At 37.9% G+C, this 217,639-nt stretch overlaps 4 protein-coding genes and 1 pseudogene across 4 annotated transcripts; 3 read left to right on the top strand and 2 right to left on the bottom strand.

The window, feature by feature from the left end:
- The first annotated feature begins 17,412 nt into the window (after positions 1-17,412).
- On the top strand, positions 17,413-49,924 carry ILDR1 (immunoglobulin like domain containing receptor 1). The gene is made up of 8 exons (XM_032406657.1): positions 17,413-17,653; positions 31,335-31,505; positions 32,851-33,000; positions 36,393-36,512; positions 36,805-36,951; positions 43,590-43,721; positions 43,940-44,763; positions 48,691-49,924. Exons 1-8 carry the CDS (start codon positions 17,599-17,601, stop codon positions 48,730-48,732), a joined length of 1,641 nt encoding a protein of 546 aa, XP_032262548.1. The 5' UTR covers positions 17,413-17,598; the 3' UTR covers positions 48,733-49,924.
- Positions 49,925-69,102: 19,178 nt separating this feature from the next.
- On the bottom strand, positions 69,103-101,708 carry SLC15A2 (solute carrier family 15 member 2). Its single transcript, XM_032406656.1, has 22 exons — positions 101,436-101,708; positions 99,526-99,613; positions 98,793-98,934; positions 93,970-94,062; positions 92,767-92,866; positions 90,400-90,490; positions 90,038-90,115; positions 84,940-85,022; positions 84,405-84,491; positions 84,143-84,232; positions 84,006-84,050; positions 82,830-82,862; positions 82,024-82,112; positions 80,713-80,794; positions 80,021-80,155; positions 78,704-78,868; positions 78,490-78,536; positions 76,841-76,951; positions 76,277-76,373; positions 71,285-71,431; positions 70,597-70,701; positions 69,103-70,254 (listed from the first exon to the last, which is right to left on the bottom strand). The coding sequence occupies exons 1-22, from the start codon at positions 101,571-101,573 to the stop codon at positions 70,078-70,080; spliced, it is 2,223 nt and encodes a 740-aa protein (XP_032262547.1). The 5' UTR covers positions 101,574-101,708; the 3' UTR covers positions 69,103-70,077.
- Positions 101,709-109,261: 7,553 nt separating this feature from the next.
- Positions 109,262-157,751, bottom strand: EAF2 (ELL associated factor 2). The gene is made up of 6 exons (XM_032406146.1): positions 157,564-157,751; positions 148,689-148,783; positions 135,090-135,226; positions 132,594-132,739; positions 122,985-123,245; positions 109,262-109,666 (listed from the first exon to the last, which is right to left on the bottom strand). The coding sequence occupies exons 1-6, from the start codon at positions 157,670-157,672 to the stop codon at positions 109,620-109,622; spliced, it is 795 nt and encodes a 264-aa protein (XP_032262037.1). The 5' UTR covers positions 157,673-157,751; the 3' UTR covers positions 109,262-109,619.
- Positions 123,441-125,140, top strand: LOC116633611 (annotated as a pseudogene).
- Positions 157,752-157,861: 110 nt separating the features above from the next.
- On the top strand, positions 157,862-211,872 carry IQCB1 (IQ motif containing B1). The gene is made up of 15 exons (XM_032406655.1): positions 157,862-157,988; positions 158,462-158,543; positions 162,456-162,567; positions 163,000-163,162; positions 165,057-165,186; positions 168,979-169,072; positions 173,042-173,141; positions 179,593-179,771; positions 181,510-181,619; positions 182,236-182,345; positions 196,424-196,566; positions 198,305-198,453; positions 203,905-204,036; positions 210,271-210,427; positions 211,296-211,872. Exons 3-15 carry the CDS (start codon positions 162,468-162,470, stop codon positions 211,523-211,525), a joined length of 1,797 nt encoding a protein of 598 aa, XP_032262546.1. The 5' UTR covers positions 157,862-157,988; positions 158,462-158,543; positions 162,456-162,467; the 3' UTR covers positions 211,526-211,872.
- The last annotated feature ends 5,767 nt before the right edge of the window (positions 211,873-217,639 follow it).

Raw genomic sequence — 217,639 nt, 5'->3', positions numbered from 1 at the left:
TAGAGTTTTGAGGCAGCATTCTCTACCTAGAGAAGATGCCAATTAAATAGGAAAGTCAATAGAAATATATTACCAAGCAGACAGAATAACAAAAATACCACTACAAAGATAACCTTCCTAAATAAATTACTTGAAGATGTGTTCCAGAATAGTAAGAAATGAATTAAGGTTGAAAGCATAAGGATACAGAAGCTATTGTCTTGATTACCTGGCTCCAAAACAGAGAAAAAAGAGAAAAATAGAGGAGGAGGAAGGGCAGAGTGAAAGCAAGTGCTAAGGTGGAAATTTATAGATGTAAACACTTACTTTAAAAATTAAGAAAGATCTCAAAAAAAAAAAAAAAAGAAAGAAAGATCTCAAATCAACAACTTAACTTTACAACTTAAGGAACTAGAAAAAAAACTAAACCCAAAGATAGCAGAAGGAAGGAAACTGTAAAGATTAAAACAGAGATAAATGAAATAGAGAATAGAAAAACAATAGAGAAAATCAATGAACCCCAAAGTTGGTTCTTTGAAAAAATCAAAAATATTAACAAAACTTTAGCTACAAATAGACTAAGAAAATAAGAGAGAAGACTCAAATTACTAAATCAGAAGTGACCAATGGATCAAAGAAATCAAAAGGAAAATCAAAAAAGAATCTTGAGGCAGGCAAAAATGAAAACAAAAATTATGAAAACTTATGGGATGTAGCAAAAACATAGAGGGAAGTTCATAGAAATAAATGCCCACATTGAGAAAATAGTAAGACCTCAAATAAACAATTTAACTTTGCACTGCAAGGACCTAGAAAAAGAACAAACTAACCCAAAAGTTAGCAGAAGGAAGGAAATAATAAAGATTAAAGCAGAAATAAATGAAATAGAGACTAGAAAGACAATAGAAAAGATCATCAAAACTAAGAGTTGGTTTTATTTTTTTTTAAGATTTTATTTATTTATTTGAGAGAGAGAGAGAGAGAGAGAGCGTGCGCATGCATCAGCAGAGGGAGGGGCAGAGGGAGAAGCAGACTCCCTACTGAGCAGGAAGCCACTTAACCCACTGAGCCACCCAGGCACCCTAATAGTTGGTTTTAAAAAGATAAACAAAACTGACAAATCTTTAACTAGATTAAGAACAAAGGAGAGAAGACTCAAATCAATACAGTTATAAGTGAAAGAAGAGACATTACAACTCATACCACAGAAATACAAAAGATAGTAAGAGAATACGATAAACAATTGTAGGCCAATAAGACAGGCACATGTAAAGGATCTTAATGTCACTAATCGTCAGGGAAATGCAAATCAAAACCACAATGAGATACCACCTTACACCTGTCAGAAAGGTTAGAATCAAAAAGAAAAGAAATAATAAGTTGGTGAGGCTATGGAGAAAAAGGAACTCTTGTGCACTGTTGGTAGGAAGGTAAATTGGTGCAGCCATTGTGGAAAACAGTATGGAGTTTCCTCAAAAAATTAAAAATAGAAATACCATATAATCCAGTAATTCTGCTACTGGTATTTACACAAAAAAGGAAAACATTAATTTGAAAATATATATGCATCCCTATGTTTATTGCACCATTATTTATTTATTTTATTTTTTATTTTTTTAAAGATTTTATTTATTTATTTGACAGAGAGAAAGAAAGTGAGAGCAGGGGGAGTGGGAGAGGGAGAAGCAGGCTTCCCGCAGAGCAGGGAGCCCGATGTGGGACTCGATCCCAGGACCCTGGGATCATGACCTGAGCCGAAGGCAGACGCTTAATGACTGAGACACCCAGGCACCCTGCAGCATTATTTATTATAGCCAAGATATGGAACCAACCCAAGTGTCCAGCCATAGGTAAATGGATAAAGAAAATACAGTATATATGCCCAATAGAATATTACTCAGCCATAAAAAAGGATGAGATCTTCCCATTTGTGACAACATGAATGGACCTAGAGGATATTATGCTAAGTGAAATAAGTCAGACATAGAAAGACAAATTCCATATGATTTCACTTATATGTGGAATCTAAAAAACAAAACAAATGAATAAACAAACAAAAAGCAGAAACAGGCCTGTAAATACAGAGAACAAACTGATGGTTCCCAGAGGGGAGGGTAGTGGAGGGATGGGTAAAATGGGTAAAGGAGAGTAGAAGATACAGGCTTCTAGTTATGGAATGAATAAGTCACAGGAATAAAAGGTACAGGGTAAGGAATATAGTCAATGGTATTATAATAGTGTTGTGTGGTGACAGATGGTAGCTACACTTCTGGTGAGTATAGAATAACATATAAACTTGTCAAATCACTATGTTGTACACCTGAAACTAAAGTAACATTGTGTGTCAACTATCCTTCAATTAAAAATGAATAGATAGATAGAATTGTCAAAAAATATATACACCAAAAAATTGGATAATTTAGAAGAAATGGATAAAATCCTAGAAACATATAACCTACCAAGACTGAATCACAAAGAATAGAAAATCTGAAGAGATCAATAATGAGTAAGGAGATCAAAGCAATAATCAAAAACTACAACCAAGAAAATGCCCAGGACCTGATGGCTTCACAGGTGAATTCTACCAAATATGTAAAGAGGAATAATGCCAATCCTCCTCAAACTTTTCCAGAAAATTGAAGAGTAGGGAACAATTCCAAACTCATTTTACAAGGCCAGCTTTACTCTCATGACAAAGCTAGATAAGGGCACTATCAATAAAAAGAAAATTACAGGCTGATACTCCTGATGAACATAGATGCAAAAACTCTTAACAAAATACTAGCAAACTGACTTCAGCAGTACATTAAAAAGATCATACACCCTGTGTAAGACTGATGAATCACAGACATGTACCTCTGAAACAAATAATACATTTTATGTTAAAAAAAAAAAAGAAGGGGCGCCTGGGTGGCTCAGTCGTTAAGCGTCTGCCTTCAGCTCAGGTCATGATCCCAGGGTCCTGGGATCGAGCCCCACATCGGGCTCCCTGCTCTGCGGGAAGCCTGCTTCTCCCTCTCCCACTCCCCCTGCTTGTGTTCCCTCTCTCGCTGTGTCTCTCTCTGTCAAATAAATAAAATCTTTAAAAATAAAAAATAAAAATAAAAAATAAAATAAAATAAAAAAAAGAAGAAGAAGAAGATAGTAGGAAGGGAAAAATGAAGGGGGGAAATCAGAGGGGGAGACGAACCATGAGAGACTATGGACTCTGAGAAACAAACTGAGGGTTCTAGAGGGGAGGGGGGTGGGGGGATGGGTTAGCCTAGTGATGGGTATTAAAGAGGGCATGTTCTGCATGGAGCACTGGGTGTTATACGCAAACAATGAATCATGGAACACTACATCAAAAACTAATGATGTAATGTATGGTGATTAACATAACATAATAAAATGAAATTTAAAAAAAAAGATCATACACCCTGATCAGGTGGAATTTACCTCTGGGTTTTGAGGATGATACAACATAAGCAAATCAATAAACATGATATACCACATTAACAGAAATGAAGGGTAAATATCATATAATCATCTTAATAGAAATGCAGAAAAAGCATTTGACAAAATTTAACATCCTTTCTTGATTAAAAAAAAAAACTCTTGACAAATTAGTATAGAAGAAATGTACCTCAACATAATAAAGGCCATACATGACAAGCCCATAGCTAACATCCCGCTCAACAGTAAAAAGCTTAAGGCTTTTTCTCTAAGATCGGGAATAAGATAAAGATGCCAACTCTCACTGAAATCCTAAAATTTGTATGGAACCACAAAAGACTGAATAGCCAAAGCAATCTTGAGAAAGAAAAACAAAAACAGAATCATCACACTTCCCAATTTCAAAGTATATTACAGTTTTTCGTTCCGCACTTTAAATATGTCACTCCACTGTCTTCTTACTTGCATGGTTTCTGGGAGAAAAAGTCCACTGTAATTCTTATCCTTTTTCTTCTGTAGGTAATTTTTTTTCCCCCTGTGTATTTTCAAGATTTTCCTTTGGTTTTGGTTTCCAGCAGTTTGATTTTGGTATAGACTGAATTGTGTCACTCCAAAATTCAAATGTTGAAGTCCTTAACCCCAAGTACCTCAGAATGTGACTGTATTTGGAGATATGGCCTGTAAAGGGGTGATTAAGTTAAAATGAGGCCAATATGATGGCTCCTAATCCAATCTGACTGGTATTCTTATAAGAAAAGGAAGTTTGGACACGAAAAAAGACACCATGGATGACATCCATGGACAGAGGGTGACCATGTGAAGATACAGCAAACAGGTGGCCATCTGTAAGCCAAGAGGAGATGCCTCAGAAAAAATGAACCCTGCCAGCACCTGGATCTTGAACTCACAGCATTCAGAACTGTGGGAAATAAATTTTGGTTGTTTTAGCCACCCAGTCTATAATATTTTGTTATGGTAGTCCTAGGAAACTAATACAAATATGATGTCTGGGAGTGGGGTTTGTTTTAGTTTCTCTTGTTTTGTTTTTGGTATTTATCCTTCATGGTGTTTTCTGAGCTTCTTAGATCTGTGGTTTGAGGTATGGCATTAATTTTAGAAAATTCGTAGTCATTATTTCTTCAAATATTTCTTCTATCTCATACTTTTTCTCTGCTCCGAGATTCCAGTTACATGTATATTATAACACTTGATATTTTCCTTCAGCTCTTGGTTGCTCTGTTCTGTTTATTTTTCCCCCATTCTAGTTTTTTCCTCTTGCTTATCAGTTTATATGATTTTTATTGACCTATTTTCAAGTTCCATGATTTTTTCTTTTGCTGTGTCAAGTCTACTAATGGGCCTGTTTAAGGCATTTTTCATCTCTATTACTACTTTTTTTTATTTCTAGCATTTCCATTTGATTCTTTTGTTTATAGTTTACATTTCTCTGCTAAAATTATCTGTCTGATCCTGCATGTTGTCCCTGTAAGATAGTTCCAACATACGTCATATTTGTGTCTGTTTTTTTTAAGATTTTTAAAAAAGACTTTTTAAATTTATTTGATGGAGAGAAAGGAAGCACAAGCAGGTGGAGGGGCAGAGGGAGAAGCAGACTCCCTGCTGAGCAGGAAGCCCAATGTGGGACTCGATCCCAGGACCCTGGGATCCTGACCTGAGCCAAAAGCAGACACTTAATTGACTGAGCCACCCAGGTGCCCTTGTGTCTGGTTCTGATGATTGTTTTGTCTCTTCGGATTTTGATTTTTCTTGCCATTTTGTATTCCTCTGCTATAGATTGAATTGTACCCTCCCAGAAATTAATATGTTGAGGTTCAAACTCCCAATGTGATGGTATTTGGAGATGAGGCCTTTGACAGGTAATTTGGTTTAGATGAGGTCATGAGGGTGGGGATTTCATGATGGGATTAGTGCTCATATAAGATGAGATACTGGGGACTTTTCTCTCTTTCTGTCTCCACCATCTGAGAACACCGTGAGAAGGCACTCATCTAAAACCCACAAAGAATTCTTCACCAGAACCCAGCCATGCTGGCATCCTGATCTTGGACTTGTCAGCCTCCGGAACTGTGAGAAATAAATTTCTGTTTAAACCACCCAGTCTGTGGTATTTTGTTATGACAGCTTGAGCAGACTAAGACAGCCTCATGATTTTTTGTTCAAAGTTAGATGTGTTATACAAGATAATAGATACTGAGGTGTACATGTTTTATGCTTAGAGATATGCATGTCTTTCCTTTTGCTAGGCCCTTAATGATATGGGGATTTGTGTTAAGTTTGCCTGGAGTTGAGTTGGGCTGGAAGTTCGGTGTTGCTTTGGTTAACCTCAGTGTACCATAGGCTTTCAAATTTCTCTAGCGATACCTTATGTGTGCTGTTTGTCAGAGTGTTTCTCTCAGTGTCTGCTCTATACTTGGCTTCATGTCTTTCTGCTTTCCTTTGAGTCTTCCCTTTGAACTGCTTCCCCAAAATAATCTGTCTTTTGAAGCTCTCCTAGCTGTATTCCATTCTTATTTTTACTTAATGTTTATTAGAGTGGTTATGGGGAGGGGGGTAGGCAAGGCTTAGTTCTCTGATGTTCTAATTGCTTCAGTTTTCATCAGACATTGTGAACCTGTGGGCCTTCACTAGTGTTCTTGCCTTCCACTGGACTTAGTGCTGGGCCAGAACCTGTTCTTGACTTACTCCCAGGGGTAAACATTTATTCTCCTGTTTTCCTCCCCCAGTGGCAATGGGCTTCCACCAGTGCCCTAAGGATACAGTTTTTGTTTACATTATCCCTGCAGATTGAGCCTTTTGTTTCATAAAAGAGATAGAATAGATGGGTTTGAGCAGAGTTTTGGCAATGATTGCTAGTTCCCGTCATCCAGCCATCCCTATAAGAAAATGTCCTCAGAGTTTTCTTTAATTTTCCTTGTGAGCTCGTGGTAAGGTTCTCACAGAAAAACCCTTCAAGAAGGTACTAACCCTCAGGGGCTTCACTGTATCACACTGGCCCACACTCAGCCTTTAGAAATTTATTACAGTTTTCCAGCTATTCTTGTTACTGGCTTATATGGCATTGGGAGGCATCTGCCCCAGATAATCAAATGCCCTGATTCTGTTTTTCTATAAAGGAGGTGTCTCTCCCCAATTTTGGGTTACATTTTTGCCCAAAAATGTAACCCAAAATTGGGGAGAGACACCTCCTTTATAGAAAATTGTGATAGCAATTGTGATAGCAATTGTGATAGCAATTCTCTTAAGGGTTCAAGAATCTGTTAGTTTTGCAGTTTGTCGAGCATTTTCTTATTGTAAGGGTGGGAACAACTCTCTTCATAGCTCTCTATACCTCTGAGGTGAAACCAGAAATAATTTCTATATATTTTTCATATATTTCATTCAATTTCTGGGACTCAACCAAAATAACCAGACACACCAGTTTGCTGAATACAAGGTCAATATACAAAATCAACTGAATGTCTATACACCAGCCATAAACAATAGAAAATATAATTTTTAAAATGATTTTTAAATTGATATAATTTACCATCAAATTATATCAATATCTACAAATAAGCCTCATGAAGATGTATGATATTTCTACCCAAAAAAACTAAACAAAAATTATTAAGAGAAATTGAAGAATATAAAAACAAATGCAGGCATATAATAAGTACATAAACTGGAAAGCTCAAAAATATAAAAATGGCAATTCCTCCCAAACTGATCTATTGATGTAAGGCAATCCCAATTAAGATCCTAGCAGATTTTTGTGTAAATTAGCAAGTTGATTCTAAAATGTATGGAAATGCAAAGGACTGAGAATAGTCAAGTCATTCTTGAAGTAGAAAATGAAATGAAAGGACTTGCTCTAGTAGGTATGAAGACCTGTTATGAGGCTATAATAATTAAAAGAGTGTGGTATTGGCACTAGGGTAGGGAAACAAATAGAAAGACCAATGAAAGAAAACAGAGAGTCCAGAATAAGATATACACATGTATGGACACTTCACTTTTGGAAAAGCTGACATTTTTGCACAGAAAGGAAAGGAATTTTCTTTTCTTTTCTTTCTTTCTTTCTTTCTTTCTTTCTTTCTTTCTTTCTTTCTTTCTTTCTTTCTCTCCCTCTCTTTCTCTCTCTCTCTCTTACTTTCCTTTTTAGTATATGTGCTGCCCAAGCAAACACAGGAATTAATTTTCAATAATTAGGCTTGGTCAATTGGATATATGTATGAGAAAAAATGGAGGGGTACCTGGCTGGCTCAGTCAGTAGAGCATGTGACTCTTGATCTCAGGGTCATGAGTTCAAGCCCCATGTTGGGTGTGGAGCCTACTTAAAAAAAAGAGAGAGTGAGAGAGAAATGGAACTTAACTCCCTACTTCATATGTCAGTTCCATGTGGATTGTAAATAAACAGAGGAGAATAACTTCATGACCCTAGGAAAGGCACGTATTTCTTAAATAAGACACTAAAATCTTAAAGACATTAAAAGAAAAGATTGATAAGTTAAACCTCTCCAAAATAAATAATAAAAATATCTGTTCATCAAACAATATCATTGAGAGAGCAAAAGGCAACTCACAAATTGGGAGAAGATATTTTTAACCTGTATAACCACAGAAAGGACCATATCCAGAATACAATAAGGAACTCCTGTAAATCCAGAAAACAACAGAAAACTGAATAGAAAAAAATAAGCAGAAGATGCTACCAAAGACAAAAAAGGATATCCCAAAGTCCTGAAGGCTGATAAACATATGAAAAAACGTTCAACTTCATTAGTCATCAGGGAAATGCAAATTAAACCACAAATGCAATACCATTACACACCCACCGGTAGAACTATAATTGAAGACGGTCAATCCCAAATATAGCCAAGGATGTGGAACATTAACACTTTCACACATTAGTAGTATGTAGGTAAATTTAGAAAAACCTAAGTTTGAACATATGCTTACTATACAGAAAATCTATTGCTGCATGACAGCAATATTGTTTTAGTGGTTTAAAATAACAAACATATATTCTTTCTCTTTCTGTGGGTCAGGAATTTGACAATAGCTTAGTTGTGTGGGTTTTGGCTCAGGGTCTCTCATGAGTTTACAGTCAAAATGTTAGCTCTTCTGAGGACTTGACTGCAGCTAGAAAATTTCCTTCCAAGATGGTTCACTCATATGACTTTTGGCAGGAAGCCTTAGTTCCTCACCATAGGACTTCTCCATAGGACTGCCTTAGCGTCCTCATGATATTGCAGCTGGCTTCCCCCAGACTGGGCAAGGAAGAAGCTGTAATGCCTTTTATGACCCAGTCTTGGAGGTAACACACTAACTTCTGCTGTTCTGTTCATTAGAAGTGAGTCATTAAGTCCAGCCTTCACTTAAGGGTCATGGATTTAAGCTCCCCCCTTTTGAAGAGAGTAGGGTCAGAGAATTTGGGGACATATATTAAAATCACCACACATACTCCATGACCAAACAATTTTACCGTGAGTTACAGAAGCAAAAATAGGTGAGTGTATGGCTCTCCAAACATTTACAACAATGTTTATAGCATCATTATTCATAATAGCCAAATAGTAGAAATAAAATGCTTATGAACAATACAATAGATACATAAATTGTGCTATATTCTAACAATATAATACTATTCATAAATAAAAATTAACAAACTTATGATACATGCAAAACCACAGATGAATCTTGCTAATACTAATATTGAGCAAAAGAGACAAACTCCAAAAATGTGTACTACGTTACTTTCTTTATATAAATGTTAAAAGAGGCAAAACCAAAATATACTGTAAGAAGTCAAGATGGTGGTTACCTTTGGGGAGGAGAAGGGAGGGAATGATTAAGAGGGGTTATGAGGAGATGCTTCTGAAATCACCATTTCATTACTGATCTATAACATGCCCAGAAGGGTAGCTGCAAAGGTATGTTTACATTATTATAGTTCATGGAGCCATATACCTCTGATTTGTGCAGATTTCAGAATTGTCTTACACTTCAAATTTGGAAACTTTTTAAAAAGATGCCAAAGAAAGAAAGAAAGTATTCTTCAGGTAAAAACAAAACATGTCTGTTTTGTTTGGTCTGCAAGTAGCCAGTTTGTAATATCTGCTTTAGACCAGGTTGGTAAATATGATCTTCAGTAGGCTCAAAGCATATGGGTTATGTTAGACTTTGGTGGTAGCATAAATCTATTCCTATAGAATTTAGAATTGTCAAATGTTCATTATGGAAAAGCCCTCTGGATCAGTTAATCCAGTGATTCTTCAAACCGACCTCTCTGGCAGAGGCAACCCCTTAGGTACTCCACAGACTGCAAGTGCTTCTCAGAACACTGTAAAAACCACTGATCTAGCCTAATGCCCTTGTGTTACAAATAAAGAAACTGAGGTTTAGAGAGACTGTTATTTGTTTAGAGTTAAACAGCTGCTTGGTGGTAACGTCCTGAGATTCACTCCCACGTGAAGGTACCATGAGTCTGTCTTGCTGCCCTGGAGAAGAAACACGAAAAGGGAAAAGTTACATATCTCAGGACCTTGGTCTTTGGAGTAGAAACTCTCCAATTCTGTCATTCAAGGTGGTGGCAAAGCAGAATTATCAAAGATAAGCTGAGACAAGAAATGTGTTGGAAATTGTTCTGTTTAGGGACTGCCCTGGGGAATGCCCTATTTGCTAACAAAGATGTGGGGCATTCTCTCATCCAGCTCACCCTTCAACTAGCTTCTCAACTCCGGCTGTACATTAGAACCACCTGGGAACTTTTGAAAAAATACTGCTTCCTGGGTCTCCCCATAGACTAATTGAATCAGATTCTCCAGAGTGGGCTGGAAAGAACTGGATATTCTGACCCCTACTGAGCTTTACTGAGATGTGTATTGACTGAGCTCATCATCTCAGAGAAGCTCTGAGTCTAAACAACAAAATTGGGCCTTGCCACAAGATGAAAAAACACTAGCGAGAGAAAAAAAAATCCCTCTGGTGGTAGCAAAACTCCAGGCTGCCTACCTTTATTATTATGAGAACTTGGACCTCTTCTCTGTGGCTCCAGCCTCGGGAAAGCAGCCCCCCATTTGTCCCTAGTTTTTCTCCTTATAATAAAATATTGGGAACACCAGATTCTTAGGCCTTGTGTGAAAAATGCAATTAAAGTACCTTCGTTTCATGCATGGCTTTGGCAGAACATGGAGTCTACACTTCTGCTTAGAATGGGTAGAGCCCGTTCTCTGAGAAAGATTACCCTTAGAGATGCATTAGTTCTGTATTCCTCTGTCCAGTCAAGGGACATCTTCCTAATCTGCGTCCTTCTCACCTTTTTAGAATGCCAGAAGTGGAAAGGACCAAAGAGGTTATTTCACCCAGTTTCCCATTTGATAAAAACATTCTTGGCCATAAGTGACTTCCTGAAAGTCACACTGGATATCAGTGGAAATGTCATGGCACAAATACACATGGTCTGATTCTGTACCCAGTGCTCACTCTTTTTTATCTTAAAAGTATTTTTAATTACAAAATATGCCAAAGATAGAGAAAAGCATATAAAATTTAACTGATTTTACATTTTTAGCATACTGGTTTCAGATATTTAAAAATAAAATGTTACAGATTCAGCTGAAGTCCCTCCTAACCCATACCTCTCTTCCCTCCCTCTCCCAAGTAACAGCACTCAAAGATTGGTGAATCCTATTCCCTGGAATGTTTGTTATACTTTGTTCTACATATATATGAATCTTCCATAATACTATATGATATTGTTTTTGTCTTAACATTTGACAAAATACTGTAAATAGTATCTTGCAACTTCTTCATTCATATGATATTATATTTTTAATATTCATCCATGGTATAGATTTAGTTAATTCATTTTAACAGTGTCATATTATCGCATTTCATTGATAAGCCCCATTTTATTTATTTATTCCTCTCTGATGGAAAGTTTTTCCAGGTTTTACACAAATTGTTTCACAGCCAACATCCTTGACATGTATCTCTGTGTACAAGAGTGAGAATTTCTATAGATTGGAGACCTAGAAGGGAAATCACAAGGTCCTGGATATATGCACCTTCAACTTTATGATATTTTGTCAAATTGTTCTCCAAAGTAGTTGAATCAATTTACACTTCTCACATCTTTACCAATACTTGGTTTACTCAGACTTTTACATTTTAACCAATTTGTCACAGGTGAAATAACATTGTTTTAAATTTACAATTTCTGATTACTAGTCAAGTTGAGCATCTTCTAATATAATTAATAGTGAATCAGATTTCCTCTTATATGAATTGGCTATTCATCTCCTTTACCATTGGGTTGCCTCCTTACTTTTTAGGAGTTTTTTAAAAAAAAATACGGTTGTTATATTTTGTTTGCCTTTTAAATGCTCAGGAAATATCTTTCTCCAGTATGTGGTTTGTTTTTCATTTTTTATATATTGTCTTTTGTTTATAGAACTTTTAAATTTAATATTGTCTTCTGTATCAGCCTTCCTCAATGAATTATTCTTCTTGTTTTCTGTTTAAGAAATCATTCTTTTCCTCAAGGTCATTTGGGTAATCTACCATATTTTCTTCTAAAAGCTTGAAATATTTGCTTTTAATATTTAGATTTTAATCACTTTGGAATTTTGTATGTAGTATGAAGAAGAGATATCTTACCTTTTAACATAACAAACACTAATTGTCCCAGCATCACTTATTGAATAGTTTATGGTTGTCCCATTGATCATGCCACCTCTGTTATATATCAAGTTCCCAGCCATATGGGTATCTGTTTCCAGAATCTCTTATATGTTCTCCTTGTCTGTTAGCCTATCTATGCCAGTGCCACATTGTTTTAAGTGCTCTAACTTTATCATTTAAAGAGGCAAATTCCCCTCTTCCTTCTTATTTTTTTTCAAAAATTATCTTGGCTATTTACCACTGTATTCCATTTAATTTTAGGAATATCTTGTGAAGTTCTGGGGAGATTTTTCAGGTTTGTGTTAGAAATATTTAGAATTTATTAATTTGAAAAAAATTATTGTCCTTAGTTATATTGTTTTTATCCATGAATATGGTACATCTTTACATTTATTTACATCTTTCAAAACTGTTTTCATTAACTTTTTACAATTTTCTCCGTAGAGCTATTTCACATATATTGTTAGATTTATTCACTTTATAGATTTACTGCTATTACAAATATATATTTTAAAGTTATCTCTTCAAAATGGATATTACTGACATATACAGATGCCAGTGACATTAACATATTGACCTTGTTTTCAGCAACCTCTCTTGTTAGTCCTTATATATATAGATTCTCTTCAGTAGTCCGTGTAATCATAACACTGTGAATAGCAACATCTTTATTCTTCATTTTCGGCCTTTTAATTTTCTTATTCTGCTAATTAGAAGATTCAGCATAATGTTGAATAGGAGTAGTAATAATGAACAAATTTGTTCCCAAACTCCTTTCACTAGATTCCACCACCTCCTGCTTTTAGCCCTACTCCAAGATGAACTGTATCTTGGGTTATATCCCACTGACCAAAAAGTAGGTCTCCCAGTCCCTACTGACCCAGACCTGCCTTATCAAGCATGCAGCTCCTACTAACCTCATTCAATCAATTGCACTTAATAAAGGTGTCCAAACATCCAGAGGAGTTTCATTTGGATATTCCACTATTCTCTCAGGTGCAATGTGTCTGAAATGATTCAAAACTTTTCTATATATCTGTGTTCTTTAATGGCATCACCATCCACACAGACTCAAAAATCAGAAACCTATATTCTTCGCTCAATTCCCACATCTAATTTACCATCAGTCTCGTCAATTCCACATTCTAAGTATCTGCCAAAGTATTTTCTCTTCTCCACTCTCAACACCAATGACTGGGTTGAGCCCTCAGTATTTCCATCTTGACCACAGTAACAGTTTCCTAACTCACCTTCCACCTTTCATCTCAATTCTTGCTTACCATTCTTCTCATTGCTGTCAAATTTATTTTCCTAATATGCAAGTCTGATCATGCCTCACCCAGCTTAAAACCCTTCACAGCTTCCCCATTGTCTACTGTATGGAGTCTTAGTTCTCCAGCTGGTCATGCAAGGCCCTTTATTTACCCTGGCTCTCGAACATATTTTCTTACCACTCCCCACCTTGCCCTAGCAAAACTGAAGTTCTTATAGTTCAGCTGTGCTAATCCCTGGTGCTATGATTTTTGAACATAGTCTCTCTGTTTGGATTGCTTTGGCAAAGTCTTGTTCACTTTCAAACTCAGCTCACATGTCACTTCTTTCAGGAACTATGGATAAAGAGCTCAACAATATTTATTGAGTACTACCTATATGCCAGGTACTATGCTAGATGCCAGACATACAAAATGAATAAGATGTGTTCCAAATGTGGCATCAGTTAGCTACTTTCATTTTTTGCCTCCCTTTAGGTTTAACTGCCTGGAGCAGTATTTTTACTTACATGCTTATTTTCTTTCTTTCATTCTCCTTTAAAAAAATATTTTATTTATTTATTTGACAGAGAGAGAGAGAGAGAGTATAAGCCGGGGGAGTGGTAGGCAGAGGGAGAGGGAGAAGCAGACTCCCAGCTCAGCAGGGATCCCAATGTGGGGCTCGATCCCAGGACCCTGGGATCATGACCTGAGCTGAAGGCAGAGGCTTAACTGACTGAGCCACCCAGGTGCCCCTCTCTCTTTCACTCTTGATAAATACACAGTTAGATGTACAAATATCACACTATTCTTAAGAAGAGATGCACATGCATATAGAGACACGGTATTCAGTAACATTTATCGTCAGTTTTAACTAGAAAGTGTGGTTATAAATGATGAAACCATAACCTCTGTACTTTGTGGTTAGACTCTGGAAGAGTGAACACAAAGAAACACAGTATGGCTAGGGTAGTAATAAAAGGTGTGTCCTCTGAAGGCAGATTGCCTTAATGTGCGTCTCAGCTTAGCTACTTACAAGCTGGGTGACCCTGGGTAAGTAACTGGACCTTTGTGCCTCAAGTTCCTCAGCTGTAAAATGGGGACAATAATAATCTCTGCCTCAGTGTTGTTGGGAGAATTATTGAAGTTAATACAAAAGTGCTGAGAATAGTGCCTAGCACGATATAAGTGTTTAATAAATGGTACCTATTGTTACTTTGTATATGGAGACAGCTTCATCTCAGTCCCTATCAGCAGGTCAAGTGATTTTAACTTCTATATTGAGCAATAAAAGAACTGTTTGTTATTCTGAGCCAAATGTATATTCTTACCAAATCTTTACTGAACCAAGGGCACATGTTGACAGAATAACTGGTCCAGGAAAGCTCACAGTAGTGGAAGAGTTTTACTTCATGGAGAGCTAAATGATCTATGTGGAGACAAACTACAGTAGCTGATAGAGTCAACTAGCTGTAAATTCAGATCGAGGCATACCTAGGTGAGACTGTATGGTGTAAAGCTAACAGCAGAAGGCCTGGAGTCAGACTGCCTCACTGAGATTCATAACTCCACCACTTACCAGCTTTGTTACCTTGGGCGAGTTACCGCTTTGTACCTCAGCTGCCACATTATTATTAATGGAATTGATAATAATAGAAAAACAGTCCCTATTATATATATTGTAGTAGTGTAATGAGGTAATGCATATAAGGCACTTAGAACATTGCTTGGTACAGAATATAAGTGGTGAACGAAAAAGATGCATGTAGTAGGCAGAGAAATATATAATCTATGTGTTCACTCCAAGAAATCTATGTGTTCACTCCATCTACCAAGAGCTAGATGTTCAACTGAATGAGTAATCCCAAGAAAAAATAAGGCCATTTTAATTTTACTGCACTTGGAATAACCTTTGTAAAAGTCATATTTTGTTCCTATAGAAGCCTTCAATGTATGCCTCCAGTTATGTTGGGTTTAGACCTCCAGGGCTTCCCCAAATATGTTCCATGAAACATCTGCCCTAAGATATGTGTAAGAAAAAGGGCTTTGGGGTTGAATAAATGCTGAAAAATGCTATATGACTTATTTCCTTAGAAATTTCAAATGTAAGGGCGCCTGGGTAGCTAGCTCAATTGGTTAAGCATCTGCCTTCACCTCAGGTCATGATCTCTGGGTCCTGGGATCAAGTCCTGCATCAGGCTCCTTGCTCAGCGGGGACCCTGCTTCTCCCTCTGCCCCTCCCCCCTGCTTGTGCTCCCTCTGCCTGCCGCTCTGCCGGCTTGTGTTTTCTCTCTCTCTCTCTGTCTGTCAAGTAAATAAATAAAATCTTAAAAAAAGAAGAAATTTCAAATGTATAGTAGCACTCTAAGGGCTTGAGAAATGCTGCAAAAATGTTTCATTTAGTTTAATCCAGCATTTCTTGAATTTGGTCACAGAGCCTTTTTTCTATATGCTGTTTATTAACATGCCATGGAATAAACATGGAGAAATGTTGGCTTCCGATGAGTATTAAAATGACCTTTATATCAAAACAAGGGCTGAGGGCCATGGGAGGTAGGTTTGGGAAAGAGAGGGCTCATACTTTTTTAGACTGAGATTGAAAATTTGTCTAGAGCAATTTACAAATCCAGGGGCCACACAAATCCCTCAGGGTCACAAACACTCAAATACATACAATGTTCCTGGGAGCAAAGTGCACAGTCTCTGGAGGGGGTTAGGGGAGCATCCCACACATCATATCCTGCTTCAGCTGCTATGCTGAGATCCCACTGTGGAAGGTCTAAAGGCCCCTGAACATACTGTACCATCTGCCTTTGGCCATGTACTGCCTGAATTTACTTCCTACTTTCCTGAAGAGAAGAGGCTACAGGAAAAACATTTAAAGTGGAGAGGCCCAATTGGGGAACTAGAGGCCAGACTCAGGGGGAAGAGGGGAAATTGGGAGAAGGGACTGGGTTGACCTCCAATCAGTTTCAGGACAAGGATGTTCCTCTGGGAGGAAGTGAGATGGGGGACACCAGTAGCTCTAACAAAGAGAACCCTTCACAGAAGAGCAGGTCAGGAGATATACTTAAGAGAAATAATATTGCCTTCCAAGGGCAGTGATGAGAATGGGAGCTTCCTTCGAGGGGCGGAAACCGTGTTTAATGCATCTTTGTAATTCTTTTCTCTAGGAAAAAGATGGTGGCTAGGAGAGAGAGCACAATGAATAATCCCTGATAAGGGAGAGGTGTATAAAATATTTACACCTGCTATTTGCTTGCTTACACCTTACACTTGCTATTTACACTGACCAGAGTTTAGGTGACTTTCCGAGTTCATGTGGTTGGTTGGTTGGTTCCTGAAGGCAGGTGTGTTTTATCCCTCCCCGTGGGTTGCTACCAAGGAAGGAGAGACTGGATTATATCCTAGTTGGCCTGGTGCAAAGAGACCTAGAATCTTTGCCATTGGGAGGGCTGACTCAGTGAGGGGCTGCTGAGCTGCACTTCACGCAGGATGGAAACTAAGAACAAGGAATACATCAACACTAACAATGCCTAACTATGAGTGGTGGGAGCAGGATTTGTTTATCTCCAATAATTTATATTTTTCTAACTTTTCTATAATAAGCATCTATGACTTTAATATTTGTGGAAAATTAAATCTATTTCTCTAGTTTATACTGTACATCTTTAGTTTCTAGAAAACCTGAGCAGACGTTATGTGCAAACTTCATGTTGGTGTGTTTTTAGTGAGGGAAAAAAGTTTTTCAAGCATATATGAGGGGATGGAAAGATAACGTAGGAAATACACCCCAGAAAGTTATATCCACGTAATTCTACAAAGAGGGGAAGAAGTTTGCTAGGGATAAGATTTCCCGAGAACTTCTGCGGGGGAAAAAATGGTAACGTTCTCTAGAGGCGGGAGGGATGTGGCAAGAGACGCGGTTCCAGCGAGACGAATTACCTGGCAGCCTGGGGAGGAGGCTCTGGCCGCTAGGCAAGGTGGCCACGGTCCTCCGGGATGGGGGGCGGAGCAGGAAAGGGCGGCGCGCGGGCCGGGAGGCGGAGCCGCCGGCGCGCTCAGGTGGGGATGAGCCGGGGCAGTACCTGCTCGGGGACCGCGGCCGGCCCTCCGCTCGCCCGGCGCCGAGAGAGGGGAAAGCGGAGGGATTCCTCGGAGAAGTGGCGCGTCCTGGGACGGCCGCTGCTGAAGAGAGACGCGGTGCCCCCCGAGCCCCTGAGCTGGTAGGGGCCAGAGAGCGGCCGGCATGGGCCTTGAGCTGCCTGCGCCTTGGCTGCTGCTCTTCACCGGGCTCCCAGCAGGTGAGCCTTGGGAAAAAGTTGGGTCTCACCCTGGGCCCAGGGAGACAGGAAGCCATTGTTGCCTGGCCTTGCAGAACTGGTCACAGGCAGGCCAGTGGAGGCCTGGGCCGCGCTCTGGTAGCTCTTGGCACAGGCTCGAGTTTCTGCCTGTGGGAGGGAACCTGTTGTTTTCCTCTTTTCTTAGCCCAGGTCCTTCCGAAACAGGTGCAACTAAGGAAGAAACCCAGAGCCTCTGGGCCTCCCTCCTGCAGTCTTTAGGCACTTCTTGGTCTCGAAAGCTGCGCTGATAAACGTGGAAGCACCACTCTTTTGATCCCTCATTACTTTGCCCTTTCATTTGATGCTTGCTTTTAGGTTTTCAATATGTGACGGAAATGCATTTATGTCGCTCCTGGGAGGTTATAACGCGTCCTCAGTATCATGGGATGTTCGAAATGATTCAGAACCTATTTTACAGGACTGAACCATGTGTCTTTTTGCTCATCATGTTCAGTGTCATCTTTTTCTACTTTCTTTGTATCCACCCACTTTCCTAACTTTAGCCCTTCCTCAGTTCTCTCCCCATCAGGTGCCCAACCCCCCCCCCCCCCCCCTTCTCTTAACCCTCCCACCCTGTCTGCTTTGGAAAGCATGGTTTTTGTGTCTCGGTGTATCTCTTGGAAATGTGACAGGAGTGTGTATCTGCAGGAATAAAATTAGGTAGGAAAGGACAGCGGAGTGACTGTGCAGGGCTTGCAGCCCCTTTCAATTACCATGTAGTGCCACTTTGCAAACAGAACGGTATGAGTTCCCTTGGAAATTCTGTCCTGTTGTATTTCATTTTACCATTCCCCACCCCCTCTTTTAGGAATAACTGCCCTCTTACCTCTAAGTTGTCAGTGGGAAGTCTGCTCAGTTTGCTCACAGACTAATGTGAGTCTTGTATTTTTCTGAGGGAAAAGATGTAATACGAAGGTGTGGGCAGAATTTCATTTTTACCAACTTGATAGGACATGAAAACCCCTCGGACGTAACTAAATCTCATTCAGACAAGATTCTACAGTAGCTTAAGCTTAATGCTGAGAATAAAAAAGGTGGAGAATTGCAAAAGGGTGAGAAAACTGGAAAATCAGTATTCCTAAGATCCTGTGGCTCATGCCATTTTCTGGGGGCTGTGTGTCCTATCAGTTATCTGAAACTGACAAGGGTAGATGTTGGACACATGATACACACGGAAATGGACTAAACCTCACCTATTGAAGTGCCTGAAATTCCACCAGAGCAGTTACCTACTTAGACTGTGACAGCAAAATCCTAAACATCCCAGCTTCTCACAGTCCTCTCTCCTTTGCCTTATGTGTTTAGCTCAAATTCCACAGCAGCTAGGGATTTCTGAAGCTGCTTGAGCTGCCTTTTCAAGAAAATGGAGGTCTACTCCCACCTCTGCCTCCTAGCACCCCATCCCCAGATTAGGACTTTGTAGCCAGCCACCATCCAGGTCATAGAATAAGAAAGGAAGCCTTACAGACAAAAATCTTATTAGGATATAAACCCTAATCCTTAAATCATCAGCATAATGTTTTAAAAGCTATTTGACTTTTATGAAGAATATTGAACACTGAACATTTTTCAAATACATTGATTATGACCAAAGGGTATAATAGTAAGCAGACTGCTAAATGGACAGGGACTTTTTTTTTTTTTAAGATTTTATTTATTTATTTGTCAGAGAGAGCAAGAGAGCACAAGCAGGGGGAGCGGCAGGCAGAGGGAGAAGCAGGTTCCTCGATGAGTAGGGAGCCTGATGCTGGGCTCCATCCCAGGACCCTGGGATCATAACCTGAGCCAAAGGCAGATGCTTAACCGACTGAGCCACCCAGGCGTCCCTGGACAGGGGCTTTAGAAAATGGAGTTCCAACTGTTCAGGAACCAGCCATGCATTGTTAGTACCAGGATGCTGAAGTGGTAAAATTATACAGACTGCCGTGTTTCCTGCCATTCTTTAACTGGAAACCTACCTGCATGACCTATTTTAGAACCAGAGAATGGTGAATTCAAAAAAAGTCCTAAGTGAACATCTAATGTCACTTTTATTTCATAGGTGCAAAATTGACATTTCAATTCTTCAGACTCTAACACTTTGAGAGGAAATAACTACTTTAGCAGATATTTTCCCCGAATGTGTGTAGGAAATGTAAAAAAAAAAAAAAAAAAAGCTGCATTCAGCTATTTAATATGCATTTGGATTTTGCATCCAGAATGTTTGTGTGACTCTGGTCAAGTTACTGAACTGCTGAAAGCCTGCAGTAAACAGGGATGATGATAGTACTTATCTCAAGGTTTTTATGAGGATTAAGTGAAATGAAGATTTTTAAGGCACTTAAGATAGTGGCTGAAACGAAGTGAGGGCTTAATGAATGTTAGCCATGGTGATAATGATACTCATGATTTAGACCCAAGGAGGATTTTTTAGAGCTAACTTTAAAGAAACAATTTAAGTGTCCCCTCCTCCTCCTTCCCCTATAGCTAAGAAATTGCAATTAATAGTCAAGTCAGATGGACTCTCAGGTTGAAATTCAGATTCTGCCTCTTACTAGCTGTGACTTTAGAGGAATTACTTCAATTCTCTTCATCTAGAAAACAGGTAAAATTCCTGATGAGCCCCTCCCACCTCCCACCCTCCCACCCCTGTAAGGCCAACTCATGTTGGGTGAGTTGAGATCAAGCACAGCATCTACAAAATGGTCATCACTGGAAATATTGGGTCCCTCGCCACCGCCCCCATCTCTTTATTTTTAGACCAAACTTCCTAAAATTCTCTAAGATCAAACTGAAAATCAAATTTCTTCTCTCACTTCCAGTATCTGCCAAAGCAGTGCTTTTCAAACTTTTTTTTACAGTTCTCACTGTAAAAAGAAATACAGTTTATGTTGTGACATGTACACATAGATAAGATTTATAAAACAGAAACAAAAATACGTGCACACACACAAGCCCATTACGATGCTGGATAAAAGAATAACAAATTGACATCATATATTATTTTAATAACATTTAAATTAGTAGAAAATAGTCCCCAAATTACCATGAAATAGAAAAATCCAGTAAGTTGATTTTCTCAAGATCTGCTGCAAATTGCATTATGAACTTTGGAAAACCCAAGAGTATGTTCATTTTGGTCCATCACCCCATTCTCTTCTGTTTCTAAAGAAGAGTTAACCCAACCTTCTGGTGAGCATCCAAGTTTCTGCAGTTGTAAAGTGTGGGTCATTAGTGAAATTAGGTCAGATTTGGGTACTGGCTAGCTGGTCAGTGTGACCAGAGGCCCTGATGAAGCCTCTCAGCTCAGGGAGTCCTGGGAAGTTACCACAGTCCCTGTGCTCTGAGCTGTGGGCAGATCACTTGTCAGAGTTTTGGTTGGTTTGTTTTTGTACTTCAGAGTATTTTTCTTTAAAAAGAAAATTTTAGCACACAAGTGATACTTACTCCTTAAAACAAAACATGAAGATAATCTAAAGTAAGTACTTACAGCCTTTTGCATGATTGGCTAATAGTTCTGGTTACCTCCATCCAGCCTCAAAGTTTATTCCTGGAATGAAACTTTAGTTTTCCACTCAAATCCTAAAAGGGTGTGTCTCATTGGCACTTCTGTGAATTTTTTTAAGATTATAGAGTGGTGTTAACTTACAGATTCACGCAGCTCTCAACTTGTATTATCATTCTTTGGGAAATCAGCCAGCTGACTCCTAAGGGACATGATTCTTAGAGAGCATATAGTCCAGTAATTTTCCCTTGGTGGTGAGGGTAAAGTGTGGGATCACATTGAAAACCGAATGACATCTCAATCCCCAATATAGTGGATAGGAAAGTGGAGCTTCTCAGGCTGAGGGGGGTGTGGGTGGTGGATGGGAGCTGCCCACTTAGCTCCTTCCTTACCTCCATGGGGCCCCTGACATACCTCACCAGAATCCCAGGGCTCTGCTAAACTCAAGTACAAATCATACCCAGTCCCTGTCTGTCTTCCCCTCTGGGCCAGTTTTGCAGATAAGGAAATCTATCCAGGGAGGTCACGAGCCTTAGGTTGACACAATGGAGTTAGTTTGAGAGCTGAGACCAGAACCCTGGCATCCTTGCTTTTAGTCCATGGCTCTTTCCCCTGTTTCATACCGTGGAGCAAGTTTATTTTGTCTAATTGAATCCTGGTATGCAGAAATAGAAATAGATTGCCTCTTGGATGTCTAACTAAATGCTTTTTATTAAACATCTTGCCCCAACAACGATGCCGTGGAATGAGATGCTGGGTAATTAATGTACCGCCTGCCTGGGTTTCTTTCAGCCCAGTACTGTATTACATCATGTCCGGGGGGGAGAAATAAAAGGGTGTGTTTTAAGAATTAGGAAGACTTAGATCATGTGTCATCTTTCTCTCATCTTTCTTTTTTTTTTATTAAGATTATTTATTTATTTATTTGAGTGACAGAGATAGCGAAAGAGATAGCGAGAGAGAGCAGGAGCAGAGAGGAGAGAGAGAAGCAGGCTCCCCATTGAGCAGGGAGCCTGATGCGGTGCTGGATCCCAGGACCCTGGGATCATGACCTGAGCTGAAGGCAGACTCTCAACCAACTGATCCACCCAAGCGCCCCTCGTCTTTATTTCTGTAGTTTTCAATCTTTAAATCTGAGGGTAAGATGGGGTCAGAGGAAGGCAGTTTTGACACTTTCTTCATTTCCCAAACCCTGTTAATCACCATGTTCTGTTTCTTAATCCCAGGATCTGTGCCCTCTTTTCTATTCCAGGTGATAAACCTCACACTAGCCTATTTTAAGCATCTTAACCATCTCCTTGCCTTGAGGTCTGCTACTGTCTCTGTCTCGTCGATGATAGGTTACCTACCTGGGTTCCCCTTTCCCACCTTCACTCCAATCCTCCAAGCACCTCTACAGGATCTCCATAGCTTGTAAGAGTGGGTTAAAGCTCTTTGTCTGGACTTCAAGGCTCACTCATTCTGGCCTCACTACTTCGGGGAGCCTTCTCCCCAGTGGTGTGGGCATGCGCTGGTACTTCCTCTCCCCTGCAACACACTTTGTTTTTTTGTCTGACCACGCTACAGATGGTTAACTTTATTTATTTTCTGTACTTTTAGAGTGCTTAAAATTTATTCCAGGCAGTTTAGCCTGTCTTGTGTGCATTCGTTTGTTCTTCTGGTCAGCAGATGTTGAATGCCTACCACACACAGGGCATGCTGGCCAGCGCTAGCTGTGAGGCCTTAAGCCAGTTACTTAACCCCCCTGAGGATTTTTCTCATCTATGAAATGGACATAAAATAAGGCTTATCTCATGGGTGTTTTACAAAGATTAAATGAGATACTATATAAGAAAGCACCCCGTACCATGGCTAACAACATAGCAAGTGCTCAGTCTATATGAGTCTCCTCCCCAGAGTAGCCACATGCTTAGCGCAATACAGAGTAGCACACACCAGACCTTTGTTCAACATGGAATACATAGACATAACTCCTCCCCGACCCCAGCGCACTACTCTTTGTCGCCTTTCCTCCTCTCCTAATTCTCTCCATCCCTTACTTTGGGTTCACACTCAACGGCCTCTCCCTCTTCCACTTGATTCCTTTCATATTTGCACTGTTATCTAAGGAAATGTAACAAGTACAGATGGCAAATATACTTGGGGAGATAGCTTGCTCAGACATAAACTCTGATAGGATTAGACCTGTGTACTTTTTGTGACCTGCTTAGTGGAGCATAGGTGCCTGGATATGTGAAAAACATTCAAGAAGTGAGACCTTCTATCAGGAGTTAACACCAGGCCACTGCCCCTTGCCTGGAAAGACCCTGCTATCCCTCTGCCTGCCACTCCCTTCCAGGCAGGAGCCTTCATGTGTAGAGGAGGGGAAATGCCATTCAGTCCCCTGAAAACAGTTCTTAGTTAAAAAAAAAAAAAAATTGTAGCTATGTCCCTGTGTTATATGGATAAAATATTCTAGAAACTGTAAAACATCTTGCCCAATCTGATATAACACAGGGAAGGCAGACTGAATAAAGAAATATACAAAGATATGCATGTGTTTGGAACACATAGCATTTAATGGTAAAGATAATCTTCTTCCGTTGGTATGTTCTCCTTCGACTTTAATATGGGATGTAGTCCCCACGCTGCACAACGGCATCGTCTTGGAAAGTACTTCATGGTAGGAAACAGAGAATCCCCTTCTCCTTCCCTTCTTCCCATGAGCTCCGATATCTCAATTGAAGTTACGTTTCCACCCTTAAATGACAGGTTTCCCTCCCTCTTTCAGAGGAGACAAACTGAATGGGTTTGCCAGGGTGCAAAGTGACGCAGCTTTAAAAGCTTTGAATGCCAGTTTACATTTGTATCATTTAATTTTTTTTAACATATAATGTATTATTTGTTTCAGGGGTACAGGTCTGTGATTCATCAGTCTTACACAATTCACAGCACTCACCATAGCACATAGCCTCCCCAGTGTCTATCACCCAGCCACCCCATCCCTCCCACCCCCCACCACTCCAGCAACCCTCAGTTTGTTTCCTGAGATTGAGAGTCTCTTATGGTTTCTCTCCCTCTCTGGTTTCATCTTGTTTCATTTTTTCATCCCTTCCCCTAAGATCCTCTGCCTTCTTTCTCAAATTCTTCATATCAGTGAGGTCATATGATAATTGTCTTTCTCTGACTGACTTACTTCGCTTAGTATAATACCCTTTAGTTCAATCCATGGTGTTGCAAATGGCAAGATTTCAGTTTTTTTTGATGGCTGCATAATAACATTTGTATCGTTTTAATTCTTTTAAAATACTTTTATTTGCTGTTCTCAATTGACCTCAATCTCTAAGGTGGGCAAGATAAGTACAAATGATACAAATAATAGCTAATGTTTATTCAGTGGCTATTATGTCCCAGGCTCTTTGCTAAATTCTGGACATTTATTATATCATTTAATCCTTACTACAACACTATCAGGGAAGTATTTTTTTTTTAAGATTTATTTATTTTTTCTTTTATCCCCCTCCCATTTATTTATTTATTTATTTTTAAATTCTTTGTTTAAATTCAATATAGTTAACATATACTGTATTATTAGTTTCACGGGTAGAATTTAGTGATTTATCAGTTGCATATAACACCCAGTGCTCATTACACCAAGTGCGCTCCTTAATGCTCATCACCCAGTTACCCCTTCCCATCACCCACCTCCCCTCCAGCAACCCTGTTTGTTTCCTAGAATTAAGTGTCTCTTATGGTTTGCCTCCCTCTCTCTTTTCATCTTATTTTATTTTTCCTTCCCTTCCCCTATGTTCATCTGTTTTGTTTCTTAAATTCCACATATGAGTGAAATCATATATTTGTCTTTCTCTGACTGACTTATTTTGCTTTGCATAGTACACTCTAGCTCCATCTACATCATTGCAAATGGCAAGCTTTCATTCTTTTGGATGGCTGAGTAATAGTTCACTACACACACATACACACACACACACACACACCACATCTTCCTTATCTATTCATCTGTCAGTGGACATCTGGACTCTTTCCATATTTTGGCTATTGTGGATATACACATTGAAAGATTTATTCAGTATAAACATTGGAAGATTTATTTGCTTATTTTACAGAGAGAGCGAGCACGTGCACATATGTGTGGGAGTGGGGTATAAACACTGAAAGATTTATTTGCTTATTTTAGAGAGAGAGAAAGAGCACATGCACATGTGCATGTGAGTGGGGGAAGGGGCAGAGGGAGAGGGAGACAAGCAGATTTCCCGCTGAACAGGGAGCCCGAGGCAGGGCTGAATCCCAGAATCCTGAGATGATGACCTGAGCCAAAATCAAGTCAGACACTTAACTGAGCCACCCAGACACACCTATCAGGGAAATATTATTATCATTCCAGTTTTGTATATAAAGAGGCAACTGTAGTTTGGAAATAACTTGTCAGGTCTTTTAACTGGTGGGGGAGTAGAGACAGAATCTGAACTTAGGAAGTCAGTCTCCAGAATTAAAGTTTTGAGAAGAAAATGATAGAGATATTTAGGAAATCAGATGGCAGTTAGCTGAGGGGAAAGAGATGCCACAGGATGAAGGAAATTTAAGAATAGAAAGGGGTACCTGGGTGGCTCAGTAGGTTAAGTATCGGACTCTTGATGTCAGTTCAGGTCATGATCTCAGGGTTGTGAGATTGAGCCCCGAGCTTAAGATTCTCTCCTTCTCCCTCTGCCCCTCCCCCTCCCCTCAAAAAATAATAGAAAGACAATATAAGAATTTGAAGACAGTTTAAAGAGCACAGATCCAAAAGGACATCTACCTTTTTGAATCTGTTCCTCTTTTCAGCTCAGATTCTGCTGTTCTTAGTCTCTTCTTGAAAACTTTACCTGCCTAATAGTGTGCATGCCCAATGTGGTTAGTTTTACCGAGAAGTCCAAGGCTAAAGGACAAGAAGGATGGGAGGTTTTTGCCTTTGAGATGGGCTATCCTCCTCCCAATCTGGAAAATCCTCCTGCTTTCTGAGTCTAGCACCAAACTTCCACTTTGAAAGTCAAGCTTGCCTGCGTGGGAGAGATCATGTTTACCCAACGTGCAAAACCAAAAGTCCAGCAAAACCAAATTCTGAAGCTGAGAGGGCTTGGCTTATTACAGTCTCTAAACCTTTGCCCATGTATATGAGTAGGACTGTTCCCACCCCCGGGGGTTTTGTGAGGATTAGAGACAGTGTGTGTATATCACTTGGCATACAGTAGATGCTGAGATCCAGAGCAACAGCTGAGCTAAGGGGAGAGAGGTTTGCTGGTTGCCCGGTACCTTTTGTCCTGGGACTCTTCCCTGCTCTTCTTGTGGAAGGCCAGGGATGAAGGTCTGAGAGCTGGGCAGGTTGCTGTGGGGCTGGCAGACCCCGGGAGAGCGTGTGAGTAAGCTCAGTAGGGTCAAAATCATGGGAACCTGACATATTTCGAGGCTTGAAATTCACTGAAGGGATGAATTCAAAGAGAGGATGAAAGAATAGTACCCAGGTGGCAAAGCCAGTGCTGACGTTGGTAAAGGTGAGTCATGTCACCGCAGGTGTGTATTGGCCATAATAAAGGCATTCATGGAAGGGTTGCTGAGGGAGGACTTGGTAATGAAGGTGATCACCCTTGTCCCCATTCTCCTCCCTCAGAGTGTCAGATTCAGCAATCTGCAAAGCTCCCCCAGAGCAACTCCTAGCTCCAACCGAATTCCTTTCTCTGACTCCCAGCAAACTTGCCCTCTCACCTCTACACAAATATGTTAACTAGCGCCCTTTGAATAAGTTGCTATTTATGTCGAACTGCCGTTCAGCAAAATGAAGAACAGTAGGTTGTTAATCACAGTACCAGAGTGACTGATGCCAGTTGTCGCCTGTCTCTCCACTCCAATTGTGTGCAGGCTAATGAGTACCAAACATTTTCCTTTATTTAGAGAATAACCGGGCAGAGTGGAGAGAGCACTGCTCAGGGGTGGAATCTTGACTCTGACCTCCTTAGAAAATGAATGACCACAGACAAGCCACTCATCTTTTCCAGTCTCAGATTTGTGGTGTGCAAAATGGCCCTGATTGTCTACTCCCAGGGGTCATATTTAGTGTGTAAAAGACAATATTTGAAAGTACGGTGTGAGTATAGGATTTTGTTTAGACCATAAATAGGTGTTTTAATCTCTATTCTAATCCATATATTTACTGAGCAGAATAAGCTAGTGTTGACATTGCCATCCTCGTCATTGTTAAAAGCTTACCTATAGTGACTTCTCTTCAGTTAAAGCTGTGTTGGGCGGAAGCTCCAAGGTCTGTTTCAGGTCAGTTCTGGAAAAAAGCAAGGGGGGATGGTGAGAGTGGAGAGGCAAAAATAATAAAGCAGATTACAAAACAATCCACATTAGGCTTGAGATGCTAGTCACCGGCTCTTCCATTCTGATTGGACTAATTTCCAGGAATCTTATAGCTGGCAGAGACAGCAGCTATTTTCCCCCCCAAACTACTCAAGGCTCATTTTCAAAATGATGATCTTTATAACTAGATGAGGAAGTCAACAGTCTTCCTAAAAAAAACCACCTTTGCCCTATTACTCTACAGAAAGTGTTCAGTGATTACCCATTAACTAGAAATAGATGCTTCAGTGAGATTTGGGTTCCACCCGGTCTCCCCAACCCCAGTCACTACCACCAGTCCTTCCTTATTGATCCCTCTGTTTCCCATAAAGCCAGGGGTCGGTTCCCTCCAGGCTCCCCAAGTAACTGCCCCTTCCTGATAAGGGCTGCTTCTCTTTTCTTCTGTCTTGAAACTATGAGTTTCTCTGCCTTCTTCCTATTTTTCGTGTGTAATCTTAATCCTACTTCAGCGTTAGGGCCCAGCTTATATCTCTTTTTTCATGAAGTCTTCCCCACCCACAGGTCTCCCCCATATTTCTGCAGGCCCTCTCTCCAGCATGCCTGTCACAGGCACATCCTCATTTCAGCTCAGCCCTGGAGACAGTTTGGGTCATTTCTGGGGGCAAGGACCTGTCCTGAGCAGCACCCTGATCTTTCTCTGTGGCCGTGAGAAAAGTGGGTGCATGTGCCCATCATAATCACAGCTTACTATCTTATGAGGGCTGTGTCCCGAAGATGAGGCAGGATCCAGAACCATGTGGCAGTGGCCTTCGAGCCAGGCCCACCCAGCTGTTTTGTAAGGGGTGAGGGTGGGGGCTAAATGTTTGTGTTTGTGAGTGTATCTCAGTCAAAATGAGGCTGGTCCACCTGAGAACTCCCTTGGAGAGAACCCCCGCTTGAACCCCTTTCTTTTTGGCCTTCATCATAGAGGAAAGGAGGAGGGAAACAGATTCAGACTCAGACCCTGACACTAACACAACAGCGTATGTACCAGGCACCATGCCAATTGCCAGAAGTGAATTATCTCATTGCATCCTTTCACGGACCTGATGAGGTTACTACTATCATAATCTGCAGTCCTAGCTTGGGGGGGGGGGGGAACAACTCAGTCAATAGCTTGTACAATGTCCAAATAAATAGTGAAGTTTTATTTGAACCCAGTTGTATCGGAGTCCAAGCCTGTCGGTCCACACTGGTGGTTCTCAAAGCATGGTACCCAGAGAGCAGTTAGTGTCACCATCTCCTGGAAACTTGTTAGAAATGTCAGTTCTTGGGCCCCACCCAAGTCCCCCTGAATCAGAAACTCCTCCTGAAAGTGATCTGGGCCATTACAAGTCCTCTCGGTGGCACATGCTCAAGTTTGAGTACTATTATTCTGCGCTAAACCTCCCACGAGAAGAGCCCCTATAACTTGGCCTAGAGACCATCTTGACATAGGAACATTCTAAGATGTTGGTTATGTGTGGACCTCTGACCATGCCAAAGTGCCACCTGACTTTCTGTGCCACTGGGTTCCTCATCAAGGCAGACCTGGAGCTGTGTGTTTGTAGCTTTGGAGGCTAGGGAGGAGCCTTAAAAAAGAGAAAAGAAAAATTCTTAATTTCTTCAAGTCTTTTTTTTTTTTTTTAAAGATTTTATTCATTTATTTGAGAGAGAAAGAGAGAGCATGAGACGGGGGAGGGTCAGAGGGAGAAGCAGACTCCCCGCTGAGCAGGGAGCCTGATGCGGGACTCAGTCTTGGGACTCCAGGATCACGACCTGAGCTGAAGGCAGCCACTTAACCAACTGGGCCACCCAGGCGCCCTCAAGTCTTTCGTAATAAAATTTGTCGCAGTCTGATCATTTTTATTTATTTTATGCTCATGTTGACCGCCTGTACTGCCAGTTTCTACCGTTAATGGATCCCTGGTCCTTCAGTCCATTATTTATGCAACAAACATCTGTTGGGTGCCAAGGAGGTGACAGGTACAGTTGTGAGGTTGTGCTTTAACGGTGAGTCAGAGACAGACTCAGCTGGCTTTCTCAGAGCCTGCAGTTAACTGGCCATCACCAAGGCATGTGAAATGTCCTGCGTCGAGGGCAAGAGGCACTTTGGGAAAACACAGGAGACCCCTCTCCCAGATTTGCAGTCAGGGAAGGCTTCTGGAGGAGGTGAGGGTGCTGCTAAAGACCTAAGGAATACATAGTAATTAGCCTCGTGAAGGGAAGGGAGTGGTGGCTGGTGCTCTGGGAGAGTGCTCCAGCCAAGAGGTCTACACGTGGGAAGACCTGGAGAAGATGGTGATCCTGCCAAGGGAAGGAATGGAGCAAGTTCAGGGTGGCTGATACCCTGAGTGTGAGGTGGGCCTGGAAGGGAGATGAGGCAGCAGAGAAAGGCTGAAGGCAGACCTGATTGGCCTCATAGGCCTGTTGAACTTCCCTGAAGAAGTGGGGAAACATTTTAAAAGAAAGTAACATGAAAAAATATATACGTGTATTGGCAAGCTCACTATATGACCTTCTTTTTTCTTTTCCCCTTTTTATTTTACTTATTTTTTTAAATTTAATTTAATTTTATTATGTTATGTTAGTCACCATACAATACATCATTAGTTTTTGATGTAGTGATCCATGATTCATTGTTTTCGTATAACACCCAGTGCTCCATGCAGTACGTGCCCTCCTTAATACCCATCACCAGGCTAACCCATCCCCCCACCCTCTCCCCTCTAAAACCCTCAGTTTGTTTCTCAGAATCCATAGTCTCTCATGGTTCATCTCCCCCTCCGATTTCCCCCCCTTCATTTTTCCCTTCCTTCTCCTGATGTCCTCCATGCTATTCCTTATGTTCCACAAATAAGTGAAACCATATGGATAATTGACTTTCTCTGCTTGACTTATTTCACTTAGCATAATCTCCAGTCCCATCCATGTTGATGTAAAAGTTGGGTATTCATCCTTTCTGATGATGAGTAATATTCCATTGTATATATGGACCACATCTTCTTTATCCATTCGTCTGTTGAAGGGCATCTTGGCTCTTTCCACAGTTTGGCTATTGTGGACATTTCTGCTATGAACATTGGGGTGCATATGGCCCTTCTTTTCACTACATCTGTGTCTTTGGGGTAAATATCCAGTAGTGCAATTGCTGGGTCATAGGGTAGCTCTATTTTTAAATTTTTGAGGCACCTCCACACTGTTTTCCAAAGTGGCTGTACCAACTTGCATTCCCACCAACAGTGTAAGAGGGTTCCCCTTTCTCCATAACCTCTCCAACATTTGTTGTTTCTTGCCTTGTCAATTTTTGCCATTCTAACTGGTGTAAGGTGGTATCTCAATGTGGTTTTGATTTGAATTTCCCTGATGGCTAATGATGAACATTTTTTCATGTGTCTGTTAGCCAATTGTATGTCTTCTTTGGAGAAGTGTCTGTTCATGTCTTCTGCCCATTTTTTGACTTGATTATTTGTTTTTTGGGTGCTGAGTTTGAGAAGTTCTTTATAGATCTTGGAAATCAGTGCTTTGTCTGTAGGCCTTCTTTTAATATAGTTTCTTTATTGTTGTTGAACGTGTTAACACTGTCAATGGATCACAAGATCCTTGCGAGTCATCCTTGCTCTTTCTCTCCCCCATCTCCCCCAGGGTGTCTGTGTGGTCTTTGCCTCCCACTCTGCCTGCCAGTTCCCAACTAGTCAGCCAGTGTGTTTGCTTATTGGCATTGCTTTTATTACCCCATGAACAGAAGTAGGTCACTTCCCAGAGACATAGTCTGCCTTCAGCATTGTCTCTTGCTCTTGGCTGCAGGGTGCCTGTCCTTGCTGGTGACGGTCCAGCACACAGAGCGCTATGTCACCCTGTTTGCCTCCATCGTCCTCAAATGTGACTACACCACCTCCGCCCAGCTCCAGGATGTCGTGGTGACGTGGCGCTTCAAGTCCTTCTGCAAGGACCCCATCTTTGACTACTACTCTGCATGTGAGTCCCTCCTCCTTCAGCCCACGTACGTCCCTCTGTGAAGCATGGCCATTAGGGCATAGGGCCACAAATCCTTCTGAGAGGGAGCCACAAAGTTCACTTAATGCCGTCCCCTCATTTTATAGATAAATAAACAACCCAGACAGATGAAGTAACTTATTTGAGGTCACATACGATTTTATTTTAAGATTTATGTCCTACCTTGTTCTGAAAAGATGTAGGCAGCTCAGACATTAAGTTTTTTAAAAGGCAGTGCCAGTCCTGCCCCCTGGTCCATTCCTGGTTGCATGCCGGCACACTGAGATGAGTATGCAGTCCGCCTCCATTCCCCTTACCACCTGAGGACATGGACAAGAAGCCTCCTACATCCCCCAGGACCCTGAGGAGTGGCGTTTGTGAACCTCCCCCCCCCCCCACTGCCACACTCCCTTTTGTGGCCAGCCTTCCTAGTGGCCAATGAAACTCTCCCAGTGAGCGAGAGCCCACTGCCCCCAGGGAACACATTTTCAGCGCTGCACAACCCTCCCCCCCCCCCAAACACACACACTTAGCCAAGTCCTACCTCTCAGTAGCAGCTGCCCCACTCATGTCAGCTCTCCTCCCTGGAACCAAAGTTCTTTTTAGCTGTCTACGTCTACTCTCTCAAGGAACAAAGGAACCCAGATCCTCACCGTCAGCCCTGGACAATTACCCTTGTAGAGATTTTGAGAGTACAAGTAGACACCGTCTTTGTAGGAAGGAAGTGAGCTTCCAGAGGTGAGGAAAAAGGGAGGAGGCATCAGCTTTACCTCTTTTAGCCCTGACTAATGTCTTACAGTATGAACCCCGATACCTAAATGTCTGAGTCACCCACAGAACCTGGCGTTGTCCCCAAAAGACACATCTCTGAATCAAGGCATGATTTCCAGGGGGTTACTCTTCAAATAAAGTCGGAAGGGAGGAGAGGCCAGGGTAGCAGGCATTTGCCACCAGCAAATGTATTATAAGGGCAGGTGGATGAGCCCTATAGGAGCAGAATCTGGGGTGACCAAAAATGAAGCAAGGGTAGTTGGAATGGGAGACAGGAGCATGGAGCCAGGATTTGGAAATGATGACCTTTGAGAGGGGTCTGGATCTTGCTGCTCAGAGGTTCATTAGTATTACCTGGGAGTTCCTCTGAAATGCAGACTCAGATTCTCACTCCAGACCCACAGAATCAGAATCTTCATGTTTAGCAAGATTCCCAGTAGACACATGAGCTCAGGATAAAAATGAGAAGCTTCCCTGCTCCAGGGAACAGTAAGGGCGCCTTTCTCCATGGGAATTCCCCATTGCTGTGTGACCTGGCTGTGTCCTCTTTCCTCAGCATACCAGGCGGCTTTATCCCTGGGCCAGGACCCATCCAATGACTGCAACGACAGTCAGCGGGAGGTTCGCATAGTGGCTCAGAGGCGGGGGCAGAATGAGCCCGTGCTGGGGGTGGATTACCGGCAGCGCAAGATCACCATCCAGAACCGTGAGTGCAGGGGAGGCGGCAGGGATCTGGGGGCGGCAAGAGGTGCAGACACCGGGCCTGGGCCTGGCTGAGTCATTGTGGGGATTTCCCTTTTTCTTTCTTTTTTTCTTTTTTTTTGGTTTTGTGTTTGTTTGTTTGTGTGTGTGTGTGTTTGTTTGAGGAAAGTGCCAGATACATAGAATGCTGTTACCACCATCTGAAGTCACTCCCCTGGAAGTTGGTCTCTAAATGAGAAGATGTCCTACAGCTTTGGCTAAAGGTCTGGGAGTGGGTGGTCTCTTTTGCTTTTTCATGGCTGAGGTGTGGCTCAGGCTTGTTCGCTCCCTCCCATAAATTGCTCTCAGGGCCTGCATGAACCCCAGGCCCCTGAGTTTCCCTCTGGCCACTCCTGTTGTACATGTCTAAAGGGCTTCCAAGTAGATGGCTACCTGGAGACCATCATTGCCCATTGGTAGAGGAAAAAGCATTAGCCTTAGAATCTACAGACCTGGCTGAGTGTCCTGCTGCTTCCACCTGCTAGCTCGTGGAGCAGTAGCAGATGTTTTCCCTGGCCTCTGTTACCTCATCTGAAAGGTGGACATAATGGTCTCTGTGTCTGTACACTGAAGTAAATATCAAATGTGATATCTAAGAGCTATGTGTAAAGCATACTTATTCTTTGTGCCTAGTACAGGGACTGGTGGTTGGAGCCCTCAGACTCGGGTGTGGGCCCCCATTCTGCACTTGTAGGGTATGTGAACTTGGGCAAGTCCCTTCAATTTTTTTAGCCTCAATTTCTACAAAATGGGACTTGCTGTAGTACTACCCATCTCCTGGAGAGCCGTCAGGATTAAGTGAGATGATATGCATAAAGCACTTAGCAAATATTAAGTGTGCAGTGAACTTTAGTTATAATCACTGAAGGCACTTTTGGATGGATGGGCTAGCGCCCCACATTCCTATCTTGTAATCCAGGATGGCCGTGATGGGTTATTGGCACAGAATTCAGAGCCTGTTTCAGTGAGCTTCACATGCAGTGTTAAATAAATATTTGCTGATTAAAAGGGGAAAAAGAAGGGAGAATACATGAAGCAGGCCACTCAGGGTACCTGTAGCAACAATGTGAGGAAATCAGTGAATGCTCTATGAACATTTAAAGGGAGCCAATTTAATATTTGCTTCCAAATTTTTGTATAATACTTTGGCTGTGATATTTAAGTCTGATTCTTTCACATGTGATCTCTGATTCCCCCAAGCCAGCCCTTAAACTCTCGGCGTTAAGGAACATCTGTCCTTTTCTGGTCTCTAGCTACATTCTCAAAGAGTCAGTGTGGTTCTCCTTTTCCCAGAGCCTGCAGAATTAGCCCTCATCTGACTCCAAAGTTTAAAGTCTCTTCAATTGGCAAGCCTCCTTTATAGTTTTTGAAGGATGAAAATCCCCACAGGTGACAGTCCCCACTTTTCTTTTTTTCTAATTCTGAGTAATACCATCCACTATCTCTACTCCCAATCACCCTTGGATCAAACTCTGTTTCTCCCTTACACCCATGGGAAAGCAGTATTTCCCCTTGGTTTTTATTTCTACCTCCATACTTGTCATGACTTCCTGAAGCCCTTGTTTTCTGACACTTTATGCCTGTGTGTGCATCATTTGAGATGACCATGTCAAGTCAGTTCTTGGATTATTTAAAATATCAACATATCTGAATGTCCTCATTACTGTGATATCCCTAAAAAAAAATCTTTATGTCTCTAATAAAAATTGGGGCAGATTTTTAATGCACATTAACATTAAGAGAGAATTTCCTCCAAAGCATTTTTACCATTCTTCCAAGTCTGGGGTAAGCTTATATCTGGGAAAGGTAGTGTGTTTGGAAAATCATGGGTAGGAAAAAAATCGTAGCGCTTGACGTAGAAAGAGAAGGAAACAGAAGTTGAAGTTAGCTCCAGTGGTACGTGACCTTGCATTTTTGTTTCATTTCCTCAATAAATATTTTTTGACAAACAGATAATGAAGAATTATAGATGGGATTGCTAAGTAAGCAGGAGCAAGTCTATAATGCTAAGGGTTTTTAAAAAGGAATTTGAAGTTGTCCCCTGGCACTCTACCGTGGATGAAATAGCAGGGATGTGGAGGCTGTCCTGATGCCCCTGACTGGACTTTAAGCCCTTTTAGGACAGAGATGAGTCTTATTCCTCTGCAGATCTTCCTCAGGGTCTGACATAGAGCTGGACCCACACAAGGTCTTCAGTGAAAATTTGTTGCATTTACTAAACTTGTACATACCATTCATCTATCTTAATGAGGTAGCCCAGCACTTGGTGCTCATGAAAACTGAAATTCCTTTCTTGAACATCGAGTAACATTTACCCTTAAAATATTGGCATTTCATCCTTGCTTATTCAACTTCATCTTATAAATTGTCCCTCTAAGATCCAGAGGGATCTGTTCACAGCTGGTGAGGAACCCAGGCTGTGGAGTTTTCCACCCCTTAGGAAAGGACATTAGAACTGAGTGGTTAAGAGCACCAGGGTTGCAGCAGAGAGACATGGATTTGAACCTACCTCTGCTACTCATTATTTCTCTGTTCTTAGGCCAGTTTCTTAGCCTCCTAGAGTCTTGGTTTCCTCATCTGAAATGCAGCTGATAAGCATACTTACTGTATCAGGATGGTATCGAGTTTGTGAGTAAGCAAAACCCAAAATATTAGTGACTTAAACAATAAAGAAGTTTATTTCTTCTCAAGTATAAATTTGGAGGTAGATAGTCCAAAATTAGTGTGGTGGCCCTGTTCCATTAAGTCCTCAGGAACAGGCCCAAGCTCCAGCTCACCAAGAAAGTCTTTTTCTTCCTCATGGTCCAAGACAGCAGCCATCACATTTGCTCTCCAGATAACAGAGTAAAAGAAAAGAAGAAGAGAAGGACAAAAATATTCCCAAACTGTTTTAGGAAAGTTCCTGGGAGCCATTATGTGACCCTTCTGCTTGCATTCTGTCCACCAGAACGGAGTTGCGTGTCCATGTCCACCTTTAAGAGAGGATAGGAAATAGTGACTTTATTCTGGATGGCCACATCCATGACCAAAAGTTATATGACTGTGAGAGAAAGTTATATCCCTGGGAGGCAATGTAGTGTGTACCTCACCCACTCAGAGAGCTGTGGTGGGAATGAAATGAGGTGATGTCCAAAATCCTTTCAGGGTACCTGGTAGGGCTCAATGAATGGTCAGTTCTACCATCATTGTACTGTTTGGGGAAAGAGGAGGGTCTCAATGAAAGGGCTTTAGGCTTTCCTCTGCACTACGAGGGGCCCTCTTAGGATGTGGAAGGACAGTGATGGGTCTTTAAGCCATAGGTCAGAAACCAGGGCCCTCTCCTTTAACCCCTGGCACTTTCTCCCTCCCTCCCTGCAGGAGCAGATCTGGTGATTAATGAAGTGATGTGGTGGGACCATGGAGTGTATTATTGCACCATTGAGGCTCCCGGGGACACGTCAGGAGACCCAGATAAGGAGGTGAAGCTCATTGTCCTGCGTAAGTGCTGCTGGAGCTTTCTCTTTAGCCACCCCATCACTGTGACACTTTTACACACAGAAAAAAAAAAAAAAACAACAACAGAAGCAAGCAAGCCCAGGTTATTGCTGGATTGCCAACCTCTGAAGGTCCCTTACCAAAGCTAAACTTTTTTTTTTTTTTTTTTTGCCACTATATTGATTGAACGTAACCTATAGATCAAGAGCTGTATTTATTAGATCTCTAGGATGTTAGACCTGGAAGCATTCCACCGGCATGTTTCGTTAGCTTGCTCTTGGCGTCTCCGCTGCAGACTGGCTGACAGTGATCTTCATCATTCTGGGAGCCCTCCTCCTGCTCCTGCTGATCGGGGTGTGCTGGTGCCAGAACTGTCCTCAGCATTGCTGCTGCTACATCCGCTGCCCCTGCTGCCCTGCCCGCTGCTGCTGCCCCGAGGAAGGTGAGAGCGGACGGACGAGCATTGGGAGGGGTGCTGCCGCAGGCTCGGACGAGCATTGGGAGGGGTGATGCCGCAGACTCGGACGAGCAGTGGGAGGGGTGATGTCGCAGACTCGGACGAGCCCTGGGAAGGGGTGATGCCGCAGACTCAGACGAGCAGTGGGAGGGGTGATGCCGCAGACTCGGACGAGCACTGGGAGGGGGTGATGCCGCAGACTCGGACGAGCACTGGGAGGGGGTGATGTCGCAGACTCGGACGAGCACTGGGAAGGGGTGATGCCGCAGACTCGGACGAGCACTGGGAGGGGTGATGCCGCAGACTCGGACGAGCAGTGGGAGGGGTGCTGCCGCAGACTCGGACGAGCAGTGGGAGGGGTGATGCCGCAGACTCGGGCGAGCAGTGGGAGGGGTGCTGCCGCAGACTCGGACGAGCAGTGGGAGGGGTGCTGCCGCAGACTCGGACGAGCAGTGGGAGGGGTGATGCCACAGACTCGGGCGAGCAGTGGGAGGGGGTGATGCCGCAGACTCGGACGAGCACTGGGAGGGGGTGATGCCACAGACTTGGACGAGCAGTGGGAGGGGTGATGCCGCAGACTCGGACGAGCAGTGGGAGGGGGTGATGCTGCAGACTGCTGTCCCAAGTAGACCAGCTTCACACACCAGGCTAACACCTTGGGTCCTTCCAGCGTCTCCTCCGTGCCCTTCTCCCATCACAGGCTCGCCCAGAAAATGATGCTCCAGGAAGTTGTAGACCCAAGGGGGAAGACTTCTGCCTGTCTACATCCTAGCCTGCTTAAGGCCTCCTTCCAGTGGTTCTGCCTACTGATGGCATTTCCTCAGTGGCCCTGATAAGCCTGTGCTTCCGTATTTGCTCAGCACTCACCTTGCTCGGACATGGAGTGGCTGGAGTGGGTGGTTTGAATGTAGCAGTGAGAGAGGAGGCCACCCCTTCGGGATGACTTGAAAAGAACAGATAGAGGAGAGAGTTGTTAAAGCAGTGGTTCTTAAACTTAAGAATCACTAGGGCTTGTTAAAACTCAGTTGCTGGCTCCACCTCCAGAGTTTCTGATTTAATTGGTTTTGAGTAGGCCTGAGAATTTGTATGCCCAAAAAGTTCTCAAGTGATGTGATGCTGCTGATCTGTGGGCCACACTTTGAGAACCTCTTTTTAGATGAAGGAAGGAGGTTTACATGAAGGAGAGAGAGAGCAGAAGACCTTGCTTTTAATGTGATCTTTCTTTTGGCTGAAATTTGACCTTTTAAAACAGAATTATGACATGTCCTAAAAAATTTGGCTGTGGAATGCCAATCTTTTTTGTAGAAAATTATTCTATAAAAATCTTTTCTTAATAAATAGATGGAGTGGGATCAACAGCTTTAAATGGAAGGAGTTTTGTGTTCTTTTTTTTTTTTTTTTTTTAAGATTTTATTTATTTATTTGACAGAGAGAGAGATAGCAAGAGAGGGAACACAAGCAGGGGGAGTGGGAGAGGGAGAAGCAAACTTCCTGCCGAGCAGGGTGCCCGATGCGGGGCTCGATCCCATGACCCTGGGATCATGACCTGAGCCGAAGGCAGACGCTTAATGACTGAGCCACCCAGGCACCCCAGGAGTTTTGTGTTCTTAAAATAACATTTTTCCCTGATGATATAAGTAACGTATTACATTGTAGAAAATTTGAGAAATTCAGGAAAATGTAAAGACTAATCTGAGCACTCAGAGATAATCACTCTTATCATTCTTATCAGTTGGATCATTTGAACAGAAATTTTTTAAAAGAAAAGATAAGGAATTACCTCTTAAGATAGAAACAAAACTTAATCTACGATGTCAAGAAGGTCAATGGCCTGCGTCTGGTTTCAGGCCTGTGTTCTGGGGTTGTTGTCTTACAGGAAAAGAGAACTAACTTTTATTGGAAGTCTGCCATGCGTAGGCCCTTTGCATATATTTCCCTATATGAATCCTCACAACCCTAGAAGGCTGTATCATCACTACTTAACAGATGAGAGGACTGAAGGTGAGAGTGGTCACAGCTAGTAAGTGGCATTGACAGTATGGTGTTGAATCCAGGTTCATTTGACTTATGAGTGCCTGAATTTCACACAGTAGAGGCTGCCACAGCCTCTATGTGGAGATCACAGTGGGCTTGGCAGAGATACAATGACCTCCTTAAAGAGAGGAAAAATAGCAGAGAACTCCATATTGGGCTATGGAACTCCTTACCTTTCAAGAGCCTCTGGGAGAGATGCTGTGGAGAAATCACTGTCACTGGAGTAGTAATATGCAAGAAGAGATGAGAAAAATCACTCCCAAGATGGCTTCTTAGAATCCCTAGGTCCGTGGGGCATGAAAAACAGGCAGGACTGGGGATGAGACCAACACAAATGATAAATGTATCCACTGTTTCAGTAAGCTGATAAACAGATTTTTGGGGAGAGTAGTTTCTCCTAAGTGGTTAGAGTTCATTTAGAAGAACTGGTCACATAAAGAAATGCAGGCCACAAGTAAAGATCCCTGGACTTGAGCAAATGAGGTCACTTTCAGAGTGAGTCACTATGGCTGACTGTCCTGAGAATTTTGATGACAAGAGGAGAGTACATGGAGGGGGCAGAAGTTGTTACGGAGAGCTCTTGGATGAGGAAAGGGGTGTGTGTGATTGTTGGTTAGAATAAGATAACCCCAAGTGTATTTGTAGGCAAAGAACCAAGGCCAGTAGGAAATGAGTAAAGTGAAGCCTTTTGAAGTGAGACGATCACTGAGCAGATGCAACAGGAGTGACATCAGGTGTACGGAAGAAGGACTACCTTTAGAAAGGAAAGGAAGGGCAGCTTGACCTCTGGAGAGAGAGAGAAAGTCATTAAAATGTGGGGGATGGTCCAAGTATAAGGCAGGAAGCTGAGGGACCTCATACCTGTCTTGATTTCAGCAAATCAAAATTCTAGAGGCAGAAGGGAGCTTGAGAATGATGTCAGTGCTTCTTGACCTTCTCTGACCACAGCCCACCTCCCTAACTTGGTCCCACTTTCCAGTGAGTTAATAGAACCAGGGAGGAGAAAAATGAGAATGACAGCAAATTTTAGTAACCCTTAATAATTCACTTAGTACTGGTAAACGACCCACAGTAGAACTTAAAGATGAAAGTTCTTGAAACTGAACACTAGATCGGTTACTGGCCATCCTCCCCGCAGAACCTCTAAACATACCCTGTAGTAGGCCACAGGCCACACTGGGAGTCTCTGATCTATGCCACTCACCTCCCCATCCCCCTCACAGCTGAGGGAAGGAAGGCCTAGAAAGACTTCAGCACAGTCACACACAGCTTGTTGGTGGCAGATCCTGGACTAGACATAGGTCTCTCGATTCCATGCCCGGGGCCGGTTCCTCTTCCTTAACCAGGATGATGTCATCAGCCGAGAGTTCACAGGGAGGGGAAGACATGAGAAGCGGGGAATGTTTAAACTGCTCTAGAGGAGGGAAGTGGGCTGGATAGATCAGTCAAGGGAAGCCATGTTGGAGAGCGCTATTTGAGTGAGGTCAGTTGCCTGGCTGTGCAGTCAGCACTAGCAGCACGGGGCCAGAAGCGAAAGCCAAGGTGGTAAGAGTTCAAGCGCATGGGATTCTAGGAAGCTCCAAAGGATGTCGCTGAAATGACTAGCCAGTCAAGTTAGAGGGGACTGGTAGTATGGGAAAAGGTGAAAGGACTGTGTGACGATGGGTCAACAGAGGCTAAAGGATGAGTTCTGTAAGAGTGGAGAGGCAAGCTTCAGGCACCACGGGTGATGCTGGCTGCAGGGAAGGAGAGGCACGGGGCTCTGCAGGAGGGGGAGGTGCTGTGCCATTTCTGTCACGGGAGAGACGTCTTAAAGAATATGCCCTGGGTTTTCCTCAGAAATGAAGATAAATGCCTTTGGTGGTCTAGTCTCCAAATGTGTACTTTTGTTTCCTATGGGATCTAAGGCAAAAGAAGGGACTTAATTATAGTAATTTATTATGACAGTCTCTTGATTGTCTGTCATCTAATAGACATGTCACGTGTACTATTGCTTCATTTAACCTCACAACTTTATGAAATAGGTATTTCTGTCCTTAGCTCACAGAGGAGGAGCCTGGGCCCAGAGGCTCTGGAAATTCGCTCATTCATGCTGAAGTCCATCTGACCCTCAAAGCTCATATTTAAGGAAACTTAACCCTGAGAACCATAGTTCTCAAAAGGTTGTTGAGAATCCTCAATAGTCAACTCCAGTTGGGTGTCCTGCACTAGTATTAAGGAGCTTGTTAAAAACACGGTTTGCGCTTGCTTTGCACTAGACCGAAGGACAGTATCTGGGAGTGGGATCCAGGAATCTGTATTGTTAATGAGCTCCTTAACATGATCAAGGCAGACTTTACTCCACTGAGGTTCAGAGATAGCTTATTAGGAGTCTTTTGAGGCTTAGCTACTTTCTCCATGTCTCTTCTTTTATTGCCTGATTCCCCACTAGGTGAACAGCAGAAAACCCTGACATCCCCATGGGACGAGAGGGCCAGGGAGAAGCTCAGAGGCTATGTTTTCCACGCCCATCACAACAGTTCCATTACATCAGGGAAAGGCGGGGCCCTGGGGAAAAGGGTGTGGCAACTAAGAAGAGAGCAGGTGGGTTAATCTCTGGAGTATGGAAAATTTGACAGGAAAGCTAATGGAAGCTCTGGAAGGGTCTCTAGGGAGTTATCTGTGCAGAGGGTCTCGTTCGTTAAAATAAAAGTCATTTGGGGGACAAGGAGTAAGCCCAACTTTCCCTTTGTCTACTATGGAATTGGGGGAGTAGGGGAAGGAAGTGGCCAGGATTCAGTTAGAGGGGTGGGGAGCAGGTAGGGTTGTTCCCAGTGGAATCAGATGCCCCAGGCCTTAGAGGCAGAGACTAGTCTGGAGTGGGTTTTGAAGTGTGGAGCCAAGTTGGAAAGAAATAAAGCAAGGAGTTACCACTGTGGAAGGTGTGTTTTGTTTTGTTTTGTTTTGCTTTGCTTCATCACAGAAATAAAGGAGAGTCTGGGGACTCAGTGATTTGGCAGGAAGAGCACAGGCTTGGGCATCAGAGAGGCATCTCTGTCCATCACCAGCTCTGGGACCTTGAACTGGGAAGCCAACCTCTGTGCACCCAGCTTCTTCATCTAATTCCCACATCAAGAGATTGCTCTGAGGATTAGTTAGCTTAGGGAAAGTGACTGACACATGCATAGTAAGTAGGGCGTTATGTGTGCGGATGGTGGCACATGAAGGGAGCTGGGGGAGGCATCGGTTAGCAAGAGGGCGAGGAAGGTGCTGAGCACGTGGAGGGTCTGGAGTGCTGGCCACCTGAAGGTGTGGCAGCTGGGTGAGCTGCTCTAAGTTTGCATCTGCTTTCCTCCAGGCTAGGCCGTGATGCCCTGTCAGGGCTGCAGCTCCAGACATTTCTGAGGGCTCAGAGGCAACCACTTCTTGTGCTGAAGTGTGTTTCACACCAGAGCCACCGGGTCCAGATGGCCACTCAGCTGTTGGCCTCAGCGAATCCCCGACCCTTTGCAGCAGGGGCCAGAATGCCTGTCTTCTGCCCCTCTTACTGCGCCTGAAGAGGCCTCAGAGAGGCAGAGCCCTGCTGCTATAGAGGTGGCCACAGGGCTTGAGGAAGGCAGGAGGAGGTGAAAGTGTCAGCGGGGGGCTGAGGCAGGCACTTCCTGCCCTGAAACATGCAAATACATTTCCTGCATGCAGGGATAGACAGAAACCTTGGGAGACAGTTACCTCAAAACAGAAATTCACAAACAAAACCAACGAAATGCTTTTGTTTTTAATTTGCGCTCACAGGGGCGGAGGGGAGGGGATTGTGTGCTTCACACTAGCTGCACCTGGGGTACTGGAGTGACATGTCTACGGGTTCCTTGTGCTGCCTTTTTACATGATTTTCTTTGTCCTGAAAGGAGATGGTATTTCCTTTCTCCCTCTCTGCCTTCACTGCACCCCTTAGAGATTCCCCCTACTTAGGGAAAATCCCAACTTAGGAGCCAATAAGACCTCCTTATTGAGATAAGGAGAAGAGTTGAAAGGATCCACTGGGATCTACTTCAGCTTTTTGCATTTCTTGCCTCCCTCTCACTAGTTCCTCCCCACAAGGGCTGGTGTGCCAGCTAGAAGGTTCTTCCGTCTCCTTCCCTTTACCAGTAGTTCTGCCCATTGACCTCAGCATCTACATCCTTTTTTGTTTGTTTTCCTTTTTCTACTTTGAGCAGGGAGCCCTGAGCTTCCCTGGCAGCCCCCTTGAAGTCTTTTGCGTCTGCATCTTCTATATTTGGCCTGTGGCTGAAGGCCTTGTTGGCCTGGGACCTGAGATTTCATGGCCTACTAATATCCATGTATCTACCTACATCTTAGGTGAACCTGGGAATGGCAGGATGATGCAATGTTTTCAAGACTGGGAAGTCAGGTATTATAGGTATACTTTCCTGGCGTACATTCCCAGCTCCTTGCCAGATGACCGATGGGTTACTGCTCCTTTAACTCTGACTCCTATGCAAGATAGGTTAGAAACTGGCCTCTTAGCAAGGCCACTGGGTAGAGAGAAGTGAAGTGGGGGGTGTGGGGCTTGTCCTGGCTGAGGGTCTGCATTTCTCCTTTTTCCCCTGCAGCCCTGGCCCGCCACCGCTACCTGAAGCAGGCTCGGGCCTTAGGCCCTCAGATGATGGAAAAGCCCCTGTACTGGGGGGCGGACAGGAGCTCCCAGGTTTCATCTTATCCAATGAACCCGCTGCTGCAGCGAGGTAAACCTTGCCAGAGATTTGGGGTGGGAGAGGGCAGAGGGCAGGGGTAGGCGCAAGGGCTATATTGGGGCCTTCATGGCCAATATAGTGGGTATCTGTGATTGAGGATGGGGACGGGATGGATGCAAGCTGATTAATGTGGCATTTTGGTGCCCTGGTTCTGAGGAGCACGTTTTGGGCCAGCAGTTCTGCATGTTCTGGTCCTTGTTTCTTTTCAGATTTGTCCCTGCGATCCAGCCTCCCACAGATGCCAATGACCCAGACCGCCGCTCACCCTCCCATCGCCAATGGTGTCTTAGAGTATTTGGAGAAAGAGCTGCAGAACCTCAATCCAGCCCAGCCTCTGCCCCCTGACCTTAAAGCCATATCTGGCCAAGCCTGCAGCATGCTGTCCTCCCTGGGCTCTGAGGTTGTGGAGCGCAGAATCATCCACCTGCCCCCACTGATCAGAGACCTGCCGTCCTCACAGAGGACCGGCAACTCCTCCCGCCAAGAGTGGCTCACCGCAATTCCCCCTGGACCCTGGGATCCGAGGGAGGGGAGAAGGCAGGCCCACTACTCTGATTTCCACCAGGAGCTTCAGGACCGGGAGCCTAAGCGCTGGGCATTGGAGGGACGGGAGCTGAACCGACCTCAGAGGGGAAGGCACCACCGCTCCCGGCTGCACGGGTCACCCGCGCCCTGGTCAGACAGGGACAGCCTCAGTGACGGCCCCTCATCAAGCGAGGCCCGCTGGCGGCCCGACCACGCACCTCTCCGGAGCCGCTATCCAGACCGACCCCGCAGGCCCAGCCCCCGGGAGAATGCCCAGAGGCACCCGAGGCGCAGGCACCGCAGCTACTCCCCTCCCTTGCCTTCTGGCCTCAGTTCCTGGAGCTCTGAGGAGGATGAGAAGGAGAGGCGGCCCCGGAGCTGGGGAACCCACCACCGCCGCAGCTCATACTCCTCAAACTGGCCTGAGGAGAAGCCACCTAGCTACCGGTCACTGGATGTCATGCCAGGCAAGAACGGCAGGAAGAAAGGGAGTGTGGAGAGGCGCTCGGTGAGCCTGGGGCATCCTGCTGAGGATCGGGTGTGGGCAGAGCGGGGCTCGGCCCCAGCTGACACAGGCCACCCCACAGGCCACCGATGAGGGTATCTCCTCCTTGAGCTTGCCTGGTGGGCGTGGTGAGACCTCTTGTCAGAGCTAGAAGGGGCCCAGTGCGTGCAGAGGGCGGAGGAGGGCTTGATGCGTGATGCTTAAAAAAGGGCCTTCTCATCCCCAGACCAACCCTCCTCACAGTCTCGTGAGGCAGGGTTCCCCCATTTCACAGATGAAGGAACGAGGCTCAGAATAATTCAGCGCCTGTGTGTAGCGGAGCTGAGACTTAAATGCAGGTTTCGTGGCTGAGGCTTTACTTCCTGTCATCGCTGCCTGCCTTTACTTAGCAACCCTATCTCCATACCCTAAATTACACTGTACAGCCTGACAGAGGACTTCTGTGCCACTTTTGGGGGCTGTAAGTCAGTGTGCAAGGCCTTGTATTCGAGGATGAGGTCCTGTGAGACCCCCGGAAAGAATCCTTAAACTGATTAAAACAAAACAAAACAAAACAAAAAAACCTCATATCCCAAGTCAAAACTTGAGCGTTCTGGAACAGGCAGGGCGCTAATGGGTGCCAGTCAGAGCTTACTAGCCTAAAAGGGGCACAAAGAGGGATTATAGGCCTTTTAGGCCTTAAATTTTTTTTTAAAGATGTGACTTAAAAAACCATTTTATAATTGATATACTGAAATGATGGTATTCCCTTATGTCACTTTGCAAAGTTATGCTGCCATCAGTCAAAAATATTCATGAACTCCCTTCAGAGCCAACTTAAATGAAAATCTATTTCTCTATTTGACCAAAGTCCTTTTCTGTTTTGCTTCCTTTGAGGTAAAGGGATATGTAGTAGGCTCTGAGGGAAGTTCCCAGAGTAGAGAATACTGTAGGAAGAATTTTAGTCTCCCATATACTTCCAAGGATATTTGGAAATGCAAGTTCTGCTGTGATTGGTTTAAAAACCAATCACAGGCATGGAGTATGCAAAGAAACAGGCACCTTATGGGAACTATAGTGCTAGCCTTTCTAGAATAGAGCCTTGGTGAGAGAGTAATTCATGAGGAAGGTAGCAAAGGCCTGCAGGCAGTTCTAAAATAATGGCAATCCTCAATAGATGTCCCAGGAGAGAGGCAAAAACCAGTAACAACGAAACTTAGTAGTATCACCTAACTATGGACATTGATGCCATATCCCATTTAACTCTCACAACACCTATGAGGTTTGTGCTGTTATCTTCATTTTATAGTGGATACAACTCTTTCTTCTGTTACCAGTAGGAAAATTACATCCTGAAAGAACACCTGGAACCAGTTAAAACCAGGACAACGGCTGCTACTTTAGTCAGAGAGGGACTAAACTGTCTCTTACCTTCATTTTAACAGAAAAGAATGTTATTTGAAGGGCAGTTTTTGGCCCCAAATCCAAACCCTATCTTCTTTGAGGTTTTTCTTCATTTTCTTCTCTTTAAGTGAAATTATGTGGTTTCTTGTAAGTGAGAAGAGGGTAAAAGGAACACCAGTTATGTTCCAGACACTGGGGTAAGCCTTTTCCAAACCTTATTTATTTAATCTTTGCAACAACAGGTGAGGCTCAGTGAGATTGGGTATCATTCTCGAAGTCACAAAGCCAATAGGCAGTGAAGCCAGAATTCCAGCATGGATAGCCCTCTGACTCTCAAGCCTTTACCCTTTCAGTAACTTCATGCTGCCTCGTTTGAAAGAAACAAGAATCATTTGGGGCAATGATGTTTTCCTGCTATATTTCTTCCTGGTAACTTTATTTCTTCCTCATTTTCTAAAAGTATCACAGCTTCTTTTATCATTAAGATGTACACACCACTAATTCTACCACAAGCAAACCAAATTTTCTATTGTAAAGTTGCTCATGAGACACAAAGATTTCACTCAAGATAATTTTGAAAGCCTTCATTGATTTGGATTTCTCTAAGCTTATCTCCCAAAGAGTTATCACTTTATTACATTCAACTATCTACTCATATTCTGAGTGACTACAGACCCAGGGCCATGGCTGGCTTTAGATTGGTTGGTTTGAAGGGCACAGTGTTTTGTTTATAGTTTGAATTTTGAATGCCTTCAGTGAAGCAAAAGTCTCCAGGGCCCAAATCTTACTTTTTGCTGTTCTCCTCCGTGGGACTGGATGCTTCCCACACAATTTCCTAACCTCTGAAGTTTTCAGAACTTGCAGTTAACTTCAGAACTTATAATACAATTGGGCCACTAGATGGCAATCTTTGATGATGTATAACAAGGTTTCTGTTTGCTCCTTGAGTTAATAAATGTTATCACTATTTTCTTAAATCAAGCTTTCAGCAGTTACAGCTTTGCCATAACTTTTTATGAAATACTTATTAAAAATACTTTATTAAATATTCAGAGCAGTATACATTTATCAAAAAACCTTTTGGCTTACATGGAACCTTCTCTCTGAAGAATAATGTTTAACAAATAGATACCGAGGAACAAGGGCTTCCATCCAAAATAGGTAAGAACTGTTCTCTGCAGAGTGCCCACGAGAAAATGGGACTTATGTTGAGGAATCTCCCATTTGACTACAGAATCAGGATTCCAGCAGAGATCTGACCTTAGGTCTGGTGTTTTTTTCACTCCATCAAAGGCTACAACCTCAGAAATATAAGAAACTGTAATGTCAAGTTTTAAACTCCTGTAGTTTCAGACTGGGTTGCCCCTGTGTTCCTGGCCTCCTTCAAATGGATTATCTTTCTTTCCAATCTTGCCCTACGAGAAAGGGCTTCGCAAGACATTTCTGGTTTGTTGCAAACTTGGCCTATACCCACCTGTTCTAATACAAGAGAAAACTACTGCATTCCTTCTCCAAGTTAAACTCAAACTTTTGGTAGAGAATCCAAGATTTTTTTTTCATTTTTCTTGACTTGATTTAATACAAAAAAAATTTTTTTTTGCTCAGTATACTTAATCTTCTATTTTTTAATACAATGCCTATTCCTTGATCATGTCTAGGTTTTTCTTCAGCAAGCCCTGCATAAGTTCCTTTTGTCCCCTTTCATTCCCTTCCTTTGTATCAGAGAATATTCATCCCATAGCATTTTGATTAGAAGCCATGCCCCCTAAAACTCACTTTCCTGATAAACACATTTTTTTTTATAGTAACATGAATGTATATACATATACAATGCATTTAACAGTATGTTTGGGACAGATACCTTGTTTTGCCATTTCAAATAGGATAAGAAAGGTCACATTCATGGACTACAGCTATAGATATTCAAAACTTAGATAGAAATGATCCCCTACAATACATAGTTAGAGAAATATGAGAAATGTAGACAGTCCTTGTCCTGACAGAACAAGTTGAAAAAGCCAAAAGATCAAGTGTACTAACTTCTGAAGAAAAGGCACTGAGTTTGGTCAGAAAGAGATAATGATCTTTGAAAAATAACTTGAGACAAATACTAAGGTATGAAGCTCAACTTTTTAGAAAAGGGCTGAGAAGGAATGGTTCAGGAGACTATGAATAGGAAAAGAAGAACTGGGCCATGTCTTCATGAACAAATGGTAGGGAGATGGGCTGATGAATGGACAGGGTACTTTTTTTCAGTCTAAGGGAGACTTGAAGGTGTTAAAATCAGCAGGAGGCAAAGTGAATGAGACTGTAAGAAATTTTCAAACATTAAAGGTATTTGAGGGAGGCTCTATATGAAAGAGAAGCCTAAGCCTGGGGAAGGGACTGGCTTCATGAGGAGTCAAGAAGTATTTTTTAGATTCAGTTATGCTGCCCCAGCATCCACCACTCACCTAGGATTTGCACCCAAATCAAGTGCACCTTGTATGTTGTATGCATAGACAATAGATCCCAGCTGACCGGATTCTTTTGTGTTCTATCCCCCAGGAGAGAGGCAGCTCCCATAGTGGAAGGAGTGTGGTCATTTAGCCACCGGGTACAGCACTACTTCTTTGGTTACTTCTCAGCTCCCTTGCGTCATCAGCATCTCCCAGATTTCCAGCTGACTTGGGAGGGACACTGCAAGTCCCTATCTTACAGTTTTGGCTTAGATTCTGAGAACAAAATAGAAAAATATTAAAAACAAGAGTTGGAGGACTTAATGACTGTCGTGTTAGCCTTGGCTCACACTCTATACATTTAGAGTATCTGACTTGTAATGGACCCTAACTGGTATGTGACGTCTCAGGAACTTAGTAGCCTGAGTCTTCAACTAGGTGACAGAGCTCAGAACTATGGCCATTCTCAAAGTGAGAACTCAGGAATCTTGAAGAAGAAATCAAACATGTTTCAGGTGCAGGAAATTTATTGAATATGGAAATTTCCATGGGAACTTGTCTCTATCTCTATAGCATATCTCCATTTTAGGAGTCCACCTTGCTGCACCCATTCCCAGTCCTGAGTGCTCCTGAGGGTCAAGTCAGAGACAGCACAGGAAATAGTCCAGCAATGTACTCTCTCATAGGGTATTTATGCAAGTGTAGAAAATCACTAAGAAGCAGTTTTGCACCAAACTTATGCCTGTCCCTTGTTTTCTTCTTGCTCTTTTTTTTTTGCCTACATCTAATTTATATATCCTTATATATTATGTATCCATTAAAATCACTTTAAATGCTTCTTGAGAACAACACAGTATGTAAATAAATTAGAAAGGAAATGTACTGGCTTAAGGATTCTGTCCCAAATAAATATTTACTTTGGTGCACTTGACTGAACTGAGTTTTCTTCCCTACTAAAGCTCAGAGAAGAGCCAGGCTAACTTGGATAGTTTGGAGTCACCTTTTTCCTGGCACCACTCAGCCTTGTAGAGTTGAGATTTCCCAAGCAGAAGCATCCAGGTAGGTTTGGCCACTCAGAGAACACCAGGAGGAGAGGGCTGTGCCCTTTCTACAGTAAGCTCTACCACTCCCTCCCATTTTCCCCAGTCCCTTTGATGGTTTCATGAATCCATTTCTGCTTGATGTAGAGATGCTTCTTGAGCAGATTGTTAGGAGATGGTCTGAAAGGAGGAGGGGTGTGTGTGTGTTCCTCAACAGTATCTTTATGTATATGGCCTTAAGCTCAATTTAGATCCTGTTGTGTTGACACATTCATTTTCTTCCCCCAGCCTCATTAACTACATCTGGAGAAAATAGGTTAAATGTGTGCATCAGGCAAAGATTTCTTTCAGATTTCTGATGTCTATAACGTAACTGGGTCTAAAATAGCAAAACAGAAACAAAAATAAAACATTTTAACAGATAAAGAGGACATAAAATTGAGTAGTGAGGGTCTTCTGGTCTGGACAAGATGGCATAGACCTTTTCCTTTCTCCTTCCCACTAAGCATAACTTTATAAACCCTGGAAATGGCACAAGAAACAGGCAAAGGAGGACTCTAAAGAAAGCTAAGAAGAAGGCAAGGTGGTTTGGGGCCTCAGGGCATGAGGAATAACACAGAGGCAGGGTGTCTTGAATCCCCCAACCAAAAAAAAGAGCCACACAGAGCTGGCATTTTCCAACTTCCCACCTAGCAAGAGAAGGTAATAGCTCATTCTTCCCCCTGGATTTAGTGGGAGTCCCTCTGACCACCTCAGGCAATGGGGACCGTCTAGGAGCCCTGCCAAAAATAAGTGACCGGGGGAAGTACGTTCCTTCCCTGCTGGGCCAGAGACTCTTCCATGGAGAGATACTGTGGTGAGTAAGAAGAACCAGTAAGAGAGACTCAGGTAAAGCAAGTAACCCAGCTGAGAAAGCTCTTTGTTCACAAGGGCCAGAGACTCTCCTCCCCTGCCCAGAGATAGTAGGTCTGACTATGGAACCAGGAAAAAGGACCTGTCACAGCTAGCAGCCTGGGCCTGGAAGCCACTTTGTCTCCATGAAACTGATGCTCTCCTCCCTGGCCGAGATTAACTAGGGTAGCAGGGGAACACCAAGAGAAAGATTTCTACACACCCCTCCCTCACCAAGTGATATCTGGCAACCCAGTCAGAGGAAATTCCTTCTAACCCCTCAGGCAGCACCGACAGAGACCAGAGTGAGCCCCACCAGCACCAAATACACCAAGCAGACCAGCATAACATCACATACGTTCTGAAAATTAAACTACCATTGGAATCATGGCCTGCAAAAGTAGGCTAAAACTTGTATGTTGAAACTAACAGAGTAACTTCCTGTAAAATAAAATATTAAAATAGGACCCAAAGTATCCTAACATAATAGACAAAATGTCCAGGATACAAACCAAGAACCAAGAAAATCACAGCTTGAATGAAAAATGAAATCACCTGATGCCAACCTGATATGAATCAGATGTTGGAATTGTCTGATAAGAATTTGAAGACAGACATTATAAAAATACTACAACAATCAATTACAAATTCTCTTAAAAAATAGAAAATCTCAAAAAAGAAATAGAAGTTATGCAAAAAAGGAAAGGAAATTATAAAACTGAAAAATACAACAGAAATTAAAAACTCACCAGATGGGCTCAACAGTAGAGTGGAAATGGGAGGATAGAATCAGTGAACATGAGGACAGAACAATAGAATTCACTCAACTTGAACAATAGAAAATAAACTGGAAAAAATGAACAGAGTCTCAGGGACCTGTGAGACTATAACAAAATATCTAATATTATTGGAGTCCCAGAAAGTAGAGGAGAAAAATGGGTATGAATGAGTATTTGAAGAAATAATGGCTGGGAACCGCCTGTATTTGATGAAAGACACAAACCTAGAGATTGAATGAACCTAAAAGTTGAATGAACCCAAACAGGATAAACCTAAAGGATCCATGCCAAGATACATCATAAACTCTTAAAAAAGGACAAAAACTCCTGAAAGCAGCCAGAGATAACAAGGCATTCTCTGCAAGGAAACACTAATTTAAGTGGATTTCTTATGTAAAACCATGAAGAAGGAAATGACAAAATGTTTTTTAAGTGCTGAAAGAAAATAACTGTTAACCATAATTATCTGGAAAAGTTATTTTAGGAATGAAGGGAAAATAAAAACATTCATAGATGAGTGAAAGTTGAGATTCTGTGACTAGCAGACCTATCCTGAAAAGACTGAAGTTCTTCAAACAAAGGAAATGACAAAAGGAAACTTACAGCATTAGGACTCAAGAAGAAACAATAGAAAGAACGGAAATATGAGTCCATACAATAGACAGTTCATTTCCTTATGAGTTTTATAAATCATATTGACTATTGAAACAAAAATTATAATACTAATACTAAAACAATGATATTTAAAGTTGGGAAAGGTAAAGAGACCTAAATGGAAGTGAAATTTCTATACTTCATCTAAAGTGATAAATGTAAATACCAGTACATCATTATAAGTAGCTCCCACAGCAACCACTACAAAAATTATACAGAGAGACAAACTCAAAAGTATTAGCCATCAGAAAGGATGAATACCTACCATTTGCATCAAGATGGATGGAACTGGAGGGGATTATGCTAAGTGAAATAAGCAGAGAAAGACAATTATCATATGGTTTCAATCATATGTGGAATATAAGGAATAGCGCGGAGGACCATAGGGGAAAGGAGGGAAAACTGAATGGGAAGAAGTTAGAGAGGGAGACAAACCATGAGAGACTCTGGACTCCAGGAAACAAACTGAGGGTTACAGAAGGGAAGGGGGTGGGGGAATGGGGTAACTGGGTGACGGGTATTAAGGAGGGCATGTGTTGTGATGAGCACTGGGTTTTATACGCAACTAATGCATTGTTGAACACTACATCAAAAACTAATGATGTACTATATGTTGCCTAACTAAACATAACAATAAAAAATAAAGTTTCTAAAAAAAAGGTGTTATAAATAAATCAAGATGGAATAACTTGATGCCCATGGATCAAACCGATTTTGAACTGCCCAACAGTTACAACTTTTTGTTCTAGATAATTCAGATTCTCGTCAAAGTCTCCTCTTACAATATGAATATCACAGGCCAGAGTCTTGAGATAGTCATAACTGTCTTTGGTGCAAAGGTTTCCAGTACAGAGAATGTGCTGAATCTTTCCTAGCACCAGGAGTTTTTTTAGCTGGCAAACTAGTATGGGATATACGGGTCTCCTAATACCAACACCAACATCCTGTCCCTGGGCTCCACTCAGTCACCACAAGCGCTGCCACCTCAGGAAATTGGATTTTTAATTAAAAGCTCTCTGAAATGAAATCTCCAGACCCAGACAGTCTCACTGGAGAATTGTAGCACAACTTTAGAGGTATAATTAACACTAACTTTACACAATCCCTTCCAGAAGAGGAGGAAATACTCCCCGTTCATTTAAGGAGGACCGTGCAAAGCCATTGCAAAAGTCATTACAAAAAAAGAAAACTATGAACAAACATCCCTTCTGAACTTAGATGCAAAAATACTTAACAGAATATTACCAAATATTTTAATACATAAAAATAATTATACACCATGAACAAGTGGGAGTTGGTCCGGAAATGTAATCCTGGTTCCCAGCATAGTAAAAACAATCTTGGAAGACAAAATTGGAGGACTTATACCTTCCAATTTTAAAATGTACTATAAAGCTATAGTAGTTAAGAGAGTGTGGTACTGACATAGTATAGACATATTGATCAGTGGAACAGAGTCGAGAGTCCAGAAATAAATCTTTACATTTATGGTAAATTGATTTTTTACTTTTTACAAAGCTGTTTAGGCAACAGTGAGGGAAGGATTGTCTTTTCTACAAATGGTGCTAGGTCATTTGGATAGCTACATGTAAAAAGATGGACTTAGACCCTTCATACATAAGCAAATAATTCAAAATGGATAATAGTCTAAATGTAAGAGTTAAAACTGTAAAACATTTAGAGAAAAAGAAGAAAACCTTTGTGTCCTTGGATTAAGTAAAGAGTTCTTAGATCTGACACCAATAGCATAATCCTTAAAAAAATTATAAATTAGACTTCATCAAAATTTAATTTTGACTTCAAAAGACACCATTAAGGAAATAGAAATACAAACCACAAACTTAGAGAATATACTCACAAATCCTTGATAAAAATACTTCTAACCATAATCTATAAAGAAATCATACAACTCAATAAGAAAAACAACATTTTAAAAAAATAGACAAGATTTGAATAGAGATTTCACAAAGGAAAACATAAAGATGGCTAATGAACACATGAAAAGATGTTCTATATAATATTGTTGTCATTAGGAAAATACAAATTAAGGGGCGCCTGGTGGGTCAGTCGTTTGGTGTCTGCCTCCGGCTCAGGGCATGATCCCAGGGTCCTGGGATCGAGCCCTGAATCAGGCTCCCTGCTCCGTGGGAAGCCTGCTTCTCCCTCTCCCACTCCCCCTGCTTGTATTCCCTCTCTCGCTGTCTCTCTCTCTGTCAAATAAATAAATAAAATCTTAAAAAAAAAAAAAAGGAAAATACAAATTAAAACCACAATGAGACACCACTTCAAACCCACTAGAATGACGATAATAAGAGACAGGCAATAGTAAGTGGTAGCATAGATGTGGAGAAATGGAAATCTTTATAGTTGCTGATGGAAATGTGAAAGGATGTGGCTGCTTTGAAAGCATTTTGGCAATTAAAAAGTGTATATTAGACATAAATTTACCATACAACACAGAAATTCCACTTCTTGTTATTACCCAAGGGAAATTATCTACATAAAAACATATATGAATGTTCATAGAAGCCTTATTTATAACAAAAAAAGTAGAAATTTCCATCAACTGGTGAACAGATGAACAAAATGTGGTATAGCCATACAATGGAATTCTATTCAGTAATAGAGAAAAACAAAGTACTGATACATATTACATGTTTGAACTTCAAAAATATTATGCTAAGTGAAAGAAGCCAGATACAAAAGACTACAAATCATATGATTCCATTTATATGAGATGTCCAGAAAAGGCAAATCTATATAGACAGTAAGTAAGTTAGTGGTTGCCTAGGACTGGGGTTGGAACAGGAATTGACTGCATATGGACAAGAGGTTTCTTTTTGGGGTGATGGAAATGTTCTAAAATTGGATTATGGTGATGGTTGCACAACTTTGTAAACTTACTAAAAATCATGAAACTGTATTGCCTATAATGGGTGAATTCTATGATATGTACTATACCTTAATAAAAATCTTAAGTATAGTAGGTCAAACATCATTACAAAATGTGTTCTCTGATATATAATGAGTGATAAAAAATCCTTTTAAAATGTGTTCATATGAATGCTAGTTTTAATTTAAAAATTTTTTCTTTTCTATCAGAAAAAGGGAAATTGAAGCAAAACTGGAAGAATCGTTAAACTTCAAATATTTCACTTGAAGAGATCTTATTTTTGAAAAGAGCCCTCCTGTATTATGAAAAAAGACAAAGGAAAATGTTGAGTAGTTGGAGTCATTGTGTTTTAAAACCCCAGGTTTCAAATGCTAGCCATTCTCACATTCCCTGTAATCTCTGCTCAACTCTTGATTTAGTTTTTTTGTCAAAGTAACATAGTTCCCAATTATATTTATTTTTAAAAACCCAAAGAAGATATAATTTTTATTCAAGGTTATTTTTCAACTTCTACAAAAAGGATACAAAGATACAGGCATCTTAAAAATCAAAAGCAGTTCCTGTCTCAATATCATGGAGGAGAGAGTTCATTTTAAGTTCAACTACATCAAGATATGAACTAGTCAGCACCCCCCCACACACACCGCTCAAGCTCTCTAATAAATAAAATCTTAAAAAAAAGAAACTCAAGGGGCGCCTGGGTGGCTTAGTCATTAAGCGTCTGCCTTCAGCTCAGGTTATGTTCCCAGGGTCCTGGGATCAAGCCCCACATCCGGCTCCCTGCTCAGCAGGAAGCCTGCTTCTCCCTCTCCCATTCCCCCTGCTTGTGTTCCCTCTGTCACTGTGTCTCTCTCTGTCAAATAAATAAATAAAATCTTAAAAAAAAAAAAGGAACCTCAAATTTACATATTTCTTATAGATGAGATATGTTAGTTTGTTTACATAAATGTATATTTTATCAGTTATAACATTTATTTTACAATCATAATTCTCATAATTAGTATTGGTTTTATATTTAATGCAACTTCTCCATTCCCGTTATTTTTATTCATCTTTTCTTATCAGGACTTCATTATTGCATAGCTTTTGCAAGAGGTTCTCATAAAGGCAATTTTACTTGTTCGTTCATGTTTATGAAAGCTGTCAGGTCCCTACAATTTCAACCACATCTTGGTCTAATTTTTCTTTAGAATATTGTAGCAGTTGCCCCATTATATTTTGGTATTGAATTCTGATGTGGAAAAGACTGAGGACGGTCTGTGGGGATATTTTTTCTCTTCTCTGTAGATCAATGGCTCTTAAAATATGGTACCGGATCAGCAGCATCAACATCACATGGGAATTTGTTAAAATGCAAATTATCAGACCCCATTTTATGGCTACTGAATTAGGAACTTTGGGTATAGAGTCCAGGACTGTTTTAACAAACTATGAGATGTTTCTCATGCATACTAATGTTTGAGAACTGACTAAATATTTACTTTTTTTCTGCCTGGATACTTGAAGATACCTTACCTTGAAATTCAATGACCTAATCCACTAATCCAGGATATTTTAGAATTGAGAGCTCTCTGTCAAAATTTCGAATTCCTTTCAGTGTGCACTCTGGCTGGTCAAGGATGCAAAGCAAACAAATTAATCACTTGGCTGCTATGACTGAATGACATATCTCAGGATAGTTTTAATTTATGCCTATTGTCCCAGTGTATTTATTACTAGTGCCTACTTTCACTTTCAAGACTGTCCTAGTTTGGATGATAGATTATATGGTCACCCTCTTTATGACCAGTGAGCCCAGTGGTTTTTAAAATATCCATGATCAAATGTGCTATGGTCTCTGGAAGCTCTGAGAGGAGGTTCAGCATAGAGGCCCATAGGGTTTTGGAGCAAAATCATGCCTGTTTTAAATAGTAATTATCCTCATTTTGAGATATAGTTCTTGGCTTGCTACTGGGCTGTGGTAGAGACTGAATACTCATTTGACTATGGAACACCAGTTGCCCCACATGAATTGAATGTTTTATCTACCAAGCCATAGAATCAGTCATGTCAAGCAATACTCCTTTATCATGTGCTATATTTGGGACTCAGCTTGAGCAAGTGTAAATTGGATGAGCAGGTGGCTCTTAATCCTGGTGTGTCTATTCCCATTGCACTGCCATCCTGCTCTCATTCTTGGCTTAAGCCACATGCAGTGCTCTCTATGGCCAGAAGAAATCTGAGCCTATTTTGTAGATGGTTTTGTATGACAGTTGGTGATGACTTCTGCAATGCAGCAGCCCCACCAAGTTCGTGGCCCTGCAAAAAAGGAAAGGTAATTCCATTCAGTGGGCAGAATCCTAAACATGACATCTCGTTGCCCATTTGGCCCAAATGAAAGCTGGCCTAAGGAGCAGCTCTATAGTAATACATGGATAGAGGCTAATGATTTGGCAGCAGTCAGGGACATGAAAGGAATGATATGAAAATTGATAACAAGTTGGTCTGTAGAAAAAGGTATGTGAAGGGATCTCTCAGAATGAATTCAGAGTATTAGAATGTTTGTGTCCTATATAAATGCTCACCAAAGGGCCTTTACTCCATCGAGTTTTCTTTACCTAGGTAAACATGATGACCTTCCTATTTCAGCACTGGGGACCCTATGATCATTTATTTAATTCCAAATATCCCTGTGAGTCAAACCATTATAATTACCCCACCAGCTCTTCTGTCTACTAAAGTAACCAGCCCAAGTTGTTTCTGATAATTTCGTGCTACTTACTAGTCTCTGCCACCCTGAGATATCATATACCTTACTGAAATCATAGAACCCATTTCAATATCGGTATTTGCCACCTTCGTCTCTGACCTACAGAAGACAGCCACTACGGTGCTTTTCAAATATGTTGGTACTACCTTCATTAATGCATTTCTCCATGTTATTTGTGACAGGCATGTCCTCAGGGCTGGGATGGCTGAGTAGGTAATACATGACAGATCCACTCTATGCTGTTATCTCCCTAAATCTTTTTGTCTTTTAAAGATTCATTCATTTATCTCAGAGAGAGAGAGGGAGACAGAGAGAGACAGAGCATGTGAGGGGGGTGGGGGGAAGGGGGCCGATGAAGAGGGAGAGAATCTCCAGTACTGCCACTGCCCAGGAGCCTGGTGCAGAGCTCAATCCCATGACCCTGAGACCACGACCTGAGCTGAAACTAAGAGTCAGATGCCCAACTAACTGAGCCATCCAGGCGCCCCACTCTCTAATAAATCTTTAATTCCTTCCTCTACAGAGGATTTCTGGCATCTCAACTCAGCAAAGCCAGAAGTGAATCCAATTTTCAGTCTACAAACAACAAAGAGAAAGTAATTAGAACTTTGTCAACTGTATGTGATAGCACATTGATTCCAGAGTCTCTGGTAAGTGCACCTATATAATAATTCCAGGCTAACTGAAATTTATCTTCCTCCACCCCTGATGCAGTCCCCTCATAATTCAGTTCCATGTATATTCTGCCAGGTTTTTGCTAATAAACATTAGTGCAATTTTGTAACTTTTTTTTTTTTTTTTTTTTTTGCCATGCAGGACTCTTGCTCCTGATTTGACTTGGTAATTCCCTGGGTTTCTTTTTATTTTCTATATATCTGGTACAGGGGGGTGGAGAAGCCTTTAGCTGAAACTACCAACAGGTGCAGCCAAAAATGTACTCCATAATGGCTGTCCCCCCTCGCCAAAGAACTGGAAAAAGAACAATGTAGCAGAACATGAAACATTTTGACAATACCCATCCTACTTCAGCCAAACACTAATGGAAAAACTGTCTCCTCCACTACAGTGTCTGTGGAACTGAGCAGGAAGTTGAACTTTCATTCCTCAACCAATTACAACTTGAGTGAAAAAAGACAATTAGCAGATGTCAGCGGGATGACTCAGATATTGGAATTATCTGACAAGGACTGTAAAGCAGCAATCATAAAAATGTTTCAACTAGCAATTATGCTCTTGAGACAAATGAAAAAAAACTAGAAAGTCTTAGCAAAGAAATAAAGCTATGAAAAAAGAACCAAAGAGGGGTGCCTGGATGGCTCAGTTGTTAAGCATCTGCCTTCGGCTCAGGTCATGATCCCAGGGTCCTGGGATCGAGCCCCGCATTGGGCTCCCTGCTCCGCGGGAAGCCTGCTTCTCCCTCTCCCACTCCCCCTGCTTATGTTCCCTCTCTCACTGTGTCTCTCTCTGTCAAATAAATAAATAAAATCTTAAAAAAAAAAAAAAAGAACCAAAGAGAAATTGTAAAACTGAAAATTATAATAAATGAAAGAAAACTCACTGGATGTGCTCAATAGTAGATTAGAGATGACAGAGGAAAAAAGATTAATAAAGGAACAGATTAAGAGAAGCTATACAATTTGAATAACAACAAATGAACAGAGCATCAGAGGCCTATGGCACAATAACAAAATAACTAACATTCATGCCATCAGAGTCCCAGAAACACAAGAGAAAGAATGAGACTGGAAAAACATTCAAAGAAATATACAAAGGCTGTAAAATTTCCAAATTTGGTGAAAGAAAGGTTAGAAACCACAAAAAGAAGAAACCAAAAGGAAAAAAATCCAAGCCACAGCACATCATAATGAAACATCAAAAAAACCAGAAATGAATAAAAATCTTGAAAGCAGTTACAGAGAAATTATGCACTGTCTATAATAGAAAAATGGTTCAGATGGCAGCAATTTTTTTTTTGACGTATTAAACCATTTATTGACTATACAAAGTGATTCTGCCCAGGACAATCCCCATGTCCTAGACAGCAAATTTTTATCTGGAACTATGGAGGCCAAAAGGAACTGGCACAACAGTTTCCAAGTGCTGAAAGAGAAGAACTGTTAACCCTATTTCTATATCTAGGAAAAATATACTTCAGGAATGAAGGGAAAATAAAGGCATTCTCAAAAGAAGAAAACTAAGAATATTTGTCACCAGCAGACCTACCAGTAAGAATGGCTAAAGGAAATTCTCTAAACAGAAAGGAAATGATAACAGAATGAGGCTTGAGAATTTGGGAAAGAATAAACAATGGAATGGGCATTCTGAAAGCTCCCTATGGCTCTCTTCTTCCCCAGCTCTCCTTTTAAATATTTTGCTGATCTCTTGTTGCCTCAGCCTGTAGTGTGGTCCTAGGCAGCTGTAATGCTGATCATGACCATATTGCGCTGGTTGATGTTTTTTTCAACAATGCCAAGGCATAGAACTTTTCTGAGGTGCTCCAAGTCAGGTCAGTTTCCTTCAGTAGTAGCTCTTATCACAGAGAGGAAAAAGAATGTCAAAATATAGAAAATAACAGAAGAAACAAAAAGAATAGCATGAAATATTCTAGTTTCATGTAATTAGAGTCCCAGAAGGGGAGAAAAAGAGACAGGAAGAAGAAGGAAGAAGAGGGAATGGGACAAGGAGAGAGGGAGAGAAAGAGACAGAAACAGACACAAAGACAGAGAGACAGAGAAATAGATAGGACAGAGGCAATATTTGAAGAGATAATGGCTATTTTTTTTTTCCAAAACTGATGAAAGACATCAAGTCACGAATTCAGGAAGCCCTGCAAACTCCAAGCAGGATGAATATAAAGAAAATCACATCATGGCACATCATAGTAACACTAATAAAAACCAAAGTAAAAAGAAATTTATAGCAGCCAGAGGGGGGAAAATATTCCCTTCAATTCTTAATTGATTTGGTGCTGACTTTTTAACAGAATAATGGAAGCCAGAATATAAGATGTGAAAGAAAATAACCACTAATCTAGAAATGTGAACCCTCAAAACACAACAGCAATAATATTCTTCAAAAATAGAGGAGAATTTTTTTTTTTCAATTAGCAAAAACTGAGAATACATTCCCAGAAGAGTTGCACTAAAGAGCAACTGAAGAGAGTTCTTCAGGAAGAAGGGAAATGATCCCAGATAAAAGCATGGAAATGAAGGAAGGAATGAAAATAGAAAGAGTAAATATGTAAATAAATCTAAATGAATATTGAGTGTATCAAACAATAATATTATCTTGTGGGATCCAACATGTATATAGAATTAAAATTCATAAAAACAATAACACAAAAGGTAGAAGAGAGTAAATGAAATTACAGTGTTCTAAAATAAAAGAACTGCCATGGTAGTGGTTACATTAATCATGTATATTTACTGTAAGAAGCCCAGGGTATATGTAATGATCCCAAAGATAATCACTAGATAAAAAAAAAAATAAAAGAATGTATAACCAGTAAAAGCTAATAGTGGGGAAAATGGAACAAAAATAGTCGATTAAAAAGAAAGCAGAAAAGGAAAGCAAAAGAGAAATAGTATAGGCTAGTTGAATAGAAAATAGAAAAAATAGAAAAAAAAGATGGTAGATAAAACTTAAATATACCAATGATTGTATTAAATATAAACAGATTAAAAATTCCAATTGGAAGACTTGCACTGGATTTTTTTAAACATATGGTGCCTATAAGGGACACACCTTAAGGGTAAAACCAAAGAAAGATGGAAAGTAAAAAGATGGAAAAATTTATCCCATGCAAATATTAACTAAAAGAAAACAGATTTAGCTATATTAATATTCAATACAGTAGATTTTAAGGCAATAAGCTTTAGTAGAGATAAAGAGGGACATGACATAATAATAATAAAATCAATTCACCACAGATGATATAAAACTTTTAAGTCTATATGCACCCACAACATAGTTTCAAAATATATAAAGCAAAATTAGACAGAAGTAGACAAATCTACAATCATAGCAGGAGCCATTTGCTGTGACAAATAAGGAACTTGCCTCTGACAATGACAGAATGCATATTTTTTTAAGTGTGCATTGCACTATTTACCAAAATTGACCTGGACTACATGCTGGCTTATAGAACAAGCCTCAAAAAGTTTTGTAGGATTTCATTTTATTATAAATATATTCTCTGACCACAGTGGGATTAAAGTAGACATTAATGACAAAAGGGTAACATAGACTATCTTCAAATGCTTTAAAATTAAGTGATACATTCATAAACAACCTATAGGTCAAGGAAGAAATCACAAAGGAAATTAAAATGTATTTTAAACTTGATTATAATGAAAATACAACATATAAAAACTAAGAGGATCCTGCAGGTGAGCAGAGGAAATAAAACAATACAACATACCTGTGCTATGAGATAGAAAATGATGAGAATGTCTTCCACCAAATAACAAATAGACCACTACTGAGCCTGAGAGGTTGCGACAATCATGGTATCTCAGTGGTGTATCAGAGAAGACCTCATACAAGTAGTAACATTTGAATGGGATTTTAAAGGACAAATATGACGAAAATGGAGAGGTACAGGATAGAAGCAAAACAAAAAACAAAACTAATGGGTTGCAGCTCAAGTTGTAATTAGAGGAAGTTAATGAAGTTAAAAAACATTACTATCCTAAATACACAAATTATAAAATGAAGAGAGAATGAGAATAAATGATCTAAGTCTCCATCTCAAGAAATTAGAAAGGGAAAAGCAAATTAAATACAAAGAAAGTAGAGGAAGGACATTAAAAAAAAGAGAGAGATTCAAAGTTTGGAAGGCTCAATATGGTAAATATGCCAACTCTCCCTCAACTGATCTATAAATGCAATAAAATCCTGATTAAAATCTTAGTGGATCTCTGTTGAGGGTGGGAGTATGCAACTTGACAAGAGCCAGTGGCAGGGATGAGCCCAGATAGGTATAATAGAAGTAGACAAATCAACAATCATAGCAGGAGCCATCTGCTATTATAATAAACTCTATAATAAGGGCCAGGTCAGATGGCCTTGTTGAGGAATTAGAATTTTATCTTTGGAGTGAATAGAGAGCAATGAAGTGTTTTATTTTTTATTTTTTTTATTTTTTTATGTGTCTCTAAATGTATGTGTTTTTTTCTTTTCAAGTTTTTATTTAATTTCCAGTTAACATACAGTATAAATTTAGTTTCCCATGTAGAATTTAGTGATTCAGCACTTACATACAACACTGGTGCTCATCACAAGTGCTCTCCTTAATCCATCACCTATTTAACCCATCCCCCTACCCACCTCCCCTCTAGTAACCATCAGTTTGTTCTCTATAGTTAAGAGTCTTTTTCTTGGTTTTTCTTTTTCCTCTGTGTTTGTTTCATTTCTTAAATTTCATGTACAAATGAAATCATATGGTATTTGTCTTTCTCTGACTGATTTATTTCACTTAGTGTTATACTCGCTAGCCCTATCCACATCGTTGCAAATGGCAAGATTTCATTCTTTTTGATGCCTGAGTAATATTCCATTAGTATATATACTATCTTCTTTAGCCCTTCATCAGTCACTGAATATTTGGGCTCTTTGCACAATTTGACTATCGTCGATAATGCTGCCATAAACATCTGGGTGCATGTGTCCCTTTGAATTAGTATTTCTATCCTTTGAGTAAATACCTAGTAATGCAATTGCTGGATCATAGCATAGTTCTATTTCTACCTTTTTGAGAAACCTCCATACTATTTTCCAGAGTGGCTGCACCAGTTTGCATTCCTACCAACAGTATAAGAGGGTTCCCCTTTCTCTGCTTCCTCGTCAACACCTGTTGTTTCCTGTCTTGTTAATTTTGGCCATTCTGACTGGTGTGAGATGATATCTCTGTAGTTTTTATATTTCCCTGTTAATGAGTGATGTTGAGTATCTTTTCATGTGTCTGTTGGCCATCTGTATGTCTTCTTTGGAGAAATGTCTGTTTATGTCTTCTGCCCATTTTTATAGGATTATTTGTTTTTTGGGGTGTTGAGTTTTATAAATTCTTTATACATTTTGGATACTAACCATTTATCAGCTATGCCATTTGCAAATATCTTCTCCTGTTCCATAGGTTGCCTTTTAGTTTTGTTGACTGCTTCCTTTGCTGTGCAGAAGCTTTGTATTTTGATGAAGTCCCAATAGTTTATTTTTGCTTTTGTTTCCCTTGCCTCAGGAGACCTATCTAGAAAAAGTTGCTATGGCCAATGTCAGAGAAATTACTGCCTGGGCTCTTTTTTAAGATTTTTAGTTTTAGGTGCCACATTTAGGTCTTCAATTCATTTTTGAATTTATTTTTGTGTACGGTATAATAAAGTGGTCTAGTTTCATTCTTTTGCATGTTGCTGTCCAGTTTTCCCAACACCATTGGTTGAAAAGACTCTCTTTTTCCCATTGGATTTTCTTTCCGGCTTTGTTGAAGATTAATTGACCATATAATTGTTATTTCTGGATTTTCTATTCTGTTCCACTGATCTATGTATCTATTTTTGGCCAGTACCATCCTGTTTTGATTACTATAGCTTTGTAATATAACTTAAGTCCAGACTCTTATACCTCTTGACCTCTAATATTGGAAAATCCCAGTACTAGTCCTTGAACCTCTTCCCTGTATACATTCACTTCCTGGGATATCTCATCAAATCTCATTCCTTTAAATACCATTTATATACTGATGACTCTCAAGTTTATATTTCCAGCTCCAGCCTCTTAACGAAACTTCAGATTCATGAAACTGCCAGCTCAACATCTCCAACTGGACACCAAATTGGCATCTGAATTTCAACATACACAAAACAAAATTCTTAGTTACTTTATGCCCCACAAGTACTCTTAACCCTAGTTTTCCTACTCCCCCCAAATTGCACCATCATTCATCCTCATTACTCAAGACCCCAAAGCTAAGAGTCAACATTGATTTCTTTCTTTTAAACCATATATGCAAACCATACTCAAATCATGTCAGTCCTACTTAAAGTTCAATTCCAGGCCAAACCATTTCTTCCTACCCCCTACTTCCTACTCCCACTGCTACAACCTTGTCCAAGTCACAATTGTTTTTTGCCTGGACTATTACAAAAGTCTTCTAATTGGAATCCCTGCTTCCATTCCTTCCTGCCTACAGACAATTCTCCACTCAGCAGCCAGAGTTACCCTAACTATAGAATCAGATTATGTCATTCCCATGTTCTAAACCTCCAATGGTTTCACATCTCACTTAGAATAACATCAAAATGTCTTACCATGGTCACAAGGCTCACATCATCTTGTCCCTAGCTTCTGCTAACTGCATCCTTTACCTCTTTAAACCTTATTGCAGCCCTGTAATACTGTCCTTCTGTTCTTCCTCAATATACCATAACTTCTACAAGGCCTCTGTATTTTCTAGGATCTTTACAGTTAGTAAAGATAAGTGAGGTAACCTCCCACACAGGTAGAGTATATTATTCATTTTTATTTTTCCAATACTTAATTTGGTGACTGGCACATAGTGGAACTCAAAGATGTATTTGGATAAGCAATAGCTTTCTTAAAACCTGGAGATTTTAGGCAACCATCTGGTTGGAATCTAAGCCTATATTATGGTATAGATGCCAAAAACATCTAATGTTACCTAAGGCTGTATTTACAGAAATATATTGTTTAGAGAAAGGCTGGTCTTAGTTCTTCTAGTCAGACCACTTCTGGAAGTGTATTTGGCTCTAGGTATCACATATTAAGAGGGATTCTGAGCTACTGCTACATTTTTTTATTTTTTCTTTAAATTCAATTTAGTTTGGCTATTGCGGACATTGCTGCTATGAACATTGGGGTGCATATGGCCCTTCTTTTCACTACATCTGTGTCTTTGGGGTAAATACCCAGTAGTGCAATTGCTGGGTCATAGGGTAGCTCTATTTTTAAATTTTTGAGGCACCTCCACACTGTTTTCCAAAGTGGCTGTACCAACTTGCACTCCCACCAACAGTGTAAGAGGGTTCCCCTTTCTCCACAACCTCTCCAACATTTGTTGTTTCTTTCCCTGTCCATTTTTGCCATTCTAACTGGTGTAAGGTGGTATCTCAGTGTGGTTTTGATTTGGATTTCCCTGATGGCTAATGATGATGAACATTTTTTCATGTGTCTGTTAGGCATTTGTATGTCTTCTTCAGAGAAGTGTCTGTTCATCTCTTCTGCCCACTTTTTGACTTGATTATTTGTTTTTTGGGTATTGAGTTTGAGAAGTTCTTTATAGATTTTGGATACCAGCCCTTTATCTGTAGTGTCATTTGCAAATATCTTCTCCCATTCTGTGGGTTGCCTCTTTGTTTTGTTGACTGTTTCCTTTGCTGTGCAGAAGCTTTTTATCTTGATGAAGTCCAAAAAGTTCATTTTTGCTTTTGTTTCACTAGCTTTTGGAGATGTATTTTGAAAGAAGTTGCTGTGGCCGATGTCAAAGAGGTTACTGCCTATGTTCTCCTCTAGGATTTTGATGGATTCCTGTCTCACATTGAAGTCTTTCATCCACTTTGAGTTTATCTTTGTGAATGGTGTTAGAGAATGGTCGAGTTTCATTCTTCTGCATGTGGCTGTAGTGAAAAGAAGGGCCATATGCACCCCAATGTTCATAGCAGCAATGTCCACAATAGCCAGACTGTGGAAAGAGCCGAGATGCCCTTCAACAGATGAATGGATAAAGAAGATGTGGTCCATATATACAATGGAATATTAGTCAGCCATCAGAATGGATGAATACCCAACTTTTACATCAACATGGATGGGACTGGAGGAGATTATGCTAAGTGAAATAAGTCAAGCAGAGAAAGTCAATTATCATATGGTTTCACTTATTTGTGGAACATAAGGAATAACATGGAGGACATTAGGAGAAGGAAGGGAAAAATGGGCGGGGGGAATTGGAGGGAGAGATGAACCATGAGAGACTATGGACCTGAGAAACAAACAGGGTTTTAGAGGGGAGGGGGGAGGGGGGATTGGTTAGCCCGGTGATGGGTATTAAGGAGGGCACGTACTGCATGGAGCACTGGGCGTTATACGAAAACAATGGATCGTGGATCACCACATCAAAAACTAATGATGTATTGTATGGTGACTAACATAACATAATAAAATTTAAAAAAAAATTCAATTTAGTTAACATATATTGTATTATTAGTTTCAGGGGTAGAATTTAGTGATTCATCAGTTACATATAACACCCCGTGTTCATTACATCAAGTGCCCTCCTTAATGCCCATCACCCAATTATCCCATTCCCCCCACCTCCCCTCCAGCAACCCTCAGTTTGTTTCCAAGAGTTAAGAATCTCTTATGGTTTGCCTCCCTCTCTATTTTCATCTTATTTTATTTTTCCTTCCTTTCCCCTATGTTCATCTGTTTTGTTTCTTAAATTCCACATATGAGTGAAATCATATGGTATTTGTCTTTCTCTGATTTATTTTGCTTAGCATAATACCCTCTAGTTCCATCCATGTCATTGCAAATGGCAAGATTTCATTCTTTTTGATGGCTGAGTAATATTCCATTATTTATATACACACCACATCTTCTTTATCCATTCATCTGTCAATGGACATCTGGTGCTCTTGCCATAGTTTGGCCATTGTGGACGTTGCTGCTATAAACATTGGGGTGCGTGTGCCCCTTTGAATCACTATGTTTGTATCCTTTGGATGAATACCTAGTAGTGCAATTGCTGGGTTGTAGGATATTTAACTTTTTGAGGAACCTCCATACCATTTTCCAGAGTGGCTAATATATTTTTCAGAAGAGGTAAAACAGAGTGTTGAAAGGTGCCCTATGAAGGCCCATTAATGGAACTGAGAATCTTAAACTTGATGTATATCCATTTGATGACTGAAGAGACATAAAAGCTCTCCCCAAATAGCAAAAAATCTGCCACATGAGAGGGGGTTATGCTTATTCTTGTTAACTATGAAGGAAAGAATCAAGGGTGGGAGGTTTCAGAGAGGAAGGTTTTAGTTCAGAATAGGGAAGAATTGCCTACCACAGTTTTTCCCAAACCAATGTTCTTCAGAATACTATACCATTTTAGGCTAAACAAAGTGTCTTGTGTCTTTACTGCAGGATTTCCCAGAATCTTTACTATGAAAGAGGATATAATATGCCTCATTCCCAAAATTTATTTGTGCATAGAAACTTTTATTCACAGAGCACTATTAACTTCTCTTGAAACAATACCTCATAGAACAGATTGAGTTAAGGCTGCTCAAAAATAAATAGAATATCTTCTGAAGAAGTAGGGTCAGGTTCACAGCACAATATCTGGGAAAACTGAATGGTGTTGCTGTCACTTTGTTATTTCTGAAACCATGGTCACTAAAACTAAAGTATGTAACACTTGGGAAACTGGAGCAACTTCTCTTATTTGTTACATTTACTATGTGAGACTCAACACAGTTCTAGATGAGATAATAGGGCAAAACCAATGGAAATGAGGCTCTATGGTATAGTGGTTTTGAATTTTTTTCCCTAGAAATACACAGTAGTGTAATGATATCTCCATGTCTGTCCACTGGTTCATTCACTGCATGCAAGGTAATGTTTTTTGCCTTTTTCATTAACACAGAAACAAAAACCCCTCATGTTCTACCACTCTTGTACTTCCCTACAGATTTTGATGGGATCTTTATATGGGATCAAGCCCCTCCAAAGAGCATCACCATTTTATAAGCTTAAACCTAGAATGTTATAACTTTTTTTAATAAACAGGGAATTCCCAGGCCTAAATGAAGAAACGGCATTTAAAAATTATGGGACTAATGAATGGATAGAGATATATATATATATAACATAGAGAGAGAATATTATTCAGCCGTAAAAAGAATGAAATCTTGCCATTTGCAACAGCGTGGATGGAACTAGGGTGTATTATGCTAAGCGAAATAAGTCAGTCAGAGAAAGACAAATACCATATGATTTCACTCATATGTGGAATTTAAGAAACAAAACAAATGAATATGGTGAGCAGGAAAGAGAGGCAATCCAAAAAACATACTCTTAACTATAAAGAACAAACTGATGGTTACCAGAGGGGAGGTGGGCAGGAGGATGGGTTAAAAAGGTGATGGGGGGGGCACCTGGGTGGCTCAGTCATTAAGTGTCTGCCTTTGGCTCAGGTCATGATCCAGGGTCCTGGGATCGAGCCCCACATCAGGCTCCCTGCTCGTCGGGAAGCCTGCTTCTCCTTCTCCCACTCCCCCTGCTTGTGTTCCCTCTCTTGCTGTGTCTCTCTCTGTCAAATAAATAAATAAAATCTTTAAAACAATAAAAATAAATAAAAAGGTTATAGGGATTAAGGAGTGCATTTGTGATGAGCACTGGGTGTTGTAGGTAAGTGATAAATAAATAAATTGTACACCTGAAACTAATATTACACTGTATGTTAACTAACTGGAAGTATAATAAAAACTTGGAAAAATAAATTAAAGTTATGGTAAAAATAAAATAGGAAAAACTTACCAAAACAGACCAACTACTTTGAGGCTGAATAGGGTAATAATAAAAAAAGGAAGTTGGATTTATAAAAATATTGTTGTTATTAAATATCTGTTACAATAAGCAAGAAATGATGTAATAATAATAAAAAGCTGTCCCAATAACATTGAAAATGCATGGTTGGAAAATTATAATTAGTATCCATAAAACTGTCCACAGGAAGGCATAATCCAGCTGAAACATTGTAGTCCCTAAGAAAAATGTGTACTAAAGAAGACTGAACAGGATTTCTACAATTTATACTTCAATTTGTTTCCCAAAGATCTATCAGTATGAAGAAAGGGATGTTTGGGTTAGTAGATAAAATACTTCTGTGTATTAATAAAATGTCATTTGTTTCCTACTACCTGGACTGAAAACTTTACTAAGGTCTTATCAAACCTGGATAGCTGACAGGCCAGACCCTGAACCAGATTGCACCATAAATACCAATTCTTGAGGTCCTAGTGAATAGTACAATTATGTTGCTTATGAAGAAACTTGAAATACCATTTCTGTAATTCTGCAATTTTACCCCTGAATCAATCCCTTAAAAAGTGGAGTCATCAGTTCTAAATGGCAAGTAAAGGGATTCCCACATAACTTTGCATAACCCCAGAGACTAATTTCAATTACACATTTGTGTTTTTAATGGCCATTTAGAAATGCTAGGCCTGCTTCAGGAATACTACACAATGTTTACAGAGTTTAGTAATTAATGGGAAGATATAGAGTCTCAGGGGACTTGCTCTTTAATGTATTGGAATATCCAGTCCTAGAACTGCCTCTATCATGAGAGAAAAGTGGAGGAGATCAGCTCAGATACAATGCTACTTCTCTTCCCTAACCAAATAGGAGAAAAAAGATGCCTTAGGATGGGTGATGACCAAGACCAAAGCCCAGAATTGGGGTCTGGGAAGAGTCCGGGGAGCCATTAGAGCTTTGTCTTCTTGGTCTCCAGGTTGATCATGTTCCCTTGGGTAGGGGGAATCTGCTTATCTGCTGGCTCCTGTAAATCCTCTGGCTTTATAGGAACATAATAGTAGCCCATGATGGAGAAGATCAGGCAGACCACCAGCAGGAGACAGGAAAACAAAATGAATTCAGCCCACTGCAGGAAGAAATAAATATAAGAGAAGAATATGAAGAAACTTTAAATGGATCTTCATAGGATGAGAACTAGGGAGCAGACTGACTCAGGGTCATCAATGTAGGCAGAAGTTTGGTAAAAGAAGAATGGCTTCACTGGCCTCTCCTCATATGGCCAATGGTGGCCATTACTGCCACTCTTATATGTCCATTTTCCTGGCAAAGTCTGTTTATATCTAACCCATCTTACACACAGCCCTGAGTGGGGAATGTGGGGGGCGAAGGGGTGGGGTAAGAGGAAGGAAAGGAACTTGGAAGGGAAATCTTGGGTAGACACAAACTCCGGCTTCCATCAGATCCATACCTGTACCAGGCCACTGAACTGAGCCACAACAAGCACGATGATATTCCCAACTGCGACTGTTAACAACCAGGCCGCCTGGAGTACAGATTTCATGCTAGCGGGAGCCTAAAGAGAACACAGGTTTGTGAGTAAACAAACTCCCTAACACCATCTATCCAGAAAACTTTTCCCACAAAAGTTTCCAAATCTGAACTCCTCCCCCCTCCGACTTCAGCTAACATGTTGATTCAAGGGGTGATAATAATGTTAACAGTAATAATAAGATGGACCTCTTAATTGAATATTTAATTCATGATATCATATAATCTTTATTATACCCTAAGAGATAAATTCTATCAGTATTCTTACTTTACACATAAAGAAAAATAGCATTAGAGAGATAATTAACTTGCTCAAGTTTACAGGATAAGTTGTACAATCAAAATTTGAACATGGGCAATTTGACTCCACCATCCTTATTCTTAAAGTACGCTTTCCTAGACCCCAAACAGCATCAGTTACTATGCTGCACTGCCATGATCCTGGGAGTCAAGATGACTCTGTTCAGGGTCATATATAAGAAATCTAAGACCAAAGAATATAGAGGTCTTGGCCAGGATCACATACCTATTTAAGGCAGTGCGAGGATTAAAATTCATTCTTCCCTGAGCAATATATCCACCTCCACTTTCCACTTGCAAAAACCTACCTGAGAATAAGAAAACTCAAGTCCTGTGACAGAGAACATGACCTCCCCAGCTGTAACCAGGGCATATTGTGGTAGCTGCCATGCAATGGACAGTCTGTTGGTGGGAATGTCTTCCATTTTCCAGGCCTGAGGATCATGGTTGGTGCTCTTAGTGAGGAAAAGGAGATGGGCTTATCAGCAGTCTCAAGTAAATATTCTGATCTACAGCATTCTGTGATATTATATCGATCCCCTCTTTGTATTTTCATCCTTCAAGAGATTGAGCAAATTCTATACAATTTCAGTTTTTTGAAATTCCTTTTGGTAACACTGCACTCACTTACCTGGCTTCAGTCACTCAGATACTATTATTGACTGAGTCCTTCAATGGCAGAATATTTTGATATTGTAGTTTGGATTTCCATTGTTTGACCTATAGGTATTTTGATCCTGGCCAACCTTTTAAATATAAAATGGCATCTGAATTATACAAACACAATGAATTTTCAGAAAGCACATTCTTGAGAAAAGTTTAATTCCTTGTCCAGTTTTCTATGTAAGTACAATTAAACTGTTTTTAACATTTTCCATTAAAATTTTTATTTTAATAAAATTACTTTTATCAAAATGAATTTTCTTGGTAAACCTTAAAGATTTTATTGATCAATTTTGAAAAATCTGTATCAAATGCTGCCTGCTATTTTAAATTCTATTTATTGGCCATCATTTTTGAAGTCAAATCTTACACATTTAAATTATGTCAAAAGGGCAATTTTTGGGGTGCCTGGGTGGCTCAGTCGACAAGCGTCTGCCTTCGGCTCAGGTCATGATCCCAGGATCCTGGGATTGAGCCCCGCATCAGGCTCCCTGCTCCGTGGGAAGCCTGCTTCTCCCTCTCCCACTCCCCCTGCTTGTGCTCCCTCTCTCGCTGTGTCTCTCTTTGTCAAATAAATAAATAAAATCTTAAAAAAAAAAAGAAAAAGAAAAAAAGGCAATTTTTCTGTAGAATTTTGGTCAAAAAGAACTTTTTCAGGGTCAATTTTTTTGTTGCCTATCTTACCATATATACATGATTAATCTTTATTTCTTTGTCTAGAAGTACTTTTACTATGCAGGTTTTTAGCTATGGTTGGTTTTATTTTATATAGGCTATATCTACTAATATTTGTTTTAATAGGATAAAAATTCTAAAATTATATGTATTTCTTGGAGTGAAACCATTATTAGGTAGTGGGTGTAATATTTAAAATATTATGTGATTAAAATGGCAGTTGAAATGTCAAGATCAAAAGGCTCTGGTATCCAAATGTCCTTGATTCTCTGAGTCAAAGGGCCATTGGGTTCAAAATAGGAAGGTACATTTTGCTTCAGTTGATATTGTGAACAATACATGGGCACATGTTTGCGTTTTCTTAGGCTAAGGGAAGACCATGACCTGAGCTTCTAAATCAAGGTCACATACTCAAATACCCACGGGCAGATAATTAAGAAAATAAAGGAGGCTGAATGGGAATGATGGGGGCTGTGGTAAAGTGGATAGCACAGGCCCCATCTAAAGTATAGAGCTACTACAGCACCAGCCAACTGACATGGTAATACCTGTTATTAAATCTTCTGATTTTGTTTTTAAGAAACGTTAAGAACCCAGCTTCTTAGGTGAAATCTCCTGAATTTTAATATTGTCAATTACTAATGATTATTATTACTTTTGTCAGTAGTGTGCAGGCCAAACAAAACAGGACTATGGAAAAAACTGGGCCCCCGGGCTCCAATTTATGATCTCTACTCTAAATGCTTATTAGATCCTGGCATTCAGAAACAATATATAGGACTTCTATCCTGAGTATCATACAAAAGACAGAACAAATGATAAGTGGAATAACAACAGGAATACAAGTGTAATGGGTTGAATTGTGTCCGCTTAAAACTCGTATGTTGAAGTCCTAACCTTAACTGAGTCCTAACTGAGAATATGAACTTATTTGGATACAGGGTTGTTGCAGATATAATTAGTCATGTTAAAATGGGGGCATTAGGGTGGGCCCTAATTCAATATAACTGGTATCTTGGTAAAAAAGAAGAAAATTGGACACACTCAAGCATACAAGAAGAAGTCCATATGAAGATGAAGGCAGAGATTTGGGTGATTCTTCTACACATCAAGGAATACCAAATGTTGCCAGAAAACCACTATAAGCATGGAAAAGATTCTTCTTCACAGCCCTCAGAAGGAACCAACCCTACCAACACCCTGGTCTTGGACTTCTTGCATTCATGACTGTAAAACAATAAACTTCTGTTTTTAAGCCACTCCACTTGTGGTACCTTGTTACAGCAGCCCTGGAAAACTACTACGAGGTTGTTTTATCATCTGAACATTAATTAAGGTAATATACCATATCAATAGCATAAAGGACAAAAACCACATAAGTATCTCAATAGACATAGAAAAAACATTTAACAAAATTCAACCCCCCTTCATGGTAAAAAACAAACAAAAACTTCAACAAACTAGGGATAGAAGGGAACTTAACCTACTAACTGACGTCTATGGGCATTAAGGAGGGCACGTGATGTAAAGAGCAGTGGTTGTTATATGCAGTTGATGAATAATTGAACTCTACATCTGAAACTAATGATACAATATGTTAATTAATTGAATTTAAATAAAATAAGAAAAAATAAATGACATATATGAAAAACCCACAGTTAACATACTTAATGATAAAAGACTAATTACTTCTTCCTCCCCCCCCCCCCCCCCCGCCAGGAGAATGTCTGCTCTCACTACTTCTATTCAACATTGTATTGGAGGTTCAAGTCCCGGCAAGTAGTCAAGAAAAAGAGATAAAATGCATCCATATTGAAAAGGAAGAAGTAAAGCTATCTCTATATAGATGACATGGTCTTGTATGTAGAAAGTCCTAAGGGATCCACTAAAAAAACTATTAGAACTAATAAATGAATTCAGTAAGATTACAGGATACAAGATCAACATACAAAATCAATTGGTTTTTCTACACACTTGCAATGAACAATCTGAAATTGAAATTAGAAAAATGATTCCATTAACAGCAGCATCATGGGACACCTGGGTGGCTCAGTTGGTTAAGTGTCCAACTCTCGATTTCGGCTCAGGTCATGATCTCAGGGTTGTAAGATCCAGCCCCATGTCCAGCTCTGCACTGGGCTGGGCATGGAGCCTGTTTAAGATTCTTTCTCTCTCTCTCTCTCCCCCCGCCCCCCTGCCCCTCCCCATGCTCTCTCTCTCTCCCTCTCTAAAACAAAAACAACCAAAAAACCCCAATAGTATCATAAAAAATAAAATGCTTACAAATTTAAACAAATTTAAATGTAAAACCTATACTCTAATAACTACATTGTTGAAAAAAATTTGATGTTAAAAAAACCTAAATAAATGGAAAGAGATCTCATGTTCATTGATCAGAAGACTTAATATTGTTAAGATAGCAATATTCCTCAAAATCACCTACAGATTAAATGCAATCCCTATCAAAACCCAGCTGGCTTCTGATTCTAAGCTGATCCAAAAATTTATATGGAAATCCCTGGGGCCCAGAGTAGCCAAACCAATCTTGAAAATGAAGAATAAAGTTGAAGGACCTATACTTCCTGATTTTGAAATTTTCTACAAAGTAACAACAATCAAGATAGTGTGGTACTGGCACAAGAACAGACATATAGATCAATGGAATAGAACTGAGAATCTAGAATTAAACCCTCACATGGTCAACGGATTTTTTACAAGAGTACCAAGGCCATTTAATGGGAGAAGAACAGTCTTTTCAACAAACTGTGCTGGGACAACTGAATATTCACATATAAAAGAATAAAGTTAACCCCCTAATTCACATCATATGCAAAAATTAACTCAAAATGGATTAAAGACCTAAATATAAGAGCTAAAACTATAAAGCTCTTAGAAGAAAACATAGGCACAAATCCTCATCACTTTGGATTAGGCAATGGTTTCTTAGATATGACATCAAAAGCACAACCAACCAAAGAAAAATAGATAAATTGAACATCATAAAAATTAAAAACGTTAGTGCTTCAATGGACAACATCAAGAAAGTTAAAAAAATAACCTATTGAACAGGGAAATATTTTTAAATCATATATTTGATAACAGACATATCTAAAATAAATAAAGAATGCTTACAACTCAATAATAAAGAACCCAATTAGAAATTTAGCAAAGGATCTGAATAGACATTTGTCCAAAGCAGGTATGCAAACGGCCAATAAGCACACGAAAAGATGCTCAACATCAGTAGCCATTATGAAAATACATATCAAAACTACAATGAACTACAATTTCACACCTACTAGGATAGCTATAAAAAAACAAAAACAAAACAGAAAAACAAGTATTGGTGAAGATGTGAAAAAATTGCAACCCTCATACACTATTGGTGGGAATGTAAGATGGAATTCTCCTAGTGGTTCCTCAAACGTTTAAACATAGAACTACCATGTGACCCAGCAATTCCACTCCTAGATATATACCCAAGAGAGGTGAAAATATATGGCCACACAAAAAGTTGTACATGATGTTCATAACAACATTATTTATAATAGTGAAAAGGTAAAAACAACCCAAATGTCCATTAATTGATGAATTGACAAATAAAATGTGTTACATCTATACAATAGAATATTATTTGGTAGTAACAAGAAATGAAGCACTGATACATGCCTCAACATGAATGAACCTTGAAAAATATGCCAAATGAAAGAATCCAGACATAAAGGGCCACATATTATATCATTCTATATTTCTATTATATGCCTGCTGCCAATGTTATCTCTTTTAACATACCTTCTAGAGACCTTAGTAGGCTTTCTAAAGTCATGATAGAACCTATCACTTTACACTAGAAATAAGTATGTGATCGCAGGATAAATTCAGATCCAGATATAGATATACAGATATAAATATAGATACAGTTATATGGAAGGAGAGAGTAGGGGTGGCCATGAGCTACTTACATTAATAATAACAAACAGATAAGCTGTACGAGGGTCTAGCAGACCTATATTCAGTGAAAAGTCCTTATCTTCTGTTCTACAATGTACCGCAGGGTATCTGGAACAGGACAATTTTGGTTAGAATAAACACCACAGCCTAGAAAAGCACTCCCATCTCCAGGGGAAAGACTGATCTCATCTCTCTACTCAGGGTGAGTCAAGCAGAAAAGCCACCATTTCTCTTTGAAGAGAAGTCTCTAGGAGTGAATTATTTTTATGCCAGGTTTTTCTGTCACTGATCTGAGCTCTTCATTGTCTATCAGGTATTTTTTTAAATCTTACACCAAAATATAGAAGGCACAAACCATCTTCTTTTGTGGATCTCGGGCCCTAAGTCTTTTCATTTAATTCTTATGAATTTTTCTCCTCCAGGTCTTCTGAATTAGTGGAACAGTGTAAAAGAGTGAACCTGAGTATACTCAAAATTAGCTGAGATATACCTGATCCCCTCACCTATATGCAAAGAAAACATTTAAAAAGCAGTTGTTGATAAGAGTAAAGTGTCCACAAGGGTAATGCTCTTACTCTCCACTATGTACAGTTGTGTAAGCAGACACACCGTAGTCTTCACCAACACTGAGGGAGATATCTGTACCCAGGGAGACGTTGACTTCTTTATGTAAAGTATTAACAAACCTAAGGGTAGAGACATTGTTACACATCAGACAAACCTTCACAAACAGGGACACCTGTTTACCACTACATCCCCAGTGCCTAGAACAGTTTTTGGCACACAAAAGGTCCATGTTATATATTGTTAAGTGGATGAATAAATTAACTCACATGTAAGAAACAATCAGTAGTCCTAGTTATCCTTAACTTTATCTTTCCTGAGGTTTTAGTTTTCCATCTGCCACACCCTCATGTCATCTCTAGCCCGGATGGACACTATCATGATCACCCATGGCAGTCTGAGTCTCCTCACTAATCCAGCTTAGGTGCATCCAATTTCTTTCCCTTTTATAATGGTGGGATTCATCAGTTGAGACTTCACTAAGAAAAATAATTATGTATATGTATAAATATATATACTAGAATTTATATAAACTGATACTGTATCCTTTTATAAAAAGTCTGATTTGACTTATACAAAACTCAGACTCCCAGCCCATAGTAGGTTGAGTTATAATTTTGGAATCTGCAGACAATCCTGGACACTTCCAGAATGATCTTTTAAAGTGTCCTGAACCTGGATTCCTAAACTGTTTCCTCAGTATGGGTTTTGGTATTTTGATAGCTTTTGTACTAATCTCTGGCCCACAAGATAAGAAGGGCAGTTTCCTCTAGAACGCCTAATGTTGATTCCTGCACTTTAGATAATCCTGCACTGATCCAGAGATTTCCTTTTACCCCTTCTGGGAGCTCCTGTGGTTCTTCTGGCTCTCTCCCCCAGGGAAGTCCTATCCTCACTATTGTCTTACTTATTTTGAACTGTTTACTTTTTCTAAAGCATATTCAAAAGCAAATTATTATGACTGTTCCACCCTTCAGCAAAGTTCAGACATTTCATTAGAAGTTCTCCTCTAAAGTGCTGGTCTCAACAGCAACCACCTAATCTTGATGGCCATAGGCACGAGCACCTCTCTATTTCATGCCTGATTTTCTGCTACAGAGAGCAGGTGACCTCTTGGGGGCTCCATCTCTGTAACTTTCTTTAGCCGTCTGACATGACTTTCAGCCTTATCTGGATTCAAAACCAAGTTTTTGACTCCAAAGGTGTTACCTTTACTACACCATGGTGTCTCTACAGGTTTATCATAAAACTATACTTTAAAAACACAGTAACAATAAGAGATATTCAACTACCAACCATGAAGGGAGGATTATCTGCTCACTTCTAAATTTTTCTCTAGTGGTCACAGAGATGGAAGTACTCAATTATTCTCCTGAGAGCAAAATAAGTGGATAAAATTCAACAGAAAGGGATGTGTGCATCAGAGCACAGGGAGCGTATACACATACAGGGGCATCTTTTTAATACACGTGGGAAAACAAGCCTATATGCCCTTAATTTTTCTGGAAAATGCCTCTGACACCAATGCCCTTGATATTATAGAAGAGAGAATCCATGTATAAGACAAGTAGAATGTGAGGCTGCTTTATCTGAAGTGTCACAGATCAGAAGAGACCAAGATTCAAAACAGAATGGCCTTGGGTCTCCTTGACAACCAAACCTTACGGCTGTCATCCCATTGGTTGTTTTGTTTTCTTCATCCTTCACCTACAATGGAGGAAAGTAAAAATCAGTAACAGCTGACAAGAAGGAACTGATAATCAGAAAATCTGATAATCAGAAAATCTGATCATCAGGCATATCTTCGGTAAGGTATTGATGAGCTGGTCAAACTCAGATAACAATTTGGACCCTAAGGCTACTCCTCAACTTACCATCATGCTGGAAATGTTTTTTCCATCTTCTAGAATGATCAGACTGTACCAGTTCTTCTCCTCCATAGAATGCTTAGTATAGACAGACAGATTGTGATATTTTAGGTAGAAGTGGAAATCCTGGCTTTTTGTCTTTAGGTGGAGCTGGGCATAGCGTGGCATCTTCTGTAGAATGAAGAAACTGTCACATCACATTCTACCCTATCATAGGCATCACTGTCTCATAGAATCCCAGGGTGGGTGAGCTCATCAGATACTTTCGACTTTGCCCTTTAACCTAGCAATTCTGTTTTTAGGAATACACCATACAAGAGTAATTAGAGGCATGCATAAGGATTTACGAGTAAGGATGTTCTTTATAGCATTATGTATATTAATAATAAAAACTTAAATACCTATAAGGAAATGCTTCAATAAACTATGATATATCCATAAAATGGAATATCATATGTCCATTAAAATCATGTTCTCAAATTATCTAAGGACACAGAAGGATGCTTAATGACATGATTGATGTTAAGAAAAAAAAGTTCAATACCGCATATAGAGTTTGACTACTTTTTAGAAATTAGTTTATTTGTGTATATCAATATGCTGACTGATCATCTCTGGGTGATGGAATTATAGGTGGTTTTTATGTCTTTCCATACACTCTCCAATTTTCAACAATAGATGTACATTACTTTTATTGTTAAAAATAATATTTTAAAATAAATATTTCAGGGGCACCGGGTGGTGCAATTGGTTAAGCATCTGACTCTTGGTTTCAGCTCAGGTTGTGATCTCAGAGTTGTGAGATCGAGCCCCGCATCAGGGTCTGCACTCGGCATGGAGTCTGCTTGAGATTCTCTCTCCCTCTCCCTCTGCCCCTCCCGCTCATGCTCTCTCTCTCTCAAATAAATAAATAAATCTTTAAAAAATACAAATATTTCAGAATATGTAAATAATAGTAGTGAAAATATGCAAGCCAAATCCTTCCAGAGGATGTGATATTAGGGGGCAGTTTGAAATAACAATACAAATTACAACCTACTGAGACCTTACAATGTCCCTGACACTATGCTAAGTGCTTTACATATAATACTTATCCTTACAACAGCTCATGGCATAAAAATTATTGCCATTTTACAGTTGCTGAAACTGAGGTTGAGAGATAAAATAACTTGTTCAGGGTCTTATAGCTAGGGAATGGCAGAACCAGGAATTGGACTGGGGACACTTTGACTCTACAAGTGCGTGCTTCTAACCACTATATTATGCTGTCACCTTGTCGCATAATCTGAATGTGTTTCTAAATTATTCAAGTCCATATCTCACCTGAAAGGATCTGATAGACTCTTCCAACAGAGTATTGTTTTCATCTCCCAGTACTGTCACCTTCACCTCATCATCTGCCAGATTCAAGGCTTTCAGGAAAATCTCTTGGGGACCGGGCTGCAGTGAGGTCATTCTCTTAGGACAGAGAACACATGTCAGAATTACCAACAAACCTTCCGATACAGTGAGAACACATATCTCAGTCCTACCTCTGACATCCTAGTCCATCTAGTCAGGAGGACACAGTTTTCTCCCTCTCAAGGGCATTTGGCTTAGAAAACTCTGAAGGCAGTTTGCAGAGGGAAACACCAGCTCAGTGCAGCAAGCACTGATGCTACATGACAAAACTCCATGCTTTTTGACTCAGTTGTGATCTCATACGTCATTCCCCAATGGCTATTTGATCTGCCAAATATTCAAAAGCCTGTCCTCCCAAAGAGACGACGAGATAGCTTAGATATTAGTGTTTGGGAATTCCTTGACAATACACTCTGAATCACTTAGGTGGGAGGTGGGCCTCATTTTGCATTGCTGTTCTACCCCGTATCTACTCATTTACCACAGATAGTTATGATGCATCTTCCTCAAAACAGGTTCTGTGCTAGATCCCAGGCAATCAGGATTGAACAAGGCAGAAGAGTGAACAAAGATATGGTCTTGCCCTCATGGATCTTAAGATTTATTGAACTCACATTAATTTTTATCTCTACAGCTGCAGCAACTGCAAATGCCAGGCTTGCTAGGATCATACCAACAGCCATTTTCCTAAGCGATCTGCAGAGGAAAGGGAGAGACAATTATATGGAAACTTTAGACTGTAAAGGCTAAAATTGAAACCCTCTAAGCCTACCATTAAAGACCTTTCCTGATTTGATCCCAGCTACTTCTCCCCTTCACACAGCTTTCTTCCTCTACTCATCACACTGAACAGTTCTCTGTTAATTCACCACATTTTCCCACCTCAACTTCTGTTTTTGATGGTCTTTCTATCCATTACATCATCATACCAAAAAATAATAGTAATGCAGCCAGATTTATTGGACATTTACCATATGCCATGCACTATACATTATTATCCCATTTTCTTCTCCTCCATAAGTCTTTCTTGACTCTGGCAGCAAGGACTCTCTTCTTTCTCTATAATTCCCTGGCACTTTGCTTCCCTTCTTGCTGCACTTAACATATTTCACGGTGGGTAATAATTATCCTTGCATGTGTTCTACCTCCCTTACTAAACAGTGAACTCTTTCAGCACTCATTTGTGCTGTTATATTTGCATGGCATTGCTGCTGAACTCAGTAATATCTGCTCAGCTAATGAGTAAATGACAAAAGGCCATTTGAATATCGTAATGTGGCCATCAAAAAGAAATTGCTATTAAATCAGGAATAGAGGAGACTTGAAACCCTCCTCTGTCAAATTTACAAAGAATAACGCTTCTTTTTCTTTAAGTTTTTATTTATATTCCAGTTAATTAACATAGTGTAATATTAGTTTCAGGTGTACAATATAGTGAGTCAACAGTTCCATACAACACCTGGTGCTTCTATTTAGAATGGGAGAAAAACAGTAATTAGGGACAACCTATTTCTGCTCTTACCAGGTCCCCACTTTGTTGCATATGGACAATAAAAGATTTAAAGGGATTAACTGTCATCATAGGATTTAGACTTTGAAGAGGCAACATTCAGGAACAAAGCAACAAGTTGACTTAGGAGCCTATTCTCACATACTTTTGACTTTCCGTGAAACTTAGATCTACCCCTTCAACATCACACAGTTAAGTCTGCAGGAACGGCTTGGACTCTCTATAATGAGAATTAGTTAGATCTAATTCCCATCCTCCAGTACCAATAGGCATTTAGTTTTTCTTGGATACACAGAAGCAGAAAAATGATGCGCCAAAACAAATAATACAAAGTAGAAAGTGCTGACATTGAATCTTTATCAAGCTGAGCAAAAATTAAGTCAGTCTGAGCAACAAAGGCATAGTGAGCACTTACGAGAAGTTAATTCCACATTTGGAAACCAGACGATAAATGACAAGATCAAACAATGGGATGAAGATAAGAACCAGAAGGGGATTTAGTACCTGTAATACCATGGTAAAAAGGATTAGTTACAAAGTGTTCTTCTATCTTTAGTGTAAGCATGTGCTCTCATTTGCTTGTGTGCACTCTAACAGTCAAACATACTTTCATCATACTAAGTACAGAATGATTCCACATCTCTCAGTCCCTTACACCCAGGACTCTAATTTCCCCTGCATAGCACCTCAGCTTCTAAATATCCTACAGAATCAGTTTCATTCTGAACCCATTTTTCTGTCAATCAGTTAGGAGTTCTTCCCCCTCATTTTCACTTATCTTCTCCTGTTCCACAGCCAAAGGGAAAATGTCATGCAGAAAAGGAGAGAAGGAAGAATTGGGGATTAAACAAGGGTTAAAAAAAGAACTGGGAGTCACCAATAAACTGAGATTCTGACTTCGTTACTCACACAACAAAGCCTTACACTTTCTTGGACAATATTTCCAAGATACTACCTTAACATGGAAAAAAAATCCAATGCTTATACTTTTCCTGTGAGCTCAAAATTCACCCTCCTTGGAGTTGGGCAGGAGCTGCTTATTTAAAAGTGGGTGTGAAAGAGAAGTGTCGGGCTCAAGGAGAATATTTTCATCCCTATCTTTAACCCTCCTCAGCATACAAGGAAACAAATGTCCAATTATGGTTGGTAATCCTAATATTTCAGATAGAAGTATAGATGAGGAAAGCCATAAATCCCCATGAGTATAGAGAAATCTCCTACCTGCATCTGGTCGGGCTGAAGCACAAAAAAACCCTGAAACATTATAACAAATTACATTTATACAGTGGCTAAAGACAAGCTTAGATCAAAAATACTGCTAATTTCCGTGATGAGTGTGGAGCCTGCTTGAGATTCTCTCTCTCCTTCTCCCTCTGCCCCTCCCCACCGCTTGTGCTCTCTCTCTTTAAAAAAAAAAAAAAAAAATTGCTAATTAGCAGGTGAGACACAAAAGATAAAATCCACAAGGTCTTTGGTTCAGGGCCACATTGTGCTTTTAAGGGTATTTGGGGAAACAGACTGGGAATGGCTTCAGGCTATGTTTGCTGAAGGCAGGTAGGCCTAAGGGAGAATATTTTTTTTCTTGCAAGAGAATAGGGTCAGTGTGTTTTTGTTAATTTCAGTCACTGCAGTTGTAGGTGGTAATGTGTAACACAAGACATCATGGTTAGGGTGAAGACTTCCACTAACACATAGTGTTTCCAGAGTTGTTCTCCCCAGAGGGTCAACAAGAGAACAACCATAGTAAATCCTGGGCAATAAGAGAAAGGGGAAAAGTAAACTTATATTTGACAGCCTCCAAATGGGCTGGTTAATGAAATCCTGGCATCATTCCACCCTGCCTTCTTCACCACTGAGATAGTAGAAAAACAATACAATAATCTAAGTAGAACAATTGAGAGCAGAGATGAAACTTTGCGTTTGCCAAAGAATGGAGATTAGAAAAACAGAAAATAATGTTTGCAACTTTCCCGTTCCTTATCCATGCACAAAATATTGCACTTCGAGGTCCTCCACATTCTCCCTGCCTGGAGACGGAGCTACATGTGTAGTAGTAGCAGCAGTCCATCCTGAGCCCTGTACCCCAGAAAGGCTGAGGGGAGCAAACAATCTCTATCCCACGTCTGGATCACTTCATTTACTATCTTCTCAATACTTCCCTGTACACACTGAAACCTTTCCATCCTGATATTTCTGATTTCTAAAGATAAGATTCTGTTTTTTATTTCTAGAGTAGCTTTTTAAAATTTTGCCTACTCAGTACCTTCATGTTAAAGACACCTCTCTTCTGATCTTAAGTCAGTTTTCAGGCAAAAAACACAAATCGTTTTTCCTTTAAAAAGGAAATTTATTTATTATGAATAAAAGAATAGATTTCTCTGGAAAATCTTTTCTCACCAAATTCCCATTCATCCTGGTGGCTTGCAAAGTCCATCGTGAGCCCTAGGGCAGACAGACGCGATTATGAGAAATCTCTTTCCTGTGAGAGGAAAGGGGTTGGAAGAAGGGGTAGCCTTCAAAAGAACTGTTCTTACCTGCTGATCCAAAAGAGCCCAGAACATGGGCAATGGGATATAAAGGAATAGTACCCTGGTCAGTGCCTTCACATCCATAATGAGCTGCTTCTGCAAGAAAGGGGAAGAAGGAACAGGCTGAATTGCTTAAACTTGGTTTTCTTGCTTAGAGCAGAAATGTGCCAGAACAGTAAGAGAAGAGTCAAATGCAGCAAGAGGGAATCAGTTTGGACTTAGGAAAATTTCCATGGAGGTGTAAGATATTTCTGCAGTTCCAACTTACAGGGTATTTCTCAGCTGCCCAATCCAGCCAGTGTTGTCGCTTTGGAATGTCCCCAGAGCGGTTGTTGAAACGGTTGGAAATAGCAAACTAGGGCAGAGCATAGATACCAGAGGAGAGACAAAAAGAAACCATTCTAATTCATTATCCCTTCCCTCAGACACACATACTTTGACTTACTCCAACCCTTTGATTTCATCAGACATTGAATTTCAGAATATTTCAGATATAATTTTATCTATCCCTACATCCTGTTGGCAACATATATAACATATACACATTTCAGAAGATTTCTGCCAATTTAAAAAAATGGTTACATTATTATTATTATTATTATTATTATTATTATTATTATTATTTTACTTAATGGTTGAGTAGAGGCACAGAGGAAGATGGATTAATCTCAGTTTGCCAAAAGGTACAGAGGTAGAACAGCGGTCATTGGAAAAAATGAATACCCATGTTTGAAGGCCTTTAAGCTCAGCATAGCATCTCTTTCCCATTGATTGAAAAAGGCAGGTAAATAATTCAGACTTACCCAGATACATTTGGCAACTTGAGTCACTATGTTTCCTTCAGGAGGTGGTTTTCTGTATATTTTGCTTCCCATTGCAAACACAACTGCAGGTGATACAAAAACAAGGTTCTTAGCTTCTCCTTTAGCACATTCAGTATGTCAGTGCTAAGGACAGGCTGCTGAAGTGTAGGAGTGACTGGCAAATCTTTTAAAGGGAGGAGACTGATTTAAGCTTCCTGACTTTTGGAATTATACAAATTATGGGAGCCAAGAGAAGAATAAAATGGTCAGTTGTTAGGGAAGTAATCCGTTGAGACTTTCCTCTATCACAGAAATGGAACTCTCTTCTTTCCCCACGTTTACATTTGATATTTTACCAACTTTTCATTGAGACTTTCTTCAATGTAGTTCCCATCTGCCTTTCTTTTGCTTTACTATTACTATAATTCGTGTTTAGGACCTCATGACCTCTGCCCTGGATTATTAAAATGTCTAGCAACTAGTTTCTCAATCCCTGTTATCTTCCTTCTCTTATCCGATGCCAAATTAAAACCTTCCTTCCAGGACCTACCTAAAAAGCCCAAACTCCTGGCATGAAAGGCCTTCCCAAATTCATATTATCCTGATGATTATTATTATCATTAACCATCTTTGAAGGTTTATTATTATATGTAAAGTGTTAAGCATTTTATATACATTAACTGATTTCACCTGAAAAAATATGTACTACTCTCTGCATTTTATTGAGGACATTGAAGATAAAAGAAATTAAGCAATTTGTGCAGATTACACAGCTAAAAAATGCCAGAAATTGCATTTTTGACCTGAGGTCTGTCTGACTCAAAAATCTATGCTCTTAACCACCATAAAGCATCTCATTCACTCATTCTTGCATTAAACACTGTGCTAAACACTACCAGGACTAATGATAAAAAAGATGTGGCCCTGTGGAGCTCACCTCAATCTACTGCTTCCCACTTTATGTTTCATTATTTTCCATTAGGTATTCTACATTCTAACCACTATTCATCATTCCTACAAAAAATTCTATTCTGTACCATTATTGTACTTGAGTTCATTCTCTTTTCCTTACCTCATATTCTTTAACCACATCTCCACAGCTAATTATAAGTGAATTTTATTTTCTAATTTTTCTATTTTCCAAATTACCAGCATTAGATGATATTATTTTTAGAATTTTCTGAAATTGATTGAATTGAAATTCAATTCTGAATTGAAATTATGAAATAATAAATATTATTGTTTTTAAGTTTATTAACTAAAATCAGCAGGAAGACTATCTTGGTACAATCCCGGATGTACTTCCCTCCTTAATGGATTTCCCAACTCCAGCAAGCTGTCCCTCTAGTAGGTCTTCTACCAAAGATGTCTTTGTCAGTGACCAGTAGGACTTTTCAGTACCTTTACACACCAGAATGCCTGAATCTCCTTACTTTTCCTTACCTTAACTTTCTAAATTCTCTAGTCCTCTCATATTCACTTTACCGCTATTTCTTTATTCATCCTCTCAGTTTCTCCAAAGCTTCTCCAAATAGCACCCTTTACCTACCACAGCCTTCTTATTGTTGACAGAAAAAAATAGTTAAGAGAAAGGGTGCTAATCCTGGGAGACAAGTGGGCAGATAAAAAGGTATCTAGACAAGAGGAAGATTTTGGAGGGGAAATAGATTGCTCCTGAAATTAAGAATGATCTGGAAATCTCAATAGTGGAGGGGACAGTGGAAGTGATAAAAGGAAGGCCAGGTGATAAACTGGATAAGATCACACTTAAATGTCAAAGGCCACTTAACTAAAGAAGAGGAGTGGGAACCTTAAGTTTCCCCACTAGTTCTTCCTTGCTGTAGAGGATATTGCCCCCTACTTCACAAAGAAAACAGAAGCCCTCGAGTGGAAATTGTCTCAACTTCCTGCCACCAAATCTATTAACTCCTGTATCCACACCTATCCTCTTCTCCCTCCAGTTAGTTGAAGGTAATGTTCCTCCTCTGTACAAAGGTAATTCTGCCATGTGCATTTTCATACTGATTATACTGTCTTTTTCTTGCACCATCAACCTCTTTCTCTACTGGAGTCTTCCTAATAATATTCAAGCATGCCTACCATCCTCTCTTGACTCCATGTCACATTCAGCTATACACATCATTTTCCCTTTCTTACCTCTTATTCACTTTCTACTCTATTCTAATCAGTCTTGAATCTTCACCAATCTACCATAACTGACATTCACCACATCAGTGACTTTCTTGTTGCTCTATTCAATGGACATTTTTCTCCCTGATTTCACTTTCCTACTCAGTAACATTTGTTACTCTGAACAATTCCCTTAGAACTCCTACCAATTTGGCCATTCCTTCTTAGTCTCATTTGTGGGCTTCTCCTCTTCGCCTATCTTTTCTTTTTAGTAGGCTCCATGTCCAGCGTGGAACCCAACATGGGGCTTGAACTTACGACCCTGAGATCAAAACCTGAGCTAAGATCAAGAGTCGGATGCTTAACTGACTGAGCCACCCAGGTCCGCCCCTCTTTACCTATCTTTTTAACGCTGGTATTCCTCAGGGTTCTATTCTAGCCCTCTTTTTACTTTACTCTTAATTATCTCTTAGTTATTTCATCTATTTTCATGGCTTAATTGCTATCCATACACTAATAGCTCCAGATCTTTATCTACAGCCCAAACATTTCTTCTGAGCTCGAAACCTGTATTTCCAGATAAATGTTCGATAACTCCAATTAGATGTTTCAAGGACGTCTAATATGTAACATGTCCCAAACTAAATTCATTAGGATGATGATCCCACTATCTACCTAGTTGCTCAAGTCAGAACCCTACATTCAATGTTGACTTATTTTCTCCATCACTTCACATATCCAATCACATATCAAGTTTTGTCAATTCTACCAGGGCTGAGACTAGTCTGAGCTGAGTGAGGCACTCACCCTGAGCACAAAAATTTTAAAGAATGCCAAAAATTCAGTAATCAAGATAAATAATATCCTTGCCTCACCCTTAATCCATTCTTTCTCTACGTTACAGTCAGAGACACCAATGAAAAATAAAAATCTAACAATCACTCCTATTCAGAATCCTTTTGTAGCTCCCTACTCCAGATAAAGTTCTAATTCCTTAATGACTTAAAAGGTCCTTCATTACGTGATTTCTGTCAGTTTCTCCTCTTTATCTTTCTCCTTTATACCTGGGGCAATCTGAATTCCCTTAAGGCCTTCAGATATGTCACTATTATGTCTCACTTTCTTGTCTTACAGGTATCCTGTCTTCTTAGATTAATTGCTGCTAATCCTTTAGGTCTCACCTTAGATACCACTTCTTTAGGCAAACCTTTTCTGATCTTCGTGTTTTAGTCAGACATCCCCTCTGTGTGCTCCCATAGCTTTCTCTGTACTTCCCCAGTTGTGACACTGATCATACTATATTACAAATTCTTTTTTACTGTGTCTGTAGCCTTTTTCCTGCTGGACTATGTAAGTTTTTGAAAGCATAAACTCTGTGGCTCTCTAATTCACCAGTGTGACCCCAATAGCTAGCATAGGATTTGACACATGAAAGTTCATTAAATAAATGTGTGTTGAATCAATGAATGAAAAAATATAGATGAAATTAAATTAAATTATTGTGAAAGGCCAGAGAATTGTTATTTATTGGTATACAGAAAACCGAAGCTGCTGACTAATAATGGCAGCTAACACTTATTTAACATTTCATAGTTTATAAAACATTTCACTTATAGCACCTCTTTTGATCTTCATAATTGCTACAATATGTTAATATTATTGTGCCATGATCCAGAGGAGACACGGCACTAATAAGTAGAAAACCAGGACAATATTTGGGAAAATGTTTGGCTTCAATGGAAGAAGGAAGCAGGGAATGTATTATCACAGCTTTCCTGGAATAACACATAAACTAACTTGGAATTGGAATTAGAATCTGACCGTTACTATTAACCGCCTCCTGATAGAAAATAATCAGGACTGGACTTTGAGTCTCTGGGCTCTTTCTTCCTCTACTGAGCTCTTTATGTGTTTGGACTGGATATCTTCCAGGGGGGGTGCAACCCAAAGGTTCAGAGTGAGAACAGGTTTCCAGGTCAATGATTAGGAACAATCACGTCCAAGTTTCCCCTTAGACTGTGTAAACTAAACAACGCACACACCCTCTTTCCTCTTCCTTTACTGCGTTGTCAGTGGTAAACAGAATGCACTTGATCTAAGCTACATTGGTTTCCACCTGCTTATCCAACTCCCCTTATTCTCTTTGATTAAGAGAAAACTCCTTGGGAGCACTGAAGAGCAGGGCAGAAACAGCTAAACCTAGAAGCTACTTTAAAAGAATTAAGGGACACCTGGGTGGCTTAGTCAGTTAAGTGTCTGCCTTTGGCTTGGGTCATGATCCTAGGGTCCTGGGATAGAGTCCTGCATCAGGCTCCTTGCTCAGCAGGGAGCCTGCTTCTCCCTCTGCCTGCTGCTCTCCCTGCTTGTGCTCTTTCTCTCTCTCTCTCTGACAGATAAATAAATTTTTAAAAATCTTTAAAAAAAAGAATTAAAAATGTTTTCCAATTACCAGATAAATAACTCTCAGATGAAATAAGCTAGTTTGAGAGAAAGGATTAATTATCTTCCTTGCTTCCTTACATATTTTAGTGTAGAGCAGTGGATCTCAGCCTTGACTACACATTAGAATCACCTAAGTATTTAAAAAATTATAGATACCTAGGCCCCATCCTGCAGAGATACTGACTTAATTGCTCCCATATGGGGCAGAGGGATCAGTCTTTTTAAAAGCTCTCTAGGAAAGTTCTTAGTTGTGTAACCTTGGGTATGTTTTCTTTTCTCTTTTTTTTCTTTTCGCTTTTCTTTTCTCTTCTTTTCCTTCCCTTTCCTTCCTTCCTTCCTTTTTTCCTTCCTTCCTTCCTTTGGTTTCTGACTTCATTCAGTTAATTTATCTCCACTGTCTAGAGAAAATTCCTACAATAACACTTACCTAATTGGGTTAGTGTGAGGATTGAATTAAATGGCTTAGATGATGTTTCTCATCAGCAGGCATCAATGGTTATTAATTTCCCCTGTCCAGTGCACTCACCAAGAGCTATCACCATAAGTAATCCTGGAACTCCAAAAGCCAATGCATAGCAGTCTTCCCCAAAACACTGCACATCTCCTAAAAAAAAAAAAAAAAAAAAAAAGTAACCCTGAATCTTGAGTCTTTGATGTTTGAGGCTCTATTCTGCAAGCTCAGGTTTATAAGGTCATAGACAGCCATCCTCTTTCCTCCCATCACCTAATTCATAATCCTTCTTTAGGGTCAGACAAATCAAGATTTTAAAAAATTATCTGATTTTTAAACCCTTGTAAAAAGAGAGGATGGACATCAGGAAGCCTTGAAAAGATTTTTGACTGGCCAGAGGAAAACCTTATACAAGTCCCCTCAGAAAAGATCCTAACCTCTCAGCATGGGTGTGATAAATGTAGAAATCAGGCTCCCTGCATTGATGGAGAGGTAGAAGACAGAGAAGTATCTAGTCCGTTCTTCTGCCTGAAAAAAAACAAAACAAAACAAAAAACCAAACCAGGACAAATCATCAGTGCAATGGGCCTCCCAGCTCCAAATCCACCCTATGTTCAGACTAAGCTGGAGGTACATACACAGAAACAGATTCAGATATTGCCGCCATGCTATCTGAAAATCAGGTTAGATATTTTAACACATAACCCAAACATTTACCCATCTTTCAAATCCCAGTACCAGCATCTTTAACACTCTTATACCCCTCCTAGGCAAAAATGATCATCCTATACACTATGCCACTTGTGCCCTATACATGTCTATTCTAATATTAATTTCTTTGCATTAAATGTCTCTTTCAGGAGGCTGAGAGTTCCTTTAGAGCAGAAATCATATCTTACTCATTTCTGTAATCCCTACTACCTAGCATAGCACCTGACATATATTAAAGACTCAATACATGTTTATTGACTGAATTAATTAAGTGAATGATTGAGTTAAATAATAGATATTGTGGAATGTGTGCTAGGAATAGCACTAGAACACAGGACAGTGGATTAAACTGTTGATTAAGCAAGGTAGTTCACCTAATGCTTACAGGAAGTCTACCAAAGAGTATAAAATGAAATCCGTGAGCTTAGAAGTTGTTGGTGGAAACTTGGAGGTGGGTTTGTCTTATTACTGAAATGTCTTTGTGGAGCAGTTACCAAATGAAGCAACTTTAAGATAAAGTGGCTGATGTTTTATTCATTATGTCTCATTCCTGCACCACAGGTCTTTTCCTGACACAATAGAATAATCTGTCCTTCCTTATTTACTATTCACAGTGTGTTTGCTTCCTCCTCTGGTCCCCTTTTCAACCTATTCCACTCACCTATTTGTACAGTTCATTGTGCATAGAATCCCAAAGGCTGCCAAAGGTCGGTATTTCTCCAAAGTCAGCAAGCAATTATGATCTATGGTACCCCAGACAGATAAAGAATATAAAATAATAATTCAGATGGTCTGAAGGGTAGGAGAAACACAAGAAGCAGGACACAGAGAAAGAACAGAGAGAGAAAAACCAGAAACATGAGAAATAGCTACAGATTAGGGAATAATACATGAAGACAGGCAAAAAAGAAAACTGAGAGCAAAAGAGAGGAAACCAGAAATGTTGCCTACTTAAGAATAGACTCTTTCTGAATTCTTAATCTCAGGAAACAAACTGAGGGTTGCTGGAGTGGTGGGGGGTGGGAGCGATGGGGTGGCTGGGTGATAGACATTGGGGAGGGTATGTGCTATGGTGAGCGCTGTGAATTGTGTAAGACTGATGAATCACAGACCTGTACCCCTGAAACAAATAATACATTATATGTTTAAAAAAAAAAAAGAAGATAGCAGGAAGGGAAAAATTAGGGGGGGAAATTGGAGGGGGAGACGAACCATGAGAGACTATGGACTCTGAGAAACAAACTGAGGGTTCTAGAGGGGAGGGGGTGGGGGGATGGGTTAGCCTGGTGATTAAGGAGGGCACGTACTGCATGGAGCACTGGGTGTTATATGCAAACAATGAATCATGGAACACTACATCAAAAACTAATGATGTAATGTATGGTGATAAACATAACATAATAAAAAAAATAAGAATAGACTCTTTTCCTTGCCTACGTGTCACAGTTTCCTCATACAGGCCCATTTTTAGCTTATTCATACTGGGTCCTCCCTCCCCCATTAATAGTGGAAAGTATTTAGGAAAGAGGGAATGATCATCCAGACAAGTTCATCTATAAAATCTCATTCTGTTTTATTCTGAACAATCATTTTCCCTTTCACAGGATCTCAGCCAGAGATGCTTAAATCATCTCTACACTGCTCATCATCTCCCATCCCCGAAGCACCTACCAAGTTTCTTCTGAAATACCTCAAGAGAGGGTAAACTCACTACTTCAAACTCTATTTGAAGTTTTTCCTTCCAATGAGCAAAAAACTTCTTATAGCTTTCACTCCTAGTTCTGGTTTAATTACTGACATCCTTCCAATATCTATAGACAGCTATAATATTTTCTTTAATTCTTATCTTATACAGGCTGAATTCTTCAATTCCTTCAACCTTTCTTCATAAGATGTGTCTTAGGCCATTCACCACGCTGGTCACTTTCTTTTGAACATCTTCCAATGTTTCCCTCTATTAATGACCAGTACCCAGCACTGAACAGAACTCCTGACCTGTGGATTACTTCAATCTTGGCAAACAGCTACCTGGCAGGTACATTTTTAATGCCTGCTCTACATTCTTGAAATCACAGAAATAACACGATTCTTACATGTTTTTCTTCAAACTGGTCTCCACCAAAAGCCGCCACGCAGGGCTTGATACCTCCTGTCCCCAAAGCTATTAGACTCAGGCCAACCAATGATAGGACTCTGAAATGGAGAGGCAAGGATACTAACCATATTGATACTAAACACAACTGCAGAAATTGGATATAGATATACAGGAGAAAAAAATGTGCACAAGGACAAAGACCCCCTTCACATTTCTTCACGTTTCCATCTTCCTTCACTCCTCAGACAGACTCAGGGACACTTACAATCTTAATGACTTTCTGGCCTCTGCCAGAAAGTATACTTTGCTTGGGAAGGTTTTGTCCCTGATGGTCCATTTACCCTTTGTGTGCAATAGATAGAAGCAGATACTGAAGGAACTCCAAAGTTAAATCACTGGTTCTCAATCTTGTCTTAATTTAAGGGATACACCAGTAGAAGGACCTTATAAACACCTACCCCACATACCCTAACTAACCACAGAACAAAATGGTAAAATTCATTGTAATTAAAAGAAGAATTGTCACTAATTTTTGATGGGACACTGAAAAGGAGGCATCTAATATTTATTAAAATTTAAAATTCTTAACTCATTGGATAAATACATGTGTAGCCACATTATAAACATGAATATAAACGATCTACTTCTTGAACAACTGTAATCCTCTCTACTTACCGAATCAACTATCAATATGTATCAAATGCTTCTGGCACAATAAACATCAATAGCTTAAGTAAAGAGGAACAGAGTAACTGGAATATATGGAACTACACATAAATGGAAATAATCCAAGCTTTGAACAGGACTTCTACAATGTGTTATAAGGAAATATTATGCACATTTTTTAATCCTAGCAAAGTACAGATGCATGGGTAGGTGAATAGGTGAGGAAATATGGGGGACATGAGGTTTTAATAATTATCTTCAAGCATATGATGAGTTTTTATGAAAAAGATACTAGCTAGGCATTCTACAAGTCTCCAAGTATTTAATAAAAACAAATGAGGACAGATAAAGTAGGAAAGAGTTCAACTGGTCATAAAATACTTTTTTTCCCAACCACTTTGGTAATAAAACAATAGGTTGAAAATAAAGGGACATCTCTGGTAAGAAAACAGAAAATCACCTGTAACGAATGTGTGAGACATTTACCTGTCTAATGGAAGAACAGTGGTTTAATTTATTCCATGATTTTACTCACGTGTGTACCATTTGTCCCCCTATTATTGGTAAGGCACCCAAGGACTTGACCACATGGCCAAGCACATACACCAAGGAGAGATAGATGATTGTCCTGTTGAGAGAGTTAAATCAGTCAGTCTATAAACAATTAAGAAATGGGCAGAAGACATGAGTAGATACTTTTCCAAAGAAGACATCCAGACACATGAAATGAGTGTCTGGTCAACATCACTCATCATCACTCATCATCAGGGAAATATAAATCAAAACCACAATGAGATACTACCTCACACCTGTCAGAATGGCTAAAATTAACAACACAAGAAACAACAGGTGTTGGCAAGGATGTGGGAACCCTCTTACACTGTTGGTGGGAATGCAAACTGGTGCAGCCACTCGGGAGAACAGTATGGACATTCCTCAAAGAGTTAAAAATAGAACTATCCTATGATCCAGCAATTGCACTACTAGGTATTTACCCAAAAGATACAAAAGTACAGATTCAAAGGGGTACATGCATCCCGATGTTTATAGCAGCACTATCAACAATAGCCAAATTATGGAGAGAGCCCAAATGTCCATCAACTGATGAATGGAAAAAGATGTGGTGTGTATATATAATGGACTATTACTCAGCCATCAAAAAGAATGAAATCTTGCCATTTGCAATGATGTGGATGGAGCTAGAGTGTATTACGCTAAGTGAAATAAGTCAGTCAAAGAAAGACAAATACCATATGATTTCACTCATGTGTGGAATTTAAGAAATAAAACAGATGAACATATGGGAGGGGGGAAAAGGAGAGAGGAAAACAAACCATAAGAGACTCTTAATGATAGAGAACAAACTGAGGGTTGATGGAGGGAGGTGGGTGAGGGATGGGCTAGATGGGTGATGAGTATTGAAGAGAGCACTTTTTGTGATGAGCACTGGGTGTTGTATGTAAGTGATGAATCACTGAATTCTATTCCTGAAACCAATACTGCACTGTATGTTAACTAAAATTTAAATAAAAATTAAAAAAAATAAACAGAATTGAGAGGCTTGAGTAATAGCCTCAGAGTTCATACTGTTCTCAGTACTAGGATAAATGGAGTAGGAGGAGGAAGGGGTGGAAGAGGAAAGACCTTCCTGAGAAATGTACATAGAAATAGTAATGGTGAATGAACTCTTTACCCTGTGGTGTTAGAGGTAAAGGACGTTCCCTTCAAGCTCCTTTCTCATATGTGACCTGTCCTTTCCCCTCACTCGCCCCACACAGACACAGAGCATCCACAGGATGGATTTGCAGCAAGTGGTTTTTTTAAACTAGGAGAACCAGGACAACAGGATACTTTGACCTGTGATGTTTTTATCAAGGAATGTCTTTGGCTCTAGAAATCAATAGGGGTCAAGAAAAAACTCCAGGTAAACAGGAAAAAGGGATGGCTAACACAAAGAACTTTCTCTAAACCCAACCACTGGGATATACAGAAAGATAAAGGGCTGTCAGTTTCAGCCTGGTCACTTGAACACTTGGGTTAATTGTAATCCTCACCACAGTTATCCCATTTTCAAGTTACCAAGGGTAAGAAAGGAGTCGGGAACTATGAATAGACTGCCCAGTGATAAAGATCATGCAGTTGGTTGGGATTTCTTGTATTATTTTTCCCAAGAAATCTGAAGGCAAATAGGAAGTAGAACAGTGAGGAATTCGAGGAAGAACATATGTAGAGATTTACACACTGAAATATGGCACACTACCACACATGCAATATATTCCTTATGTGCATTACTATACCAGCATTCTCTTTATATATAAGTAGAATGTTAGTACTAGAAGGAACCTTGGAAATTATATGGTTTACATCTGTGATTTTAAAGTGTTATATGCTGGAATATAAAGAATGAAATGAAGGTATCAGAGAGAGGCTGGAGATGCCAGCAATCTTAGGTTTTGGATTTTTCATCCTAAATGCCTAATCTCTCTAGGTTGGCTGTCCAGGGAAGGGACTTTAGGGGGTTTATAATGGCAAGTAGGGTATAAGAGGTTGGGTGACTAATCCAGGGCATTAATTGCCCAAAGCAATTAACATCAGAGGGAGGGGGCAGGCTTTCCCAAAAGGCCTTGTAACATCTTCTAAAGAAAAGTTTTCTTTGTTGGAATAAAAAGAATAAATAGAATGGGAATAAAAAGGGATTGAAAAAAGGCCAGCTATCATGAACCCAAAAGAGATGATCTCTGCTAGATCATTAGAGAGAAAAAACAAAAGGAGTGTGAGCTGGAGTAATAGAGTCTGCATAGGGAGATCAGAGCAATATCAGATTGTTGGACTAAATGGATGCGGAAAGTATAAATGGTTTAGAAAGAAAATAAGCAAACTTTTAGGTGAAAGGCTCAGGGAATTAGTCTAGGATATGAAGAATATAAGAGAGGAAGCTAATGGCAGGAAACTTTAACAGAAAGAGAAAGAAGTCAAGATAGATTTGGACACTCTGCATTTGAAAGGAGGCCACTGAAATCCTAACCATAGGAAACAGAACTTTTCTGGACAGACTTGACCGATCTTCCATCTGCAAATGAGGAAGGTGAAATCCAGAGAGGTCAAAGAACATTCCTAAGTGACATTCTTGGAGTGCCTGGGTGGCCAGGTCGGCTGAATGTCTGACTCTTGATTTTGGCTCAGGTTGTGATTTCAGAGTTGTGGGATCTATCCCTGTGCTAGGTCCACGCTGAACATGGAGCCTGCTTAGGGATTCTCTCTCTCCTTCTCCCTCTCCCCCCCCCCCCCCGCTCATATGCTCGCTCTTGCTCTCTCTCTCTTTCTTAAAAAGAAAAAAAAATAAGTAAAGTGACATTCTAATTAATTAGTATTAGGGTTAGGTCTAGAATTTCTATGTCTAACCAGTGTTAGTGTTCCTTTAGTTTTATTATAGACAGGTTAATGTAGAAAAGAGGAAGAAGTTTTAGGTTTTATTTCACTACCAGAGCCACTGTTAATTAGAGCTTAGGAACTGAGAAGTATGTGCAGTGATGGCAGAGAAAGAGACCTAGCATGAAGAAGGTCAGCTCTGATGAGACAAAAAGGATAGGAGATGGAAAGGATATGCTTTAGACCTTCTCAGAGAAAGAGAAAAGAGAAGTGTAGAGATGATATCCAAAAGCATATTTGGCAATAAACACATTTAAGAGAGTGGTTGTAAGCCTGAACTGATAGGCATGGGTGACAGGGTATAAACACCACACTAGGGACTATGACTAAAAATGTTTGGCTCTCTGTAAAAGCAACTTGACATAAAAAATAGTGTTCTAGCATGCAGTTAAGCCTCTCAGTAGATGTTTATAGACATCACGAGAAGCCATATCCATGCTTCAATTTTGGAGGAAGTCATTTTAAAAATAAAAGAAAGTACTATGTCATGTATGAGAGTCTCTTATTCTATAAAAATTTATTTATTGAATAAAGACCATGGCTTATACTTTCTTTTCTGCATATAATGCCAACCTCCTATCTGGATGGACTTGGTGACCAATACTACATAAGTAGCAAACACAAATCTTAGATATCTTCCCACCAACCTTCTCTCAAGTCAAGAATCTCTGTTTACTACCATGCTATGGTTGTAGCTATATATTAAATGCTGATTAAACACTTTAGAACAATGGGGCACCTGGGTGGGTCAGTTGTTACGTGTCTGCCTTCGGCTCAGGTCATGGTCCCAGGGTCCTGGGATTGAGCCCCATGTCGGGCTCCCTGCTCAGTGGGAAGCCTGCTTCTCCCTCTCCCACTCCCCCTGCTTGTGCTCCCTCTCTCACTATGTCTCTATCTGTCAAATAAATAAATAAAATATTAAAAAAACACTTTAGAACAATGAATATATATATATACCAAATGAGATATAAACCAATATTTACTAAAGAGGATTCCCTGGAACACCACATCCACAAAATATCCTGAAACAATATTTCATGCTCAAATAAGTTTGGCAATCACTATATACCATAACCTTCTCTTGGAGAGTGTACAGTGTTTATTACCATGTTAAAGGCTATAAGAAGTCATGCAGTAAAGAAATCTTTTTAACTTTGTTCAGCCTAGCATTTTCCAAACTTATTTGACCATGAGAACTTTATCTTCCTATATTACACTCATTGTATCCTATCAACCAATTTCAACAAAATGCACTTTGAGAAATACTAATTAAAATAAATCCATAGATGACAAGACTATGGAAATAACTTGGTGATGAATAGCCAAGATCCATATCTAACCTGTGAGGATAATGTTATAGGAGACAACTAAAACATTATCCCATAAATGTCTCTTGGTGCTATTTTCAGAGACTTAAAAGATACGGAACTGAACAGACCATCAGTCTAACTCATGAAAATAGGTATTAGATTCTTAAGAAGGAAACCACAGAGATTAGAGAAAAGAAACAGTAAAACAGCTGAGAAGAGGGACTCATAAGAATATACTAAAGGATGATTCAACCAGAGAAGAGATGAACAGTATATGAAATAACTACATTGAGGTCTCTAAAATTATAAATTTTCTGGTGGGTAGCAATCTTTATTGTCTCTAAGATCAGAACAAGAATTGGTCTTAAACTACAGAATGGAAGATTAAAATTAGATTTAGGGAAAATAAAAATAACAATTCCTGACTGGAAAGGATGTAAAAAATTGGAAAAACTGATAACGAAGAGGAATAGTCTTTCTGTGTTGTCAGTTTTAGAGAGATGCTTATTTGTCATGGATGGCATAAATATATTCTTGCTTGGAAGCAAGAGGCTAGAAGTGGCAAAATCTCTGCATGATGAATCTGTGATGTGGGGATGTGACCTCCCATTTTCCTTACTTGAATTTTCCCAGCCATGAGTCAGCAATGGCTGCTCCCAGGATGGGAGTGAAATAACAGAGGCTGCTGAAGGCATGGTATATAGATGTGGAGGTGTCTTCGCTCCAGTGCAGGAAATACAGGAAATACAGGGTCAGCACAGCTGAGGTGGAGAAGGGGAAACAAAACAAGATAGATGCATTAAAGTGATTTATGGAGAAGTACATTTCATCTCTGGTCTTTGAAGGTAATCTCAACCTTCAACACTCCTATCAGTGAAGTGACTGAGGGGTGACTGCCAGGCAGTAGAAGCAGGACCCATGGGAACTGTGGGAGTGGGTGAGACTTTGCTTAGTGGGCAAATGCAATACTCCTCCCTTCAGTCCATGTGCATACATAGCAGCATTTAAGCCAATCGCAAAGATCATATGGTGCTTCCAATATCCCTACCTTCTCCTTCCCAACAATATAGTTCATAGACCTGAGAAACAGATATGAAAATGGAAGTTGTCACACTTTTATTCTTACAGACTGTGTTCTGGTTTCTGTTAGGCTTTTCTATTCTTGGCTTGTATGAGTTACTAGGTGAAATCCCTTGAGGTATTTATTGGTAGGGTTGGCCAAAGGAAAAGACCAATTTGGATGAAGGCAGAAAGTGTGGATAAGGGAAATAAGTGCATAAGGAAGACCACATTGTTCCAAATAAGGGGTGAGGATGAGTGGAGAAAAGGAAGTCCTTGGGACACAAAATTACCTTTCATGCCATAATAGGAAAAGCGCTCACAGAATTCATTCACCACAATGAAGGCAATGCTCAGTGGATAGTTGGAGCCACAGATTTTCTATGAAACAAAAAGACAATGGTTCAAGCATGAGCTTCCCCCCCCCATTTAAATCAGTAGCTTGCCCTATAACAGAAAAATGTATTTATTTTAAATCACTGTGATAGGTAATGCGTAGCAATGGCTCCTACTCTTCATGAAACAGCTATTATCACACTGAAAGTGCTTGCATTGCTGACTTAGGAGTGATAGAAGCTATTCTGAATATTACTTTGGTCCTCATTCATTTAACATGGAAGTACTCAGACATTCCTTGATCCCAGAGACCAGGACCTGCTCATCTTCCTACAACTACTAACTGAAAAGCCTGGGGCTCTGAGCAGGAGAATAAACATACTTATTTCTAAGAACAGAACAAAGAATTAGACTATGGAGCACTTGATGCCCAAGCAATTACATTTAGAGGTCAATAACCTCCTTAGCTACAGTGTTCGAACTAACCTCTCTTGTCCCCACCTGCCCTGTTCATCATGCTGGGAGGAATCCTGGCAGTATGATGGCTTCCCATTCAGAGCCTACTGGAGCCAGGCTCAGAGCCCAACTAAAAGTAAGCTGATTGATCACCTTAAACTTGGGCAGAGAGTTCTTAAATCTTGTAATATTAAATGTCCACTCTTCCTGTGAAAGACATTCTATAACATTTTCTTGTTAATCCTATTAGACATTAAAAGAACTATGCTATTACATGTACCGTATCAGTCAGTATATAAGGAAAGTCATGTTTATTTCAAATCCCTACCTATTATGATAGCCCAACTAACATGAGGGGGGGATGGAGATATCTGTATTTGGGACAGTCAAATCTCATCATGAAATTTATATTGCCTCTTATTTCATAAGAAATATATGCATCTTTATAAGCAGACTTAAATGTTTAGGACCAGAAGATATACAATTAGCTAAATAAACAAAGTAATAAATTAATGTTTTCATTTTTACCCATATGGATAGACATGAACAACTCTCCTAAATATTAATATATGTTAATATATTAACTTACTTGAAAGACACAATAAACTGGCTTCTTACCTTCCCAGCTCACCACTTGAGAATTACGCAACCTGGAGTTTAGTTAACACACTTTGCTAGCTATGTACTACTGGTACTGGCTGTGTTAACCTACTGACCCTGGCCATGCCACTGCACCTGTCTTTATGTTCACTTCTTTTATTCCAAATAAATGAGAATACTACCACCTCTTGGCCCATAGTGAGAACTCAGTAAATATTGGCTATTATTCCTATACCCTGTCCACTTTTAAGATTTTGATATAAAGATTTAATGAGATAATGAATTTGGAAGTGTTCAACAAGTATATAATACAAACATTATTATTCTTAGTTTCTCTGCCCTGTCTCCCACAGTAAACTGGCACACATCGTAACAGAGACTGGATCTATTCTAAAACTCTCCTTGGTGTCCAGCATAAGATTCTGAATACAGGGGGGAAAGAAGGGTTGAGTTTTTATATTGGTTTAGAAAGAACAATCACACACAGTTCTCCAGGCAAGAATGCTTGCCAAGTTTCCCTGGATATTCAAATTGCTTCTTTTTTCACCCCAGAGAAACTCAGAATATACAATGAGATACAGCAAAGTCCTGGATTCCAACTGAAGAACTCTTAACTACCTCTTCCTGCTGCTTCTTCTCCTAAGCAAAGGAAACTTCTGTTTAGATTTGGTTTTCAGGTTAATTCTAACTCCAAGTAAGAATAGTTTTTGATAACCTAATACCGCTCAGCCTGACACTCCAGAGGCCAAGAAGTAGAACCCAAAGAGCAATTCTGTTCCTGTCAGAAGCAGATTGGAATTTGGGGACTCACCGGAGGTGGCTTCTTTGGAAGGCTGAGGGGTCGAGGTCGTACCTCTTCAGTGGAGACAGGTGAAAAAAGAGTTTCCTTAGACTCATTTTTCTGGAAAGGATTCATAGCTGGTTCCTTACTCTCACTCTCCTCAAGCATTTGGCTTCAGTAGGCAGTTGGGACAGCTGCCAGCCTACTGTAAAACGGGCACTGGGAGTGGACTAGGTTTAACCCTCTGTGTGTCAGCTTTTAGCAGCTGCCTGGCCCAAAGCAAAGCACAAAGCTATAGGAAAAAAAAGGGTTGGGTCTCAGAGACTAGTCAAAATAATGATTAAGTAAAAGGTTGAGCATGAGGAAGTAAGAGTAACACATCACAAGATGGGGCAAGACAATGCTAGAGAACTGCAAAAGAGTACAAAATAGCTAAGAATACAATGCCTCAAGTATAGATTTAAAAACTGATTTCAGAAAAAAAAACTGATTTCAGGGTCACAGGAGCTACCATTTATTGAACATCTATTATGGCCAACAATAATATATATGTTTTACATATATATTATATATATCATATCTATCTATCTATATTCTAATTCTTAGCACAATCCCCATTTTATAGGAACTAATATCCTAAGAGGTTGAGTAATTTGTCCAAGTCATGTGGCCAGCAAGTAGCAGGTCTGGACTTTTAACTGCCATGATCGATGGGAGATTTGTATCAGATTTGCCTATGGTCATTATTCAGGAATGGAGGGTATGGAAATGGAAATGTAGGAATATAGGGGAATTGAAAGGCATTGAAGAGAGAAAGTCATCACAAAATTGAATTTGCAAAGATAGAAAAAGATGTTGATTTGGGTTTTCAACATGATAAAGTTCAACTAGAAATATCCTATAAACAGTTAAAGAGGTGGAGCTAAAGAAAATGAGAGAAAAGTTTTGGTGATGTACATTTGGGAATCATTCTTCTTTGCTAAATTCATTCCTTGTGTTTTCATCACTTCAAGATGAGTCCATCATTTCATTAACAAATAAAATTCAATTTGAGCAAAAATTATGAACTAGTTACTTTTTTAGAAAAATATTTTATTTATTTTCAAAGAGAGAGAGCATGCGCACATGCCCATGAGTGGGGGGAGGGGCAGATGGAGAGAGAATCTCAAGAAGACTCCATGCTGAGCATGGAGCCCTATGCGGGGCTTGATCCCATGACCCTGAGATCATGACCTGTGCCCAAATCAAAAGTTGGATCCTTAACCAACTGAGCCACCCAGGTGCCCCATGAACTAGTTACTATCTAGGTACTATTGCAAACATAATTTTCCTTAATACTTAGTAGTTGAACTCCCAAATGTCTCCAGAATATAATATTTAGCCCTTATCAGAGGAGGAACAAGAACAGGTATAATGATGATAGATGCATTTAATACAGTAAATTGATGGGGTAAATAAAAGAAGAACAAAAGAGTGTGATGCCTTTCCAGTTGTCAGTGAAAAGAAAAGGGAAAAGAAAGGCCAGAGAGCTATAAGGAAAATGAGTGTTAAACCAACAAGATCTGAAAACAGGAGAATTAATTATTTTATTTGAGACTATGAGAGAGAACGTATAAATTTATGCCTTGAAAAATTCTTAAATTGCCTATTTGAGCAACTTGTTGATGAATAAGGCCAGAACAAACTTTACCTCAGACTTTGACCATGTCTTCTCACTTCCCATCGCCTCTCTCTCCCACCAACCTTTAACCAAAGAAGAGTCCAGCTTCATTTCTGACTGTGGCATTAATGATTAAGCTGTAGTTCTTCTTTCAAAAGGTATTATTCCTTCTGACTTAGTGTGGTTATAACTTTAAATGAAAAATAAATAAATAGTCATGATTTACTGGTCAAGTTAACCTTGAGATGCCTTGAAGATCTAATTATATCAATGGCTCCCCCTGCTCTGGCTTATACCTCTAGAATAGCATTTGACTTGGCAGAGCACCTATAGATACAATGCACCTGAGATGCAATGTACCTTCATTTGTACTCAAAGGTACCCCAAACACCAAACTTTAGAGTATTGGCATTGGTTCTCTGATACTCTTTTAGATATAATTCTTCTTTTGATTATGGCAATATAATGGCAGCTTTCATAGAATCAAATAATATCAGAGATGGAAGGAATCTTAATCTTGTCCTATATAAACTAAAATTCCCTGATGCTGAGAGTGATGTAGGGTAATTCATTCACATATATTTTTATTCATTCATATATATAATATTTATTCCAGAACAATTCATATATATATATATATATATATATATATATATATATATACATATATATGTATGTATGTATCTATGTATGTATGCATATGTACACAAACACATATACACACACACAGATTTGCAGGCCTTTTCTTGAAAATACTTATTCAATAGATTTAAGTAGGGATGCAAGAACCTCTGTTTTTAAGAAGCACCGCTAGTGATTCTTATGACAGGAATTTAGGAAACACTGATTTGAAATCCCTCTCCTAGTCTAGCTTACAGAATATTACAGGAGAGCTCAAAGCTCAGAAGGGAAAGAGCAAGGACTAGAACTCTAGCCTCCCATGGCCTACTCTAGAGCTCTTTCTATCATATATCAAGATGTCTCTTACACCCTATCATTTTTGCTAAGTTGAAATCAGACAGAAGAATAAAAGGGAAGAAATAAAAGAGAAGAGCAACTCCTGGATAGAAATGAGCACAAACTGTTCGGAGACAAAAGAGGTAATGAAAGTGGAAGAATCTAAAATATAAGTGATAAGAGTAAAAAATATTTATGGCTTCAGTGATTATATCAGCAGGGTGATATTTTACACATATTCAGAAAGGAGACTGAAGCTCTAAAATGATAGATACTAATATACTCAGAGAGAAGAGAAATAAGAAATTAAAAGAAAACATGTTTAACAAGGTGTATGAATATAGAATCAGCACACAAGGGGCGCCTGGGTGGCTGTCAGTTAAGCATCTGCCTTTGGCTCAGGTCATGATCCCAGGTTTGTGGAATTGAGCCCCGCATTGGGCTCCCTGCTCAGTGGGGAGCCTGCTTCTCCCTGTCCCTCTGCCCCTCCACCCGCTTGTGCTCTCTCTCAAATAAATAAATAAAATCTTTAAAAAAAAAAGAATCAGCACACAAAAATAAATTGTACTTAAATATCAGCAAAAACAAATAGAAAAGGGAATTTTAAAAGTGATACCAGCTATAAATGCATAAAAATACCTAGGAATAAATCTAATAAAAGATGTCCAAGACCTCACTGTTAAACACTATAAAATATTATTGAAAGAAATTAAAGAAGATCTAAATAAATGAAGAAACATACCATGCTCATGATTTAGAAATTTCATATTGTAAAAATGTCAATATTCCAAATCAACCTGTTGTTTCAATACAAAATCCCAACAGGTTTTGTGAGTGTAGAAAATGACAAGTTGATTTTTAAAATTCATATGGGGATGCAATAAGCCAAGAATAGCAAAGGCAGTCTTGAAGAACAAGAGGACTTGTACTACCCAATATAAGACCTATTATAAAACTATTGTAATTATAACAGAGTGGAATCAACACAACAGTAAGGCAACAAATGGAACAAAATGGACTTCAGAAAACATACACAGATGCTAAGGCATCATTAATGACAAAGTTGACACTGCAGTGCTGTGGGAGAAATGATGGTGTTTTCTATAAATAAACACCATCTAGATATCCACACAGGAAAAAATAATTTTAGCCCTTATCTTACACCATATGTAAAAAACAATTCTATATAGATTGTGGATCTGTTTTTTAAAAAATAAAGCTTTTAGAGGAAAACATCTTTATGTTCTCTGTGGAGTATGCCAAGATTTCTCAAATAAGACAAAAAATATGGTTACCATGAAAGAAAAACAATTGATATTTTGGACTATATTGGATATTTGGATTATAAAATTATTATTAATTTTGTAATATTATAAAACTATTATAAATTTATAATATTATAAAATTAAAAACTTTCATTTACCAAAATACATGTTAAGAGTGAAAAGACAACTCACAGAGTGGGAGAAAATATTCATATTACATATATCTGTCAAAGGGTTTGTGTCCAGACTATATAAATAACTCCAAAAAATCAGTAACAAAAAGATGCATGTCCAGGTTGTTTAGTTTCCTATTATAAATGATACTGTCATAATAACCTTGTATATAAGTCAAATATGTCTGAAGAATAAATATCTAGAGGTGAGATTGCTAAGACAAAAGTATGTTTTTATAATTTTTAGAACTGCCTATTCATTTCCTTTACTCATTTTCTTAGTGAATTGTTTCTTCTTGTAAGTTTACAAAATCTGTATTATTGATATTAATGCTGTCATTGTCTGCATTGCAAATATTTTTTTCTATTGACCTTGTAGTTGGACTTTTAAAATTAAATATAATTTAAAATGCACAAATCTTAAGTGTAAAACTCCATTTTTTAATATTTGTGTAACACACAACCATCACCCAGATAAGATAAAAAATATATATGTATTTCTAGCACCTCAGTGCTGAAAGTCCTTTAGAGAATAATACTTGCTGCTTCCTTTCTGTCTCCCAAACTGTCCTCCCCCAAGGTAATCACTTTTCTGACTTCTATCACCATAGATTTGTTTTGTTTGTTTTGAATTTTATATAAATGGAATAATACTGTTTGTGTTCTTTGTGTTTGATTTTTTTTTGCTCAACACTACATCTGTGAGACTCATCTATTTTGTTGTCTGTAACAAGATTTCTTTTTCCTGTTGTTCAGTAGAATTCACTATGCAAATATGACACAATTTATTTCCCCATTCTTCTGTTGATGGACATTTGGGTTGTTTCCAGTTTTAGGGTTGTTTATTGTCAACTTGGTTTAAGCTAGGAACTGTTTCCAAGAATCATCTTCTCTGGATGGGTCTAGGCCAGAAAAACTTGAATGAGATTTAGAAGTGGAAGTGAAGCAGTATGTATTACTTGGAGCAGTCAAAGACTGGGCAGAGGACATGGTTAAACACCTTGAACCACTAAGGCTTTGTCCTTTGCTGATGGAACTGTGTGTAGGGCAGTGCGTTCAAAGTTCAGGCTGTTTTCAAGTCTTCTGAGATTTTACTTTTTGTCAGGCCCTTTTTCAGTGTTCTGTGCACAAGCACATAGCCCCAGGGTTAGTCAGGAGTGTATGAATAGCTTGGGGCATCTCTGGTCCCTGCTGTGCATGTGCATAGCCTCAGCTAGAATGTCCTCTCCCCAACAAGGATTGCAACCTCAGGCTACTAGGGCTAAGCTCTTGGCTCTTCTCCACCGGCCAGCATCTGAGAGGTCACTTCCATGTAAAATGTTGCAGGGCATGAATGTCACCTACTCCTACAAATTGAATGGGTCTCCTTCATGAAGGCAGGGTAGGAGAGATACCAACCTTTTTAGAATACATTTTTATGATATTTTTTTCCATTCTTGAGTTCTTAATTTTGACTCATCTCTTAATAAATTGGAAATTACTAAAGTAATTATTATAGGAATGATATGTGAAGGATATAATTCCTGAATTCTGACATGTCTAAGAATGTCTTCTTACCAAACTATGGATAACATTTAATGTATACACTATAGGTCACACTCATATCCTTGTGCAGATGCAGCTTTCCTAACTATAGTGCTTTAGTGTAGTGTTATGGAATGGTTCAAACCCATTGATTTTTGTTCCTTTGTAGCCAACTTACTTTTCCTACTTGCAAGCATATATCATCATCATTTTCATCAAACCATTCAGAACAGGTAAAGTAAAATGATATTGTGCTTATGTCAAATAACCTTATTATAATAATCATTTCATATTATATATGTGTATCAAATCATCACACTGTACATCTTAAATTTATACAATGTTATATGTCAATTACATTTCAATAAAGATGGGGAACGAGATATTTGCTTGGCATCACGTCAGGATCATCAAATGATTCTGGCAGAGAACCTCATATCTGGTAATCTGTCTCATCCATAGCTCCCTGTATTTTAGTGTCTGAAAAAACATCAAATGAGGAGATAAAGAGGCATGGGAGATATTATTTCATTCCTCTCTAAACCACTTATATTCATCCTTAAAGGGTATAGAGAATGATACTCTAGGTATTCAGACCATAAAAAAGAACATATCTTTAAGAACGTGTTTCATTTATGGGGGAAATAATAAGAGGGAGAAAGGATGAGCTGTTTTGACCGCAAGAGGTATAGTTTGAGAACATACTGTTTTTTTTTTTTTTTTAAGATTTTATTTATTCATTTGAGAGAGAGAGAATGAGAGAGAGAGCACATGAGAGGGGGGAGGGTCAGAGGGAGGAGCAGACTCCCCGCAGAGCAGGGAGCCCAATGCGGGACTCGATCCCGGGACTCCAGGATCATGACCTGAGCCGAAGGCAGTCGCTTAACCAACTGAGCCACCCAGGCGCCCCAAGAACATACTGTTATGTAGCTGGCATTTTCAGCTCAGACCACCATGTACTCATTTCTGGTACGGTAATCACTAATCAAAGAAATCTTAGCATAATAAGTTTCAATAAAAACCATTATAATTTGTATTACTATGTTAAAATGATAAGCATGTTTTACTAGCTACTTTAAATATTTGAGCTTGTTTTAGTTAAGTAATAAATGACACAGCTGTGGTTCTCAGATAACTATTGATGAATAAAACAGATATAAAAATGAAGATAAAAACAGATTAGCTGAAGGTAGGCCAGAGAGAGGCAGGGAGAGAGAGAGAGAGAGGAAAGTAAGAGAGATTAAAACAAAAATTTAAAGATTAAAAAAAAACGCAAACTACAGAAATTCCTATGGTAAAAGGCAATTATGACAAAATTTTTTATTCAACTTCAACTGCCAAAACTTGGAAGCAACCAAAATTCTTTCAGTAGGTTAGAGAATAAGTAAACTTTGGTACATCCAGACAATGTAATGTTATTCAGTGACAAAAAGGAATGAGCTATCAAGCCATGAAAAAGACATGGAGGAAGCTTAAGTGCTTAAGTGAAAGAAGCCAGTCTGAAAAGGCAGCATACTGTATGATTCTAACTATATGACATGCTGTAAAAGGCAAAACTAAGGAGACAGTAAAAGATCAGTGGGCTGCCAGCATTTGGGGGTGGGAGAAGGAATAAATGAATAGGCAGGGCACAGGATTTTCAGGGTAGTGAAACTATTCCATATGATACTACAATGGTGGATACATATCATTATAAATTTGTCAAAACCCACAAATTGTACAATACAAAGAGCGAACTCTAAAGCAAATATGGACTTTAGGTGATGACGTGTCAATGTAAGATCATCAATTGTAAAAATGTACCACTCTGGTGCAGATGTTTATAGTGGATGAGGTTGTGTGTGGAGGGGAACAGGGAATATATGAGGATTCTCTGTACTTTCTGCTCAATTTTGCTATGAACTGAAAACTGCTCTAAAAAGTGAAGTTTAATTAAAAAAAGAAAAAGAATTTAAAAAAGAAAAAAAGAACTTGCTGCTGGTCAGTGTCTCTCAACTATAATCTAATCTTTATCATTTTCTCCAAGTTCAAAAATACTATAGATGTAAATATTAATTATTTATCTACTTAACACAATTGTTTATTTTTTTAAAAGCAAAATTTTAAAATGACAAAAAATATGAGATACAAGAACAGTTTTTTTCATTAAAATGATTATCTAGCTTTACTTTTACCCTAAATTATAGCTTAATTTTGTCAAGAATTAAAGTATTCTCAACCAAAACTTAAGGACTATCAGATATAAAAGGCTCAGAGATATAATTAAAACCATGGGCATTTATTATAAATCAATTGCTTTGACATTTCACAATTGGGAGACAGCAGTGTTTTAAAGCAGAGCATTGAACTTGAACTCTAGAACACCTAATCTGCTACTTGTTAACTAATAATATGTGGGCAAGTTACCTAACGGCTGTTTTCTCATCTGTAAAACCTAATAAATGGAAAGCACATGAAAATGCTCGTACTTTAAAAAGGTCAAAAATATAACATCAAATGAAAATTCTGAACCAAATTTAATTTCTTTTATCATCAAAAGTTAAGATACATTTTCTTCAGTATTAGGAATCTTTATTGTTAATATAAAATAAATTATCACGTCTTACAAATTTTATATTTATAGCTGAATGTTTCTTCAATCATCACTGTCACTTCCTGATTCACTCAGCTGCAAATCATTTCCTAGAATAAAAAAATAGCAAAAGTGTAGTAATTAAGTATTTAATATTTTCATATTCAATATATTTACTTTTGGATAACATAAATATCATGCAAAATATGACACCATGGGTGATCCTGTTTAGCCAGCATTTTGTCATTAATAATTAGATTGCTTATCCTATAATTTAGTCACATCATTGGTAATTCCCAAAATTAATACTGCTTGTAAAGAAAACATACACCATCAATCTTCAGCATAGTTTTGGTATCACCTGGCATCTTTTTTAGTCTTCTTTCACATACCAACACCACCTTCTCTGTTACTCCCACTGATTTAATTACATCAGGTAATGAGAAAAAATGTGGTTTAGAAGATCAGCCTAAATCATTTTGAAGAGTGGAATATTATGCAATTTTGTACATAAAATTCAGTCAAAATATTAAATAGTATATGTTAAGAGTAACTCATCCTTGGTTCTGTTTGTAATTCAATGATGTGCTTACAGCAATGGAACTTACATTCCAGTGGGGAAAACAGCAGTAAACAAACAAATATATAAGATGATGCCAAGTAGGAATAAATACTGCGAAAAATGAAGATGGGTATGAGAAGAGTGGTGAGAGGTGCTATTTTAGATAGGATAATTGATAAGGCCTCCTTGAAGGGTGACATTTGAACAGAGATCCAACTGTAGAGAGAAAGTCACAACAATGTGGATGGGGGGCAGATACTTACTGTCCAGGCTCAGAGAACAGCAAATACAATGCTCCAAGGCAGAAGCGTGCTTGCTATGTTCTCTGACTGCGATAAAGCCCTGAGGCCAGAGTGGAATGAATGAGGAAGAAATGATAGGAAATGAGGTCAGAAAGATATCCAGATATCCAGAAGACTGGTTTCTAGGTTATGATAAAAACTTTGGATTTTGTTTGAAATGTAATGGGAATTCATCAGAAAATTTTAAGCAAGCAACTGACTTGAAATGTTGTTTAACATGAATATGTTATAATGGTCTATATATACTATAATATACTATAATTGTATTGCAGCTTCTCACATAAGAAATAATATAGGCTTTGACTCAGGTGGCTCAGGTGGAGGTGGTGCTAAGCAGTCGGGTTTATAATATAAAGAAAGAACTTACAGGACTATCAAAAGTACTGAATATAGGGCTTGAGAGAAAGAAAAGTGAAGAAAGACCCCCAGTGTTTCTGATCTAAACAACTGGATGGTGGTATCATTTACTGAGATAAGAAATGCCAGGGGAACAAGATTGTGTGAGAAAAATCACAAGTTCAATTTTCAACATGACACATTTGAGATACACAGTAAATATTCAAGTAAATATGTTATAGGCAATTGGATATATAAGTCTGGAGCTCCAGGTAGAGGTTACTCCTGGAAATAAAGATTTGGGAGTCACCAACTGCAGGGATTTATTTGAAGATATGGGATTGGATAATATCATTTGAGTAGTAAATTACAATGGCTAAAAACATTCTCATATTTTTAAACTACTCCAAAATCAACAAAAAGCTGGCATAATTTGAAGCTAATACCCAATTTAAGAGGAGTAGTTTCTAGGCCATAAATAAGTTGTTGTAAGAGAGCTCACTCCACTGCATGAACTCCAGGACTATTACATTATTTGATAAATAAATCTGCTAAAGCTTCTTTTGTGTATCTGGTTCCCATGACCATTTGATACTTTTCAAGGATTAAGTTTCCATTTATTACACAACTATTCTATGGCATAAGAATGTTCAACTTGATATGATGCCCATAATAAGTTTCTTAGGTCAAATCCAAATGTCCCAGGTTCCACTTTTGTTAATAGACTTCATGTTGTAGAGGTTATATGCACAGTATTACCATGCTCAGGACTGACCTGAGGGAAAGAGCAGCCAAAATGCAACAGCAGAGTGCACACAGCATACATTAGAAACACTTCTTGAAGTGTCAGGCCTTGGACAATGTACGACTTTTTTTAATACAGCATTACTCTCAGGTGCAGGAAACATAACAAGATTTCATAACACACAAAAGACAGACACTTAGCCAAAATGACAAGATGGAGGAATTCTCCCCGAAAGAAAGGTCAGGAAGATATCACAGCCAGGGACTTGCTCTAAGCAGATATAAACAATATGTCTAAACAAGAATTTAAATAAACAGTTATAAGATTACTAGCTGGACTTGAAAAAAGTATAGAAGACACCAAAGAGACCCTTGCTGCAGAGATAAAAGGACCTAAGACTAGTCAGGCTGAAATTAAAAATGCTATAACTGAGATACAGAACAGGCTGGATATAATCACAATGAAGATGGAAGAAACAGGAATGAATAGGTGATATAGAAGATAAAATTAAGGAAAATAATGAAGCTGAAAAAAAGAGGAAAACAAAACTATTAGATCACGAAGGAAGACCTAGGGAACTCAGTGATTCCATAAAGTGAAAAATATCTGTATCATAGGAGTCCCAGAAAAAGAAGAGTGGGAAAAAGGGGCAGGAGGTTTATTTGAACAAATTATAGCTGAGAACTTAACTAATCTGGGGGAAGGAAACAGGCATTTTAGTCCAAGAGGCACAGAGAATTTCCCTCAGAAATCAACAAAAACAGGTGACCACCACAACATATCATAGTGAAACCTGCAAAATACAAAGATAAAGAGAAAATTCTGAAAGCAGCTCAGGAGAAAAAGTCCTTAGCCTACAAGGGTAGACACACAAGGTTAGGAGCAGACCTGTCCACAGAGACGTGGCAGGCCACAAAGGACTGGCATGATACATTCAACATACTAAATGGGAAAATATGCAGCTGGGAATACTTTATCCAGCAAGGCTGTCATTCAGAATAGAAGGAGAGATAAAGAGTTTCCAAGACAAGCAAAAACTAAAAGTTTGTAAACACTAAACCAGCTCTGCAAGAAATATGAAAGGGGACCCTTTGAGCAGGAGAGTGAGACCAGAAGCAACAAAGACTAGAAAGAAACAGAGACAATCTACGGGAACAGCAACTTTACAGGTAATACAATGGCGCTAAATTCATCTTTCAATAGTTACTATGAATGTAAATGGACTAAATGCTCCAATCAAAAGAAACAGGGAAGCAGAATGGATTAAAAAAAAAAAAATCCAAAAAACAAACAAGACCCATCGATAATGCTGCTTACAGGAGACTCATTTTAGACCCAAAGAAACCTCCAGATTGAAAGTGAGGGGATGGAGAATGATTTATCATGCTAATGGACATCAAAAGAAAACGGGAGTAGCCATACTTATATCAGACAAACTAGATTTTAACCCAAAGACTGTAATAAGAGATGAAGAAGGGCACTATATCATAATAAAGGGGTCTATCCAACAAGAAGATCTAACAATTGTAAATATTTATGCCCCTAACTTGGGAGCAGCCAAAAATATAAACCAATTAATAACAAACTTAAACTCATTGATAATAACACAATAATAGTAGGGACTTTAACATCCCACTCACAGCAATGGACAGATCATGTAAGCTGAAGATCAAGAAGGAAAGAAGGGCTTTGAATGACACACTGAACCAGATGGACTTAACAGTTATATTCTGAGCATTTCATCCTAAAGCAGCAGAATACATATTCTTTTCAAGTACATATGGAACATTCTCCAGAATAGATCACATAGTGGGTCACCAGTCAGGTCTCAAACAGTGTAAAAAGACTGAGATTATGCCATGCAAATTTTCAGATCACAATGCTATGAAACTTGAAGTCAACCACAAGAAAAAATTTGGAAAGACCACAAATACATGGAGGTTAAAGAACACCCTATTAAAGAATGAATGGGTTAACTAGGAAATTAAAGAAGAATTTAAAAAAATACATGGAAGCAAATGAAAATGAAAACACGACAGTATAAAATCTTTGGGATGCAGCAAAGGTGGTCCTAAGAGGGAAGTACATAGCAATACAGGCCTTCCTCAAGAAGCAAGAAAAGTCTCAAATACACAACCTAATCTTACACCTAAAGGAGCCGGAAAAAGAACAGCAAATAAAGCCTAAATTCAGCAGGAGAAAAGAAATAACGAAGATCAGAGCAGAAATAAATGATATAGAAACCAAAAATACAGTAGAACAGGTCAATGAGAGTAGGAGCTGGTTCTCTGAAAGAATTAACAAAATTGATATCCCCCTAGTCAGACTTATCAAAAAGAAAAAAGAAATGACCCAAATAAATAAAATCATGAATGAAAGAGGAGAGAACACAACCAACACCGAAGAAATACAAACAACTATTAAGAGAATATTATGAGTAATCATATGCCAATGAATTAGGCAATCTGGAAGTAATGGATAAATTCCTAAAAACATATAAACTACCAAAACTGAAGCAGGAAGAAATAGAAAATTTGAAAAGGCCCATAACCAGCTAAGAAATTGAATCAGTAATCAATTCGCCCAACAAACAGGAGTCCAGGGCCAGATGGTTTCCCAGGGGAATTCTACCAAACATTTAAAGAATTAATACTTATTCTTTTTAAACTGTTCCAAAAAACAGAAATGGAAGGAAAACTTCCAAACTCATTCTATGAGGCCAGCATTGCCTCAATTCCAAAACCAGAAAAAGACCCCACTACAAAGGAGAATTACAGACCAATACCCCTGATAAACATGGATGCAAAAATTCTCAACATGTTACTAGCTAATCAAATCCAACAGCACATTAAAAGAACTATTCACCATGACCAAGTGGGATTTATTCCTGGGATGCAGGGGTGGTTCAATATCTGCAAATCAATCATCATGATACACCACATTAATAAAAGAAAGGATAAGAACCATATGATCCTCTCAATAGATGCAGAAAAAGCATTTGACAAAATACATCATCTTCTCTTGATAAAAACCCTGAAGAAGGGATGCCTGGGTGGCTCAGTTGGTTAAGCATCTGCCTTAGGCCCAGGTCATGATCCCAGGGTCCTGGGATCGAGTTCTGCATTAGGCTCCTTGCTGAGGAGCAAGGAGCTTCTCCTTCTGCCTGCCTCTCCCCCTGCTTGTGCTCTCTCTCTTTCTGACAAATAAATAAATAAAATCTTTAAAAAAAAAACCCTGAAGAAAGTAGGCATAGAAGGAACATACCTCAACATCATAAAGGCCATATATGAAAGACCCATGGCTATTATCATGCTCAATGGGGAAAAACTGAGAGCATTTCCCCTAAGGTCAGGAAAAAGACAGGGATGGCCACTCTCACCACTGTTGTTCAACATAGTCCTAGAAGTCCTGGCCTCAGCAGTCAGACAACAAAAAGAAATAAAAGGCATCTGAATTAGCAAGGAAGAAGTCAAACTTTCACTCTTCACAAACGACATGATACTCTATGTAGAAAACCCAAAAAGACTCCACCAAAAAATTGCTAGAACTAATATAGGAATTCAGCAAAGTCACAGGATATAAAATCAACACACAGAAGTCTGCTGCATTTCTATACACCAATAATGAAGCAGTAGAAAGAGAAATCAAGGAAACAATCCCATTTGCAATTGCACCAAAAACTGTAAGATACCTAGGAATAAACCTAACTAAAGAGGTAAAAAATCTGCACTCTGAAAACTATAGAACACCTATGAAAGAAATTGAGGAAGACACAAAGAAAAGGAAAAACATTCCACGCTCATGGATTGGAAGAACAAATATTGTTAAAATGTCTATACTTCCCAAAGCAATCTACACATTTAATGCAATCCCTATCAAAATAACACTAACATTTTTCACAGAGATAGAACAGACAATTCTAAAATTTTCATGGAACCAGAAAAGACCCTGAATAGCTAAGGTAATGTTGAAAAAGAAGAGCTTGTTTCCCTCTCTCCTTTTTTTCCTTTCCCCCTTCCCATATGTTTATCTGTTTTCCTTCTTAAATTCCACATATGAGTGAAATCATATGGTATTTGTCTTTAAACAAGCCATAAGTGACTCTTGACAGAGAACAAACAGGGTTGATGGAGGGAGGTGGGTGGAGGACGGGCTAGATAGGTGATGGGTATTAAAGAGGGCACTTGTGATGAGCACTGAGTGTTACATGTAAGTGATGAATCACTGGATTCTACTCCTGAAACTAATATTGCAGTATATGTTAACTAACAAATTTAAATTTTAAAAAAAGGAAGAAAAAGAAGAGCAAAGTGGGAGACACAATTCTGGACTTGAAGCTGTATTACAAAGCTGTAATCATCAAAACAGTATGGTACTGGCACAAAAACAGACATATAGATCAATGGAACAGAGCAGAGAATCCAGAAATGGACCCACAACTATATGGTCAACTAATTTTTGACAAAGCAGGAAAGAATATCCAATGGAAAAAAGATATTCTCTTCAAGGAGTGTTGGGAAAATTGGACAGCCACATGCAGAAGAATGAAACTGGACCACTTTCTTACACCATACACAAAAATAAATTCTAAAGGAATTAAAGACCTAAATGTGAGACAGGAATCCATCAAAATCCTAGAGAAGAACATGGGCAGCAACCTCTTTGACCTTGGCTGCAGCAACTTCTTACTAGACACATGTCCCGAGGCAAGGGAAACAAAAGCAAAAATGAACTACTGGGACTCATCAAGATAAAAAGCTTCTGCACAGCAAAGGAAACAATCAACAAAACTAAAAGGCAGCCTATGGAATAGGAGACGATATTTGCAAGTGACATATTGGATAAAGGGCTCATATCCAAAATCTATAAAGAACTTACAAAACTCAACACCCCCAAAATAGAAAAAAAATCCAGTTAAGAAATGGGCAGAAGACATGAACAGACATTTCTCCAAAGAAGACATACAAATGGCTAAAAGACAGATGAAAAAATGCTCAACACTGATCATCAGGGAAATACAAATCAAAACCACAATGAGATACCACCTCACACCAGCCAGAATGGCTAAAGTTAACAAGCCAGGAAACAACAGATGTTGGTGAGGATGTGGAGAAAGGAGAACCCTCTTATACTGGTGGTGGGAATGCAAACTGATGCAGCCACTGTGGAAAACAGTATGGAGGTTCCTCAAAAAGTTAAAAATAGAACTACCTACAACCCAGCTATTGCACTACTAGGTATTTATCCAAAGGATACAAAAATAAGATTCAAAGGGGCACATGCACCCCAGTGTGTATAAAAGAACTATCCACAATAGTCAAAACATGGAAAGAGCCCCAATGTCCATCAACTGATGAGTGGATAAAGAAGATGTGGTATACATACACAATGGATATTACTCAGCCACCAAAAAGAATGAAATCTTGCCATTTGCAATGAGTTGGATGGAGCTAGAGTGTATTATGCTAAGCAAAATACGTCAGTCAGAGAAAGACAAATACCATATGATTACATTCATATGTTGAATTTAAGAAACAAAACAGATGAACATGGGGAAGAGAGGGAAAAATAAAGTAAGATAAAGACAGAGAGGGAGGCAAACCATAAGAGACTCTTACATATAGGGAACAAACTGAAGTTTGCTGGAGGGGAGGTGGGGTAATTGGGTGATGGGCATTAAGTAGGGCACTTGATGTAATGAGCTCCGGGTGTTATATGCAACTGATGGATAACTAAATTCTATCCCTGAAGCTAATATTATACTATATGTGAACTGACTTGAATTTAAATAAAATCTTGAAAGAAAAAAAAAATGGGTAGAAGATCCAAACAGACATTTTTCCAAATAAGTCATACAGACAGCCAACAGACCCATGAAAAGATGCTCAAAATCGCTCATCATCAGGGAAATGCAAATCAAAACCAAAATGAGATATCACCTTACACTTGTCAAAATGGCTAAAATCAAAAAGACAATAAGTAACAAGTGTTGGTGGGGATGAGGAGAAAAAGTAACCCTCATACACTGTTGGTGGGAATGTAAATTGGTGCATCCACTGGAAAACAATATGGAGGTTCCTCAAAAAAATTAAGAATAGAAACACTATATGATCCAATAATTCCACCACTGGGTATTTACCCAAAGAAAATGTAAACCCTATTTCAAAAAGATATATGCACCTCTATGTTTATTGCAGCGTTATTTACAATAGCCCAGATATGGAAGCAACCTAAGACTCAGAAGGATAAAGAATATGTGTTATATATCCACAATGGAATATTATGCAGCCATAAAAAGGATGAGATCATTACATTTGTGATGACATGGATGGACCTAGAAGTTATTATGCTAAGTGGAAGAAGACTGAGAAAGACAAATACCATAAAATTTCACTTATATGTGGAATCTAAAAAAAAATGAACAAAAAGCAGAATCAGACCTATAACTCCAGAGAACTGAGGGTTGCCAGAAGGGAGGAGAAATAAGGACAGGCAAAATGGGTGCAGGTGAGTGGGAGACACAGGCTTCCAATTATGGAATGAATAAGTCACAGGAATAAAAGGCATACCATAAGGAATATAGTCATTGATATTATAATTGCATAGTGACAGATGGTGGCTAAACTTGAGGTGAGCACAGCATATTCCATAAACTTGTGGAATCACTATGTTGAAATGTAACATTGTGTGTCAACTACATGCAAATAAAACAATCTTTTAATAAATAAATAAATTTATTATTTAAAAGTACATGCAAACATATGGCTACTTTGTTGTCTTCTAGTATAGCCATGCTTGAACATTTTACAAAGTAGAATGTGTATTACTTTACTATAAAGTTATTTTAATTTTATCTTACTATTACCTTGTTATTTCCAAAGATGTATGTACCTAGGTGATATTAAGTTATGAAATTCATCTCAAGATAGTTAAAGGGGACTTTAAAATATCTGTTATAAAAGATGGTATTGGGTCTGATAAGGTTGAGAAACGAAAAAAAAAAAAAAAGGTTGAGAAATGAGATCATTGTAGTAACAGTAAGAGGGTTTATTTCCTCTTATTAGGAAACTTTGATTTGGATAAAATATATCAGAAAAAGAAATACATTATTTTTTTGAGAAATCCCAAATGGTTACTACTAGTATAACAAATCACTACTGACTTTTGCATATAATTTTTGCATCCACAATTATTTTATTATTTCTATAGTTTGTTGATGTTCCTGAATTTTTTATGTAGACAACTACATTTTCTTTCTTGTTTTCAATTCTTCTATCTCATTTCTTTTACTTGTTTTATTGCATTTGCTAGAACATTCAGTACAATGTTGAATAGAAATCATGATACCAGCCTTCCTTGTCTTCTTCCTAATTTGAATGAGAATGCTTGTACAGTCTAAATTACCATGTTGGCAATAGTTTTGTTTTTTGTAATTAACTTTTATGAAGTTAAAGAAATTTCCTTATATTAGACCTTTGGTAAAAGTTTTAAAATTAATAAATACTATATTTTGTCAAAATCAAATTTGCTAAAAATGATCATGTGACTTTATTCCTATAATCTCTTAATGTGGTGAATTATATTGCTACCATTTCAGATATTCCACATTTCTTACATTTCTGTGATGACCCTTATTTGGTCATGACTTAGCTTGCTTGTTTTAAGTGCATGGGTTATTCAATTTTCTAATATCTTCCTTAGTAATTTTGTAACTATGTTCTTTTTTTAAAGATTTTATTAATTTATTTGAGAGAGAGAGAGATCACATGAGTAGGGGTGAGGGAAGGGCAGATGGAGAGGGAGAAGCAGACTCCCCGCTGAGCAGGGAGCCTGACCTGGGGCTCAATCCCGGGACCTCGAGATCACAACCTGAGCCAAAGGCAAACACTTAACTGACTGAGCCACCCGGGCACCCCTGTAACTAGGTTCTTAAATAAAATTATTCTACATTGTTTTTTGTCTTGTTCCTGTTTGGTTTTGATATTGAGATTATCCTAAAATTATAAAAGAACTGGGTTGCTTTCCCTGCTTTTCTATTCTCTGAAACAGTTTGTAGAAGGTAAGAATTATTTGTTCCTTGAATATTTGTTAAAATTCATCTGTAAAACAATCTTCAGTTTTCCAGCATCTAGGGAGGAGGAGGAAGAGACATTAACTATTGCTGGTTTCTTCAGGCTTTCCATTTCTCTTTGAATCATATTTGATGACACTTTTCCTAGAAAAATCATCCATTTCTATCCCAAATTTACTGGGATGAAATTTTTGTAAAATTTGTATAATTTAAAAAATAAAACATACTATAGCTATAATTTTATCCATTTTTTCATTCCTAATATTGTTTCTGTCTTTTCTCTTTTTCTTCATCAGTTCTTGTTAGAGGTTGGTCTTTTTTTTTTTTTTAAAGATTTTATTTATTTATTTGAGAGAGAGAAAACGCACAAGAGTGAGTGAGCACCAGTGGGAGTGGGGGTAAGGTCAGAGGGAGAAGCAGACTCCCCACTGAGCAGGGAGAGCCACCCGGAGCTCGATCTCAGCATCCTGAGATCATGACCTGAAGGCAGACACTTAACCAACTGAGCTACCCAGGTGCCGCAAATGGTCTTTTTATTTCTTTTCAATAAATTGCTTTTAGTTTTGTTTATTCTCTAATATTTCTTTGTTACCTATAGTTTTGATTCTAACCTATATTTCTTTCTCTGCTTTAAGCTTAAAATTGTATTGTTTTTTCCTCAAGATGAATCTTTCACTCATTTGTTTTCAATTTTTTTTTTAAATAAAGAACATTTTGAGTCTATAAATTTCCCTGTATCATTTTGGCTGCATCCTCAAATTACTGAGATATATTATTTTTGATATTGCTTAATTATAAATATTTTATAATTTCCTTATAGTTTCCTTTTAACATGTAAGTTATTAGGCATGTGCTTTGAAGTTTCCAAGCATGCATTTTAAAATAATTTTTGTTGTGGGCGCCTGGGTGGCTCAGATGGTTAAGCTTCTGCCTTCGGCTCAGGTCATGATCTCAGGGTCCTGGGATCAAGTCCCGCATCGGGCTCCCTGCTCCTTGGGAGCCTGCTTCTCCCTCTGCCTCTCTCTCTCATGAATAAATAAATAAAATCTTCAAAAAAAAAAAAAGATTAAAAAAATAATTTTTGTTGTTTATGTTTTCATTGTATTATAGTCCATAATATGATCAATAAAATGTGAATTGAAATAATGTTATTTCCTTTGCCTCAGTAGGAAGTAATTTCTAAAATGTTTTACATATGCCTTAAAAGAATGTCCGCTTCACATTTTGAACTGTAGAATTCTTATTTACTATTAGAATAGGCATGTTAATTATGTTGTTCAAGGATTTTATACCCTTACTAAATTTCGTCCGCTTGATGACAGATGCATTAAATCTTCCATTATGACAGAGACTTGTCAATATCTCCTTCATCTATCAATTTTTATTTTATATATATATATATATATACACTCACATATACATACAACTACATATTTTAATATATATGCACATAAATGGTGAAGATACATTATTATGGGCATACAAATTTGTAATTCTTTATCCTCCTGGTCAATTGAAACTTTTGTCATTATTTGGCCATTCAAGAAATCAGACGCTCCAATTTTACCTCTTGAGGTAGGAAGCACTAACAACATTAATAACTGGAAGTTCAAAAGACCTTTTCTAGTCCCTATTTAATTCATAGTTTCACTTTCTCTGCCACCCAGACTTGGCTTCTTCCTTCTTTAGTTCTGTTATTTGGCTAGAGCTGGAGTCAATCCTTCCTAGCTGCTTTCTTTATTATTACTAATTAACACAGTGAGATTAGCTTTAAGTAAACAGAAAGTCCCATTCTCCCCCTGAGAGTATCAACCTGTAGGCTTTCATTACAAAGTATTTATTGGGCATCTACTATGTATCAGGTACTGTGTTAGATGCTAATATTCAATGATAAGCAAAAAATAAACATAATTGGTGTCCTCCTGGAGCTTGTGTTTAGAAGAAAGCAAATCACACAAAAGATATAATTTTATAATTATGACATTTGATATAAACGAGATATTGCTCTGAAGTTCTACAAAAAGGGGATTTGACCTTGTCATGAAGGTGTCCTTGATAAAGTATGCCTTGAATTGTAATCTAAAGGAGAAAAAACTAACTACATTCTGAAAGGAAGGAAGTGTTTCTGTGGGTGAAAGTATTTGAGTACAGTGGCAAAAATTAGGTAAATGTTGCTTGAACAGAAGGAGCAAGACCATTATAGCAAGATGTTTTGTGTCTATCATAAAAGAAATTACAAATGACCCTTGAATAATGTGGGGGGGATTAGGGAAGCTGACCCTCTATGGTGAAAAGTTTGCATATAACTTTTGACCCCACAAATACTTAACTACTAATAACCTACTGTTGACCAGAGGCCTTACTGATAGTAGAAACAGTCGATTAACACATAATTTCTATGTTACATGTATTACATATACATATTCTTAGTAACATTAAGAAAATCAAAAGGAAAAGAAAATACATTGATAGTACCAAAAAAAAAGTCTATTGAAAAAAAAATCCACGTATAAGTGGACCTGCACAGTTCAAACCTATGTTGCTTAAGGGTCAACTGTACTAGCTATTGAAAAGTTTAAAGCAGGAGGGGTGACAAATTATATTTTAATTATGAAAAGATCAAAATGGCTGCAATGTACATAATGAAGCAAAAATGGGTTTGACTAGGTAAGGGATGAACCAGTTAGAAAGTCACTGCAGAGTTAAAAGCAAGAAATAACAGCAAGTGGAATTAGAGTGATAGTAGTGGAGATGCAGAGAAGTAGATGAATTTGAGAAATATTAAGGAGGTAAAACAAACAGGACTTGATGAAGGACTGACTACACTATAAAAAGGGAGAGGAAGTAAATCCTTGCATACAACTAGGCTTCTGGATTGTATCATTAGATGAATCCTGCCTTTCACTAAGAGGAAACACTGTGAGCCAATGATTATAAGTTGGTTTTAGACAAAGTGAATGTGGGATGCCCCTACTAAAAGATGGTGTTGGACCTACTTGTTTCCAGAGCTCATAGGTCTGGGTCAGAGATGCAAATTTACAAGTTATCTATATGTAAGTACTAATTACAACAGAAATATGGAGGAGATTATCTAGGGAAAGAATGTGGAGTAAAAAGAAAAAAGGACCTAGAATTAAGGCTTGAGAACTCCAGCTCTAATGACTAAGTAGAAGATTCTAAACTGTCAAAGGAGAAAGAGAAATGTATCTAGAGAGACAGGAGAAAAACCAATAAGACATTATGTCACAGAGTCAAAAGAAAAGGAATGATTCAACAAAAAGGTAATGGTTAATCATAGTATCAAATGAATAAAATAAGAGTTTTTTCTCTTTATCCAAATTTTAGATCATAATCACTATGGCTCCACTGTGAATTCTTACTTTTCCAATTACTCATGTTTATATATACTTACTTAAAGTATTCATCAGAAGGCTTCTGTTGTCATGAGATCTATTCTGGCCAGCATCCATATCAGGAATCCTGCAATGTGGCATGGCAGACATGGCAGGATGTCCTGAGATATAATTCCGTGGATCAGAAGGAGAGGATCTGCACTCTTCATTGTCTGAGTCACTGGAACTATCCTCACTACTTGAAGATGATGAACTTTTGGAATCCGATGAACTATCACAACTACTCATCTGGTCCATTAGACTAGCTTCTGCCTTCAGTTCTAAAAATAAAACAGAAAAATAATAGATAGGTTAAATAAATAATAGTAAATATAAATATTAAGTAAATAAAATAAAATTTGAATGTGTTAGCTTCTAAGAAACTGTTGATGAGGAATAAATGAGATTAAACATGCATTTAGAGCATTTTAAGCATTTTATTTAAAAAGCTCCTCTACCATTAAAAGACATAGGCAATGCCTAATCTAAATGCTACATTTATTATACCATTATACTTAAATATGTATGTAATTCAAATAAAATAAAGAATGTGAAAAATTAAAACTGTAAAAATTAAAATCTATTTTGGCAGAAACCATTCTCCAGTTCCTCTTACTCTCCCAATACATATAAGGCAACACAGTACATACAGATGACTTTCTTTTTTTTTCCCCAGCTTTTCTGACCTATAATTGACAAAACTGTATATATTTATTTTACATTTTTTAAATTTTATTATGTTAATCACCATACAGTACATCATTACTTTTTGATGTAGTGTTCCATGATTCATTGTTGGCGTGTAACACCCAGTGCTCCATTCAGTACGTGCCCTCTTTGATACCCATCACAGGCTAACCCATCCCCCTCCCCCCCTTCCCTCTAGATGTATATATTTAAAGTGTACAACAGGCTCCCAGCCCCAGTGTAAGAAGCAGCTTGGCCTGAGAAAACACTTCCCCTTGAACCAAGAATCTGGACATTCAGTGTGAGCAGTTAGGTGATGCTGGGTGAGAGAGCTCCCAACTCTGATCCAGCAGTTCGAGGTGGTCAGACTGGACGACAGGGGCCTCACAGAGCTGTGTTGCAAGGATGTCAGCTGTGCTCTCTGGGCCAACCCCTTCCTGATTGAGCTTAGCCTTTGCACCAAAGAGCCGGGTGATGCCGGTATGCACCTGGTGCTCCAGGGCCTGTAGAGCCCCACCTGCAAGATAGAGAAGCTCAGCCTCCAGAACTGCTGCCTGATGGAGGCTGGCTGTGGGGGCCTGCCCTGTGTGCTGCACTTGGTGCCTATCCTTCAGTGACAGTTTGTTGGCAGATGCAGGCCTGCAGCTGTTCTGCAAAGATCTGCTGGACTCCCACTGCCACCTTGAGACACTTCAGCTAGAGTACTACAACCTGATAGCTGCCAGTCGTGAGCCCCTAGCTGTGGTGTTCAAAGGCCAAGCAGCACTCCAAGGAGCTCATGGTGAGCAACGATGACATCTGCGAGGCTGGCGTCTGAGTGCTGTACCAGGGCCTGGTGGACTCTGCCTGCCAGTTGAAGACGCTCAAGCTGGAAAACTGTGGCCTCGCGTCGGCCAATGGTAAGGACCTGTGTGGTATCGTGACCTCCAAGGCCTCACTGCAGGCACTGGACCTGGATGACAAGCTGGGTTACATGGGTACTGCCGAGCTGTGCCCCAGAATGCTACACCCCAGCTCCTGACTCAGGGCTCTGTGGCTCTGGGACTGTGACATCACCACCAGGGGCTGCAGAGATCTGTGCCACATCCTTAGGGCCAAGGAGAGCCTGAAGAGTGGAGCCTAGTGGGCAATGTGCTGGGGGACAAGGGTGCCTGGCTGCATGTGAGAGCCTGCAGGAAACTGGCTGCCAGCTGCAGTACCCATGGGTAAAGTCCTGCAGCTTACGGCTATCTGCTGCCACCACTTCGGCACAACCTTGCCCCAAAACAGTATCTCGTGGATACTGCAGATGAGCAACCACAAGCTGGGGGATTCTGGAGTCCAGGAACTCTGCCAGGGTCTGGACCAGCCTGGCACCACACTGTGAGTGCCCTAGATGGGGGAATGCGACATGATGGACAGTGGCTGTCGCAGCCTGGCCTTGCTCCTGCTGGCCAACCACAGCCTGCACAAGCAGCACTTCAGGCAAGAACTACATGCTCCGGAATAGCACGACATCTACTGGATGAAGGAGACAGGATCGCCTGCAGGTCTGCGAAGGGCACAAGCTGAGCCTGAGGTTCATCTCCTGAGTAGCCTCCAGCCCCAGCTTCTGAAACCTACTCTCCTAACAGGCCCTACCTGGGACCCCGCAGGGGACTGGCTGTTCCTAGGGGCTCTCACTCTGGTGTCCTAGCTTTGACTGAAGAGAAACACTCAAATCAACTGACTTCTGTGAGAAAATTTTAGACAGTTTATAATTATTAAAGCACTTTTTTTTGGCAAGAGGGAAAAAAACCCAAAATATACAACTTAATGCTTTGAAATACATTGTGAAATGATTATCATAATCAAGTTAATTAACATATTTATCCCTTGTGTGTGTGTGTGTGTGTGTGTGTGTGTGTGTGTGTGTGTGTGATGGGAACACATAAGATCTGCTCTCTTAGAAAATATAGATACCATACTACTGGCACAAAAATAGACACGTAGATCAATAGAACAGAATAGAAAACCCAGAAATGAACCCACAACTTTGACAAGACAGGAAAGAATATCCAGTGGGAAAAAGACAGTCTCTTCAACAAATAGTGTTGGGGAAACTGGACAGCAACCTGCGAAGAATGAAACTGTACCACTTTCTTACACCATACACAAAAATAAATATTAAATGGATTAAAGACCTAAATGTGAGACATGAAACCATTAAAATCTGAGAGGAGAACACAGGCAGTAACTTCTTTGACATAGGCCATAGCAACTTCTTACTAGATATGTCTCCTGAGGCAAGGGAAACAAAAGCAAAAATTAGGACTTTATCAAAATAAAAAGCTTCTGCACAGTGAAGAAAGCAACAAAACTAAAAGGCAACCTTCAGAATGGGAGAAGATATTTGCAAATGACATATCTGATAAAGGGTTAGTATCCAAAATATATAAAGAACTTATCAAACTTGACACCCCCCAAAAATAAATAATCCTATTAAATAATGGGCAGAAGACATGAATAGACATTTTTCCAAAGAAGACATACAGATGGCTAACAGACACATGTTATGGAAATAGCCCAAATGTCCATGGACTGATGAATGGATAAAGAAGATGTGATAAATATATATATTTATGGAATATGGACTATTACTCAGCCATAAAAAAGAATGAAATATTGTCATTTGCAACAACATGGATGGAACTACAGAGAATTATGCTAAGTGAAATAAGTCAGTCAGAGAAAGACAAATACCATATGATTTCACTCATGTGGAATTTAAGAAACAAAACAAATTAACATGGGGAAAAAAAGAGAGGCAAACCAAGAAACATACTCTTAACTGTACAGAACAAACTAAGGGTTGCTGGATGGGAGATGGGAGGTGGGATGAGGTAAATAGATGATGGGGATTAAGGAATGCACATGTTGTGATGACTACCAGGTGTTGTATGTGAGTTCGTTGAATCACTAAATTGTACATCTGAAACTAATATTCCACTGTAACTGAAATTTAAATAAAAACTTTAAAAAATTTAGATACCATAGTGTATATTAGATCCCCAGAACTTATTCATCTTAACTCAAAGTTATAAACCACCCTCCTACACGGTTTCTAGGAGTTTAACTTTTTTAGATTGCTTCCACATATAAGTGAGATCATACAATATTTATCTTTCTCTGTGTAGCTTATTTCACTTATTTCTCTTTCCGATAGTTTGTTAGTACATAGAAATGCAACTGGTTTTTGTATATTGATTTTGTATCCTGCAACTTTACTGAATTCGTTCATTAGTTCTAACAGTTTTTTGGTGGAGTCTTTAGGGTTTTTTAGGCATAAGCTCATGTCATCTGTAGAAACAAATTTATTTCCTCTTTCCAATTTAGATCCATTTCTTTCTTTTTCTTGCCTAATTGCTCTGGCTAGACTTTTAGTACTATGCAGAATAGAAGTAAAGAGAATGTCTTGTCTTATTCCTGATCTTAGAAAAAAACTTTCAGCTTTTCACTGTTGAGTATGATAGCTGTGGGCTTATCATATATGGTGTTTATTATGTAGATCTATATTTCTCCTATATCTAATTCATTGAGAGTTTTTAATGTGAAAGTGTTGAATTCTGTCAAATGCTTTTTCTGCATCTACTGAGATGATCATATGATTTTCATCCTTCATTCTGCTAACATGATATATCACATCTATTGGTTTGCATATGTTGAAATATCCTTGCATTCCCAGCATAAATCCCATTTGATGATGGTATATAATCCGTTTAATGTACTGTTGAATTTGGTTTGCTATATTTTGTTGAGGACTTTTGCATCTATGTTCATCTGGGATATTGGTAATTTTTTGTGTCCTTCTCTGGCTTTTATATCGGAGTAATACTGGCTTTGTAAAATTAATTTAAAAGTGTTCCCTCCTCTTCAATTTGTTGGAATAGTTTGAGAAGAACTGGCATTAATTCTTCTTTAAACATTTGGTAGAATTCACCAGTGAAGCCATCTATATGGTCCTGCGCTTTTCTTTGCTAGAAGATTTTTGATTACTGATTCAATCTCCTTACTTATTATTGGCCTGTTCAGATTTCTCTTTCCTCATGATTCAGATGATTCAGTCTTGGTAGGTTGTCTCTTTCTAGGAATTTATGCATTTCTTTTAGGTTATACAATTTGTTGGCATATAATTTTTCAGTCTCTTATGACTGTATTTCTGTAGTATCAGTTATAATGATTCTTTCATTTCTCTCTTTTTTCTTCATTAGTCTAATTAAAATTTGGTCTACTTAATCTTTTTAAAAAACCAACTCAGTTTCATTCATCTTTTCTATTGTTTTTCTGGTCTATTTCTCTTATTTCTATTCTGAATAATCTTTATTATTTCCTCCCTTCTGCTGACTTTGGGCTTAGCATGTTCCTCTTTTTCTAGTTCCTTGAAGTTATGAAGTTAGGTTATTTGAGATCTTTCTTTTTTCTTAATGTAGGCATTTATTCCTATGAACTTCCTTCTTGATCAGCTTTTGCTGCATCCTATTATTTTGGTATATTGCCCTTCCTTTTCATTTATTTCAAGATTTTTAAAATTTCCTTTCTGATTTCTTCTTTGACCCATTGGTTGTTCAGGTGCATTAGATCCATAAATTTGTGAATTTCCCCATTTTCCTCCCATTGTTGATAGTAGTTTCACACCACTGTGGCTGGAAAAGATACTTAATATGATTTCAATCTCCTTAAACTTGTTAAGACTTGCTTTGTGACCTAACGTATGATGTATCATGGAGAATGTTCAGCTTATGCTTGAGAGGAACATGTATTCTGCTGCTATTGGATAGCATGTTTTATACAAATCTGTTAGGTCTATTTGGCCTAAAGTCTAGTTCAAATCCAATATTTTCTTATTGATTTTCTGTCTTGATGATTTATCTATTGTTGAAAGTGGGGTATTGAAGTCCTCTACTATTTTTGCATTGCTATCTCTATTTCTCCCCAGATCTTTAAATATGTAATATATTAGGGTGCTCCAATATTGGATGTATATACATTTACAACTGTTAAATCTGCCTGGTGAAATGATCCCTTTATCATTATCTAATGACCTTCTTTGTCTCTTGTGACAGTTTTTGACTTAGTCTGTTTTGTCTGATATAATAAGTATAGCTACTTCTGCTCTCTTTTGGTTTTCATTTGAATGGAATATCTTTTTCTATCCCTCCACTTTCAGCCTACACGTGTCCTTAGAGCCAAAATGAGTCTCTTGGAGGCAGCACCTAGTTGATCTTGTTTTTTTATCCATTCAGCCACACTTTGTCTTTTGATTGGAGAATTTAATTCCTTTCCATTTAAAGTAATCATTGATAGGTAAAGACTTACTATGGCTACCTTGTTAATTGTTTCTGGTTGTTTTGTAGATTGTACCTTTTGCTGTCTTCCTTTGTGATGTAATCAATTTTCATAGTGGTATGCTTTGACTTCTTTCCTCTTTCTTTTGGGGGTCTATTAGAGGTTTTTGCTTTGTGGTTACAATGAGGCTATTTAAAATCTCTTAGAGTTCTAACAGTCTATTTTAAGCTAACAATAACTTCTACCAAATAGAAAAATTTCATCCTTTTATTCCCCTTCCTACAGTGTTTTTGATGTCACAATTTACATCTTTTAAAATTGTGTATCCATTAACAAATCATTATTGCTATTGTTATTTTTAATACTCTTGTCTTTTACATTTTATACTAGAGTTAAGTAATTTACACACTACTCTTACATTATTATTCTAAATTTGATTATGTACTTAAGTTTCCCAGGGAGTTTTATACTTTCATTTGTTTTTATGTTATTAATTAGCATCCATTCATTTCAGCTTGAAGAACTCCCTTTAACATTACTTGTAAGGCACATCTGGTGTCAATGAACTCCCTCAGCTTTGGTTAATCTGGGAAAGTCTTTGTATCTCCTTCATTTCTGAAGGACAGCTTTGCCAGTTAAAGTATTCTTGGTTGGCAGTTTTTTGTTGTTGTTGATTTTAGCATTTTGACAATATTATCCCACTCTCTTGGCCTGCAAGGTTTCTGCTGAGAAATCCACTGATAGCCACATGGGGGTTCCCTTATATGTGAGGAGTTTCTTTTGCTGTTTTCAAAATTCTTTCTTTGTCCTTAATTTTTGGCAGTTTTATTATAATTAGTCTTGGTGAAGACTTAACAAAAATTTTTTAATGAAGTATAGTTGACACATGATGTTAGTTTCAGGTATACAACATAGTTATTAAATAACTCTATAAGCTATGCTATGTTTACCATAAGTATAGCTGCCATTTGTCACCATGCAATGGTATTATAATACCATTGTCTATATTCCCTATGCTGTGCCTTTTATTCTTGTGACTTTCTTTGGGTTAATATTGCTTGGAGTCTTTTGAGTTTCATATGTCTGGATGTTCATACTCAGATGTTCCAGTTTGGGAAGTTTTCAGCCATTTTTTCTTTAAATAAGCTTTCTCTCTCTCTTCTCCTTCTTGGATTCCTATAGTTCATACACTGTTTTGCTTGATGATATCCTCTAATTCACATTGGCTCTCTTCACTACTTTTCATTCCTCTTTTTTTCCACTGACTAGTTAATTTCAAATGACCTATGAGCACTGGGTGTTACACGCAAACAATGAATCATGGAACACTACATCAAAAACTAATGAAGTACTGTATGGTGACTAACATAACATAATAAAAAAATTTTTTTTAATTTCCTTTAGTGAAGACTTCCTAAATGCAAAAATTTTTTTTTTTTCCTAACAAAAAAGGACTTATCTTTGAGTTCACAGATTCTTTCTTTTGCTTGATAAAGTCAGCTGTTGGTGCTCTCTACTACATTTCTAAATTTCATTCATGGTATTCTTTAGTATTCATGGTATTCAGCTCCAGAATTTGTTTGGTTCTTTTTTTATTATTTCTCTCTGTTGAAATTCTAGTTTCATGTATTGTTTTCCTGATTTTATTGAGTTGTCTGTGTCCTCTTGTGGCTCTCTGAGCTTCCTTAAAACAATTATTTTGAATTTTTTGTCTAGCAATTGGTAGATTTCTGTTTCTTTGGAGTCCATTATTGAAAAATTATTGTATTCCTTTGATGGTGTCGTGTTTCCTTGACTTTTCATGTTTCTTGTAGCCTTGCATTGATGTCTGTGCATTTTATGAAACAGTTACTTCTTCCAGTAGGTAAAAAGAGCAATAATGTTGATGTCCTCTTTGGTTTAGTATTTCCAAAAAGTTTTTAAGATACAAAAAATTTATGGCTATGTGAGGTTTTCAGCTACCATCTAGATCAATTTCATAATTTTACAAATGAGGGAACCTAGGTCCAAAATGGACAAAAATTAGCAGCTTTTCAGGGGCAGAGCCAAGTCTACTGACTTTCAGGTCAATATTTTTCTAGAATATGAATACAAATATCAAGGAGTTGAACAAAAAATTTTTAATCTTTTTATTTTAGCAGGTAGTCACCCTGGCTTAGCATGCAGATACAAACATCTCAAGGTAAATTCTTATATAAAATTGGATCTTATGTTTGGATCATGGTAACTTATCCTCTACAATACAAGGCTTTTATTAAGGTCTCTGCTAAAAAACAAGGAGGGATTTCTTCTTGTACTGTAAAATTATTGTTGAAGATACTATACATATACAGTTTAATACTCCCTAGAACAGGTTCCATATGATTAATTCCTTTTAGATTTAATAGCAGGGAAGAGTCTGATTCTTTGGAACCTGTCCCTTGGATAATACAAAATATGCTACCTAGGTCTTCATTTTTGCCTTAGTGGCTAGGAAGCTCAGATCTAAATTTAATGTTTTAATAATTAGTAAATATTTAAGTAATTTTAAATAATTAGCAAATCCTTTTCCCTTTCAATATCTTGATTTTCTATTACAGTATTTTGTTATATACATGTATAATCATAATTCAAATCCATTTTGGAAGTAGATATAATAAAATAAAATAAAACAAAAATAAAATAAAATAAAATAAAATTCAAGATCCTTAGTAGTAACAAAGGTTTTAAGATTACATATTCTTTGCTCACTAATATGATGGGGAAGTAATACTATAGTGGGCTTAGAAGGGAGCAAGTGGAATTGGAGAGCTACATGCAAATTATGAAGGAAGAGTGCAGAAGCAAATATACTTTGTGATGAGGTGATCAGAGTTTTACTCCTACCAACCTGAAGCTAAAAAAAAAAAAAAAAAAGGAGATTTAAGTTTCCTTACTTTCAAAAGGACTATACCTCCCTAGAAACACCTTCTTGCTGGGAAGTGAGCAGCAATTCAGAAGAACTTACTACATCTTATTACATCTCCTCACTTCACTATTGGTTTAGTGACATCTTAGATATCTACAATCTGGCTATACACAAAGAACTTCGACAGATGCTGTGAGGAATTCAACTTAAATCATCACAACTGTCAAAAATCAAACAATCATCACAGCTGTCAAAAAGAAGAAAACTTGGGGCGCCTGGGTGGCTCAGTCGTTAAGCGTCTGCCTTCGGCTCAGGTCATGATCCCAGGGTCCTGGGATTGAGCCCTGCATCGGGCTCCCTGCTCAGCGGGGAGTCTGCTTCTCCCTCTCCCTCTCCCCCTGCTTGTGTTCCCTCTCTCACTGTGTCTCTCTCTGTCAAATAAATAAATAAAAATCTTTAAAAAAAAAAAAAAAAGAAGAAGAAAACTCCACCACAAACATCCAAATAGCCACTTTTTCCCCCTGAATAATAAATAAAAGATATAAATTCTGTTCTATAGATACAGTCTTACTGACAAAATACCCTAAATCAAAAATCACACTCTTCCCCCAGAAAAACCCACAATTACAAAAAAATATTATGCTCTCAATGACAGTTCAAAGCTAGTCCCCTCGTTAATTAAAATGAAGAATTTCACCTAACATTTCTTAATAATTTCTTACAAGGGGCATTATGCACACTTCGATTTTACCTCTTTCAATATCATCCATTGGAGATGCTGGGGACATTTTGTCTTCAGATGGAGAATGTTTCACAAGATTGGGAGTCCTAGCTGAAGTCCGCAGGTGTTGCTGCTGTTGCTCGAAGCGATACTGAATTTTACTACTTCCTTCAACTCTGCAATTAAGAATATCAAAGGTTGAAACAGGGATGATAGAAATTTAACAACTGCAACTTACAAAGTTACTAAAATGGACACCTTATTCTTTTCCCTAGGGATCCTTAAAATGATATTCAAAAATTAAAACATTAACTTAGTTCATTATTTAACAAATATTTATTTAACAAGTACTTATTGAGCCCTACTTATATGCATGACATACACACAGATCCAATGGGGGATACAAATGTGGATAAAAACAAGACTACTGCTCAAAACTGAAGAGATGAGACATACACAAATTACTAAAATAAACGGAAATTATACAAAAGTGTATAACAAATACAACATATCCCCTAAATTCATTTCTGTTAAAATCAAATCACTTTCACATTTTTCATTCCTAACTTTAAGACATGTTACTAAAGGAGATTCATATACTTTCTTTCAAATACTTTTAAGAGTATATAATACAGTTATGCTTGACTTCCGTATCTTCCATTTCCAGTCACCAAATCCCATCAGTTTCTACCTTCACAGAGTGTTTAGAACCTCACTGTTCTTTTCATTACCACTTCAAAAATCATAGTTTATGCATTTTTCTGTTTCCCACATTGTTTCATTTTACTCAACTTTTTTGGTGGATTAACGTTTCAAAAAAATGTAAGCATGTCAATCTACTTATACGTGGGCACAGAAACAAATCTCTGCTCTATTCAAACAGCTCTTACTCACTGGCTCCAAATAAGTCAGATAAATTCCTGCCTTCAAACTTTGCCTACAACTTCATGTTCTCTTTGATCAATTATTTTCCAAACTTTCCTACTAATAAAAACTACTGGGGCAGGGAGGGGATGATAAAAATAGAGCTTCCCAGGGGCCTTCTCTGATCTGATGCTGGATTTGGGAACTCATATTTAACAACCACCCATGGTAATTCTTATCATAAAGTATGTTTGGGGGAAAAAGCCCCAAATCTTTTTTCTTTTTTAAAAAAGTTTGTATTTAAATTCTAGTTAGTTAACATACAGTGTAATATTAGCTTCAGGTGTAGAATTTAGTGATTTACCACTTATATACAACACCCAGTGCCCATCACAAGTGCCCTCCTTAATCCCCACCACCCATTTAACCCATTCCTCCAACCACCTCCTGTCTGGTAACCATCAGTTTGTTCTCTATAGTTAGGAGTATGCTTCTTGGTTTGCATCTCTCTTTTTTTCCCCCTATGATTGTTTTGTTTCTTAAATTCCACATATGAGTGAAATCATGTGTTATTTGTCTCTCTCTGACTGACTTATTTCACTTAGCATAACATTCTCTAGCTCCATCCATGTTGTTGCAAATGGCAAGATTTCATTCTTTTTTATGGCTGGGTAATGTTCCATTATAGATATACATATACCACATCTTCTTTATCCATTCATCAGTTGGTGAACGTTTGGGCTGTTTCCATATTTTGGCTATTTGTTGATAATGCTGCTATAAACATCAGGGTGCATGTATCCCTTTGAATTCTTAACCTTTCAAGGCATCAATAAGGACTCCCCAAATGCTCCAATCAATAATAACTTCTCCCTTCCTTTAAGTCCTAGAACAATTTTTTTTAAAGATTTTATTTATTTATTTGACATAGAGAGAAATAGCAAGGGCAGGAACACAAGCAGGGGGAGTGGGAGAGAGAGAAGCAGGCTTCCTGCCAAGCAGGGAGCCCGATGTAGGGCTCAATCCCAGCACCTTGGGATCATGACCTGAGCCGAAGGCAGACGCTTAAGGACTGAGCCACCCAGGCATCCCAGGCCTAGAACAATTTTTGTCTATGCTATTTTTATGGCTTTTAGTGTAGGTCCCTTACATTACATGATAATGCCCCACCTATTTGCAAACAAAACTTTGAGATAGCTATACTCTTACTGACTTTTTAAATGGAATGATCTGTTAATCCAATTAAAATGCAGACATTTTGAGGTTTAGTATTTGTATAAGAAACTTTCCTTTTTCTAGTGTCTTACATATTCTAGGTGCTCAATAAATTTTCACTAATGAAGATGAAATTGTTTTGGAGAGTGTATACTGGCTCTTTTCAGTCCAATTCTATGAAAGCATCTACAATAGAATAAAAGGTATACCTACACATACAGAAAACATTCAGAAACAAAAAGCTTTTATATATCATAGGAAGAAGTGGTAAAAGCTTTTGGCTAAGGATCCCTACCAAATTTAAACTTGGAAAAAGATTAAAACATTTTTGTACCACACAGAAATAATCCTTGTATAATAATGTGACTTAATCCAGTAATTTCTTTCACTGACATTTCCTTAGCAATTTATTTGTTGATAAAGCAATTTATTTCATTAACCACATACCTTGTTTTTTTTACAGTGATGTTGCTGCTGAGTTTTTCTAGTCGGCATTCTCCAGTGTCATGGTTAATAATTAAAATGCATTCCTTTAAGTAAGGTTTCTTTGAACCTTTGAAAACAGTTACTGGTGGAGTTGAACCCTGTTTAAAAGTTAATTATCATTACTTGAAATTTATCACAGAAATTCAGTTGGGAGGCCTTTGAGATCTTCTGTTTCTCAATCTATGTTATACTTCAAGTCACCTAACTTCCTAAGTTTATTACTCAGACAACAGGGATTCGTCATAAAAAAGACAGAGATGAAACAAAGCTGAGGTCTCAAACCTGCTATTATTGAGGAAGGGGAATAGAGGAAATACTTGCCCTAAAATTTGTTTCATTGGTCTACAACAGGCAATTTGTATTCAATTTTAATGCAGCCAATACATTTTACAGATAAGGGAACAGAAGCCCTGAATCATATTTCCTATGCATCCTCTTCTTCCTTCAGAAGTTTAGTTTTTTAAATCTAAAAATCTGGTGCTTCCCTATTCAGATCACCTATTACACAAAACCTCACTAATTAATTTTAGCATCATTAAAAGTGGGACAACCAGACATATCCTTCATGACGTGATATAAAAGAAAGTAAGCAGCATCACCTATAAAGTATTCTTGCCTAAACGCACACACACACACACAGAATCTAACTCTTATCAAGCCTTCAGATATAACTATCAGTTTACAGCAAATATAAGGAATAGAGGAAGAAATGAGTAAGATACCCCTAAATAGCAATCCAAGGACTCAAATTACAGTTAAGAGATTTGTGCAATATTCTTCTTAAAGATATTTGTATTCCTACTTAGAATACGTCTTAAAATTATAATACATTATTGTATTTTGAGTTCCTAAAGAATAAAGGACTGGATCATAATTTCTTTTCTTGCTCCTAGCACCTAAAGTACCAAACCCTTCACAGATACTAAATGGATATTGAATATGAACAATATGAACATTCTGATCCTGAGTAACAAGTTAAATAAGGTTTTCATAGTCTCTATACCTGCCTTCCACACTTTGAAAACGTTTTTAAAAAATAAAGTTTTTTTCCTTATTAAATTGAGCACCATTCCTATTTTAAACTTTAATTACTGCCTACTCCCTTATTCTATACCCCAAAAAAGGGGTATTAAAGTATTAAAGTACCAGGAAACTCCTAAGCGTATGACTAAATAACTATTGTGAGCAAATGAAATTTAAATTAGAGGCAGCCTGAAAGATAAGGACTCAGCCACCATAGAACTGGGGGTAGAGGGCTCCAGGAAAAAGGAACAGCAAATACAAAGGATCTGAGGCCAGAAAGATGAAGTGAGAGGGAAGGGGTGTGGGAAAGGGAGATGAGCTTGGGCAGATGGATGAGGGTTATATCCTGAAGGGTCTTGCTGGCCGTGGGAAGGGTTTGAGATTTTTTCTGCGAGTCATGAGAAGCATTTGGAGGCCTCTAAATAGAAGAATGACCATTTATTTATTTATTTATTGAGAGCATGTGAGAGCATGTGCGAGCAGGGGGAGGGGCAGAGGGATAGGAAGAGAGAATCCTAAGCAGGCTCCATGCCCAGCATGGAACCCAGCGTGGGACTGGATCTCAGGACCGTGAGATCATGACCTGAGCTGAAATCAAGAGTTTGATGCTCAACCAACTGAGCCACCCAGGTACCCCTGGAATTACCTTTTAAAAAACTGTCTTATATAAACATATGTGAACATCTATAGAGCTCTAGACACTGTTCCAAGTGTTCTGTATGTACAACATTAACTCATTCAATCCTCAAAACAAACAAACAAACAAACTACTGAATACATCCAATCATCTCCATATTTACTGCTATTACCCAACTTCAGAACCCAATCATCATCTCATCTAGGTTCCTATTATCCTCCGACCTACTCTCCTTCCAGTTTTATCCCCCATCTACTGACAGGGAAATCTGATCATGCCTGATTATGAATACCAGGAAAGGAAATTAATCCGTAATGGAAGGGAAAGGTACAATTGTACTCCCAAATAGGAGGGTGGAAAAAAGAAAGGAAAGAAGAGATGCTTAATGAAACTAATAAAATACAAATGAGAGAAAAATTAAAATAACAAACAAACATACTAAAGATGATAGATATAAAAATCAAGTACATCAGCTTTGAACTAAATGTGGATAGAATTCTCTTAATAAAAATAGAAAGTGTTGAACTGGGTTTAAAAATAAAACAGAATAGGGGCATCTGGGTGGCTCGGTTGGTTGAGCACCAACTCTTGGTTTTGGCTCAGGTCATGATCTCAGGGTCATGATCTCAGGATTGTGAGATTGAGCCCCACATCAGGCTCCATGCTCAGTGTGTGGAGTCTGCTTGGGATTCTCTCTTTTCTTCTCCTTCTGTCCCTACCCCTCCTCATGTGCTCTCTCTCTCTCTCTAAAAAATAAATTAACAAAAAAAACCCCAACAATATTCTGTTAACAAAAGATATACTTAAAACAAACTGTCAGCTAAATAAAAGAAACAGACACTGAGATTCCATGAACATGCAAATCAAAAGAAAGCAAAGGTGGCAATATTAATATTAGACAAGATAGTATTTAAGCTTAAAATAAAAAAAAAGGATTAAAAGATATATATGATAAAAGATATAATTCATTTAAAAATATAACTGTAATAGGATGCTAAAATAGAACCAGTCCTAAAATAAGCTGAGGTCCCAAGTATGTGGTGGGCTATTCTCTCATTTGAGCTAAATACTCAGTGGACAGAATCAAACCAGGTTCATCCTGGAAGGGATGTTGCCCAAGGGGGTGGTTTAGTGGCATAGTAGTGCATCTGACATATAGAATTTTCACAAGTCCAGCATTTGGGGGCTAAAGTCATAAGCAACCATTAGAGATGCATTTCCTGCGTAATAGTAAGTTAGTAGTAGTTGGAAGTTTCCAGTGGACTATTTCATTGAGTCCCACAAAAGTACTCCTCAAGATAGAGACAGCACTAAAGAATGCCAAACTTGGACAGCACCAATGACAAATCATAATAGTTACTTAAGTCTTTTCCCTTCAAAATTTAACATTTTGAAATTTTATAATAGTCAACTATAGAGCATTATTTGTAAGGAAGAGAGATTTGTAAATGTCCAATATTAATCAGTTTAACAGCCTTCATTTTTATTAGGTTCTTTTACTTGGTACTACCAAAGAAAATCCAGAAGAATGAAAATTAGAAAATCTACCCTATGAAGGAACTGCCAGAAACTGAAAATACTCTTAAAAGTATAGTATAATAAGGGGGGTGGGGGGATGGGTTAGCCCAGTGATGGGTATTAAGGAGGGCACGTATTGCATGGAGCACTGGGTGTTATACACAAACAATGAATCATGGAACACTACATCAAAAACTAATGATGTACTGTATGGTGACTAACATAACATAAAAAAAAGTATAGTATAATTAAAGTTCTATTTTATAGGATGACTTGTAGCTTCTAGTCATTTTTACCCAGATGATGAAAGCAAGTTCATAAAGAAAATAGAGAATCTAAATGCCTCAAACTAACAATCATTACATTTCCACAAAATTAAGAACTTTGGAGAAATGTAAACCTCCTACTTGTTAAAGAAGTTCTTTACTTAAGGGAAGAAAACCCACAAAGTGTATTTGAGAATGTAATTTCTATTGTTAATCACAATTGTTCTAGGACTGAATGGCCAGCGGAAAAAAATATTTGCTGTAGAAAGCTGGTAATTTTAACAATTCTCTTTCATTTCAGCTGTCTAAAAGGGTTATAAGATAAAGTTTAAATTCTTTTGCATTACAAATTAAGCCCTTTTTAAATTGATTCCTAAATACCTTTCCATCTCCCACTATGTCCCTAGTGGACTCCTTCTGATCTAGCCACAGTGGCTTACATGTAGTTCTTCAAATGTCACAGACTTTTTTGTTGCCTTGTCTTAGCCCATGTCTTTTTCTTTTCTCTGCCTAAAATGTCTTCTCTCTTTCCTTTACCAGGGTAACTTCAACTCTTCTTCAAGACAGCATACCCTGGCATCTCTTCTTTCTCCACTGAGTTCTCTTCTGCACTTCTGTAATATTCTGTGTATACCTCTGTGACAGTCCTTATATTTCTATATTTTAATCAGTTATTTCCTATCTTCCTCATTAAATGGTAATATTTTTCGGGACACTGACCGTGTCTAGTCTTCTGCTGTATTCGCAATAGCTACCTAGCATAGGAGTTACCACACAGAAGGCACATGTATATATGGCCCACCTGTCTATCTGTTTCTCTTTCTCATACACACATATACACACACAAATATTGGGACATATTCTTTTTGGATATATCTCTGGTGGACTGGTGGGGGGGATGTTACTTCTTCCCAAATTATTTCTTTGTTGTTTTAGAAATTTACAATTTGAAGGCTTGAAAACTTCCTTCTATACTTGTCATTCCTTAAAGAGATATTTCAATTGAGATCAAACCCAAACACATAGTGGATGGTAACTCTTGCTTAAAAAAGGATATGTGTGAATGAGAAAGTTTTATTAGTAAATGTAAGAATTCCCATATGCTTATAATAGAAAAGCGTGCAAGGAATGAGGATGGAAGGATTGTTAATTTGAGAAAAGAAAATTCTACATGGCAAAGAAGAACCCAGCTAAAGTTTTTTTGCAAACCAATCATCACTGATCAATAATCCTATAATCTGAAAGCAGGCTAGTGGTACCTGTTATCAACTTAAGGCTTTTCAATAACTTTTAGAATTAAGGGGATGGTTTAGGTTTTTCTTTAATAAACATCATAAAGCAAAAAAGCCTTAGACTTATGGGTACTAAATTTCCAAACTATTTTAGAGATGCCAGCTTTTCATAACAGAGTAATACAAAAGTTTATTCATCCACATGTCTCACACTGAATTGGTTGTTCATTTCCTTCAGTTTGTAAGGGAGCAAATGAGAAGTCTCCCCCACAAATTTAATTAACCTTAGGAAAACTTTCAGAGGCAGCAACTGATACAGTCTGACATAACAGTGGGGTCTCAATAAATAGTGTTGGACTGATAAAAATAAGACTAGAAGACCAGAGGATAGAAAGCTTGCTTGCTCTACCTCTAATCACAACAAATCATCTCATAAAGGCATACAAGAGAATGTCAATGAATTGGCACAAAATCATTTCTGTTAAAAAAATTAAACAAAACAAAGAAAAAAAAAATCTCAGTCCAGTGCTTTCTCTGTATGTTAAAATATAAAGTTACAGTCTTTGTGTTCTCTGAGAATAGATCAAGTCAGCATAAAAGAAAAAAAAGAAACAAGCTGAATGCAAAGAAATTTCTAACTCAAAAACTGAGAAAACTAGAGCAACAAGTAATTTGTCTATTTATGTAAATAGTATTTGACAGTGTTACTTGGAATCACCTAGAAATTTTTTAAATGGACAAAACTTTGGTTAAAGCCTCCCTGACCTAGCCTCTTTTCTAACCCATTCCCCAAACTATTGCTAAAATCACTCTAAAAGCACAAATCTGATCATGTTACTACTCTGCTTAAAAACCTCTAATGGTACTCTAATACCTATGGAATAAAGTCGAAATTCTACATTAGAAGATAATATATTTTTCACAGTCTGATCCCAATCTACCTTTCCAGACTCTACTATCAATCATTTTTCATAATTCTGTTATTTATCTACTATATTAATTCATTTATTCCACAAACTTCTTGTTTTTCTCTATTAGAGCCTTTTATATACTGTTTCTTTTGCCTAGAATAATCTACTCCCTTTCTGCCTGATGAAATGCTACTTGCCCTTTAAGGCTCAGCTCAAATAGCATCTGCCTTGTGAAGCCTTTCAAGATTCTACCAGGCGGCGAGGCGGAGCAAGATGGCGGAGGAGTAGGAGACCTAAATTTCCTCTGGTCTCAGGAATTCAGCTGGATAGGGATCAAACCATTCTGAACACCTACGAACTCAACAGGAGATCAAAGAAAAGGATAACAACAACTCTCTGAACAGAAAAGCGACCACTTTCTGGAAGGTAGGATGTGCGGAGAAGTGAATCCGAGACGATATTCAGGAGGATAGACGGCGGGGGAGGGGGCCTCCGTTGGCCGCTTCTGGCAAGTGATAGAGCCTCAGAGCACAAAATCGGAACTTTTAGAAGTCAGCTCCGCTGAGGGATGTTGCTCCAGTGGCTAAGCGGGGGGTGGAACCCTCGTGGGACAGTGTGGTCTCAGGACCCTCAGGGTCACAGAAAGACCAGGGGTGCCTGAGTGCAGCAGAGCTCCCAGGTATCGGAGCAGGGAAGCCGGCTGCAGAGACGGAGCCGAGGCGCGGGCTCTCAGCTCGGGGTTGCCATAAACCATGATCCGCAGCACAGTCAGGCCACTGCTCCTCCAGCAGGGACCCAACAAGTGGCAGATCTGGGGAGACTCCCCTAACTCCCCTGGGAGGAGCAGCTCGGGAGCACACTGCAGGGATTTGCTGGGTTTGGAGACTCCACACCGAGTAGGGTGCCAGAGATAGAAACACGTGGTCACAGGCCAGGTGAGCATGGAGTGTGGCCGGAGACCGGGGAGATGGGAGTGATTGACTGCTTTTCTCTGGGGGCTCACTGAGGAGCGGGACCCCGAGTTCTCGGCTCCTCCAGGGCTGAGATTGGGAGGCCACCATTTTCACTCTCGGCCTCCAAAGCTGTACAGAAAGCTTGGAACAAAAGCTCCTGAAAGCAAACCCAAGCAGATTACTTAGCCCGCACTGGGCAAGGGCGGGGCAATTCCGCCTCCAGCAAAGACATTTTGGGAACCACGGCAACAGGCCCCGCCCCCAGAAGATCAGCGAGAACAGCCAGCCAAGACCAGGTTTACCCATCAATGAGAACGGCAGAACTCCAACGCTAGAGGAATAATGCACATAGAATCCATGGCTTTTTTACCATGATTCTTTAGTCTTTCAAAGTTAATTTTTTTTTTTAAGATTTTATTTATTTATTTGACAGAGACAGACACAGCGAGAGAGGGAACACAAGCGGGGGGAGTGGGAGAGGGAGAAGCAGGCTTCCCGCTGAGCAGGGAGCCTGATGCGGGGCTCAATCCCAGGACTCTGGGATCATGACCTGAGCCAAAGGCAGACCCTTAACGACTGAGCCACCCAGGAGCCCCTATTTTTTTTTTTAACTGTCTTTTTTTTTTTTGAATTTTTCTTTTTCCCTTTTTCAACCAACATCTTATCAATCCCTTTTTTGAAAAACATTTTTATTTTTCATTTTTAGAGTCATATTCTATCCCTTCGTAGTAGTTACCCTTATTTTTGGCATATATATATATAAGTTGTTCTCTCTTTAAAATTTTGAGATAGTTTCTTCTAACAGATCAAAATATACCCTAAATCTCTAGTGTGTGGTTTTGATCTACTCTCCTGCCTGATCACATTCTCTCCCTTTTTTTTTTAAATCCTCTTCTTTCTTTTTTCAAACAACTTATCAATTCCTTTTATAAAATTTTTTATAATTTTCATCTTTACAGTCATATTCCATCCCTTCATCATATCCACCCTTATTTTTGTACATATATAAGTTTTTCTTTCTTTAAAATTTTGGGAGGCACTTTCTTCTAACAGACCAAAATTCACCCAAAATCTAGTGTGTGGCACTGATCTATGCACCAGCCTGATCACATTTGATCATATTCTGGTTTTTTTTGTTTTGTTCTGTTTTTGTTTGTTTTTATCTTTTTCTTTTTCTTTTTTCTTTCTTTCCTTTTCTTTTCCCCCCAGCTTCAGGTCTTTTCTGATTTGTTTAGAGTATATTTTCTGGGGACGTTGTTACCCTGTTAGCATTTTGTTCTCTCATTAATCTATTCTCCTCTGGACAAAATGACAAGACAGAAAAAATCACTTCAACAAAAAGAACAAGAGGTAGTACCAACTGCCAGGGACCTACTCAATACGGACATTAGTATGATGTCGGATCTAGAGTTCAGAATCATCACTTTAAAGATACTAGGTGGGCTTGAAAAAGCATGGAAGCTATTAGAGAAACCCTTTCTGGATAAATAAAAGAACTAAAATCTAACCAAGTCGAAATCAAAAAGGCTATTAATGAGGTGCAATCAAAAATGGGGGTGCCAACTGCTAGGAAAAATGAGGCAGAAGAGAGAATCAGTGATATAGGAGACCAAATGATGGAAAATAAAGAAGCTGAGAAAAAGAGAGATAAACAACTACTGGATCATGAGGGCAGAATTCGAGAGATAAGCAATACCATAAGATGAAACAACATTAGAATAATTGGGATCCCAGAAGAAAAAGAAAGAGAGAGAGGGGCAGAAGGTATATTGGAACAAATTATAGCAGAGAACTTCCCTAATTTGGGGAAGGAAACAGGCATCAAAATCCAGGAAGCAAAGAGAACCCCTCTCAAAATAAAAATAGGTCAACACCCTGACATCTAATAGTAAAACTTATGAGTCTCAGAGACAAAGAGAAAATCCTGAAAGCAGCTCGGGAGAAGAGGTATATAACCTACAATGGTAGAAACATTAGACTGGCAACAGACCTATCCACAGAGACCTGGCAGGCCAGAAAGGACTGGCATGATATATTCAGAGCACTAAATGAGAAAAATATGCAGCCAAGAATACTATATCCAGCTAGGCTGTCATTGAAAATAGAAGGAGAGATAAAAACCTTCCAGAACAAACAAAAACTAAAGGAATTTGCAAACACGAAACCAGCCCTACAGGAAATCTTGAAAGGGGTCCTCTAAGCAAAGAGAGAGCCTAAAAGCAACATAGACCAGAAAGGAACACAGACAATATACAGTAACAGTCACCTTACAGGCAATACAATGGCACTAAATTCATATCTTTCAATAGTTACCCTGAATGTAAATGGGCTAAATGCCCCAATCAAAAGACACAGGCTATCAGATTGGATTAAAAAACAAGACCTATTGATATGCTGTCTGCAAGAGACTCATTTTAGACCCAAAGAAACCCCCAGATTGAAAGTGAGGGGGTGGAAAACTATTTACCATGCTAATGGACACCAAAAGAAAGCTGGGGTGGCAATCCTTACATCAGACAAATTAGATTTTAAACCAAAGACTGTAATAAGAGATGAGGAAGGACACTATATCCTACTTAAAGGGTCTATCCAACAAGAAGATCTAACAATTGTAAATATCTATGCCCCTAACATGGGAGCAGCCAATTATATAAGGCAATTAATAACAAAAGCAAAGAAACACATTGACAATAATACAATAATAGTAGGGGACTTTAACACCCCCTCACTGAAATGGACAGATCATCGAAGCAAAAGATCAACAAGGAAATAAAGACTTTAAATGACATACTGGACCAAATGGACTTCACAGACATATTCAGAACATTCCATCCCAAAGCAACGGAATACACATTCTTTTCTAGTGCCCATGGACCATTCTCCAGAATAGATCACATCCTAGGTCATAAATAAGGTCTCAACCAGTACCAAAAGATTGGGATCATTCCCTTGCTATTTTCAGACCACAATACTTTGAAACTAGAACTCAATCACAAGAGGAAAGTCGGAAAGAACTCAAATGCATGGAGACTAAAGAGCATCCTACTAAAGAATGAATGGGTCAACCAGGAAATTAAAGAAGAATTAAAAAAAATTCATGGAAACCAATGAAAATGAAAACACAACTGTTCAAAATCTTTGGGATGCAGCAAAGGCAGTCCTAGGAGGAAAGTATATAGCAATACAAGCCTTTCTCAAGAAACAAGAAAGGTCTCAAGTACACAACCTAACCCCACACCTAAAGGAGCTGGTGAAAGAACAGCAAATAAAGCCTAAACCCAGCAGGAGAAGAGAAATAATAAAGATCAGAGCAGAAATCAATGAAATAGAAACCAAAAGAACAGAACAGATCAACGAAACCAGGAGCTGGTTTTTTGAAAGAATTAACAAGACTGATAAACCCCTGGCCAGACTTATCAAAAAGAAAAGAGAAATGACCCAAATCAACAAAATCATGAATGAAAGAGGAGAGATCACAACCAACACCAAAGAAATACAAACAATTACAAGAACATATTATGAGCAACTCTATGCCAGCAAATTAGATAAAGAATGGATGGATAGAAAAGGATGCATTCCTAGAGATGTATCAACTACCAAAACTGAACCAGGAAGAAATAGAAAACCTGAACAGACCTATAACCACTAAGGAAATTGAAGCAGTCATCAAAAATCTCCCAACAAACAAAAGCCCAGGGCCAGATGGCTTCCCAGGGGAATTCTACGAAACATTTCAAGAAGAATTAATACCCATTCTTCCGAAACTGTTCCAAAAAATAGAAATGGAAGGAAAACTTCCAAACTCGTTTTATGAGGCCACCATTACCTTGATCCCAAAACCAGAAAAAGACCCCATCAAAAAGGAGAATTACAGACCAATATCCTTGATGAACATGGATGGAAAAATTCTCACCAAAATACTAGCCAATAGGATCCAACAGTACATTAAAAGATTATTCACCACGACCAAGTGGGATTTATCCCTGGGCTGCAAGGTTGGTTCAACATCCGCAAATCAATCAACGTGATACAATACATTAACAAAAGAAAGAACAAGAATCATATGATCCTCTCAATAGATGCAGAAAAAGCATTTGACAAAGTACAGCATCCTTTCTTGATCAAAACTCTTCAGAGTATAGGGATAGAGGGTACATACCTCAATATCATAAAGGCCATCTATGAAAAACCTACAGCAAATATCATTCTCAATGGGGAAAAACTGAGAGCTTTCCCCCTAAGGTCAGGAACGCGGCAGGGATGTCCACTATCACCACTGCTATTCAACATAGTATTAGAAGTCCTAGCCACAGCAATCAGACAACAAAAAGAAATAAAAGGCATCCAAATCGGCAAAGAAGAAGTCAAACTCTCACTCTTTGCAGATGATATGATACTTTATGTGGAAAACCCAAAAGACTCCACCCCAAAACTGCTAGAACTCATACAGGAATTCAGTAAAGTGGCAGGATAGAAAATCAATGCACAGAAATCAGTGGCATTCCTATATACCACCACCAAGACAGAAGAAAGAGAAATTAAGGAGTCGATTCCATTTACAATTGCACCCAAAACCATAAGATACCTAGGAATAAATCTAACCAAAGAGGCAAAGGATCTGTACTCAGAAAACTATAAAATACTCATGAAACAAATTGAGGAAGACACAAAGAAATGGAAAAACGTTCCATGCTCATGGATTGGAAGAACAAATATTGTGAAGATGTCAATGCTACCTAGAGCAATCTACACATTCAATGCAATCCCCATCAAAATACCATCCACTTTTTTCAAAGAAATGGAACAAATAATCCTAAAATTTGTATGGAACCAGAAAAGACCCGAATAGCCAGAGGAATGTTGAAAAAGAAAAGCAAAGCTGGCGGCATCACAATTCTGGACTTCCAGCTCTATTACAAAGCTGTCATCATCAAGACAGGATGGTACTGGCACAAAAACAGACACACAGATCAATGGAACAGAATAGAGAGCCCAGAAATGGACCCTCAACTCTATGGTCAACTAATCTTTGACAAAGCAGGAAAGAATGTCCAATGGAAAAAAGACAGTCTCTTCAACAAATGGTTTTGGGAAAATTGGACAGCCACATGCAGAAGAATGAAACTGGACCATTTCCTTACACCACACACAAAAATAGACTCAAAATTGTTGAAAGACCTAAGTGTGAGACAGGAGTCCATCAAAATCCTAAAGGAGAACATAGGCAGCAACCTCTTCAACCTCAGCCACAGCAACTTCTTCCCAGAAACATCACCAAAGGCAAGGGAAGCAAGGGCAAAAATAAACTATTGGGACTTCATCAAGATAAGAAGCTTTTGCACAGCAAAAGAAACAGTCAACAAAACCAAAAGACAACCGACAGAATAGGAGAAGATATTTGCAAATGACATATCAGACAAAGGGCTAGTATCCAAAATATATAAAGAACTTATCAAACTCAACACCCAAACAACAAAGAATCCAATCAAGAAATGGGCAGAAGATATGAACAGACATTTTTCCAAAGAAGACTTCCAAATGGCCAACAGACACATGAAAAAGTGCTCAACATCGCTCAGCATCAGGGAAATCCAAATCAAAACCTCAATGAGATACCACCTCATACCAGTCAGAATGGCTAAAATTAACAAGTCAGGAAATGACAGATGTTGGCGGGGATACGGAGAAAGGGGAACCCTCCTACACTGTTGGTGGGAATGCAAGCTGGTGCAGCCACTCTGGGAAACAGTATGGAGGTTCCTCAAAAAGTTTAAAATAGAGCTACCTTACAATCCAGCAATTGCACTCCTGGGTATTTACCCCAAAGATACAAATGTAGGGATCCGAAGGAGTACATGCACCCCGATGTTTATAGCAGCAATGTCCACAATAGCCAAACTATGGAAAGAGCCAAGATGTCCATCAACAGATGAATGGATAAAGAAGATGTGGTATATATATACAATGGAATATTATGCAGCCATCAAAAGGAATGAGATCTTGCCATTTGCAATGACGTGGATGGAACTGGAGGGTGTTATGTTGAGCAAAATAAGTCAATCAGAGAAAGACATGTATCATATGACCTCACTGATATGAGGCATTCTTAATCTCAGGAAACAAACTGAGGGTTGCTGGAGTGGGGGATGGGGTGGGAGGGATGGGGTGGCTGGGTGATAGACACTGGGGAGGGTATGTGCTATGGTGAGTGCTGTGAATTGTGCGAGACTGTTGAATCACAGATATGTACCTCTGAAACAAATAATGCAATATATGTTAAGAAGAAAAAAAAGAAGAAGAAGAGAGCAGGAGGGGAAGAATGAAGGGGCGGAAATCGGAGGGGGAGACAAACCATGAGAGACAATGGACTCTGAAAAACAAACTGAGGGTCCTAGAGGGGAGGGGGGTGGGAGGATGGGTTAGCCTGGTGATAGGTATTAAAGAGGGCACGTTCTGCATGGAGCACTGGGTGTTATGCACAAACAATGCATCATGGAACACTACAACAAAAACTAATGATGTAATTGTATGGTGATTAACATAAGAATAAAAAAATTAAAAAAAAAAGAGGTAGAAAAAAAAAAAAGATTCTACCAGGCAGAGTATTTGATTCCACTAATGTGCTTGCACAGAATTTTGTACATGCTCTAATGTATAGCATTAGACATCTGTGTGTCCTTCTGCTATAACAGATTAGGACTAGAAGGCCGGGAATATGCTATTATTCTTAGTTCAGGGTACAAAATCTGGCTCATAATACTAATTAATAAGCATATGTTTAGACCTGTGTTACAGATCATTTGAAATGATAGTTCTTGAAACTTATTAAATAGATCAAAGTATTTTTAAAAAGTATTTTCAGATTATTTTACCTAAAATAGCTTAATATAAGGTTTTTTCTTTGGTGTATTGGTTAATTACTTTAACTATAACTATGCAAATTGAGTAATTATTTTCATTTAAATTTAGTAGAAATCCTGCAAAAAGATACTTTCAGTCTAAATACATAAAAATACTCACTTCTATATTTGGCAGAGTTATTGTCACCTGTTCACCTTTGCCAACTTCAAGCTCTCCTTCACAGGAAGTGTCAATAGAAGCAGGCTTGAAATCATCTAAAAATAGAGACAGATATGGATTTTTATAAAATGGAACAATAGCCGGGTACCTGGATTATCAAAAATATGAGCATGTTTCAGCGTGGTAAATCATTTTGCAACAGCCAGTAATTAAAATGGTTTAGAACAGTCTTCATATTACATATAAAATCCAACCCAGTTTATTTTTGTATATATAATTCTGAGAAAAAAAGAAACAACTAAACTCTAAAATAGTATTCCTCAAACCATGCTCCCTCCGAATCCTGTTTAGGTCAAGATAAACTAGACTAAAATGTTCCACTGCTAAAAAATACATAATGTCAGTGTTTTCACAATTTGCTAAAAACTGGAATTAGTAGAATGTTTTCAATTTTCAGTCTTTCCTGTAATTTTTCTAAAAACACCTTGGGTGTCTACTATCACTTGCTGGCTGTCCTAGCAGAATACATAATTAATGAATACATGGCAAATACATATTCATGGGAAAACTTAAGAAACAGCAATCATTGAGTTTAATAGTTTTTTTTCATGAATCCTACCATTAAAGGATACGTAAATTTAACCAAATCTGCAACTTCAGAAGAACTTAAAATAGGTTTTAATTTTGAGTTAAATCATAATTTAAATGTTATTAAAATATATTACCCAGAAGGAATTTAGGGTGCTCAGATATTTCACATGCTGAACAAGCTTAAAAACCTCTAAGATATGAAAGCCACTTAAAAATAATTCACATCACTGAATTGTGTAAGACTGATGAATCACAGACCTGTACCCCTAAAACAAATAATACATTATATGTTAATAAAAAATTTAAAAAAATTCACATCAATTCATATCAATGACTGATAATTCTGATATAGAATTCCTCGGGTAATGTATATTTTTTCCAGGTTAACTCTTTATTAAAATATAGCATACATGCAAACTAGAACATGAATCATAAGCTTGACGAATTTTCACAAAGTGACACATACGTAATCAGCAACCAGACCAAGAAATAGAACATTATAAATCCCTGAAAGGCCTCTCCCAATTATCCCTACCCCAAGAGACTGATCTTTATATTAACAGGGAAGCCAAATACAAAAAGTCTAAATCCGAAGTACTGAACATTTATTAGAATTTAGGGAACTATAATAGGTAGACCTTGGGAAAAGAGAATCTTCCAGTGCTCATCAAATCATCTTCTGTCGATATACAAAAGCTGGCCCTGCTTCCCAGTGATAATTATAATGGCTAACACTTAGGGAATACTTACTTCCTGCCAGGCATCTTGCTTAACACTTCGTATTTAATTCTTATAATGACTAGGGGCACCTGGGTGGCTCAGTCGGTTAAGTGTCTGCCTTCGGCTCAGGTCATGATCCCAAGGACCTGGGATCAAGCCCTGCATCGGGCTCCCTGCTCAGCGGGAAGCCTGCTTCTCCCTCTCCCACTCCCCCTGCTTGTGTTCCCTCTCTCGCTGTCTCTCTCTCTGTCAAATAAATAAATAAAATCTTAAAAAAAAAAAATAATTCTTATAATGACTCTAAGAAAAGAAATGAAATCCATTCTTTTTTTTTATGAAATCCATTCTTAAGTTCCTTAAGCACATATGAATATAAACAATTCACACTAAGTATTCTTTATAATATGATTTATTCTTTATGTTGCTTTAATTCAAAACTGAATACATGCAGTATCTCTTAAAACCTTAATGCTTAGTTCTAGATTTTAAGAAACAGATTAAAAAAATAACATAAGCAATATGAAAAATGTGAAAGAATTTGATTTACGGTGTATCCTTAGGTAGTACCACTGAGGATAAAGACAAAATAAACTGGGGAGTTTGTTAGTAGCAGTAAGGTAATGAGAAAGATAAAAAATAATTTAGGTGTTAAGTTTTAGATGCTTGAAAGAAGTTCTAGAGAAATAAGTGTTAATTAATATCAATTGATTAAAAGACAACAATATTGAAGAAAACATCAGAATTGAGCCTTGAGTATCACAGAAATAAAGAGAAAGTAGAAAGCAGAAGACGGGAAAATCCAAGAGAATACAAAAAATAATATTTTACTTTTTGTATCCAAGATACAAAAGTAAAATAATAATAACAGCTATTACTTATATAATTATTTTAAAATTTTTCCTAATTACTTTTATCTCAAAGACTCACAAAAATTCTTAAAGTAGTGAATATCCCTATCTTACAGATAAGGCAAATGATGGTGGAAGAAATTAAGTCCCTTGCCCAAGATCATGCAATTAATATTTGCTAAAGCTAGAATAAGGAACCACAAATTTAGCAGACTAAAAAGATAAGAGGTTAACCAACAACTTTTGATATCAGTCTTATTTTTTTTAAGATTTTATTTACTTGAGAGAGAGAGAGTGCACATACAAGCCGGGGGAGGGCAGAGAGAGAGAGAAGCAGACTTCCCACTGAGTGGGAAGTGACCTGAGCCGAAGGCAGACACTTAACCATCTGAGCCACCCAGATGTCCCTGATATCAGTCTTACTGATATCTAAATTGATGGAGAAGAAGCTAAGTTCAATTTGAGCTGATAAATATCATTTGAAGCCCTAAAGTGAAAAGTTCATTTTATAAGGATGTATACAGAATAAATGAAGTAAATACCACTTAAAATATTTTAATGTAAGTAATTTATCATCATGACCTATGGGGGTACCCACAGTAACAGCTTTTGTTTATCTTAAAGTGTCCGCAACTTTCTAATTTTAACTATCCTTCAAAGTTCTGCACACCAATGTAAGTATTCCTGTAAATATTCCTCAATCTTCTTTATCACCCACATCTAATCACTATGTCTTTTTCCATATCTTTCAGAGCCATCTCTTTCTATTATTGCGAGGACAAACTAGTTTTCAATCAACAAAAAGCTAAACTATCAAAGTACCTACAGCTTGCCCATCCAACTGCTTTTCTCTGTATTTTTGCTCTTAGAATGTGGATCCTATTTCAAAGTCTCCTCTTCCCTAAAGTAGTCGCTGGGTGGAGCCCTTTCCTTACTTTTCAAAATCTCTTTTTTTTGGGGGGCGGGGGGTCCACTTCTGTAGCATTTATCATACCGTTCATCAAAACCTAACATAAATGACGTGGCATTATTTACCTCTTCCTGTACATGCCCTTTTGGACTGTAATTTTTTAAATCATAATGCCTCATACTTTAATTCCTCCTGAATTATGGCTCCTAGCATAATGCCTTTAATATAATGGGCACATATGAGATCTTTGTAATTGACTCTGGTTCATATGTTTATCCTTCTCTGAATTACCCCCAAACTTATTTTAAGTATAAACTTATGTCAGCTAAATTATGTGCAAAAGGCTTGTTTTCTAATTGTTTCCTGAGGATCAGATTCATCTGTACTTCAAGACTCTCGTTTCTTTAGGGTAGATACTGCCATATTTCTTTTGTACTTTTCACTAGTACATTTCTGTTCTCAGAGAGGGCACCCATAACTTAATATTTGACAGAGAATATTTGACATAGAGAATTAAAGAATTCTCTATGATAAATAGGTAAAACAGAAATGACATCCTAGAGTAAAATCATGGTTGTCTGATCTCCCATATTTTTCTGACAGTGACACAAAGGACAATACTGGGAGATACGACTGTCATTTAACTACAGCTAAATAATGCTTTAGAGAAGAGGCTAGAAAGGTAACCCAAGGCAGTGAAGCAGACCATCGGGGAATCATAGTGAATAAGCCCAATCTCAAGAAGACAACCAACTGCTGCCAAGAGGAATATGGATTTGGTGTGGCCAGGTTATCTTCTGATTTTTGAAAGAGAAGTTGGTAATCCAGATTTCTGTATAAAAGATCTTGACATTTACATATTTACAACTAATTTATTTTTTAAAGATTTTTTAAAATTATTATTTAATTTATTTATTTGACAGAGAGAGACACAGCAAAAGACGGAACACAAGCATGGAGTGGGAGAGGGAGAAGCAGGCTTCCTGTGGAGCATGGAGCCTGATGCAGCGCTCGATCCAAGGACCCCGGGATCATGACCCGAGCCGAAGGCAGACAGACGCTCAACGACTGAGCCACCCAGGCGCCCCTACAACTAATTTATGTTAAAACAACAACTGTGTGGGTCAAACAAAGCATCTCTAACGTCAAACTCAGCCAATAGGCTGTTAATTTTTAACCTCTGTATTAGTGTTTAAATACTGATTCTTTTTCTTTTATAATATATCATCACTTTTGATCTTCACAACAACTCTTTGAAGATTCTCACCCACATTTTACCAATAAGGAACTTCTCTAAAGTAGTGAAACCAGTAAAAAGTCAAGTCAGGAACTCAAGCCACATACTCCATCCACTCAAAACATACAGCCTTTTGCCTTATATTCAGTTCTTAACTTTTGCATGTATGGGGGGGGTTGTTAGGAGATGAAGAATAGTCATAAGTCCCTATGGGAATCTGATGAAAATTATAGATCAGCTAAAGATCCTCTCCACAGAAAAAATGAATGTATCAACATACATATCAAGTACTGTATAATTTCAAGAGATTCACAAGTCCCTGAAGCCTAGATGTCTATGGGACAACTATAAGAGACAGAAATGTACTCAAAATATTTGTAGCTTTACTTAATGATAAGCATGAATTTATAATCAATAAATCAAAACTATTCTGAACCTATTTACGCTTCTAATTATTTTGCTGTTAGAATAAATTCTACTTTTTATTACTTGTTATATTAATATTCTTTTATTTGCCTTCAAGCAACAAATTTTTTTAAGTATACAACTTTTGAGTTTCAAGGGAACAAAGACCTAGAATTATAGAATTTGTTGAGTAATATCATGTTTTCCATATGCTTCCAAATGTCAAATATATTTTCAAAGTTGCTATAATTCCAGACTACATAGTTTCTTTCTTTCAGTTTTCCTTGGTTTAGAAAACTCACCACCAATTTTACCATTTATTTATTCTCTGTAGATTTCCTTCATCTATGTTATTTCTTCTTTTTTTTCCCCAAAGATTTATTTATCTATTTTAGAGAGAGAGAGAGAGGGAGAGGGTGCAGTGGGAGGGGCAGAGGGAGAGAAAGAAAATCTCCAGCAGACTGCCTGATGCAGGGGCAGGGCTTGATCTCATGATCATGACCTGAGCCGAAATCAAGAGTCCAACGCTTAACCAACTGAGACACCCAGGTGCCCCTATGTTATTTTTTTCTTTACAGTACAATTACTTATATTATACATAGAGTAGAAAAACATTTCCTACTTTGCACTTAATGCTTTTTCAGTCAATGCTGATCATTTTTCTGACTATTTCAGCTGTAGTGTCACATAATGTCTATATCTTCATAACAGAATCACAATTACTGTCATAAATTTACTTCCTGGGATATGAACTAATTCAACTAACTCCAAAACCCATACCCTTTCCAATATACCACAGTGATCAGAGAACATTCATTGTAAATATAATTTTAATCCCATTTTCATTAGCGTACCTTTTAATGTTTGCTCACACCAAAGCTTAACAACCACTTTTTGGGGAGTGGCTCCACTTGAAGGCTCAGACAATCTTCCTGTAGTCACTGCCCATGAGTTCATCATTTAGTGTCAGCAAAAAGTAGTGTCATTTACAAACTTGGGAATTTCAATGTCTAGTTCCTTATCTAGCCATACATTCTAAAATTAGTACTAGCCCAAATTCAAAATTTATTCTAGCACGTCCTGTTACTCAAACTCTTCCACCCAGTGAAGTATCTGCTCCTAAACATTTAGCTTATCATTTATAGAACATCCCATATCTTCCCTACCACATGCCAGACTTTATTTTTGATAGGTTTTATTGCTAAGCCCTGATAAATGCTTTTGAAAGTCTACGTTAATTACATTCCTCGGCACTCCTCATACACACATGAATATAATCCTTCAAGAATAATAGTGACTACTATTTATTCTCTACCATGCACCAAATACTGTGCTAGGTTGTTTATGCAATCTTATTTAATCCTTAAAAATCTCTGAAGTGTAGATATTATTACCATTTACTGAGGCTGAGAGTTTAGAGAATGTTCCAAAAGTTACATTACATACATAGGTGGTGGAGGCCAGAATTCACATCCAGTTTTGTCCAAAGCCTCAGCATATTAGACAGGCATAATTATCCCTGTACATAAACATAGAATATTACTTTCTCCCAGATTATACGGACTCAATTGAGTGTTTGTTATATATTAGGTCCACCTGAATGAAAGTAAGATTTCCTGTTTTTTGTTTTCTTTAATAGTTTTTTATTATTTATTTATTTATTTATTTATTTAAAGTTTATAAAACTCACTTCATTTTATTTTTTAAATTTTTTTTCAATTTTTTTATTACTATGTTATGTTAATCACCATACATTACATCATTAGCTTTTGATGTAGTGTTCCATAATTCATTGTTTGCGTATAACACCCAGTGCTCCATTCAATACATGCCCTCTTTAATACCCATCACCAAGCTAACCCACCGCCCCCTCCCCCTCCCCTCTAGAACCCTCAGTTTGTTTCTCAGAGTCCATTAGTCTCTCATGGTTCATCTCCCCCTCCGATTTCCCGCCTTCATTTTTCCCTTCCTACTATCTTCTTCTTTTTTTTTTTAACATATAATGTATTATGTGTTTCAGAGGTACAGGTCTGTGATTCAACAGTCTTACACAATTCACAGTGCTCACGAGAGCACATAGCCTCCCCAGTGTCTATCACCCAGCCACTCCATCCCTCCCACCCCCCACCACTCCAGCAACCCTCAGTTTATTTCCTGAGATTAAGAATTCCTGTTTTATAGTTTCCATCCCTTACTCTGAGTCCTTAAGAGTGAGGATCATATGGTAAGTGAACCTATCCTCAAGGATAATGATTGGTTTTATTCAGATAAATCTAGAAAGATTCTGCCTGCTTCAACAAGAATAAAACTGAGGCTAAAAACCTTTCTTATGTCTTCCACAGCACTAAGAGTGTATTCAAGTATCTGGGTTTTTTGTGATTGTTATTCCTATGGTTGTTTTTTTTTATTTTTGTTGTTTTTTTCATTCTTGTTGCTAGATCAACTGATTCTTGAGCTCTAAAGGCACAATTCCAGCATATTGAGAACGTTTATGAATGAAAAGCTTTGAAGCACCTGCAAAGAGCTTTTCAAAGGCTATTTTATATTCTCTTCATTTGGGGTTCATGCCCTTAAAAGAGAATAAATGCCCAAGTTACATGAAAATATAACAATCAAATGAGCACATTTTTATAATCTTAAACCTTATGGTTTGAAAATTATTAAAAGGCTACTGCAAATCTGAAAAAGAAGAGGAGAGAGGAGAGACTTTTTGCGAGAAACGCATGGAGAAACCAGGTAAAAGCTGTATCATACTTTTGGAAAATGGGACTGGAGAGAAACTGCATAGCCAGCACTAAGGTCTCACTGTGGTTAATGTTGGACGACAGAGTATGGCAAAGCAGAAAAAACAAAGGACAAAGGACGGGGGCACCTGAGTGGCTCAGTCAGTTAGGTGGCCGACTCTTGATCTCAGCTCGGGTCTTGATCTCAGGGTCGTGGAAAAAAACAAAACAAAACAAAACAAAGGACCCTGTTGAAGATCTTCTGTTGACAAATATCTCCCCTGTTTATTCTACCAACTGGATGTTAATTTTGCTTAACAAAACCCTTTTATAAAATGCAAATATATCCTTGGAGAGTTAAACCTATTGGTCTTTATACTTTTACCCCGAGTTACTATAATTAGATCGTCTACAATTTAATTAAACTTTTGGAGAATGTTGAGTTTTAATTGGGTATTTTGACTGAAGCATGGAAAAGTTCAGAATAAAAACCATGAAGATCCCTGGACAGTCTAAGGACAGGATGACTGAGAAAGGTAGAATGATGAGACACTAAGGAAGAACAGGGCAGGGGAAAGGAAGTGAAAAAATACCTACTTTACAATTTTGCCACAGAAAAATAAGAGGTTATGATTCAAAGATCTTAGTTTCCTTTCCGCTCTATAATTCTGAGGGTTACTATGCAAAGAATGAAATGTTTTACATACCAAATCATAATATGCTATATTTTCCTTCCTGGAATCTATACCATCCAACATTAAAGTAAAAGAGCTCCTTTTCTACCTCACCAACATAACAGAGGGCAAATTTATCAAAACTAGTTCCAGAGGACAATCAAAGGGAAGGGAGAAATCAAAGGGAAGTAAATATCTTTCTAAAAAAATAAATCACACACCCTCCAGTACTTTGATAATCAGTATTTGATAACTGTCTGAACGAAATCAGGGGTCCAAAAGAGATACAATTATTGGACTAGTTCAGAATATCTACTCAGGAACACACTAAATAAGAACTCTCATCAGACAGAGACAGAAAAAGTGAAGAAAAGAGGGAATATTTCCCTACCAGCCTCAAGGCGTTCCCTTTCCCCTGCGTAATAATTCCGTCCTTTGCACCCTTCCATCTGTCACCTTACTATTTTCCTATCCATCTCTGCATCATCTACCAGTTATGTCTGTCTCCACAGTCACCCCTGTATATCTCCTCCACAAAGTTTCCCTTTCTGCTCACTTGAATCTCTCTGCCCAGGGTTTACCCACACCTGCTCAACTCCGGCTCCTTCCACGAAACCCCCGGGACTCCAGGCAGGGCAATGGATAGCGCTGGGCACCCCATTCTCCAGCAGAGTAAGGGGGTTTGTGGGAACACAACTGAGAGGTTTGTGCCTCCACACCCCCATATCCGGAGCTCCCCCTTTCTCCCGGGGATCGTTCTCACTCACATCGTACAGTGTGGAAGGCGCAGCGCGGATGCTTCTCGAAACTCTCGCCTAACTTGAGAACCCGCTCGCGACGGTCCATGTGCGAGGGTCCCGCTGCTCCATTCATCATTATTCTCCGGCTGTGACTTTGCCTTGGCCACCTGCGCTCACTCCCATCTGCCACCTCATCTTGAAGCAGCTGCACTTGCTGCGGCCCGGGCAGCCAGCAGACTCCGCCCCGCGCCTGATGCGCGTGGCCCCGCCGGGCGCCTCTCGCGTGCTGATTGGCTGCCTGGAGAGGGGCGCCCCGCCCCTTGGCTCTGAGGCGCCTGGTCCCACCTCCAGGCCCCTTCCCGCGTTGCGACGCACGCTGCCCCGGGAAGGCCGCGCAGCTGAGGTGCTTGGTGGGAGCAGGGTCCCCTGAAGGAGAACGCGGAGAGGATGAGGTAACCCACCTGAGGTGGCGACTGGGGAGGGAGAGAATCTCGGGGTGCCGGGAAGCTAGGGCCACAGGGTTTCTGGGCCAAGCGCCTCGGCTCGTAGGAGCTCCTAACGGGAGAATCGGCGCCCTTTCTGTGGAGATCTGTAGTGGAAACTGAGGCCCGGGGAGGGGCGGGAGCGGGGCACAAGGCCCGGTGTCTTGCCCAAGGCCTCGTACCGCCGAATCTGGGTCTAGAATCCGGAGCGAAGGATCCCGCGGCCTCAGAGCCTCGGACCTTGGACCTCACAGGAGGCGACGCCGTTACCTCGGCAATCGCTTTCTGATTTTTTCCAGAGGAAGTTCCCGGTGGTGTTAGGAACGGGACAGGGGACGGCGAGGAAGGGGGAAAAAAGATTCGGAGTTAGGAATTACGGTGTTTCGGATCAGTTGCAACCAGATTGCATTAGGTAGCCTTCTTTTATTTATTTTCCTTCACAGTGATCCTTGGAAGCAGTAACGGCACGGGCAGGAAGACGAAATTCCCAAGGATCAAGGCCCGAATTCCTGCTGTGGCAACAGGGTAATAATTGAAAAATAATTGTCTTTTTTTTTTTCTGTCAAAAGTTCATGAGTTTCATGGTAAAGATGAGGGAAGTGTTGTATTAGAGGAGAAGTATCCAACAGAAAGTTTACAGATGGTTGTCGTAATGGGTGGTTGTTTTTCAGGGTAAGTATGTAATCCAACTCTACTCCCATGCTTTCTTAGCCAAATTTGTCGGTTTATTGTTTTAGGCAAGTACATGAATATGTCTCCCTTAATCTATCTGCTTGTCTAAATTCTACTTTTTTAAGGAGTATTAAGACTGTTTAGTGTGGTAGTTAAGTGCTCAGGTTCTGGAGCCAGAATTTTTGTATTTCAACCCCAGCTTCGTACTTTACAGTGTGGCTTCATGCAAGCTAAAGAATGCTCATCGTTAAAATTGGGGGGAAAATAATAGTGCTTATTCCTTAGAGTTGTTGAGAGGATTAATTGAATTAATACACAAAAGGATTTAAAATAATTCACAGCACATAGTAAAATCTCTCCAAATGGTTATCATTATTGACGTATAACTCTGTTGTCCTGCAACGTTTTAGAACCATCCTTGGTTTCTGCTTTCTTTTCTAAATCTTGAATTATTCTAGAAAGTAGGAATTGCTATTTTGTTTCCTTTACAGATAAGAAAACTGGTTCAGAGAAGCCCACTCCTCTGATTCTGTGGTCTGTGTTCTTATCATCTGTGTCATTTATTTGGCACTTAAAGTATTTTATTTTACATGTATGTATATATATGTGTGTATACTTTTTCTTTCCCAACCAGAACATGAACAACAGGGACTCTGTCCCATATAAAATTCTTGTGCCGATGCATCTAACATAGTGCCCTACACACGTGTTTGGTGATGATGATAATGTTTCGAGGGTGTTTTTTAATGTTAACCAGAGGGCAACAATAGTGCTTTAAGCCTATTTTATTTAAAAAAGACTTCCAATTAGAAATCTGAGGTTTCCATATTGTAATAAAGAAGAAAGCAGGTAGTCAAGAAATTGAGTTTTAAAATGCCCGAAGTTTGTGCTTTTCTTCCTTGTTTCAACATATATTTATTAAGTACCTACCAGGTATCGGTTAAGGCACTGGTCTAGCCTCTGGGAATATGGCAGTGAATCAGAGATAAGGCAGCAACCAAGGATGGTATGAATTTTATTGTCTCGAAACTTACTGGTGTGAATTTTCACCAAACTTGTATTAAAATGAACCAGGTTGTACTAACTCAGGAATTTAAAAAAAAAATCAGATTAATGAAATAAATAGAGTTAAAAATGTACCCAAGTGACATTTCAGATTGCTTTGTTTATATCTATTCATGACATATTACTTCAGAAATTTATGATAGCTGTATGCATTTGTTCTTTTCTATAAATCTATAACCTCGTCTAACTTAAAAAATATAGTTAGGTTTCTATCTTACATCATTCACAAATAAATGTGTGTGTAAAAACAAACAAACAAAAAAAGAAAATATAAAGATGTAAATGAATGAAGATAGCACTAAACAAACCATAAAAACACCAGAAAAAATTAAAAGACTATATTTTAGCTTTTAGGGTAGGGAGGACCTTTCTAAGAATGTCACCAAGGTAGATGTCATAGAGTAAAAGATTGTTATACTTGAGTACATGAAAATTGTAAAACTGTGGTAGAGACACTATAATCAAACTTAATAAATGACAATAAGAAATTGTTTACAGCCAATATAAAAGGTAAAGGGTTCATATCCACGTATGAAAAGCTGAAAGCGGGTGCCTGGGTGGCTCAGTCGTTAAGCATCTGCCTTCGGCTCGGGTCATGATCCCGGGGTCCTGGGATCGAGTCCCGCGTCAGGCTCCCTGCTCAGCGGGAGGCCTGCTTCTCCTTCTCCCACTCCCCCTGCTTGTGTTCTCTCTCTCACTGTGTCTCTATCAAATAAATGGATAAAATCTTTACAAAAAAAAAGAAAAGAAAAGCTGAAAGCTTCTACACAAGAATAAACCAATATAAAAATTGTTGAAGGATATGGATAGAAAATATATGAAAGAAGAAATGGCCAGTGAACATGAAATGTGCCTAATTTGTCTCATAATCAAAGCAATACAAATTAAAACTAGATGATACCATTTTTCATCTAGCAGAAATATAAAAGATAACAGAATGTATTAGTGAAGGCATAGCAAAATGAACACCCTCATATGTTGTTAGTGGAAATACAAATTGGAACACCCATTTTGAACACCCATTTGGTTTAAATATATTTTGATGCACTCTTACAAAAGAAGCATAGCATAATGCAGCCATTGGAAAGAGTGAGATAACTATCCACTCTCTTGGAAAGTTGTATGTCTATTATGTGCTAGGAGTGACACCAGGAGTTGTGGTGGGCTTTCTTTGAAATATTTTCAGAAAACTTGTATTTTAATGATTTATATTTTACCTAAAGGGATGACATTTCAATGCTTGTATTATATCCAGGTCTTCAGTATAAAGGACAGTGGTGCCAGTGGTGAAGAATAATAGCTAAAAATAAGTGAGTTAGAAGTATGTCATTTGGGAATACATTTTGTGTTTTTTACCATTTTACATGGGAGAGAATATAATTAACATTGTAGTTAAAACCATAGACTTTGGAGTCAGACTGATCTGGATTTGAATACTGATTCTACCATATGCTGGTGGAACTATGATAAGTTTCTTCTTCAAGCTTTATTTTTCTTATCTGTAAAGTGAGATGATTACAGGCTCTACCTCATACTCCAATTGTGAGGATTAAATAAGATGATGTATATAAAAGCATTTAGCACTGTGCTTAGTTCATAATAAATACCTAAGTATTTATTATAAGTAAAGATTGTACTTTTTATTAAATAATGGTATCTTTGAGCTTTGAATGCCTTAAAATTTCTTCATAAAGAAAAGTTTTAACAAATTGAATTTGGGATGCGTTTTTTATTTAATTTTAAGATAATCGATTTTATTTACTATGCTATTTATAAACAAGCTTTTGTTATAATTACATTTCATTTCTGAAGTGTTGGGGATCCCCAAGACCAACCCCAGGTTCAGTGATTCACTTAGAAGGCTCACAGTTCTTAGGATAGAGTCATATTCGTGACTGTGATTTATTGCAGTGAAAGGATACCAAGCAAAATCAACAAAGAGAAAAGGCAAATGGGGCAAAATCCCAAGGAAAACAGGTGCAAACTTCCAAGAATCTTCTCCCAGTAGATTCACATAGAACACACTTAATTCTTCCTATAATGAGTTCTGACATTTTGAAGTGCTGTCTACCAGAGAAGCTCACTAGAGACTCAGTGACAAAGGTCTTTATTGAAAGATGGTCATGTAGGTCATGTAGATATCCTCTACTGTCAAGTACCAGAATTTGAAACTTCTGGAAGGAAAGCAGACATTCTGCATAAGCCACATTGTTTTCACAAACACTTTAGTCACAGTGAGCCACTCTTATTAGGGAATGGTGGAAACCCTTCTGAAATCCAAGTTCCTAGGCACCTGCTGGGGGCCAATCTTGTCTCAGGCCTAATGTTAACTCTTTTCTGCCCTTAGTGTCTCTTTTATGATTAAAAAAAAAAAAGTAATTTCTATGCCAGGACTGTTGTGCAGATTAGGAAGAGTGAATGTGGAGCACCTAGCACTATTCCTGACTCTTAGTGCACGATAAATAATATGTGCTGTAGCTGTCACAGTAAGTTATAGGAGTCTCTAGCTCTTTTAGAGGTATTCTAATTAGAAAAACCAGAGTCTACTATAAGGAAGAAATTGAAAAATCTACCCTTCACTTCTCAAAGCAAGCAAAGCTAAAGTTTTATTTATATTAAAACTGTTTTTCAAACATTATTTAGGGAGCAAATATTTTAGGGCTGTTTGACCTTTATCTTTCTGATTCTGTTAAAATATAGGTGATATAAGAAATGAAGCCAACGGGTACAGATCCAAGGATCTTATCTCTAGCTGCCGAAGTTGCAAAAAGTCCTGAGCAAAATGTCCCTGTTATACTGTTGAAGTTAAAAGGTAAGAAAATCTTGGGGCACTTGGGTGGTGCAGTCAGTTGAGCATCTGACTCTTGGTTTCAACTCAGGTTGTGATCTCAGGGTTGTGAGATCAAGCCCTGCATTTGGCTCTGTGCTCAGTACAGAGTCTAAGACTCTTTTTCTGTCTCCTTCTGCTCCCCGCCCCCCAAAATAAATAAATAAATCTTAAAAGAAAAAGTAAGAAAATCTTTTTGTGATTGGCTAATAACATTGTTTAAGTAACAAAATAATTCCATCATGGGTATAGTTTTGGTATTTGTTTCTAATTTGCTCAGAGAAATTTTAACATTGTGATAAAGCAGTGATTTTTTTTCTTTTTAAAAATATTTTTAGGTATTCAAACTATAAAAATACAAAAAGCTCTTGGATTTATTGAGCAAAAATAAGTATATCTTATTTCCTTTTGCCTTAGAAATAATAAACAACACTCCTTTAGGAAGCTCAGAGTTGAAGAAAATCAAACAAGATATATATTGTTATGACCTCATTCAGTATTGCCTTTTGGTGCTCAGTCAAGATTGTTCTCGAATCCAGGGAGGTTGGACTACAATTTCCCAGCTTACACAGATATTAAGGTAAAATGAAGCAATAAGTCCACTTGTTCTTGAGGGGTATAGTAGTAGATTCTTATTTATAACATTTGCTTCTTTTTATTCATCTGGTTAATAAGCACTGGCAACCTTCTGTGTGGTAGGTTATGGTTGTACTTTTCCTTCATACCATATATTGTTGTTTGTAACTATATTTGTGAGTATTTCACTGTCTGCAATTTTGCTGCATAAGTCCTATGAAGATGATGATCATGTATTTTGCTCACCACTCAGTCTCAAGTACCTAACAGACTCTTTATTGACTAAAGAGTATATGAAGAAATGAAGATACTAAATGCACTGGCTCCATACTGGAAAAACTTACAATAGGGATGAGATGACATCATACAGGGCTGAATGAAATAGGTGTGAAATGAAAGATATAAGCAAAGTATTATAGGAGAACAGATACAGTTGTTCCATGTTGTGTTGATTTAGTTATCTCAATTGTATATTTCATTAGGTAACCCAAATTCTGTAAATAAAAATCAGAAGCAGCATGTACTGACATACTGCCATGCTAGAAATTGATAGAACAGATCAAAATCGTTTATTTTTAAAAGAGGCAAAAAAATAAACCAGTTGTTCTCAGTGCCTAAGCTACTTCCTAATTAACTAGCTAAAAGCATGCATTACTAATTGATCTTACTTTTCAAAACTGCTATTCCTAATTTGTTACTACATAAAGGCCAGATTCAAGGTATGGTTAGAAAAAAACAATTAATAATGTATATAATGTTCTTTTTTATACTTTAATTTTCAAGATTATTTCCTTAAGTAAATAAAGCCTTTGTTTTGATCAGATATATTGGTTCATGAAAATATTGATTGAGTAAGGCTCTCTGGGGTGAAATCCAAGTCTTAAGAAATCCCCATGTTTCTGAATGTGCAAAAAACATAATTTTTATTTATTAATGTTCACAATCAAATTAAACACTCTTAAATAATTTAGGAACCAAATAAAAAGAGAAACTAATATATGTAAGCATTTGTCCATTAACTTCAGGACTGGTATGCAAAAAAAAAAAAAAAGTACATTGAGCATTCCCCAGTTTTTAGCATACTCATGGGTAGTCACTATTGCTTATCAGTGTCTTCACGTTATGTTAAAAAGTGTGTGACAGCAATATTTACTAATTAGAGACCATTCTTGGGTTGGGGACTCTTGTTAGTATCAGTCTACACAAATACTTTTTATTATCCAAGGGTTTGAATATACCCATTTTATATCCAGGGAGTGACTTTTATGTGCAGTTTCAAGAGGACTCATTTCTCTAAATGACTTTCTCTCCTTTAATGTAAATTAGAAAGTGTTCCTAATAGAGCTAGGTTTTTACTGTTTACTCCTCTGCTATAAGGAATATGTAGTCAGATATTTTACAGACTTTAAGAAAATAGATCTCTTGGAGAGTAGAATTGGTATTAGAGTGTTTGATTTTTTAATCTGTCCCTGGTAGACTAATCCTACCCTGGGTATTTTTTAGCTGTCAGAGGTCTAAAAGGTATCAGTTAGCACAAATGTTTTTGGTGAATTAGACTCCCAAGATATTGTATTGCTTTTAAAGTGTTTGTAGCTCATTCACTGAAAATTTGCCTCATTTCTCTTATTTGTGAGTCAAGTATATTTTGTTTCCCAAAAGGTTGACAAGTAGGTTTTTAGGACCTAGGAGTCCTGGCTCTAAGTACAGGCAAAGTCCACACCACTTACTTTTCTAGAAAGTTGTAAAGGTTATTTTCCAGCAGTTCTTTTTTGACTTGGCAACAAAAGAGATAACTAAAAATTCTCATTAAGGCACAATGTTGTCTATAGAAGCTCTAGCATTCGATTGAAATTTATAATTAACACAAACTGAGTCACAGACTTGTGCTCGTATTTCAGCCATTGCTGTGTGGGCTTGGAGCCAGGAGAAGATGCAGAGGAATTTTACAATGAATTACTCCCATCAGCTGCAGAAAATTTTCTGATTTTGGGGAGGCGATTGCAAACATGTTTCATCAATGCAGCTAAGGTATATGTGTTTATTTAGTGTTTTAATAGCCAAAATTCTTGAGATGTTCTACATTATTTTTCACATGTGCAGTATTTGGCTGAAAGTACAATTAGAGTAGTGGATTCAAACATTTTAAAAATTACAACCAAAAGTAATCTCTAGGTGTGAAATTTTAAAGTGCTGGCTGAAACATACTATGACTTTTTGAAGGATCTGCCTTCCTTCATAACTTTGAGCAGCACCCATAGATATTTATTTCCATAGCATCTTCCTAAAACCTAGCTTCTACTTAAGTTAAGAGTAGAGGAAAGTATTGTTCTGTGGCCCAGCACTTTTCTAATAGCTTCAGTGGCAAAAAACAATAAAGGTGAACTTTTTCTGTTTGATTTTTCAGATCTTCTGCAGTTGAAATATTTCAACCCAAACATAGGGCTTGTTCAATCCAACAATCATTTGTTGGATGGATTATGCTAGATGCTATATGTACTATCTTTTTTTTTAAACCCATGAGTTACTTAGAAGTATGTTGTTAATTTCCAAATATTTGAGAATTTTTTTAAAGTTTTTATTTAGATTCCAGCTAGTTAACATGTAGTGTAATATTAGTTTCAGGTGTACAATTTAGTGATTCCACACTTCCATACAACACCTGTTGCTCATTACAAGTGCACGCCTTAATCCCCATCACCTATTTAACCCATCCCCCCACCCACCTCCCCTCTGGTAACCATCAGTTTGTTCTCTGTAGTTAAAGAGTCTCTTTCTTGATTTGCCTCTTTTTTCCCCTATGCTGATTTGTTTTGTTTCTTAAATTCCACATATGACTGAATTTTCTTGATGTTTTATTGTTCCCAATTTCAACCTTAATTCTCTTGTGGTCAGATAACATACTCTGTATCATTTCAATACTTTAAAATTTTTTCTGATTGTTTTATGGACCTTTTATCTTGGTGAATGTTTCATTACAAGCTGTCCTTGCTTTGTACAGTGCCATCTTAATTGAAACTCATGCATATTAGAACCATGTAAAGATTTTGATATGCTCAAGTTTCATTTAACATGGTACCATGCAAAAAGCAAGGACTGCCTGTGTACTTGAATGTGAACTCTGCGTTTGTTGTGTGGAATGTTCTGTGACTGTCAGATCAATTTGGTTATAGAACCTATAGGAATCATAAGTTTACAAGGCTGAAACTCCTTTATCTTGTAGTTCTTGGCTATGTATACATTTGGGCCTACTGCTATATTAAAGATTTAGCAGATTCACAACTTTGGTGAATTATGAAGAGAAATAACTATGTCATCAGATTTTCAATTCCATTTGAGGTGCTTTAAGTATATAAGGAATAGACACAGTCTTGTACTTAACGCCTAGGCTAATAAAGTAGGCAAGATCTTCAGATATTTCTTACAGAAAACCTGAGACAGATGTATCTTTAATTAAAAAAACCCAACAAATTAAAAAATTATGAGTGAAATTGAATGAGACATACAATATGGATAAGATAGTGATTTGAGTATAAGAAACAAGGCAGATGATCATAGGGAGAGAGAGGGGAAAATGAAACAAGATGAAACCAAAGAGAGAGACAAACCATAAGAGACTCTTAATCTCAGGAAACAAACTAAGGGTTGCTGGAGTGGAGGGGGTTAGGAGGGATGGGGTGGCTGGGTAATGGACATTGGGGAGCGAGCGTATGTGTTCTGGTGAGCTCTGTGTATTGTGTAAGACTGATGAATCACAGACCTGTACCCCTGAAACAAATAATACATTTTAACTTAATAATAAAAAATAAATAAAAAATATTCCACAAAGAAAAAAAAAAGAAGTATTGTTGGCAGGGAATTAAACTTACTAGTAGAGTATAGGCTTTCTATGTAAATTAGTCACAAATTCTTCCAGCATCTCCATTGACATTTTGAGGGATGTTAGCATTAAATAAATTTTGCATATTTCTAGATTTAATTAATTCAAGTTAATTAAAGTGGCATGAGCTATGGGAATTTGTGTTAGACTTGATTTCTTTTCCTGGCTGTGCCAAAAACTTAATTCTGGGTTCTTAGGCAAATCACTTGATTTCACTGTACCTCAGTTTCCTCCTTTGTAAAATGATTTCTATCTCATGAATAGCTCAGACCATTAAGACAGCTTTATATTTTCTTCAGAGTACTTTCATTTAATATTAGGGGGATAGTAAGTACATTCTTTTCATTTATATAGTCCTTTTCATTTATATAGTCCTTTAACAATATTTTCCTATTCTTTATTATGGTATTTGTATAGAGACTAAAAACTTTTTTAGTAGTACATCAAAGGGAGTAAACCAGCTACAGAAAAAGAGGGCCACTTTACCACAGGGCAAAATTAAAAGATTTTTTAAGAGATTACAAGAAAACTGAACTTACTAGTTTTATCTACCTAGGTGTTTCCCAATCAAAAAAAAAATTAATTAGCTAGCATAGTAGATCACGTGGTGGGACATACACAGGATGATCTGGCCTAAACTGTAGACTGGTTAAAATATACACATACATATATATGCGTACATGTGTACATATATACATTCTTATATATTGCCGTAAGAAAAATACCTATCCAAAAATTTTGAAATGATTTAAGGGTAAGTTTTCTTAACCAGTCTCAGAAGCCATGAATTTATGGGTGGCATTATCTAATGGGTTTTTTAAGGAAAATAGGAAGTCTAGGAGCCCAGTACTATCCTTTGAGATTGACAACAGTGAAGACATGACAACCATGCTCTTTCTGCTGTGTCTTTTGGCGAAACTGGCAAAAGCACTCTCCTGGACTAAAGGAATTCTTGATCTAATGTGACATTTCTTTCTTTTTTGTTTTTTGGGTTTTTTTAAATTGTATTTAAGTTAGCATGTGTCTGTTTTAGCACCTACCTAATCTTATGTGCTAAAATAATAGGAAGAAGATACTTTTATTATTATGAAGAATAATCATTGTAATCATAATGTTTTTGGTGTTGTCATCATTACTTTTGTGCTAGAGTGCAAACATTTGAGACATGGATAAAATTAGTGGCCTTTATACAACTTTCCACTGAAGTTACATGGCCAGTAAATGACAGAATTGTGAACAAAATCTGCTTCTTATTTGCCACTGTGACACATGCTCTAATCCAGAATAATTTCTCACTGTACTTTCCAGAAAGGAAGAAGTAGAAAAGTAGAAAGGATTGTCATTTATTTGTTGAGTAAATACTAATTGAACATTTTACTATGTCAGAACTGTTTTAGACACTGACTATATAATGGAGAGCTAAAGTAACATGGTCTCTGCTTTCATGGAGTCATAGATTAGAAGCTGTAACTGAAATGTACTAATAATAATGCTTTACATGCTGACACATTTGCATAGAGCAGTGATTTTCAACCCTGGCTGCATAACCAAATCACCCACCTAACTGTAAAAATACAGATGTCCAGACTTTGACTTTGGAGATTCAAATTTAGTATGTTTGGGTTAAAGCCTGTATATGGGTATATTACAAAACAAAAACAAAGAAAACTCCATGGTGATTTGGATGCATAGCTAGGGTTGGGTATGTTGTCTCATTTGACCTCTGGATAACAACCATTTCTCTAGTAAGTAGAGTAGGTATGACTAGCCTGTAACACAAATTTTATAAATTAAGAAACTAAAGGCTACAAGATCATAAATAGCTAAGTAAGATCCAGCAACCAGGTCCTCTGATTCCACAGAGGGAAGTTTCTCTCTTTTTTTTTTTTTTTTTAATAAAACAATTGCAGAAAAGTAAATTGGGTTTGTGTGTGTGTACTAAGGGTGAAGAAAAAGATGAATTACTACACTCTTTCCAAATAGTGACTGATTCTCTCTTCTGGCTCTTGGGAGGCCATGTTCAACTCATCCAAAATGGTAAGAGAAAAGATTTTTAAGATAACTGATAATCATTGTAAAGTACCTGCTAACAACTTGATTTTTTTTTTTCTAAAAATAAATACATCATTAACTATACAGATAACCACAGTTAAATGAAACTACATTGAAATAACCCCACACGCAAAAAATAAAAGCCCATTTGGACATTCCAGCTTTAAATAACCAACATTGACAATGTGAATATTAAAGAGAAAATTGCTTAAATATAATTTTCTTCTCAGCTTTTTCTATTTAGCAAATCCAAGATAAGGATTAATGATAATTTTAACGATTTAGGGAAAAAATTTTCAAAGTTCCAAAGATTACACATGTATTTTAGACTTACTGTGAGAGAAATCCCTGTGTACAGAGTGGATATGACTTAATTCATAGCCTAACTATTCATATAAGAGTAAGCTTTTATATATTGACATTTTTACTGAACTTGAAAGTTATTTTATAGGATATTTCTACACTTACATTGAGAAATATAAATATGCATTAAGTTTTTTTTAAAGATTTTATTTGTTTATTTGAGAGAGAGTGTGTGCGCAAGAGAGGGGGAAGGGGCAGAGGGAGAGGGAGAGGCAGACTCCCCACTGAGTGGGGAGCCCAATGCTGGGCTCAATCCCAGAACCCCGAGATCATGCCCTGAGCCCAAGGCAGACTCTTAACCAACTGAGCCACCCAGGCGCCCTATGCATTAGTTTTATATTATGTTTTCTTAAGACTGGGAAAGTAATCTTTATTGATAATTGTGGCAACATTTGTGTCCTCTTGAAAGATTAAATCTAAGATAAATATAATTACATAAGAACAATGTAAGAACATTGTTTGACTTTTCTTAAAAAGTAAAAATTGAATTTTTATTTTTAATTTTTTTTTTCTCAGAATTATGCATGCACATAAAGAATCAAATCGTTCTCTACGGATTGTTAAAAACACAATCCCTGTTCCTTGTGCCTCACTTCATTTCCCATTTTCTAAAGGCAGCCACTTCAATTAGTATAACTAATACTTTGGGTAGTTATATCCATTTTTTTTTTTTTAATTATGTTAGTCACCATACAGTACATCATTAGTTTTTGATGTAGTGTTCCATGATTCATTATTTGAGTTATATCCATTTGAAGCTAAGTACATGCAGAAACCAAGTCCTATGATTCCCCAAAGAACAGTGTCTCTGTCTGTCTCTCTAATACTTAGATACTGCCTTTTCTTTTAAAGCAGTACCTATTAGTTTCCCGTTGTGAAACAAATATTATTATAAAGTTCCCAATTTAAACAACCTTTACCAAAAATAAAAAGTACTTAGTTTTAGTATAGTGGAATGTAAAAGACCCAGTAAAAAGAGAGACAGCAGGAGAGAGAATACCTGAATACAACTTTTAAAATATGCCAATTTTTTTTTTTTTTAAATAATAGCTGTAACAAAAGTGACAATGTTCCCCAGGTCAATCTGAGGTTTAAAATATCAATAATGTATTAAAACTAAATGGTTGTGAAATTCATATACAAAATCGGGATCTCCAATAACCTTTCTCTCTAAAAAGAATCAGCTTTTTGGAGAAGTGGCTGGCTGACTGTATGTCTGGGGTAGAAAATATGCAAGGTAAGCCTAAAATATTTTGAATACCAGATAGAGAGGAAGCAATCAAAGTTTATTAGGATTCTGTGAAAAGTACTCAGCCAAAATAAGGAGGTTTCTATTATCCAAAAATGGGAAATTTGAATAGCAATAAGGATAATAACTACTGAGGATTGAAACACATCAAATATAGTGAGACTATTAAAAAAATTATCATTAGATAGAGAACCAATTCATTTTGAAAACTGGTAAATGAAGAATCCAGCATTTATCTTGCCTTTTCTTATGTATCAATGAGGAGAAATTTCTCTTTATAGAAGTATTCCAACTAATAGGTGAAAAAGGAAAGCTGGACTGTTACCATTGTACAACTATTAATGAATGAACAAATTTAGGAATTAATCATCCATCACTGTCAAAATTTCAGAAGTACTTCCTAATGGCTCATCATAACCTCACATATGAAATGTAGATGTCAAAAATTCAAACCTGAATCATTTTGATCCCCCAGCTCCAATTACCAATTTATAGAAGGTCAGAGAAACATTAAATTACATCCCATGAGTGCAATTAGGAAAACTAGCTTGTGAGAAGCTCATAGGACAATTAACATAGTTTTGTCAACAAATAAAATGTAAGGGTAAAAAAAAGGTAGAGGAGGAATCCATAGATTAAACGAAATTTGAAAGATAACCAATTAACATTGTATAATATGTGCAATGGGTGGATCTTATTTGGATCTTGATTCAAACAAACTTAAAAATCTGCAAAACATTTGGAAATTGGAGCACTGACTGAATATTTGATAAAATTAAGGAGTCATGATTATATAGGTTACATAATGGTTATGTTTTATTTTTTAATAATTCATATCTTTTGGGAGTATATATTGAAATACTTGTGGATTAAATAATTTGATATCTTGGATTTACTTCAAAATAAAATGGGAGGCTTTGAAGTGAATGGGCTAGGTGACATAAGATTGGCCATAAGTTGATCACTGGTAAGGTCGAATGACTGGTACATGCAGAGTCATGATATTATTCGCTCGTGTAGGTTTGAAGCTTGCATTATAAAAATCTTAAATGGGCAAAAGTATCAGTTTTTGTTTTGGGGACCAAATAGTTATTTGACACTCAGTAAAACAACTACATTTGGAAAATGGAATAGGGGCTCCAAAAATAAGTTATATAATAATATAAAACAAACACTGTAAAAAGAAAATGGAATGACTCTTTAATAAATTATTTTAGCATAACTTTTTCCAATATAGACAAAAAGATAAATATATATATACTACATACTACTTGAGTTCAATGAATTCAGAGTTTAAAAAATTTACTAATAAAACATCTTTAAGTAGACAAAAATGAAATAATATACTTATCCCAGTTATAAAAAAGAATTTTTTTACTATTGAAGTGATAGAAAGTAAGAAGACATAGAAATATTTAGTAGTAGTGGAATTAATTTTTTTGAAGTTGTTAAATGTTACAAAAATGATGTTTAGTAAAATATTGATATATTGGACTTTGTAAATAGAAGAGTAATTAATATGTGAAAGAAATCAACTATGTTCTTTCAGGAGAGAAAAAGAGGAAAAGAGTAAAGCTTCATGGAAGCTAGGATAGTATTCACAGGTGTGCCTTGCCTGCACACCTGACCCCACTTTAATTAAAATTCTGATCAGTTAATGAAGAAGGGAATAGAAACTGACATTTACTGGGAACCTGCCCTGTTCTAGGACTTCTGCAATAGTCTGTGAGAGAGCTAGTCTAGCTTTATTGATGAAGAAATGGGTGTTCTGAGAGGTTAAGCAACTTGCATAAGCATCCAATGTCAGGTCTTCATAACTGGCTGCTCAGAGCCTAAAAATTATAAACCAGTAAAAACAAATGTTGTTTTGTAAGTAATAATTTCATTATTATTTAAGACAAAATATTAGCAAATATGGTACATTATATAAAATAATTCAGTGTTTTAATGATGTAAGCCACTGTTTACAGTCGTAAGTACCATTTCCATTCCTTCATATTCTCTCTTCTTCACAGGAAATTTCATTTTATTCACTGAAATTTATTGCTAGAAAGAGATTCAAATTTAGGATATGTTTTCTTTTGTTTCTTATTTAATGGAAGATAACAATAGAGTCTTAGTTTAGTATTTGTGGATGCTTTCTATTTACACCTTTCATAAAATGGAATGACTTATTTATGGTTACTTAAACTGTCCATCTTAAAATCTTCTTTATTGTAAAGTATACAAAAGCAGAATTGTTAGCAGAAATGGTCATGCTTTCATTTGGTTTTAAAAGGACAAATGAATCCCAATTGTATCATAGAAGATACATTTAATTTTAATTTTTTTTTCTCTTTTAGTACTACAAAGTGATCATTTCCTGCACTTACTGCAAACTGACAATGTTCAAATAGGATCTACAGTCATGACTATGCTACAGAACATACTACAGATCAACAGGTGATTTGGTTTTACAAAGTATTTATCAAAGTATTTATAATTTTTAACTCCAGAAGCATTACCAGTTTTATTCAATTACATATGACTTGTACATGATACTTCAAGAGCTCTGTTATTACCATTGTCTTTCAGAAAAGAACATAAAATACCATCAAAGACTGGAAATTTATTGTTGAATTGGTATCTCAGAGCTTAAGAGATTTTAGACCAATCTCAGGCTTAGAGAAGAAATATGGTGATATCTGAAGAAAAATATTGGGATCACAATAAAAAATGCTTAATTGTATATTTATTTAGCAAACTGCAAGCTTACTATTATGGCACATGCTTCAGAATGGCATAAAAAAACTAATTGGCAATTTTTCCAGGTTAAAATGGAAAAAAGAACATATACAGTTGTAATAATTGACTCTTCCAGTTCCATATGGATTTATTATGCATCTGTTATGTGCCAAGTGTGTGTGTATCATTGAGTTCCCAAAGTTGATTAAGATATAAAACTTGCTTTCAAGTAGCTTACAGTGTAGTGGAAGAGACCAACCCATGAACATAATTATATTATAACATATTAAGTTAAAATTATAAAAGTATGCACAAGTGTTAGAGGAGCTCCTATCCCAAACTGAGGGGTGATGCTTCCAGAAGAAGGTAACACCTGAGGTGAAACTTTAAGTTTGAAAAATTAGCCAGAAAGGAAAAAGAGAAGAGAAGGCAGTATTTCTAGGCAGAGGTAACAATGTAAACAAATGCACAGAGATAAGAAACAACATGCTGAGGATAAAAAGTGGGTACAATTTATCATTGCTGGCATTTAAAGTTTGGCATGTGGAGGTGGCTACCAGGTTCTGCAGACTTAAGTCATAAAGAACTTATATGCTGTGTTAAGGATAATAGCAGATGCTTAATCAACTGAGCCACCCAGGCAGCCCTTAATAAGAAAATTTTTATCACTAAATACCAACAAAGGTTTCCCCCACTATCTGAAAGTAAAGCATTCTTATAAAACCTTTCCTAAGCCAAAATGGCATAAAGCAAAGAAACAGCATGAATTTATATGGAAAAAATTTTTGAGCCTTCTAAAACCCAAAAGATAACCTCCCAGGTTTTTCTGATACCTTAAGACACATCTTGTTAAAGGATGCACAGAATAAATTGAGATAAAACATAGATGCTCACAGGCAGCTCAAAGTGATGGCAACTTGATGCTGAGATACTGAGTGCAGTTGCCAGGGAAGGAGCTTGGTGGTACCACTCTGGCTTCTTGTGATGTGCACTGCCTCTCTAACAGCTTGCTGCAAAACAAATGCTGAATGCTATTTTCACTTTTCACCTTTTTTGGTAAAAGCAACAATCTTCAGATTTCTTTTAGTTAGCAAAAAACAAATACTAATGTAGGTATTTAATAGAAGTCAAGTGGTGTAATGCAAACCTTTGAAAAGCAGGGGATACCTGTATTAGAAGAAAAAAGTGTCAGATCATTGCCCTCCGCTTCCACTTTAGGAAACTAAGAAGAGGGAATTCAATTGAAGCAGAAGAAAGAAAATTATAGGGACACCTGGCTGGTTCAGTTGGTGGAGTGTGCAGCTCTTGATCTCAGGGTTGTGAGTTCGAGCCCCATAGTGGAGGTAGAGATTACTTAAAAAAATAAAATAAAATCTTAAAAAAGAAGAAAGAAAATGATAAAGATCAAAGCAAAAATCAGTAAAATAGTAAAAACAGTAGAGAAAATCGATGAAACCATAAGCTGATTCTTTTTTTTTTTTTTTGTACTGTTGGATTTAGTTTTATAAGCTGATTCTTTGACAAGGTCAATGAAATTAATAAACCTGTAACAAAAGACTGATCAGGGGAAAAAGAAGAGAATACAATCTACCAATGTCAGGAATTAGGAGACAACACAATAAAGTCAATAGATATTGAAAAATATTATATTTATATCATAAAGTAAACAACTTTATGCTTGTTAAGGTAAGATGGACAAGTTCTTTGAAAGACTCAGACTACCAAAATTTAAGAAGCAACAGAAAGCAGCAGTAGATAATCTGAATAGCCTATAACTATGAGTCTGTAGCTAAAACACTTCAACAAATAAAACTCCATGATTAGACAGCTTTTTCACTGGTAAATTCTACTAAACATTTAATGAAGAAGTAATCCTAAACAAATTCTTCCAGAAAATTGAAGAGAAGGAAATACTTCCCAACTCATAATAAGAGGTCAGCATTACTTGATAACAAACCAAAGACATAATATATTAAAACCCAGGAGTATATTAAAAAGTTAATACATTTTGGGGGCGCCTGGGTGGCTCAGTTAGTTAAGAGTCTGACTTTGGCTCAGGTCATGATCCCAGGCGCCTGGGATTGAGCCTCGCAGTGGGCTCCCTGCTCAGCAGGGAGTCTGCTTCTCCTTCTGCCCCTCCCCCTGGTCATGCTCCCCCCCTCAAATAAATAAATAAAATCTTTTAAAGAAAAAGGTTAATACATTTTGAATAAGTTGCCTTTGTCCCAGGAATTCAGGGCTGGTATAATATTCTAAAGTCAAGCAATGTAATTCATCATATTAATAAAACAAAAAGGGAAAAACATATATCGATAGATACAGAAAAGCATTTGAAAAATCCATTATCCATTCCTGATTTTTCAAAAAGAAAAACTTTCAGCATAGTACTAGTAGAAGATAGAATTTTCTTAGCCTGTTGAAAGGCATCCAGGAAAAACCTACTTAATGGTAAAATGCTAAATGCTTTCCTTATATGACCATGGACAAGACAAGGATCTCCACTCCGATCACTTCTCATCAACATTGTATTGGAGTTTCTAGCCTGTACAGTCAAGAAGAAAAAGAAAAGTTATTTTTACAGACAGGAAGAAACAAAGCTCTCTGTATTTGGAGACAACATTGTCATTTATGTAGAAAAACTAATGCAATGTGCACAGAAGCTACTAAAACTAATAAGTGAGTATAGCAAGGGTAGTAGGATATAAAGTCAGTACAAAAATATAATTGAAGTTTTATATCATCAATTGATACTCAGAAATTGAAATTTTAAGATATTGCAACTTATAATAGCATAAAAATATGAAATATGTAGGGTTAAATCTGACAAAAGATGGCAAAGACCTATTCACTTAAATCTATAAGACATTGCTGAGAGGAATTAAAGCATATGTAAATAAATGGAAAGGTATACTATGTTGATAGATGAATGGTGCAATATTAAGATCTCAGTTCTCTCTAAATTGATATATATTTTAAATACAGTCCCACTCAAAATCTCATTTTTGTATAAATTGACAAACTGATTCCTACAATTCATTGAAAATCAAAGGACCTAAAATATAAAATAGCCTAACCATCTCTGAAAATGAACAAAGTTGGAGAGCTAACACTACCCAATTTTAAGACTTTATAAAGCTAGTATAATTAAGACAATGAGGGACGCCTGGGTGGCTCAGTCGGTTGAACATCTGCCTTTGGCTCAGGTCATGGTCCCAGGGTCCTGGGATTGAGTCCCGCATCCAGCTCCTTGCTCGGCGGGGAGTCTGTTTCTCCCTCTGCCTGTCTTTTCCCCTGCTTGTGTGCTCTCTCTCTCTCTCTCGCTCTCTCTGACAAATAAATAAAATCGGGGTGCCTGGGTGGCTCAGTCGTTAAGCGTCTGCCTTCAGCTCAGGTCATGATCCCAGGGTCCTGGGATCGAGCCCCGCATCCGGCTCCCTGCTCAGCGGGAAGCCTGCTTCTCCCTCTCCCACTCCCCCTGCTTGTGCCCTCTCTCGCTGTCTCTCCCTCTCTGTCAAAAAAAAAAAAAAAAATCTTAAAAATGAATAATAACTAAAATCTTTTAAAAAAATAATTAAGACAATGAGGTGTTGATACAAAGATATGCAAATATATTTATGGAACAGAGTAGAATCCAGCAATAGACTTGCACATATATAAACAACTGATTTTCAAGAGGTGTAAAGGTCATTCAGTGGGAAAAGGATAGTCTTTTTAAGAGTGATGGAACAATTGGCTATCAGTATTTAAAGAAAACAATATCGATCTATACCTCTTAACCAGTACAAAAATTAATTCAAAATGGATAATAGACCTAAATGTAAAATCTTAACTACAAAACTTCTTGAAGAAAAATAGTAGAAAGCCATTATGACCTTGGGTTGCGTAAAATTTCTTAGATTCTTAGATGTGACACCAAAAGTAAAATCCATGAAAGAAGAAATTGATTAGTTAGACTTCATCAAAATTTTAAGTCTGCTCTTCAAAAGACACTTTAAGAAATGAAAAAGACAATACACACTGGCAGAAAATATTTGCAAAGCATGTATCTTAAGTGTTTTTATTTGGAATATATAAAAACTCTCAAAAATTTTTTAAAAGGCCCAGTGCGAAAAATGAGCAAAAGATTTGAACAGACACTTCATGAAGAAGATACATGGATGGCAAATAAGCACATAAAAAGGGACCCCCGGGTGGCTCAGTTGGTTAAGCCTCTGCCTTCGGCTTGGGTCATGATTCCAGTGTCCTGGGATCGAGTCCTGCATCGGGCTCCTTACTTGGCAGGGAGCCTGCTTCTCCCTCTGCCTCTGCCTGCCACTGCCCCTGCTTGTGTTCTCTGTCTGTCTCTGACAAATAAATAAAATCTTTAAAAAACACACACAAAAAGATGTTCAGCAACATTAGTCATTAGGGAGATACCACTATACACTTGCTAAATGGCTAAAATTTAATACACTGACCCAAGTGTTGATAAGAATATGGAGGAATCAAACACTGCTAGCGGGAGTGCTAAAATTGTACAATTATTTTGGAAAGTAGTTTGACATTTTCTTACAAGCCTGTACCTACCATATTATCCATCCATTCCACTTCTAGGTGGAATAGATTTTAAGTCTGCTCTTCAAAAGACACTTTAAGAAATGAAAAAGACAATACACACTGGCAGAAAATATTTGCAAAGCATGTATCTTAAGTGTTTTTATCTGGAATATATAAAAACTCTCAAAAATTTTTTAAAAGGCCCAGTGCGAAAAATGAGCAAAAGATTTGAACAGACACTTGCTCTGTCTGTTTGCTCAAGAAAAATGAAAGCATGTGTCCATACAAAGACTTGTATACAAATGTTAATAGCAGTTTTATCTGTAATAGCCAATGACTAGAAAGGACTCAAATGTCCATTACAGGTGAACAAACTATGTGGTATGTCCATACAATAGGCTACTACTCAGCAGAAAAAAAAAAAAGGAGTGAACTATTCATACATGTGACAATACAGATGAATATCAAAATAATTGTGCTGAGTGAAAGAAGTCAGGCAAAAAAATACATACTGTATGATTCCATTTGTATAAAATTCTAGAAAATGTAAACTAATTTATAGTGACAGAAAATAGATCAGTTGTTGTCTGGAGAGGCTGCCGAAGAGGTGAAGGAGGGGGGACTACAATGAAGCACAAGGAAACTTTGTGGTACAATGGATATGTTCCTTATCGTGATACTGGTGGTAAAACATGTTAAAACTAAAATTTTATTCAACTCAGTTATTAATGAAGGAACCAGTAAGATATTTATATACGTTCAAAGGAGAATTTGAGGAGGGGAGATTTATAGAGTGGCTTTCAAAGGAATGTAGAAATGAATTTGCTAATAGCTAAAAAACCTGATTGATGTCTTATAAAACAATAAATAGTAACCTTTACAGTTACATTTTCTACTGGATAAAATCCATTTGTATTGTTGAATAAGAATCTATTTACATTGCTCTCAGATGAGAATCATTGTTACTTGTTTTCTATAAGCCAACCTCTACGTTTACAGAATTGCAAAATATCCCATCAACAGTAAATCATAGTCAAGCAAAAGTACACATATTCATTAGTGGGGGGTGAGTAAAAGCTATGCAGTGATTTCTTTGACTGTTTCTAAGTTCCAGATAAGTTTTCATCACATCTGTAACACAAGATGATAGTTGTTAGTATAATGAAGAAAATACCAAAGGAAAGGTAAATTCCTTCTATATTAAGTCCATGATAATTGAATATCTATAGCATTTTTGTCTTCATACATCATTAAGCAATGAACCATGTACCATTTTGTGATGTTCCTCTTACTGTTGCTTTGACGTTTTTGAATCATCTATTTAATATTTTGTGCATTTATCTTTCCTCTGCAATTTGATTGCAGGTTTTTCAGAGGAGAGGGCATATAGCTGCTTTGTATTCCGTGTTTTACCTAGCCTAGTGCTTTAAACACAGTAGAAATACAGTAAATAGTAATTGATTTAATGCGATGTATCCTTGGAACTAAGCTATATATTTAAAAAATGGGTTATCTTCTTGCATCCAAGCACAGTTAGGCATCAAGTTGCTAGAATTTTTATGTTTAATTTTTTATGATACCTATGCATCCATCAGTAATGGCACATTCTTTGTCTTTTTATTTTGTCTATTAGTGGTGATTTACTCAGAATAGAAGGAAAAACCCTGCATTCAATTTTAGATGAAGTTGTGTTCAAGCTTTTATCAACTCCTAGCCCAGACATAAGAAGTACTGCTACAAAGCTCCTACTGCTGATGACTGAATCCCATCAGGAAATTTTGATTTTACTGAGACTAAGTGCCTGCTACAAAGGTAGTGCATATATTCTTTCTTGAGATTCTCAAAAAGAAATTTTTATTGATGGTTTATGGAAAACAAAATTCCTATATTTTTTTGAAGTTTTTATTTAAATTCCAGTTGTTAACAGGCAGTGTAATATTAATTTCAGGTACACAATTTAGTGGTTAAATAGTAATGGGGATTAAGGAGTGCACTTGTTGGGATGAATGCCGGGTGGTGTTATGGAAGTGTTGAATCACTAAAATTCTTGTATTTTGAAAAAGTCAATAACTGAAGTGTGCAGATAAAACCCTATTAAATAAATACCAATTGGGGAAAATGTCTTTATATAACCAAGCTATCTTCATGTCTCAACAGATGGCTTATGGTACTTTGTTGATGAGGTTACAATGGATACTATTCCTTCTCTGACAAAAAAAAAAAAGTTGCATATTGAGTATACCATATAGTATAGTAAAATAATGACCAAAAAGACTGGTGACCTTAACAAGATTAACTTTACTGGAGAAGATAGAGCTGTGCTTGAGAGATTGACAGCCCTTTTGATCTTTACATCAATTAATAATTACTCTTCAGGTCTTTCACTGCTGTTTCTCAAAGCAAAAAAATCTTCCTCACCTCCAAAATCAAATGTGTATACTTACTAATACAGGGCGATATTGTGTGGAAATTTTTAAAGATTAGAACATTACATTATGATGCATTTAGTACCCAAACTATTACAGTGGCCTTCAAAACATGCTTGATGATTTGGAAGGCACTATTTAGTAACTTACCTTGTATCAGTCATTACTTTGAACATTATAATTATGTTATAGGAATAGAGAGGGAAAGAAGGTGCCAGTAATAGAACTCTCTAATTGATATTGTGCCAGGTATACATTTTTAAATTCTGTAGTTAGATTTCTTCTATAGAAATGTGAATGTCCAACAGACTTCATTATAAAGGAATTTTACCTGAACAGTTCGTCTCCCTTTCTTTTCTCAATAGAACTTACTCAGTTTCCTCAAGATATTTTACAATCATTAATACTGCTGAGAACTTGAATTTTGAAGAGAGTATAAAGGCATGAACAGATCCATATGGTGGCTTCCCCAATTATATACCCCAAGGGCATTTTACTTTATTTATATTGAATACATACATTATAATACATCATTCCAATGTGCTTAGAATAGTACTTTATATCTTATACTACTACTGTGTTTTATTTTGTGATAAAAATGCAGTATTTATAGTACTTCTCCTACAATAATTGCTTAGTAACCTATTCATTTGCCCCAAATTACATATAATACTGTATATTTTTATTTAGCAATAACTTCCCTTAAGAATGACTAATAATAACCTGTTTAAATGCTTCCACAGTGTAGGCATTTACTCAGTATGTTATTATCTTTTTAAAAATGTTTCAGTTTAAGATATTTATGTTCAAACAGGAAAAAAAATGTCTCTACTCTTTGACTTAAAACAATGATTCCACTTCCCTTTTTTTAATTAAAGATATTGAGTAGACAGCCTTTGCCTCAGATCCTACAAGTGGGCACATAAAACTCTTGGGACAGAGAAATATCCTAAAGACCTCAATCTAGAAGTCTTTGAGAAAAGGAAAAAGAAAAATCATGTGATTAATTTTGCTGTAATATTCATTTGTTTCCAAACCAGACTTTGTTAACTTCTAATTAATACTGATTAGATAACAAATCATATTTTATTATTAAATGTTGTACCTTTGTTATTCCATTTCAGGACTCAGAAGTCTTCTAAATAAATATGAGCCAGGGACAGAGTTTAGTCAAGAACTTGGACAGCTCATTGCCCTTTTAACCCCTAAGGTCTATCAGGAAGTAGAAGAACAGGTAACAAATTATAAAAATAATTTGCATATTTGCTAACATTTCAGTAAACATTTTAGTTTGAAAATACTGGAGAGTGGTAGCCTCTTGAATCTTTTATTTTCTGTCTCTTCCCCTTTCTTTACTTATCTCCCCCCAACATTCAGAGCAGTCGTAGTTTGATCGGGGAAGGGGTTTTTACAGACCAAATTTTTAACCCTAGAGCCTTTTTTCTTTTTTTTTAGCCTGTTCAAAGAGTTCTTCATCCCCTTGAATGCTTGAATAAGTGAGGCCCAGCAAAAGAAGTCAAGCAAAGAGGGTAAAGCATTAAATAAGCAGAACTATAAAATCCTTATAAAAGGAGTAGAAGGGGTATTAATTAAGGAGAATTCAGAGCTAATCAAACTATATCTTGAATACATTTTAGATATTGCCTGAGAGCCTAATGTATCTTTAAATTTGGGAGATCAAGTTTAATATTCTTAGACCTTACCTGTCCTGGACCTATGAAATTGTTGCCTCCTGCCCAGCTTATTAGAGATAGAGATTAATACTTGCCCAGGCCTGATATTTTAGAAGGTTAACTTCTAAAAGACTTTCACGAAGATGTCTCTAAACTAATTCTGGCCTTTAATTTCAGAAACTACATCAAGCAGCTTGCTTGATTCAAGCTTATTGGAAGGGTTTCCAAACTAGAAAGAGATTAAAGAAGCTTCCATCTGCTGTGATTACTTTGCAGAGGAGTTTCAGGTAAAAAGTTTTGGTGAGAGGAATGATGATCTCAGAGGACAGCTATATCTTATTACAGTATAGCGGAGTAAAAACTTAGGATGTTTTCCCCCCAATTTTCTAATCTGTTTCTCTTACTCTTTTTTTAATTGAAGTGTAGTTCACATACAATATTATATAAGCGTCAGTTGTACAACAGTGGTTCAACATTTATATACATTGTGAAATGATTATGGCATCAGGATAAGTCTAGTTATCAACTGTCACCACACAAATGTATTACAGTATTTTTGACTGTGTTCCCTATGCTGTACTTTACATCCTTGTGACTTACTTATTTCATAACTGGAAGTTTGTACTTCTTTTCACCTATTTTGTCCATCCCCCTACTCCTCTCCCCTCTGGCAACCACCAGTTTATATCTGTTTTTATAGATTTGTTTGTATTGTTTACCTTTTTTTTTTTTTTTTTTTAAAGGTTTATCCACTTATTTGGGAGAGAGAGAGAGAGAGAGGGAGAGACAACAGGAACAGGAGGGGCAGAGGGAGAGGGATGTCAAGCAGACTCTGCATTGAGTGCGGAGCCTGACGCGGGGCTCGATCTCACAACTCTGAGATCACGACCTGTACTGAAACCAAGAGTTGGACGCTTAACCGACTGTGACACCTAGGTGCCCCTTTGTTTTGTTTTTTAGATTCTACATATAAATGTAGAATCATATGGCATTTGGTTTCCTTGGACTTAATTTCATTTAACATAATTCCCTCTAGGCCCTTTCATTTAGCATAATTCCCTCTAGGTCCAGCTATGTTATCACAAATGGTAAGATTTCATTCTTTTTTATGGCTGAGTAACATTCCATTGTATTTATATACCACATCTTCTTTATCTATCTATTGATGGACACTTAGGTTGTTTCCATATCTTGGCTATTGTAAATGCTGGAGTGAAGATGGCGTGCATATATCTTTTTGAATTAGTATTTTCATTTTCTTTGGATAAATACACATAAATGGATTTTCTGGGTTGTAAGGTATTTCTATTTTTAATTTTTTTAGGAATTTCCATTCTGTTTTCCATAGTGGCTACACCAATTTACATTCCCACCAGCAGTTGCATTAGGGTTCCCTTTTCTTCACATCCTTGTCAATGTTTGTTATTTCTTGTCTTTTTATATTAGCTGTTCTGACAGGTGTAAGGTGATAACTCATTGTGGTTTTGATTTGCATTTCCCTGATGATTAGTGATGTTGAGAATTTTTTCATGTGTCTGTTGGCCATCTGTAAATGTTCCTTGGAAAAGTGTGTATTCAGGTTCTCTACCCATTTTTTAATTGAATTGTTTGGGGGTCATTTTTGGTGTTGAGTTCTATGAGTTCTTTATATATTTTGGATATTAACCCCTTATTGGGTATAGCATTTGCAGATATCTTCCCCATTCTGTAGGTTGCCTTTTTGTTTTGTGGATATTATATCACTGTGCATAAAAGCGTTTTAGTTTGACATAGGCCTGATAGTTCATTTTTGCTTTTGTTGCCCTGTCTGAGGAGACAGATCCAAAAAATATTGCTAAGACTGATGTCCAAGAGTTTACCGCCAGTGTTTTGTTTTAGGAGTTTTATGGTTTCACGTCTTACTATTTAGGTCTTTAATCCATTTGGAGTTTATTTTTGCGTATAAGAAAGTGGTCCAGTTTATTCATTTGCATGTAGTTGTCCAATTTTCCCAACACCATTTGTTGAAGAGACTATCATTGTATATTCTTGCCTCCTTTGTCATAGATAATTGACCATATGTGGGTTTATTTCTGGGCTTTCTATTCTGTTCCATTGGTCTATATGTTTTTGTGCCAGCACCATACTGTTTTGATTATTATAGCTTTGTAGTGTAGTTTGAAATCTGGGAACGTGATACCTCCAGCTTTGTTGTTCTTTCTCAAGATTGGTTTGGCTATTCAAAGTCTTATGTGGTTCCATACAGGTTTTAGGATTCATTTGTACTAGTTCTATGAGATATGCCAGTGTAGATAGAGACATTGAATCTGTACGTTATTTTGAGTAGTATGGGCATTTTAACAATATTAATTCTTCCAATCCATGAGCACAGTATATCTTTTCACTTATTTGTGTCATCTTTAGTTTCTTTCATCATTGTCTTACAGTTTTCAGAGTACAGGTTTTTCACCTCCTTGGTTAAGTTTATTCCTGTATTTTATTATTTTGATACAATTGTAAATGGGATTGTTTTCTTAATATCTCTTTCTGCTACTTCATTATTAGTACATAGAAATACAACAGATTTCTATCAATCAATTTTATATCCTGTAAATTTACTGAAATCATTTATTCTAATAGCTTTTTGGTAGAAACTTCAGGGTTTTCTAACTGGGTGTTATATGCAACTGATGAATTATTGAACACTACCTCTGAAACTAATGATGTACTGTATGTTGGCTGATTGAATTTAAATTTAAAAAAAGAATCTTTAGGGTTTTCTATATATAGTATTATATTATGAGGAAACAGTGATAGTTTACTTCTTCCTTCCCAGTTTGGATGCCTTTTATTTCTTTTTCTTGTTTGATTGCTATGACTAGGATTTCCAGAACTATGTTGAAATAAACTGGCAAGAGTGGACATCCATGTCTTGTTCCTGATCACAGAGGAGAAGCTCTCGGTTTTTCACCATTGAATATGATGTTAGCAATGGGTTTGTCAGATATGTCCTGTATTATTTTGAGGTATCTTCCATCTGTACATACTTTGAGAGTTTTTACCATAAATGGCTGTTGAATTTTGCCAGATGCTTTTTCTGCATCTCTTGAGATGATCATATGATTTTTTTCCTTTGTTAATGTAGTGTATCATGTTGATTGATTTGTGAATATTGAACCATCCTTGCATCCCTGGAATAAATCCCACTTGATCATGGTATATGATCCTTTTAATGTATTGTTGAGTTCATTTTGCTAGTGTTCTATTGAGGAATTTTGCATCTATGTTTTATCAGGGTTATTGGCCTATAATTTTCTTTTTTTGTAGTGTCTTTGTCTGTTTTTGTTATCAAGGTAATGCTTCCAATGAATTTGGAAGTGTTCCTCTCTCTTAAATTTTTTAGATTAGTTTGAGAAGAGTAGATATTAACTCTCTATGTTTGGTAGAATTCACGTGAGAACCCACTGATCTTGGACTTTTGTTTGTTGAGAGCTTTTTTGATTACTGATTCAGTATCATTATTAGTAATTGGTCTGTTAAGATTTTGTTTCTTCCTGATTCATTCTTGTAAGATTGCGTATTTCATTTCTTCTAGGTTGTCCAATTTGTTGGCATGTAATTTTTCATAGTAGTCTCTTATAATCCTGTGTATTTCTGTGGTGTTAGTTGTAACCTCTCTTTCATCTCTGATTTTATTTATTTGGACCCTCTCTTTTTTCCTTGATGACTTTGGCTAAAGGTTGATTAATTTTGTTTATATTTTCAAAAAATAGTTTTTAGTTTCATTGATATTTTCTATTTTTTTTTACTATTTTACTTATTTCTGCTCTGGTCTTTATTATTTTTTTTCTTCAATTAACTATGGGCTTTATTTTTCTTTTTCTAGTTCTTTTAGGTGTAAGATTACATTATTATAGGTATTTCTATAATACCTATAGAAATAGGTAGGTTTTTTGAGGTAGGCCTGTATTGCTGTAAACTTTCCTCTTGGAATTGCTTTTGCTGCATCCCACAGATTTTGGAATGTTGTGTTTCCATTTTTATTTGTCTTAAGGTAATTTTTAATTTCCTCTTTGGCTTCTTTGTTGACCCATTGTTTATTTAATAGCATGTTGTGTATCCTCCACATGTTTGTGTTTTTTCCAGTTTTTTCCTTGTAATTGATTTATAGTTTTATACCATTGTAGTTGGAAAAGATGCTTGATATGGTTTCAATCTTAAATTGGTTGAGATTTGTTTTGTGGTCTAACATGTGATCTATTCTCAAGAATGTTCCATGTACAATTGAAAAGAATATGTAGTTTGCTGTTTGGGGATGGAATGATCTGTATATATGTTAAATCCATCTAGTCTAATGTGTTGTTTAAGTTCACTTTTTCCTTATTGATTTTCTGTCTGGATGATCTATTCATTGGTGTAAGTGGGTTATTAATGTCCCTGCTATTATTGTATTACTGTCATTTTCTCCCTTTGTATTTGTTAATGTTTGGTTTATATATTTAGGTGCTTCTACATTGGGTGTTTATGTATATTTACAACTGTTATATCCTCTTGTATTGAGTTCTCCATCATTATGTAATGCCCTTATTTGTCTCATTATGGTCTTTGTTATAAAGTCCATTTGGTCTGATATATGTATTGCTACTCCAGCTTTTTTTTCACTTCATTTTCATGTTGTATCTTTTTTCCATCTCTTTATTTTCAGCCTGTATGTGTCTTTTGGTCTGAAGTGAGTCTCATAGGCAGCATATAGATAGGTGTTGTTTTCTTATCCATTCAGTTGCTCTGTGTCTTTTGATTGGGCATTTAGTCCATTTACATTTAAGGTAATTATGAAAGGTATGTACTTACTGCCATTTTGTTATTCTCTGGTTGTTTTTGTAGTTCTGTTTTTTTCTTGTTCTCTTTTCTGTGATTTGATGACTTTCTTTAGTGTTATGGTTGGCTGTCTTTTTATTTTTTGTGTACCTGTTATAGATTTTGGGTTTGTGGTTACCATGAGGTTCATATATAATGAGACCACTCTAATTTTGGTGGTCTATATTAAGTTAGTGGTCATTTAAGTTTGAACACATTCTAAAACACTCCCCCACCACCATGGTTTTTGTTTTTGATGTCATATTTTACTTTTTTTTTTTTTTTAAGATTTTATTTATTTATTTGAGAGAGAAAATGAGAGAGAGAGAGAGAGAGAGAGAACACATGAAGGGGGGAGGGTCAGAGGGAGAAGCAGACTCCCTGCTGAGCAGGGAGCCTGATGCGGGACTCGATCCTGGGACTCCAGGATCATGACCTGAGCCGAAGGCAGTCGCTTAACCAACTGAGCCACCCAGGCACCCTATTTTACTTTTTATTTTGTGTGTCCCATAACTGATTATTATAGGTACAGTTCACTTTATTACTTTTATCTTTTAACCTTCATGCTAGCTTTATAAATGGTTCTTCCACTATCTTTGTATGTTTGCTTTTAACAGAGATTTTTTTTTCTTTTATAAATTTCTTCTAGTTATGGCCTTTAACTGCTTAAAGAAGTCCCTTTAATGTTTCTTGTAAGTCTGGTTTTAGTGGTGATGAACTCCTTTAACTTTTGTTTGTCTGGGGGGACTCTTTATTTTTTTTTATTTTTATTTTTTAATGGAAAAGTGTCATTATTACTAATGTAAGCATTTGATGACAAACAAAGATAATTTTACAATCTCAGAATGTTTGCAAGTATGTGAAATTTCCATTTTATTGTAGTTTTATAGCACACTAGCTCAAATACGTTTTTCTACAACTACTCCAACATAACTCCTTTGGAATGAATTATTTCAGTCATCCTTAACATATAACTCTGCCAAATACTTTAATCTAAAACAAACATATAAAATTTTAATTAATAATTTTTAGATGAATGGGGTAAGAAAGTCATCAGGTGATGGTTGGGACTGTTAATTTCCAACAAGAAACTGTGTTGAAGTGTTTCTTCTGATACAGTAGTTATAAATTAGAATTTTCAAAAAACAAGGGCAGAACAAAAAATACAAAAGAAACTTCTGCAGCTTAAGCCTCCCATAGTCCTAAACCTCTGAGAGAAGCAAGGCAAAGCCACCTACCGGCGACCGCGAACAGCGGCGCACGTGGACACCGCAGTGCTGAGGTGAGCCAGCTACATGCTCCACTCAGCATGGTCCAGCAGGCCGCAACCACATGGCACGGCGCCCTCAGCCAGCCCTGGGGGGGACTCTTTATGTCTCCTATTCTGAATGATAATCTTGCTGCTTACTCTTGGTTGTAGGTTTTTCCATTCAGAACTTTGAGTATATCATGCAACTCCCTTCTGGTCTGCAAAGTTCCTGCTAAAAATCAGCCTTATAGGTGTTCCCTTGTTACATAATTAGTTGTTTATCTCTTGCTGCTTTTAAGATTCTTTCTTGGGGTGCCTGGGTGGCTCAGTTGGTTAAGCGTCAGCCTTCGGCTCAGGTCATGATCCCAGGGTCCTGGGATCAAGCCCCACATTGGGCTCCTTGCTCAGCAGGGAGCCTGCTTCTCTCTCTCCCTCTGCCTGCCGCTCCCCCTGCTTGTACTGTCTCTCTATCAAATAAATAAAATCTTTAAAAAAGATAAGACTCTCTCTTTAATTTTTGACATTTTAGTTATTGTGTATCTTGATGTAGACTTCCTTGGGTTAATCTTGTTTGGAGTTTCTCTGCTTCCTGGACATGGATGTCTGTTTCCTTCCCCAGGTTAGGGAAGTTTTCAGCTACTATTTCTTCAAATAAGTTTTCTATCCTTTCTCTGACTCTACTCCTTCTGAGACACCTAATATGCAAATGTTAGTACATTAGATGTATCATGTCCCAGAAGTCCTTTAAATTATTCTAATGTTTTCAAGTTCTTCATTCTTTTTGCTGTTCAGCTTGGGCGATTTCCACTACACTGTCTTCCAGATTGCTGATTGGTTCTGCTGTATTATCTAATCTGCTGTTGATTTCCTTCTAGTTTATTTTTCATTTCATTTATTGTATTCTTTAGCTCTGACTGTTTCTTTTTTTTATATTTTCTGTGTCTTTGTTGAAGTTCTCACTGTATTCATCCATTCTTATCCCAAGTTTAGTGAGCATCTTTATGACCATTACATTAAACTCTTTATCTGATAGATCGTTCAATTCCATTTTGTGTAGTTCTTCTTCTGAAGTTTTTTTCTTGTTCTTTCATTTGGACCATATTCTTCTGCCTCCTCATTTTGCCTCACTTTCTGTATTTGTTTCTGTGTATTAGGTTGATCAATTCCTGGTCTTGAAGGAGTAGCCTTATGTAGAAGGCATCCCAGAGGCACAGTCCTTCCCAGGTCACCAGAACCAGGTGCTGCAGGGGTATTCCTTATATGGGCTTCATTCTCTCACCTTTTATGATTGGGCTGCAACTCTTGTGGGCACACTGGTAGGTGGGGCTGTCTACAGCTCCCCCTGCCAGCCAATTTGGGTGGGTGCTAATCCAGGCCAATGCTTCCCACTGAATGCAGTGAGGCAAGAGATACTTTTAGGAGGTGCTAGTCCCAGCCAATGCCACCTGCCAGTTTGTGTGGTGAGTCCACAGGGCAACACTGAAGCATGTGGTACTAGCAGAGTAGATGGAGAATGTCAGAAATGGAACACACCAGTACTTCCATTCCCAGAGAAAGTTCCTACAGATCCCTGGCCCTCCACCACACAGCCTAAAATCAGTCAGTGAATTTCCTTTACATATGGCTGAGGCACTTTTTAAACTGCTGCTTTTGTGCTGGTTCTCAGAGCAATTAAGTTTGTGCATGGGACCTTTTAAGAACAGAGTCTTGGTTTCCGATAGCCTCCCTACTATCCCAAAATTAAGCCCCACTGATTTTCAAAGCTGGACATTATGGGCGCTTCTTCAGGTGCATGTCCCCAGGGCAGGGTTGCCTGATGTGAAGTTTGAACCTCTATGTCAGTGTATCTCTCCCCCTGCGAGTCACTGCACCAGTAGTATGAGTCCCAACCAGATTGCATCTCTGTCCCTTCTATCCTTCTCCATGTGGTTTTTTCTTTATATCTTTAGCTGCAGAATAGCTAATCTTTAGGTTGTTCCCAGAGAGAGTTGCTCTTATTTAGTTGAAGCCTTGTTTGTCTGGGGAAGGAAGTGAGCTCAGGATCCTCCTGTTCCACCCACTTGCTCCTCCAGCTGTTTCTTTTACTCTTGCTTTCATTCTTGTTCTGAAAACACATTTCTGAGTACCTGTACTCCAGTAACTAGATGTACTTTCAAAGCAAAGGACATAATGTAAGACAAAAATCTGATGGAACAAGTACACAATCCTATTCACTTGATAAGACTTTTTTTGTGGGCCAAGCCTACAGAGAAGGCAGTGATAGTTATTTAACCCTTAAAATAAAAAATTGCCTTAATTGTTCATATGTAATTATGGTAAAAACATGTATGAATTCATAAAGGTTTTAGTATATTCACCTGAGTTTTATCAGTAAATATGGGATGGATAGATATGGTCTTTTTTTTTTTAAGATTTTATTTATTTATTTGACAGAGAGGTAGAGAGCACAAGTAGGCAGAGAGGCAGGCAGAGGGAGAGAGAGAAGCAGGCTCTCCGCCGAGCAGGGAGCCCGATGCGGGGCTCGATCCCAGGACCCTGGGATCATGACCTGAGCTGAAGGCAGACGCTTAACGACTGAGCCACCCAGGCGCCCGATATGGTCATTTAGATATGACACAGTTTGTCATTTATCTATTTGAAGTGGACCAAAAATGAAATACTGAAGACATGGCCCAATTTTTTATATGACTGGCCCATCCAGATTCTTAGAGGCAATGAAAAGAATAAAACACACACATAGACACACACATGCACACAAATAAATGACTTAGCTCGTAGTCATTTATGATGGAATTAGAGCTATCTCAGAGGTGATTTTTCATGCAGCCTTAAACTTAAAGCCAAATTTTCGTTCACTAAAGTGAAACTTGCATATTCCAGAAGTCAGTTTTTTAAGAGAACTAAAACTAATCTTTTAATAACTGCAGGTGCATTTCTCAGTTATAAAAGTGTTTTAATATAGTAAACTAAAATTTAGATTTAAGTCATTGATGAAAATTCCCTTTAGAGAAGTTAGATTATTAATATTGGGCATGAGTTTTGTTTTTGTTTTTTTAAAACATGCATTGTTAAGACATGTTTCAATTGCCTAATATTTGCCAGAGGCTATGCTGGATATTGAGAGAGTTAAACAGACTCAATTTTGTATCCCACCTCAGCAACTTTGGGCTGAATGACTGCGGACAAGATGCCCAACCTCTCTCTGCCTCAAATTTCCCATCTATTTAATGGGGATAATTGTCTGTGTACCACCCAAGATTAAAATAAAGTTGTTGTGTTTTTTTAGCATATTACCTGGAACTTAGAAAAAATGATAGAGGGGAAAATGCATATGGCACATTTTTTTGCCTTTGAGGGTTTACAAATCTAGTTAGACAAATAGATATGTTAAATAAATAGTACTTGTGAGAGGCAGTTATAATCCATTACAGCATTGCTCAAAGTTCATTGTGTATCCTACCATGTATTTATTTAAAAACATTTTTAAAAGGATTTCTTTGGTCAAATAAATTTGGGAAATGATGACTACTTTGAGAGTGAGTCATAATGTATATTATTCTATTAAAAAATCTGAGATGTTCTTGGTATAGCCCTGCCTTCTGCGGTGAAGGTAGAGTGTTTATTACTTATGGATTCTACTTGCTGTCATTCTCAGCTGTCCTCCCTCTTAACATTAAAGGTATCCCTGTACCGTGGATTCAGACATTTAATGTTTAGTCTCACAATAGTTGTCAAATTTGCCAGTCTGCTTTGTCTTGTAATATTAAAATCCCTGGATTACAGATTTTGTCCACTTAGAAGTACATCTATGGAGTCTAATAGTTCCACTATTTTAAAATAGAAATTCCATTGCTTTTTATAACCAGTCCAGTTAAAAATATTTCCATTAAAATTATTTTCCATTAAATTTTAGCTGTGAAGCCAAAATTAATTAAATCTCACATAATTAGCTTGTTTTTTTCCCCAGTATTTTTAGTTTGAAGTTTTAGGGCAGATTGAAATACAGTTTTAACCTTTGGATTCTCTTTATTAATTTATTATTTTTTAATTTCAAGTTTGCTCAGGTTTCACCACCTCCTCCTTGGGTTGAAATAGTTTATGCAAATATTTCTTGCTTTCTTTATAACTGGGCTTTCTGCAAAGGTTATTTCTGTCTCTTTGTGGTCAGGTCGTTATCTGAGAGTAATTTTTCCCTCCCATGTTTTTTGCTGGGGGGGTGCAGATAGGGACTGCCCACCACTCATAATTATGGGCCCAGATTCACCAGAGCTTTTTAAATTCCAGCAAGACGCACTCTTGTGTAGTCACACCTTTACTAATGCACTTTTCTTGGGGGTTTCTTTTTTTTTTTTTTTTTAACTAAAGTATGGTTACATTAGTTTCAGGTATACAACATAGTGATTCGATGACTCTATACTTACGCTGTGCTCACCACAAGTATAGCTACTAACTGTCACCATATAACGCTGTTACAGTACTGTATTCCCTGTATTCCCTGTGCTATACCTTTCATCCCCATTACTTGCTCATGCCATACCTAGAAGTCTGTACTTCCCACTCCCTTTCACCCATTTTGCCCATCCTCTCACCACTCAGGGGTTTCTTTTTTTACTGAATCATTTTTTTATGGTCAGAAACTTGATTTTCTATTATGTGCCGAGCAAGGTTTTCTGAAGCAGCCAACAGCTACACCGGTTACTTTTGGGAAACCTCACAACTACCTACCTTTATCATAGGGCTGATATTTGGTGTCTTAATTGTACTTGTTTCACCTTGTAGGGGAAGAAAAAAATTTTCCCTCTACCATATTTTAGGTTCATTCCCTGGAAATTAGACTGACAAAAAAAAGGGGGGGAAACAGTTAACAAGAGAAAAGCAGTTTATTAATGTGTGCAGTGCACATCATGTAGAAGAAACCTCACATGATGAGTAACTCAAATGAGTAGTTAGAACTTGGGCTTGTATAGCATTTAACAAAGAAAAATAAATTCATAAAGAAGTGACAGGTAAAAAGAAAAGGATTTTAGACTTCCAAAGTCAGGAAATTATGGAAAGTTAAATATATTTGGGAAACTAATGGAGTATGTGGGTTATTTGTCTAGGTCCATCTTGGCACCAACTTTCCATCTTCTTCAAGGCCATAAAACTTCCTTGGGAGGGGGGATTTATGGCAGTCCTCATTTCTGCTCTAGTCCAATAGGGAAGCTCTGGGAAGGCTCTGTCTACATTTGTGGATTCTCATTTGCCTCCAGCTCAAAATAATCTTTATGCCAGAGTGGCATATTCTGCTATGCTTCAACTTCTTGAAATTGAGCTTCTGAAGTGCAGAACTATATTTCTTCTCTGTTTCCCTGAGTGACAATACCAAGCAGGCAACAATCACTCAGATAAATGTTTGTTGAGTTAATGAACCGAGCCTGTCAACTCTTTTGGCAGTCAGCTCATATCGTACTCCCCCACTTCATACTTACTATTCTCCAACAAAGGAATTCCTAGAGACTTCCTGATGTCTTGGTAGTAGATAGTTTGGTCAACTCCCTCTTTGATGATAAAGATTCATGTTGATTAAATGTAGCTCATGGAATGTATTTATATAAATTATTTTGGGAATATATCTGATCACTCATTTCCTTTTCAGAAATGCTCACAGATGCCAGATGGTCAAATGCCTAGTCTTTCTTATAGAGAGACCAGTTAAATGAATGCTCTTTTAATTTTTTAGTAATTAAAGAAACTCTTTGACTAGAACTAGAGAGTACCTAACTACTAGTAACTAACTAAAATATTCCTAAGTGGGGGGAAAACATTCAAATTCAAAATCACATTAATTCCTAATAAATGTTTTCAAATATGAAATTAAAACACATGAATCCAGAAACCCACATATTTACAAGTTTCCATCAGTCATTCTTTGAGAACATAAAGGCCCCTTACTTACTTCATTTCCAACTCTTTGGAAGAGGAAGAGACACTTAGAAACTATATTTATATTTACAATTTATAGTCATTTCAATCTCTGAATCTCACGTTTCTACTGTATTTCTGCTTGCATTTTACTTCTGCCTACATGCTCCACAGTCCTTTCATTTTTGCCATATTTTATAGCCTGCATGTTTTTTCCCAGACCCAGTTTTCTAACAGATTAAATGTCTTAGCAATACAATTTTTTAAATATTTATTTGAGACAGAGAGAATGAGAGAGAGAGAGCACAAGATGGGGGAGGGTCAGAGGGAGAAGCAGACTCTCTGCTGAGCAGGGAGCCCAATGGGGACTTGATCCCGGGACTCCAGGATCATGACCTTAGCCGAAGGCAGTCGCTTAACCAACTGAGCCACCCAGGCACCCCAGCAATACAATTTTAATGTTACTATGTGTATGATACTAATAGTAAATTTAAAATAATGATAATGCAATATTAGACATTATAATCTGTAACCAATTAGGTAATTTAAAAGATTTTGGGGGCGCCTGGGTGGCTCAGTCATTAAGTGTCCACCTTCAGCTCAGGTCATGATCCCAGGGTCCTGCGATTGGGCCCCGCATCGGGCTCCCTTCTCGGCAGGAAGCCTGCTTCTCCTTCTCCCACTCCCCCTGCTTGTGTTCCCTCTCTCGCTGTGTCTCTATCAAATAAATAAATAAAATCTTTTTAAAAAATAAATAAATAAATAAAAGGAGATTTTGTTTAGGGCCAACTGTTCTGTTTTACCCTGCATAAGTAGGTAAAGGGTAAAACATCCTTACTTATATGCTGTATACATCCCAGAATTTTGCAGGGAGAGTTCTATAGGAGAGGCAAGTTTCCATCAGTCATTCTTTGAGAACATAAAGGCCCCTTACTTACTTCATTTCCAACTCTTTGGAAGAGGAAGAGACACTTAGAAACTATATGGCTAGCCCTATAGCCTCTCTAGAACCCCTTCTTTGGCACACCTGCACTTTGAGGTCTTCTCTACCTTTCACAATGGAGTAAAAAAGATATTTTGAAGCAAACCTTCAACTCTTGACAAAGTGTAAAGCCAAAAAAACACTTAAATTGTAATTGGTAGCAGTTAGGAAACACTAAGAAAAAAAGCAAAAACCATACACACACAAAATTTTATTGAAATAATTTTGTGAGTTCTCCTTTTCTGTTTTAAAAGATTTTTTAAATTGCTTTATGCTTGTTTTTCCTTTTCCAAAAGAAACTGAATTAAAAATCATTATAACCCTCTATAACTACCATTTTGAAGTCTGCCTGTCTACAAAGCTATAGCCAAGGTACCTCATTTGTTGGTAGTTTAATTCTGGGGAAAGAATCTAAGAGCAGGGGCTCAGCCGTTTAGCATCTGCCTTTGGCTCAAGTCATGTTCCCAGGGTCCTGGGATTGAGCCCCACATCTGGCTCCCTGCTAGGCGGGAAGCCTGCTTCGCCCTCTCCCACTCCCCCTGCTTGTGTTCCCTCTCTCGCTGTCTCTCTCTCTGTCAAATAAATAAATAAAATCTTAAAAAAAAAAAAAGAATCTAAGAGCAAATGCTCTTGAGTGAGACACAAGCAATTTAAGTCTATAGAGATAAATAATGTATTCTTCTCTTTTCTTTTTATCCTTTTTGGTTTCCTTTTCTATGGCTATCTGAAAGCATTTTGAGTATATTCACTATAGACTAATACTTGTGATCTCCTTACATAGTAATATAGGAAGCAATCAAAACTAGGTAAAAATGGCTAAGGAGAAATTTTGGTGAATAAGAGCAGGTAATACACAAATGCCAGTTAAATAATTTTTTGTGGCCACATGAAAATTTTCATAATTGGTTCTAATAATAATGGTTATTAGTCCATAATTGAGAAATAGGTAAACATGAAGAAAAAATCATTCATAATCACTATGCAGTAAAAATCACTGTTGAAATTTTATTATTTTTTAATTTTTTATGTACATAATACATATTTTTAACACACTTTGGATGGCTTCTATATCCTGATTTTATTTTCACTTGACATTAGATTTGGGTATTTTCCCAATTTGCTAAATATTTTTTAAATTTTTAATTTTTTTATGGTTCATAGAATCCTGTCCAGTGAATGAACCAGTAATTTATTTATCAGGTTCCCTATTGTGGGGCATACAGTTTGTTTTCAACTTGTTACTGTTGTAACAAATCTGCATGTATATAATTACTAGTGAGGTTAAACATCTTTTCATATACTTCTTGAGTGGGTATATCATTTCCGAAAAAATTGTGTATGAGGTACTTAATGTTTCGTTTTTTTTTTTTTGGTACTTAATGTTTCTATCACAGATCTAAACGAACCAAGATATTACTAAAGCTAAATAAGCAGAAAGAAGAAGAGCACCGCAGATTACAGTTGCAACTTCAAAGACAGAGAGCCATGAGATTGTCCCGAGAATTACGGCTGAGTATGTTCGAAATAGTTCATCCAGGTGGGTGGCAATGTCAATTTTATAAGTGTAAAAATGTTTAAAGTATCTTAATGAACCAGATTCCCACTACCTGATGATTTTTTTTCTTTTAATTTGGACCTTTTTCCTGTTTCTCCCTTCTCAGGTAAACCTTATTAAATCTCAAGTCAAAAAAAAAAAAGTCACTATTTTGTTTTGTTTTGTTTTGTTTTTGATTAAGGCCTATTAGTTGATGCCGAGCAGTCTCTCCACTAGTTTTCTTATCTTTCAGATAAATTAGTGAAACATAAAAATATATGCTTAAAGATAGCTTTCAGAGACATAAAGAATCCCCTTGACCTTAAGGAAGGAGTTAGATTGCTACATTTTGGAATCAGAACTTTACTCATATCCCAGCATAAACCTTGTGACATCTTGCCACTTTTGATACACTAAGCTGAAATTAATATTACAGTCTAGGAATCTGAATGGTTTCAAGATTTTTTTTTTGTTCTTCCCCTTCCTTTCCTACCACTCATTTCCGTTGTTCTTACCTAACCTCTTATTTCTCTTTTTTTCCCCTTAAATATAGATGTTTCCCAAGGTTCCATCTTCACCTCTTACTCTAATGTTGCTCTTCCTATGGTATCCTATCCATAACTGTAGCTTCAACTACCAACTGAGTGCTTAGCACACTCAAATCTTGTTAGCATCTTCACCTTCCCAAGCTCTAAACCAGCACTTCCTTTTTTTTTTTAAGATTTTATTTATTTATTTGAGAGAGAGAGAGCACATGCACTAGTAGGAGGGAGGGGCAGAGGAAGAAGGAGAAGCAGACTCCCTGGTGAGCAGGGAGCCCAATATGGGGCTCTGTCCCAGGACCCTGGGATCATGACCTGAGCCGAAGGCAGACACTTAACCAACTGAGCCACCTGGGCGCCCCTAAACCAGCACTTTTTACAAAATGAAATGTTCTTTATCTGCACTGTCAAATATGGTTCCTACTGGCTAGACATGGCCATTGAGTACTTGAAATGTCGCTAGTGCACACAAGCACATGAATTTTTAAATTTACTTTATTTAAATTAAAGTAGCCATTTGTGGATAGTGTCTACTATATAGGACAGCACAGCTCTGTAGCCAGCTCCCTATTGGATAGCTTTACTTAGATAAATCTTTACTTATCTAAGCTTTACTTAGATATCCACAGGCATCCCAAAAACTAGTCATTACCCCACCCATTTCCTTTCCTGAATTCCCCATCTCAGGTAATAGCACCAGCGATATACTCAATTTCCCATCTGTGAGACATCCTAGAGTTTTCTCTCTCACTTACAACACCTCCCAGAAAGTAAAAAGAAAGTCACCTGTAGTCATCTGTAGACTTAAGAGAAATTTGGAAGTACACAGAGTAGTTAACATACATGCATCTTGCCTTTTCCCTCTGGTGGTATGGATTGAATTCCTAACCATGTACTTGTGATTCTTTTTTTAAGTATTCTTGCTATTGGATTTTTAACCCTTTCTCATTCCTTTGCCACAAAAAATTATATGAATTTTTTCTCTAAAGAACGTGCATAATCTGAGAAAGCTTTTGGAGTTTTTTGTTTCTGCTGTCTTAGAACCATTGTAAAATAATAAACTTGGGGAAATTAATGAACAGTATTTAAAGAAACAAATAAAAAGACTGAAGATTATTGTTAATATCATTATCCTGATTCCAGAACTTGAGAAAGCATAGCAGTTGAGTATGTTGTAATAGTGTCTGTCATCTTTTTAGGTCAGGTGGAAAAATATAATCGGGAAATAGAAGAGAAATCAGCATTGATTATCCAGAAACACTGGAGAGGGTACAGGGAAAGGAAAAATTTTCGCCAACAGAGGCCATCTCTCACGGAGTATAAAGCAGCTGTCATACTTCAGAGAGCAGTGAGTCTAATATAGTAAAAAGATTACTGGATTAGGAAGTACAAAAACATGGATTCAAACCTGACCTTGTATATACCTGCTGTAAAGTCTTGGTCTAGTCACTTAGCTTTTCTGAGTCTTAGTTTCTTTCTCTATAAAATAAGAACCTCCTTAACACTGGACAAACTGATTTAGACACTCAGTCCTTAGTACTTCCATAGAACCTTGTACATCATTTATCATACTGCAGTGTAATTTGTTAATTTTTTTTCTTTCTTTCTTGGGCTGTGACTTCCTCAGGGATAAGGAACTAAGTCTTATCTATTGTTGTCAGCTCTCAGCATGTGCTTGTTTTATGAATGGATGTTTACCCTACCTTTTCCACTCAGTTGTTATGTAAATGAGATGACCCAATTTATGGAAAAGTATTTTGGAAATTGCAAAGCCTGTACTGGTTCAGCACATCATAGTTTATTTTTTTAATGTACACATAATATATTCGATATAACTGGATCACTATAATTCTTGAATTATAGAATGGTGTTCTTAAATAATAATTTTCCTGGGATTTAATAATATTTATTGCCTTGGAAAAGCATAGCAAACAAGGCTATTTATTTCATTTAATGACCAATTTTCCTAACATCTCTTATTCACTTATACCTGTTAACTTTTATATTAGGATTTCAGGTCCTATAGCATTTTATAGTCCTTTATTGTTGAACTTTGGGTTAATTTCAGTATTTGACAGTGATAGATTTTGAATAGTCTCTTTGTTAATTTTCTGTGATTAACGTTTTACAAAGATTATTAAAAACCACTCAAAAAATAGGATAGAGTAAGTACTACAGAAATAGGAAGATTTGTCTGCTGCATCCTTCTTCCTCAGGTTTTTCTGGTGATGTCAGGCTATATGTACAACAAACAATCCTGTACCATCACCAAACCACACCTATACCTGCATTTTACCCTCTGCTAAACAGGGCCATCTAAGAATTAACCCATGGATATCAGTGTTGGACATACTTCTTTTAGAGGAACCCTTAGGTCCTTTCTAATACCTTTATCTCATGGCTACCTCCTTTTTTAAACTCTCCCCTGTCAGAGGATCAACTGGGCCCTTATTAAATTGAATTACTACCTTGCCTATTTAGATAAGCCCAAAATTTTATTAAAGGGTCCTCTACTCTAAAGTGAGATACCCCAGTTTGTCCACCATTCCTTAAAGCACAGAGGTCTTTATAGGAAGATATCTGAGGGCTATGAAGGCAAAGTTATTTTGGCTTTCACACTTTTCTTTGGCATAAGAGGAAAAAGATTAGTTACATCTACCTCCTATCTCCCCCACCCAAAAGGAAAATGGGTCTCCATTGTAAGAACAAAAAGGGATGGGTCAAGATCATGTTTTTGGTCTTTGCAACTCACTACTAAAAATAATGAAGTCAAAGCAAAGCTAGATAAAAGTAGAAAGGTAAGAAGAGGATTCCTTTCAAAGAGGGAAAAGAGACAGAAAAATTATGAAGTATAGAAAGGGAAGAGAAATGAAAATAGTAGAGAAAATTAGAATAGGGCAATCAGTGGTCAGTAAATGATACATTTTGCTACATTTTGAAGCATCCTTTTCTAAGACATACTATAGATCTGCATATAAACTGTGTCTAATAACAGTACCCACAAACCATATGTGACTACTTGAGTACTTGACATGTAGCTAGTCGAAATTGAAATGTGCTGTAAGTGTGAAATGCCCACCACATTTTGAAGACTTAATATGAGAGTGTAAAATACTTCATTAATAATTTTTACATATAACAAACATGTTGAAAAATTTACATATATTTACATATATTGAGTTATAATATATTTACATAACCCAGTATATGCAAAATATTAATTTCACCTGTTTTTGCTTTTTTTATATGGCTACTAGAAAATTTAAAATTACACGTGACTTCCATTATATTTCTATTAGCACTGCAATTGATCTTGGTAAAAAAGAGAAAGGAATAATTCATTAGTTTCACTGAAAGTAGGAATATCATTTCATTGAACTTGTCCCTTAGAAGGAACTGGTTTTTAGTATTTTTGGCAGGAAAAGGCCAGAACTGGAAGAAAGACCAGAACTGTTGTTTACCTTTCTCCCTCCCTTATTTTGTACAAAAGCAGAGGCATTGTTTCTCATGTAGCTAGAAATTGAAAAAAAAACCCAGTGTAAACTTGCTAATTTCAAATTACACATCCTTAACATAGACAACTTGGGAGTTCTCTGTAGTGGCATAGTGTTGAAATTAGATTTGAAGAGTTAGCTGCATTTTCCCTTTTAATTCTTCAGGATTTTCTTCTCTTGGTTTCTCATCTCTTAAACTCAGAAGGAAGGTGATCGTTGCTGGTGTCTGGTCTCTAGGGCCAGAATGATAGCAATTCTTGCTACTTGATTATAGCAGGAAAGTATTATAGTACTATTATACATATCCATCACAGACTGACCACAAAAACACTTAGTAAAACAAACCATTAGCAGTTGAGAAAATAAAAAACGGGGAGAGAAATATAATTTCAGAGAGTTCTGAAATGACAAAGAATGAAGAAAAGGTCAAGGTGGGCTTTTTTGATCTAGGGACAGAGATTCTTCTGTTCTGGTACCTTAATTCTGAAGTTCCCAGCATAGCGTGATAAGCTGAGGGTGGTGCTAAAAGCAGGAGGTAGAGGAGAGAGAGAAGGAGAAGCAAGGAAGAAGAATCAAGTAAAGGGAAGAATACGAGGAAAGGAGTGGGTCTCTCAACAGGAAGATGCAAGCACAGTTGAAGGCTCCATTAGATACTAAAATAGGGGTATTAGGGAAATTTTATAAACTGAGTGAGAAGACCTCCAGCCCTGTTCCCCCCCCCCTTAGGTCCCAGTGTGCTGTCAGCCAGGCTTATCTCCTGCAAACAGTAGATTGAGAGTATTTTCTTTGAGAAATCTGAGAAAAGTTAGAAGTATACTCACAATGGGGTACTTGAAAGAAACAGCTCAGTTCAGTAGTTTTGTATTGAAGTATGGTAGATAAACCCTACCCACCTGCCCAGAATTTCTAAACACCTCCTTAGAGCTTATTCTTAAATATTAGCTCAAAGTATCATTGGGTATCTGAGAAAAGCTGAGGCCAGAAGAAACAGAATAAAACTACTTGGTGGAAATAGATACATTGCAGGGATGAGAAAACTTTTACAAAATCTATTATTTCCTCAGAGCTAAGAGAAGATAATGCATGAAATAAAACCAAGATGCTATATAAAAGGGAACAAAGAGAATAAACATTGGCAGAAAAAAAATGAAAGACGTAATAAAAGGGCTAGGGAAAAAAAGTTGGGGAAATCTAGAGAGCAGGGCAAAAAGAAAAGATAACCAGTCCAGGAGGTCAAACATTCAAACATATGAAACAAAGAACAGAAAAAAACCTGAGGAGAGGAAATCAAATAATTCAAGATTTCCCAGAACTGAATGTTATGAGTTTTAGGTTAAAAGGATTGACTAAATGTTTAATACAAGGATAGAAACACACCCACATTTATTTTACATTACTATGAAATGCACTGGGGACACATATACTTCTTAGTAGCAACTTTGGAAGCTAAAATGTATTGAAGTAAGGCTGTTACATATTTGAGGGAGATGATTTCCAACTAGAATTCTACACGCAACCACACCATTGGTTTAAGGTAAGCGTAGACTAAAGACATTTTCATGCATCACAAAGTCTTTAAAACAAAGAAGTAACCCAAGACAAAAAGACAATGTGGAATATAGTAAAAATGCAAAGGAAAAATGAAAAGGAGTCACCAAGATGATGGTGAATGGAGATCTCAGGATGATACCTATGGCATCAGGCATAAAGAGCAGTCAATACAGAGATGAGCAGGTCAGAAAGCTCCAGAAGATGTATGTCCAACAAAATAAATTTGATAGAATGCCTGATATATTTTAATATGTAAGCATTAGGAGAGTTTAGATACATAATCAGTGATAAGTGCATAGAAAAGTAAGCACAGGAAAACCACAGCCTTATTAATTCTAGAGAAAATAAAAAATGTGCAAAAAAGGAAAAGTAAATCATATGTGATATGGTTCAAACTTGAATGGCCTTTATGTAGTCATAATTATGTAAACACTGAACATTGATCTAACTAAATTTGTAATAATATTGGATGTTTGGGGATATGGAAAGTATGTGGGAGGGCAAGCAGTGAAAGAGAGTCTTGTATGACTTTCTTCATACAAGAAAGTCAATAGATAATACCTATACCTGAAAAATGACAGAAAAGTAGATGGACAGAAACGTCAAAAGAAAAACCTGAAAGAGTTAAAGTTGTTGTCTTGGAGGGAGGGGGCAGAGAACTCTAGGGTTTTTTGGTAATAATTCTTACAAAACTGACACTTCAAACAATAGAATTATATCAACAAATTTTTTTCTGGAACGTGCTGAAAAGTAAAATATTTTACACTTTGTGAGCCATGCAGTCTGTTGGAACTATTCAGCTCTATGGTTGTAGCACAAAGGAAACTGTAGGCAATACACAAGCATGACACATTAAGAATATGTTACTTGTAGACACTGAATTTTGAATTTCATATAATTTTCACATCACAGTATATTCATTTCCTTTTTGAACTTTTTAACCGTATAGCAGTACAAAACCATTCTTAACTCTTAAGCCATATGAAAACAGGCAGCAGGCTGAATTTGGTCTGTGGGCCATAATTTGCCAACCTTCTCCTTAAAGCAATGTGAAATATAACTGATGAAAATAAAAGCTACAAGGAAGGGAGAAGAGTGAAAAAAAATGGCAGAATAATTTCAAATTTTCTCCAAATCTTGCCTATTTTAAGACTTCTTTTATTAGGAATTCTTTCTGAAGGACATGAGGAAAAACATTCAGAAGCTACTTTCATCAGTTGTCCCATACTTTACAATTTTATAATATTTTCTCATTTGCCAAGCTTTTTCTTACATACTGTCCCTTTGATCCTTACATTTTTCTAGTCTAAGTAGAATTGGGGTTTGTGTTTCCATAGACATAAAATCCATCCTGTGGAGATCAAGTGACTTGCCCAAAATCATACAGTTTATAAGGGACTAGTATTGAGACAACTTATTTCCAATTTTTTTCCTCTTTATTGCTTACTATACTATGCCCCAAATCATACAGTTTATAAGGGACTAGAATTGAGAAAAGAACTCACTTCCTATTTTTTCCTCTTTTTTGCTTTCCATACAAACAATACATGAATATATCCTTGTAAAATATTAAAACACTACAGAAGAATATCATTAAAATTCATTGTCCTCCCTCACTCCCATCATAATCCCATCCCTCTCCCCATGCACACTCAGAGTTAACAACTGTTATAATGTTGTTGCTACCATATGTTATAGAAGAAAATAGTTCTGTGGGTCAGGAATGAAAAATCACAAATCTTTTTTTGCACCAGACTCTTAAATTCCTAGAGAAGTGTCGTAAGAAAAAGAAGCTATTTGCTCCTTGGCAAGGACTTCAAGATCTCACTGATGCACGCAGAGTTGAACTGAAGCAACAAGTGGATGACTATCTCAGAAGACATCCGGTATGCAGGCTTCGGTGCCATGATATCAGTGTTACATTTTTCCAGTGCATGATACTCGTGTGTTTGTGTGTTTACTATTGATATAAAGTAATACAGTGGCTTTACCATAGAGTTAAGAGATTTGGAATCTTATAATTATATGGGCCATAGTATAGTCAATTGGTAATGAGACTGCTTCAAATCCGTTATTTCCTATAGTGTATCAGCAAGACATGGTCATTGCTTTTTTCCAATAGTATGTAAAACTATTGACTGTTTTGAAGCTTCCACAAAGAATATATATAGCTTGCAATCAATAAATATTCATTGTTAACATGTATACCTAAACACATAATACGTACATGTGAGAACTGACACCTGCTATTAATGAAACCATTGATGAAACCCCAGGAGCTAATATTATAAAGCATTTGACTATTTGCCTCTTATGATTTTATCACTGTAATACTGCTAACACATTTCTCCCAATAGAAATGTCCATATCTTTTACTTTCTATGATCACAGTACTACAGATCCGGTGTTATTTGCTTCTCCCTTCTGAGTTCTTTTTTTTTTTTTTTAAGATTTAGTCATCTATTTAATAGAGTGCGTGAGGGGTGTTGGGGTGTGGGCAGAGGGAGAGGGAGAGAAGCAGATTCCTTGCTGAATGCAGAGCCCTACATGGGGCTTGATCTCACAAGCCTGAGATCATGACCTGAGCAAAATCAAGAGTCGGATGCTTAACCGACTGTACCACCCAGGCACCCCTCCCTTCTCAGTTCTTGACCTTATACTCCTATATATCTTTGAAGATAATTTTCCTTCCTGCTCTTAGAGTAACTCACCACCCCATCATTAATTTTAATAACCTGTATTTCTGCCAGTCATCTCCACTTTTCTCTTGATGCTTTTTCCATACTTCCATACTTCACTAATTTTAGGGGAAAGTTGGGAGTTTATACATTTCAGCCAATCGGAATTCTTACTGCCCTCATTTGAACTAAACACTCAAGTGCCATTTGGTACTTTTCACATCCATTTTCTTGTACTTCTACTGTTTGTCTCTGGGTTCTCTCTCTCCCTCCTCCGTGGCCCTGCCTCTCCACATACACACTTTTTCTCTGACTCTGTCTTCTAAAATCTGAAGGTTCTGGGTCACTAATGTTAGAGTTTAAGAGTAATGTTAGGTAATTCTATCATTCACTGTTTCATTCTTGCAGAGCTCCCAAAACTAAAGAGCTTTATGCAAACAACCCCCCTCAAAAAAAAAACCCAGAAAAAAAACCTCTATAGAATGGAAATTAGAGTACTAATATATTATAGCTGAACATGTATCTGATAGATAAGCACTGGAACACAGAGCATTGGTAAAAGCAGAATTGAACAACAAGGTCCAATTGAGGAGGCCTGAGTAAGGCCTCCTACATTTCCCTCCTACGTTTCCCTCCTACTAATCTGAATTTAAACCCACAAACTAATGTAAGCCTGTGAAGTAAAAGATGACAAGCCTGCCCTTATAAGTCAGGCCCTCTGTGGTTACCACATAGAGATAGACAATAGAAAAAAGTTCTGACTTCTGCTTCTAACCAATATGGAGTAACAGAGACTGAATTTACTTCCTGCCTGAAACAACTGGAGGGGAAAAAGATAAAATACATGAAACAATGGTTTTCAAGATCATGGAAATCAGACAATGAAGGTTAGTAATTTCTGAGAGGCAAGATGGAGTAAAAGGGACTGGATTTACTTCCTGCCTGAAACAACTAGGGGAAAAAAAGATAAAATACTTGAAACAATGGTTTTCAAGATCATGGAAATCAGACAATAAAGGTTAGTAATTCCTTAGAGGCAAGATGGAGTAAAAGGGACTGGATTTACTTCCTGCCTGAAACAAATGGGAAACAAAAAAGGATAAAATACATGAAACAACAGTTCTCAAGACCATGGACATCAAACAAAGAAGGTTAGTAATTCTTGAGAGGGAACAAAGTGAGCCCTATGATGGCCCTAGCTTATTGCCCTGAGAGAGTTTCTAAGTTACAGCACAAGGAGGAGGAAAGAGGAGGAACCCTTTGGGGTCCCCGTGCTGAGGAGATAGAACTGAGAGTCTGAGGAGAACAAAGCAGCTAGATTTCATAGGACAGAGTACAAAGTGAAAGGATATACAAAGAATACCCCAGATATCTGCATAATATTCCCCTTGAGTATATTTCAGGAGTCTGATTAGCACATATATATAAGGAAACTACTCAAGACCAAGGAAACAGTCGTCTTCAAAGATAAGAGGGAACAGTGCCTGGTACTCAACACAGGTCCAGGAATAGTACATGCTCCCATCAAACAGACTGGAAAAAATTAATTCACAGGGTATCAGAAAGAGTACTTAGGAAGGTCTTGCCTTAGTAGTAGAAAGTAAATAGTGTGGACTGATGCATTCTGCTAAACAAATCATAAAAGCAAGACCAAAAAAGATAAAAAAAATTTTTATGTAATTTAACCACATCCCAGAAAAATACTCAACAAGGTAAAAGTTACAATGTCTTGCAGCCAATTAAAGATTAACATGGGTATATAGAGGCAGGAAGACATGACCCATGATGAGGAAGATACTTAAACCAATCTAGAGACTACACAGATGTTAGAATAACAGAGGACATTGTTCATATATTCAAATTTTAAGTAGGGATGTGGAAGATATCAAAAATACCCAAATCAAACTTCCAGAGATGAAAATTTCAGTGTTTGGTATGAAAAATGCACTAGATCATTAGTAGCAAATTAGACATTGATGCATAAAATACTAATACAGTCGAAGGCATAGTAGTGTATACTGTATAAAATGAGACATAAAGAGAAAAAAATGTTTTAATTGAAAAGAACATTAGTGACCTATGAGACTTCAGGTGGCCAAATAAATGAGTAATTGGAGTTTCTGAAGAAGATGGGGAGAAAAAATAATGCCCAAAAACTTTCCAAACTATAAATTTACCCCCAAGTCCAATGAAGGTACAGGCACATGAAAAAAACCCTATGCCAAGGCATATGATAACCAGATTCTTCAAATCACTAATAAAGTAAAAATCTTAAAAATAGAAAAATAAAAACATATAAAGACAGAGATAGAAATGACATATTTCTCAGCAGGAACAATGCAGGTAGGAAGACATCTTTAAAGTTTTGAAAGGAAAAAAATCTGTCAATGCAGAATGCTTTACCTTGAAAAATTATTTTAACAACGAAGACAAAATAACTTTTTCAGACATACAAATGAACTATGTCACCAGCATACTCACACTACCAGAAATGTTATATCCTTTAAGTTGTAAAGGATTTAAGATTTTTCTCAAAAATGATATTAGGAAAATGATGACACAAGATGTCCCAACTCTACATAAAGAAATTAAGAACACTGGAAATGGTAACAACATGGGTAAATATATGACTTTTTCCTCATCATTTAAATCTTTATAAAATATAATTGATTCTTTAAACCAAAATATCATCAAGTGTTTTGTAATGCGTACTAGAGAGTAAATATTTTCAGTTTTGTAGATGTTATAAGCTTCATTGCAATTACACATCTCTGCAGTTGTAGATTAAAGCGTTAGATAACATGTAAACAAATACGTGTGGCTGTATTTCAGTTAAACTTCATTTTCAAAAATAGTTGATTTTAGTTTAGTCCTTGTTGGAAACAAAAATAATAGCATTGTTTAATGATGTTTGTAACATATATAAAAATACAGTGCTTAGCGGGGCGCCTGGGTGGCTCAGTCATTAAGCGTCTGCCTTCGGCTCAGGTCATGATCCCAGGGTCCTGGGATCGAGCCCCGCATCGGGCTTCCTGCTCCGCGGTAAGCCTGTTTCTCCCTCTCGCACTCTCCCTGCTTGTGTTCCCTCTCTCGCTGTGTCTCTCTCTGTCAAATAAATAAATAAAATCTTTAAAAAAAAAAAATTCAGTGCTTAGCAACAATAGTATAAAAGCCAGAAGGAATGAAATAGATGTATACTATGGAAAGTAGTATTCTATATATGAAGTGAGATGATATTACTTGAAAATAGATTGATAAGTTAAAAATGTATACTATGAATCCTAAAGCTACCAGTGTAACTAAAAAACAAAAAAGGTATAGCCAATAAACCTATAAAGGAGATGAAATAGAATAATAAAATATGGTTGATTAATCAAAAAGAAGGCAGAAAAGAGGAAACATAAAGAAAGTGAGGGGGAAATGAAAAACCAATATGACCATATCATATGACCATTGATAGGACCATTTGTACCTTTGAAAATCAGTTAATGTAATTCACCATATTAACAGACTAAGAAAAACAGTATCATCATATAAATACTTGCAAAAAAAGTCTCAGCAAAGCAGAAATAGAAGGAAACTTCTTCCATGTCATAAAAAATATCTATAGCTGATAATGATGAAAGACTGGATGCTTCTTTCCTAAAATCGGGAACAAAACAGGATGTCATCTAGTACAATCAAAATCCCAGCAGGTTTTTTTTTCCTCTTTTTTTTTATTATTAATATATAATGTTTCAGGGGTGGGTCTGTGGTTCATCAGTCTTACACAACACACAGCACTCACCACAACACATACCCTTCCTAGTGTCCATCACCCAGCTACCCCATCCCTCCCACCCCCCTCCACTCCAGCAACCCTGAGTTTGTTTCCTGAAATTAAGAGTCTCTCATGGTTTGTCTCCCTCTCTGGTTTCATCGTGTTTCATATTTTCCTCTCTTCCCTTATGATCCTCTGCTGTGTTTCTCAAATTCCACATATCAGTGAGATCATATGATAATTGTCTTTCTCTGATTGACTTATTTTGCTTAGCGTAATACCCTCTAGTTCCATCCATGTCATTGCAAATGGCAAGATTTCATTTTTGATGGCTGCATAATATTCCATTTTATTCCCACCAGCAGTGCACGGGGTTCCAATTTCTCCACCTCCTTGCCTTTTGTTATTTTCACATCCTAAGGGGTGTGTAGTGTTATATCGCTGTGAATGGATTTGTAGTTCCCTAATGATTAGTGATTTTAAGCATCTTTTATTGGCCATTTGAATATTTCTTTTTTAATTTACATTCAATTTAGTTAACATATAGTGTATTACCTTCTTTGGAGAAATGTCCATTCAAGTTCTTTGCCCATTTTTTAATCAGGTTGTTTGGGTTTTTTGGTTGTTGAGTTTTAGGAGTTATCTATATATTCTGGATATTAATCTTTTATCAGATATGGGATTTGCAAATATTTTCTCCCGTTGTGTGTGTTACCCTTTTACTCTGTTCATAGTATCCTTTGAGGCACAGAAATTTTTAATTTTGATGGAAGTTCAGCTTGCCTATTTGTTGTTGTTGTTGTTGTATCTGTGACTTTGGTGTCATAGTCAAAGAAATGGCCAAACCTAATGTCATGAGGCTTTTCCCCTATCTTTTCTTCTAAGAGTTTTATAGTTTTATCTCTTATATTTAGGTGTTTGAGCTCTCTCTTTTTTAATGCATTATGTATGATTTTGATGCATGCTCCTGTTTAAAAAAGAAGTACTGCTTTAGTCATACTCTAGTGCTGCTGTTTAAGATTCTGTAGCTGAAAAGTAAGGTGTTCGCTGGAGTGGGACTCCATCCCATACCAGATCCATTGAATATTTGAGAAGCTACGGTGTCAGAAGCTTTATCAGCTTCAGAGTTAAAATTTTCTTATTCTTGTCTAAACTAATTCATTTCCCTTTAAAGTAGCTGTGTGGCCAAAGGAATCTGGTCCTTTGGTTGATTTTGTCCCTTGATCTCTGAAATCAGAAGCAATTATAACATTATGGTTTAAATAAGTTTAGGAGTAGGGGTGAGATAAAAAGTAACATAGTCTGTCAGGTGGGGTCTGGAACAAGAGGTTGGCCTTGTTACTTACTCCTGTTTCAGGCCAGTATCTTTACCGAACCATCTGTAGTTTTCACTGTGGTCTCTCAGTCTTAACTCTTCTCCCAAAATTCCATTGTGTGAGGAAGTGAGGTGTAGGAGCATACCAGAAAGAAACTACCCCCTGAATTTTCATGTAAAGCTGCTTTTAAAAGGCTATTTAATGCTTGCACAAGAGTACAATGTAGAAATCAATCATGAGATTCAACTGATGGGATGAGAGACAGCTAAGCGTTCTGGAACCTCATCTAAGTGGTTGGGCAAAACATGTGTGTGTGTGTGTGTGTGTGTGTGTCTTGCGATAATTTTTTCTGTTCTTTGTTCCCAGAGCTCTCAGATGTCAGATGTGACTAGCAGAGAGCTCCATTCCCAAGCACAAGAACAACTGCAACACTACCTTATGGGCAGGGCCCTAGAAGAGAGAGCCCAGCAGCACAGGGAGGCTCTGATGGCTCAGATCAGCACCAACATTGAGCAGTTAATGAGTATGTGCTCGTTCCATTTTTGTTTCCTAAAATGAACAACCTGTGCAAGATTTTGTGACATCCAAAATCTTCAGAGGGAAAATACCATTTAATGGTTTATTAGCCTATCTCTTGTCCTCAGAAATTTCTAGATCCAGAACATGCCAGCACATGATATTTTCAAATAGTGCAGATCCCATAACCTTTTTGGCTGCTTCTCCCAGCCTTGCTGTCCTTCATAGGTATCAACTCAGACAACAGTTACTAACTGTAAAGATGCTGAGCCCTACTAGCCAGATTCTATTGTGTAGTCTTAAAAAGCTTTTGATCATATTTTAGAAGTAGATGATGACAGTAGTTCCCGTGCCATTTTATAATTTTTAATGAAGTGCTTTCACAATAGTGAATTAATCTGCTCCTCACAACCACAGGTACATTTAGTGAGAGATCTCATCCATGAAGCCACAGTGTTTCAGTCCACCTGTGAAACACTTTCAGTATATATGGAGCAGAGAAGGTCAGAGTCCTCTATTTAGTGCCATTACTTCCAAGTTTTGTATTTTTCAATAGATAGGTGGCTGTAACTGAGCTTCTCATATATGGAATGGGGTTCTGCTACATGTTAAAAATTCATGGTCTTTAAATCATCTAAAAAAATCTACATCTTTTTTTATTCTTTTATTTTAAACACATTATGGGGGGTGGGCAGTTGCTGCCAGCCACACCTACAACTTGTGAATAGTTATATGCTATCTATAGCTAGCAATGATAATAGATTCAGAGTTGGAACCCTGTCCCTGCCTACTATAGCAGAGTTCCAACTCTATAGTTTCCCACTTGTATGGTACAGAGCTCTCCTACTCACCTGTTTATTTTCTGTTTACTACAGAGGCACCAAGTCTGAAGGAGGCAGAAGGGAAAGAGCCTGAGCTCTTCCTGAGTAGATCCAGGCCTGTGGCAGCCAAGGCCAAGCAGGCCCATCTCACCACCCTGAAGCATATACAAGCACCTTGGTGGAAGAAGCTTGGGGAAGAAGCAGGAGATGAGATTGATGTCCCAAAAGATGAGTTTAGTGTAGAATTAGGAACTTTATTCATTGGTGGAACCAAACCCCCTTAGGGAGCTACCCAGAGAAATGACACAAATCCTTTATTTGAGGAGATTATGTTGGTTCTGCCTCTGGCATGCTAGTAGACTAGAACTATCTTAACTCATGGTTTTCCAGAGATTCCTCTCCAAATAAGATTTGCAAGCAGTAAGCAAAGAGTTGTCTTCTACCACTATCTCAGTTCTCTTTCCTTTTTCCACATCACCATCCCTGGCCACACATACAAATTAGTGTGGCTTTTATTGTGGAACTAACCTCAGCATGGCATTCTATTGCTTATATGAAATGTGGTATTTCTTTTGTTTTTGCTGTTTTCCTACTAAACATGTTTTCTAAATAAATATTTTCAACAATTATTCTCAAAAACTTGTCAGGATTACTTCAACTTTTCATATTTATTATTTAGAATTTATATTTTTCTAATATAAGAAGAGTGTGCTTGGCCTTTATTAAGGGGAGGGAAAGAAATGGCATTTGAAGGGTACTTCACTGTTTCCCACCAAACAGGGGTTGAACTCATTTTTTATCTTGTTACTTCTTAAAAGAACTACATTTTAAAAAATCCTAGGATTCAGGGGGGCGGAGCAAGATGGCGGAGGAGTAGGAGACCTGGATTTCGTCTCCTCTCAGGAATTCAGCTGGATAGGGATCAAACCATTCTGAACACCTACAAACTCAACAGGAGATCAAAGAAAAGAAGAGCAACAACTCTCTGAACAGAAAAGCGACCACTTTTTGGAAGGTAGGACGTGCGGAGAAGTGAATCCGAGGCGATATTCAGGAGGGTAGACGGCGGGGGAGGGGCCTCCGACGGCCGCTTCTGGCAAGTGATAGAGCCACGGAGCACAAAATCGGAACTTTTAAAAGTCTGCTCCGCTGAGGGACGTCACTCTGGTGGCGAAGTGGGGGGTGGAACCCTCGCGGGACAGTGTGGTCTCAGGACCCTCGGGGTCACAGAAAGACCGGGGGTGCCTGAGTGCGGCAGAGCTCCCAAGTATCGGAGCAGGGAAGCCGGCTGCAGAGACGGAGCCCAGGCGCGGGCTCTCAGCTCGGGGCTGCTATTACCGTGATCCGCGGCACAGTTGGGCCACAGCTCCTCCAGCAGGGACCCAACAAGCGGCAGATCCGGGGAGACTCACCTTCTTCCCCCGGGAGGAGAGGTGCGGGAGCGCACCGCGGGGATCTGCTGGGTTTGGAGACTCCACCCGGGGTCGGGTGCCAGATAGAAAGGCGCGGTCACAGGCCAGGTGAACGCGGAGTGCGGCCGGAGACCGGGGAGACGGGAGTGACTGACTGCTTTTCTCTGGGGGCTCGCTGAGGAGCGGGACCCCGAGTTCTCGGCTCCGCCGGGGCGGAGACTGGGAGGCTGCCATTTTCACTCTCCGCCTCCAAAGCTGTACGGAAAGCTTGCAGGGAACAAAAGCTCCGGAGAGCAAACCCGAGCAGATTACTTAGCCCGGACCAGCAAGGGCGGGGCAATTTTGCCTCCGGCAAAGACATTTGGGAACCACGGCAACAGGCCCCTCCCTCAGAAGATCAGCAAGAACAGCCAGCCAAGACCAAGTTTACCGATCAATGAGAACGGCAGAACTCCAGCGCTAGGGGAACACTGCACATAGAATTCATGGCTTTTTTACCATGATTCTTTAGTCTTTCAAAGTTAATTATTTTTTTTAACTGTCTTTTTTTCTTTTTTCCTTTTTTCTTTTTTTTTGAATTTTTCTTTTTCCCTTTTTCAACCAACATCTTATCAATCCCTTTTTTAAAAAAAAACATTTTTATTTTTCATTTTTAAAGTCATATTCTATCCCTTCATAGTAGTTACCCGTATTTTTGGCATATATATATAAGTTGTTCTCTCTTTAAAATCTTGAGATAGTTTCTTCTAACAGATCAAAATATACTCTAAATCTCTAGTGTATGGTTTTTTTCTACTCCCCTGCCTGATCACATTCTCTCCCTTTTTTCTTTCTTTCTTTTTTTTTTAATCCTCTTCTTTCTTTTTTCAAACAACTTATCAAATCCTTTTTTAAAATTTTTTATAATTTCCATCTTTACAGTCATATTCCATCCCTTCATCATATCAACCCTTATTTTTGTACATATATAAGTTTTTCTTTCTTTAAAATTTTGGGAGGGACTTTCTTTTAACAGACCAAAATACACCCAAAATCTAGTGTGTGGCACTGATCTATAATCCAGCCTGATCATATTTGATCACATTCTGTTTTTGTTTTGTTTTGTTTTGTTCTGCTTTTGTTTGTTTTTATCTTTATCTTTTTCTTTTTTCTTTTTTTCTTTCCTTTTCTTTTTTCTCTCTTTCCCTTTCTTTTCCCACTGCTTCAGGTCTTTTCTGATTTGTTTAGAGTATATTTTCTGGGGACGTTGTTACCCTGCTAGCATTTTGTTCTCTCATTAATCTATTCTCCTCTGCACAAAATGACAAGACGGAAAAAATCACCTCAACAAAAAGAACAAGAGGTAGTACCGACTGCCAGGGACCTACTCAATACGGACATTAGTACGATGTCAGATCTAGAGTTCAGAATCATCACTTTAAAGATACTAGCTGGGCTTGAAAAAAACATGGAAGTTATTAGAGAAACCCTTTCTGGAGAAGTAAAAGAACTAAAATCGAACCAAGTAGAAATCAAAAAGGCTATTAATGAGGTGCAATCAAATATGGGGGCACTAACTGCTAGGATAAATGAGGCAGAAGAGAGAATCAGTGAGATAGAAGACCAAATGATGGAAAATAAAGAAGCTGAGAAAAAGAGAGAGAAACAACTACTGGATCACGAGGGCAGAATTCGAGAAATAAACGATACCATAAGACGAAACAACATTAGAATAATTGGGATCCCAGAAGAAGAAGAAAGAGAGAGAGGTGCAGAAGGTATAATGGAGCAAATTATAGCAGAGAACTTCCCTAATTTGGGGAAGGAAACAGGCATCAAAATCCAGGAGGCACAGAGAACCCCTCTCAAAATCAATAAAAATAGGTCAACACCCCGACATCTAATAGTAAAACTTACGAGTCTCAGAGACAAAGAGAAAATCCTGAAAGCAGCTCGGGAGAAGAGATCTGTAACCTACAATGGTAGAAACATTAGATTGGCAACAGACTTATCCACAGAGACCTGGCAGGCCAGAAAGGACTGGCAGGACATATTCAGAGCACTAAATGAGAAAAATATGCAGCCAAGAATACTATATCCAGCTAGGCTGTCATTGAAAATTGAAGGAGAGATAAAAAGCTTCCAGGACAAACAAAAACTAAAGGAATTTGCAAACACGAAACCAGCCCTACAACAAATATTGAAAGGGGTCCTCTAAGCAAAGAGAGAGCCTAAAAGCAACATAGACCAGAAAGGAACACAAACAATATACAGTAACAGTCACTTTAACAGGCAATACAATGGCACTGAACTCCTATCTTTCAATAGTTACCCTGAATGTAAATGGGCTAAATGCCCCAATCAAAAGACACAGGCTATCAGATTGGATTAAAAAACAAGACCCATCGATATGCTGTCTGCAAGAGACTCATTTTAGACCCAAAGACACCCCCAGATTGAAAGTGAGGGGGTGGAAAACCATTTACCATGCTAATGGACACCAAAAGAAAGCTGGGGTGGCAATCCTTATATCAGACAAATTAGATTTTAAACCAAAGACTGTAATAAGAGATGAGGAAGGACACTATATCATACTTAAAGGGTCTATCCAACAAGAAGATCTAACAATTGTAAATATCTATGCCCCTAACATGGGAGCAGCCAATTATATAAGGCAATTAATAACAAAAGCAAAGAAACACATCGACAACAATACAATAATAGTGGGGGACTTTAACACCCCCCTCACTGAAATGGACAGATCATCGAAGCAAAAGATCAACAAGGAAATAAAGACTTTAAATGACACACTGGACCAAATGGACTTCACAGACATATTCAGAACATTCCATCCCAAAGCAACAGAATACACATTCTTCTCTAGTGCCCATGGAACATTCTCCAGAATAGATCACATCCTAGGTCATAAATCAGGTCTCAACCAGTACCAGAAGATTGGGATCATCCCCTGCCTATTTTCAGACCACAATGCTTTGAAACTAGAACTCAATCACAAGAGGAAAGTCAGAAAGAACTCAAATACATGGAGGCTAAAGAGCATCCTACTGAAGAATGAATGGGTCAACCAGGAAATTAAAGAAGAATTAAAAAAATTCATGGAAACCAATGAAAATGAAAACACAACTATTCAAAATCTTTGGGATACAGCAAAGGCAGTCCTAAGAGGAAAGTATATAGCAATACAAGCCTTTCTCAAGAAACAAGAAAGGTCTCAAGTACACAACCTAACCCTACACCTAAAGGAGCTGGAGAAAGAACAGCAAATAAAGCCTAAACCCAGCAGGAGAAGAGAAATAATAAAGATCAGAGCAGAAATCAATGAAATAGAAACCAAAAGAACAGTAGAACAGATCAACGAAACTAGGAGCTGGTTCTTTGAAAGAATTAACAAGATTGATAAGCCCCTGGCCAGACTTATCAAAAAGAAAAGAGAAATGACCCAAATCAACAAAATCATGAATGAAAGAGGAGAAATCACAACCAACACCAAGGAAATACAAACAATTATAAGAACATATTATGAGCAACTCTATGCCAACAAATTAGATAACCTGGAAGTAATGGATGATTTCCTAGAGATGTATCAACTACCAAAACTGAACCAGGAAGAAATAGAACACCTGAACAGACCTATAACCACTAAGGAAATAGAAGCAGTCATCAAAAATCTCCCAAAACACAAAAGCCCAGGGCCAGATGGCTTCCCAGGGGAATTCTACCAAACATTTCAAGAAGAATTAATACCTATCCTTCTGAAACTGTTCCAAAAAATAGAAATGGAAGGAAAACTTCCAAACTCATTTTATGAGGCCAGCATTACCTTGATCCCAAAACCAGACAAAGACCCCATCAAAAAGGAGAATTACAGACCAATATCCCTGATGAACATGGATGCAAAAATTCTCACCAAAATACTAGCCAATAGGATCCAACAGTACATTAAAAGGATTATTCACCACGACCAAGTGGGATTTATCCCTGGGCTGCAAGGTTGGTTCAACATCCGCAAATCAATCAACGTGATACAATACATTAACAAAAGAAAAAACAAGAATCACATGATCCTCTCAATAGATGCAGAAAAAGCATTTGACAAAGTACAGCATCCTTTCTTGATCAAAACTCTTCAGAGTATAGGGATAGAGGGTACATACCTCAATATCATAAAAGCCATCTATGAAAAACCTACAGCGAATATCATTCTCAATGGGGAAAAACTGAGAGCTTTCCCCCTAAGGTCAGGAACGCGGCAGGGATGTCCACTATCACCACTGCTATTCAACATAGTATTGGAAGTCCTAGCCACAGCAATCAGACAACAAAAAGAAATCAAAGGCATCCAAATTGGCAAAGAAGAAGTCAAACTCTCACTCTTTGCAGATGATATGATACTTTATGTGGAAAATCCCAAAGACTCCACCCCAAAACTGCTAGAATTCATACAGGAATTCAGTCATGTGGCAGGATATAAAATCAATGCACAGAAGTCAGTGGCATTCCTATACACCAACAACAAGTCAGAAGAAAGAGAAATTAAGGAGTCGATCCCATTTACAATTGCACCCAAAACCATAAGATACCTAGGAATAAATCTAACCAAAGAGGCAAAGGATCTGTACTCAGAAAACTATAAAATACTCATGAAACAAATTGAGGAAGACACAAAGAAATGGAAAAACGTTCCATGCTCATGGATTGGAAGAACAAATATTGTGAAGATGTCAATCCTACCTAGAGCAATCTACACATTCAATGCAATCCCCATCAAAATACCATCCACTTTCTTCAAAGAAATGGAACAAATAATCCTAAAATTTGTATGGAACCAGAAAAGACCCCGCATAGCCAGAGGAATGTTGAAAAAGAAAAGCAAAGCTGGCGGCATCACAATTCCAGACTTCCAGCTCTACTACAAAGCTGTCATCATCAAGACAGTATGGTACTGGCACAAAAACAGGCACATAGATCAATGGAACAGAATAGAGA

This window comes from Phoca vitulina, unplaced genomic scaffold (assembly GCF_004348235.1).
Source record: "Phoca vitulina isolate PV1807 unplaced genomic scaffold, GSC_HSeal_1.0 scaffold8, whole genome shotgun sequence".
In the NCBI taxonomy this organism is placed as follows: Eukaryota; Metazoa; Chordata; class Mammalia; order Carnivora; family Phocidae; genus Phoca; species Phoca vitulina.
The sequence above is the reverse complement of the archived record's forward strand: the minus strand, read 5'-3'. Positions and strand labels throughout refer to the sequence as shown.

Coding starts and splice junctions, on each gene's coding strand:
- ILDR1 (XM_032406657.1), top strand. CDS start 17,599: ATGGGCCTTGAGCTGCCTGCGCCTTGGCTGCTGCTCTTCACCGGGCTC. Junction 17,654..31,334: donor CTTCACCGGGCTCCCAGCAG/GTGAGCCTTGGG, acceptor TCTTGGCTGCAG/GGTGCCTGTCCTTGCTGGTG. Junction 36,952..43,589: donor CTGCTGCTGCCCCGAGGAAG/GTGAGAGCGGAC, acceptor TTTCCCCTGCAG/CCCTGGCCCGCCACCGCTAC.
- EAF2 (XM_032406146.1), bottom strand. CDS start 157,672: ATGATGAATGGAGCAGCGGGACCCTCGCACATGGACCGTCGCGAGCGG. Junction 123,246..132,593: donor AATGGATGATATTGAAAGAG/GTAAAATCGAAG, acceptor TTTTATTTTTAG/AACTGAAGGCAGAAGCTAGT. Junction 109,667..122,984: donor CCTTCTGATGAATACTTTAA/GTAAGTATATAT, acceptor TTTTTATTCTAG/GAAATGATTTGCAGCTGAGT.
- IQCB1 (XM_032406655.1), top strand. CDS start 162,468: ATGAAGCCAACGGGTACAGATCCAAGGATCTTATCTCTAGCTGCCGAA. Junction 162,568..162,999: donor TATACTGTTGAAGTTAAAAG/GTAAGAAAATCT, acceptor CTTTTGCCTTAG/AAATAATAAACAACACTCCT. Junction 165,187..168,978: donor GTTTCATCAATGCAGCTAAG/GTATATGTGTTT, acceptor GTGTGTACTAAG/GGTGAAGAAAAAGATGAATT.
- SLC15A2 (XM_032406656.1), bottom strand. CDS start 101,573: ATGCTTGAGGAGAGTGAGAGTAAGGAACCAGCTATGAATCCTTTCCAG. Junction 80,795..82,023: donor AAATGTGGAATTAACTTCTC/GTAAGTGCTCAC, acceptor TTTCCTCTGCAG/ATCGCTTAGGAAAATGGCTG. Junction 80,156..80,712: donor CTGTAGAGATAAAAATTAAT/GTGAGTTCAATA, acceptor CTCTGTCCTAAG/AGAATGACCTCACTGCAGCC.